This window comes from Misgurnus anguillicaudatus, unplaced genomic scaffold (genome assembly GCF_027580225.2).
Source record: "Misgurnus anguillicaudatus unplaced genomic scaffold, ASM2758022v2 HiC_scaffold_28, whole genome shotgun sequence".
NCBI classification, from domain to species: domain Eukaryota; kingdom Metazoa; phylum Chordata; class Actinopteri; order Cypriniformes; family Cobitidae; genus Misgurnus; species Misgurnus anguillicaudatus.
In genome coordinates this window covers 748,641-981,108 of record NW_027395278.1, presented here as the reverse complement: position 1 = coordinate 981,108, position 232,468 = coordinate 748,641, and the positions used below count along the sequence as shown (strand labels likewise).

The 232,468-nt window shown below is 37.7% G+C and overlaps 3 protein-coding genes across 9 annotated transcripts; 2 read left to right on the top strand and 1 right to left on the bottom strand.

Moving 5' to 3' along the window:
• Window positions 1–9,672: 9,672 nt before the first annotated feature.
• Window positions 9,673–91,615, top strand: LOC129416951 (lysophospholipid acyltransferase 2). The gene is made up of 13 exons (XM_073864903.1): window positions 9,673–9,967; window positions 37,913–38,058; window positions 43,603–43,680; window positions 64,078–64,173; window positions 64,702–64,757; window positions 74,660–74,714; window positions 77,909–78,092; window positions 80,421–80,613; window positions 81,505–81,608; window positions 81,703–81,767; window positions 83,257–83,389; window positions 83,729–83,880; window positions 89,778–91,615. The coding sequence occupies exons 1-13, from the start codon at window positions 9,890–9,892 to the stop codon at window positions 89,953–89,955; spliced, it is 1,518 nt and encodes a 505-aa protein (XP_073721004.1). The 5' UTR covers window positions 9,673–9,889; the 3' UTR covers window positions 89,956–91,615.
• A 2,895-nt stretch (window positions 91,616–94,510) lies between these two features.
• On the top strand, window positions 94,511–180,986 carry LOC129418085 (kinase D-interacting substrate of 220 kDa B). Of its 6 annotated transcripts, none has more exons than XM_073864898.1 (31): window positions 94,511–94,830; window positions 100,010–100,160; window positions 100,958–101,056; window positions 103,444–103,542; window positions 104,024–104,122; window positions 104,257–104,355; window positions 105,867–105,965; window positions 109,055–109,252; window positions 109,341–109,439; window positions 109,645–109,743; window positions 109,852–109,950; window positions 110,106–110,283; window positions 110,662–110,826; window positions 110,903–111,082; window positions 113,855–114,020; window positions 119,637–119,788; window positions 123,085–123,371; window positions 123,460–123,600; window positions 125,575–125,812; window positions 127,714–127,802; window positions 130,842–130,986; window positions 131,106–131,268; window positions 154,693–154,871; window positions 158,428–158,660; window positions 160,594–160,704; window positions 161,546–161,602; window positions 166,471–166,500; window positions 172,805–172,942; window positions 173,657–173,755; window positions 175,521–175,751; window positions 179,428–180,985. In XM_073864898.1, exons 2-31 carry the CDS (start codon window positions 100,029–100,031, stop codon window positions 180,478–180,480), a joined length of 5,157 nt encoding a protein of 1,718 aa, XP_073720999.1. In that variant the 5' UTR covers window positions 94,511–94,830; window positions 100,010–100,028; the 3' UTR covers window positions 180,481–180,985. The 6 variants fall into 6 exon arrangements, with proteins under 6 accessions (XP_073720999.1, XP_073720998.1, XP_073721001.1 ...); XM_073864897.1 differs by lacking the exon at window positions 94,511–94,830 and adding an exon at window positions 96,009–96,156; XM_073864900.1 differs by lacking the exons at window positions 94,511–94,830; window positions 161,546–161,602 and adding an exon at window positions 96,009–96,156.
• Window positions 180,987–182,217: 1,231 nt separating this feature from the next.
• On the bottom strand, window positions 182,218–183,875 carry LOC141362540 (DNA-binding protein inhibitor ID-2-like). 2 transcript variants are annotated; one of them, XR_012368287.1, is made up of 3 exons: window positions 183,419–183,875; window positions 183,192–183,291; window positions 182,218–182,801 (listed from the first exon to the last, which is right to left on the bottom strand). XR_012368287.1 is itself a non-coding variant. In XM_073864773.1 (3 exons), the coding sequence occupies exons 1-2, from the start codon at window positions 183,767–183,769 to the stop codon at window positions 183,196–183,198; spliced, it is 408 nt and encodes a 135-aa protein (XP_073720874.1). In that variant the 5' UTR covers window positions 183,770–183,872; the 3' UTR covers window positions 182,218–182,801; window positions 183,192–183,195. The 2 variants fall into 2 exon arrangements, 1 of the variants encoding a protein (XP_073720874.1); XM_073864773.1 differs by having other exon boundaries at window positions 183,192–183,252; window positions 183,419–183,872.
• Window positions 183,876–232,468: the final 48,593 nt, after the last annotated feature.

Here is a 232,468-nt window from a genome sequence, read left to right as displayed (position 1 = left end):
TTATGTCAACTGTTCCTCATTCTGTAAATGAAAAGGGCACACTGTCATTTAAATACAGCACTCTATGTCACCTATGTTGGCTACAAATAATTCAGTTTGAAAAAAATTGTCTAAACAGTCTTCCTTCATAAATTCTTCATTCATTCCTGTATGTAATTGTAGTTTAAATGTATCAGGATGGGCCATCAGAATGGGCATTGCATCATATTTTGGAGATGTTTTACAGTACCCTGCTTGTGGTGATAGAAAGAGTCTGAATCTCATGATCAATAAAAAGACAGGCACATTTATTTTGACTTTAAAAACACCCTTTTCTGTGCTTTGTGATCAAATATAAATGTGCTGGTGTTTGCCAGCTCATTCAAACCTTCGAAGAGTGTTAAAATAGGGCAGTGCCAATCTGAAACACAGGGCCGGCTCTAAACCTCCAACACTGCATGGCTGCCCACTTACCAATGCACGTTGTCTGGAAATGAATTTTCTGTCCTAGCAACACGAGTTTGAAATGCAAAAAATAGTAATTGTGAATAAAAGCATCTACGGTGGTGTGTTTAAAACATCTGGCTTTCAGAACACACTAATGCCTCTATAGGATCTATAGGGTCATGTGTCCTATAATGTCAGAAAAAAAAGAAAAAAAATTGTCAATGGGGTGGTACCCAGGGTTTAAATTGGGCCGTCCGGGGCTGAGCCCTGACACATAGACTGACGGTTTCACTCAGTCCATGTCTGTGTGCAAGTAGTACCCACTGGTGCGTGTGCACTGAAGTGAAGCCAGAATAACGTGCTTTCATTTATTCCTATGGAAGGAAGGTTCACACTTGCTAGTGCCTTTTGGCGCAAATGTTCCCAAAGATTACAAGAGTAAACTCTAGAGACAGGTACAATTACAATTGAGGCAAAGTCACACTGTCATAAGCCACACTGTGATGCCATACTATCTTTTAGTTTTTTGGGTTTGTGTATATTCACCAAAGTTTTTTAAACTCACACCCACACACTATGTGTGAAAGGACCCTGGGTGACATTTAACAAAAATGTGACCTTACCTGTTTAAAATCTCATAAACACTCTTTACCAAAACAAATGATTGCAAAAGTCCTTATACAGTATTTGTATTAATGTTTATTTTCATTCCCATAACGGACTGCTATCACTGCAAGCAATTTTCTATATGAAATGTACTTACTTTTATACACTTACGTACACTTATACATTTACGTACAAATCTACCGTGAAAACATTATATTGAAAGAAATGTTTTATTTGTTATATCAATGAGCATCTTCTTTAATCAGCTCAAGCAATATCTGTCTTGAAAGTTTGCACACCTTAACCATTATTGGAGACCTCTGATGACCCTGATGACCTTGAGACTAATAAACAGTTGTCTTTTGATTTGTTAATAAAGGTTATGAGTATTGCGAAATGTTTTAATTTATTAATATTTTGAGCAAGACTTTATTATCTCTAATTCACTGTGCTCTAAATGCCCTTTAAAAGAGCTGCAATGCTTTCAAATAATCTTCTCATAATGAAGAGTGTAAGCAAGAGGGGGATTCATATGACCTCTGCTGGTGTCTTTTTGAACAACCATGACTTTGTATAACCTACTAAATTGATTATTATGTAATTGCTACAGAACATCTGAATTTTAACCATTTATCTGGTCTAACAATGTTCTTAAAGGCATCATACTGTATGTTGTTTACATTAAATTTAGCAAAGTATAATTTATTAATCATAACATGATAACCATTGCAACGTGCAATTGCTAAACCTATTTTACAGTTTTTTTGCATGTATGCCTATATATCCAGCCACCATCACCAGCTTTGTTGTTTTAGCAAAGTTTTAATGTCCAGACATATTTATTTTTCACTCTTTTTTAAGATACAAACAAAAAATACAGGAAATAAATACACAAAATTAAAAACAAAACAATTTGAATGTCTTCTTCGGGCATCAGTCAATATTTAGTGTGACCTCTCTTGGCACGAAACACATTTTGAGGTTTTTTTTAGGAGACTGAAGTCCTGGAGTAATTCGATTAGAATTAGAAATTGGAATTTAATTTCATTTAGGTTTAAGAGATCCTGCAGCTGGCGGCTATTGCTCAAGTGGAAGGAGATTTTACCCTAAATACTTGACACTTCAGCTTATACTTTTATACAGTTTTTAATGCTACATACACATTTCCTGTATTTTCTGGTTGTATTTTAATAAAAAGACTGAGAAATAATTATATATGATCACTATAAAACTGCAAAAACAACAAATCTAATGGTAGCATGGTGGCCTAAGACTGTTACACAGTAGTGTAAATAAACCATAAACCATAAAAAACAGGCAACAGTGATTATGAGTTTTAATGCAATGCATGAATTATTAACTTCCATTTAGCTGGTCCACAGCAACTTATAAGTATATATACAATTGCACTATATAAAGTCACAAAAATTTACATTATTATTTGATAAAACTCATACTGTTTGACCTTTTGACCTGTACACATTCAACCCTGATTGAATAAAGCACTCACAGCCAACAGATATACACCTGCTATGAGAAAGTTGCTCATTGCTATTCATGAATATAGCTCCATTAAATTGATGAAGGGGTGGGGATGTGTTTTGATCCAGAGTACAGTACTTACTATTGATTCGACAATGCAAGATAATGCCTTTGGGCAATTCAGGAGGTGCCGAAAGCTCATGAATCTAATGAGCCAAAAGTGTTCAGGACATTAGTCTGACAGGGTTGTTGATCTAAATGTGGTTGCCAATTTACTTATACAACAAAGCAGGTTAATTCATATTGCTGTAAAGGTCAGGGTGAGTGTGGGTAAGTGTAGATTGCATGGTGCACAGCTCCAAAAAGATTCAAAGCTGCATAGTGAGATTTGAGTTTCCTGGGCAACCGTGATCTGGGAATGAATATATGCTGGTCAGAATCTATTGCCGTTTGTTGCCTCATACACAGTGTGGCTTGCTGAGGAATATTTGTTAAAGATGGGACACTATTGGCTGTGTTAGTCCATGTGAGCTGCGTTAAAGGCACAATATGTAATTTTCACCACTAAAGGTTGCCAAGCAGTAAAAAAGGTGTAACTTGAAGATGCTTTGAAGTGTGGAATGAAGTTGTAGTCTCACATGTTAATGGTTAACATAATGAAATAAAGTTTTATAATGATTCTGTTATAACATAGGCCAACAGAAAAGGAAACTCCTCATGCATATGCAATAAGGTCAGTGGCAAAAACACACTAAAAAGGGCTGATAGGAGGAAGAAAACATCAACTGGACGAAACTATTGGAAAGACACAAAAAGACACGCAAGTCAATGAGGTAAAAAAGACATCATCATGATAGTATTGGATTATTGATTTCACCAAGAAAAGTCACCTTGCATTAGGCAACATTGTGACAATATAAATGGATCTATCTCTTAATCTATCTCTCAAGAGAGACCAGTTTGACAGCTTCAACTCAGCTTTTTCATAAATATCCAGCATGCAATGCATGCTACACTGCAGTTCTTTCTTAACCTCTTAAGACCCGAGCTTTGGTTTTGTGTTGCACTTTAGATTTCTTCCAGGTATTTAGGGTTAGAAAGAACCAATAAATATAATAACCAAATGTTTATCTTTGAACATGAAGCAGTGTAATTGTCCACGTTTGTGTACAACAGGTTCCAGTTACACAGAATTCAGTATTATGGTGCAAACAACAAAAAAATTTGACGCCCACATATGTGGCCACACCAGGTCTAAGGAGGTTAAATATTACCATAGCTTTATTTCAAACCTTTTCAAGTACTATAACAATAAAAGTTTTTTAGCAGGGTTTCCCCAAAATATTGTTCAAAGTCTACGTGTAATTATATGAGGAAAACAGATAAATAGTATACTCACTTGACCTGTTGAAGGACAGTGGCTTGCTTATGTATGAATTTGTTTGTTCTCCTCTATCCCAGACTGTCAGATATTAACTGTTTTCTGTTTTAGGGTAGTATAAAGGTGATTTTTTTGTGTAATCCCAGAATACACTATGTGTTTTCTGACAAAAATGAAGTAAAGTATAAAAAGTACAGATACACTTACTTTACTTTGATTATGAAATCTATAATGTTCATCTATTTTTAATAAAGGCACAATATTGACCATAAGGATATAATAATTCACACTAGCCTTAAAATCTGTTTCTTTTTTTAAAAAACATACACATTTGTGACCCTGTCTGAGAAATCCAGGCTATAAAGATTATATAGAGAACACATTATGATTTTCATTGTGTCACCTAACGTCTATACACATGCATCGCTCTTCTGAATGATGGTAAACTCAAAACAGGAACATAAACTCCCACGCAAAGCATGCTGGGTTATAGTACACTGTAAAACCTAACAGTTAACTTAACTCAAACCATTTAAGTAAACCGGTTGCATTAGGCCATTTAAGTTTTAAAACACATACATTTAAGTACAGTGAACTTGAGTCATGTGCAATTATGCACTTATATTTAAGTAGTGTGAACTTAAATATAAGTGCATAACTGCATATGACTCAATTTGTTTAAGTTCACAGTACTCAAATGTATGTGTTTTAAAACTAATGCAACCGGTTTACTTAAATGGTTTGAGTTAAGTTAACTTTAAGGTTTAACAGTGTATAGTTATATTAACTTAAATAATTCAAGTAGTTAAACAAAATTATTAAGTTAATTTTCTTCTTACTAATTTAAGTGGATTTTACATGATGAAATTAAGTTACATTTACTCAATAATCTCTTAATTTAAAATTATTTAAATTTTTGTGTTATTTTTTACTTTTTACAATTTGTTTTTAATAAAATTTACTCAGTTAAATTTACTAAGGCACATAATCATTTTTTACAGTGTAGGGTCATTAAAGGTTAGTCACTAATTTCAATCTTTGACATGACCTACTTAATATAAGGATGATTTCATTTAAAATACTAAATTGCAAAAAATATATATTTTAGTTTTCACAGACTGGGTCAAATTTTTGTACCAGAATTTTGTCCCATGAATAAGGATGTTGATGTTAAATAAATTACAATGCACATAAGCAAATATGCTAATGTGAAAGAAAAAAATAATAATGTAAATTAATACACTTTTTTGTGGCTTTTATATATAAAGTAACTAACAAATAAGAAGTGCCTGACTTTTATGTCCATCCATTTTAATCTTGCATTTAATTAATAACTTCTGGCTGTGATCCCGGTGCTAAAAGATATCATGTTTTCGTTTGTATAAAAACAAATTTCAAACAGAGTGGGTTGCAAAGAAACGAATGTATTTTTTTTTTTCAGCAACCACATTGAGACCCTCGTTAGATCCACTCCACTGCATGAATTGCCTTTCAGACTGTGTTATATGGGTACAGTTAAAGCAAAGTTGCCATAGAAACTAGAGTCAAGATATCATTAGATTTTGACAAACACTTACTTGTTGTTTTGTCTGACACTTAAAAAGAGAACTAAAAATAATATCTTGCTTCCTTCTTTTTATCCTCTTAGTGAAGATAAATACAATTCTTTAAAGGGGACATTTCACAAGGCTTTTTAAGATGTAAAATAAATCTTTGGTGCCCCCAGAGTACGTATGTGAAGTTTTAGCTCAAAATACCTCACAGATAATTTATTATAATATGTTTAAATAGTTTTTTAAAATGCAAATTAGCTGATCTCTGCAATAAATAGTAGTGCCGTGGTTGGATAGTGCAGATTAAGGGGCAGTATTATCCCCTTATGACATCACAAGGGGAGCCTTATTTTAATCGCTGGATTTCCAGATTTGTATCAGGCCTAGTATCTGTACATTTTATCTGACAAGAGCCTATATTCATAAGGTTTCTAAGCTCATAGTATGCCAATTGCCAACCCCCTTGTCTGGCATACAAGAGAGAAAATGAGGCTAACAGTATGGCAAGTAGTAACTCTCAAAAGATCTTCTTCAAGTGTTTGTGTATTACCCACTCACCCAGACTCAAACAGAAGTGCTGAGTCCTTCTTTACAAACTGTTCTCCATATGTCTGAGGATTTGTGTTGAACAGGTGTTGTGCAGAGACTTAGCAACAAAGCCTTGTACCAACATTATGTGCTGACCTGTTAATGATTATGTTTGTAAACGTAAAAACCACTGAGTTAAGCAGGAAAAAGACAAAGAGCAGGTGTTTGCTATTATGAAATGTATTTGGTGGTGTGATTTACATCTAGTTTGTGGATATCCTGCATATGCTTTGCAATAGCTTTTTACAGAGGAAAATGTTATTACTGATGAGTTTGATGCAAATGCTGTTAAGTATAAAGCTGTATGTATGAACCATTGGTAAAATAATGTAGATTCCGGTAAAACATATGAAGTTTACTGTATATTGAAATGTTCACAACAAGAACTCAAGAACAAGAAAGTAGAGGAGTAAATGTTTTCTGGGCACTTTAAATGTATGACCCAAGTTGGGTGGAGTTATTAATTTAACACTTTTGGGTCCTTTTGAAGCTTGAAGGGTTTTCTTGTTACTATGGTTACGATGGTGCCCCAGAGACATGTCCCCCACGTCCCTCGCATATTACATGGCCATGGGATGGTGATTTCTTTGCCACCATCCAATCCCATAGTAACCAGAAAACCCAAAACAGCACATTTGCTTTTGGCTCCAAAAACAAAGACATTGGGGATTCAAACGACAAAAGCGTGAGTCAATAATGACAAAGTGCTACAGTGTATGTTTGCTCTCCATTGAACCTAATTGATATAAGAGAAACAACTGAGATATTAAATAGATTTAATGATTTTTTTCTTTTTATAGAGTCACTGACTGTTGCATTGCTGCTATAACACAAAAAGGTCAATTTTTAATCATACTGATCCGAGCTATTGATGCATATTTATCCTTATAAAAAAGAAATAACCTTAATTTATAAAAAGGTACAAAAGGGACTTGGGGGGGAGGGGGCATATCACGAAAATCTGATTTTTTCCACGTTTAAGTGATATAATTGAGTCCCCAGTGCTTCTATCAACCTAGAAAATGTGAAAAAGATCAACCCAGTAACTTTCCCTAGTGATGTCAGAAGGGGAAAATACCGCCTCTTTATTTGCACTATCCAGCCACAGCACTGCCATCTAGTGCAGATATCAGCTCATTTGCATTTAAAAGGACACACACAAAACAATTTGCTCACACCTACAAAGTTGCATTTTTAACATGCTATAATAAATGATATGTGTGGAATTTTGAGCTTAAACTTCACAGACATACTCTGGGGACACAAAAGACTTATTTGACATCTTAAAAAAGGCAAAAGTGAAATATGCCCTATAACCTCCTAGATCCGAGCTTTGATTTGTCTTTTTTAAAGATTTTTTCCAGCTATTTGGGGGTAAGGAAAAACCAAGAAATATTAAAACATGAAGAACATGAAAAACTATTGAACATGAAGCAGTATAATTGTCCACATTTGTGTACAACAGGTTCCAGTTACACAGAATTAAGTATTATGGTACAAACAACAACAAAAAATGTGTAGGCCTATGTGGACATGCAGGTCTTAGGAGGTTAAAGGAATATTAGTGTCTATCAGGTCATTAGGTACAAAGACAAAAGGATGTGCAAACAGGGTGCACATTCACAGTTTCAATCACAATGAAGAACTTTTGTAAAAATGTGTACTTATTAGCACTGTAGCTTTGATGTACATCATCTGTTTACCAAGGGCAAAATAATGCAGGAAGTTTTATTAAATTCTAAAACGCCAAAAGAAAGAAAGAAAGAAAAACTAAATAAACAAGGCCTACTACATTTACATTTAATGGATATTTTGGATATAGTAAGTATTTGAATATAGTGAGAAATTTGCAATATTACTAATGTCCTAATGCAAAATAACATTCAAATTACCGAAATGAAAAGGACACACCAATATGCACTGCCTCCTACTGTAGGACTGAGAAATGGTAAAACAGTAAGACCACATAAAGTACTTAATGTAAATGTAAATATATGCTTTAGATCATTTATTCCTTAGAACTTTACCATAGATCTACAATTAACTTAACTGTTGCCATTTAGTTTCAGTGTTTTTATTGTAGTTCATCAAAGCAGAAAACAAATACTGATCACTCTCTCTTTTGAAATTTGTTTACAGAATGTTTTAAAGATTTGTATTACTTATGGTGTTATTATTATTATTAAGAACTAATTTTTCCTATTTGTTTTTTAGCAAATAGGACTGAGTGATAGTTTGGTTTCCAATATGACCAGTGGGTGGCAGTGTCTGACTGTGTTGCAGACTGCAGAGGGATAGTTCTCCTAAAACGACTCACGTGTTAAAGGGATAGTTTACCCAAATATGAAAATTCTGTCATCATTTACTCTCTCTCATGTTGTTACAAACCTGTATTAATTTCTTTGTTCTGATAAACACGAAGGCAGATATTTTGTAACCAACCCTTTTTGAGCCAATACTATAGTGAATGGGGCTCATGAATGGTTTGATTAAGAACATTCTTCAAAATATCTTTCTTAGTGTTAATCAAAACCAAGAAATTTATACAGGTTTGTAACAAACATGAGCGTGAGTAAATGATGACATAATTGTCATTTTTGGGTGAACTATCCCTTTAACAAAGAAAGAACATTGTGACCTGAAACAACAAAAAGAGTATTTACAAAAATAGTTTGGCATTTGCCTCACTTTTATAGTTCCTCTATAACAGGTTGTCTCGGTGCCTGTTGTATATTCATGAGAAAAACAACTAAATGCTATCAAACATGCTTTTATTCATGTTAAGGTCACACGCAGATTACATCACATCACCCAAGTGCAAACCACATCACGTGACATAAATATTATCTCCTAGGCTAGGCACAGGAACCAATGAATGCACATTATACTCATATACTGCACACATTATTCCAACACACCACAGTGCCCATGGTCTTTGTTTATTCTGTGAATACAGGTCTCTTGCAACCTTAACTGAGATGTCACAAAGAGTTTGTTGAAAGATAATATATATATATTTTATATATATTTGAGACTTAAAATAAGATGAAGTGTGGTGCTGTAACAATAGGCCTTTGGCCAAAATATTATTCTGTACAGCTACTCAAGCATGTAAACGGATATGAAAATAAGTGGCTGTGCTAAGAATGATTTGCATAGGATGTGCTTAAAATACACAATACAGCATACAGGGGCCTAAATGTAAGTGTTTGCCAAATGCTTAAATGCCACCACTCAAAGGTTTATTGGAGGTTTATTGTTGCTATTACAGTAAGTTTGCAAAGATGTGATGTCATTGCAGAGTAACTTGTAAGTTTGAATGAATGAATATCCCAGTTTAATACAGATTAAGCTCAAAAGTAATCATAAAAAGTGTTGCGACACTTACAAAGGAGAATTTGGGAAGCAACATGTAAACATTGTACATATTGATAATATGAAATCATGCACTTGCCACATTTACTTAACAATATTATATTGCTTACATACAAACATAATTCAATATTATATGTGGTGCATGTTTTCTACTGCTTGCCCTACACACATGTTGATACATACAGTAGTAATTGAGTTGGGAGGGATTATGAATGAATGGGAGCGGCAGTGAAGTTGTCTGCCCTGAGCAGCTGTATTTTGATGTAATGGAGGGGTTGGGCGACACAGTCCGCCTACACGAGCTTTGTGTTGATGTTCAAAAGAGAAAAAGCACTGATAGTCCGCTACCAGAGGAGCACAAGAGGACATCGCAGCGAACAGACAACGCCAGAAAAGGAGAGAAAGAGGGAGACGGAGTCAGACTGAGGGAAGACGGCGTTTTGGGGGATTTCAAGGGAGCCGAGAGCTGGACTGAATCATGGCCATCACGACGGCTTGCACTGGCTTTACAGTACTGCAGCCAATCAGTGAGATTATTAATCTACCGCTGGACCAGGTAACTGTCACTTTAACATACATTGATGCTGCGTACGTTTCTCGCTAGCTGATCTGGAATCGTTTGCTATAAATACAGCACACTTCATCTCTGGCATCGACTGCGTGATATAAGCGTTTTATTATGAGCTCAGTGTATCACATTACAGTCCTCCTGTTTGTCATTATATATTACACAACGGCAGTTTTTCCTTTCCTGCCTGTGTTTTTGCTAAACATTGGCTGATGACAAGTGAACCATGGCTGTGTCGTAAAACATAGCGTGTTGACTGGCTACTAGTTTTGAGAAACACGCGCCCACGGTGCACGAAAACGCACGCTCGTGACTCTGACGTCCCAAATGCTGTCTATGTAGTTAGCTCAGGTTTTAAAACACAGCCGTGGTCACGATTATACTTGAGTTAAAGAGACGGTATTGTAAAAGACGAGTGGATTAACAGGTTTGTAAGACATCTGAGTTAAACGGTTATTATTAATGAAAGAAAACGAGGCTTTAGAGAGCTTATTTGTTTCATTTTACACAATGTTGCATTATACGTCATTTTGTCGTCACTTGTTGTGTTGACTAGATTTTAAAATATTTAAACATTTTAATATTTAAAAAAAAAAATTATACAAAACTATTATTATTATGATTAATATTAGTATTAGTAACAACAACAATAATAATAGCTAAAAAATAAACTATTATTTTATGCTAATCGAATTTGCATATATGGAACCAAAAGTTTTGTTTTCATCTTAAAACAAATGTGGCTTCATACTTGGACTTTTTTAACGTCCTACGTGCCTACCGACAGTTTTTTGACGTCACACATATAGAAACTGCTGCTTTACCACATCTGAACTACTACCTGCAACTGCATGTCATATTTATGGTAATCTAAATAAACAAGCAGATTAAGAACAACTACTTTTGACCACAGATGGCTCATGGCTTGATATCTTCATTCATTTAGATTGGGTGAATGAATTAATAATGCCTTGGGATATATTAAAATTCCTTTTTTTCACGCCCTTTCCAACAAGTAATATGATTGCATTGTTCAACCAATGGCTCAGTTCACTGCTCACCCCTCGCTTTTGAAACGCATAGAGAAGCTACGGTAGCCACCACTGGACAAACATGTCATCTTCGGAGACAACTTAGTAAAAAAAGTTTGTCCGTTAAAGGAATAGTCTACTCATTTTCAATATTAAAATATGTTATTACCTTAACTAAGAATTGTTGATACATCCCTCTATCATCTGTGTGCGTGCACGTAAGCGCTGGAGCGCGCTGCGACGCTTCGATACTTATGGGAGTACTTCGACTCGGCGCAGTAACACCCTCCCTCTACCATTATGAGAGGGAGAAGGGGAGCGGAAGTACTCCCAAAAGTGCTATTACGCCATAAAATATAGTTCCTCTTTTAAATCCGCTTAGAAAAGCGCTACGTTTTATTTTGTACCACCAAACTTGCTCGTATAACTACTCGTCTTAAATAGGAAATACGTTGATGTGTTTGGTCACTTCTAACTTTATCTCTAAATGGTACCATTGAATGAATGGGGCTAAGCTAAATGCTATCGAAGCGTCGCAGCGCGCTCCAGCGCTTACGTGCACGCACACAGATGATAGAGGGATGTATCAACAATTCTTAGTTAAGGTAATAACATATTTTAATATTGAAAATGAGTAGACTATTCCTTTAAGGGCTTCTGTAGAAACATGGTGGCATAAAATGGGACCCTCGGTATGTAGATAAAAATGTCTCATTCTAAGGTAATAAAAACATTACAGTTCATTATAAAATGTCTTTATACACCCCTGATAATATAGTTTTGTATATTATTTTGCATTTCTGTCAAGAGATCCTTCTAAAAATTACACACTGCACCTTTAAAAATTGATTTCTTGTTGCAGTTAAAAATCTGCCTGCCATGCAAAAAAGTTATACAATGTTTTTTTTTCACGAACAGTAGGAGTCAATGTTATGCATTGCATCTTAAAAATGTATATGCAGAGCCAATTTTGTCAATGTGGTGTAAGAGGTATTTTAACCTACAAAAAAGTAGTTCACATCTCTGGTCGTGCAAGATTTTTTTCATCCTTCCTGGATCATGCTGCTTCATTACAATCTCTTTATAAACACATGAATGAAGTTTGATGAGGTGTATAGATAACGCATCTTTACAGTTGCCCTGTACCCATGCATACTGTACCTGATTGTCTTTTTAAACTTCTCTGACCTCTTTTGCTGCGGCGTGTGTGGAATGTGGCGAAAATGCAGTCGCTCTGGTGTGTGAACATTCTTGTCTCTATTTGTATTTTCTACAAATTGTTACAAATATTTAAGTGCATGTCAGACTTTGAACGAAACATTAATCTGTAGTAGCCTTCTCATCAGGATAAATCAAGAATGCAAACAATGTGGCTTTTGGTCTGTAAATCTATTTGGTTATATCCAGAGCCATAGTGCCATGTGCTGGCATGAATCTCAGTCAGACTTTGTTGAATGAGATTTTTGGCAGATAGCACAATGATTCCATTCAGGAGATAATTTTAATGTGACAGAAATCAATAATATAGCCCATCATGAAATGAGCTGTCAGGATTACAACTTCCTGAGCCTCGGCCAGCCGGGAGATTGCATAACATTTGGATTACTAGACTGGTTCCAGTTTATCTGCAAAGGAAGATGAGAAGTGTTTAATTTGAGATTGGGATGTTAAAATAACCGTGTCACTGAGGGCACTTAGATAACCAATTTGCATATAAGCCTTAGGGCATTTGCATATTGCTCCACGGTTTACTGGCTTGTGTTAATTAAATAGCTAAATAAATAAATTGAATAACAAAGCAACAACCAATAATGCGAGTCTGGGGCAGTTTATCTCTTTTTTGATCCAACCGGTGTGTGGGTGTGTCCTTGAAAACACTAAATTAGTTTAATTTAAAAATAATGGGATATTAGTATTGAATTGTAGTAAAATACATGGTTGATATCAGTTATACACCACTTCTAAATATATGCATGGCCACAAAAGATGACTAATGCCTTGTCCTTCACACAGTGGCAAGGCTCACTTCACTTTCTGAAATTCTGGTTGACCTAATGACCTTCAGAGCCGGATGGATCCTAGTTTAAGGAAGACTTAAAATAGACCACAGTCCTTAAAGTTATGTCACTAGTACACACTAGAGATTATAATATTTCATAATATTTCATATCAAAGCTCTTAATTCACTGAATGAAATCGTATTCAGTGGCATGTTATCAGGAAGCACACAGGTCTCTTATCTCCTACCCCAGTGAGCCCAGCAGATGCACAAGACGCAGCCATGATTTCTCAGAGGAGGATTCTCTCTCCCTCTCTCTTTCTCTCTTTTAATAGTAGTCTCTTGACACCAGTTGCCTCTGGTGGAGTCCTGCTTATGGAAGTGTTGAACTGCTCTTTTTGTATTATTTTCTGTTGATGTGCTGAAGTACATTTTGGTCATAATGGACCTTGACTTTCTCTACAAATCATTTTCAATGCAACATTAACTCTGTCTCTATTTGACACATGTTTGGACTTTTGTCGACCTGACAAAGACTGTGTTGGAAAGCTTAGGGGGTTGTGCACACCAAAGCTTTTACGCCTGCGGCAGGCATATGTTTTCAATTGTTTCCCTTGGAAGCTTGCCATTTTTCAACAAAGGGAGCAGCTAACGTTTTTTTCCACGCTGAAAGTCGTAGTTTGACGTTTTTTCGCGTTCAGCACTCTAAAAACAAACGGTGCTATATAGCACCAAAAGTGGTTCTTTGCTCGTAATCATAGAAGAACCGTTTTTAGTGCCATATAGCACCGGTGAAGCACCAGTGAAGCACCTGTGTAGAACCAAATAGTGCTATGTAGAACCATATGTGGTGCTATATGGCCCCTATTTGGTTCTACACAGGTGCTTCACTGGTGCTTCACCGGTGCTATATGGCACTAAAAACGGTTCTTCTATGATTACGAGCAAAGAACCACTTTTGGTGCTATATAGCACCGTTTGTTTTTAGAGTGAGCGCTGGGCGCAGAGAGTTGAAAAATATTCAACTTTGTGTGAAAAGCTCAGCTCGTCAATGTCGGTTCCCACACGGCCATCCAATCACAGTGGAGGAGGGGCGGGACAGATATGACAACAACCAACCGGCGCATCATACAACGACTGATAAACAAAGCAGAAGTAATACAGCAACCAAAGTGCTCAGTTGAAACAACAACTGGCATTCGGCGTCCTCCAGGCGTTTTCTGCCGCCCTTAAAAGCTTTCACCCCCTTAGGCAGCTGACTTGTTGCCTCGCTGCCTCGACTTTGCTCCGGACAGCCTTTATAGGCAGGGATACACTCACCTAAAGGATTATTAGGAACACCATACTAATACTGTGTTTGAACCCCTTTCGCCTTCAGAACTGCCTTAATTCTATGTGGCATTGATTCAACAAGGTGCTGAAAGCATTTTTTAGAAATGTTGGCCCAAATTGATAGGATAGCATCTTGCAGTTGATGGAGATTTGTGGGATGCACATCCAGGGCATGAAGGTCCTGTTCCAATACATCCCTAAGATGCCCTATTGGGTTGAGATCTGGTGACTGTGGGGGCTATGTTAGTACACTGAACTCATTGTCATGTTCAGGAAACCAATTTGAAATGATTCGAGCTTTGTGACATGGTGCATTATCCTGCTAGAAGTAGCCATCAGAGGATGGGTACATGGTGGTCATAAAGGGATGGACATCGTCAGAAACAATGCTCAGGTAGGCCATGGCAATTAAACGATGCCCTATTGGCACTAACGAGCCTAAAGTGTGCCAAGAAAACATCCCCCACACCATTACACCCCTACCACCAGCCTGAACAATGGTAACAAGGCATAATGGATCCATGTTCTCATTCTGTTTACGCCAAAATCTGACTCTACCATCTGAATGTCTCAACAGAAATCGTGACTCATCAGACCAGGCAACATTTTTCTTCAACTGTCCAATTTTGGTGAGCTTGTGCAAATTGTAGCTTCTTTTTCCTATTTGGTATGGAGATGAGTGGTACCCGGTGGGGTCTTTTGCTGTTGTAGCCCATCCGCCGCAAGGTTGTGTGTGTGGTGGCTTCACAAATGCTTTGCTGCATACCTCAGTTGTAACGAGTGGTTATTTCAGTCAAAGTTGCTCTTCTATCAGCTTGAATCAGTCGGTCCATTCTCCTCTGACCTTTAGCATCAACAAGGTATTTTCGCCCACAGGACTGCCACATACTGGATGTTTTTCCCTTTTCACAACATTCTTTGTAAACCCTAGAAATGGTTGTTCGTGAAAATCCCAGTGACTGAGCAGATTGTGAAATACTCAGACCGGCCCATCTGGCACCAACAACTATGCCACGCTCAAATAATCAGTTTTTAAATTTTTGCGCTATCTATCATCGTTCGCCAGACGTTCTACAACATCTGCTTTAGTTTGTGTTTATTAACCCTTTAGTTTCACTTCACCACGCATACACCCCACCCCTTTGATTGCCACGCCCTCGACCCCGCCCACCCGCCCAACCCTACCTTAACTAACAAATTTTCTGCTGGAAACCCTGCTGCGGGGTATTTTCAGCTAAAACTTCACATACGCACTCTAGGGACACCAAAGACTTATTTTACACTAAAAGAAATCTCATGATATGACCCCTTTAAATAACCTCACGTTGACCCCTACAGGGACATAATCCAGCTTAAAAAGAACACGGATGAATAAATAATGTTTTGGGTACCCAGGTTTCCATGATCTCGCTCTATTGTATATAGGTGCATGCCCATCTTATTCATCAAGGCCCCAGAGTGCAGACTAATTTTTAAGAAAGTCCTTATAGAGTTTAAAGTGTCAGCTCTAACCATAGGGAGTGAACGAGCACCTTAGTTTGTCTCTATTGTAATTGTTTTCAGTAGACTTGTTTATACAAGCAGGTGCTTCTGTAGGACTGGGTATATTACCATGCGGCAGTTCTTTGGTAATTTTACTTTGATTTTTATACAGTTGAGGACTCAATAAAAAGGCAGAAGTGCTGGTTGCTCCATCACCCCTGCTGGTAAAGCTAATGAGTTGTTGTAAGAAGTTGCTTGTGACTGTGGCAGGTGCATGTACTGTAGCAGCAGATCTACACTGCAGGCATACAGTGAAAGCTGACACTAACAGACCGTCCTGAAGTGATTTTCCATCCTTTCAGACGTAAGCAAAATCTTTCGTTTTCTCCCAGATGATGCCTGTTGCCCAGGTGTGATGTTTTTTACACTTGCGCCATGACTCAAAATGAAAAGGAAATTGATCACATTTCAGCATCTATACTTCCCACATTACTTATTGTCAGTCTCATTTCCAGCCACCGTGGCTCTGTGGTAGTGATGTATCCTAGCAACTGGAACGTTTTGAGGCTCATTGTGAGTCATTACAGTCGGATCGTCGGTATGCCCTCGGTAGATCTGTCCTAGCACTTCCCGGAAAAAATAGCCTACTGCTTTGAAAACATTTTACTTTTTAGTTGCAAGCTCAATAATAGATGGTAAGGCTGGTGGAAATCCAACAGAAGGGAGTTTGCTGACTGTAAGAAGAAAGTGTTGCATGGAGAACTGTTTTTGATTCAGCTTGCCGTTGCATTGTAAAACTGATGCACTTTTTCCTAGTTGTATCTTGAAATTACAGGGCGCATTAAAGGAAACTGGTAAATGGAGGCATTAGTGGTCATCAGTTAAAAAGGAATGCAGAGATCAGAGAGAGAGAGAGAGAGAAAGGGAGACTAAAGTGTATTTTATAGTCGTGCGTAAGTTCTACGCTGTAGGCTATGCGTAGGCTGTAAGTAGCTCTGCGCGCACCTCACCAAAAATTTAACAAGGCGTATATTCTACGCGTACCGCAAGAGCTGTGATTGGGCCACTAGAACCCCTCCCATCAGGTCAAAAATCTCTGCGTTGCATTCCTTCGTAGGCAATTCACAACTTTTAATTTTCTGTCAGTCTTAGTACACGATGTAACTACAGAAGAGTTCAGTTTTAAATAGGAAAAATATCAAAACTCTTTGGTTATTTTTTAGCGTGATGCTAATGGTCTAATCAGATTCAATGGATTGTGCTAAGCTATGCTAAAGTGGTAGCGCCAGACCCTGGATCCCTGGATTCCAAAACTGTAAAATTAAATGTTTAACTCTAGGGGTGATGGATTCAGCATATTTTCAAAAAAAGTGGAGTGTCCCTTTAAGAGTCTGATAAAAATTCTCATTTACAAGAAAACTTAGAGCGTTTTGCAAATGAGCTCTTCAATTCTTTCTCATTTCATTAGTAGCATCTTATTTTAACCCTTTTGTTGTGATTGGCTTACAAAATAAAGAGTTGCAATCGACAGGGAGTCTGTGAAAAATGTTGGCACTTGTTTTTAAATTATCACATCACTCCATTTGGGTGACAGACCCACGGGCAAGCAGACTTCAGTTACTTCTAGCTTTTTGGCTAGACTGGTGTATTGTATAAAGCAGGATAAATGGCAGCTGTTTGTCATGCAGGGAAGGTTTGAATGGTGAGCTATTTATAGCAAACCAAGGAAGCTGTGTTGGATCGACATGAAGAGTAGCAGGAAGCTGCTGCCTGTGACAGAAGCTTTTTGTGTTGGACAGTGTAGTTTATATATATATATATTCACACACTCACCTAAAGGATTATTAGGAGCACCCTACTAATGCTGTGTTTGACCCCCTTTCGCCTTCAGAACTGCCTTAATTCTACGTGGCATTGATTCAACATGGTGCTGAAAGCATTCTTCAGAAATGTTGGCCCATATTGATAGGATAGCATCTTGCAGTTGATGGATGCACATCCAGGGCACGAAGCTCCAGTTCCACCACATCCCAAAGATGCTCTATGGGGGCCATTTTAGTACAGTGAACTCATTGTCATGTTCAAGAAACCAATTTGAAATGATTCGAGCTTTGTGACATGGTGCATTATCCTGCTGGAAGTAGCCATCAGAGGATGGAAATCGAAATCGAGACTCATCAGACCAGGCAACATTTTCCAGTCTTCAACTGTCCAATTTTGGTGAGCTTGTGCAAATTGTAGCCTCTTTTTCCTATTTGTAGTGGAGATGAGTGGTACCTGGTGGGGGTCTTCTGCTGTTGTAGTCCATCCGCCTCAAGGTTGTGTGTGTTGTGGCTTCACAAATGCTTTGCTGCATACCTCGGTTGTTACGAGTGGTTATTGCAGTCAAAGTTTGTTTTTCTATCAGCTTGAATGAGTCAGCCCATTCTTTTCTGACCTCTAGCATCAACAAGACATTTTCGCCCACAGGACTGCCGCAAACTGGATGTTTATCCCTTTTCACACCATTCTTTGTAAACCCTAGAAATGGTTGTGCGTGAAAATCCCAGTAACTGAGCAGATTGTGAAATACTCAGACCGGCCCGTCTGGCACCAACAACCATGTCACTCCCTCAAAATTGCTTAAATCACCTTTCTTTTCCATTCTGACATTCAGTTTGGAGTTTAGGAGATTGTCTTGACCAGGACCACATCCCTAAATGCATTGAAGCAACTGCCATGTGATTGGTTGATTAGATAATTGCATTAATGAGAAGTATAGCATATATATATATACACACAAAAGTATTTGGCCACCACCAGCAGTTTGTTGTTTTTGCAAAGTTTTAATGTCCATCCATATTCATTTTTCACTCTTTTTTAATATACAAACAGGAAATATGTACACATATAAAACAACAAAAAATTTTCTGAACTAAATGTCTTCTTGAGGCATCAGTCGTTATTTAGCGTGACCTCTCTTGGCATGATACATCTTTTGTGAGCTTTTTTGAGGAGACTGAAGTCCTGAAGTCATTTGATTAAAATGAGAAATTAGGATTTAATTTCATTTAGGTTAAAAAGGTCCTGCAGCTGCCGGCTATTGCTCAAGTGGAATGGGAGTTACCCTAAATAATTGACTCTTCAGCTTATACTACACACATTTCCTGTATTTTCTGGTTGTATTCTAATAAAAAGACTGAGAAATAATTATATAAGATTGATCACTATACAATTGCAAAAACTACAAATCTAATGGTAGCATGGTGGCCTAAGACTTGTACTTAGACACAGTACTGTATATATAAATGTATATGTGTGTGTGTGTGTGTGTGTGTGTGTGTGTGTGTGTGTGTGTGTGTGTGTTTGAAATTATATATGTGTATGAAACTAAACTATAAAGTAATAAAACTAAACTATGCCAGAATGAGGAACCAGACTACAGGTAACATGGTTGAATAGTTTGCTTATGCAATGCAGTCAACGCTACTGATGTGGATATAGATATTTTTTTAAACACTTCTTTTAATGCTAGGTTAATCTTATCTTTGTTAATTGTTTGCTTGTGCCTGAAACAACAGCCTATTACATTTCCAAGCAATTGATTTTAGTGATGTTGGACAATAAAATGGCAAAATTATCCCATAAACTTACACTGAAGGAGTGGTGCCATGCAAACCGTTTATGAACCAAAATATCATTAAGACCTCGGGTGATTTCTTTTGATCAGTAAAAATATCTATACTACCCAGAAAACACACCTTGTGGTGTGAGGTTTTGATAAGAGCAAGCATCACGTAATTTTGTGTAAAGCTATTTCATTTTACTGCTTTGAATCATTGATGCAGTGATGTTGTAAAGATGGAGACAAGGGCCTTGGGTTCAAACACTGTCCTCTATGTTTAGCATGGAGAAAATGCATGAAAGTTTTGTTGTATGATGTTATTCATGTTAAATTAATCTCTTATGAACTAACATAGAGATCTTTTATTGGTAACAATCTGCTTTTTAGGGCTTTCCCTAGTGTTTTTTTTATTAAGGGTTACTTGACTGACTGCACATTAAAGTTAGCCTGTAAGTTGATTTTAATACAGGGCTGAATCAGGGTGAAAAAACTCCCTGTTGGCAGTTGGGTCAAGTAAAGCTTCGGAGAAAGCGTGGCTTATCTTAAGTACTCCTTCTGCAGTCAGCAGAGTAGCTCCTTATCATTGCCTGCAGGTAAAGTTGTATGCGGACTTGCTAGTGCTTATTTCAGAGACGGATTGCCAAGTGAATCAGTAATGCAAGGGATGTGGGGGGGTGTGCTGGCAGGATGTTAGACGTGCAGCAGAGGTGGCGGTGTGTCACACAGTTGTGAAATGAAGATTCCCATGGGAAACTACAGGTGCCGCATGCAGGTTCAGCAGGCCCGACTTGACGGCCTTGTTTCTTTCTTCCAACAAGCAGATTTCTGCTTAATGCTTATCTTAAAGACAAAAATTCCTTGTTGCACTTTTTAAGTTTAAGCAACTTGAATTTACAATTTATTTAAAGCCGTTCTATGCAGTTTCAGCGTTTTTGTCAAACAGCGACCCCTAGAGTCGCTGGAGAATACTTGCAACTGTCGTAATTTCCCACTCTAGTACTCCGAAGATAATGACCAGGTAATGTTTCACAATTTCATACAAATATTAGGCTACTGCATAGTCTACTAAACTACAGATGATGTTAATAGGATAATAAGAAGTTTATTCCAAGTGTAGAGTGCATATAATAATCAAGTACCACGTTTGCTAGCTTATAACGTTTTTACATGATTGCAGCTAAATCACAAGTAAACATTACAAAATGCCATGGCAAAGTTAATTGTGTACGTTGCATTATTTCATAACGTTGTTCGTTATAATGTCACTATACATGATTATTGCTATTTATCATAATAGTTTGCATGTTTACACTATTTACAACTTCTAGGCTTATTTATGTCCTGATAATTATATGAGATATTGACAACTGTTGTCATGATAATCGCATGACATACTACATACAACATAGACCGCAAACAAGTTTACAAATGAGAGATTTACTTACTAGTCCATCAACAAGATCGCAAAATCAGCATCCCATCCAGTGCTGTCTTTTAGCTCATGCCAACGAGTAAAAACCTGACAGAGTGGGACTCTTGTCCGGTTCCTAACGTGGTCAGATTTTCTTTTCCTTTTCCTACTCTCTTCCGAACGCGCTTTCTTAACTTTTAAATGGTTTAGCCTCACGTCTCAAATTTGCGCGTGCAGTTGTTGTTATAGGCTTGATCTACTTCATGCAGCGCTGCAAGAACCGACAGCCGGATGACCTCAAAGTGCCGTCTCGGATCATTCTCGTGGTACTTTGACGTCATCCGGCGGTCGGTTCTTGCAGCGCCACATGAAGTCGAACAAGCCTAACATGTGTGACGTTGTTGCCGTAAAGCAAGTCGTGATTCTCGCGAGATTTGTCAGGGGCGGTTCTCTCAAGCTTGCATTGGTGGTTTTGCTAGCGGCGTCCTCCCCGAGCTTCAACAGGAGGATTATTCGCCCTACTATGACTTTGTTTACAACTGAAATAAATTTGAAGCTGTTATATTAAGGTAAAATAACTGCATAGTGTGTCTTTAAACTTTCTTGACTAGTATGGAGTTGCTATAAACTTTTAAAAATAAAGTTGAAATAACTTAAGCTAATTCAACTTTATTTTTATAATTTATACAACTCATCACTAGTCAAGAAAGTTTTTACAGTGTGGTGGCAAAGGGGTACTTGTATAGCTTGTTCAGGTACAGGAGGGGTACAGATAGCCACTAAGGATAAAACAACACCATTCATGTTATCCATAATGCTATGATTAAACTAGACGTTTCAAGCAATTTTGCACTTTGGTGCATTCAAGTTCAACTTTGATGAACTCTGAACTGTGAATTTGTGTCATGTGAATATGTGTGACCAATAGATAATCTGTTTATTATAGTAGGATCTATTCTGGTCGGGAAAAAAGTAAAAATAACAGTATCGCACAAAACTATTTTGTACAATAGTAGCAAAAGGAACAATATCAATGCCATATCGGTCTGAATAGATATTTTCAAGCTGAAAGTGTGAAGGCGACATAAGGTTTGTGCTCCAAAGATTTCTGAAGTCTCTAGATAATTTTGTGTAAGGAACAGACTATTATTTATAGTCACAATGAAACGGAAGTAGCTGTTGTCTTATTTTTCCATTGTGATCATAGACCGTAAAAAAATATGGACGTAGTGTCCGTGACGTCACCCATTGGTTTGTGAAGATCGCTTTTGAAGCTTAAAGTAGGCGTTGCCTGCCGTCGCCATCTTGGCCGCGCGTCCCCGCGAATTACTCGCGGAAAACCGAAAATGGGTAAAGAGGCGGGACATGGGTGAAGCTGAGGTGAAACCACGCCCGCCTAGCGCGAGTCTAGTGACAGCAGTGGCTGTTCAACCGACACTCAAGCGGCCACGCCCTTAATTATGCAGAAGTTTAAGGCTTAATATAGGGGAGACCGGGGTTGGTTGTCACAATTTTTACTCATGCATGAATTGCTCATCTTCAAAAAATCTTTCAGCAGTAATTCCTACATGAAATGAAACTTTGGAGTCTTGGCTTTAAATGTGTATACTTGTTACTTTTCGAATGTATTGTAACAGGAAGTAATTAACCATCAAAGACACTCTGACACAATGTGACAACCAACCCCATCACGGGGTTGGTTGTCACAGGGTATGGGGTTGGTTGTCCCTCCCTATAGAGGTTCAATAGGATTTCAATGATAAATTGGGATCTGAAAAGATAATGTGTAACTTTTTAGTTTTTTAAGCTAGAAACTCCAAATAAGTTTTAATATGAATCCACCCCTATGATAGTTGTTATTAATGCCCCTTATGTTTAAACAATGGGATTAAAGTGGGTGATCAGTTGCTTGTATAGGCTTTATGCCCAGCTGCACTATGAACTTCAGTCAGCTCCTTGTTTCCTGTCTGCTATTATTGGACAAACTGATTAATCCAGGTGTGTCTGATTATTGTTGTTGTGACTACTGAGGTCAGGCACACCTGGATTAATCAGTTTGTCCAATAATGGCAGACAGGAAACAAGAAGCTGGCTGAAGTTCAGGAAGTAGTGCAGCTGGGCATAAAGCCTATTGTCCACTGTGTTGAGAAATAAAATGAAATAATGTTTTGTGTTAAAACCTCTTTATTTAATGCTTTATTTTATTTTAACAGCAAACAAAATCAAACAAACAGACAAACAGTCTTAAAAGGTCTACATGTCCAATACTCACATGTGACAACCAACCCCGCAAGCTATGTGACAACCATCCCCAACCGACTTCTTGACAAACATGATAAGCTAGCTGCCACACGGCTTTAACTTGATCGCTAAAAGATGACTCAAAATAAAGCAACTACTTTTAGCTTTTTAATGAGTGTTTTGTTTTTGAATGACTACTATCCTATAAGATCTCAACACAAAAACAACACCAACATGAAAATTTACTCTGACCCATAAAAATAAAAAATTGTCTCCTAACCTCAATGTTTTGTGTCTGCTCAGCAAAATTACAAGTGCAAATGAGTAAGCTATTAAAGGCTAACAAATTGATATCAAAATTGTACCACAGCGCCATGTAGTATGTCTGGAATAAGCAGTGTGACAACCAACCCGTGAGACAACCAGCCCCGGTCTCCCCTAATCTTAACGGGTGAGTTACAAAAAAATTCACCCCCCTCACAGTTGTCATGAAGGGCAAAATTAGCTATATAGGCCAAAAACACTTTTTGTACCAGGCTGTAAACATATTATTTTCTACTGTAAAGTTGACCATTTTTAACATGGGAGTCTATGGGAATTGACTCCCTTTTGAAGCCAGCCTCAAGCGGCCAGTCGATGAATTGCAGTTTAAGTCACTTCCGTGTTGGCTTCATTAGAGAGATCGGAAGGTTGCCCCTCGATTGTGATGTATATCGGAGTCGATCGATAATTGATTGGATCATTAAAAGTTGGGTCATGTAGCTATTTGCTAATTGCTGCAATCTTTTCCCGGGCCGCCCACTTGCCACACTGTAACAAATATGCAGCATGAAGTTAAAACAACTTGGTTTTGCAAGTCAATTCAACCTACTTTAAGTTTTGGCTTAGTTAAAATAGTTTAACTTAATTTTTTAAGTTAAAGTTTCATAAAAATATATGTTGTTTTGACAAAAAGCTGCATTTAACAGTGTATTCATGAATATCAGCTGACGTCACTCACATCTCAAACTTGTCTTCTGCCATTTTGGGTACCTGAAGTGGTCGCAAAAGAACTATAAGCTATGCCTTCAATATGTTGTGGGCATCAACATCGCTATTTTTACAACACTAAGAATGCTCGACACAACATGAAACTTTGCTCGAAGTATCACCTGTGTCTCTACACGTGAACTCGAGCATTGAGAACATTGTTTGTGTACACAGAGTTTACTAAAAAACCTACTTTGGTTGTTTTGACGTTCGCTCGCCGCCATCTTGCCAGTCAAGATGTATCGATCTCTGAATGTGACGTAAGGAGGGAGAAGATGATAGCTCCTAAAGCATAGTTCCATATAAATGCACAGATAATTTGTTGTTTTGTCGCAAGTGAAAACAATATTAACCTTCTAGTTAAAAAAGAGCCTCATATGAGATTCATTCATTCGCATTCGCAAATCGATTCTTTATGTCTGGCAAAGACGACGAGCGAACACCATAACAGCTAGTTGTCAGTAAGGCAGTTGTTCTAAACCTTTTTTTTTTTTAGTAAACTTTGTGTACACAAACAATGTTTTCAATGCTGGCGTTCATGTGTAGAGATCCAGGTTATACTTCGAGCAAAGTTTCATTTTGTGTCGTGCCTTCTTAGTGTTATAAAATTAGTGATAGTTCGGTAGCAGCGGACACCAGGTGGAAGAACGCATCAGGGATTGAGTAGGCATCACACCCAAACCAAGATATTTTTTTAAGTAGCGTTTCTTTTCATGACCGTCGAGGTGAGAAGTGTGGTCTTTTGTAGCCATTTCCGGTATCCGTAAAAATCATAGACAGTAAAAGAAAAGAAATCCGTAAATCGTAGCAAGCTAGCCAATGCTTGTCAGTAGCCTACTGGTACTCGGTAGGTACTTAAGATGGCGGCAGGCAACTGGAATGACGTAAAAGGTCACATGACTGTTATTCATGAATACCCAGTGACCGGAGGTAAAGAGAGGTAATTTGCATTTTTGATTAAAGATTATGGGGGCACATTCATTTCTTTTAACTAATGTAGCTCATAGATAAATCGTTTGTAAAAAATATCGCAATTCATAAAAAAAAATCTTTCCATCAATTACAGCTTGTAGCTGATTATAAAGTTTGAATGTGCAGATAGACACCATCTTGATCTTGTGCAGAGATCTCTGTTAATCCTGTTACCCGGCATCTATAAAGCACAATACAATCAGTATTTACCATCCCTCTTTTGCTTGTACAGGACACTGGTCTCAGCTCAAAGTTGAATAGCCTCCCATTGGCGAAGTTTTGCTCTGTTGAGCAGTTGGTTGCTCAGATACTTGCGAGGATCTTGTTTTGCTCACAAGCGGGGCGTTGATGTGGAGTCAAATGAAACAAGTATTGTTTACCCCCGGTTTGTTAATGGAGCAGCGGCAAGTATACTTGGTGTGCAGCATCCAGTAATGTGTAGCATCAGTAAAATAAAGACATTTGTTTAATACTGTGGCTGTCTTGGTTATTAAAAATCACGAATCATAAGAGAAAACACTTGGAATAACTAAATTTGTTTGGCCATATATCATGGGTTTTTCTTATTTCTCACATTCTCTTATTCATTCTGTCAATGAACCAACCAAGTTCCAATGATTTGCTAATTGGTTGCAGGTGGTATCAGAGAGAGGGACATTTGTGGGAGACAGGAATTGAAAAAAACATTAGATTCGGTTGTGCCTTGTTGCATTCGAAGGCAGCATTTATCAGCTTTCCAACGTAGCCTAGCCAGTTTGTATGAACACGAGAATCTACTCCAGTGCACCTTAAAGGAATATTAAATTTTCATAAAAGAAAAATCCAGATAATTTACTCACCACCATGTCATCCAAAATGTTGTCTTTCTTCGTTCAGTCGAGAAGAAATTATGTTTTTTGAGGAAAACATTGCAGGATTTTTCTCATTTTAATGGACTTTAATAGACACCAACAATTATTACTTTACTCAACACTTAACAGTTTTTTTCAACGGAGTTTCAAAGGACTATAAACGATCCCAAACGAGGCATAAGGGTCTTATCTAGCGAAACGATTGTCATTTTTGACAAGAAAAATAAAAAATATGCTATTTTAAACCACAAATTTTCGTCTAGGTCCAGTCCAGCGCGACCTAACGTAAATGTGTAGTGACGTAGGGAGGTCACGTGTTACATATATAAAACGCACATTTGCGGACCATTGTAAACAATAAACTGACACAAAGACATTAATTAGTATCAGTTGACATACAACAACGTAGGAACGGTCCTCTTTCAACACACTTGTAAACACTGGGGCGGAGTTTCGCGTTCGTCCTCTGTGACCTCTTGACGTGATGAGGTATTGCGTCGGGTCACGCTAGCGCATCACGACCGGATTTAGACGAGAAGTTGTGCTTTAAAAGTGTATAGGCCTATTTGTTATTTTTATTGTCAAAAATGACAATCGTTTTGCTAGATAAGGCCCTTATGCCTCGTTTGGGATTGTTTATAGTCCTTTGAAACTCCGTTGAAAAAACTGTTAAGAGTTGAGTTAAGTATTAATTGTTGGTGTCTATTAAAGTCCATTAAAATGAGAAAAATCCTGCAATGTTTTCCTCAAAAAACATAATTTCTTCTCGACTGAACAAGGAAAGACATCAGCATTTTGGATGACATGGTGGTGAGTAAATTATCTGGATTTTTCTTTTAAGAAAATGGAATATTCATTTAAAGGGGACATATCATGAAAATCTGACTTTTTCCACATTTAAGTGCTATAATTGGGTCCCCAGTGCTTCTATAACCATGAAAATGTGAAATCGATCAACCCAGTAACTTAATACTGGTAAACAATTCTCTGCAAGCATGTGACAAAATAGATCATTGAAATTTGGCTCCCCTTGTGATGTCAGAAGGGGATAATACCGCCCCTTAATCTGTACTATCCACCCACGACACTGCCATTAAATGCAGAGCTCAGCTCATTTGCATTTAAAAGGACACACGCAATGATAAAGACGTAACCTGTAGTCATTTCAACTTCAACAGTTCTTTACTGTAGTTAATAGTCAGAAAGGATTAGATTGTTTAACTACACATGTGAAGTGAATGTTGGTCTGTTTGTTTATTTACTGTATATGATCCTGTCTGTGAAATCCAGACTAAAGTCTCATGATGTAATTTTGAGATTAGGAGAATCAAAATTTGATTTCACTCATTGACGCAAATAGAGGCCCATCTCCCATTTCTCACATCTTTGCCAAGATTACTTGTCACATTAACCATGTGACAATCATTGTGTCTAAAGTTATGTGTGGCTGTATTCCCTACAGTATAAATGTTTCCTTTCCCTTCCACAGAATTATTTTATTGGGTTCTGCCAAGTCATTCATGTGAATGGGAATCTGGCCATCCACTTTAAAACTATATCCATAGATGACAAGCTTTTTCTGCACACATTCCTGACATGACCCTTGAAAAATCAATACACCAAGGGCTTAATATATTAAACACTATTTAATATATTCATTCCAGACAGACATCTCATCTTCAGGCACCAGCTGGTATTAAAAACCTTCCCTCACACACAGTTCAATCCGGTTTAAGTGGTTGATCAAATGGCCTACAGTGGGTTGGCTAAGGCTGATGTTGACCTTAAAGGGATAGTTCACCCAAAAATGAAAATTCTGTCATCATTTTCTCATCCTCATGTTGTTCTAAACCTGAATGTTGTTTTTTCTCTGATGAACACAAAAGAAGATATTTTGATAAATGATGGTAAGCACACAGCTGATTATAACCACTGACTTCCATTGTACTGTAGGAAAAACAAATACTATGGAAGTCAATGGTTACAATCAGCTGTGTGCTTATCATCATTTATCAAAATATCTTCTTTTGTGTTCATCAAAAAAATAAATGTATAGAGGTTTAGAACAACATGAGGATGAGGTAATTATGCCAGAATTTTTATTTTTGGGTGAACTATCCCTTTAAGGCTGTATGATGTGATTATCTGTTGAATTAAACATGCGTTTTCTTTCTGCTGTATATTTGTCCATTCTGAGTATAGCTGTGCTATTAGTAGTTGTGTATATAATTTTCAACAACTGTTTGAGTGTAGTCAGGGATCCAGATTGTAAACATGGCTAACTTGCAGGTTTATTTTCCTTTCCACTTCTCAGAGATACTTGACCTTGCTTCACCTCATCTCCGCTGTATATTTATTATTCCTGTAGTGTGTAAATGTTGATTCTACAAGACTTATAGTAATATTTATAGTAATGCTGCTTATATTTAAGTCAGGAAAGAGTGTCAAGTTCAAATTCATTGTTTATGAACTACACCTTAAAGGATACATATTATACAAATCTGACTTTGTCCATGTTTAAGTGCTATAATTTGGTCCCTAGTGCTTCTATCAACCTAAAAAAATGTGAAAAAGATCAAACCAGTAACTTAGTTTTGGTAAACCATTCTCTGCAAGCATGTGAAAAAATGGGTAATGTGGCTCCCCTTGTGATGTCAGAAGGGGATAATACTTCCTCTTAATCTGCCCACGACACTGCAATTTAGTGCAGAGATCAGCTCATTTGCATTTAAAAGGACACACCCAAAAAACAGCAAATTTTTGCTCACACCTACAAAGTGGCAATTTTAACATGTTATAGTGAATTATCTATATGGTATTTTGAGCTTGAACTTCACATACGTTCTCCGGGGACACCAAAAATGTATTTGACATCTTAAATAAGTTAACAACATTTAGGTATTGTAGAAAGTTAGATTTGTACTAAATTACCTGATAAACTTTTTTAAAAAATGTAATTGTTATTGCAAAGTCGAATGTGTTAAATATTTTTGAATATGTTGGTTTGTTGAGGACCTACGGTCTTTTAGCTCAGCCAGGTCTCTACCAACTTGCATCTTGCTAGCTTGAAATGGCTAGGAACTACCTTGCATGTTTCAAAAAACAGTATCCCCTTTTCCAATATAGCTTATTTGACATAACCATGAAAAAGAAGAGCTAGCCATGGTCTTACAATGTCTTGAATCTCAATTTTCAGAAGTAAGGAAGGGTTTATCATGTCAGTTTTAGACATTATCATCACATTTTGTATTCAGTGGCAGTAAACCAGTTTACATCTGGAAGTGGCTGTGTTTATCTATGGATTTGTACATACAGTACTATGAAAAAGTCTTAGGCCACCCTGCCAGAATTAGATTAGTTGTTTTTGCAATGTTATAGTGATCATATATAATTATTTCTCAGTCTCTTTAATATAATACATCCAGAAAATACAGGAAATGTGTATATACTGTAGTATTAAAAACTGTATAAAAATGTAAGCTGATATGTCAAGTTTTTAGGTTAAACTCCCCTTCCACTTGAGCAATAGCAGGAAACTGCAGGATCTCTTAAACCTAAATAAAATTAACTCTTTCCCCGCCATTGACGAGATATCTCGTCAATCAAGAGAAAACGCTTCCCCGCCAATGACGAGTATTTCCGTCTTTCCGCAATACCTTCCGCAACTTTTTAAAACCGGAAGTATTGCCCTATGGCAAGCTGCTGCATGTCCGTGTCTGTTTTAAAGATCGCTCTGAATGGGATCTCTATGAAAAGTCCGTCACAAAAATTGAATTATCTCTGCTTTTTGCTCAAAATGTGGTCTTATTGCAGAAACCTACCCATATTCAAAAGCTGATTACAAAAGAACTACTGAAGGTAGGATGAAACAGGTTTTTTTGTTTGAAAGCAGAGGGTCTGTTCTTTCATTTGGTATATTGTATGTTTATATATTTATATGTTTAAGAACATTTTCTGGAAGGCATTAAACTTTTGTGAAAATCATGAAAAACGCTGGCGCTGGCTGGCAACTTTTTTAAAAAACGCTGGCGGTGAAAGAGTTAAATTCTAATTTCTAATTTTATAAAAACTAATTCTGCTTAAAAAGCTCAAGATGTGTTTTATGCCAAGAGAGGTCACACTTAACACCGACGATGCCTAAAGAACACATTTTAGACCTGAAAATGTACTTTTTTTTACATATTTTCTATTTGTATCTTAATAAAATAGATTGAAAAATAAATATGGATGGACATTAAAACTTTTAAAACAACAAGTCTGGTGATGGGGGGCCTAAGACTTTTGCACAGTACTGTATATATTGCATGTTTGCTGAGTTCTTTCCATTTAGAATACCACTAATGGTGCGTCATTTAAAAAACCTAATACAAGTTGGTTTAGTTTTCACTGAAGTACTGTATTTACACAGCACACAGTGACCAGACTCTAATATTGACCTTTAATTAGGCTGTCCTCTCTGTTCCCATATGTAGCTATTCTCGCATATTTTTCTCTCAGATGAGAAGGCAGAAGGTGCCTGTGGAAAGTGAGCCAGATGGCTGGCTGCGAGAAGGAGACAGTTTAGAGCCACAGGGGGACAAAAATCTGTCATCAGTCTCTCTTTATCTGTCTCTATGCCCATACCACAGACGAATGCTATTCAGGCTAGTGGTTAAATGGGAAATGTTGAATCGATGAGTGAGTGTTTCTGTAACCATCTTTGACTTTAATTGTATTTGATATTGGGTTTCTGTAGAAATGATGAATGGTGGTTGCAAGAGTGAGTGAAATGCAGTTGCTAACCCTAAGAATAAACAATGACAAGTGGCATTGTATGGTTTTTAGTAATTATATGTTACATAAAAGGTTGATTCTTTGCTGTTGCCTGGGGTGCATCAGTGCATTAACTACCAACGCAAGGCACCTGCACGCAACTCCATCGCCAACTTCAAAAGCAGTTTGAGTGATTGGATATGTTTAATGGGGACATTTTACAATAATTTGTTACAAGAATTTGGTGTCCCCAAATTATGTGTGTGAAGTTTCAGCTCAAAATACTATATAGATAATTTATTATAGCATGTTAAAATTGCCACTTTGTAGGTATAAGCAAAAAGGTGCTGTTTTGGGTGTGTCCTTTTATATGCAAATGAGTTTATCTTTGCACTAAATGTCAGTGCTGTGGTTGGATAGTGCTGATTAAGGGGAGGTATGATCCCCTTCTGACATCACAAGGGGAGCCAAATTTCAATGACCTATTTTTTCACATGCTTGCAGAGAATTGTTTACTAAAACTAAGTTACTGGGTTGATCTTTTCACATTTTCTAGGTCGAAAGAAGCATACTGGATATTTTTCCCTTTTAACACCATTCTTTGTAAACCCTAGAAATGGTTGTGCGTGAAAATCCCAGTAACTGAGCAGATTGTGAAATACTCAGACCGGCCCGTCTGGCACCAACAACCATGCCACGCTCAAAATTGCTTAAATCAGTGGTTCTCAAACTGGGGGCCGGGGCCCCTGGGGGGCCGCGAGATGATGCCAGGGGGGCCCCAGTTTTATGACATTTTATAAAATACATTCATTTATCATGAATTCTGTGTAATTAAACCTAAAAAAATAAGGCAACTAACCAACAGCACTACTATGTATAACTTAATATGTTTTGTTTAATTAAAATGTTACATTTTAGAACAGTTTTTTGTCATACATTTTCTTTGGGGGGCCGCGAAGGAACGTACTGTACACAAGGTGGGCCACACGTGAAAAAAGTTTGAGAACCACTGGCTTAAATCACCTTTCTTTCCCATTCTGACATTCAGTTTGAAGTTCAGGAGATTGTCTTGACCAGGACCACACACACCTAAATGCATTGAAGCAACTGCCATGTGATTGGTTGATTAGATAATTGCATTAATGCGAAATTGAACAGGTGTTCCTAATAATCCTTTAGGTGAGTGTATACCTGTAATGCACTCTAAGTTGCCTTTGATAAAAGCATCTACCAAATGCATACAAGTCACAAGTTGGTCATAATTTTCAGTTCACGTGAATTTGAACTTGCTCAGACAGATTTTTCAATAGCAGAGTTGTATTACAAGTGTAGAAGATGAAACGTTACGCTAATGACGCTATAATGTTTATTTAGTGCAGTCCTTGCGTAGCATTAAGAACCACATTCCAGTGCATTTTGGAAAGCACCAACAGAAGAATTTGAAGTGATTTCCTTGCATTTCAGCCTTAGCTTGTTCTTCTCACCAGATTAGATTTTTTTGTTCATTCCACCTGTACTTGTTTATCTAACTAACAGTTGTAAAAATAGCTGAAGCCTGTTTGGTTTTCAAACTGTGTCAGTCGTATAGCAATGGTAGGTTGTGTTTAATTGAGGTTTAATGTAACAGATTAATTGTCTGTAATTCTGTGGTGCACTTTAAGGGCTTTAAGCTTTGTTTATACTCGCGCTTTGGTCCGCAACGCAAGCCTCCGCGGATCGCGCGCACGTCTCACCAAACGGACGAGGCGTTTATAGTTAACGCGCTCGCTGTTGCACTATTTTTTGAACCACCAGGCGGCGACGCGAGCAATAAAGTCAAAAACAAACACAAAGAAGAGGATAGAAGAAGTCGTCCGCTGGAACAACCTATGGGAACAACCCTAGTGCTTTTAACATTAGAGTTTGATATATATAAATATGAGAACATGAATAAAACAACAATCTTTTAAATATGTTTTTATAAAACATTATCATTTCATTAACGTTTTTACTAAACAAACAGTACAGACATCTTAAGGTTTGTATTTTATTCCTCATTCAATACAAATATAAGCCAAACATTCTGAATCATGTAAAATAATTCGTGTTTTAAACTGCAAAGTTTCCATACTTTACTTCCAGAGTGTCAGATAAATATACATTGTTTTGCTTGGATTGATCAAAGAGATAGTCACAGTCTTGCCTGCTCGGACAGAATCGCCTCGAGTTCGGTCATTTTCGGATGCGGAGCCGCGCGGAAAGTTAAGCCTAGTTTATGGTCGCCGCGTCCGCAAGAGCGCGTTGGTGCGCGCGGCAAAAATGACGTCAACGCGGAGTGGGCGGGTGCGCGCGTGGCGCTGTGCACGGCATTTTTTGTAACTTTCCGCACTATACTCTATGCTCTCATTCTGGCGTAATAATCAAGGACTTTGCTGCCGTAACATGGCTGAAGGACGCGCAATGATATTACGCAGCACCCGAAAATAGTCCCCTGCTATTGAAAAATACTAAGCAGAAAAATTTGCATATTTTCAAAAAAAGTGCAGTGTCCCTTTAATGTGGGGGCATACATCTCGACTGTAATGTCACAGTTGGTGTTATGTTGAGATTGGCCGGTTTTCCAGCGTTCTTTTGCATGCACAGGGTTTACATAAGTAGACGGAAACAATAGTGTTTGAGGCTTATGATATGTCATTACATGTACAGAACTTTTATTATACCAACCTATACATAAGTAAATACACTTTTACATTCTACGGCACCTTTAAAGCCGATAAAAAGACCAAGACTGGGAGATTCATAGCACAAGCACCTGAAAGGGTCAAGGAGATCACGAGACGTCTCAAGGGAACAATGAAAATAGATCTATGAAAACAAATCGGTAGTCTTCAGGTTAATGCATTGTGCTGCATGAAAAGCTATTGTCATGGCACACTTCAGTGAGGGGTGAGAGAGGACGACCTGCACTTACAATAGTGGCTGCACTTTATCTCTGTAATGCATGAACTAAACTAAAGGAGAAGTGAATGGATTGTGACGCATAAATAAAGCACGACTGGGTGAAAAGGGGAAAATCGTGATGGATGGATGGTTGCTTTGTTAAGCCGGCGCTCATTTGCATGATAGTAGGCACACAAAGATGACATCATACTTGTACACACACTATTGAGAGTCAGATGTGTCTCAGTGATTTGCAGAGGGCCTACTACTTGTGCTGGTTTTACAGTATGAACGCTGTGCATAGTATGCAAAATTTGCAAAAATGTGCAGTACACAACCAGTGGACAAAGCAAGGAGTACTGTTTGCCTCGGAGCAACGCGCTCGACTTGTCCTCCCATTTTAGTGTTTTACATGGAACATTTATTATGTTGTCTTATTTATGTTTATTGTTGTATAATACATACTGCATAATTTATTGGATACTGTTTGCATAATCACTATGACTATACACCATATGCTAGTAGTATTCCTTTATGAACATTGCCTATTAGCAGCTTGCTAGATGGCAGAAAACTGCTTTCATGGCAATCATTCAGTATAAGGTGTCCATTAGCTGATGGAAATGTGGGGTATTTCTCCTCTTACCGTTGTTATTTATCAATATCAGTGACTAATTTGTGGTTAATACAGGCTATTGTTTAGGAAGTATGGATTAAAATATTGTTTTATTGTCTTGATTATGTCATTTATCATTCTGTGTTTTGAGTTTTACCCCCAGAGTATAATCACACAGAAGCCCTGCTGTATTGAGAGTAGCACTCGGGACAATATGAGTTGATGAAAGATTTTTACAGGAGCACGTAAAGTTGAAACATATAAATTTATTACGGAATGGTTCTGGAAATTAAGGAAGACCAAATATAACACAGCAGCCTATACTGTATGAGCTTATTATGGGTAAAACAAATACAGGGAGCAAGTCCAGACTTTGTACACAGATGCTATCTGGATTCACATCAGGTGTACACTTGAGTGTTACTCACATGTAACAGTATTGTATGCTAGATTATTTAATGACACAGAGATCTTAACGTGAATCATATCAGTACATGTTAAAATTTGTGCCATTTAAAGTAAACAGGGCTGGTACATGAACAATACAAGGGAGGTTATTAATATTAAATGGGTATGTAATGGTTCAAAGGGGAGCTAAATTGGTTGATAAAGCTAACACGCTTAGTAAAGTCATGAGTAGGGATCGACCGATATGGATTTTTCTGTGCCGATACCGATTTTTGTTTCATCAGCCTTAGCCGATGACCGATACAGGCTGCCGATTTTCTTGAGCCGATATTTGGAGCCGATACTGGTTTTGCTCACTCAATTTACATCATAAAAATTATGTAAAAAAATGGCATGTTGTTAAAAAGAGATGTTATTAGTTTGCACAGTTCTTACATTTATTGTAGTCTAGGACTAGTCTAATCCCTGTCCAGGAAACCGCCCCATAGAGATGAAAAAAAACCCACTTTGTTCAGCTATGATCAGCTGTTAAGCCAAGCTTTCAATGTTGTCGTGAAAAGGTTGGTTGTTTTTAGTCACATGACCTGCAATCGCTTGCGGGTTCCAGCACTCTGTCTGTAAATTATGCCGGAAAAATCGGCAAACACGGCAAACACGGCAGCCATGTATCGGCCGATGCCGATACACATAAAACTCGCAAATATCGCTAGGTCTATCACTAGTCATGAGGGTAATTTTTTACTGTATGTTTCAAAACCAGTTTAAATGCAGAATTATGCAATTTTGGTTTTCACCTTTATGCTCAGTGCAGTGGAATAACCGCACTTCCTTAAACTCTTGCTATTAGTTGAATCGGTGTCTGTATGTTTGGCCGTAAGGTTTTGATAATGACCCTGGTATTTACACATTTTGGTTAAATCAAAATAAATGGCTTACGTATAGATCAGGGTTATTACAGGTCATGGAATTTCTGGAATATCATGGAATTTTAAAGGTCTTTTCCAGACATTGAAAGTCAAGGATTGAAAAAAATTCATGAAATATTAGAGATTTTTGTTAGTTGCTTAGGGGTGCACCGATAAATCAGCCGATGATGCTTGCTATGCTTCTTAATGAATTACAGTAGAATTCCGCTTCATCCAAAATCCAGAGGGCGCTCTCGTGCAGAAACTCAATATGTGCCGCATAAGAAGAACCTGGGTGTCTCCTGTTTACATCTTGAAAAGTGAAGCCTCTGGCTCTTTGATCACCCCCTGGTGGCTGGCTAGTAATTTTAGCTAGTAATTTGATGCTATAAAAATGGGGCGTGTCATTATGATTGGGGTGATTGAATTGGGCGCGCAAGCTGAAGTTTGTTATAGCGGGTCCGCCTCTGGCTCTACGGACAATAATGATGGAGAAACAAAGCTTTTTGAAGTCTCAAATCTATTGAACCAAAATTGATTCAGTTTTTCGAAGCGTTCGAAACACCACACACGCTGGCGACACCTGCTTGTCAAAAACGTATAAAAGCAGTTCCATCCAAACATTTAACACTTTTTTACAACCCCCCCAGTGGTGAATCATCAGATTTTCAAAACATTTCGAAACAGTTATGACGTAATGAAGCCTCGTTTGCTAAAATCACGTGACTTGGCCAGTTTTGAAACACGCTCCGAACCAATGAATCGAAACAAAAGATTTGTAAAAGTTTCAAAGCCTCATAAAGCAGTGCTTCAAAAGCGATCATCACTAACAGACGATTCCTTCTTCGCCTTGGCTCCAAACTGACGTTTTTACATAACGTGGCGGTGACCATGGTTGGACATTTTTAGCTTCACTTCATTACAATGGAAGGAGGCGACGTCGCATCGTCCATCTTTTTTTTACCGTCTTTGAGAAGAACCATTACACACGCAGCTACAGGAAATGCCTTAAGCATATATTTATATTGCTGTTTTTTTTTATACCTTTTCAGTTATTTTTCGAGGGGCAACCTTCTGATCTCTCTGATGAAGCCAATACGGAAGTGACATAAACTGCATTTCATTGACTGGCCGCTAGAGGCAGGCTCCAAAAGGGAGTCAATTCCCATATACCCCCATGTTAAAATGGCCAACTTTACAGTAGAAAATAAAATGTTTACAGGTCTGTAAAGCTAAGTTCCCCCTCATGACAACTGTAAGGGGGGTGAATTTTTGGAACTCCCCCGTTTAAATTATATTAGGCTTTAAAGTTCTGCATAATTAAGGGCGTGGCGTGAACAGCCACTTCGGTCACTACAATCGAGCTTGGTGGGTGTGGTTTCAGCAACCAGACACCTCAGCTTCACCCATGTCCCGCCTCTTTACCCATTTTCAGATATCCGTGAGTGATGCGCCATGACGTAAGGAATACGATTTACCGTGTCCAAGCCTCTGCTGACTACAATTTAAACAGCATTTCACACAATTAAGCTACATTTTTATAAGCTCACGCTATGCACTACATTATCCAGGCTCACGTCATCCCGGACATAGGTCATGAAAATTCAGCTTTTTAGTGAAAGTCAGGGAAAACTGAAAAGTCAGGGAATTTGCCATTTGGAAACCCTGATAGATGTTTCTGGATATTAAATATGCAACCTTTAACATTTATCCTGTGTATCGACGGCTGCGTCCAAAATCTCTAAAATGCTGGAGGCAAGAAGGCATCAAGGCACGTCTGAATCTAATGTTTGCCTTACTTCCTGACTCCTGAGATACATCCATCGTGTTTGGTCAGACAATTCTATGCGTGTGTGTGCTTAGGAAATGTGATTGGTTGAGTTCGAAAAATGAAATGATGGCCAAGAAAGTGTCGGGATCACTAATTTAGTGTAAATAAAGTTATATTTTCACTTTTTACACCTTTTAATAGCATTTCTAGAAAGAAATTAGAATTGAAGTTTTTAAATATGAGATTAGTTAATACAAAGGCGCTGTCTGTTTATATTTCAAACAGAATTCCTTTACGTTGCCTATGAAGGCTGTCCGAATGCGTTTCCCGGAGCTGCCTTTATGCTGCTGAGGTCATTATGAGGCAGCGGGGCAACAAATCAACTGCCCTGGGCTGGGTTTCGGAGCCGCCGACATCTCTGTTTGAAACATTTAATTGCAGTTAGTCGCAAAAACATTTTCTGTACTTGCATTGTGCTTCGACCCGCTACTACTTTTAATAATTTTTAAATGAAAGTTTTTAAATAATGTGATTATTGTGATCTGTTTCATTCACATATTTGTTTTAGCTATTTTCCTGATCATGCATATTTCTCTCTTTTTCTCATCAGGTAAATTTTGTGGTGTGCCAGCTCTTTGCCTTAGTAACAGCCTTCTGGTTCAGACTCTATTTGCACCCCAGCAAGACGAGTCCCTTTATCCGACATGTAGTCGCCACCCTGCTGGGCTTCTATCTGGCCCTCTTCTGCTTTGGCTGGTGAGTGTCGATTTGCTTTTATACCTTATATATCTCAGGTCCTGCTTTTTAATTCATTGCAGGGTCATTGATTTTTCTGGTTAGCCATCCATTCATTTATAATGAGCGTGTGGTGTGCTGGCAGAAGCCCAGAGCCAGCACTTGACACTGCATGTGCTGTCTGTTTGTAAAACCTGATAAACAAGTGTGCTAACATCTTTATTGATTGGTATGCGTTACTACGTTTCTTTTGAATATTCCACATTTTTTGGAGTGTTTTGTTTGCTATTTGAGGTCCATGTTGATTTGTAACTTAAAGGCGGAGTCCACGATGTTTGAAAAACGCTTTGGAAAAGGAGACGGGCCGACTACCAAAACACACTTATAGCCAATCAGCAGTAAGGAGCGTGTCTACTAACCGACATCCTTGCCGGGTTGCGTATGTGTGGGGCGGGTCTATCAACAGAAGGTCCAGATTCTATTGGGGTAGGGGCGTGTTTGTTTAGGTCAGTGGTTCTCAAACTGGGGGCGGGGGCCCCCAGGGGGGCCGCGAGATGGTGCCAGCGGGGCCCCAGTTTTATGAGATTTTATAAAATACATTAGTTTATCATGAATTCTGTGTAATTAAACCAAAAAAATATAAGGCTACTAACCAACAGCACTACTTTGAATCATTTTATATGTTTTGTTTAATAAAAATGTTACATTTTAGCACAAATTTGTCATAAATTTTCTTTGGGGGGGCCGCAAAGAAATGCACTGTACACAAGGGGGGCCGCACACTGAAAAAGTTTGAGAACCACTGGTTTAGGTGATTTCAAATATCAACATTGGCTTTCAAACATCGTGGACTCCGCCTTTAAGACAGGGTTTTTTGCACCAATAGGGATAGTTTACCCAAAAATGAAAAGTCTCTCATCATTTACTCTCTCATGTTGTTACAAACCTGTATAAATGTCTTTCTTCTGATGAACACAAAGGCAGATATTATAAGAAATGTTTGTAAACAAACCATTCATGAGCCCCATTCACTTCCATAATATTATTTTTCCTACTATGAAAGTGAATGGGGCCGACTTGATCTCAAGAAAAACTTTGTTATAGTCACAGCAAATTTGATCACTTTATCCGTGTCAATGTCAGGGATTTTGGCTTTTTTCTGTGATGGGAGCACGGATGTCTTTTCCGTGTCACTCCCACGGATTTCTTGTGTGATTTTATCTATTGTTTTCTCATTGTTTTTTTCGATTTTCAAATCATTGTCGCTTGGGGTTGGGGTTAGAATCACTTTCTGTTACATTTTTAGACATCTTAACCCAAACCCCAACTCTAACCCCAACTCCAGGCGAGAATAGTTTTAAAAGCGGAAGAAAAACATGTAGAAACCAGTACATAAAAGTACATCCTAACCCAAACCCCAAATCTAACCCCAACCCTAAGCGACAATGATTTAAAAATAGGAAAAAAACTATAAGAAAACAATACATAAAATCAGTGAAATGGAAAAGACATCTGTGCTCCCGTCAGTCACAGAAAAATGCTGAATTCCGAGACATGGACACGGATGAAGTGATAAAATTTTCTGTGACTATAACACGGATTTCCATGAGATCATGTTGCTGGGGCTCATGATCAGTATGGTTTCAAACATTCCTCAAAATATCTTACTTCGTGTTCATCAGAACAAGTGCTGTCTCACGATTAGTCGCGACTAATCGTTTACAGAATAAAAGTTTTTGTTTACATAATATATGTGTGTGTACTGTGTATTATAATTATGTTTATATAAATACACACGCATACATGTATAATTTTAAGAAAAAAAAATTATATAATAAATATTTATATTTATATAGATTATATATAAATATAAACATGTATAGACACATGCAAATGTTTCTTAATTATATACATGCGTGTGTGTGTATTTATCACTGATCTATATAAATGACTGGATTGCGCATGACGTCACGATTGTGAAGCCACCGCACCGCCATGTTGGTATACCCAAACGTCCTATTAAATCAATGGATGTTATCAGATTTTAATGATAAAAAATCACTTTACAAGTCTTCGTTTTTATATCTGAAGTTACCCTGTACATTATTACAACGCAAACGTCCTAAGCATGTACATAGTTATTTACTGAAAGTTTTACATTTTGCTTTTTAATCAGTTTTTATACATTCATCTTCATTACAGTATCAGATCAGCGGCCATGCAATAATTTGCTGGTTTTGTAATTATGTTATCTAAACTTACAAGTTACCTAAACTTATAATAGAGAAATGACACTGACCGTGTAGCTGAATGTCAAAAAAACTTTATTTATACCCGTGTCATTAACAGAATGCCGCAGACACACTCACCTTAATGTTTTTTTTATAAATCCATTATCCTGCCCGATTTAAACATAAACATTACAAATAACACCAGAATTAACAATTAATTTACGTAAACATATCCTAAAAATAAATATTGTGTGACTGAAATGCTGTAAAGCAGGTAAATTTAGATGATGATTTTGAATGGAAGTCAATGACACCCTCTGCTGGTTGGGTATACCAAGATGGCCGCTCGAACTCTGCGCTGGCTTCACCTCACCCTGTTACATTAAGCGTTCTATGCGCAATCCAGTCATTTATATAGATCAGTGGTATTTATACATAATTATTATACACAGTACACACACATATATTATGTAAACAAAAACTTTTATTCTGCAAACGGCACCACTAACAAAATAATTTATACAGGTTTGTAACAACATGAGAGTGAGAAAATTATGACATAATTTGCATTTTGGGGTGAACTATCCCTTTAATAGAGTTTTATAATAAAACAAACAAAAGTTCACCCTGGAAACCTTTTTTACAGAATGCTGACTGAAAAACATAAACATTAAATGTCTGTATAACTCAATAAAGATAAGCTAAAGTAGATCACTACTTAAAAAGCTAGTTGTTTTTGAATGACTAGTTGACCATTTGATCTACGGAAATGAAAGTGACGTGGTATGGTGGTGGTAACCCATACCGGGAAAGTGACTTCTGCATTTAACCCATCCAGTGAATAGTAAGCACACACACATGAACCAATGGGCAGCTCCCTGCAGCCAATGGAGCAATTGGGGGAAAAATGCCTTGCTCAAGGTACCTCAGTTGCAGCCTGTCTGCTGTGAGAATCTAACCAGCTAATGGCGGGTTACAAACCCAACTCTAACCTGGATCTACCTAGTTTGTATTTCCATGTTCCATGTTGACTGTGTGTGACTTAAAGGATTAGTCCATTTTTTTTTAAAGAAAAATCCAGATAATTTACTCACCACCATGTCATCCAAAATGTTGATGTCTTTCTTTGTTCAGTCGAGAAGAAATTATGTTTTTTGACGAAAACATTGCAGATTTTTCTCATTTTAATGGACTTTAAAGGCGGAGTCCATGATGTTTGAAAGCCAATGTTGATATTTGAAATCACTTAAACAAACACGCCCTTACCCCAATAGAATCTGGACCTTCTGTTGATAGACCCGCCCCACACATACGCAACCCGGCATTTGATTTGATTTGATTGGCTATAAGTGTGTTTTGGTAGTCGGCCCAAACGAGGCATAAGGGTCTTATCTAGCAAAACGATTGTCATTTTTGACAAGAAAAATAAAAAAATATGCACTTTAAAACCACAACTTCTCGTCTAGGTCCGATCCTGTGATACGCCAGCGTGACCTAACGTAAATGCGTAGTGACATAGAGAGGTCACGTGTTACTAGGGATGCAACGAATCCAGGATTCGGTTTCGGATTCGGCCGAATACTGGGCTTTTTGGCGGGGTTCGGGTTCGGCCGAATCCTAGATTTTTTTTCCACCAAACCGAACCCTAGGCTTGCGCTACGCTGGTCGACGTCACGCAGCCGTTGATTACACACATCGGGTGCTGACGTGGAGATGAGCTTTTTCTTTCGGTCAGCTGGACACGCCAAAACTTTTAAACACCGCTGAAAACGCCTTGAGGACCCCAAATGCCAGCTGTTTTTCAGCCGAGCGCTTGGTAGCTGTGATGCTTCACCTGTGAGCCGGTTGGTTGCTGTGGTAATGTCCTGCCCCTCCTCCACTGTGATTGGACGGCCGTGTGAAGACTGACATTGACGAGCGGAGCTTCTCACTCAAAGTTAAATATAGTTTTCAGCGCGGAGCTGCTTGCTTATTGGAAAAACGAGCGTGTCGCAACGCATCGCTTTCATTATGCATAGGCTTATGGTAATTGTCAAAATAGTTTTTCCAACTTGTCATCCTGGCATAATGTACAGTTAAAATTAAATAAAATGAAAAATACACTGCTGTGGACGTTTTTTACTTCATTAATGTGTTTTACTGTGTTGGAATAAGGATGCGAGTAGGATTCGGTATTCGGTTTCGGATTCGGCCGAATCTTAAACGGTGGATTCGGGATTCGGCCGAACCTAAAAAATCTGGATTCGGTGCATCCCTACGTGTTACATATATGAAACGCACATTTGCGGACCATTGTAAACAATAAACTGACACAAAGACATTAATTAGTATCATTCCACATACAACAACGTCGGAACGGTCCTCTTTCTCAACACTTGTAAACACTGGGGCGGAGTTTCGCGTTCGTCCTCTGTGACCTCTTGACGTGATGGCGTGTTGTGTGGGGTCACGCTGGCGCATCACGACCGGACCTAGACGAGAAGTTGTGCTTTAAAAGTGCATTTTTTTTCTTGTCAAAAATGACAATAAGATAAGACCCTTATGCCTCGGTTGGGGCTCGTTTATAGTCCTTTGAAACTCCGTTGAAAAAAACTGTTAAGTATTAAGTGCTGGGCTCTATTAAAGTCCATTAAAATGAGAAAAATCCTGCAATGTTTTCCAAAAGAAAAACATAATTTCTTCTCGACTGAACAAAGAATGACATCAATTTTTTGGATGACATGGTGGTGAGTAAATTATCTGGATTTTTTGTTAAAGAAAATGAACTATTCCTTTAACAACTAACCGAATTATTCCCATAATCACAAGTCATCACAAGATGTTTTTGTCGAAACGTTGTGATATTGTGTGATCACAAGTCTGTGTAAAGTATGAATGCATTTCCTCTTAGGAAGTCTTGCTTAAGACGACACCTGATAAAAAAACTATCATATTGAGCAATCTTCTATACAGTAGGTCTCTGTGCAGAGGTCAGAATGCCTACGTCACTTAGTAAGCTTTTATGCAATGAGAAAACTTACACAATAATGGCGTTGCCAACGCAGACTAATAAATTATATACAAGGATTTACTACGCCACTGTTTCTCTGAATTCAATGCATTACATGGTTTCCCATAATCCTGCACATTATCTCATGTTTATTTCACATAACAGGAACTGGACTGATATATCCCATTGTAAATGCTGATTGTAAATAAAGTCCTGTGTCTTGCACAGACAGATTGATTCTCGTCATAAGAATTATGTATTTATATAAATATATAACTGACAGTCTTGTAATATAGTTCATGTTTCAAGTTCTTGCTTTTAATATTACCATCGTCTCTATTTTAGGTATGCCTTACACTTTTTGGTCCAGAGCGGTCTTGCGTATGGCGTTATGATTTTCACAGGAGTGGAACACATGCACAGGTGAGTGCCAGGCTAATGCGGCATCAAATCGGCTGTGCTTTCAATAACAGAAGCAAACAGATCACAAATCAAAATGGCAAATGTGCCATAGCACAGTGTTATGTCCTACAGTGAACAAATGGCAACAGGTGCATTATAGGCATTTCAATGTGTTTTGTGTTTTTTTTTAATCATGGAGCAATATGGCGAGTAATTAATTCAGCCTCTTGATTGGTTCGTTGAAGATTAATCCATCCCGCTTTCACTCATCCGTTTCACTCTTATCAGTAAATAAGCCCAAGGGAAGCAGCAAGCGTCTGTTGTCATCGTTTCCTGCCTAACTTGCATACTGAGTGGCTGCTGGCTCTGATCTGACGTCAGATGAATGGATGTACTGGATCATGTGGTGCGTTGTGATGCTCAGGGCGGCTCTTAAAATAAACAGTGCTGCTCGATACAGATTACTACTCAAACCAGCACGTATAGAGCCATTGGTTGTATTAAAAACACAGTGTCACTGCCACAATGTGGTCAGTAGTTTAAAAGTGACAGATTTAGGGGAAAAAAAATCTGGTTGTTTGAATGAGACAGTTTGGCTTTAAATGTGGTTGAGTTGATATTGTGGTTATTCGTGCAAAAGGAATGCCATTTCAGTTTTGTTTCTTTATGTGTCAGTTTTTGGGTAGGGGTGACAATTTTATTTTTGTAACATTTGACTTTGAATAGAACGGTGCATAAGTCCATGAGGATGGAACAGTCACACCGACAGTGATGTTTTTTGTCATCTGAGGTCATCTGTTCTAGGTCACTTATCTTGCCACATTTATCAGAATATCTAGCCAAAAGCTGTGTCAGGATGATTTGTGACCTGCTGCTGGAGGACCAGGTTGTGATGACAAGTTGACTTTTATTGCATCATTGATTATTATCAGATAAAGAGTCCAATAATTCCATGTGTACTAACAAACATGGAAATGGTACAGTTATTGTAGAAATGTTTCAAGTTTAACACGTTAATTCAGTATGTCAACAAATAAATTATTTAAGCTCATTTCACAGTTGAACACAATTCATGTAGGTCAGCTGATAGATATGCATTTACCAGAAAGGTACAGTCACAAGACCATAATATGAGACTAAATATGCGCTAATATGAGACTAAAACTTGAAATAATGATGATGGGAAGTTTTAAAGTTGTAAAAAACACATTTCACAGTGAACTGTGGATCTAAAACCCAAGACCGTTTTACAGTAACTCAATTCCATGCACACTGTAATGCTGCATTTACACCAGCCACAGTAGAAGTGTCAAGCACGAGTGATTTCAATGTTATGTCAATGTGAAGACATGTTGACGCGGTCTCGCGGTGCGAATTAGCGTGGCACGGTAGACGTGATTCCACCTCATTCGTGCGTCTAGTTCGCCCGAATGGCGCGAATTGAGCGCCTGGCGCGGTAGGCGCAAATGGTGCTTTTTGTGCGTTTTGCGTTTGACGCGAATTTGCGGCTGATGCCCGAGTTGAAAAATTTGAATCTTGGTGGATTTTCGCGCCGCGTTAACCAATCAGGAGCCTGCTTGCTGCTGTGGCGGTAGCCTCACCCGGAGTCACTCATTCAATATGAAGGAACGCTTGATATTGTCCGTCACCCGGAGCTATATGACACAAGTTCTTATTTCTATAGAGACAGGAATAAAAAGGACCTCGCTTGGAAGAGTGTCAGTGAGGACATTGGGCATCCTGGTAAGTTGTAAATACACATTTCACTTTTGAGTCATGTGACATTTATCGACTCACGGCATTCCCGCCATTTTTTAAAACTATTTTCCCCCTCTACTAAGGTGACCAAATACAAACCGGTAACTCTCTCGATAAATGCACAATCGACATCAACCATATTGCAAACAGACAAACGCACAGCACTTGCCCCTCCCACAAGAAGCGGATTTCACCTCTGACGCGCGTCAAATGCATTCAACTGTTCAAGCGGCAAACAAGGCGTGGTAGATGCGATTTTGACGCCTCAAACGCGCCTGGTGTAAACGCAGCATAAGCCAGCTGTTTTTTAATGCTACTGTGCTTATTTACAGCCTTTATATCAAACAGGTCACGTCGGGTACAGAATTAAATTAATGCTTCTACGGGTGTCACGATTTCGATTTTAAATCGAAATTAAGTCACAACCTCCTGCTCTTTACATGGGAAACAAAAAATAAGAAAGCGACTCCCACCTTCAGCTGCATCAGTCAGAACAGAGCATGAACAGCGTCTGTGACAGGACCGGTCATTTTTCTGAACTGAGATCTGTTTAAGTTTCACAACAACTTATTTCAGTTGCTTAAGAGTTATGAAAACAGCATTTTAACATGACTTATTGGGGTATAGTCTTACAATCTCATCTGACGGTAATAAAAGCACGTTTTTAAGGTGCAAAGTACTGACAGGAATGTTCATCTGACAGAAAGTTTCGTTTTATCAGGTATGTGTGTGTATCATATTTTTCCACTGGGAGCACGACTAACATGCCGAAGACTAACTAACATTTTCGGGTTCAAGGTCAGATATTATATTTCATAAAAGTAGTCTAAAAATGGAATTGCGTTTTTTGTGCTTTCAAAAAAAAAGTAAAAATCAAGAATCGAATTGAATCGTGACCTTAGAATCGAAAATGTAATTGAATCGAGGATTTAGAGAATCGTGACACCCCTAAATGCTACAGTCGGATAACATGTCAGGTGTTCTGTTAAGTACTGTGGGTGTGAGGCGGCTTTATCCAACAGGACTTGTATAGGACTCTGAGACCCCAAATGGCAGAACTAGACAGGTGGTGCTGGGGAGGCAGAGGGCTATGATTCAGATTTTTATGGAGTACAGAGAATTTGATTGGCCGAAGAGACCAATTATTATGAAGAAGTTTCATGGCCGAACACTTCATTTTAACACAGTGATGAATAAAAGTGCTTTAACAAAAATTCAAGTTGTTTTGTACTGTAAGTGCAAGTCAACAAGTTTTTTCTGATAACTGTTGGCATGTCTCAAATACTATCTATAGAAATCTAAACTTTGGTTTCCACTAGACAAGCTAGACCTTGAAAAGATGCTTTAAACTTAATACTTGAATGTTTGATTTATCTACAGTACTTTGTCCGCTGGCTAGTCACACAGGTTGTGTTATGTAAACTCTGTGTATTGGGTACGAGATAGTGTGTCATGTTACACAATCTGTAGCTCATACTGGTTTGTGTCATGTTACACAATCTGTAGCTCATACTGGTTATGAAACGATAATTGTGTTACGTATTTTTTTCTCTGTAGTTTGGACTCCAGGCTGGTAGTCATTAGAATTTTTGTCCCTAAAAAAGTAAGAGCACCAACCTCCAATGTAAAAACACTAGAAAACGTCTGATAAGAAGGAGATCATAGACACAGAGCTTTCCTGCAGTGAGCGATTTCAGCATTATAGAAGAAACCCTCAGAGACTCCAGGAGCTGATCGCTGTGTAATGAAACCACGCTCGACTGCTCGGTGGAGATGAGAACCGAGAGCAATGGATGATGGGAAACTTAAAACACCGGTGGAAAAATTATATTTGTGCTTGGTTGTGTAAAGTGTGTGGGGTCGTTTCATAACACAGAAAATGTTTTTGGGTTTGGTGGCCTAAAAATCTAAACTTTTGAAAATGGGTTTCAAAGTGCAAGTTTTTAAAAACCACTGATATCGTCTCCATGTGTAAACTACAAAACCATGATTTTGTGAGAATGGTGATGTCATGAGATCAAGGATTGTTTTATGCAAAAAACACAAAGAAAAGAGTTTTCTATTTTAGTACATTTTTGTCATGCACATACACTATGTGTGCAGTGGTTTTAAGAACAGCTCATTTCCAAAAATGTTAAACTTTAAATAAACTTGATGATATAGAGCTATATCACACGACTCCGAGAGCGATATTGCTTTTATACAACAGTTCGACGGCACACGTTTGAAAAACGAAAACTAGAAAACAACAACGGAGTTATTTTAAAAGCCTCTTTGTTTGAGAACTACTTCTTCCGCCACGGATTTGAGGGCGGCCAGAATGACAGGTAAAACTCTCGGCTGCTTTGAAGCTCATAACAACTCAATGGACGGAAAAGCCGTTACTTTATATTACCGTTTCTTGGTCACAAAGTGAAGTTTTAAGATTAGTTCAGTCGAGAATGTATATGTATTATATTTAAATCTGCAGTCGATTAGTAAAGATAGGGCCTGTTTGAACGTTTGCTTAGTGAGATTCGGTACGAATGAGAACCAAAGCATGAGCGGACGTCAGTGTTCACTCGCCCCGCTGACCACCGCCCTCTTTGGGCTACATCTCTGACAGGGATTCCCTGGCTCTCATGTTGGCCTTGTTTGTTTATGATCGTCAAAATGAGATCAAATCAGCAGTATTTGGTGTCATGATCAAACTATTACTTGTTTTTTTAATCATATTTAGTGTCTTTTTGTGTTGTTATTGTTTTGGCGCGAGGTAAAAGTTAATAAAACTATACTTGTATAACGTTACTATTGCTTTCTCATTTATTCTTAACGCGATACGAGCACTCGATTATTATTATTAAACTTTGTTCTTGTCAATACTATATAAAACGTTTTTTTATAAGTGTCAGAGATATGTTTTTGCATGCTGCTTATAAATATACCAGTGGCGATATCTCATAACATGTTTTAATAGTCACGTCACGATAAAGTAAATGATCAATGTCCACATTTAAAAGCTGCGGTGCTTACCTGCTGTTCCACGGTGTTTTCGCGTTCTGATAAGAGATATAGGTCCAGAAAAAAACGAGTGTTTATTTTTAAAGTGTTTATATATAAAGCAAGATCCTCTTTATTTATTTTTATTCCAGTTTCTATAAAAATGTGAAGATGTGACGTACAGTTCCAGGTGTCCACATACAGCGATGATGATTTTGATGTTTCATATTTCTGCTTCCGCTCGCTACGTCGTAATCACATCTCTACTAGAGCAAGCTCCTGCTTGGTTAACATGGTGTGAATATCCGCCAAAGTTCAGATTTCTCAACTTACTTTTCAACAAGTCAAATCCCCGAAATGCTCAATTCGCACTGCAGGATGTGTATCGCGTCTTTGCATTGACATTACATGTAAATTACTCGCGCTTAACTGTGTGTTCACACCAGACGCGGTAGAAGCGACAAAAACACGCTCTTTGGTTGTAGTTGCACGGTTGAACATTTTGAATTTACTCGCTTCATTTGCATGTGAAATTTTAGTCATTTGAGCCATTCACACGGAATTCCGTGTCATGTAACCACGTCATTACTAGAGCAAGCTCCTGATTGGTTAAAGCTGCGCAAATATCTGGCAAAGTGGCAACGCTCAATTCACACAGAACGCGGCATCTGCGCCTTCTGCGCATTGCGCAGCTTCCGCGCATTGCGCAGCTTCCGCGCATTGCGCAGCTTCCGCGCCGCACCTTCTGCGTGTCCCAAGCCATTAATGTCCCGAGCCATTCGCGTCCCGAGCCATTCGCATCCCAAGCCATTTGCGTCCCGAGCCATTCGCGTGTTCCGTGCCGCAGGATGCCTATTCGTGTCTTTGCATTGACTTAACATGTAAATCACTTGCGCTTGCCGCTTCTTCCACATCTGGTGTGAACGTACAGTTACACTTTATTCGTGTCTGGTATAAATGCACCTGCCAAAAACTAAGGGTGCACCGAAATTTCGGTCGCCGAAAATTTCGGCTGAAAATCGCATTATCGGTTTCGGGCCGAAATAAAAAATCCAGCCGAAAAAGTCAACCGAAAATGAATGTCAACTGCGCCCCTCCCATCCGTGCGCTAGCAGGTTTCACTCACGGTCGAGCTGTTTGCACGCGTCTGCAAAGATTAAGCATGTCTTGATGTGTAAACTTTAGAGAGAGTCACGCTAATGTGTCTCATACTGTAATCCATTAACATACATTTGGCGAATAAAGCAACGAAACACAACGTAACGTTTTTATGTGGAGCGACTGTTGCGCTGTTTGGGATTCACCCTCGGTCTCTGTGTGTGCGCGCGTTTAAGTGCCCTCAATAGTGCACATACGAGAGAAACGCGTTTAAAAAAAAAACAAGCAAACATAAAATCTCTCTGTTATTGACAGGGCACATATAAACAAAATTATCTCCACAGTATTCTATTTCTAATAAAAACATTTGTTTATGTCTTAAGTGTATGTATAAATTACAGTCAGATTAACCTATGTAAGTCTGTATCATTAATGTAAATCAAATAACCCATTACAAAGAGACAAATAGCTCTAAAAATAATAATATATTTAATTTATTGCGTTATGATTCATTTAATTTGATTTCTGTACCTAATGCTAATTTCAGACCTTATTAATGTACAACTTTGTTCTTTTTTGTAAATGTTTGCAATTTCTTTATTGTTTATTAGATTTTTCCCACCTGCTTTTTGCTGATCCGAAAAATAATCTGATCTGTGCCTCAAAAACTGTAATGTGATCCGAACTGTGAGTTTTTTTTATTATCCGTCATACACTCCTAGTAAAGTTAGTACACAGTGATAACCATAAATGCAATTGTACTAATAATTGGCATAATAATTTCTTTCGGTGTTTCGGTTTTTCGGCCTTGGTTTCCTTTTTTCGGTTTTCGGTTTCTGCCAAGAATTTTCATTTCGGTGCATCCCTAGGGCTGTTTTTATCTGCCACACATAAACAAGACAAAAATACACATTTGAATGTATGATGAAACTATTAAAAATGTGTGTTGCAGTCTATTTCCATTGTGTCTGTGTCAGCCCGATTTCCATATTTCCAGTTACAGCCAATAAAACCTGAATGAAATTGAGCAACTACCTACTTAACACATTCAAATTGATTGCACACAATGAAATTTAATTGTGATAACACATTTAATGTAGAATTAAGTTGCTTTGACTCATTTTCAATAACTACATTGAAAAGGCTGAGTGTATTTAGCAACTGGAGTATCATTATATCAGACACAATAAAGATCTGCAGAGCTGATAATGCAAACCCCTAATTTCACAAAAACTGAGTTTTATAGGTGTGCTGGGGGAAAATGTGACATAATTAGATTGTTGTGCTATATGTGAGGCGTACATTAGTGAATAAAGTCTATCTACCCCAATGATATTCTCTCTTTCTTTCTTGTTCTCTCTCTCTCTCTCTCTCTCTCTCTCTCTCTCTCTCTCTCTCTCTCTGTCTTTTGGCCTTACAATAGATCACCCAAAACTAAAAAAACCTTTGTTTTTGTTGTTTTAGAATAAGAACACAAATTGAGTTTAAAATGTTTACGTTTATGAATACAAAAAAGTTGATTATAAAGTATACTGTCAAAAAAGCAACAAAATGTGCCATAGTCAAGTCTTCTGAAGTCATATGATATCTTGGTGAGAAACTTGACTCTGCTGCAGCTTTGACATCTCTTTCATGTTTGTTTAAATCAAACGCTGGTTCCCAAGCGTCTCACAGTCTTTACGTGTTTAACACCAAACATCATATGACGTGTCTTAGTGATTAATCCAGTGCCCCAACCATCCATATTTCTCAACACCATTATTATTATTATGCTGATTTCACGTGGTGTCCGTAATTTCCGTAACTTTTGTGGAGAAAAACACATAAAGATATCAGTCATTACAGCAATTGTCCTTCCCTCCGACATTTTTAAAGTTTACGGCCTGTCCAGACTCGTGTATCACAGTAATCTCAGAATTTTCCGGTCATAAATACGACTTGAGAGACCGTTCATGTCCAATTTCTGACTAGGATACTCATATTTACAATAGTTCAGATAACACCTCCTTAAATGACTCATAACTCAAAAGTAGTCATAAAAACTGTGCTTTATTTATTCTCTATGGACTTTTCTATCACACAATGGTGTGATTGTTCCCAGTCTCATTAAAAACAACACTTTTATGACATTATTTATTGTTTTAATATGTTTTCACTGAGGAATGTGAGGGACAGGTTTATGGCACAGGCGAGACCGCATCCGCCCAGTGTTGATAGGCACTCATCTCTCCATCTCACCTATATAAATTATCATCTCTGGACTGTGTTATTGGAAAATAGAGCCAATCAGGAAATATCGTAAAAGAGAGCTGCTTGTATCATGGGTCGCTGGAGCTCTTGTCTGTCTTATTGCAGGTGAATTTAGTATATGTGGGTGCGTCTCAATCAGCCCAGTAAGTCGTGAATCTAGATTGTGTACAGGAATTTGAGCACTTGGAGGGGCGTTTTTGTAAAAAATAGGGACATTGAATAGTATTAAACATTTGGCAACATTACCACATACCTGAGTAGTCACACAGTAAAATGTATTAACAGGAGGAAGGCCTGATATCTTTCTGGTATCATTTACTTTGCTTATCATTCTTTAAAGTACAATTCCCTTTCATATCCTTGTAACATTTTAGGTGCCTAGTCATGTCAAGAGAACTGTTTCTAAACATTAGAAATGTATTGCTAAAACACATTACAAAGACTGTGAACTATTTAGTACTGAAATGTAGACGGTAATGGTTTCTCTTGTGTCATATGAAATAATTTTAATATATAAGTCGCACCTGACTAGAAGTTCCAGAACCCGCCAAACTGTGAAAAATGTGTGATTTATAGGCCAGAAAATATGGTAGTTACACTGTTAAACAGTTTTTCCACATTTCTCTGTTCAGGATTATTAAGGCGGGGCTAAAACGGTGGCTTGATGATAGAGACAGAGCGCAGCGCGTCACAACCTGAAAACCACGCCCACCGGGGGGGAAAGCAATCCAACAGTCTCCATTGACTTTGTATTGCAAAAGGTCGCCTCCTTGTCATTTCTGGCTTATAACAAAAAACTGAATAATGCCTAAAAGCTGCTTTGGGACAATATGTACAGCTAACAAGCCAAAGAACACAGAAATAAGTTTTTATAAGCTGTCGAGCCGTAAAACCCAGTCTTTAAGGAGAATAAAGTGGATCGCCGATTACGTTTCCCTTATTGGACGCAGTTTTACTAATAGGAGTACTATGAAAAGTTGCCTGTTTCCATTTCTGTGTCTAAACGCTCGTTTTTTGAAGTCGACAGCTTATAAAAAATTATTTATTTATTTTTTTGGCGTGTTAGATGTACACCTTGTCACACAGCAGCCTTTAGGTATTATTCTGTTTTTAAGTTTAATCTGTAAATAAGTTCTTATAAGCTGTCGACCCCAAAAAACGAGCGTTTAAAGACACAAAAATGGATACAGGCAACTTTTCATAGTACTTCTATTAGTAGAACTGCGTCCAATAGGGGGAAACGTAGTCGGCGATCCACTTTATTCTCCTTAAAGGCTGGGTTTTACGGCTCGACAGCTTATAAAAACTTATTTCTGGGTTCTTTGGCTTGTTAGCTGTACATATTGTGACACAGCAGCTTTTAGGCATTATTCAGTTTTTTGTTATAAGCCAGAAATGACAAGGAGGCGGCTTCTCGCAATACAAAGTCAATGGAGACGGTTGGATTGATTTCCCCCCCGGTGGGCGTGGTTTTCAAATTTGCATAACGGCGCTCTGTCTCTATGCACTGGAGCCACTGAGCATGGCCCCGCCCCTAACACAATTGCGAGCATCCATTCAGGTTGTAACGATAGTTGAAAATTTTGAGAGACAGCAGGTGATTTTTTTTATTTTTTATATGAACCGTGGTGTATGTACCGTATTTTCCGGACTATATATCCCTCCGAAGTATAAGTTGCATCAGTCAAAAGTGCGTTTTGAAGAGGAAAAAACATGTATAAGTTGCGTTTTTTTAGAAAATTATTTCACAAAATCCAAGCCAAAGAACAGACATTTAATCTGGAAAGGCAAGTTATTCAACTAAACAATAGCACAGAACAGCAGGCTGAATAGGTGTCCGTAAATGTTAAAGTAACATAAACAGTTGTTTATACGATAAACAATAGCATACAGAACATACCTGGAATAGGCTAAATTAACACAACAAGCCAAATCAAGTTCAAAAAGGTCCCAAAGTCATTCCACATCACTGAATCCATTGAATTACATAAATACAGGAGCAGCATAGAGGGGACTCTTGTAGACGGTAATGGTTTCTCTTGGTTCATATGAAATAATTTTGATATATAAGTCGCACCTGACTAGAAGTTTTCAGAACCTGCCAAACTATGAAAAAAGTGTGACTTATAGTCCAGAAAATATGGTAGTTACACTGATAACAGTTTTTCCACATTTCTCTGTTCAGGATTATTTAGGCGAGGCTAAAACAGTGGCTTGATGATGCACTGGAGCCACTGAGCATGGCCCCGCCCCTAACCCAGTCCCAAGCATCCATTCAAGTTGTAGCGATGAAGTTTTGAAGCTTTAGTTTTTTATATGACCTGCGGCTTATGTAGATAAAAACGCCTCATTCTAAGGTCATAAAAACAATACAGTTCATTATGTTAGTGGGCGTGGTTTCAGCACCGACAGCGGATACACCCCCAGCATTTGAGAGCAGGGAATCCTGCTTTTTCCCCCAGATTTTGAGAAGTTATTTTATTTACTTGTCGTTTTTTATTATTCAAATTTGGCTGGGTGGTTAATAACACATTTTCTGTGATATGACAAACTCAGAATACATATTTAATATAACTTTACACAGACTTTAATCCAAGATCTGAAGATAGCACATTCCCCTTTTATATAAATGTATAACATCTTGTGGAGCTACAAGGTCACAGCATTTATCTAACTGAGAACCAGTCTGTGACTGATAAGGTTTGGTGTGCACGTATCAGTTTTTTGGCACAGGTTTAGATGTTATTTTCTCTTTATGCAATCACTGCGGTCTGCTCACTATATTTGTTTGTGTTTCTGGTTTGTTGATGTGTTTGCCTTGTTCCCTTGATTACTGTTATTGGCAAAGCTCACATGGGAAACATTCTGTGTGAGTCTTAGGAGAAATAAGGCTGAATGAAATCATGTGTCATTCTCACCCTGTGATTTGTTGCATAACACTTCTCTGCCTGTTAGCATCCTGGCCAGCATGTTTTTTCAAGATTTAAAGGTCCCACATTCCACTTTTAAGTATCATATCAGTACATGGTATATTTGAAGAGTTTGGTTCCAAAACGCGATAAATGTCATTTAAAAAAATTGTTACCACCAAAATCAGTATTGTATCAGGTCAGTATTAAAAAGTAATTTTTTTATTTTAAGCAAAATCTGATTTCCGCTGTGTTATTCTTTCATCTTTTCTCCCTTTTTTCCCAAAACGCGATAAACGCCATAAACGCCAGTCCTCCTTCTCTACAGAATGCAATAAATCCGCTCAACAAACCCCTGCGCACCATTCCACACATTGTAAACAATAATGGAGCGCCGCTTTGAATACACACAGAATCCTAGTTTTCTTCATCTACTTTGTACTTCGTGATCAACAAACAAACAAAACAAAATAATACTTTTGATGGCATTGATAAACCTGTGGTGGTTTTCTGTGGCGGGGAAGAAACGTAAGCAACTCGGGTGAAGAAAAATGTCGGCCGTTGCTTATTCTCACACAAATTCATTAAGCTTCTGTCATGCTAACACATCGACCTAAGGGGATCTTATGAAAAACTTTCCATTATTTTACTTAAAGTCAATGAAAATCGAGCAGGACCAAAACATTTTACAGCTGATCGCTGTCAAAAAAGTTCAGCGACGACGTCCCAAGGATAACAGCATCAATGACAGTGTTCTTAACAATAGCCTCTTTCACAGAGTAATTCCAGTAGATTACCATGAATTTACCAGAATGAATTTACCAGTAAATACAAAATGTGTTGTTCACACACGCAGTGACGTTCCGTCTTTTTACCAGTAAGACATCATTCAAACATCAGTATCAAAATACCGGTAAATTCGGTAAGAAAGCGGAAGTTACCTGTGGCGCGCAGCGAGCTCGGTGTTGCATTTGTAAACAATCCACGTCGTTCATAACCACGGTCCGTAAGTTGTTGTCTTCACGTGTGTGGTAAACTCTGACAGTTGCGATGTTGATCGTGACCAAACAACATTGCATTAGGCGTCAAACCGAAAAATGCGTCTTAAAAAAACAGTACTGTTTGCATATTTGGCTTCACAGAGGGTGTGCTGCGGACGTCGGAAATTCGGCAAGTAGATGGTAAGCTGTTTTAAACAACTTTGGTGAAGAAATGTGGACGTAAACTTCAGGTGTGCTCAACTTTCAAGCAGCGTGTGGACACGTCTGTAAACAGTGCGGGGCTAAACGCGTCATCTGTATTAAAACGTTATGATTGGCCCGAAGCTGTCAGCGCGGTCTGACGTCGTCCTTTCTAAATGCCGGTAATGTATATTTTTGTGTTCACACATAGCGCTTACCGGTAAACTACTGGTAATTTTACAACCTCTCTTTCTGGTAAATTGGCAGCACTGATTTACCGGAAAGGTTCTGTTCACACATGACCTGTTAACTGCATATTACCAGTAAATTACCAGTAAAGACTGTATGTGTGAAAGGGACTATTGTATGTGTTTTGATTAATGACATTAATGTTTATTTTTTAAATCAGTGTATACCACTAGTCAACTAAATGAATATAATATGGCAAAGATGAATGCACATTTATTTATTGATTCAATTCATTTATTGCATTTTGGGAAAAAATTGCGGAAAAAATTATAAATTTTTATAATTAATTTTTAAAAATCAAATTATGGATTGGAATATTTTTGAATGTTATTATAACCTAAAGATGCTATGTGAAAGTTTGTAACAGAAAATAGTTGTTTTCATCTTGTCACTTTCTTGGTATAGAAAACACATTTTTACCGAAATTAGTCAAAATAGATTTATTGCGTTTTGGAACCAAACTCTTAATTTCTTTTATAATAGATTACTGCATTACTGAAGGAAATTTATCTCATTCAGTCACAAAAGACCAATGGTGTTGGACAAAATGTGATATTGAGTGATGACTGTGGTCTGGCTCACAGTTAGATTTTTAATTAAATCCATGGTGTTCATTGGACTTCAACCAAACTTTGATGCTCCTATTCTCATAGATTATCAGATTTTAGCTCATCCATAAAGTCAAATTAACCTAATTTTATACACAGTGGCATTGTCATGTAGAGCCCGACCGATATGCGTTTTTTTGGGCCGATGCCGATACAGATATTAGGGAGTAAAAAAAGACCGATAACGATATATCGGCCGATATCTTTATGTGTATATTATAGTTCAGTACACATATACTGCAGTATATTATACTACAGTACTGTACATAGAATACACTATATACTTTAACATAATATACTGTATATGAATAAATACAATGCAATGCAATGATCACTCACAAATGTGGTGATCACTCACAAATGTGGTGATCCAACACTTATATTGATGTGACAAAGATATGTACTATAGGCAAGAAGTTAACAATAAACTTTATTATCCAAAATGAGTCGGATATCAGTGCACTAAACAGTAAACTTGACTTATTATAAATAACTTTAAAACACAAAGAGAACAAAATACATAAAGCTTGCATCATTTGCAGTTTTGACAAGAATAACGTTATAAAGAGAAACTTATGAAGTCATTGATTATTAGCTTTACAAGTATTAGCTTTTGTAAGTTGTGTACTTCACAAATTTGTTAGCCACTCGCCGTTACGAAGACAATGCTTGACGGAGCACATACTAATGTACGCTATGTTTAATGTTGTGCACAACATTTTTATAACACAAACCCAGGGTTCCGTGCAAACTTTAGACTTTTATAAAACTAAAGCGTCTTCGCTCCGCCTCTTTTATTTAGCAAGGGTGTAGAGTTGCGCGAGCTTATTGAATCAATTGCTCAAGCAGCAATAATCTCATATAGTGATATATAAGTGCACGGCTGCGCGTAGTATAAACGTGTCATTTCTCCGTCTCGCGTCATTTCTCCCGCTTGCGTTTTAACTCGCAAGTCGACAAAGAGATGGATTAAAAACACCAAATGTAAACGGGAATGCGTCTCTCTTGTCCATTTATAATCCAATTGACCAAAGCGCGTCTTAATACCAGGTGTAACAATGTTGTGAAGAAGACAAGACACTGCGTGACTGCCTCCATGCCACCTGAACTGAGAGACTGGCTGTTTCTCAATATGCGTTCTTCAGCGATCTTGCGTCCTCGTGTCCTCGCTCTACGTCATCATTAACGGTCGAAGTTCATTCCAATTCTCAAGAACGCAAGGACAGAGGACGCATGAAAATACCCGGATGTGTTCTTGATATCGAGGATGCATCGAGTGCAGACTTGGGCTGAATCCCAAACCGCCTACTTCCATACTATATAGTATGTAAAAAGCGCTTCTTTGCATACTACATAGTATGGAAGTAGGCGGTTTGGGATTCAACCTTGCTGAAATCGCTTTACGCCCCAGAAGTCATTGCGGCAAAACTTCCGAGTTCGTTCTTCCCAGGTCGCCTGGCAAGACCGATCTCCACGAGGACGCAAGTCCGTTCTTTGCGTTCTTGGAATTGAGAAACAGCCACTGACTGAAGTGAAGGGGGTGGGGGATTGGATGGTGTCACTACAGTGAGTGACCTGGGTCACCATTAGCAACCAGTATGGCGCACTCTGCTGGACAAACAAGTACTTACATCTTTCAAATGCATTTAATGTGTTCTGTAACAAACGTTCATATCGGCGCATATCTGCGGCTTAAACGCCGATACAGATATATCTGCGACATGCTCATATCGCCCGATAAAATCGGCAAAACAATAAATCGGTCGGGCTCTATTGTCATGTTGTACATTAATAAAATGTAAAGCCATGTCAAAGATTGAAATTAAAGTAAAATGACTTAAATCAAACTTTGATTCTCATAGATTATCAGACTTTAGCATATCCATAAATTCAAATGCAATGTGTGAACCCCATATAAGATGATAACATGACATTTAACCCTTGTGTGGTGTTCGGGTCTGTGGGACCCGTTTTTATGTTTTTATGTTTACTAAAAGAAAAATTATGCAATTAATTGTTGTTTCAATCTCAGATTCATTGGCCTTGGCTCATTTTCTATAAAGAACATAAAAATAAACAACTTTATAAACACTGTACACTGTACACCCCCCTACACATTTATATTACATATGTGGTGTTCGGGTCCACTGGACCCGGAGGTAATAAGAGAGTGAAAATTTAATATGTTATGTAACTTTACTCTGTTTTTCACTTATCTGTGACTCCTGTGAGTGCATGAGTGTGTTTGTAAATATGTTTGTACATATGTGATGGATGCATGTCAGAGTTTTGTCCTTCTGCACTTGCCGTAACAGCGCAAAGATACAACATGTTATATATCAAGCATGAACACTTGTCTGCCCCCACTGTCCCAAACACTTTACCTTTTGTCTAACAGGAACCATTCTACATTTTACCATTATATTCCTTACAAAAAATAACCATGGTTGTATTTAAGGGTGTCACGATTTCGATTTTAAATCGAAATCGATCGAAATTAAGTCACAACCCCGAACATCGAATTAAAAAATGGGATCGTCGATGCTGCCACGCCCCCATCTCACGTCCGGTCAGCTTGCCAGGCGGGGGAAAATAAACTCTCAGAAGTGCCTTTAAAAACATCCATCCAGCGGAACGCGATTTATATTTTAAACACGAGGGATGTATTGCTACAACTCCTTGAATGCATATCATAAACAGGATTACTACCTAGTGATCTGCCTTCGGACAGAGCGCAGCTCTGCAGGTGCACGAGAGAGCCGCAAAGATGCAGCGGGTTATATTTTAAACAAAAGGTATAGTTTGCCTCAGTCCGCATGAAACGCATAAAACTGAACAAATACGTAAGGATTATTACTTTCGTTTATGTTTAGACTTTGGACAGATGCGAGACCGCGTGCATGTGAGACAGAAGCGCAGCTGCTTATGACGCACCGGTTTTATTTCAGATAATAGGAGTCAAGACGCGCGCATTAAGTCTATCTGCGTGCAAGAAGGAATTCTCTCTCTACAAGCTCTCCATGTAAAGTAAAGCCCACAAACCTCCATACAAGGAAAAGCACGCAATGTGCATGTTAATGTAAAACTATAATAATAATAATAATAATAAAGGCATATAATTTTTTGTCTTAAAAAAATTCATTTAATAATCGAGAATCGAATTGAATCGTGACATCAGAATCGAAAATGTAATCGAATCGAGGATTTGGAGAATCGTGACACCCCTAGTTGTATTATAGTAAAAGTGTAGTAATCATGGTAAACTGGTGTACTGATTACTATTTGTAAAACCATAAGTTACCACAAAACCTATGGTGTGTGTGTTTGTGTGTGTATGAGTGTGTGAGAAAGAGTGAGAAATAGAGAAAGTAAAATTTCATATCCAACCATTTTCATCATTTTAGGTTGTAGCCAAAAGCAACACATTGTACTGCAGTGTGTGTGGACATAAGATGGACAGGAAGACACAGTATACGTCTATAAAATGCAAGAAATATGCAACACAGCTACACAGTAAAAATCTGCTTCTTGTGTAGGCTGGCATGAACAGGTTATGTGTTCAGTATGGATAATGTGTTATGATACCGCATCTTTTCAGATGAGGCTTGTGCTGTGTAGACGGACACAAATCTGTACAATTTCAAACTAAGTTCAAAGGATTAAACATCAAAGTGATGAAAAACTTATTTGAGATGAAAAAGTGATGAAAATACTTATTTTAGATAAACATCTGTGGGAGAATAGAATTTTCTTCTCTTATTTCATATTATCACAAAAACGAATAGCACTTTAATCTATAATTAGTCCTATATCAGTGGTAAATGACAAATATTAACCATAAATTCTGTCTATATTACTTGCAATGAGGCTAAAGTAATCATCTGTAAACAGTTATACATAAATTTGTATGACTGCATTGGTTTAAGATACTAATAATGCTCTGGGTCCACTAGACCCACAAACATTGTCTAAGTAACAGAAATATGAACACCACACAAGGGTTAATATAAAATTATTTGTTTGTATTCAACTGCTATTCAAATAGACAATCCATGGTACTTTATGTTCCATTTAAGTGAACTGGTTAACCCGCTTCGGAAAATGCAAACAGTTCAGTTTCTATCTGTACCATCTCTGTACATCCAGGCCACTACCTCTGCACAATCTTCCTACAGTATACTGGAACAGAAGACGGTCTTTGATAGCACACAGTAATGCTCAGAGCTCTTATGAAGGGCTTCAGTGTGTAACCCGAGCAGGCGCTGCCTCTCATTGCTGCATGTAGGACTGTAGATATGTTAAATCCGCTGTGAAGCCAGTGGCATGATTCACAAACATTTGCCCTTTGTGAGAAGTCAGGGAAATAAAATGTAACAGCAAAATGCTCTGGAGTTAGGTGGAAATCCAAAGGCCTTTGCCTTAAACTCAATTGGTTTCAGTGCGTGTTATCTTTCTTTTTGAAGAGGCATCTTAATCGCATCGTGGGAAGAAGTTAATAAGCCGAGTAGAAATTATGGTATGATAAAGTTGCTCTGATCTTACGCTTTAGGCAGCGATAAAACAAAGCACATTTGTTTGCTCTCTCCCGCAATCTGGTAGTATGCAAATTACTTGTATGAATTGGTTTACATTTGATATATTATTCATTAACAAATGTTATTTCAGTATAAGTAGATAAAGGCCCGGAGTATAGTCTGTTTTTTTGTATGTGTACGTTTGCACGGTCGAATGCGTACCTTGCAAAGTATAGTTTATTTGACTCATACGTGTACACAGACGTTCCTCGCATGCACATTGCGACAAAATGCAATGTATCTACTGGGCTACCTACTATATTCTCCTATAGGCGCATACACGACCTAAAGGGGGTCGCACACCAGACGAGAAGAGTCGCGTCTAGGACAACTCTGAGGTATCGTACACCGGAAGTGCACATTAAATAGCGCAAGCTTAGTCAGATGGCATCTACTTCAAAATATACGTTAGCAGCCAATGTTAATCACTAATGATTTGGGACAAATATGATGTTATTTGATGTTAAACTATGTGAGTGGTGCTCTGTGGTAAAACAGGGATTTGAGCAGTGTCCAAAGTCACAGCGGACAGACGCCGCCAGTGTGCGTACATTCAAAGAAATGAATGTGTTTAATACCAGACACGGTAGAGGCAGCAAGTGCGAGTGATTTCAATGTTAAGTCAATGTGAAGATGCGTTGACGCGCGTCTGGAGGTCCCACGGCGCGGATGAGGCGTGTAGCACGGCGTGGTAGACGCGTTTCCGCCTCATTCGCACATCTAGTTCGTGCAAATTGAGCGCTGTGCACGGTACGCGCAAATGGTGCTTTTTGTGCATTTTGCGTTTCACGCAAATTTGCGTCTGACGCCCGAGTTGGAAAATTTGAACTTTGGCGGATTTTCACGCCGCGTTAACCAATCAGGAGCCTGCTTGCTGCTGTGGCGGCAGCCCCGCCCGGAGTCACTCATTCAGCATGAAGGCTTGATATCAGTCACCTGGAGCTATACGACACAAGTTCTTATTTCTATAGAGACAGGAATAAAAAGGACCTCGCTTTGATACAGTAAGTGTCAGTGAGGATATTGGGCAACCTGGTAAGTTGTAAATACACGTTTCACGTGACGTTTATCGACTCGCGCCGTTTATTTTCCCCCTATAGTAAGCTGACTAAATAAAAACTGGTAACTCTCTCGATAAATGCACAATCAACATCAGCCATCCTGCAAACAGACAACCGCATAGCACTTGCCCCTCCCACAAGAAGCGGATTTTGCCTCTGACGCGCGTCAAATGCTTGCTTTTTCCGCGCGTCTACTTCGCTCTTGGCGCGCGAATGCATTCAAACTGTTTAAGCGGCAAACTAGCCACGGTAGATGTGATTTTGACGCCTGAACACGGCTGGTGTAAACACAGCATAAGGGCCGATTCACACCGGCTGCGTGGCGTGTGCGTCTCAGCTGCGTGACGTGTCCGTTTTTATTTAGGCTCCCATGTTAGCAGGTTTGACAGTTCACACCGCCTGCATGACACGCACGTCTCACGTGTAAACGCGTGCATGCTAGGAATAGGACCGACGCCTATCACGCCACACGCAAGCGTCTTGGAAGTGTTTTTTAGGCAAAATATATGTCACCTATAGCAACAGCAGCGCGTTAGCGCTGCGTCAGGCGCGCTTCTGGTATGTACAGACACAAAAAACGCGACGCAGCCGCCACGCAACTGACATGCAACAGATACGCCACGCAGCCGGTGTGAATCAGCCCTAAGATTCATGGCGCAGCGCTGTGCTTCTCATCCGATGTGCGACCCCCTTAAACATACAATGTATGCAGGGTTTCAAAACGCTGACGGTGCGTGTACTGTACAGTACGCCTCACGTATGCCTAAAAACTGAACCCTACTTCGGCTTTTATTTTTAGGCTGGTGATGCTTTTTTGGTAAAGATACTGTATTCATGAGGCTCAAAAAATGCTCATCCTAAAGTTAAATAAATTATTAAATAATATGTAATGTTCTTTTATGGTATCGCACCTTTATTTTTGAAAGTATAGTGGCACAGAATTTACACACTGAAACAATTAATATTACATGATCTACGGGGCTGTTTACATGTGTTTTCATCGATCGGATCACAAGTGGACGAGAGAGACACATTACGTTTACACCTGGTATTGAAATCCGTCTCTTTTGTCCACTTTCGACCGCTTCTGTGCTGAATACTGTGAGGGGGTGGTCTGTGAGACGGTGGGCGAGTCTCTCTGCTGTCATTCAAACGCGAGCGGGAGTAATTATGAGTTTATATGGACGCAAACTGATATTATGTCGGAGTCCACTGCTTGTTTAGGAAGTAAACATGCTGCACAGAGTTTTGTACATGTGTATGTAAGAGCTTTCTCTGAATTTTCACTTTCACATGCTTTCAAAACGAAACTACGGAGATCAGCCGCTTAGTTTTATCAATGAAAGGCTATAAATAGCACTGTTCACCATATGTTCACGCTAGAAGTCAAAAAAAGACGTAAAACTTGTGTTTAATACCTCAGATTAGATAAATGGGCGGAGAGAAGGCGGTCGCGTGTGGCTGTTCTAACACATTCAACCACATGTGCGTTCTGCAACTCCAAAGCGATCCGATCGAAAGTGGTTTCGACCACCTCTGGATGTGGTTGAAAGTGGTCGAAAGTGGACAAGCTCAAATTGTTTTGAACACCGTTTACACCTGGCATTAACGTCATCCACTTGTGGTCCGATCGACGAAAAACGCATGTTAATGCCAAGTGTAAACAACCACGTGAATCCGTGCCTTTATGTAAAAATGGCGGTTTTGTATATTTTTCAAGTTCGTCTCCTATTTTGTCATCCTCTCCACAGATACTGTTTTGTGGTTACCATGGGATACCTCACTTTCTGTCAGATTACCAGAGTATATGTGTTTGACTATGGCATGTACTCGGCAGACTTCACTGGGTAAGTTGATTAGTTGTGTATTATTGTTTTTTAAATAAAGCTTATTACATAGCTATGACATGAACGTATACCTCATAAAGCCCTCATCCGACTTATATTTATAAAAAACACTGTACATATTCTGGCTTTCCATAACCTATGGTTTGAATAAGCTTGAATTTAGCGATACAACAGTACTCCAGGTTTAGGAACATGCATTTCAAGTCCCGTTTTGAGCGCAGTGATTTATTTCCTATATCAAAGTTGATCGAAATAACCTTTGTTCAGTGTAAAGCTGTGTTCAGTGCAGATGTATGAATAATAAATGATGGCAATGAGAGGATGAAGAGATGGAGAAGTAAGACATTAGAGATATGCTAGACTTGCATCCAATACTTCTTTCTTTTCAAGCATCACAGCTACAAATATATAAACTAGTTGACTTATTGATAAGTCAGTTGGTGGATGTTAGTTGACTAGTCAACATGCCTGACCCATCTCTGGTGAATAAACCCACCTACTTACAGAATCATCTCTTTCTCTTTCAAGGCCCATGATGGTTATCACACAGAAGATTACCACACTGGCATTTGAGATTCATGATGGTATGTAATGATTTTACACAATTTCATTTTTTATATTTCAAATCTGGCTGGTGGAAAAGCCATAATAGCTTTTGCCAGATTTAATACATAAAAAAAAATATTCTGGTTGGAGTTTCTTCTAAACCCATGCCCCAATTTGATTCAAATTTTGTTTTGTAAAAGTTTGGAAATTTTATGGGGTGGTTTCCCAGACAGGGATTACCTTAAACCAGGACTAGGCCTTAGTTTAATTAGGAAATATAACTAAACAAACATGCCTTCCTAAAAACATTACTTTTGTGCATTTTGAGGCAAAACAAAGGGCACTGATGTATTTTAAGATATGTCAGTGCAAGTTGTTTTTTAGTTTGGACAGCCATTTATTTTAGTTTAAGACTAGTCTAATCCCTGTTCAGGAAACTGCCCCTATAAATGTTTAATGTCAAAGCCATATGGGAATGCTGTGGGAATGCTTACCACTGTAGGAATTTTTCATTTAAGCATCACCGAGACCAAAATAATTCCTAATGCTGGGCATGCAGATTGCGAATTCTGACAGTCGGGAAGTCGCAAACTCCCAAACACATCATAAGTGAGTTTGTCTGAAAATCATATGGGTGCAGTGGTATATTAATAGGGGTGCAGTGGTACAGTACATGACATTAAGAGTTTGGTTAAAGTTCAGAGGTGCACGAGCTTACAAAAATAATCATGGCCTTCCAGAATCATGCTGACCAGATTTTTAAAATGAAAAGTGCGGAAATTTCCTAGTTCAATGGTCAAATATCCTATTTGTTATTATCTATGAATTAAAAAACTGGGGCCAAATTCTTTTTAAAAATTTTTTTATGGGTTTGTGGAGACCAGAACACCAAAAAATGAACTGTCCCTGGAAAACGAGGACATCTGGTCACCCAGTTTAACTGTGACATTTATAGTAAAATCAAAGTAACAACCCATTTACTATAACATATGTGAACTTTATTTTCATTTAACGTGTTTAATGTAGGGCCTGAGCATGCCTAAAAAAGCTTTTACTGAAGTTGTAAGGATGTTTGATGCACAATAAAACTTCTAAAAAATGTGGTCGTGCTGGATATTCAAAAAGTAGGCGTGCAAACTCTACAGTATTACATTTTAGGCTATATGTCTTCTATGATGTGCCACCTCCTGATTGGTTGACTTCAGACAAATCACCAAATTGGCTGGTTAACACACACACACTCTCAAATTTACACCGACAGTTCCCGAAGTTTTTAGACATGTTTAAAAATGATCGAGAGGTCGTACGGCGCTCAAAACCCTAACCACCTCACAAGCACCCGTGATTTCCACGCGATATCTCCAGATCGATCAAAAAATGTATGTGTTCAATGGGCTCTGAACATGTCAGTTAGGTTTTTTTTAAGGCCGGGACTTACGTTAATTAAGATTAATTAATTACACAAAAAATAACACGTTAAACATTTTTAACACATTTTAATCACACTTATTTTTGCACCGCGGAACATTTCTCATTGGATAAGTTTCGGTGGACCGATTATACTGGAGCACCAACTAGCGTTCATGACTTCAGACAACAACAAACCACAGTGAACATGAACAAAGAAGCTGATGAGATCACTTTGGTTGGCCCCGTGGATGGGAATTTTTTTTTATCAAAAACGAACGGATGAAAGCGTCGATAAGAGCAGGGTTGTGTGTAAGCTATGCAACAAGGAATTCACATACCACCGCAGCACATCGAGCCTCAAGTATCATCTCAATGCAAAACATATAGCAGCTAGCATGGATGTTAGCCCGACTCCGAGTACAACGACTTGGTTGAACAAAAATAAACAATATTTTGTTGCTTAAGCTTATGTATTCAGTCATTATTCATGGTATACTAAAAATCCATGTGAACAAATAACTTCTCAATGTTCTCAGGTCAAATATTTATATGTGATTAAAATGTGATTAATTTCGATTAATTAATTACAGAGCCTCTAATTAATTAGATTAATTTTTTTAATCGAGTCCCGGCCCTAGTTTTTTTGTATCAGAGTAAACCTAAGAACTTTTAGTGTAATTTCACCCATATGTATAGTGTTCGTCAGTTTTTGGTTTCATAAAGTTTTGCAAACTTGAACTGAGATTTGTTGTCTTTTTATATGTTTGTAAAAAGAATTAAAGCTCCCATTCTTTCTGTGTTTTTAAAGCTTAGATTGTGTTTACAGTGCACAATATAACATGTGTTCATGTTTCACGTGTAAAAAAAAACGTGGTATTTTTCACACAATTTACTTATCTGTATAACGCTGTTTTTACTGTCCTCAAAACGGGCTGTCTTCCTTGTTCTACGAAGTCCCTCCTTCAGAAATACGTAACGAGTTCTGATTGTGTAGTTTGTTTAGCGTGTTGTGATTCGATAGCAGCTTAGCTTGCCATTAGCTTAGCTTGCCATTAGCTTAGCTGGCGACTGACATATTCCTGTGGCAGAGTTTAGTCAAAAAACTGTTTTACTGACGTCATTAAAGCAGGAAATAGAGGGCTGTAGTCCAAACCGGCCGTTCGCTGTAGGCATTGAAAGCCGAATTCTTTTAAAAAATATATATCGCCTGGCAGTGAACTTTGAGCTTTATCATTTTACAGGTATTATTTATACCATGTTATACAACAGTTCTTTCTGGTTCTCGAATCTGATTGGCTAAGAGGCGTGCAATATTCTACTGATAACGGCACAGTAACCGCTTCACCTTTCGTATCATTCCGCCACCTAGTGAATGGAGGTCCTCATTTACTTTATCGTGACGTGACTATTAAAATATGTTATGAGATATCGCCACTGATATATTTATAAGCAGCATGCAAAAACATCTCTCTGACACTTATAAAAAACGTTTTCTATAGTACTGACAAGAACAAAGTTTAATAATAATCGAGTGCTCGTATCGCGTTAAGAGTAAATGGGAAAGCAATAGTAACGTTATACAAGTATAGTTTTATTAACTTTTACCTCGCGCCAAAACAATAACAACACAAAAGACACTAAATATGAATTAAAAAACAAGTAATAGTTTGATCATGACACCAAATACTGCTGATTTGATCTCATTTTGACGATCAAAAACAAACAATGCCAACATGAGAGCCAGGGAATCCCTGTCAGAGATGTAGCCCAGAGAGGGCGGTGAACACCAGAGAGGGCGGTGAACACTGAACACTGGAACACTGACGTCCGCTCATGTTTTGGTTCTCATTCGTACCGAATCTCACTAAGCAAACGTTCAAACAGGCGCTATCTTTACTAATCGACTGCAGATTTAAATATAATACATATACATTCTCGACTGAACTAATCTTAAAACTACACTTTGTGACCAAGAAACGGTAATATAAAGAAACGGCTTTTCCGTCCATTGAGTTGTTATGAGATTCAAAGCAGCCGAAAGTGTTACATGTCATTCTGGCCGCCCTCAAATCCGTGGCGGAAGAAGTAGTTCTCAAACAAAGAGTCTTTTAAAATAACTCCGTTGTTGTTTTCTAGTTTTCGTTTTTCAAACGTGTGCCGTCGAACTGTTGTGCCTCTGGCCTAATCACAGCCGTGATGATATAAAGCTTTATACAACAGTTCTTTCTGGTTCTCGAATCTGATTGGCTAAGAGCTGTGCGATATTGTACTGATAACGGCACAGTAACCGCTTCACCTTTCGTATCATTCCGCCACCTACTCGTCATTTTAGTATTAGTGAATGAATGGAGTGTCTTATTAGGCTCATCTCTGACAGCATAGAGGCGCTGTTTTTAAACACTCTCTGTGTGTCTCATTAGTTCACTAGCTCGTGAATCAGTCTGTGAATACCAATCGGAAGTACTTATCCCGTCAAAGATCAGTGCTCTTGGATGTAACTTTAAACTTAAGTGGAGTATTGTCACATCGTGTGGACGATTAACACTTGGAAAAAGGAATAAAAACAATTAATTCTCTGAAGCGATCTCTCTCCTCAGAACGCGAAAACACTGTGGAACTGCAAGGTAAGCACTGCAGCTTTTATATTGGACAATTGATAATTTATTTTATCGTGACGTGACTATTAAAACACGTTATGAGATACTACACTTTGTGACCAATAAATTGTTATATTTAAAAATGGCGAATCCGTCCATTGAGTTATTATGATATTCAAAACAGCCGAAAGTGTTACCTGTCATTCTGGCCTTCAAATTCGTGGCGGAAGAAAGTAGTTCCCAAACAAAGAGGCTTTTAAAATAACTCTGTTGTTGTTTTCCTGTTTTCGTTTTTCAAACGTGTGCCGTCGAACTGTTGTATAAAAGCAATATCGCTCTCGGAGTCGTGTTATATTGCTCTATATCATCACGGCTGTGATTAGGCCAGAGGCACGGGGTCGTAGGCCGAGTGCCGGATGATATAGAGCTATATCACACTCCTACTCGAGCGATATTGCTTAAATATCACACTCCTACTCGAGCGATATTGCTTAAATAGCAACATTATACACTTAATAGGGTTTAAAAAATGGGATCACAAAGAAAGTGACCTTTAAGATTGGACATCACAAAGGCAATTTTCAATGTTTGTTGATTCTCATGCGCAGCTGTCAGACAACAAGACGCTCGCCAGCAAATGTAGCTGACAGGATGTTTCATTTACATGGAAGTCTAAAAGGGTAAAACCTGAGCCAACCTAAAACTGTAACTCCATTATTTTGCTACATTACAGACACTGGTATTTCCTTCAGGAAATGCAAATCTATGACTTCTTTCCATAAAGGCTAATCTGTAACACTTTACAGTAATGCTGTTTTTGTTAACATTAGTAAATACCTTAGAAAACATGAACTAACAATAATAAATATACATTTTCAACATTACTACTAATTTAACTACTTTACTAATCTTTACTAATCTTTTTTTAATGTCAGTTAATGCCAATACAGTTATTTACTGTATGTTAGTTCAGGGTGCTATTATAAGAATTAATCTTCCAATTCCTGGGCAGTTTTACTATGATGATGTAATTGTCAACTTTCCATCACAGAAACTTAAGAAAAGTCAGTGTTAGGAAGGTTTAGTGTTTACAATTCAGTAGAAAACTATTTATTTTGTGTGCTGTTTGTTTAAAGTGCAAGATTATTTATAGTCAACATTTGAAGTGGTTCAAAAAGTTCATAAAAGTTGTCCTAAGACAAGAACTTTTATGAAAGGTTTTAAACCACTTCAAATGTTGACTATATAAAATATTTTACTATATCTAACTGGTGGTGGTGGGGTTGGGAGGATTCAACCACACAAGCTAAAACCACTACTGTTAGTAAATGCTGAAAATAACATGAACTAATAATAAATGCTGTAAAAGTATTGTTCAGTGTTAGCTAATGCCTTTACTTTATTGTAAAGTGTTACTATTGAATCCTCTCTATGTGGCGTGTCTTTGTATGTCATTGATTTACACTGCTGGCTCTGCACTCCAGCGAGTTGGAATTGTTTGAGTTGCAAGCTGGATGTTTCGCATGATAAACCACACTCACCTCATTCGAATCATTGTGGCTTCTTATGTAACTGTGAGATTTGTTTACGTTGATGCTAAGTATGCTGCATTTAAACATAATTCTGGATGATCTGGCTCATTGATAAAATACTGACTGGGTGGCTTCAGGATTAGCAGACTTTCCTTTCTCTCAGTATGTTTAATTTGCTTTTAATGCCCCCTCAGGTTAGATTAAACCATCCAAATACTGTATGAGCTTTATGGTACAAATTGGATAAAACAACAAACTTAATTGGACAATAATTTGGCAAAAAGGTAAACCACTGTAGTAGGGAATCTGGGTTTTGTTATATTTATTTATTACAAAAAAATGCATAGAAAACAAAAAGCTCACAGCTAATAAAGCACACATTGACTACAATTTTATCTGTTATTTGTTATCCTCTTTTGTAGTAATATTTACTGTATAGTGATTGTCCTGGGGTTTGTCTTTAGAAACTTTCCACATGTGTTGCCAAGTCCTCTAAATTCTCCACAAAGCTTCGCATTCAATGCACTGACACTTTTATAGTCTCTTTCCTTACATAAAATCTTACAGCTTCAGAAGACTTTGAATATAACCCAAAAAATAAAGACCAGTTTGTTTTTCTTTTTCTTGTCATTTTAGAGCTTGACTACCCCAGTCCTCCTTTACTCTCCTTATACATAAAAACAACCAGAATAATCGTAAAAATATGTGTCATATTTGTTGAGAAAAACATATGGGTGTACGCTAAAAATGCTAGGATGCTTCAATACACAGTTCAGTCAGCTATCCACCGTATTTTCGAAGTAAATGTGTGCGCTGCCATCTTTGAGCTCCATTGCGTAAGACTTCCGGTGAGCCACTAAAGCTAATGGTTGTCGTATTGCTAGGGACACGAGTGTGCCGTGTGGCTTTTTAATGTTCATTATAAAATCCAGGAAGAACGACATAATTTGTGCAGTTAGGGATTGCCATAGCTGGTACAAAGCAGTAATAATCTCTACAAAACATTTGTTTTAACCATAATCCATGCACAAGAGCTGAATGTGTATGTGGCGCACGTGCACCCATGATCTGTATCCATGCATCCATCCAGTAAAACCTTTCATAGACACTGCCAGTAAACAATAAATACAAAAATTGTTTAAAAAACAACTAATATTATGCTGATAAAAATATGCTGATTTATTTATTCTGCTATTGATATATTATAACAAAAATACGATTACAGTACAGAATATATAGAACACAAACTGCTTATTAGTTCATGTTTGTAATAGTTCTTAATGTGTTTGCGCATACTTTTGTTATGTTTAAGCGAATAATTTTAAAATAAGCAAATAATCTCATAAGCTTATGTCTCCATCTAGTGCGTAAGAAGCAATGTAGAAAATGAAAAAAAAAATACTGAATACATGTAATAGTTTAATATGTTTTTAATGATTTTTTTCAAATAACTTACAAAGACTGTCGGACCGTGTGAAGCTTGATGTGTCGCCATAAAAACTCAAACAAGTTGATTAAAAATTGCCATTTAAAAAAACTCACACCAGAGGGACAGTTGTGACCATCACTTTAAAGATTAAAAACACAAATTCTTTGTCTATTCCATGTACAAACACTCGACTGACTTTCCCATTGTAAAGATACTGGTATGCCTTTGTGCTTTTATAGTTGCGCATTGAAGACCAATCACCAAAATAATTTTGATATATCAGGCCACTCAATAATCCTCTCAATGGGTCATACATGGCAGATGTAGTAAATATTTATCTTAAGTGTTTAAATCATGTTTAATGTGTGCTCCCACTACACTGTTTTCTACTGGCCAGCTATTGAAATGGACGTCTCGCACAAAGTAGGGAAATACCTCACATCACTTGGTTCCGGTTTTGAAAATAAGGTGGATACACAAACAAGCGCACAAATGGGAAAAATGGTTTGTGCACCGAGCGCATGGTCGAAAAGGGTTGATCCTATTTTTTAATGAGTAATTTTGGGCGTAACATGCAATAAACCAATGAGAGTCTCAGCTCAAATCCCCTTTAAAAGCCAGTTGCGCTGGCGCTATGTCTAATCCCTATTTAGATGAAGGACTTTGTAAACTGAAAAACTAAGCGGAGGAAGAAGACCCCCAGTTTAAGATTAATTTTAAATAATTTTGTTGTTTTTCACTTGTATTGAAATTGTTATTTTTTTATTAAAACCTTTAAAATCCGTTTTCTTTTAGTCATGGAAGTAAAAAAGCAGGCTTTTAATTGCTTTAAATGTATGGCTATCCAATATCATCAAAAAATAATTTACAAGTATGTAAGAAAAGGTTTATACTCTAAAAATACTTTATTTGTAACGAACCGGAGATAAAGAATTTACAAGCGGCTCTCCGCACGTTTCAGCACTTGGACAGTGTCATGATTTTTTTTAAGCATTACTTAAAAATGTTTCTCATCTCACCATATCCACGGGTACAGAGTCATCATATACAATAAATCCGTGAGGTAGCATTTAAAAAAAAAACATTTAAACAAATGCATCTGTTTAAAGCAAAGCATTTATTTACTTAGCAGGCTGCAGGTGAAGCAGCTCTTTGCGCCTTCCAACGTCTCATAATTAGTCCTCATTTATGTCCAAGAGACTCAATAAAAATCTTTTACATTCAATCCTTTAATCTTTCATATTTAAAAGCGTTTTTGTGCTGCTGCGCATTCATGTGTGTGATAAGCAAACCCGCGTTGTCGTCCCGTTTATAGGCGCATATTACTAATGCGCACTTTAAATAACAAAAAAACATATTGCGCCATTGACTTTAGACTTTAGACCAGGTTTTTGTTGGTCAATGGCGTAGTCTATTTTAGTTGCCTCAAAATAGCAACATGCCAACAATGCGCCTGAACACACCTCGTTTTCAGACCAGAAAGGGGGCGCAAATGCATTTGCTATTTAAACAACGTGGCCCTAAACGTGAAAGTGATAATTGCGCCGGGTGTAAAAGAGAGCCCAAAATATCTATAAAATGTTGGGGTGATGAACTGTCCCTTTAAATGTTGGGTTTGTCCATATTTTACCCAAACATTGGTTGAAACAACCCAGGGTTTTTTTAGAGTGTGTGTAAATAATAGAATTTAAAAATATTTAAGTAATCCGCTCTCATTTTTTCAACGATTGGCCAAGTGCCCAGTTAAGCGGGGCAGCTGATAAGCTAGAATCGATTACAGTCCAGTCATAGTTTTTAGATGTGTATTTAACCACAGAGCTCAATTTGAGTCACTTTTACAGTCTCACAGAAATATTAACACACCCTCCATGTTTCCTTTAAAAGCCATTCTGGAAAGATTAATACGGCACATACCATTTCCCTGAAGTATGAGCACACCAACAGCTGGCTGAAACTGTAGCCCAGCACTTCTTAGCTGATGATTCACTATGAACTCTGCATACTCTGATCTACAGTAATGCAGCCAGCAGAACATGTGACATAATAATCTATTGCATTTATAAAGTTATGCAACAAACTCCTCCCTCATTCAGTTTATAGAGAAATGAACTCAAACCAGTCCTAAATTACCTTTAATATTCTGCATTTAGTATTGCTTTTTTCAGAATCCCTGGGGTGTGACATTATATTGTGTTTCCTATTGACACAAGTCAAGTGGAGTTATTTGTTTAACACTTATGGGACATTGTAAAGCTTGAAGGGTTTCTGGTTACTTATAGGCGTGGAATGTGACTGATGAGGTCACCATCTACTCCCACAGTAACCAGAAAACCCCCAAACACTTTAATTGTGGGTTCAAATGACAATGAGGGTGACTAAATAATGAAAAAGTTTTAATGTGAACTATCCCTTTAAGGCTGTATTACACCGCACCAAAAATACTAAACACATAGCTGTTTTTGTGAATGGATACAAAATAAAAGTGGGCATGATCACACACTAAACGACTGAGGATCACACATTATGCCAAAGATAAAATTGGCTCTGCACCAAACAACGAATGTACAAAAGCATGAACTAAAATGTAAAAATATATTGTATTTATTGTGCACTTAATGCACTTGCATAATGAAATGTGTAGTGTGACCTCTAATAATAATTGTAAGTTTACATTCAGATGTCTTAATGTGTGGCCACATACATGTGATTATATATTCTGTTTGTACTTGCCATCTGTGTGTGATTTTTTTTTTGACATCGGCGTCATTCACACATATTTGCTGTCTCAGAGTTTATCTGCTGTTTCTTCAGGGTAGTGTAAACCAGACTGCAGTACTACTACAGTATAGTACAAATCACTGCTACTTCAGTAATCCTGCAGCTTTATAATCACCTTGAACATGTTCCTAATTTGCAATGCATTAAAGGTCTGTATTTGATATGTTGGACTATGTTTTGTGTTATTTCCACAGGTATGACCAAAAGAGAAGAGCATCTAAAGCCCTCTCAGAAGTATCTTGCTGTCAGGTATGTGTGAAAGGTATGTTTGTGTGGGTTGAGATCACTCTTTTACTATCTGCCTGATTACAAAAAAGTGTGTCCACTATTAGGGCTGTCACAATGATTAAATAATCGTCTCATCGCGAATTCTTTGACTTCATCGCGATGATTTCAGATCACCGCAATGATTGCACATCTCTCTAAAAAACACAAGGGGGAGCTGCAGCACCTGTATAAACGACTGTATCAGATGGCGTTCATTAACTGACAGTGTAACGCAAAACATTGCAAAGCCATTTAATACAGTGTTAAAAGCAGCATTTAAAGAAATGATGCAAAACTTTGATAAGCATTATGAACTGCCAGGTAAAACATACATTTTCTAAACAGCAATTCCAAATTTAGGGAAGTTAATGATGCTATTCTTAAGGATCTGTAAGGAATTGATTTTTTTGCAGCAACTACAGACATGTGGTCCAGTACTAACATGTCCTTAGTAGGATTGGCTACTAGTTATGGTATAGTTAGTTTATTTTGATTTGCATTTTTATTTCATTTATTTTTCAGAAACTTTATTTTGTTTCTTTTTTATGAAAAATTTTCAGTTTTTGAAAGATATTGTCATTAAATAAAGTGATATTTGTAGCAAACGTATACTGTATTTTCAATGACAACTTGAAATTGACTTCATGTCTGGAGCATCTTAAAGGCGCAGCGCATTATTTCTGTGCCACTATTGGCACCAAACAGAATGGCAAGGATAATTCATAATCATTTATCACTGATGAAAGCAGAAGTTGTTTTAGAAAGCTTCAAAATGTGACCCTGTCAGTAAAACAACATAAAATCATCCTACATTAGGTAAAGACCATTCTGTCAAAACTTAACCTTGATATTTTTAATATTGACTGAGTGAGGTCATGTCAGAAATTAATGACTTAAATCAAACTTATATTTCACAGAAAGGGTCACAAAATTTTAAGGAAGTTTTTATTTTTAAAAAGGGCAAAGCATATTTACATTCCTCAGAAAGCCAACCCACATATTGGTCAGAAGAAAGAGTTTTAATATTAAAACTGCTGCACTTCCCCTTTAAGTATGGTCTTTAAGTATGGTATGAAAACTGATACAACATACCAATAAGGTGTGTATTAATCCCTTTAGACAGTGGACAACATTCACAACAGTTTTGAGTATAATCTTACACTGTCATTTTCAAAACAACCCAACTGCTGCATGTCCCGAAAAACAGCTTATCAAGCAGGGCCTGAAGACTGTTGCCAAGCAACGGAAAATTCCCACTTTATCATGTGAGCTAGTGTCCACACAGGAAGTTGTCAGGATTTCAAAGGGGGTTTGGGAAGTCACACCCTAGAACTAAACAGTGCAGTTTTGAACTATGAATTATAAAATCCTTGTTATAGTACTGAAAAAACTTTTGTGGTCACAGTGTTAAGTATCCTAACAAAAGTTGATAAAAGTGCTATTGCTGTCCCACTGTCATGTATGTTTATCACCAGATTAAGCCAAATGAAATTGATAGTTTCCCCCAAAAATTTAAATCTGTCATCTTTTACTTACTTTACTCAACTCGTTGTGTGAGTTTTTTATTTTGATGAGCAAAAAAGAAAATATTTTGATAAATGATGGTAAGCAAGCACACAGCTGCTGCAACCATTGACTTCCATAGTAGGAAAACAAATATTATGGAAGTATTGTGATAAATGATGAAGAAGATTTTTTTATGGTATAAATTATGGTAAGAACACAGTTGAGGGTACCCATTGAATTCCATCGTAGTTGTTTTTCCTACTATGGAAGTGAATAGTTACAATCAGCTGTGTGTTTACATCATTTATCAAAATATTTATTTTGTTTTCATCATAAAAAAGAAATTCATCCAGGTTTAGAACAACATGAGGATGAGAAAATGATAACAGTATTATAATTTTTGGTTGAAAGATCCCTTTAACTCTTTCTCCGCTATTGACAAGTTATATCGTCAATTAAGAGAAAACATTTGCCTGAAAAAATTTTTTCCTGATGAGTTTTTATGGTAATCTGTAATACCGATAACCCAATTTAAAAAAACCTGAAGGAAAAAATTATTTGTTAATTTTACACTCCGTGCATGTTTTGATAATCGTTATGAATCTGATCTCTTACAAAATTCCTTCACAAAAAATGCTATTATTTCAGCTTTTTTGTCAAAATTTGTATTTTTGAAGAAGAAAAAAAATTGATTTAATAGTTCATAAACAGAGAAATAAAGATATAAAGTATATTTCCCGTTTTGTTTAGGGTCTGTTCTCTCATTTGATGTGTTTGCATCACAAAAAATGCTAGCGGGCAAAACTTTTCAAAAAAAAAAAAAAAAGCTGGCGGAGAATGAGTTAAGCTTGCTTTTTTGACAAATTGACTATTAAAAATCAAATACTTTTATGTACTAAATCTTGCATTACATTTAACAGTTTTTTACACTATTGTGGAAGTGTGTGCAAGGACCCTATTGTTCTTCAATTAGTTGTTCCATTGATTTCCATTCATATGCATGCAAATGCATCAAACGCAAGCTTATGCTATTTTTTTTATTTCGGCTTGTTCCAGAGTTTGGTGAACTCTGACCTGCAAATATATATCACGTGAAAACGTGAAACCAATAGATGATCGATTCGTCACAGGTTGACCTCTTCAGGTAGAGGGAGAACTGAAAATAACAGTAACACACAATGCTATTTTTTACAATAATAATAAAAGCAAGCATAGTGGTACAAACACATAAGAATGCTTGGTTGCATACCATATACGCACAGGTTTGTGTAGAAATTAGTTGATTTTTTATGACACGCTATTTCAGTAAATTGGTTCGTATGAATCATTTCAGTGTACTGTTCAAAAAAATATTTACATGGGAAGTTTCTTGTTTCGTCTTTACAATGTTTTTAATACAGTAATGTTTCAATATTATCATTTAAAGACGTGATCTAAGACAAATTACCCAGTTTTTCTCTCTTTTGTAAGTTCCTTTGGATAAAAGTGTATGCTAAATGACTAAAAATATTATTTAATGTTATCATTTTAATATATCATTTTACACATTTTTGTTTCGTTATCCCTAAAGACCGAACCATATTCTGGTACTTGACATGTTTTGTATGCATTCATTACACTGTATGTTTACATGACAATTTATGTTTTTCTCTTTTATGATTTCTTTACAGAAAGATGCCCAGCCTGCTGGAGTATCTAAGCTATAACTGTAATTTCATGGGAATGCTGGCCGGACCGACCTGCTCCTACAATGATTACATCGCCTTTATAGAAGGCAAATGCTACGGGCCTAAACACCTGGAGTCAAACGGCAAAGAGAACGGAAAACTGAAGCAGAGCGACCCTTCACCTAAGGTACAGCGACCCATCTTCTGTCTTTCATCCTCTAGTGATCACGTGTTTCATATCAGAGCTGAGATTTGGCTTTTGTTCCATTTAGTGTAAATAGAGAGAGTCACGGTAAATTAAACAAGATTAAACATGAAACCTTGCGTGAGGCAGAACCTGTTGGTGAGGAAACTTGATTCGTGAGGAATAATGCTGGTGTTGTGTGACTGTGTTAAGCCAGATAAAGGACATACACAAGATACTGTAAAGGCGCATTTAAGCTAAACACTACTGTTTAAGCTTCTGGCGAATACTTTTATTTTAAGCAACACAGTGCTTTCAATGTCATACACATTTTATCAGTATGCATTCCCTGGGAATCAAATTCAAGACCTTTGTACTGCTAAAGTAATGTTTTACTCTTTATGTGTCCTAAAGAGAGCTGGGTTTTTACTTATGTTTTTATTTTGCAATGAAAACCTTTACAGACAGAATCTCATATTTCTCATATAAGCAGTTTTGTATAGATGGTAATAAAAGCGCTCTTAACACCATTTCCTCCTCAGGAATAATACAGTGCTTCTCTCTCTCAATTGAATGGCTTTCAGCAATGGTTTTAACCATCTCCCAAATCACTTGTAAATGCTTCAAAGCTCATTAAATACTGTCAGTGATGTATGAGTTTCATCCCCAATTGACAAACAACAACATAACATTTGCTGAATCAGCTCAGCAGCAAGAAGAAAGGAATTTGCATTCAAAAACTTTTCTATCACACAATGACGGCTTATTACTGATTTGGGAAACCCGGCACTAAACAATTCATGAAACAGCATAAATGTCTAAATTTTATATATTTATTATTTTCTTTACTTAAGCAATGAAGTGAACATTACTTAATATTTAGTTTTTTGCACATACACTTAAAAAATCTTAGTTCATTTAACTTTTAAGCATATAGATCCATTAAACTAAATCATTCAAGTAAAATGAACCTAAAAAAGTAGGTGTTGTAAGGAATACCATAATGAATATTATGATTATTTAAGCTTTTTCACAGAATAAGAACTGATAAGAACTTTAACTACTTAAATATTTGTTAATAAAATTTCATAGAGGTTTATGCTCTTACATAATTAATAGTGTTGTAGTCAAGACCACCTAAACCGAGACCAAGTCATGACCAAGACCAAGACAGGCCAAGACCGAGACAAGACCAAGACTTTAAAGGGTCAAGACCAAGACAGGCCGAGACCAAGTCAAGACCAAGACAGGCCGAGACCAAGTCAAGACCAAGACTGAAATCAACTTAACCATTTATTCTGAACTGTCTTTCCATGGCTTGCCATCCACTTAACACAATGCAGGTGTTTTTAGTAATAAAATTAGAAAAATTGTCATTGGAAGAAACTTAAACAATGCTTAAACAATGCCAACATCATATGCCAAACCTGAATAAACTGCATAAAATTAATGATAAAAAATTAATTTGTGATGTGCCATCAGTTGTGGTCTTGACCTTTCTTGAAATAAAATTCAGAGTCCTCTTTGTCTGAGACCGAGTAAAAATTGTCGATTCCAAGACTAGGCCAAGACCATGGTTAACTTAATGGAGATGCTGGACAGAGCAATTGATATTACTAATTATTTCAAGTTAAAACAACTTAAAATTAAGTTTACTTTAAACTTGCTGAATTAAGTTGGAATTACTAGAAATTTTTATTTCAAAGTTGTTTTAGTTCACATTACTTAAAAAAATTGAGAAAAATTGTTGCCCTAAAAATAATAAATGTAACTTCTCTGAGTTAACACCACACTGTAAAAAATACTTTGCTGCCTTAAATTTTTTTGTTGAGATCAACTCAGATTTACAAGTCATTTCAACTTACTATTATTTATCTTGACTAGAGATGAGTTGTTATAACTACAGGTGAGTTGTTATAGCTTATAAAATTAAGTTGACTTTTCTCAACTATTTTATAAGTTGTGACAACTCATCATGTTGCACTTAATTTTTTATAGTAATTAAATTGATAGTAATGATTGTAAGCTGATTAAACTTAAAAATGTAAGTTGCTATAAAATATAAAAATAAAGTTGAATTAACTTAAGCTAATTCAATTTTTATAATTTATAGCAACTTCTTACTAGTCAAGAAAGTTGAAATGAATAGAAAATTCAAGTTGATTTAACTTAAAAATGTAAGTGCAACAAGGATTTTTTTTACAGTGTAGCTAAAGTGTTTTTGCCGACTGTGCCACAGCTTGAAACTATTTATTGACAGTTTAAAACACATTTTCAAGATGTTAATGATCTTATGTGATCTCAGTGATGATATTTGTGTTGTTCCTGTAGTGGGATGTGATCCAGAAGCTGTGCACGTGCGCTGTGTCCCTGATGGTTTATATGGTGATCTACACCGCTTACCCCACTGCTTATGTCATCGATGACTCATTCATGGCCTCTAACCCCTTCTACATCCAGGTCCTATACCTCTACATCTCCATGCTGGCATTGCGCCCCAAGTACTACTTTATATGGACGTTAGGTGAGTAGGACAGATGGGCACTGTATATACACATGATAAAAATCATCTGCTTCTTTCAATGCTAGAAATTCTTTTGGATGATTTAAAAAAGTCCTTGCATGGTCAAACAGTGTGTTATACTGCCATCATGTGTCAAAAAAAGGCATTACATTTTCTATGTGTGATGCTAAGCACAAATTATTGTATATTTGCAAGTTCCTATCATGATTGATTTTGAACAGAGCCAATAACCACCAAGTGTGATCATTCCTTGGCAAGAAATCCCATCACAGAGATGACCCTTTTTTGTAGGCCAACCTCGGAAGTTAGTGGGACACTGGTTCCATCACCCCTACATTTTCCACATAGACATTTCAGTTATTGCAATAAATAAGTTATGTGTTTAACAAAAGTTTATGACACTTGCATGTTTTGTCCAACACAGAAGATTTTGATTTTGAAGTTTAAATGTTTTTCTATTTCTAATAAACACATTTAGACTTTGAAATTCATAAAATTTGTGTTCATCTGTGAAGATTAACTTGTTGGATAAAAAGTGTGATCAACTTTTGTCAAACACATGCAGAGCTTATTTTTTGAGATAATCCAAAAGTCTATGGGAAAAACGAATGGGCTTTTTAGCACAAAATGTCCCGGTAACTTTCCGGGTACAAAAATACGTCATCCCAACTAGTTTGTAAAAATTAAAATTTTATTGGTCATTGCCAGAATAAATTGCTTAAATTATAACAACATTTACATGAAAGCTGCATAATGTTTGTTTCTTTTTCTTTTGTGAAACAAATGCACTGATTTTTGTAAAAAAAAAAAAGAAGAAAAAAAATCTCAAATTTTTGGTGAATTTTTACATTTCTGTATTAATTACCAATAATTGTTTTCATTATTCCACAGCTGATGCCATCAATAATGCAGCTGGTTTTGGGTTTAATGGCTATAACACAGACGGTACCCCAAAATGGGACAGAATATCAAACTTAAATGTACTGGACATTGAGGTAAGAGACAGAATCTGCTACAGTACTTCCACCAGTATAAGTCTATTATGGACCCAAATCCTAACATATAATTTTTTCCTTATGTTCCACACAGTTTGCCACCAGCTTTAAGATGTTCCTGGATAACTGGAACATTCAGACTGCCCTTTGGTTAAAAAGGTAAGGGCCTTAGAATAGGCATAGGCCGGTTACCAAAGTATACCAAGGTTTTAAAGAGTCAAGGTTTCAAAACCACTAACATTTTGCAAAGTATAAGCTGGGTTTACACAAAACTAATTAAATTATTGAGTCATGTACTTTACATTTAATATATATTACAAAAAATATTTTTTATATAATTTAAAGGCTTTATTTTCACCCGGCATACATGTTGTATGTTGCTTAAAAATAAAATTGATTGTGTCCGGTTGTTTGTATATAGACATTGTTTGTATTTTTGCTTAAAGGATTAGTCAATTTTCTTAAAAAAAAATCCAGATAATTTCCTCACCACCATGTCATCCAAAATGTTGATGTTTTTCTTTGTTCAGTCGAGAAGAGATTATGTTTTTGAGAAAAACATTCCAGGGTTTTTCTCATTTTAATGGACTTTAATGGACCCCAACACTTAACACACTCAACAATTAACAGTTCTTTTTAACAGAGTTTCAAAGGACTCTAAATGATCCCAAACGAGGGATAAGGGTCTTATCTAGGGAAACGATTGTCATTTTTGACAACAAAAATAAAAAATATGCACTTTTAAACCACAATTTCTCGTCTATCTCCGGTCCTGTGACGCGGTAGCGCGACCTAACGTAATTGCGTAATGATGTCGAAAGGTCCATGTTACATATATGAAATGCACATTTGTGGACCTTTTTAAAAAATAAACTGACACAAAGACATTAATTAGTATCATTCGACATACAACAATGTCGGAGCGGTCCTCTTTCTTCACACTTGTAAACACTGGGGCGTAGTTTCACATACATCATCCGTGACCTCTTTACGTGATGACGCATTGCGTGAGGTTGCGCTGGTGCATCACAGGATCGGAGATAGACGAGAAGTTGTGGTTTAAAAGTGCACTTTTTTTTTTCTTGTCAAAAATGACAATCGTTTCATTAGATAAGACCCTTATGTCTCATTTGAGATCGTTTAGAGTTCTTTGAAACTCTGTTGAAAAAACGTTTAAGTGTTAAGTGTTGGGGTCCATTAAAGTCCATTAAAATGAGAAAAATCCTGGAATGTTTTCCTCAAAAAACATAATTTCTTCTCGACTGAACAAAGAAAAACATCAACATTTTGGATGATGGTAGTGAGTAAATTATCTGGATTTTTTTTAAGAAAATGAACTAATCCTTTAAAGGTGGGGTGCATGATCTCTGATAGCCAATGTTGATATTTATGAATCTAGACCTTCTTGTGATAGACATACGCAAACCAGGCAACGATGTCGGTTAGTAGACACGCCCCTTACCGCTGATTGGTTACAAGTGTGTTTTGGTACTCGGCCCGACTCCCTTTTCCAAAGTGTTTTTCAAAAATCATGCACCCCGTCTTAAGGTTATCATACCGCCAAAATCTCATACCAGCCCATGCCTTCCTCAGAACAAAATCATTTTGAAAATCACATTTTAAGCTGTTATGATGCCGTTGCTTGCAGGGTTTGTTACGAGCGTTGCCCGTACAATCCGACAGCGGCCACGTTCCTGCTCTCGGCCCTATGGCATGGAGTGTACCCGGGGTATTACCTGACCTTCATCACGGGTATCGTCATGACGAAGGCAGCACGAGCAGTGAGTGTTTTTTCAATTGGATGAGCTACCAAAACAAGGTCTAGCTAGATTATTTTTATAGATTCATTCTGAGCTCTTTCAGGTAATGGAAAGTTCGAAAAAAACTAAGACATTTAAGGCTATTATTTGTGCAATCACATTCTGTATATCTGCTGTGTGGTAATGATCAAAGTTTCCCCAACTAAAATATAAAGTAGGTCATTTGGTAGCAGAGGTCCTTTTAAAAAGCTGCTCTGAATATAAACTGTCTATCTATCTAGCCCATGTATTTCGCTACATGCTCTGTTGGATCCTTAGCAAACTCCATAACAAATCCACTACCATTTTTTTGTATTTCAGGTCAGGCACAATGTAAGACAGCACTTCCTGAGCTCAGCCACACTCAAGCTCATCTACGACGTGATCACGTGGGCCTGCACGCAGATTGCCATTTGTTACACTGTTGTGCCATTTGTACTGCTGACAGTGGGGCCTTCACTTAAGTTTTATAGGTTAGTAATGCACCAATATGTGACACTTTTTGTTTATACAGCATAATACAAGGACAGATCCTGATGCTGTTAGGGACCTCAGTGGATCGGCCATTTCAGTTTATTTACGAGCAAGCTTGGGTGATAAAACATTAATAAGGAAGAGAAAGGATTTCGGAAGATATCATAAACTCACCCGTATAGTTGAGCCATTGCTGAAAGTTATTAGCGGACGACGTGAAGCTGACAGGTAAAAATAAAAATGTGAATTTATCTTTACCCGGCTGGTGACACTTTATGATCTGCATGGGAGTGGATCATTTATTTCACAGGCTCGGCTGAGATAAAAGAAATCTGTGACGGTCATTTGTCGGAACGGTGTTAAGTGAGTTCACCCTTGAAAAGCATAAAGCATTTTAATTAACGAGCGCTGCGATAGGATTGAAGGGGTCAGAGCCCAGCTGGGTCAAGAAGCATATGTTCAGAAGATGTTGGGTCTAAGGGGACTTCATTGTTAAGATATGAAGTGGTAAAGCCTAGATTTTTTTTTTATTTCTTTGTTTTGCTGAATACAAATCAAGATATTTAAAAGGATATTTTTAAACAAGCAGATCTTGGGCACCATTTACTTCCATAGTACAGAAGATAATACTATGGAAGTGCATGGTGCCCCAGATCTGTTTGATTATTAAAGGTGCCGTAGAATGTAAAACTGTATTTAGCTAGGCATAGATGAATAATAAGAGTTCTGTTCATGGTTATGGCACACCGTGAGCCTCAAAAGCGATTGTTTTCTTCTTATGTAAACCTCGGGCATGCAAAAGACTGCTGGAAAACAGGCCAATATCAACATAACACCAACTATGACGTAACAGTCGAGATGTATGCCCCAACATTAAATTACACATTCAATTAATTACAATGTTGTAACAATGCTAAAAACAAAGTTGTCACTGCTAAATTAGTGCTATTTGCTAGTTAAAGGCGGGGTGCATGATTTCTGAAAGCCAATGTTGATATTAAAAATCACCTAAACAAACACTCCCCTACCCCAATAGAATCCGAACCTTCTTTTGATAGACCCGCCCCACACATACGCAACCCAGGCAACAATATTGGTTAGTAGACACACCCCTTAATGCTGATTGGCTACAAGTGTTTTTTGGTAATCTGCCCGACTCCCTTTTCCAAAGTGTTATTCAAAAATCATGTACCCCGCCTTTAATGCTACATGCTAAGGTTTAGGCGGAGGTTTTACTATTGACATTAACTAATACTTACGTTTTGTAGGATCTATACTTAATGGTGCAATGTGTAATTTTTAGAAGGATCTCTTGAAAGAAATGCAAAATAACATACAAAACTAAATTGTCAGTGGTGTATAAAGACCTTTTAAAATGAACCATTATGTTTTTATAACCTTAGAATGAGACGTTTTTATCTACATACACCGAGGGTCCCCTTACATGGAAGTCGCCATTTTGTGCTGCCATGTTTCTACAAAAGCACTTAACGGACAAACTTGTATACTAAGTTGTCTCCGACGATGACATGTTTGTCTGGTGGTGGCTATCGTAGCTTCTTTATGCATTTCAAAAGCAATGGTTGGGCAGTGGACTGAGCCGTTGGTTGCAATTCGCAACCTCACCACTAGATGCTGCTAAAATTTACACACTGCACCTTGAAAAAGACAAATAAATGTACCACTCGGAAACATCCATTTCCAAACCCCAAAAAATTGTTTATTCCTCAAAATCTGTATCTTCGTCTGATACATGCTCAAACATACAGTCAGGTCCATAAATATTGGGACAGAGGCACATTTTGTGTTATTTTAGCTGTTTACCAAAATGTATTCCAGTTACAGTCATATTATGAATATTTGCTTACAGTGCACGCTCTCAGCTTTATTTTGAGGGTATTCAGTTCCAAATTGGCTGAAGGATTTAGGAATTACAGCCGTTTAATATGTAGCTCCCCCTTTTTAAAGGGGTCAAAAGTAATGGGACGGTTGACTTAAAAGCTGTTTTATGGACAGGTATTGTCTATTTGTTAAATAATTTCCTCATGAATGACAGATGTTAAAGGTCTGGAGTTGATTTTAAGTGTGGTATTAACATTTAAAAGCTGTGGCTGTGAACCCAAATCATTCGGTTCAGGGACATCTCCATGCAAGTGATACAGACCATATTTAGGTTTCAAAAACACAACAAATCCATCAGAGAGATAGCAGGAACATTAAGAGTGGCCAGAAAAATCCTGTATGTCTATATAGGATAACAGTGGTGGATGATCGCATTATCCTCTCCATGTGTGTGTTTTTAAACAACCAAAACAAATAATGCATAACGAAAATGACGTGGCTGTAAAATTTTCAAGCATTTGGCTTTTATTTCTAAAAAAACAGAGTTATTGACATTTGGTTCCAAAAAATAAGCCTATTTATTTCAATTTTTACCCATTTAGTGTTTATAAGTGCCAGTGCCAACAATTAAGCACTTTAATTTATTAATATGCACAACAGGTTTCATGCTGTAATCTAGCCCTGACATCAAAGTAAATATCTGGTTTATGTACATTTCTACACCTGTAGCATTTACCATTAGGCTACTAACAAATAATATATCATTTCTGGGGTGAGCCTATTTGCTATGGTAACAACCTGTGTGTGTGCGCGTACGTGCACCTGTGTTTGTGTGTGTGTGCACGCGTTCTGTGCGTGAGCAAGAGTGACACCCCAGTCAGACGTTCAGTTGCTTCATTCATTGCATTTTGGTAAGGCAGAAATACATACATTAATTTTCAATAGAACGCTGCATTTGGTTTGCATCACTTGCATTGCAGTGCATTTTAGGTTAAGAATCCTTTCGAAAAATCAGAACATCACGTCCCGCTGTGAATGCATGCAGCTGAAATTATTGTTGCATGGCTACATAAAAGTTTAAGCATATGTGATGCATTGCACGATCGGTCTGACTGGCATGAGAGAGACGATGCTGCATGCGTGTGTGCAGGGGCGCCGCTAGCAATTTTGGGCCCTATGAAAGAATAGGGGGTCAGGCCCCCACCATACCCATTTCGCACCAAACATACAATCCAACCTACTCTATTCAAAATCTTTGTCTGTAATTTAATAATACAGAACTATTTATTTTGCTATTGTTATGACCACAATTATCAGTATTTATAGACACCTACAATGTGTGCAGCTAAGATAATTTATTGTGCAATGTAAATTTAATTGAAAAATACAGTACATTAATCGAATATTCAGAGAAAATGCAACGTTCTTAAAGATTAAAATGTGACCATGCCTGTGAAAACCCAGCTGAAGTATTTATTTGTGGTTTACTGTTTTCCACATAAAATCATCCTACATAATGTAAAGAACATTTTGTGAAAATATAAACTTGATATCTTTAATATTGACTGAGTAATGTCATGTCAGCGATTGAAATCATAGTGAAATTAATGCTTGAAAGTAAACTGTGATGCTTTTTATTTCACAGTAAGATTTGAGACTTTAGTCTGATTTTCACAGGCAGTTTCAGTGATATATGCTGTTACACACACCAATAACATTGTAACATTTAAAAATGGCGAACAACAACAATGCATCTTTTCTATACATTTACATTATGCCTCAAATAAGACTGGGTCAAAAATGCTTGCTTTATTTATAAGGTAAAGAACAAGTTTCACACACCAGCAGCTTCAGTAAAGCAAAAATAACGACAGATCATTGAAACCGTGAACTTGAGAAAACAGCTATACTGTTATTAAATGATTTTTCAGAATGTTTTTTAATCAACGGGACTCTAAAATGAAATGAATGACAACTATAGCAGATTAAAACATAGATTTACATTGATTTCTTAGCTGTTGCAAGGTGAGAAGCTTTAATATACATAACTGGACTAGTTTAGCCTAGTTGCATTTCAGTTTTATCACAATCAACTTGATTCACGACTGCATAAAAATCCTTCCTTGGCATATTGCTTTACAAAACATTGGAGTGTTTAACCGCTAGCATTTCTAGTTTATGTTAATTAGCTTATATGGGCTACGTTAATTAAAACAGCTTATAAGGGCTGACTTCGCATTAGAATCATAACATAAAACAGGGAACGTAAATCACCTTGTTTATTTTTAAACTGAGGTGAACAGAGCGAAGACTTTACAGTGGAAAGAAAACTGCATTGTATTGCTCCAGCGTCACATTGTGTAAACTGCATTTATAGTAAGGAAGTGCACATATGCAGATATCATAGCAAATAGCAATAAATACACACACCTTGCTCTCTTGTGAAGTTCACGCGCACTGTGAGACCGTGGATTGAAGACGGCCCTAACACGCAGAGTAAAGACGGGGCGGAGCTAAGAGGGCTCAGCTTAAGGGGGTTGCGTTTGCGGCACAGTCCTTGGCTGGGGCCCTCAAAAGTTCATGGGCCCTTAGAATCGTCCTAACTCCCCCCCCCCTTACGGCGCCCCTGCGTGTGTGTGAAGGGGTTCTTTTTTAAGCTATACTCTCTTGCAATTGAACGTGAATACGTTTACTACTTAAAAACATCAAAGCTAAACATCATATCTATTCAAACCGCATAACGACATCGCTACAAATACAGTATGGGATTAAAATCAGCGAAAGCTACGTTACCTTGTTTCATCAACGCTTGGTGAAACAGCAGTGGATGTTTTTGGTTCAGATGCTAAATGTAATGTAATGATAAGAATAATGATCCCAAACTTTAGACATTCTCTCTCTGCCGTTTATGGACATATTTACTCTCCGCCATCGCGCCAACTAAATTCAAAATGTATCACGCGCTATGATGTGCTTCCTGAACATTGAACAACGCTCCGTCTGAATTAGATCTCGACGTGTGTAGTGTGCGTCATAGGAATTTAACGAGGCTTCGAGGCAGACTTTTTGCCTCAAGGAATTTTTTGAATCAAGTTAATCGAGTAACTCAATGAATCGTTTCAGCCCTAGCTTGTAGCAGCTAGGAGGCTGCTCAGGTTGCAGCAACAGTACAATTTGTCCAGTTAAAAGTTGTTCTATCACTGAAATAATTTTAGAGACATAATTTAAAGGTAAAAAAACTACATAATGTTGCTTTAATGAGCAAAACGACCCAAGAAAATAAGTCTAATTTTTAGACCAAAAATATAAAATTTGTGATTTTGTGCATAAAACAAGCAAAAAAATCTGCCACTGGGGAAAGCAAAAAATCTTGAGCATTTTTCTTAAACACTAAATTCAAGAAAAAAATGTGCTTACCCCATTGGCAGATTTTTTGCTTGTTTTATGCACAAAATCACAAATTTTATATTTTTGGTCTAAAAACTAGACTTATTTTCTTGGGTCGTTTTGCTCATTAAAGCAACACTATGTATCATTAAGAAACACATCATAATTTAAGAATTTTTTGATATTTTAAAATTTTTCAAGAAAATCATTTTTTGCAGTGTAGAATGAAATGGTCTACACTGCAAAAAATGATTTTCAAGAAAAAAATTCTTAGTATTTTTGTCTTGTTTTCGGTAAAAATATCTAAAAATTCTTTAATTAATTAATTAAAAATTCTCGTTTTGCTCATCAAGAAAAAACATCTTAACTTAAGAATTTTTAGATATTTTCATTTTTTTTCATTTTTCATGTTTTTTTATTATTTATTATTTTTTGCAGTGTAAGGGCAAATCCTAGGTTTGTAAAACTGTTTCTGGATAATTTTTGCACTGAAATAAAGCCACATACGCTCTATGTAGATATCAGATAACAATATTACATATTATTTCAATGCATTCTTTGGCCCCTTTAACATTTTTCAAAATATCTTTGTGTTCAGCAAAACAAAGATACAGGTTTGGAACAACTTAAGGATAACTTGAACATCTTCCTCTCTGTATCTCTTCAGGTCGTGGTACTGCTGCATTCACCTGATCTGTTTGTTGCTAATACTGGTTTTACCCATCAAGTCCGGACGCTCACATGAAAAACAACACCAGCAGCATCAGAACAGCATCAAGGCCAGCGAGCACAACTGCATCTCAACTCCGGACAATAACTTCAACCGGAAGCAGAAAGCCACGTGAGGACAGGGAGAGCCGCTCGCACAAGCACAATGCTGTGAGGAACTCTGACATCCATACTGAGAGACACCGAGCGGCTGTTTCTCCCTGAAAAACAACAAAAGAGACATAAACTCAAGCAACAACAGTGGATGGAGAATAGAGGTGCCAAACCCAATGATCACCCTCATCCAGACTGTTGTGCTTTGTTTAACAGAGGATCTTTATAGGATGAAAATTAAGTGTATTTTGGGACTTTATCATAGGAAGCAGCGAATAGTTGACTTATTGGTTAATCTGAAGTTGCCTTAAACCCTTATGTATTTAGGGCCAGAAGCCTATCATATGGGAATTGTGTTTTGCAGGAATGGACCAGTCATTGGCTGAGAGCTTCACTATGTTAGTGTAGGAAGTGTAGCAATGAAATCAACCTACATGGTACCCATAAAGTTTCTGCGTTTGGCAGTGAATTAAACAAATAACCTCATTTCCATTTATCTAAAATGTCAGATAACAGAAGATTTGTATGTTGCCAAACTCATACTATGGGCCTTTATTTCCCATCCATTGCCATCTTTTTTGTCTCTTTATTTTTTTTAGCTTCATAATCTGTGGTTTTCTTTGGCTTGTCCAGTGCTGTTGGGAAATGAGTGTTAATCTTAAAGGGAGTGTATTCATTTCTGTTATAATAACTTCCATTTTTTATGTTGATTTTTATCAAGGGCTTTCGGTTTAATTAATGTTTGTATTTATGAGATTTGTATGGATTGTAGGTTTCCTCAGGGCTTCAAAGTCTCATTTTAGACCACGACATATGAATAGATGTTCCTCTATGATCAGAAGACCGTTTAATTTTACTCAATACCGCAGCTTGTTTGTTAACAAAACCTGTATTGTTATGTTACACACGCATATGCGATAAGTGCAATAGCCGTATTACATAGTTTCCATTTTAATCAACCAATCAAATTTCAGAAATAAGTTTACAGTTTGTTTCAAGTTTAAGCCTACAACTAGGATTAGCTGCTTGTAGACCATTGTTTTTCACTTATCATTTCCCTCTGATTTTAGGGTTCGGTTATGGTTGGGGTTTGGGGTGGGTTTAGGTTTTATTTTCAAAAATGCTGTCCTTGGGTCAACACAATATATTGCCACAAGTTCATCAATCGGGCGTATGCAGATGCATTTAATGTCAGGCACTTTCAAGCTCGTCTGTGCTTTTGTTGGGCCCAAATTAAGCCTGCAACGGTCTTTGCTAACAATTTTATTTTCTAAAAGTTGTCAAAAAGTTATGGTCATGCCAATCAGGATTCGGTGAAATCAGACTTAACCAGACTTTTTTGGGATTAAGTGTTTTATTTTCCCCCCACATGTTTTAGGTAAGTTAAAGGTAGGGGAGAGCTGGGGCGAAAGTACCATTTTTCAGAAAAATGTAATTTTTAGACAGAGATATATTTTTCATTTTGTCAATAACTCACAAGTGTGGTCTATAAATACCAGGTGTAATTTTTTATCAAATGTAAAACAACTTCAGTATAATTTCACTTTGAACATAAGTAGCACACAGGTGGGTCAAAAGTTGGTGTTACACTTGTTTTTAGTAATTATACATGACCATGAGCTTGTTAATATGTAACTGCAAACATATTTTGTCGTTATCTTGGCAATAAATAATGAAATTACATTTATTTTTATTTTAAATTTAAGTGTCATCAAATGTTCAAAAGCAACCCAACAGTACAAACTTGAATTGTTAAGAATAAAAAATGTTTTCAACAGTTTGAACGCTATGAAAATTAAATTAAATCAAATTAGAAAAATATAAATTTCAACATATACAATAGTATTAGCAGCAGGACAAAAGTTATATGTGTTATTTTCGTCCCAACAGGAACTCCTGATATTTAACCCTCTGGGGTCCGACCATTTTGGGACACCGGAAGAGGTTCTGACATGCTCTTACATTTGGGTTTTTTTCAGTTGCTTTAAAGCATATTAATGGCTAATATCACATAACACTGTATTCAGCACAAACTGTGCTATAATAATATTTAAGTAAAATGTATGTACATATTTGTATTTTTACCGGATTTACTTTTATTTTGAAAAACTCTGAAGAGGCAAACTTCAAGATGTGTTTCAGAACTAACCTGTAGAATGATCAGTACTGTAACACATAAAACGAGAAACACAACGCGTTATAAGAAAAAAAATATCGCTTTATGAATTTAATTATCATGGTTGTAAACATCTTTCTGGACCTAAACGCTCAAACGGTTACTAAACGCGATATTTGTCAGCTCTGTCAAGGGTTGCGTGCTAAAGATGCTGTCATAGTTTGAAATGCAAATGTAATCAGGGCACGGAAAAAAATCACTTGTTACTTTCGTCCCGCGTTTTCCGCCCCGGTTCTCCTCTAGTTTATGTGCTAATGAGGGCCTGAAGGTTCAGTTTGTGTTTGTGACCCTGGACCACAGAACCAGTCATAAGGGTCAATTTCCTGAAACATCATCTTGAAGTTGAATAAATAGGAAAATTTGAAAATCTGGAATCCGGGAATGCAAAAATTCTAAATACAGTATTGAGAAAATCGCCTTTAAAGTTGTCCAAATAAAGTCCTTAGCAACATATATTACTAATGATAAATACATTTTTGATATCTTCAAAATATCTTCATGGAACATTATCCTCACTTAATATCCTAATGATTTTTGGCATAAAAAAATCTATAATTTTGAGACTTATACAATGCATTGTTTGCTATTGCTACAAATATAACTGTGTGACTTATGACTGGGTTTGTGGTCCAGGGTCACATTTGTTAACTTTGAAATAAAGAAATTTCTCAAATTTTCAGTTTAATGGAAGTGTTAAGAAAAAACATGTGAGCAGGTCCACAAACAATGCCAGTTTTAAGATTTTTTATTTATTTTTTTTAAGAAAACGCACTGAACCAGACTGCTTTTGTAAGCACACTTCTCTAAGCTCTTATTGTGTTAGGATTCACAAAACAATAGGCATGAGATTAATAACAGCCCAGAATGTACAAGTCTAGCAACTATAAAAACAATAGGAATATTAATGTTTTGTTGCAGGATTAATGTTTAAGGTTGCAAACTGTTTTTTTGTATTATACAGGGATTTTGAATAGCTAAAAATAATTGTGCTAAAAGAGTCTCACAAATCAGTCCAGTAATTTACAGTTTGTCTTTTTTTACTTTTTCCAGAAAAATATTTAGAAATATTTAGCTGCCCCAAAGGAATATTTTCCTCAGTTACCAATGTACTAACCACATAACCAGCACATTAATGCAAAATTTACTTTAAAAGTACCAAATAGTGTAGGTAAACAAACTGCATGCATACAACGAAAGGGTTATTCATACAGGTTTACAATAGGATGAGAGGTTTACCCAAGATCTTAAAAAAATGATTTATTTGGTCGTATAAGAACATTAATTTTATACCTGCTGAGATTCGGAAATAAATGATTTTCCCTCTTAAATTTTGCACTTTTAATAGAGCTAAAGTAGAAAAACTGCCAGAGTAATGCAATATTAAAAATTATGTAATGCTTATAGTATGTGATTACTAAAAAAATGCTTGAATTTGCCCACAATGTTACTTTAACTAAGTGTATGGCTTATTTTAAAACAGATTTGAGTGTTTTCAGCTTATTTTGTAAACATGTTTTTTTTTTTTTCAAAACGATGTTAGACAAGTCTTGTTGTTTATGTTAACATTGACCTTTTGTTCAGATTGGCTGCGTTCAGCTGCATACAGCATATCTTCCATTTGTCAGGGCCCAAGTAATATTCAATTCATAAATCAGTGTCATTTATCTGTTAAAATTCAGTTACATCTCATCGACTTTCATACCACTTCCAGGTACTGATTTTACTAAGGATGATGTGAAAATGCTTATTGTCTCTTTTCCACTAAACACTTGAGCTTTTCGCTTTTTCCATTCTATTTGGTGGTCTTTCAAATGTTGGTGATTTGTGACCCTTTATAAAAATGCAAACCCACCCAAATTATTATGTGATAAGGTTGAAAGTAATGTCTTACCAGTTTCAATATAAATCAATTTATACGCAATATAAAGTCACTTTTTCTAAACCAAAACTTGTCAGATTGTTGCATTAAGATCTGTCAGGGGGGACAAACCACATCTTTCAAATGTTTCACTTTCTGTATTTATTGAAATGAGTGTAATGGTCATAAATTAAGATATTTAAGGGTATTTGAGTGCTCAAAAGTCCTACCAAGCCAACAACTTTTTATTTAGGACAATAATATAATTCCACTACCATGATGATAAAGTCAAAACAAATAAACAGTATCTTTCCCTGGGTTAGAGTGTTTTCAATCTTTATTTAGTATTATTTTTAAATTTTTCTTAAATTAATGAAATAACAGATTTACCGAAGATATTGCGCTTCATCAAAATAAAACATTTAGACACCACACTGCAAAAAGTCTTATGAAAAAAAATCTTTAATATTAATATCTCCACACAGTTTTTATAACAACCGTAATAACTGCAGTAAATGTAAACTAAAAAACATAAATATTGTACAATAAATTAGCTTACTACTAATAAGCAATTATTTGATAACCAGTTTCTCTTAAATTAATTGCCATTACTTCATTAGAGAAAATGAAGTAGAAATAGAACAACAACTTACGCGTTAAAACATACTGTAAGCAGGGCGTGGTTTCAAGCAGTGGGCGTGGTTATGTCAACTCCGTTTTAATTTTTTTCCACACCTCAGCTCAGCAAAATGGCTGTGCTGTAGTCAAAATATGAAGTTGCCACCCGGCAAGAGGATTATGAAAAGCAAATCAACGTTATTCTATTGGATTACGGTGGACCTTGTTTTTCTCTAGGACAGACATGTAAGTTGCCAGTTACGATTTAAAATATTCTCAACAAACAAGTGTGTTGTTCAAACGTGAGTTTGTAACTTGCCAACATGGTATGTTTTTAAGTATAGTATGTTAGTAAGTTAATGTAAATTAATTGACATTTTAACAATGTTTTGCGTCACTGCGCACAGATCAACATGTCTTGTGACTTTTACTGCTGTCAAACAACACGTGCTCATCCAGAAACAACTGTTGGGACATATTGCATGCATTAATGCGTCGTCAAGCCACTTCATAATGTCATATTTGCTTACAACTTGTAAGCAAATATGACATTATGAAGTGACTTGACGACGCTTACAACTGTTTGTCTTGCACTCTTTAAATTAAACAGTATTTTAATTCCCAACATGCGCTCAGCTTTAAATACACATAAGTTATGTTGAGGAAGGATCTTTACGCGAAGCTGCTTGCAAAAGTTACTTTTCTCATTCAGGATTCACGATGATGGTGAACTTGTTTACCTCTGTGCCACTGTCTCACACCATGGAGACATCTGAGTATCATAACTATTAAAAGAGCTCAGTTATATATTTGGGACTCGGTTGTCGTGGCGCTGTTTGCCTCACTTTAATGTAATGTAATATCCACGTGCTTTCAGCGAGCATATGCAGGGACAGACATTAGAGTTCTTAACCCTTAAACAGTTTTTTGACTTTCTCTTTATATAAATTAACTAAAATTGCACTTGTTTACTGTGACGTTGTAAAATGAAATAAAATATAAATACATAAGTTAATAGATAAGAGGGTTATGCAAATGCGCCCCTAGAGACATTAGATTAATTACCTTTTTTGTTTTTGGAAAATTGCAGCGATTATTGTTTATACAAATGAAGTGTTTTGCATATAAAATAATGAAGTTGGCAATATATTCAAGAGTAAAATGATCCAGTGTGTAATAAAAATTATGTCTTTGAGAACTGAGAAATTGTTTACAACGTTTGGCTAACTTATATATTAGCAAATCAATTATTAGTTAATAATTTAACAATTTAAATAAATAAATAATTACATATTCTTAAAGAAGTTAAAAAACGTCACAATAGTCTTATTAATATTCATGATTTAGCACTCGTTTCGGTCAAGTTCATAAATCGGCGCGTGCGTGCGCTGGGCGTTGGTCTAAACAGAGGCGGGGCTTTGCGCCTCATGCATTAATTATGAGCGCGTGGAGTGACAGGCAGAGCCCCGGCTTGTTAGTACGCACAATATGAGTGACAGCGTGAGTGGAGTATCAACTGCCTTCACAAAAACAGGCTTTTGAAAACCAAGTCACAGGAAACACTGGCATGAGGTAAGTCAGCCTGTTACTTCTGATTGTAATAAAGTCATTTTACATGGATGCATAGTTACAGGTTTAATGTTGACATGGGTTATCTGTTCTTTGTGCACATTGGAGCTGGAGAGAGGGGGTGAACCTTGCACAGTCAATATTTGACAGAGGGGCTCTTGTGACGCTCCATGTGATTGGCTGTTTCCAAGTATTGTCTGATCCCTCTCAGGAGGGATGCTTTGAAAGCACCGAAGGGTGTGTCAGCAGTTCAGAGATGAACAAAGGATGATGAAAGTGGATGAGTTAGATTATCTTCATCTCTGCTTGTATCTATTTGATTTATTTAGTAGATAGAATGTAGATATTTCTGGTTGACCTAAACTGAGGTGATTTTTGATGTTATGGCTCTGCTAGCTGGTTAAGTCAATTGTGATGCCTGGCATGTGGTCAGCTGGAAACCAGTTCATCTCGGATGGGTTGTACCAGCATGCTGAGCTGAGTTGGCAAAATAGCCTAGAGGTGTCAGCAACATGAGTTTCTACTTCTGCTATTTGAATGCTCAACTGTATTACAACATGTGCTTTTTATGTTTACATAAACATCTCAGTTTCCTCTGTCCTAATCTACAGTTGCCCGTAAAGATGTTTGTACAAGCCTGCTAAAAAATGTGTAAATGGCATTAGATAACAAAACATATAACCAAGATGCGCGTGTTTTGAAATAAACAGCAAAAAGAAAGTGTAGCAAAAAGAAGTTTGCTAGATTTTAAATACAACACACACTGTTGTTTTAAATTACGACAAACTTTACTGTTAAAATTAAAGTAAAGTGAAAAATGTCTATATTAATGTGGTGACCCAAGTAAGGTCAGTAACCACAATAGACATTGAATGGGACATGTCCCCCCAATAATGAGAAACATTTAAAGGGACACTTCACTTCACTAATTTTCCAGCTCCTCTAGAGTTAAACATTTGATTTTTACAGTTTTGGAATCCATTCAGCTGATCCACAGGTCTGGCAGTACCACTTTTAACATAGCTTAGCATAATTCATTGAATCTGATTAGATCATTAGTATCGCACAAAAAAAAAACCCTCAAAGAGTTTTGATAATTTTCCTATTTAAAACTGGACTCTTCTGTAGTTACATTGTGTACTAAGACCGACAGAAAATTAAAAGCTGCGATTTTCTAGGCATATACGGCTAGGAACTATACTCTCATTCTGGCGTAATAATCAAGGACTTTGCTGCCGTAACATGGCTGCAGCAGGCGTAGTGATATTACGCACTGCCCGAAAATAGTCCCCTTGGTTACTTTTAATAGCAGGGGACTATTTTCATGCGCTGTGTAATATTATACAACAGTTCTTTCTGGTTCTCGAATCTCATTGGCTAAGAGCTATGCAATATTGTGCTGATAACCGCACTGTAACCGCTTCACCTTTCGAATCATTCCGCCACCTAGTGAGTGGAGGTCCTCTAAACAGGCTCATCTCTGAATGGAGAAACTGCACCCACACACGGACCTGGACACACACACAAACGCGCTGCTTTGAATCACGCTCCGTGTGTCTCATTAGTTCACTAGCTCGTAAATCAGTCTGTGCATCCCAATCGGAAGTTATTATTCCGTCAAAGAACAGCGCTCTTGGATGTTACGTTAAACTTAATGGGATTAATGTCTTGTCACGTCGTGTGGACACTTGGAAAGAGGATTGTAAACACTCATTTTCTGGAGCAATATCTCTTATCAGAACGCGAAAACACTGTGGAACTGCAGGTAAGCACCGCAGCTTTTAAATGTGGACATTGATCATTTATTTTATCGTGACGTGACTATTAAAACATGTTATGAGATATCGCCACTGATATATTTATAAGCAGCATGCAAAAACATCTCTCTGACACTTATAAAAAACAGTTTTATATAGTACTGACAAGAACAAAGTTTAATAATAATAGAGTGCTCGTATCGCGTTAAGAGTAAATGGGAACGCAATAGTAACATTATACAAGTATAGGTTTATTCACTTTTACCTCGCGCCAAAACAATAACAACACAAAAGACACTAAATATGAATAAAAAAACAAGTAATAGTTTGATCATGACACCAAATATTGCTGATTTGATCTCATTTTGACGATCAAAAACAAACAAGGCTGACATGAGAGCCAGGGAATCCCTGTCAGAGATTTAGCCCAGAGAGGGCTGTGGTCAGCGTGGCGAGTGAACACTGACGTCCGCTCATGCTTTGGTTCTCATTCGTACCGAATCTCACTAAGCAAACGTTCAAACAGGCGCTATCTTTACTAATCGACTGCAGATTTAAATATAATACATATATATTCTCGACTGAACTAATCTTAAAACTACACTTTGTGACCAAGAAACGGTAATATAAAGAAACGGCTTTTCCGTCCATTGAGTTGTTATGAGATTCAAAGCAGCCGAAAGTGTTTCCTGTCATTCTGGCCGCTCTCAAATCCGTGGCGGAAGAAGTAGTTCTCAGACAAAGAGGCTTTTAAAATAACTCCGTTGTTGTTTTCTAGTTTTCGTTTTTCAGACGTCTCGGAGTCATGTGATATAGCTCTATATCATCACGGCTGTGATTGCCTCCGGCACTCGGCCTACGGCCTCGTGCCTCTGGCCTAATCACAGCCGTGATGATATAGAGCTATATCACACTCCTACTCGAGCGATATTGCTTAATTATTGCGCCTCTTGCAGCCATGTTACGGCAGCAAAGTATCTGCCATATCTGCCTAGAAAATCGCAACTTTCAAATTTCCGTCAGTTTTAGTACACAATGTAACTACAGAAGAGTCAAGTTTTAAATAGAACAAATATCCAAACTCTTTGGTTATTTTTGAGCGTGATGCTAATGGTCTAATCAGATTCAATAAATTATGCTAAGCTATGCTAAAAGTGGTACCGCCAGACCCGGAGATCAGCTGAAGGGATTCCAAAACGGAAAAAATGAAATGTTTAACATATTTTCAAAAAAAAAAAAATTGGAGTTTCCCTTTAAATTAATACACATTTTTATTATGGATATTACATACATATAGACCTGAATGTTTTGGTCTCTCCAATGTTCAAGATGTGGTTATGTCCTTGACACAAAGTTTGGACATTTGTGTGAATTTCAGGGTGACCTGATACTGCACATATGCTCTGATGACCTTTGAACCAGATGTTAAGTATTTTCCAAAACAGTAGGTTATGCAGATGCTACTACTGCATAAATTAAATAAAAACTTTAACTATACTATGTTGCCTGTGGTGACATTGTCTGCATGATTAGAGAAACAAAATGTTCTTCTGATATAAGTGCCTTTTCATTTTAATGAATGGGCTTAGACTGTGCAATGCATTTCTGAGGCCAAGGTTAAGCCTTGCAAATATTTTCCCTTCTAGGGCACATTAGGATTAAACTACTGCCTCTGTGCTTTATAATAACAGTTTAATGTAAACTGCTGTCTGATCATTTATAAAAATGCTGTTTCTTTGGCTGGATTTTTAATGAATCGCATGCTGCTATATCAGTATCATTCGTACACAGACAGCATTAGAGGCTTTTATCTTAATATCATTCAGGCTAAATCAATATTGATATGGTGGTGGTCTCCTACTGGCTGTTAAGTTACCATACGGTTCATCATTAACTTGAATGATTTGTGCAATTCGGCAAGACAGGGCTTGTTACCGTCTGTCTTCTCATTCCAAATCTGTATGGAATGTAGGTTTGTTGTAGGAGTAGAGCCCAGGTTTTAGAGTTCAAACGGTTACTTGATTTTAAAGTATAATGAGCGAACAGAGGAGAGTTTCATTTAATGATGTATCATTCCTGCTGTCTTCAACATTCTTCAGTGGAGCTCCTAGTACAGCCATGGATGTGACCACCTCATTGAAGATGAGCTCCATGACCACCCAGAGTCTCTTCAGCTATGTGGAGGAGGAAAATTTATCGGCCCTCAAAGCTCATCTGGACAAATACAGAGATGTGGACACCAGAAGTGATGTGCGTGTACAGAAATCCATGCTTTTTTACATCATATTTCTAGGTTAATTGTAACTAAATGTATGTTTTACTGTATCTGTGGCATGCTTTTGGTTATCACAGACAGCAACTTTTGACTCATCTGTTTATAAAATCTGTGTTCTGATCACATCAGTCTTAAACTTCATGTTTGTGTTATGATTATAGTTTAAAGGGGTAATTGGGTCCTCCAGTGCTTCTATCAACCTAGAGGAGGTGTAAAAGATCAACCCAGTAACTTAGTTTTGGTAAACCATTCTCTGCAAGCATGTGAAAAAATAGGTAATTGAAATTTGACTCCCCTTGTGATGTCAGAAGGGGATAGTACCGCCCCTTAATCTGCACTATCCAACCACGGCACTGCCATTTAGTGCAGAGATCTGCTCATTTGCATTTTAAAGGACACACCGAAAATGCCACTTTTTGCTCATACCTACAAAGTGGCAATTTTAACATGCTATAATAAATGATCTATATGGTATTTTGAGCTAAAACTTAACATACATACTCTGGAGACACCAAAGATTTATTTGACATCTTTAAAAAGTCTTGTGAGATGTCCCCTTTAAATTAAAGTGTATTTACTGTTAATGCGTTTTTATTCATTTACACCGAGGGTTAAAATGAGATTTACATTACCTACTGAGGGATGAGTTAAAAATGAGTTGGAAACATGCCATGCATGCGGTAAAATATATGCATTAGATCAAAACTATTCCTTTAAATTTGCTTTTCTATTATTGATTTATTGTGCACTAAAGCATTGTTATCCGGTTTAGAGCGGCCAGACTCCTCTGATGGTGGCATCAGAGCTGGGAAGTCTGGAGATCGTGCAGGAGCTCATCAGGAGGGGCGCAAACGTCAACTTGGATGATATTGTGAGTTGTTTTTCACATAAAACTCAAAACATTCACAGCAGAGACGCAAGAAAAGATAACAAGATAGAACAAAACACACATTGCTTATAAAAATGAGAGTTAAGTTTTACTTTATTTGCTAAGTTTTATATAGTCTCATGTTGCAGGGGCAGAGCGGGACCAAAAAATCTATCGGGAAATTTCGTAGACCACCGGCCCTCTGTGGTCAAAAAATAAATAAATACTAAGGTCTCGTATTTGTAGTAAAACTAGGGTAATACGAATCATAAAAACCCTTTTCATAATAATAATAAAATCATAAAATTCTGGCTCATTTTCCTAAATGAGTAACTATACAAAATGATACCCGTTTAAAAGACGGGGATGTGCACCTATCAATCAGTTATTACATAGCAGAGCGAGGCCAGAGATGAACGTGCTCATAAACAGGAAATAAAATATGGAATAATTTGTGCATCTTTGAATAAATGTAAGAATATTTCCTTTAAATATATTTTTTGTCATAAAGTTTTTAGAGATAATAATGTTTTTTCCACTGTTATTGCTTATTTAGACTTGTTAGTACGGTTAACAGCGTGTTTGACGCATTTACCTCAGAGTTTATTTCAGTAATATTGCTGTTTTTCCAGTTATATTAATACAATTTACATGTCAATATAATTTTTGTCAAAGTTTTGATAAAAATAATGTTGTGAGGATATTTATTGCCATATTGCCATTGAAAACTCTTGTCTATAATATGGAAATCACATAGTAGGAAATATATAATGTGATACTGCAAAGTTACCCTTCTAATTTTTATTTATGATGTAGCCTAGGTGGATATAAATAAACCTTTGCAAATGTGCTGATTTGATCCATTCATGTCCTGACCACCAGGCTAGAGATTTTAAACATCCTTAATCTGCACTTACTAGTCTATCAATAGTCTCTCCGCATGACGGATCCGACAGCATGCGTTCTGCAATAAACTGGCATTCAGCGTCTTTTTACATCAAAGGCCGACAGGCTATGCCATTTGGTGAGGGGCCGCTCACTGATCCGATATTTTTAAAAAACCTAGACAAGGTTGGACCTGCCGAACAGGTTGAGCACTTTTATATACTGTGTTGAGCAGAGAAGCTGCACAGTTTGACAAGTGGGAGGTAGAAAGCGGCCGCACATCAGGCCGCCAGGCGGTGTTCCTTTATAACTCGCAATGTATAACTATTATCAGACCGGCCCTCGAGGCCTCAAAACACTACAGGCCCACCGGGAAAAGTCCTGACTCTCCCGATTGCCACTCAACTACTGTCTTGTTGCCATTCTTAAAACTTTTATTTTTTGGCTTATTCTGGTATTTTCTGATTAAATAAAAACATAAATGTTTCAACCTTACTGATGTCTTACCTGTTCAGAGGACGAAAGTAATCTCTGCTTCAGTATTTAATCCCTTCAGTATGATATTCCCCAGATCATTGCTTAAAACTTCTCAGATTAAACTGCGTCATTTAGATGACAAGTTTAAATTCAAAGCAACTGTTGAACAAGCTACAAACTTTTCACCATCTGCAGCACACATATGCAATATAGTAGTGGGGACCTCTTGGATGTGACGCAAAGATGAAAGCTGGAAAAGATTTTTCCACACTGTAATAAAAGATTTGTTGGTTCAACTTAAAATTTTAAGGCAACCAGGTAACTTCTTATTTTTGAGTTAATTCAACTTAAAAATATTAGTTAATCTAAAAAAAATTGTGTAAAGTAATATTTTTAAGTTGCATTAACCATTTTTTTCTTATGGTGCATAAAAACAGACCCGGCTGATCAATTTACAAAACATTATTATAAGCTTCCCATTGTGAAAATCAAAAGTTAATTTGCGTTCATTTTTACCTTCCAAAAAGTTACAGATTGCAGCTTTAATGACTGACCATACTTTACTATTTTAACATTCTATCATACTTTGCTATTTTAATTTGAACAGACTGGAGCTGGTGGTCTTACCGATCAGTGCCTCACCATTGTCTTTGCAGATATCTTTCCATACATATTTAATATTTAGACATTACGAAGCCATTACGCCTGCACTTCAACCATATGAATGATTTCATAGGTGTGGGTGGGCCATAGAAACTATATAATTGGCACCCTGTACCATCATTTTGTAAATTACTAGATGACTATGTTTACATGCCCATACACACACATTCAGCTTCTCAAACCAACAGAAGCTGAGCGGTATATTATATAACCTCTTCAGTAAATCGAAGTATCTTCACTATGTCCACTTGGTATGACCAGCTGGTATGTTTTAAAGCTCAGCAAATATCTTCTAAAGATAAGGAGTAGTTTCCTGGAATCATATTTGTCTAAAACTAAACAAATATGTTTTTATGTTATTTTAGGATTGCTGGACAGCATTGATTTCAGCTGCTAAGGAGGGACATGTTGAGGTGGTGAAGGAACTGTTGGAGAACAATGCCAATGTGGAGCACAGAGACATGGTAAGATCCAGCTAACATATATCTGATGTCTAACAGCTGGTACTTTTAATTTATTTAAATGTATTCATACTTTTCTGCTTTTATCTTTATCTTTTTTTAAATGTACTATTGTACATACTCTTTTTAAACTGTGTCCTCAACTTTCCCACCCAGTTCCCTGCCTTACTGAGACATGTGATGCATGCATTTAAGTTCTGCTTTCCTGGCAGTTCCTGGATATATTTTATCAGATTTTCAAAATGTCTTGTGGTCATGCATTCTCTATGGTTGTATCTCAAATCATATTGAGCCAATCTAGACAGAAATACACAAATTCAGACATGTGTAGGTTCAAATGCTGTGTAGGTAGTTTGTAATAATACAGAAGAGACTTGTAGTCACTCCCTGACTCAGCAGAAACGTGTTTATTTTGTGAGTGTAAAATTATACGGGACAGTGTATGGAAATATAATAACCTTACCTGGGAATATTTTTTGTGTAGGGTGGATGGAGCGCGCTTATGTGGGCGGCTTATAAGGGCCGTTTGGAGGTGACACGTCTGCTGCTGGAGAAAGGAGCGAACCCTAACATCACCGGACAGGTTCGCAGAGCTCGTCCTCTTCCCGCATCAGACATTTGTTGTACATTAAAAACGATGTTTGCAATGTGGCAATCCATTTACAAACGTGAGCGGAAACGTGTTTGTGTGTAATTGATTTATGTCTGTCCCAGTAGTACAGCGTTTATCCCATCATCTGGGCGGCTGGAAGAGGTCATGCGGAGATAGTTCAACTTCTGCTTCTGCATGGAGCCAAAGTCAACTGTTCTGACAAGGTGCCTTATCATTTCTATCTGAAGAAATGCTGACATGAGCTGCTACCTGATTCATAAACACAGATGGAGAACTAAATAGCCAAGTCAACATTTTCCTATGAATCATCTTAAATGTTCTTTATAAACAACAGTAGCATATCAATTTGTTGCTAGCTTTGTTCGTTATTATAATTCATAATGCTATTATGTTTTGAACAGTATTTGTTTATCATATTTCTTCTGTCGCTCACTGATGTTTATATATTTAATACGAATATATGTTAGTTATTCAACCAGATTGAATTTCTAAGTGTGGAAGAGTCACTCTAAAGCACAGTCATATCATTGCATTTGTTTTTTAAAGGTGCAATGTGTAACTTTTAGGAGGATTTTTTGACAAAAATGCAATATAATATCCATAACTATATTATTAGTGGTATATAAGGACCTTAATTGTTTTATAACTTTAGAATGAACCATATTTTATCTAACCCTTACATGGAAGTCGTCATGTTGTGTCGCCATCTTTCTATCGAGCGCGTTTTGTCACTACGTTGTCTCTCAGACAATGACATGTTTGTCCTGTGGCGGCTACCATAGCTTCTCTATGCGTTTCGAAAGGAAGGTGTGAGCTGTGGACTGAACCATTGGTTGCAATTCACAATCTCACTGCTTTTCCAGCTCCCCTAGAGTTAAACATTTGATTCTCACCGTTTTGGAATCCATTCAGACGAACTCCGGGGCTGGCGCTAGCACTTTTAGCATAGCTTAGCACAATCCATTGAATCTGATTAGACCGTTAGCATCGCGCTACAAAAATAACTAAAGAGTTAAAATTGCAGCTTTTAATTTTCTGTCGGTCTTAGCACACGATGTAACTACAGAAGAGTCAAGTTTTGAATAGGAATATTATCGAAACTCTGGTTATTTTTAGCGAGATGCTAATGGTCTAATCAGATTCAAAGGATTGTGCTAAGCTATGCTAAAAGTGGTAGCGCCAGACCCAGAGATCAGCTGAATGGATTCAAATACGGTAAGAATCAAATGTTTAACTCTAGGCGAGCTGGAAAATGAGCATATTTTCAAAAAAAGTGGAATGTCTCTTTAAAGGCGGGGTGCATGATTTTTGAAAAACACTTTGGAAAAGGGAGTCTGGCCGAGTAGCAAAATGCACTTATTGTAGGCAATCAGCAGTAAGGGGCGTGTCTACTAAACAACATTGTTGCCTGTGTTGCGTATGTGTGGGGCGGGTCTATCAAAAGAAGGATCAGATACTATTGGGGTAGGGGCGTGTTTGTGTAGGTGATTTCAAATATCAACATTGGCTTTCAGAGATCATGCACCCCGCCTTTAATCAAATAATTTTTTTTACTTATTCACAATTATTATTGAGAGTAATACAGTTTATTTGCTTATTGTAATTATAGGCTATTTACAGTTCCCCAACAATATAACAATCACAGAGCATTCTATGAAAAATCTTTAGTACAGCTTTTTGATTGGATCTATGTGTTTTATTCCTTCACTTTTAGTATGGCACCACACCTCTGATCTGGGCAGCCAGGAAGGGCCATTTTGACTGTGTGATGCATCTGCTGGAGAATGGGGCCAATGTGGATCAGGAGGGAGCGGTATGCAATTTTTGTGGTGAAAATTAAAAATGTTTGTACAATTGTAGAGAGTTGGGTCATGAGTGGTATAAAATGCGTCAATGTCTAGAAAACTATTTACAAAAGGTACATCATACAGTACACTGCAGCCTGTAATAAAAATGAAATAAACATGATTTTACAGTATATATAGTAGTAGTGGCCACCAAACACTTCCATGTTTTCCCTATTTAAAGACTGTTACATGAGTAGTTACACGAGTAAGAATGGTGGCACAAAATAAAATGTGGTGATTTTTTAAGATAAAATGGGGCTAGACTAAATGCTAACACATTCAAGACACGCTATACAAAGATAAAGTTTACGCATTGAAAAATATAGGTATTTATTAATTTGTCCAAGTTGAGGTAAGAACATAGTAAAATATTAAAAAACAATGGTGTTTTCCTTTACGGTACTTACTGGACATACCGTTATAATTTGGCAAAAATGCAAAGCACAGGGTATTAGGGAATCTGGGTTTATACGAATATACAAAAAATGCATACAGTAGGAAACATTGTAAAGCAAACACTGACTACAATTTCATCATTAAATTATTAATATTTATCAAACATTAATACTTTTGTGGTAATATTTTGTAGTCATTGTCCTGGGCTTTGTCTTTATAAACTTTGTACATGTATTGTGTGAAATCTTTTGCCAAGCCTCTCTTCTCAAAACTGAGTTTCAGTTTATACTCCAATTTAGAGGTAGCATCGGTTTTGCCAATTAATCGGCACCAATAATTCATGCCGATAGTGTTTCCGAGTGCGTCCGTTGCTTATATCATTATGAAGTAATAATTTGCTAAATGGATACTGCATTTGCATAGAAACAACAGAAGGAACCTAAGTTTGTCGTCAAAGCTGACAGGGTGCTAATATTAGTAGTACCTCAAACAGTTGCACAAAAATACACGCAGATAAATTCAACCTAAATATTTAATGTCATCATTATTACTGTCGGTTTGCATTAGTTTATATCCAGCTGGTTACTCATATATGCATGATTTATTCACATTTTAAGTTAATAACGAGAGAAAGCGAACTATATGCAGTTGTCGACTACATTAACATATCCAACTAATCAAAATTTAATTTCAGTTCTTTTTTATCATGCAATACATCTTTTGTTATTTAAAGATAATCATTAAATGTTTGAACGGAAGAAAATAAAGTACAAGACTACACATTTAATATACATTTATGTCATTTGAATTTTACCAGTGGGAGTATTTCGCAGAAGAATTCACTTTAATACTTAATAATATAATTTATATATTTTTATTTATACATTTATTTAATTTAGTACAATTTTATGATTCAGTACTGTTGTTTTATTACTTTTGTAATACATCTCAGCACTGTTTCACTTTGAGTGTGATGTTTGTTTTTATCCAGTTTCCATTTGAAAAAATGATTGGTCGATTAATCGGTTATCGGCAAGCAGGGACCAGCCTGTGCGCTGTTTTAAATGTGCGTAATAAATCAATAAACTTGAAACTTAGTTATTGGTATCGGTAAAATCCACTATCGGTCGACCTCTACTCCAAACACACTAATGAAACTTGCATATTGCAACATTTTTAATGTATCTTTAAAAAATAATAATAATAAAGTGTGAGGATGTCAAATGTTTAAAGCTGGATGTCACATTTGGCCACTGCTGCAAACAACATACTCCAGTCTCACAAAAATATAGGAGGAGCAAAATTTTTATTTTTTATATTACATTTGCTTAGGTGGAGTTTTGTGCTTATGCTGGGGGGCACCTATTAGAGATAGTGTGGCTTCATGGTCTTAAAATATAGTTTAAGTGAATTAAAACTACTTTAGCTCAGTAATTTACTCAGTCTACCTATAAGATATTAAGACTAGACAAATAAAATATGAATTTTGACATTTCCATTTTATTTATAGCTGAGATAAAATCATAATTGTCTCTGGTCTGGGGGGCAGTGCCCCCCTGGCCCCTCCAAACTCTGCCTATGTGTACTGGGATTTGCATTCTCCAATATGGGTTTATTTTTACCTCATATCTTATGTTTTTTTGCCCTAGGAAGTTAAGACAAAGTGACACAGCCTACATTCCCCTATATACTTTCTTGACAGACTACATTCCTCAGTGTTTTTGCTTTGAGTAACCGTTTGTATTTTAGTGTACTCACACTCTAAAGATTGAAGTGATTAAAGGAATAGTATACTCATTTTCAATATTAAAATATGTTATCACCTTAACTAAGAATTGTTGATACATCCCTCTATCATCTGTGTGCATGCACGTAAGCGCTGGAGCGCGCTGCGACACTTCGATAGCATTTAGCTTAGCCCCATTCATTCAATGGTACCATTTAGAGATAAAGTTAGAAGTGACCAAACACATCATCGTTTTTCCTATTTAAGACGAGTAGTTATACGAGCAAGTTTGGTGGTACAAAATAAAACGTAGCGCTTTTTTTAAGCGGATTTAAAAGAGGAACTATATTTTATGGCGTAAAAGCACTTTTGGGAGTACATCGACTCGCCTGAAAAGTCCGCTCCCCTTCTCCCTCTCATAATGGGAGAGGGAGGGTGTTACTGCGCCGAGTCGAAGTACTCCCAAAAGTGCTATTACGCCATAAAATATAGTTCCTCTTTTAAATCCGCTTAGAAAAGCGCTACGTTTTATTTTGTACCACCAAACTTGCTCGTATAACTACTCGTCTTAAATAGGAAAAACGTTGATGTGTTTGGTCACTTCTTACTTTATCTCTGATTGGTACCATTGAATGAATGGGGCTAAGCTAAATGCTATCGAAGTGTCGCAGCGCGCTCCAGCGCTTACGTGCATGCACACAGATGATAGAGGGATGTATCAACAATTCTTAGTTAAGGTAATAACATATTTTAATATTGAAAATGAGTAGACTATTCCTTTAACATGTCCTTGTCAGATTTCACAACCTCTTGAGGTCTTGACTGACTTTTTTCAAGTGCACCAAATGTTCTGATTGTAGTATGTGCTATTATAGTAAACTGCTATTTATGAACATGAATATATTATGTCCTAACATAATGTCCTCCTGTTAGAACTCAATGACTGCGCTGATAGTGGCCGTCCGAGGCGGCTTCACAGAAGTGGTGAAGGAGATTCTGAAGAGGAATCCCAACATGAACATGACTGAAAAAGATGGCAACACAGCACTGATGATTGCTGCCATAGAGGGCTACACCGAGATCGTACAGGACCTGCTGGACGCAGGCACATATGTCAACATCCCTGATCGGGTGAATGCATAGCTTGACTTTTAACGCAATAGTTAATACTTTTCAGGAATTTCGGAATTCTTATTTATCTTGTGTACGTGTGTCTCAGAGCGGTGATACGGTGCTGATCGGTGCTGTCAGAGGAGGCCACGTGGAGATCGTCCGAGCTTTGCTTAATAAATACGCCGATATTGATGTCAGAGGCCAGGTAACTGCCTCTTTCCTGTGAACCATTGTCCTTACTTTCTTTATTTTAGACTTCTTTATCCATCAACACTTCATCTCGAGTTCCAGTATATACAGAACAGCCTCTTTGTTTTGTGGCTTATATTAAAACACATTATTAATCCTCATGTGATTAAGGAAGTAGATGTCAAGATGACCTAGATGATCACTGTGGCTCTTCATTATAGGACGGTAAGACCGCCCTGTACTGGGCTGTGGAGAAAGGCAATGCAACGATGGTACGAGACATTTTGCAGTGCAACCCGGACACTGAGGCCTACACTAAGGTAGGAATGAAATTGAGGACGTAATGTAATGTATAATGTATAAATCCACTTAATGGTACAAATAATTTTATACAGAATCATGCTTATTTATGTATCTGTGTGTGTTAGGATGCAGAGACTCCTCTTATAAAAGCCACCAAGATGAGAAACATGGAAATTGTGGAGCTTCTTTTAGACAAAGGGGCCAAGGTGTCTGCAGTGGACAAGGTAAAGCGTAAAATATTCATTGTTTTGAATAATACACCTCCAAGGTCATGGGTTAAATTCACAAGAAATGCACATGCTCATAAAATGTATTTGTAATCTGAAATGTGGCCACTATTATAAGACCTTTATTTAAAAGTCTCATATTGTCTTTTTAGAAAGGAGACACAGCTTTGCACATTGCCATCCGTGGGAGAAGCCGTAAGCTTGCTGAATTGCTTTTGAGGAACCCTAAAGATGGCCGCCTGCTCTACCGGCCCAACAAAGAGGGCGAGACCCCTTACAACATTGACTGCACCCATCAGAAGAGCATCCTCACCCAGATTTTTGGAGCCAGTGAGTGTGTACTCATTACAGGGCCTCAGACTGCCACCAAAATTTGAGAGTGTGCCATTGAATTTTACATCCAGGCGCACATGTGCGACTAGTAAATTTGACTTTTTTTATGATGTGACACTGAATTTGAAACAGCACATTGTACTTTCTGCATCTATCATCAAAGTATTTATTAGTAATACAGTGGAAATTTGTAAAAATGTGATTATTTGGTTAGCATGTTGATTTATAGTGTGTGCCCCTAAATTTTCTGGTTGCGCCCCTAAAATTTTTAGTTGGGGGCTACTGTGCTCCTAGTAACAAAAATTAGTCTGGAGCCCTGCATTAACACACATGACACAGCTCTGAGATATCTCTGACCATCATCTTCTTCCCCAGAGCACCTTTCTCCCTCTGAGTGTGATGGTGACATGTTGGGTTACGACCTGTACAGCAGCGCATTGGCTGACATCTTGAGCGAGCCAACCATGCAGCCGCCCATTTGCGTGGGTCTGTATGCCCAGTGGGGCAGCGGAAAGTCCTTCCTGCTCAAGAAACTGGAAGGTACGAGACCGAAATCTAAAGATCCATCGTGATTATGAGAGCATGATCTAAATGTTTGTATTTTTCTCTTCTTTAGATGAGATGAAGACGTTTGCTGGGCAGCAGGTGGAGCCGTTGTTTCAGTTTTCGTGGTTGGTGGTGGTCTTGACTCTGCTGCTTTGTGGATCTGTGGCTCTTGTCTTGGGTTTTGCCGTTGATGCGAAGCTGGCCATCGCTGTGGCCCTTAGCCTGCTCGCACTGCTGTACATCTTCTTTGGTGAGATTTTTCATTTTATCAAGTTAAAGGAAAACACCACCGTTTTTTTATATTTTACAACGTTCTTACCTCAACTTAGACAAATTAATACATACCTATCTTTTTTTAGTGCGTGCACTTCATCTTTGCACAGTGTGTCGTGAATGTGTTAGCATTTAGCCTAGCCCCATTCATTCCTTAGGATCCAAACAGGGATGAATTTAGAGGTCACCAAACACTTCCATGTTTTCTCTATTTTAAAGTTACATCAGGGTACCCGCGGAGTCTTAAAAGTCTTGAAAAAGTATTGAATTTCATTTTCCCATATTAAGGCCTTAAAAGGTATTGAATTCACCTCAAAGTCTTGAATTTTTCACGGAGGTCTTAATTTTTCAAATGATCAATAGATTTATATGTTGTTAATTCAGACACAAAACTCGCGTGCACAAAAACCACGCGCGAGCGATAGATACGAGCGCAGAACACTATCCATGTTCGGAAAAGCATCTTAGGGAGCGCGCAGAACACTATTCGCGTGGGGGAAAGCATTCTCGCGTGTTCACAGAACACTAATCGTGCGCTGAAAAACGTCCTCCCGAGAGCGCACCTCTGTTCACAGCACACAAATGCAGTCACGCGAGCAAAGTATAAAGTTAAGTAAAAAGGCTAGGATGATAAAGTAAAGGCTGGGATGAGCGCTCGCTCGACTCTCTCTATGCGCACGCAGCTGCACAACACACACTTGCTCGATCAAGTTGACTTTGGGACTGTGGGGGCGGGACAATGACAGGTGTCCAAGCACCTGTGATCAGTTGTTTGATTTAGCACACAATCTTCTGTTCCACAATCCGTCTCTAGTAAGTCTAGGTAGAGAAGACACGTTTTAATATGATCATTATGTCGGAGAAGGTCATTTATATGTTAAACAATAGTCTTGTGTGATCCATGCAATAATAAGCTGCAAACAATAATGCAATTTTTTAAGCTATTATATATTTTGTTTACTGTTTAATTAGATAATATCATCTTGCAATATATACTATATTCTACATATTTACATTGTCACACTAAGTTAGCATTAGAAAACTTTAGTATGGTCCTGTATAAAGATTAACAGAAAAGAGTAACAGAAATATATCTATATGAGCTTGTGTCCAGTTTTTTGTTTGGTGCAGTGAACAGATCTCTTGTCTTTTATGGTCAAAATAGCATAACATTTTAATTTGTTGTTGTGTTTGAGGGGTTTTTGTTTCATTTTCCATAATATGGTTAATTTTGTTTGTCAGTATTGTTCTGGTTCAGAGCATTACTGATGAGTGTTATTAGATGTTGTTATTATCTTAACTATATTAAACAGCAAAAAAAATATTAATACCTTAAAATTTGTGTTTTTGTTTGGTTTGCAGCTTATTTCATGGATCAAACAAGACTATTCTTTTAACATAAATTACCTTCTCCAACATAATGGTCACATTAAAACGTGGCGGGCTGCACAAGATAAAGAGGAGGGGCGCATTTACAATACATGTACATTTAAATCTATTAAATCTATTTGATTGTTGGTTTTGATTGTTTGGTAAAGATAAGGGTTAGGCCGTTTGGGCCTTGGACTCAGCCTTTTTAGAGGCATGTTGTCATGAATGCTCAAACACTTGTAAATAGTAATTATTTGAGGTATATTACATTATTTAAAATGATTTATTCTACCCGAATGGGTGCGATGTAGGTATTAAATTTCATTTGAAGTGGTATTGAAAAGGTCTTAAAAAGCCTTGAATTTAGGTTTGACAATCCTGGGGGTACCCTGTACATGAGTAGTTACACAAGTAAGTAGGTGGGTACAAAAAAGTGGCGATTTTTAAAATAACTATATTGTATGGCGGAAGAGCACTTAGTTTGCAGCACTTCAACCTTGGCGTGCAGTTTTTATCCGCTTAAAAAATTGCCACGTTTTATTTTGTACCACCATATTTACTCGTGTAACTACTCATGTAACAGTCTTTAAATTGGGAAAACATGGAAGTGTTTGGTGGCTTCTAAATTCATCCCTGTTTGGATCCTAAGGAATGAATGGGGCTAGGCTAAATGCTAACACATTCACAATGCACTGGGCGAAGATGAAGTGCATGCATTGAAAAAGATAGGTATGTATTAATTCCTCTAAGTTGAGGTAAGAACATAGTAAAATATTGAAAAATGGTGTTGTTTTCCTTTAACAATAACAGTCCGAGTCCAAGATATAAAAATTAATTAAAACTCGCAAAAGATTAAAACAGAAGGTTCTTGGGCATTGTGTAGCATATTTAAAGTGTAGGACAGATTGGAGGAATACTTAAAGATTCTGAGAATTTTATGTGATTATTGTACAAAATGTAAAACTTCTTGTAAAATCTTTCATTGCATGCATTATAGCTGTAAAAGGGCCAAATATGTCCAACTTATCGAAGGGTTTATAGTGTCAGATCATTGTCAGAATATTGTTACAGTAAGAAAGTATTCACACTTTACAGGCTACTGAAACTGTAGTATTAACAGGATAATACTGTACAAATAAACAACATTACCTTATTTTAATTTGTCCATGTGAAATATTATATAGACCCAATAAAAGGACTAAATTGTTGATGGACTGTTTTGTCCACAAGAGTGCAGCATTGTTCTTCAGACTGTATAGTAGTGATTGCACGAGATTCTGTCTGTTCTGCAGTGTCTCCTAATAAATTCTAACAACACTTAATTTACCATCAAGTGCCTTTGCCTTATCTTTCTCTCTCAATATACAATTATATATAGTGTTGGTGTACTTTGGTGGGAGAAAAACAGGAGAGAGTTGGAGCTGGGCCTGGGGGCTTAGCACCAGACTGGCCCGTCACATCGGCTACCTGGAGCTGCTGTTGAAACTCATGTTTGTAAATCCCCCCGAGCTTCCGGAACAAACCACCAAGGCTCTGCCTATCAGGTACAAGTCAAAATTATCGATTTTTTATGCCAAAAATCATTAGGATATTAAGATCATGTTCTATGAAGATATTTTGTACCGTGAATATATCAAAGATTAACTTATCATTCGTTATATGCATTGCTATGACATTCATACTGTTTTTTATTCACATTTATATTGCCAATCACAGTGTTAATCTATTAAACCAGTGGTTTTCAAACTGGGGGCCGGGGCCCCCAGGGGGGCCGCGAGGTGGTGCCAGGGGGGCCCCAGTTTTATGACATTTTATGAAATACATTAATTTATCATGAATTCTGTGTAATTAAACCTAAAAAAATAAGGCTACTAACCAAAAGCACTACTTTTTTGTATAATTTAATGGTTTTTTTATTAAAATGTTGAGTTTTAGAACAGTTTTTGTCACAAATTTTCTTTGGGGGGCCACGAAGGAATGCACCGTACACAAGGGGGGCCGCACGCTGAAAAAGTTTGGGAACCACTGTATTAAACCATACAAGTTTATATAATTGGGGTACCTTTTTAAAGAAACACTCCAGTTTTTTGAAAATAGGCTCCTCTAGGGTTCAACATTTGATTTTTACAGTTTTGGGATCCATTTAGCCGATCTCCGGGTCTGGCTGTACCACTTTTAGCATAGCTTAGCATAATCTAATCTGATTAGATTATTAGCAGTATGCTCAAAAATAACCAAAGAGTTTCGATATTTTTTCCTATTTAAAGCTTGACTCTTCTGTAGTTACATTGTGTACTGAGACCTACGGAAAATTAAAAGTTGCGTTTTTCTACGCCAATATGTCTATGAACTATACTCTCATTCTGGCGTAATAATCAAGGAATTTGCTGCTGTAACATGGCTGCAGGAGGCGCAATGATATTACGCAGCGCCCTGAAAATAGTCCCCTGCTATTGAAAGTAACCAAGGGGACTATTTTCTGGGTGCTGCGTAATATCATTACAATATCGAAACTCTGGTTATTTTTGAGTGCGATGCTAATTGTCTAATCGGATTTAATGGATTATGTTAAGCAATGCTAAAAGTGGTACCGTCAGACCCGGAGATCGGCTGAATGGATTCCAAAACGGTAAAAGTCAAATGTTTAAGTCTAGGGGAGCTGGAAAGTGAGCATATTTTCAAAAAAAGTGGAGTGTCCCTTTAAAGGTAATTTTCTCAATATTTTGATTTTTGCACCCTCAGATTCCACATTTTAAAAAAGTTATATCTCGGCCAAATATTGTCATATCCTAACTAACCTACATCAATGGAAAGCTTATTTGTTCAGCTTTCATATTATGCATGAATTAAAAAATTGGCTGGTTTTGTGGTCCAGGGTCACATAGACACGCCCCTCTTTCCAAAACCCCATTTCTTTGCAGTATTTAGGGGTCAAGCCACGAAGTGGCGTAGACACCTATTGTTATTGTCAGTTTTCTTATTATTATTATTCATCCTTGTTCTTCCGCCATTGAAGTCAATGGCAGCCCATAGAACCGTACGTAGGAAAGTTATGAAATTTGGCACACATGTAAAGAACTGTCTCAGAAGTTACTATAGCAACATTGGTGTGTCTGACTCAAACCCTCTAGCGCCACCAACAGTCCAAAAATCTACTTATGTTCATGCTCATAACTTCTGACCCGTGAGTCCTAGAAACTAAATTCTTGTTTCCTCTGAATCCTTTGCTCATGATGGTTCAATTGCACACATTGATGTCATTTGTGTCATGCACATCTTTCCGCCATTTTGAATTTTCCATAAAACCTACTTTTTCGAACTCCTCCTAGAGCGTTTGTCTGATTTGCATGTCCTTTGGTATGTAGCATCTCGAGACACCCCAGACAAAAAGTTATCAAAAATTTTTTGATAGACCAATGCGTTCTCGTATACAGTGACAACATATATGGCGGCGAGCACGCCAAAACGGACGTGAGGCTGTATCTTCGCAACACTTTGGTGTATCGACACGAAACTTGGTATATGTCATTACAGTCATGACCTGAGGGTGCCTGCAACGTTTCGTCCCAGCGCCACCTAGTGGTCACGAGATTCGAAAAATGCCTATTTTTGCTTATAACTACTTCAAACTTGAGTCTAAAATCATGAAGGTGGTCTTGTTAGATTCATTGAGGCATACCGAGTCAAACGATACCAAACGGTTTTCGGTCAGCCATTTTGGGTGTCGGCCATTTTGAATTTTCTCATTAAGTTCAGTATTTCACAAACAGAATGGCGTATCGCTACGAAATTTGGCATGGTTCATCAGTGACATGTTCTGAGCCCACCTATAAATCTTTAGGACAGCGCCACCTAGTGGTCAGGATATGTAAAAAAAATTTTAAATCTTTATATCATTTGATTAAATTGCCACTATGACATAAGACTTCACTTTATTGATTCCTTGGCTCATGCTGAGTCCGACTGTACCAAATATGTCTGAGTCAAACCTACTTCATTTTGAATTATATTGAACACCTACTTTTTCGAACTCCTCCTAGAGCGCTCGTGTGATTGGCTTGATTTTTGGTAAACATCATCTAGAGACACTCTAGACAAAAAGTTATCAAAAGATTTTCGGTAGACCTATCAGTTGTCGTATAACGCATCAAAGAATCCAAGGGCGAGCACGCCAAAATGTGTTTGAGCCTGTATCTTCGCAAAACTTTTGCGTATTAATATGAGACTTGGTATATGTCATAACAGTGATGACCTGAGGGTGCTTGCACAATTTCGTCACACTGCCCCCTATTGGTCACGAGATATAAAAAATGTCTATTTTTGCTTATAACTACTGCAAATTTGAATGTAAAATTATGAAACTGGATTTGAGGCATGGCGAGTCAAACGATACCAAATGGTTTTTGGTCCGCCATTTTGTGTGTCGGCCATTTTGAATTTTTCTTTAAGTTCAAGTATTTCAGAAACGCAACTGTGTATTGTTATGAAACTTGGTATGGTTCATCAGCAACATGTTCTGGGAGGACTTGTAAACTTTTCGGTGCCCCCTAGTGGTCAAGAGATTTGAAGCTATATCTCTGCATCTCTTTATCGTATTTACACCAAATTTGGTGGGAGTCATCACAATCAAGACCTGAGTCACAATTTATTTTTTGGTCAGTGCCCCCTAGTGGTCAAGTCATTTAAGGCTATATCTCTGCATCTCTTTATTGTATTTACACCAAATTTGGTGGGTGTCATCACAATCAAGACCTGAGTCACAATTTATTGTTTGGTTAGTGCCCCCTAGTGGTCAAGTCATTTAAGGCTATATCTCTGTATTGCTTTATCGTATTTACACTAAATTTGGTATGTGTCATCACAGTCATGACCTGAGGCACCATCTATTGTTTCTGCACCGCGCCACCTAGTGGTCTCAAGATACAAAAAATTGCTATTTTTTCATAAAACTAATGCAAACTTAGATCTTAAATCATGACAGTCATCACGTATGAATCATTTTTTGCCATGTTTGGCTTGACCCCGGTATCGCTGCTTGCAGCTATATTTAGGGGTCAAGCCCTGAAGGGGCGAAGACCCCTATTGTATTTGTTAGTTTTCTTATTAGGGGTCAAGCCCAGAATGGGCGAAGACCCCTATTGTATCTGTTAGTTTTCTTATTATAATAATTATTATTCTGCTGCTTCTTCTTCTTCTTCTTCTTCTTCTTCTTCTTCCGCCATTGCGGTCTATGGCAGCCCATAGAACCGTACGTAGGAAAGTTATGAAATTTGGCACACTGATAAAGGACAGTCCAATGTGTCCCCATAGCAAATTTGGAGTCTCTATGTCTAACCCGCTAGCGCCACCAACAGTCCAAAGTTGCACTTACGTTTTTGCTTATAACTTCTGACCCGTACGTCCTAGAAATTAAATTCTTGTTTCCTCTGATTCCTTGGCTCAAGACAATTAGACTGGACCCTATGACGTCATTTTCCGTCATGAAATTTTTTCCGCCATTTTGAATTATTCGTAAAACCTACTTTTGCGAACTCGTCCTAGAGCTTTTGCCCGAATTCCACGAAAATCGGTATGTAGCATCTACAGACCCTCTTGGCAAAAAGTTTTGGAATTCATGTCAATTCGTCAATCCTTTTCCTTAAACCGCGTCAACGAATTTTACGTAGAGCCCAAAAAAATGGATTTGAGGCTGTATCTTCGGCAAACTTAAGCCTATTGACACTATACTTGGTACTTGTGATGCCAGTCAGGAACTACGGGTGCCTGCAGAGTTTCGTCACAGCGCCACCTAGTGGTCAGACTTATGCTTTACACGCCTATAACTTTGGCTCCGATTGACGTATTTTCACGGGACTTGTTTCTTTGGAGTTCTGAATAGTTGCCGAGTCCAACGATACCAAACATGCCAGAATTCGCCTTACGGTTAACCCTGCGCAGCAAAATAGCGCTTAAAAAACACGCGTGAATATCTCCGCGAGCGTTTTTCCGATCGACTCGAAAACACCATAGGAAGAAATTAACCTTACCTTCTGAACAAAAAGTTCTATTGGCGTTATATTAAAATTTTCATCAGAAATGGCCGAAAATTGCAAAAAACTAAAAATTACCTTCAAATTTTGTGTTTTTTACACATAAATGGTTGTAACTTTGTAACGAAAAGAGATTTTTTCACCAGATTTGATACGCTGATGCATGAGCACATTCTGAAGCTACACAAAAAAAAATTGTATGCTTGCACCACTAGATGGCCTAATAATTGAACAAAACCTTTGATAACAAGCCAGCCTTATGGTCATACAACTGTTTCTTAACTAAACTAAAGTGTATAGTCATAAAACTAGCTAGATGTAATGCAATCATGACCTGATGTTGCATGCACAACTTTGTCATTGCGCCACCTACTGGTTTTGAGATAGAATATGGTATTTTTGCCTAAAACTACTGCAACAACACATCTAAAACCATGAGTCATCATGGATTATTCATTTCATGGCTTTGACTATAATCACTGGATGTTGCCAATTCACTCTCTAGCAACCATTGAGAATACCATATCAACCGTTTTTGCAAAAGCTATATCTCTGCATCAGAACATCGTAGAGACACGGGGATGGTCTCTTTTGACTAATTAAACTTGTTATAACATGATGTGACCCATGTTTTGCCACTGCAAACACCACTCACATGTCCTTCAGTGCTCTAATGTTCCATGATTGTCAATAACAGAAGGACGATTGCAGTAGACAAGAACTTAGATTATTTTTGTTGATAACTTTTTTGTTTTTTCATCTAAAATGATTACGTTTCCTTAGGTTCTTCAATCTGCTTATCCAATCTCAATTTTACATCCTTTTGTGCCCTTTTCGGCTTGACCCCGGCATTGCTGCTTGCAGCTATATTTTTGTTTGCAGTTTACATGCCCTTGTGATGCCACATAGACAAAATTGTATATTTCACAGCATATCACACACATAAAACACCTTAAGCATCTTTCATTTATTCAGTATAAGAGACAAACATTGCCCATTGATTTGGAAAAAGTACAAGGAGCCAATTTGAATATTGTTTTCACATCTTTGAATCCCTCCGCATTGTGTTAAAAAACGCACAGGTGTGACGCTCACTCTCAGTCAGTCTTTTTTTGTCTTCCATCTGCACAGGTTTCTGTTCACGGACTATAACCGTCTGTCGAGTGTGGGAGGGGAGACGTCTATGGCTGAAATGATAGCCACGCTGTCCGACGCTTGCGAGAGAGAGTTTGGCTTCCTGGCCAGCAGACTTTTCAGGGTCTTCAAGAACAATGAAACTCAGGGTATGCCTGTAGGATTTTTTTTAGAGTAAAAGAAAAGTTGAGCACAACAACTTTTTTTGTACTGTGTCTTTGGCCAAGTGTATTTATATTTTTTATTGTTGTATAAATATGATTCAACCTTTTATAACGAAATGTAAAAAATACAAAGAATACTGAATTTGACTTCTAAGGCAGCTAAAGATTACTGTTAAAGTTTCAGGTAGGCTCTGAACTGGGAATGGGTTTTCAGCAGCGGGTTCGGGGCCCCTCTGAGGTTTTTGTTGATATTAGTGGTGGTCCTTTAAATATTGTTTGAAATTAATTCAAAATATATATATTTTTGAAAAAAGTAAATTAGGCATCAAAAAAATACATTATTAGGCTAAAAATAGAAATGATAAAAACTTGATTGAAATCTAGTCAGTAAATTTAAAAGGTTATGCAGTATATTAACAGTATGTATCTGTGTATACAAAAAATAAAAAAACAAAGTATGTAAATCTAGAATTAGTTTGATACTATGTACTTGGGGTCCTGGCTCCTACTCTCCATCCTTTAACTCATTCTCCGCCAGCCTTTTTTTTTTTAAGTTGCCCGCCAGCATTTTTTGTGATTTTCACAAAAGTTTCACAAAATGCCTTCCAGGAAAACTTTCTAAAAATATAGAAACATACAAATATATAAAATCAGAGAACAGACCCTCTGCTTTCAAACAAACAATAATCAAACAAACAAAAAAAACAGGAAACGTTTCATCCTATCTTTTTTTTCTCTGTTTATAAACTCTTAAATATGGGTATTTTTCTTCAATATTTTTTTCCCAAAAGCTAAAATAATTGCATTTTTGTGAAGGAATTTTGTAAGAGATCAGATTCAGAACGATTATCAAAACATAGATGTGTAAAATTAATTAATAATTTTTTGCTTAAGGTTTTTTTATAAATTGGATAATCGTGGTATTACCAGTAACCATAAAAACTCATCAGTAACACATTTTTTTTCATGCAAATGTTTTCCTCTAATTGGCGAGATAACTTGTCAATGGCAGGGAATGAGTTAATGGGCACATTTTATGCAAAATCCACTTTTAATCCTTTTTTAATCCCCATTAAACCAAAGCACTCATTAGACATGCTGTTTTGATTCTCTTGTTAATGTGACATCACAAACAAAGCCCCGGCCACGGTCACTAAATGACTAGTTAATTTAACACAAAAACGTTTTTTTAAGGTGTTTGTTACCCCATTGCAGCCCCAATGCTACTAAAGATACTATTGTCTAAGACTGCAATCATAGTAATCAGATCTATTTTTAACCAAAATTGCTCACTGTCTGTTGGTAAGGGATTGAAGAACAGTAGCTCCTTTGCATTTAAAGAGTAACTAAACCCTAAACCAATTTTTTTTAGTTAATGATCTGTAAGAATGATGCTTTATTAGTGCATGTTTCAATTCTACAATATATGGTGTAAAAACGTCTGAGTGCTGCCCTCTTCAGGTTGAACGGTGGCTACTGTAGTTGATTTTTCCTATTGGATGTTGGGTCCAAAAAATACCTCGTGACGTAAGCAGGTTCAAGCTCACCACGCCCTTGTTACGATCTCAACACACACTTGGTACGAGCTTAGTTCGTCCCCTTTATCTTATTTTGAGCTGAAACTTCACAGACACATTCAAGGCACACCTGAGAATTTTATTACATCTTGTAAGATGGGCATAAATGTGACCTTTTACTTAGCCTGAAAAGGGTGAAGACATCTGCTATAGATGGTTGCATAGATAAAAGAAAGGCAAAACCAATCACATTTAATCATACAAGAGTGTTATCATATTTCTGTATGCATACATAACTATAACTGCATTACTATCGATTGAATTCGAATAGTAAATCATTTAGAAAGATGTTTTTTTAAGGATAAACTTTAGAGAAAATGTTGTGACTCAACAACACAAAGTTTGAATGGAGTACATTAAGTGGTTTGAGCAGAATTTATAAACATAATCATGTTCACCTTGCAAGACCTAAAATTTAATATAAAACTAGGAAAAGCTTTTCAATGTGATTATCATTATTAAAAAGTAAATTAACCTTACTTTAAGGAGTTTATGGTTGCCAAGCAATGTGGTGTATTAATATAAAATTCAGTTAATGTGCGGTCACAGGAGTGTTTATCGGCTGATTGTTTAACAGCTGCTTTCAACATATCTCATGCCATCTAAAAGCCTATACCTTTGGTTTTATAAGCATCATTTTACTATCATATCTTTTAGCAACATCATTTATTTAGCCTGTACGCAATTTAATTTTTTTTATTTAAAGGTCCCTTTTTTCCTGTGTTTTTGAAGATTGGACTGTGTTTACGGTGCGCAATATAACACATTTTCCTTCAGAAATACGTAACGAGTGCTGATTGTGTAGTTTGCTACTGTTGCTGTTAGAGTATAAATAATGCTTGCAAAATTAAAGGGATAGTTCACCCAAAAATGAAAATAATGTCATTATTGACTCACCCTCATGTTGTTCCAAACTCGGAAGACCTCCGTTCATCTTCAGAACACAGTTTAAGATGTTTTAGATTTAGTCCGAGAGCTTTCTGACCCTCCATTGAAAATCTACGTACAGTATACTGTCCATGTCCAGAAAGGTAATAAAAAACATCATCAAAGTAGTCTGTGTGACATCAGTGGGTCAGTTAGAATGTGTTGAAGCATTGAAAATACATTTTGGTCCAAAAATAACAAAATTACGACTTTAAAAAATTACTTTTTTGTGCACCCGAGCTTCGTTTACAGTCTGAGGGAGACGCACGCTGTAAGTTTGAAAAAAAGCTTCGCAAACATGTCTGAGGATAACACGTCAGCCGTGTCACTGCAGTCACGTGACTTTAGTCTCGTGCATGCGGTTCACAACAGAACCGGAAGAGAAGACAATGCTGAACAAAGTCATAATTTTTGGACCAAAAGATAATTTCGATGCTTTAACACATTCTAACTGACTCACTGATGTCACATGGACTACTTTGATAATGTTTTTATTACCTTTCTTGGACAGTATACCGTATGTAGATTTTCAATGAAGGGTCAAACAAGCTCTCGGGCTAAATCCAAAACATCTTAAACTGTATTCTGAAGATGAACGGAGGTCTTCCGAGTTTGGAACGACTTGAGGGTGAGTCATTAATTACATTATTTTAATTTTTGGGTGAACTATCCCTTTAATTTTGCAAGCATTATGTATCCACTAACGTCTGCATTAATATATTACTGTAAATGTTCTGAATTTAATGAACTTGTTTTTTTAACAAATTTCTTTCACAGGAAAGAAGTGGAAGAAAACGTGCTGCGTCCCTTCCTTCGTGCTGTTTGTGTTGACGTCGGGCTGTCTGATCACAGGCATGACCCTACTGGCCATCTTCAAGGTAGATGTGGAGAACCTCACTGTAAACGCCGTTCTCATCGCCATGGCCTGTGTGGTGGGTCTGGCTTTGCTTCTGAACTGTCGGACCTGGTGGCAGGTGACCGACTCTGTGCTTCACTCTCAAAGGAGAAGACTGCACAATGCTGCCAACAGCATGCACAAACTAAAGAGTGAGGGATTTATGAAGGTGAGGCATTGCATATAAACCATATAGTATACAAATAGTGCCGTTTTGTAGGATGTCAGTATCTGATTTGTGTCCTTTGTTCTGTCAGGTTCTGAAGTGTGAAGTGGAGCTCATGGCTAAATTGGGTAAAACTATTGATGGCTTTACTCAGAATCAGACTCGACTTGTTGTCATCATCGACGGCTTGGATTCCTGCGAACAGGACAAAGTGCTACAGATGCTTGATACGGTATGTGGGTGGGTTCATGCATGGCTCTACATTAAAGGGCACATATTATGTTCATTTTTAGTGAATGTGTCTGTGAAATTTCAGCTCAAAATACCCCAATTTATACCAATTTAAACTGTCATATGTCTATGAGTTCCCAAATGGGTGCTGCCTTAGAAGGTTGCCTTTTATATAGGCAGCTCATTGAGTTTTGGAACGAAGCTTAAAGGAAAACACCACTTTTTTTCAACATTTTATTATGTTCTTACTTCAACTTAGATTAATTAATACATACCTATCTTTTTTAATGCGTGCACTTTTGATCTTTGTACTGTGCTTCGTGAATGTGTTAGCATTTAGCCTAGCCCCATTCATTCCTATGGCTCCAAACAGGGATGAATTTGTAAGCCACCAAACACTTCCATGTTTTCCCTATTTAAGGAATGTTACATGAGTAGTAAAACGAGTAAGTATGGTGGCACAAAATAAAACTTTTGTTTGGAGCCATAGGAATGAATGGGGCTAGGCTAAATGCTAACACATTCAAGAAGCACTGTACAAAAATTAAAAGTGTGCACATTGAAAAAAGATAGGTATGTATTAATTTATCTAAATTGAGGTAAGAACATAGTAAAATATTGAAAAACGGTGGTGTTTTCCTTAAAAGGTCTCATTGCCAATGTGTGAGAAGAACAAGCAGTTTCACCTCTTCGGCATCTCCGCGGCACACGGCGGTGCTCAGAGTTCCGTCTTGTTTAGCTCGGAAAGTTGAGATTCCTCTCTCCCAGCTGGACTAATGGAATTTCCTTCAGCTAAATGTCATTATTTGGGTATAATCCTCTTGCGTTGGCAGCCTACTCGCTGCTAATGAAATCTGCCATTTACCAGAGAGCCTTCAAAGTCCCTCAAAGGTTCCTTTGTGGCGCAATTAACCACATCTCTTTTAAATTTCGATCGTTTTGTCTTTCATTTTGATAAGAATTACCACATTGAATCTTTCCTTCAAGCTTAAATATCGTTTCAATTGGTAAGGCTGATGTTCCATAAGATAAATGACGGATATGACTGGACATGTTGCCATCAAGAGGCAATTGAGTTGGCTTAGAGAACTCCAATGTAAGCACATAATTCACAGCAGACACTAAACCAGACATGCGTGCCATTCTGACGATTTTAAACGGTGTACAAATCAGTATCCTGTGACACTTGGACATGTTACAATCTTTCGAATTAGTCTGGAAAGTCCCCATCGTGTTTGTTTTACTACAGTATGTTTGTGTGTGCATACGGTAATTATACAGAGTGGTTGGTGTATAGAGACACATGATACACTACATGTAATTTTAACTATAGGCAGAAGATTGATACATCTAGTCTATGGTAATACAATTACAGCTACCCTTAAAGGGACACTCTGCTTTTTTGAAAATATGCTCATTTTGCAGCTCCCGTAGAGTTAAATATTTGATTCTTACCGTTTTGGAATCTATTCAGCCAATTTCCGGGTCTGGCGGTACCACTTTTACCATAGCTTAGCACAATCCGTTGAATCTGATTAGACCATTAGCATCGCTCAAAAAAATAACCAAGGAGTTTTGATATTTTTCCTATTTAAAACTTGACTCTTCTGTAGTTACATCGTGTACTAAGACAGACGGAAAATTAAAAGTTGTGATTTTCTATCTAGGCAGATATGACTATGAACTATACTCTCATTCTGGCGTAATAATCAAGGACTTTGCTGCTGTAACATGGCTGCAGCAGGCGTAGTGATATTATGCACTACCCGAAAAATATTCCCCTTGGTAACTTTCAATAGCAGGGGACTATTTTCGTGCACTGTGTAATATCGCTATGCAAAAAATCACTACGAAAAAACATGCAGTGGCAAATATAGATTCAGATATGAGTGTGTTTGATCTACTAGCCAAACTACAATATAAAAAAGTGTTTCTTAATGCATAATAAAGAGCAAACATTTTCATGTGTCTGCAGGTTCGAGTGCTCTTTTCTAAAGGTCCATTCATCTCCATCTTCGCCAGCGACCCTCATATCATCATCAAAGCCATAAATCAGAACCTCAACAGCGTGCTGCGTGACTCCAACATCAACGGCCATGATTACATGCGAAACATCATCCACTTGCCCGTCTTCCTAAACAGCCGTGGCCTCAGCACCGCCAAGAGGCTCTGCATTGCCACACCAGCCAATGTGGACCAACTCAATGCTGAAGGTCAGTCCAGAGATGCTTCCTAATGCCTGGTTTGCATGCTTTTACTAAAAATGACAGACAGTTATGTACTGTGCTGGTAATGGGAAAGTATTTGGAAAGTATTTTTAAAGACAGCACACCAATGCTGGGACGTGAACATGATACATCTGCATATTATCTCAAAGTTTAAGGATGTTCCCAAAAAGTGCACTTTTATCAATAATTGTTTCCCATCCAAAAAATCCTTTACAGTATATACTCTGTGTTTGCTATTTATCCTTTGGAAAGTAATAACTTATTGAAAATCTTAATTTTAAAGGAAACCGGCACCGTTTTCAATATTTCACTATGTTCTTACCTCAACTTAGACGAATGAATACATACCTATCTTTTTTCAATGCGTGCACTTAATCTTTGTACAGTGCTTCGTGAATGTGTTAGCATTTAGCCAAGCTCCATTAATTCCTTAGGATCCAAACAGGGATGAATTTAGAAGCCACCAAACACTTCCACGTTTGCCCTATTTAAAGACTGTTACATGAGTAAGTATGGTGGCACAAAATAAAACGTGGCGATTTTTTAAAGGTGCAGTATGTAATTTTTAGAAGGATCTCTTGACAGAAATGCAAAATAATATACATAACTATATTATCAGGGGTGTATAAAGACCTTTTTATAATGAACTGTTATGTTTTTATTACCTTAGAATGAGACGTTTTTATCTACATACACAGAGGGTCCGCTTACGTGGAAGTCGCCATTTTGTGCCGCCATGTTTCTACAGAAGCCCTTAACGGACACACTTTTTTTTAATAAGTTGTCTCCGTCAATTACATGTTTTTGCAGTGGGGTCTACCATAGCTTCTCTATGCGTTTCAAAACGAGGGGTGAGCAGTGGACTGAGCTGTTGGTTGCAATTCGCAACCATACCACTGGATGCCGCTAAAATTTACACACTGCACCTTTAAGCAGATAAAAAATAAGAACTATATTATATGGCGGAAGAGCACTTAGTTTGCAGGACTTCGACCTGGGTGCGCAGTAACATCACTGCCCCTGACTACTCCCCCTCTTGCTCAAACTTCAAACCAAAAAATGTTTCAATATTAATATCACTTAATATCGTCAATATTACTGCGCCCGAGGTCGAAGTCCTGCAAACTAAGGGGTCTTCCACCATACAATATAGTTTTTATTTTGTGCCACCATACTTACTCGTGTAACTACTCAAACATGGAAGTGTTTGGTGGCTTCTAAATTCATCCCTGTTTGGATCCTAAGGAATGAATGGGGCTAGGCTAAATGCTAACACATTCACAGCGTGCTGTACAAAGATTAAGTGCACGCATTGAAAAAAGATATGTACGTATTAATTTGTCTAAGTTTAGGTAAGAAAAAGTAAATTATTGAACAACGGTGGTGTTTTCCTTTAACATGTGAGTTGAAATTATTTTTGCTGGGCAATTTAATATTTTTTCTCTTTTCTTTATTTCAGCATTGTGTAACGATTTACAGCAACAAAAGTAACTAATAAGGGATGCACTTTAGTTGTGTAACTAATGCTGTATATATTAATTTATTTCAATGGTTTGTTTGCACAAATAAGCCAGATTTATTTTGTATTTATTCATTTTGCAAACCAGTTAATTTCGTTTTATTGGAAAGCTCAGGCACTAAAATCTGTTAAAACCATGCGCCCTGTAATACTATGAAGGATATATACACGAATTGGGCTTCACAAATAGCTTAAATAATAAATGAAGACTTATAGCTACATAGCAAGATATTGAACACATGTTCTTTCAAGATATTTCATGATTGTTGCCTGCATCATCTGTGGTGTACTGTGTTTAATATAGATTAACAGCACAGCTTTTCTGTTCTCATACCTCCTCTGAACATCTGACTCTCTCCATCTGTAGCGTGGCAAGAGGACATGGACAGGAAGTTGCCTCAGAACAGTCTCGGGGAGCAGGGCAGACAGGGCAGTAAAACAGCATTGAACCGCAGGGTAAGATTAAGTCAACGCACCCACCGTTTGACAAAGACCATATGGCTACGTTATTACCTCATTAATAACTCATTAATTACACATTTATAATGGTTTTTACTCCTAAAATGCTAAAACTGCGTACTCGCATATCAGACTATCAGAGACTAGAGCAAGGAAAATCAGAACATGTTTTGTGTATTTGTTATTGTGTGTGTTTTGGAGGGGGGTTCATTGTCAGAGACCCTGGATGTCGCCAAGGAGCGTCTGTAATTGATTTAATGTCTGTTTACTCTTCCTGCTGGGATGCCATTGCCTAATGATGGGGTGCAACAGCAGTGGGTCTCCGTGACAAAGCACTGGCACGGTGGCACGGAGGCGGGAGGCTAAGTGGCTCCTCCACTCACCCTGCAAGGGCTGTTTGTTAGCTTGGCTGTTTATCCGCCTCCTTTATTTGGCCCCTCTTTATTTCAGGGCCACGCTCCTCTCGCTTTACCTCAGCAGTTTCTTGGCCGGAGATCCTGCTCGGCATTACCTCCGATCTGCACGTTTTGGTGCGAAAAGTTGTTTTTAGCGGATTTACGAGCACTTCGCCTCGAGGACTCCAGTCGTTGAAGAATAAAAGTAGTTCTGTTAGCGGCGGGCCATATTTTTGGATAATGTGAAATTACATCCCGTTACATTTTGAGGTCAAGCCAAGGGTTCTGCAGGGGTCTGTTTTGGCATGATACAGGAGCAAAGACAATGTCTGATTAAAGGAATTAAGTTGCTTCAGGAATGCTTAAAATGCTTTATTGGATTTATTATTGGATTTATGCAGAATTTGACACCCATCAATCAGAAACTTCTACGTTATATTTGCAACTGCATGTTTATTAAAGGGCACCTATTATGCTAAATCCACTTTTACAAGGTGTTTGGACTCTCTAAAATTATGGGCTCTATCATACACCCAGCGCAATACAGCGCAACGCAAGTGTCTTTTGCTAGTTTCAACCCGGCGCAATTATCATTTTCACGTTTAGCGCCACGCTCTTTAAATAGCAAAGGCATTGGCGCCTAATTTTGCGCCCATGGTGTTTTGGAGGGTCGTTCTGGTCTGAAAACGAGGTGTGGTCGGGCGCATTGTTGGCGCGTTGCTATTTTAAGGCAACTAAAATAGACTACGCCATTGACCAACTAAAACTTGTTCTAAAGTCAATGGCGCAATATTGTTTTTTTTATTTAATGAGCGTGTTAGTAATATGCGCCTATAAACGGGACGACAACGCACGTTTACTTATCACATGGATGCGCAGCAGCACATAAACTTTTTAAAATATGAAAAATCAAAGGATTAAATTGTAAAAGATTATGATTAAGTCTCTTGGACATAAATGAGGATCGATTATGAGATGTAAGAAGGCGTAAAGGGCTGCTTCACCTGTAGCCTGGTAAGTAATTAAATGTTTTGCTTTAAACATATGCAAATATTGCATATATTTTTAAATGTTACCCCACAGATTTATTGTATATGATGACTTTGTACCTGTGGATATGATGAGATGATAACTGTTTTTAAGTGATGCTTTTTAAATCACTCACGGTGCTGTCCGAGTGCCGAAGGCTCTACGCACATTTGTAAATTCTTTATCTCCTGTTTGTTACAAGTAAAGTGTTTTTAGAGTACAAATATTTTCTTGCATATTTGTAAATAATTTTTTTGAGATCCATTCATTTACAGCAATTAAAAGCCTGCTAATTTTACTTCCATGACTGAAAGAAAACGACTTTTAAAGGTTTTAATACCAAAAAAGAACAATTTCAATACAAATGAAAACAACGCAATTTTTTTATATCAATCTTAAACTGGTGGTCTTCTTCCTCCTCGTAGTTTTACCGTTTACAAATTCCGCCATCTAAATAGGGAATTGGCATGACCCCAGCACAACTGGCTTTTAAAGGGGATGATAACTGAGACTGATAACTGTGAGGTCACATTGATAAAGCCACGCCCACTTACAGTCCTGCATTACTATAGTTTACACCCTCAGCAAGTTGTACTCTGTCCACTAGAAACTATTATCTCAGACTGTATTAATCAGATTTGTTTTAACTGAAAGCGCTCACTGTCTGTTTGTAAGGGAGTGCTGTAGCTCATTTGCATTTAAAGGTACAGACATTAAAACAGCGTGTTTTTACTCGCACTTAAATAGGGTCATTATGCTATAATAAATGATCTGTGGGGTATTTTGAGCTGAAACTTCACAGACACATTCTGGGCACACCTGAGACTTATATTACATCTTGTAAAAAGGCCTTAATAGGTGCCCTTTAAATCTTTTTGCTTCTTTGTCAAGTCCTATTTATTAAATTTTACCGCATTTAAATCCATTCTGCAGAATTTCATTGATTTTCTCCCAAAAGAACAAACAAAACATTCAGTTTCAGACTAACTTATGACTAATTTTATTGTAGACATTATTACATAAGGCCGTACAGAATTACATTAGGCTTTGTAAAACCCTCCAGTTGTTCTGGATCATAAAGTGGCTACCTTATTGGTGGCCATGTGTTTCTAAGTAGCTGTAAAGTCACAAGTTTTGCATTAATGGCATCAAAGCAGGCTTAAAGCTCCGACTCTCCAAAGCTCGTGACCAACTCTTCATTGTGCTTGCACTGGATCAGTTAACACTCATAGAGACGAACAGAAATCTCGGCCGGTCCGATCTCATGATGACAGAATAGACAGCAGTCAACCAGTCATGCACAATAAACTGGCCAGACACAACAGTGAATCAGCTCGGAAGAGCAGTCCAATGCAATAGCCATTTCACTGCGGCTGAATGACTTTATTTAGCTTGAAATATGAATTGATAAGATGTTAGGATTGTGACATATATTACTTTGTAACATATTTTGATAACACAGTAGTGACCAAAAGTGATGTCCAACTTTGAACAATTGACATTTTAACTTTTTATTTAAATATTTATTAAAATGTTGTGTTTGGAGTATAAACTGAAAGACATTCAGGTACAGGAACGGTGGGTCTTTAAAAATCTTTGTGGATCTTTGTAGGACACATACCGCAGAAGACAGATGCAGCGCAGTGTCACGCGGCAGATGTCCTTTGACCTGACCAAGCTGCTGGTCACTGAGGACTGGTTTAGTGACATCAGCCCCCAGACTATGAGAAGACTGCTCAACATTGTATCGGTCACAGGTCTGTGCGACCTCATTATAAGCTCATACGTTCTTCATTGTTTAATTTTCGCATGGAATGCTAAAGATGAGGGTGATGCATTTACAAATGTATAATAGTAATAAAGTGTCTTCTGATAGGTCGACTTCTCAGAGCAAATCAGATCATTTTTAACTGGGACCGGTTGGCATCCTGGATCAACCTGACGGAGGAGTGGCCGTATCGCACCTCCTGGATCATTCTGTTTTTGGAGGAGGCCGATGGGGTCTCAGACCAGGTTACTCTAAAGACCATCTATGAGAGGTGAGCTACAATGTGCTATATACATTTGACACATAGTACGTAGCCCATTTTTGTGAATTTTTTTGTACAATGTAGATATTAAAGTCGGCATGAAACAGAAGTAGCGATTGTCTTATGGCCTATATACAAGTGAAATTTGAAATATTATATTTATATTTATGTTTTTGGCAGACGCTTTTATACAAAGTGGGAAAAATAAGTATTTGACACATCAGCATTTTTATCATTAAGGGAATTTATCTAAGTGGGCTATTGACACAAAATTTCCACCAGATGTAGCCATCAAGCCAAATATTGAATTCATACAAAGAAATCAGAACATTTAAGTGTTCAAGTTGAGTCATAATAAATAAGCCAAATCTCCTTTATGTTAATGGCACGTGTCATGTTATGATTATGAAGGTGTTATATCAGTCTTATGAACACCCATACAAGTAAAGTGTCACCCAATGCTCTACCACTTAGCTATACAGGAACATACAGGAAATGAGAAAAAAGGTAGGGCGGGACTTGATGTCGTACATCGAGAACTGATTCAATCGTTTGAAGTTGGGCCATGTTGCTACTGTACTTGCTAATCGCTGCGATCTTTTCTTGAGATGTAATGTCACACATATTGAATTACGTTGAGAAAAAGAGCAATCAGGTGCCCAGGCTAGGAAAGATAAGGAGAAACGTACAAAAGTTGAAAGTGTGTATGCTGCTATGTCACTCATCTCAATATAAGTATAAAATATAATGAAGCATATCTAATATATCATTATGTAGCTTGCTATGCAATTACACATAGAGCAGTAATATTTTGTTCTGTCCAACTAGCTTATGCAACATTGACTACCCATTCAAACGTTTTAGGATCACTTTCACTTATTATTAATATTTGTCCACATATTACTATACTTATTCAATTCAATTTAATTAAAACCATTGAATAACAGAGATGGAAAATAATGAAGTCAATACCATGACTGAACCCCCCCAAATTAAACAATGTAAAGTTTACAATTGTATTCAGGAATTGAATGTGTTAGTTTTACCTAACTTTTATAAAAAATGTATATTAAAAAGATAGAAACCATGGTTTATATTAGTATTATTATACATTAAATAATGCTTATATTTACATTAAATAATAACTGCTTATATTTTTTAAGTATTGTTATAAATGACTGCTTGTATAATAAATACTTAAAATTATATTAAATAACTGCTTATATTTTTTAAGTATTATTGTACATTAAATAACTGCTTATATTTCTTTTAAGTATTATTATACATTAAATAACTGCATATATATTTTAAGTATTGTTATACATTAAATAACTGCTTATATTTTTTAAGTATTATTATACATTAAATAACTGCTTATATTTTTTTAAGTATTATTATACATTAAATAACTGCTTATATTTTTTTAAGTATTGTTATACATTAAATAACTGCTTATATTTTTTGAGTATTATTATACATTTAAATAACTGCTTTTATTTTTAAGTATTATTATACATTAAATAACTTCTTATATTTCTTTTAAGTATTATTATACATTAAATAACTGCATATATATTTTAAGTATTGTTATACATTAAATAACTGCTTATATGTTTAAGTATTTATTATACATTAAATAACTGCTTATATTTTTTAAGTATTATTATACAATAAATAACTGCTTATATTTCTTTTAAGTATTATTATACATTAAATAACTGCTAATATATTTTTAAAGTATTATTATACATTAAATAACTGCATATATATTTTAAGTATTGTTATACATTAAATAACTGCTTATATTTTTAAGTATTTATTATACATTAAATAACTGCTTATATTTTTTAGTATTATTATTATACATTAAATAACTGCTTATATATTTTTAAAGTATTATTATACATTAAATAACTGCTTATATATCTTATATATTTTTAAAGTATTATTATACATTAAATAACTGCTTATATTTTTTAAGTATTATTATACAATAAATAACTGCTTATATTTTTTAAGTATTATTATACAATAAATAACTGCTTTTTTTATTATTATTATACAATAAATAACTGCTTATATTACTATTACTATAAGTATTACTATACATTAAATAATATAATTTACATAAATATTGTGCTTTTTTGACTGTTAAAATAGCTCTGCGGCCCTCCGATGAAATGTCAATCTCAGAAAATGGCCCCAAGCCAGTTTGAGTTTGAGACCCCTGCCCTATTGGGTTAATATATACCGAAGGGAAACGATATGTTTGTGAGAAAAAACCATTAATTTTATGAAATTATTTAGTGCTTTGTGTATTCATATACACACAAATTATTTGTGCAGATAAATTCAAATATGTCGACTCGACATGCATACATGCATAAAACAACTAGTCAATGCGATAACCAAGGAGTTTTGATGTTATCGACCTGCCTCCTTATTTTAACGTTCCCCACTGATCTTTATGTTTCCATGGACATTTCCCAAACTTACATACAGTACATCAACCCACTGGAGTCATTAGTTTAATGATGAATGTATGTGCATCCACATGTGAGTAGATTATGAGAGAAGTTTCCTATTTGGATGAACTTTTTAAACCAACATTAAAATACTTTTTATTGTAATTCTGCCACGGACCTGAAGGTGGCAGTAAGAAATCTCTGCTTGTCTGTACCTTAGCACATTTCCTGTACATCAAGATGTGTCATACTGTATGTGAGACTCTGAAGTTTACTTTTAGTTGTTTACATGCAACTGTTAGACAGCAGGATACATCCAGAAACACAACCGTATGATGCTCAGTCCCTGCCTCATTAACACACTGTCATTGGATGAAGACTTTAATAATTGTCTTAATATTTACAAACATGCAACACACAGTTTCTGCATCTGCTGCTGTATTCTCTCTAGATGCTTTTGTGCGTGTGTTTGTGTAGATGCTGTGAGGGGGAAATCGAGGCTGTTAAGGCTGCTGATGCTCAGCATTTGGCCTTTAAAGGTTGCTCTCTGTCACAGTGCACTAACATGCTGTGACTCCCGGGGCTATAGATGTGTCAGAGCATCTTAGTGTCAGCATCTGCTACCCCTCTCTCTGTCACTGTCTCTCTTTTTCTCTCTTTCCCAGCCCCCACCCATGATGCCCTTTAGCGCTTTGTCTCACCCGTTCTTTTTTCGTACCCCGAGATCGTCCCTTCATTTCCTCGCCTCAACAATAGTTTTACCGACATCTCGGTGCAGGTGGTCGACAGAGGGCTTTTATTTTTCGCTGTGGATGCTAAAATAGAGGCCTGTCATGTTGTTCTGTTATCTGTGACAGATGTTGCTTAGATAACAAACTGTCAGATGTGCTGGTGCTCTTCTTCTTCCTTCTGTTACACTTTTGAGGTCACATGACCACACGTTTGTTTCTGTTGAGGCACAGCGGCCATCAAAGCACAGGCCTGCGTGCGTCCGCCCCATATCCTTTTCGGGAGATGTCTTTCACTAAGCACATGGCCAAACGTATGATTTTGACGGTTATAGACGTGCTCGGCCCCAGAAGGAATCTCCTAAACTCTGTAGCTTTTTATTTTGGCATGGATTTAGAAATATTACATTCTTAACTTGAATATCTATATCTAAAAATCTTTATCTGTCACGCTCCCTGGTAGTGTCACTTTTTGGTTGACAACCTACTGTATGTGGTCCACACTGATTTTAAGTGACCAGTCGGAGAGATTGATGTTAGTGATTCAGTTATAAAGGTCATCTGACATTCTTGATCTTAGTCATAAAGTCCGGTCTTCTCTCTGTGTGACAGCCAATGGACTAAAACTATGTGTGTAAGTGCAAGGGTTTGTTGCCCTGTTTAGCTTGGTTTTCAACATCCTTCTCTTTTTTCGTACACACACACACACACACACACACACACACACACACACACACACACACACACACACACACACACACACACACACACACACACACACACACACACACACATTCCTAGAAGAGAGAAGTGGCAAAAACCCCTTTTCGTAACATTGCTCCACGGTCGGTCATTATAAGGCTTTCACAGCGCTTTTGTCTGCATGTTTATTTACATGTTTTGTTCGGGCAGTTTACGTAAGAAGAGTCTTATACAACCCAAACCACAATGTCAAAGTCAAGTTGGTCAACTAGTTCTTCAACAATCATGTAGAGTTATTCGAGTCAAGATTGTTTTTCTTCAAAAACAGGATTTTATAACGCTGAAAGTAAACTGAAAATAGTTGTAATGTGTCACCTACACTAATAAATAAAGGTGCTTAAAGATGCAGTGTGTAACTTTTAAAAGGATCTCTTGACAGAAATGCAAAATAATATTAAAAACTATATTATCAGCTGTGTATAAAGACCTTTTATAATGAACCGTTATGTGTTTATTACCTTAGAATGAGATGTTTTTATCTACATACACCGAGGGTCCCCTTACATGGAAGTCGCCATTTTGGGCCGCCATGTTTCTACAGAAGCCAAATGGGGCCCTCCAATCATCTTTATCTGGTCCGCTGTTAATTTTGTGTGATTTAAAACTTTAGCGTGGTTACTTTTACATTTCCACTGTACATAAGACATGGCGGCTGATACGCTGGAAAAAGCAGAAAGGGGCTGCGTGGGTTACCAACCATCTGCCAGTGCGTAATTATCGGATCCGCATGTGACACACGTGATGTATTTCATTGTGTTCCAATCAAAACACTGTGTGCACTTTATCAATAACACTTGAATCCTTTAAAAACAATTGATTACTGATAAGTAAATTATTAACTATAAATATATTCGTAATTTAAGGCTCTTGCGCTGCAATGAGCTTCTCTTCCATGTTGACACGGATTTACGATTAAACTGAAAGTTTATTACGACTGCCACTAGGGGGAGAACTCCGACAGTCGCATCCGAATGTAGTACAATGGAAAGGAAGTTTAGCCTATATATCTTTAAAATATTAAAAAAGAAAACGTGAAGTGCAATTTTAGTCATCAGGAGAAGACTGGTTATATGTTGGGAATACTTAAAGGATTAGTCAATTTTCTTAAAAAAAATCCAGATAATTTACTCACCACCATGTCATCCAAAATGTTGATGTCTTTCTTTGTTCAGTCGAAAAGAAATTATGTTTTGTGAAGAAAACATTCCAGGATTTTTCTAATTTTAATGGATTTTAATGGAACCTAACACTTAACACTTAACTCAACACTTAACATTTTTTCAACGGAGTTTCAAAGGACTCCAAACGATTCCAAACGAGGCATAATGGTCTTATCTAGCGAAACGAGAAAACGAAAAAAAATATGCACTTTTAAACCACAACTTCTCGTCTATCTCCGGTCCTGTGAAGCGCCAGCATGACCTCACGTAATTGCGTAGTGACGTAGAAAGGTCACGTGTTACATATATGAAACGCACATTTGCGGACCATTTTAAACAATAAACTGACACAAAGACATTAATTAGTATCATTCCACATACAACAATGTCGGAACGGTCCTCGTAGTTTCGCATTCGTCCTCCGTGACCTCTTGACGTGATGACATATTGTATGAGGTCGCGCTGGTGCATCACAGCACCGGAGATAAACGAGAAGATGTCAAAGGTTTTTTCAAAAGAACCATTTTTTAAATACCTTTTTATCCTCTTGTTAAGTCATGACGTGAGAAATACTGTTTCCGGGTCCAAGCCTTCACTCATTTCAATAGAGGATGTTATTTAAACAGATGTTTATGAGCACTATTTATTTATATCACACATTTAAAGGATAATTCGGGTATTTAACACTTTGAGTCTCATTTCTGGTTTGTTTTGGATGAACTACAGTGATGGACACAGAAATTTTGACAACGGGTCGTGTCTTGACTTTTCGACTCATTTAGAAACGTCTCTTGACTGCTTCAGAATGGAAGTCAATGGCCATGCACAAACATGTCATTAAAACAACACTTAACGTTCATTTTCAAAACTGTACTACTCACCGAGTGGTTCGTGGTGTTCGTTGATGATTAAAAACAAATATATTGGCGCAATGTATGATTTCAATCCGTGTTATTTGCTATAGTGGAACTATTTTTTCAGATACCTCACAACCGCGTATATACTTCCGCTCTATATTTGAGTCTGAAGCATGAATGAACGTAGTCCAACAAACTGTAATAAAACGGTAGCATACTTTCAAAATCAAGTTTATTTATAACACTTACACCATCCAATATGTTTTTTTTCATCAGCAGAACAACAAAGACGATATTTTGCAGAAACCCCAGTGCTCCGTCATGCAAGTCAACAGATCCGCACACTTTAAGAGCTAAAGCATATATATTCAATACAACAGTAATCCCCCATAACTCTGTGTGACACTGACGTCTTGTGAAGCAAATCAATCAGTTTTTGCAAGAAACTGAACGTTATTTACAACACTATTAGCATGAATGCCAAAGCAGGAAGCGCGCTTTACGTTCGAGGCGATCTCTTCCACTGATGGCGTTTGGTGGCTGTTGGATGTATGGATGTTGGTCTCTCTGCGCCACCTATAGAGCGGGAGCGTGAAGCGCACTTCCTGCTTGGCAAAAGCTCTGCATTAAAGCTGTAAAATATTTATATATATATATTCGAATCTCAAAACTGAAAATCAAATGTCAACCCACGGAACGAATATTCGAATATTCTGGTCCAGCCCTACAAATATGGGAAAAATTTCTTCCGAGAGAAACCGAGCGAAAAAACTACAACCACATGTAAATAGACCCTTTTCTGTTTCCCGGCGGCGGAGTGATATATCAGCGAGCAATAAGTCTTCCAGAGAAGTCAATGGAATTTTACAAAATGCCAAATAAAACACGACAGAAACTGTATTTCGCTACACAACTTGTTTTTAATCATCAACAAACACCACAAACCAATCGGTGAGTAGCACAGTTTTAAAAATGAACGTTAAGTGTTGTTTTAATGACATGTTTGTGCATGGCCATTGACTTCCATTCTGAAGCAGTCAAGAGACGCTTCTAAACGAGTCAAAAACTCAAGACACGACCCATTGTCAAAATTTCTGTGTCCATCACTGTAGTTCATCCAAAACAAACCAGAAATGAGACTCAAAGTGTTAAATACCGGAATTATCCTTTAAGCGAAAACTTTATAGACTCACTGTGTACATTGCAGTTTCCAGACTCACAGAATTACAGACAGCAGTATAGTAATAATTCGTAAAAAATCCATGTCCGTGAGTCCATGTCTGGTCATCTTGAATTTTTTTTTGGAGACAAAAATTAGGATCTGATGTTTTTTTGCTTTATAATACGAGTGTGCGCTGCATGGCGTCAGACTTAACAAGACTAAGTTTAAACTTTAAAGTTTTTACGAAATTTATAGCAGTTTAAATTTATTGTAATAAATAAAAATAATATAGTATTATTTTATACATAAAATTATCAAAATTAGGTTTGTGTTGGTTTGCTGTGAGGTTTGCTGCATACTCTTGTCACAAGTTAATAAATTACAGTCACTGCATTATTATTAAATGGTTTTAAAATATGAAAACTACATTCTTAGACCTTTCAAACAATATATAGTTTTTCGTGATAGATTAACATTTACATGCAAAATATTGAAGTAAACTCAGGTGTCCTGCTCACGGGACAGCACAAGTTAATGGGTTAATGTTCATTTAACTTTGAACAAACTTTTGCCAGTAAATATCATACATTTTAATCTACAGTAAGTTACTGGCAAAAAGCTGTCAGTAATACTGTTGTTTCTACAGATTTTTTTTTAAGTGACCTTTGATGTACTAATATGCACCCTTTAGGTACAAATGTACTTTTTGAAAAAAAAGGTACCGTCCCAATGACAGCTTCTGTACCTTTATTTACGAGAGTGTATTAAGATGGACCTATCAGAAGCAATAATTTACTTTGATGTAACTACTTCGAAATGTTAATAGCTTGCTAACACAAACATCTGAAGGTAACTCCGTTGCTCCCCTTGGGTACTAAGGTTTGTTATCGCCACATCAACGCATAAAAGCACATCATGTACGACTGCGTGCTTGCAATTCATTCGCCAGGGATTTGAGAACTTGCACAGATTGTTTCTGGTTTAATACAACACAAATGAGTGTTACCTCTTATATTGCCTGTAGTATGGAAACAACTGTCTGGTCTCAAAGCGAGCCAGTCCTTTAATCTGCACCAGAATGTGAATAATCTGTTAATAACATCAGCTTGTTTTATGATTAACATGGAGACTTTGCAGGCTAAAGTAATCCGTCCAAGCAGCGTAACACAAAGATTACTTTGTCCTTAAGGTACACTGGGTTGTTTCACACTTTTATTAACCACCTAAACCAGACACAGTGCATGTGGATGTGTACAAGTGTTTCCTGCACGGCTATCTACAGCACCACAGCAAATAAATGTTGTGTCTGTAGTTTGACTTGAATGCAGATGAGATAAAAAAAATGTGATACATATAAGAAATAAATAGCAAGCTTTTCTATTCTCTGTCATTGTTGTCCAATTCACAAATAGCTATTTTTTTAATAAATACATTTTCTGAACGTCTTTGTGCTTTCTATAGTAGATAGAAAGAAAAAGTACAGTCATCCTGTTCAGATGGTATAAAACTGTCAGAGTTTTTTAAGTCTGTGTATATTTCTTAAAGGAAAAATACAAATTACTCCTAGTAGACTGACGCCTCCTTGCCAACAGCATTTAGTCAAATTGCAAGGAAAATGTTTAGCAAATTGCGTTTCTGCCAAACTTCTGCTCTTTTCTCTGTTACACTCTTTCAATCTTTTTGACTTGTAGTTCAGACTTGAAGAAACAGGATCTTGCATGTTTGTGACTAGTTATCATATGTGACTTTCGTCGCGAGACACGCAAGAACCAATGAGATTGACTGTGCCGCTGTATTTGAACTTATTACACTGATGTGTATGCTTCTATCCACCTTACCCCCCAGTCACATTAGCTACAAGCGACAGAGACAGAGTGACAGGCTACCATTCATTTTCAATGGAAGTGGCCATTTGCCAGCGACAAGCAACGAGCTCGCCGCTGCGCGAGCAAGGCGGGCCAAAATAGACAAGCAGGCTATTTTATGCAAATGCTGAGCGATGCGACAAAGCGACTGCCAATCAGAGTGAAGGAGCAGCGTGACGTAGGTCTGTGGTCGAGTCTGAAAAAAATAATTCAAGATGGCGGAAAATGCGTATTTATGTATACATCTGATAAGTTTGGCATTTTATCTCATATATTTTGTTACTTTTATCGAGAAATAAATACTTTTAAATCCAAAAACACCATTCTTGTAACTTAACAATACCTCTAAAGTGACTTTTGATACCGCTTTGAGAAACTACCCAAGGAACGCCCATCAAGCGAGTGCGTGTCGCTCGGTGTCGTTCACTTTTGTAGCTAATGTGACTGTAGGGTTATTCCTGACGTAAATGCGTGCTTCGCCATCTTTGAGCTCATATGGGTAAAACTTTCAGTGAGCCACTACAGCTATTGGTAGACCTATTGCGAGGGATAGGAGTTTGCCGTTTTGACTGCACTTTAAAAAATACTTTGCTGCCTTAAAATTTTTTGTTGAATCAACTTGGATTTACAAGTCATTTCAACTTACTATTATTTATCTTGACTAGAGATGAGTTGTTACAACTACAGGTGAGTTGTTATAACTTATAAATTTAAGTTGACTTTTCTCAACTATATTTTATAAGTTGTGACAGCTAATCTCTGTTGACATGACTTGTAAATCTGAGTTGATTTAACAAAATTTTTTAAGGGAGCATAGTTTTTTTACAGTGTGGCATTTTAATGCTTATTATGAAATCCAGAAAGACGTGTGCAGTTAGGGGTTGCCATATTAACTGAAACAAACGCAGTAAATGTCTACAAAACATTTGTTTTAACTATAATACATGCACAAGAGCTAAATGTGTATGTGTCGCACGTGCATCTATTAACTGTATCCACACCAGTGGCGGCTCGTGACTGCACTTCCGAGGATGCGCTAATTCAAAATAAGTGTTCGGATTGTCACGTGTGTGGTTCCCTTTTCCAAAATATGTGTCATGCGTGTGGAGAGATCCTGTGTGCATCACATGTTTTGTCAAAATAAGTGCCTGCTGGAGACACGTCAAAACCGTTTATGATAAAAGAGACGCTCACGTTCCCTAAATACACGCAACACACTCCCTTAACAGTAAACTCTGATTACGCATGAGATGTGCGAGTATCTGGCACACGCGAGCGTCTCCTTTCAAGTTCAAGTTCAAGTAGGCACTTATTTTGGCATGACACGTGATGCACACACGATCTCTCAAAGAGCAGAACACATATTTTGAAATGACGAACCACACACATGACAAGCTACATACATGTTGTGACGAACTTCGCATTGTGCGCTTCAAAAAAAGACGTCACCAGCCGCCACTGATCCACACATCCATCCAGTAAAACCTTTAATAGAAACTGACAATAAACAATCAATACAATAATTATTCAAAAACTACTAATATTATGCTGATAAAACAACCCAGTATCACAAAATTGCGTGACTATTACACGCATGGACCAGCGTGACAATGTCACGCTTTGCCGCGTTTGAGCGTGAGCATGTCACGCTTTCTGTTTGTGTCACTGTCACGTATTGGTTACTCAACTTTTTTGTCCTAATTTCTTACCATTGTCGCTTCGGTTTAGGGTTAGATTTACATAAAATGACACCCTTACCTAAACAAACTCTAACCCGTCAGGTGACAATTGGTTAAAGTTTAGAAAATATAAAAGAATAAGTATTGTATCTTTTTATTTTATAAACCAATACTTAAAGTGACAAATACTTAAAGTGACATATAACACAAGCACCAAATCTAACCCTAAACCGAAGCGACAATGGTTTGAAAATAGGACAAAAAAGTTGAGTAACCAATACGTGACACAAACAGAAAAGCGTGACATGCTCACGCTCAAACGCGGCAAAGCGTGACATTGTCACGCTGGTCCATGCGTGAAATAGTCACGCAATTTCGTGATATAGGGTTGGATAAAAATATGCTGATTTAGCTGGTTTATTTATTCTGCTTCTATATATTACTACAAAATGAGATTACAGTACAGAATATATAGCCTATGACATAAACTGCTTATAAGTTAATGTTTATAATAGTTTGTGATGTGTTTTCGAGTAACGTTACTTTTGTTATGTTTTAAATTATTATTTTTTAAATAAGCAAATAATTATATAAGCTCATGTCTTATCTACTGCATAATAGTATTTCCATAAAACGAAAACAATACTGAATACATGTAATAGGAGTTTAATATGTTTATTATGGTTTGTTTAAATACCTTACAATGTGTTGAATGAGAAGAATAAGTTAGTGTTGCTGTCGGATCGCGTGAAGCTTGATGTGTCGCCATAAAAACTCAAAGAAGTCGATAAAAAATTGCAGTTTAAAGAAAACCTCACACCAGGGACAGTTGTGACATTTTAAACCATCACCTGAAAAGGTTAAAAACAAGAAGTCTCTGTATATTTGCACCTAAAGAGTTCATGTTAGTGCATAACGGGGACATAATTGTAACAAAGAGAGCTTATTAGTACCTGCAAGATGCATATTAGTATCTCAAAGATACATATTGGTTTGGTTCCAAAACGCAAAAAATCCGTTTAGACTAATTTTGGTAAAAATGTGTTTTCTATACCAAGAAATTGACCAGATAAAAACTACTATTTTCTTTTACAAACTTTCACATAGCATCTTTAGGTTATAATAACATTAAAAATTCGAATCCATAATTTGATTTTCAAAGATTTATTATAAAAAATGATAATTTTTTCAGCAAAATGCTATAAATCTATTGAATCAATATATAAATGTGCATTCATCTTTGCCATGTTATATTCATTTAGTTGACTAGTGGTACACACTGATTAAAAAGCATTAATGGCATTAATCAAAACACTTACTTTGTCATATTAAGAACAATGTCATTGCTGCTATCATTCTTGGGATGTCGTCGCTGAACATTTTTGACAGCGATCAGCTGTAAAATGTTTTGGTCCTGCTCGATTTTCCATGACTTAAAGTAAAATAATGGAAAGTTTTCATAAGATGTGCCTTTCGCATAAATTATTCGATTTTGATGGCTTACGTGTCTTCCTCGCCACAGAAAACCACCACAGGTTTAACAATGCCATCAAAAGTATTATTTTGTTTTTGTTTATTTGTTGATCACGAAGTACAAAGTAGATGAGGAAAACTAGGATTCTGTGTGTATTCAAAGCGCTGCCATTGTTGTGTACAATGTGTGTGAAATGGTGCGCTGTGATTTGTTGAGTGGATTTATTGCATTCTGCAGAGAAGGAGGACTGCCGTTTGTCGCGTTTTGAAAAAAGGGAGAAAAGATGACAGAATAACACTGCGGATATTGGATTTTACGTAAAATGATGAATTGACTTTTTAATACTGAGTCTGACCTGACACAATACTGATTTTGATGAGACGTCACTGGGGCGGTACCCTTTAAAAAGTCCAGGTTTCATATTCATATTCAAGTGTTCATATTAGTACCTCAGAGGCACATAGCTTATTAGTACTTCAAAGATATATATATATGGGACCAAATTAATACATATATGTATCTAATGGTACACATTAGGACCTTTTAAAGGGTACAGCCCCAGTGACAGCTGGGGTGCATATTTCCACCATTTTTTTTTTGTACAGTAAGGGTGAGTAAATTATGTGAGAATTTTCCTATTTGGGTAAACTATTTCTTTAATGGTCTCCCCTCTGTATGTTTGTAAAACCATGAGTCACGGATGTTTTTGGGTCTTTGTGGCTATTATTTCAGGTTTAGAATGTCTCATAGTGAAACTCATTCTGGCCATTTCGCCATAAAAAAGAAAGCAGACGGAAGTCCAAATGGAGGGAGAGAAAAAGAGACAAATGTTCTGGTGCCCATGATCTGTATTCAACTTTTTGAGCAGAGTCAGGTCCACTGAGAGTTTATTTATGGCTCTTTGCTCCGGTTTTCGCTTGTTACGAGGTGTGGCCCGCCGAGCCGGTTCTGTTCCGACATCTGGTGTCCGGCATGTGCCAGGACGGTATGACAGAACCCGAGTGGGCCGGGTAACATGCCCAGTAGCCCCTTATCAGTCGGCTCTGGCCCGGTAACATATGTCCCCTACCCCCCTGCTCTGAAAGGGGCCCTTGTTAATTAACCCAACAGGAGAGTTGGCGTAGCGTGCTGCTCCGGCTCAGCCAATCGGCGGGGAGACCGAATGTGAGAGCGTAGGAACGAGGACACGCCCCCTCACCTTTCCATCCACACTTCCCTCACCTCTCTCTCTCAGTCTCCTTCAGCACCGCAGCAACGTGCCAACTCTGTGTGACATTCACCGGTGGAAAAAGTGCACGAAAAGCCTTCCGCTTTCAAAAGCCTTGTCCCTCTCACAATGCTTCCTGTCACAATGCTCGGCTTATTCATTGTGGGAACAATTGCCTCTCAGTGCTGGCTTCCAAATCCAGGATTTGCGGCGATTTCACCGAAACTTTCTAACTAATGACACTCGAAGTGAATACGTGGAAGGCTATTGGAGCTAATTAGACAGGCTCTTCTCCCAAGTACTGAAACATTAAGATGACATATCGTTCATTCAGGATTACTTTAATTGGTACAATTATTGTAATTTTAGTCGCAATTACGCTCAACGATAAAAGCCCCTTCTGAAGCGCATTTATGTGATTTTCCTTTATGTGAAAAGCCTAATAAGCCTTTAAATAATTCTTCTCCAAAGCAGACGGCTTCCTTTATTCTGCTCTTTTGAACCTCTTGCTTTTGAGTTGGGACTTCTCGCTTTCCTGTCGGCTCCGCGTTGACGATTTGTATTTTTGTCACGTACCATTCTTGTCTCCGGCATCTCGTTGTGCCACTAACAACCCTGAGGTGTTTTCTTCTCTGCTCTTGGAGGGAAGCTATTGTCTACGAACCTGATGCTTCAAGAACTCTTCGGTGGACGAGGTAAACTACTGTAAGTAATTTAAAAGTGCAGCCTCTATTTGCCAAGATGCCCACAGGCCCTCAAAATCATTAGGCTCTTGAAAATCGCATCTATGTCATCTATTTTCTAGGATAGAAAGTGCATTTATTGGGGGCACAAAGTGACCTTGTGACGGCTGAGATGAGTTTGAAACTAGGGAAGAGGCTGAGGGACTTAAGGGTACTCTGATGCTTTTCGGATTGCTGCTGTAATGGTCTATCGAGCCATTTTCTGGCCCATTATTGCGAATAAAGGAAAAGCCATCATGCCAGCTCACAAGTTTCAAGGCCCATTAATTTTTCTTTAACCATTCCAGCGGATTGAAAGCATTGACATACAGAACTCTTAAGGTGTTATGTCAGCAAATCCGAGGTGCTGAGATTGGCTGGGGAAAACGTGGGTGTAAAAACAAAAGAATGTACTCAATAACCTGTCAGACGTGCGGTTAAGACTGGAAGTCGCACGTGATGAAAGATGGAGTATTACCAACAGCTTTGCACAAAGAGCAGAAATGGGCCTGTTTAAGCCCTTAAGGTCCTAACAACCATCCTGGAACAAAAAGATCTCATAGATTGACTATATAAAGGGTGAGGAATAAAACACAAGACGTAGGATAAATAGCATCACCTGTAAACCGGGGATTCATGGATGATGGGCTGCCGAATTAGCTTTGGTAAGGGATTTTATGAAGTATTACACTCGTCATCATCATAGTCTATTGAGATTGATCTTCATGTAATGGTCATTTCTAGATTGTTCCTTACTGTTTTTGTTATAGTTTATGGAAGGTGAATGTATCCCTGTCTTGGCTGAGGACACAGAACATACTTTATTATTTTGAAGGATGTGATTGAAATAAATCTGCTCTAGATGTTTGACCCATGGTTGTATAAAAATAGAAAATCGTCATATTGACCATGTTCCTCAAACTACTAAACTACTGCTAAAATTCCTCTTTCTGTTTCCTGTGAAGCTTTCAGTAACAAACATCATTTGACATCTTTCCATTGTGTTCCAGTTGGGACAGGTCTCAGCTTTCATGAATTAAAAAAATAAATCAGATAGTTGTTGTTTTTTGGGCCAGACGCATTTATTTACAGATGGGTATACTTATTATGGCCTGCCAGTTTAGTAAGTTTTGCTATACTTCAGTTTCTTGGTTAACATTGTTCAGTCCATTTTGATTGAACTGAACAACAATAGACGTTTTGATAGAAATGGATACAGAAGTTTAACCCAAACCCCAAGACCCAATCAGATCTCAAATAATTAAAAAAAACTTGGAAAAACTCTAGCATCTTAAATATATATGAGGGGGCAAGTTCACCTAAACATTTTAAACGCGGCTGAAACGCCAGGCGGATGCTGACTGTAGGTGCTTTCCAGCGTTTTTTTTAAACTAAGCACTTTGGTTGCTATGATTCTGTACTTATGTTTTGTTTATCAGTTGTTGAACGATGCGCCGGTTGGTTGTTGTGATATTTGTCCCACCCCTCCTCCACTGTGATTGGACGGCCGAGTGAGAAGTGACATTGATGAGCTAAGTGTTTCACCCATTGACTGTAAAAAAATATTAATGTAGTGTCCGTGACATCACCCATTGGTTTGTGAAAAGTGTTTTTGAAGCTTAAAGTAGGCTTGCCTGCCGTCACCATCTTGGCCGCGCTTCACCCGCAAATAACCGAAAATGGGTAAAGAGGCGGGACATGGGTGAAGCTGAGGTGGCTGGTTGCTGAAACCACACCTGCCTAGATCGATTCTCTAGATCTGTTCAACCGACACTCAAGTGGCCACGCCCTTAATTATGCAGAACTTTAAGGCTTCATATAATTTAAACGGACGAGTTACAAAAATATTCACCCCCCTCATAGTTGTCATGAAGGGCAAAATTAGCTATATAGACCAAAAACACTTTTTGTACCAGGCTGTAAACATATTATTTTCTACTGTAAAGTTGGGCATTTTAACATGGAGGTCAATGGGAATTGTCTCGCTTTTGGAGCCTGCCTCTAGTGGCCAGTCGATGAATTGCAGTTTAAGTCACTTCTGTATTGGCTTCATTGTAGAGATTGAAAGATTGCCCCTCGGTTTCACCCAAAGTTGAACATTTTTCAACTCTGGGCACTTAGCACTGATGAACCCAACTCGTTGGGTGGGTTGTTTTAACCCATTTTTTTATTAGATTTAAACATTTTCTGGGTGAATTTAACCCAACGGCTGTGTTTGTTCATTTTTTAGGCCCGTGGTTTTCAAACTGGGGGCCCCAGTTTTATGACATTTCATGAAATACATTAATATATCATGAATTCTTTGTAATTAAACCTAAAAAATAAGGCTACTAATCAAAAGCACTACTTTTTTGTATAATTTAATGTTGAGTTTTAGAACAGTTTTTTTGTCACAGATTTTCTTTGGGGGGGCGCGAGGGGAATGCACCGTACACAAGGGGGGCCACACGCTGAAAAAGTTTGGGAACCACTGTTTTAGCCAACATTGGGTTAAAAATAACCCACAATTGTAGCATATTCAAGTAGCCCCCATTTGCATATTTTCTAGTAAAATTACATTTAACAAATGTAATAAAATATTTAATATTTAATAAAATAAAAAAAAAACACAATTGTATATTCTAGTAAAATTCAATTGAACAAATTTAAGAAAATATTTCAGAAATTAAATCAAATAACAATACAATTTATCTTCTTGTAAAATAATGAATATGTTTGCAAAATTATATTCATGTTTATATTCTATATTATAATCAAATTACCATACCCACCAAGCACATCTGTCAATTCCAGGTATAAGTCGGCACACCAGAGGCAAACATGCTTTAGTTGTCTGCTTGAATGAGCGCCTGGCAGCTCTCTACCAGGGGGGCACTGATGGATGCCATAACTTCTCTTGCCAACCCCCCAGTCCCATCTCTTTTAGCACCCCACTGGCCGACACCACCCACCCATCATATGGAACATGTCGACTTGAGCTGCTGACGGCAACTGTTGTTCTTTTCATGGCGGTAACATTGACTCTCCTTATGTTGCTCAGATTATAAATTTCTGTTTGTATTTTGCCTCTCTGGGCACCTTATGGAAGGGATGGGTGGAACTGATGCGTTTTGGCCTCATTAAAAGTGCCCCTAAACTGTCCACACAAGGGTGGCTGTATGCAAAGTCAAGTGCCACATTCAGTTCCCGGCCAAAGGGGAAATAGTGGGAGAATTATGCTCTTTCCCGTCAGCTGCCGTGTGTGGGAGTCTTTGAAAAAGAAGAAGAGGAGGAAGAAAAAAGAGCTAAGCTTTGAGATCGATTAGCATTTGGATAAACCCAGCGAGAATCCTCTCAAGAGCCCAATATAGAAGGCGGCCGCCCCGCAAGCCCGAACGACGCAACACGGCCCAAGTCAATAGAGCTATTGTTTGAAGTGACTTTTTGGTGTTTTTGATGTTCTTTTTCTTTGTGTGTACATTTAAAATCTTGAATGGCACAGTTTAACTACCCTTGATCCCAGTGCTTCCATTAAAAGATGAATGATAGCACTTTATTTCCATTTGCAATTTACCCTTGTAGAAAAGGCCTAGAATGTCAAAAGTAATTGCTAAACAAATCACTTGATGTTCAAGCAAACGTTTTTTTCCCCACCAACTTCAAAAGCAGTTGTTATAAAGAGAAGTAAAGGTTGTGTAAGGCTGAAGAAAGCTTTGCCCTTCCTGTGGTGCGATGTTACATATACACAGTGTTTCCCACAGGATTTTGAGAGACTGTGGTGGTGATGACATCACCCACTAATTAGCATATATGTGACGTCATCATGTCGTGTTTGCGTTTGATCTAGTGTTGGCACCTGAAATATGTTTTACTTCTACTCTTTGATCTGTATTTGATCTTATATATCAAATTATATTTTAAGCCGAATTAAGCTGTTTTAAATGGTGAAATAAAATGTTAATGGGAATCATGAAAATTCTATTTGTGGGGGCCAGTGTTGATTCTGTGGTGGGCCACCACAAATAAATCAATGTATGGGAAACACTGTATACATGTGTGTGCATATACAGCACAAATGCTACCACTTAGCTGTGATGCTAATGCGGGTGATGTAAGTTTAAGTCTGGCCCCCTCTCAATCCTTTTCTCATCTCTCTCATGTAAACCAATAAAAATGAAACCTTCCCCAACACATTGATTTGTCTATTTAAGAGCGAAAATTTCCCTGAAGGCCTGCAGATGTGTCTCTGCCTCCTCGTCTGGTTCGTTTTGTTTTAGCCAGTCATTGGAATGACATCGTCATTCTGGTGTGTTTATGGATGCCTTGAATGTTTCAGTCTTAGTGTTGTGTTTGGACGTGGGCTGCGTCGGGTGTTTGCGCTGTCTCGCTGCACGCCAGATTAAATACAGTTTTCTCATCTACGGCTCCCTGAATGGTTTCAAATGTATGAGCGCGTCTATTTTTGTATTCCATAAACAAGTAGATGACAAACATCTCTATTTGGAATTACGTAATTACAAACCCATCATTATGGAGGTCTAATTTAAAATTGCTAGTGTGAATAATTGCCATGGTGTAATGGCGACACTGTGAGCGATGCTTACCTTTGCGAAATTTGCCGCCACAATGTTAGGGTGTTGTGGGTGGTTGCCAGGGCATTGCTGTGTGGTTCCTAAAGTCTTCCAAGTGATTTTTAATGTGCTGCTATGAGGTTGCAATGGTGTGCTTTGTGGTTGCTTACTGGCGCAAAGGAGCCAGTCCCCTAGACCATGATATTCAGTTTCTTAGATATGGCTTGGGTTCTTTCTTTTTAAGATTTTTATGGCTAGTTTATTGGAAAAATCTTTTTGAAGCAAGATTCATCCTTCATCTCATTCATTCAATGCATTTTTCTGTGTCAGTCTATTATTGTGGTAAAATCTATTTAGGATTTACCCACCCTTAAACTGCATGTACAACCCAAACTGTGGTTGGCTGCTTAACATCTCTTCCTGTCTAAGTGGGCGGTTCTTGGCCCGAATAAACTGTGTAGCTAGATTTTTGACTTGCGACATTTGGTCTAGTGAGCACCGTAAATTAAGATCATTACCCCAAAACGTCTCTCAGACACATAACTGGAAATGAAAAATTCCTGGACGTTTTTGAATCAAACTTAAAGTCCACATAAAATTTAAATTCAACTTTTTTCAATTTAAATAATACAATATGTTAGACTTAAAGGAAAAAAAAACACAGTTTTTCAATATTTTACTATGTTCTTACCTCAACTTTATGAATTAATACATATGTATCTTTATTCAATGCGTGCACTTCATCTTTGTACAGCACGTTGTGAATGTGTTAGCATTTAGCCTAGCTTCATTCATTCCTTAGGATCCAAACAGGGATAAATTTAGAAGCCCCCAAACACTATGCTTTCCCTATTTAAAGAATGTTACATGAGTAATTACACGAGTAAGTATGGTGGCACAAAATAAAATAAAACTTTACTGTATGGCGGAAGAGCACTCAGTTTGCAGTTTGCTACAACGCACACCAATAACGGGTGCTCCGGTCCAGCGCTATAGCACAAAGCGGATCATATTTGCGAATCTGCACCGAAAACATTGTGGAGGAGATCAAGTTGAAGGTTATTAGTATATAATGGCTTTATATTTTATTTGTTCATCACATTGTCGCTATTGTTAAACTTGAGATGTCTTTAAGTATAGCACATTATTCTAACTACTGTGCTTATTCCGACTATTCCGATTATTCAGGTCAGACTACTATGTCTCATTTTTAAAGCTTGACAGGCCCAGTCTTAAACGTGATAACAGTGTATGCGATACCCATATCGCAGAGTTGCGATAACTTAAAATTATTTTACGTGTCTATCATTTGTGTATTGCGTGTTTAGATTGTCCAAATTAGATCGATCAGAAGGGGCCTTACTAAAATACCCACCTAGTAGGCTTATACTGTTATACTATTGGCTAGACCGCAGGTGCAAAGAGCGGAAAATAAATATGGCAGGTACGCAAAATGGTACGTACATTTTTTAGCCTGAATTAGATTTAAAGGATTAGTCAATTTTCTTAAAAAAAAAAATCCAGATAATTTACTCACAATTATGTCATCCAAAATGTTGATGTCTTTCTTTGTTCAGTTGAGAAGAAATTATGTTTTTTGAGGAAAACATTCCAAGATTTTTCTCATTTTGATGGACTTCAATGGACCCCAATACTTAACAGTTTTAATGCAGTTTAAAATTGCTGTTTCAACGCAGTTTCAAAAGACTCTAAACGATCTCAAACGAGGCATAAGGGTCTTATCTAGCGAAACGATTGTCATTTTTGGCAAGAAAAATAAAAAATATGCACTTTTAAACCACATCTTCTCATCTTCCTCCAGTCCTGTGATGCGCCAGCGCGACCTCACGCAATACATCATTACGTCAAGAGGTCACGGCCCAGTGCTTACAAGTGTGGAAAAAAGATGACCATTCCGACGTTGTTGTATGTGAATGATACTAATTAATGTCTTTGTGTCAGTTTATTGTTTAAAAAGGTCCGCAAATGTGTGTTTCATATATGTAACACGTGCCTTTCCACTTCATTACGCAATTACGTGAGGTCGCGTTGTCGCATCACAGGACCAGAGGAAGACGAGAAGTTGTGGTTTAAAAGTGCATATTTTTCTTGCAATAAATGACAATCATTTTGCTAGATAAGACCCTTATGCCTCATTTGAGATCGTTTAGAGTCCTTTGAAGCTGCGTTGACAAAAAACTGCATTAAAACTGTTAAAGGCGTTCTAAGCGAATCTGCAAGACGTTCGTTTTTGTTGATGTTTGAATTCTTTTCAAACAGACGGAGCGTAGCTAACTCCTCCCCCTCCCCCTCCCTTCCATGCTTTCATGAACGCGCCCAGCCCCCACCCCCAAATCCTTTTTGTCGTTTATTGGCTGGAACACTTTTTGTTTTGTGGTGCTAGGTTTGGCCACTGTGTTTATATTGAAGTTTGTGGAGCCTGGGCTGTCTACAGAGATCGCGTTTTTTACAGTTTGATCAGGGGACAGGCAGCAAGCAGATAGTGAGGAGATGTTTGCTGTATGTAACAAAAAATGTTTTATGATCTAAAACGCGTGAATTCGCTTAGAGCACCTTTAAGTATTGGGGTCCATTAAAGTCCAATAAAATGAGAAAAATCCTGGAATGTTTTCTTCAAAAAACACAATTTCTTCTATACTGGACAAAGAAAGACATCAACATTTTGGATGACATGGTGGTGAGTAAATTATCTAGATTTTTTTTAAGAAAATGGACTAATCTTTTAATTACATCAGAAAAATATGTATTTCCTGTTTATTTCTTCATGATAATTAAATAACTAAATAATTTTTTAAATAGCTAATAAAAATAGCATTTCTCTAAGAATATGATATATCACAAGAAATACTGTTATCGCAACAATCAACAGTAGAACCGCATATTTTCTTAATACCGTGCAGCTCTAAGCCAGGTTTAACTTTTTATATTCTCCAGAAGTCAGCTGATCATGGAAAAATAATCAAATAACATGAGGGTGAATAAATGATGACACCCTGTCCCCATAAAACATGAAAACCAGAATGTGTGTGTGTGTGTGTGTGTGTGTGTGTGGGGGGGGGGGGGGGGGGGGGGGGGTTTGTGTGTGTGTGTGTGTGTTCATAACAGTCTTGTGACAGAGGAAGTTGGTTCTCTGGAGACGCTCTCTTGTCACTGGCTCCTGTTTGTCTGTGAGCATGCTCACACACACACACACAAATAAACAAGCCCAGCTGGATTTCGGAAGAGACACAATCTGCCTGGTTCTGCTTAATCCAGTGCGTGGGAAATAAACCAAACTCTTCTGACCAACACACAACGCCTCTCTGTTGCCTAGCCCTTCTTAAGCAAGACCTGTGTGCGTTAACACTTCTAAGTGGGATCTTTATGTCTGCCATGTCCTTGAGCTCCACCCTAAGTGTGAGACTTTTACCTAATGTCCATCATGTGGAAGGTCAGCTGACTGTTAGCACAGCATCCTGCCCTGGCCCGCTGACACACAGGCCTGCTCTAGCACAGTGTGGGCCTTTGTCCAGTGACTTCAACATCTGCTCTCACACCCGGCCATTCACTCGCCCTCAAACACACACACTTCTTGACCGAAATTGTGAGTCATTTGGTCACCGTCAGTATTTATGCGAGATACAGACATCAGAAGATGGTCTTGAAAATGACATCCTTAAAAATCCATCCCGGTCGAAAATTTTTACATTTGACCCAACAATGGGTTAAAGCAAAACAGCATTTGGGGTTAAAACAACCCAGTATAGGTTGATTTACAACCCAGTGGGTTGGGTTTGTCCCTTTTGACCCAACGCTGGATTGAATTAACGCAAACTCCCAACACAAACAGAAACACACTGCAGTCAAATACACAAATGTGTTGTTAGTGTCTTGCAAACCGATGATGTTTACAAAATTGGCTGGTGTGTCTTATCATTTTTTTGACCTCTGTCAACCGAGTATATTTATTAATACTACATGCAATTTCCATTACAACATGTCTATGTGATAGCTAAGATAGTGGGGTATTATCCGCGGCATAGTCCCACCCCTGGTTAAAGGTCATACGAGTCGTTGTATCATCTCTCTCATGTCCAAATTTTAGCCCTTAAAATCGGATTACTCGAGGCAGTGATATGGGACAGGGCCAAGCGGTGACCTAACCCCGTTCACAGCGCAATCCGCCTTGATCATTATAGAAATAAGGAATCTATTGTGTCCCCTCACCGACCAAAGATTGCAAATAACCATACCACTGGCGCGCCTACCCGAGAGATGTAGGCGTGGGCTGCAGGGCAGATAAAGAGATATGAAGAAATATGGTGCGCGCAAAATGTCTGCGTTCAGCAGAAGCGAATCTTCAGATTTATTTGATAGAAATTCCCACGCTCAATAAGATAAATTGTGATGGGAAACCATTTATCTGAAAGCGCCTGATGTCGGGCTGCAGAAATAACTGCAGAAACCACATATCTTCAGAGATAGCAAGGTTTAAGTGTGTGAGCTTGTGACTTGTAGGTTAGCTTACCACAGCCTAGAGTAGATTTAACATCTATCTACTACTCAAACAACATGAACGTAAATTCATATATTATGATATTCATATAATTTTAAAGAATGTTGTTCATTATTTTATGTCAAAAAGGACCTTAGTTGGGTTTTCACATGTAGGGTTTTTATATTTTGTTTAAAAACATTGAATAAAACGAGGAATGCACTGCTGAATCATTTTAACCCCAATTTTTTAGTTCCTGTACTTATTTCTAGATTATTCTGTATGTTAATAATGCACCTCATTGCAGGATCTCTAAAAACATCCCCACCACTAAAGATGTGGAGCCGCTGCTGGAAATCGATGGTGATATTCGCAGTTTCGAGGTGTTTCTTTCCTCGCACGCGCCTGTTCTTACTGCTCGTGATGTGGAGATGTTTCTGCCTTGCACTGTCAACCTGGACCCCAAACTAAGGGAGATCATTGCAGGTACACAAAAATGAATTGGCATGCACTGTAGACTTCTACAAGCCTATTTTAATGGCTAAAGATTAAGTTTAACCTATACTTTAAAGGGACACTACACTTTTTTTGAAAATAGGCTCATTTTCCAGCTCCCTTACCCCTCGTTCAGACAGCCAGCGACATTATCGCTGTGTGTCGCTTGTCTCTTTCAATGAGGCGTTTCTAAATCTGCTTGTCATAAACAAATGAGTACCATCCACACCAGTAACTGACGAGAGAAGGATGACGTGAACTCCACTGCTTTGTTTCTCATTGGTAGTCGCTCCCGAAAGTCGCTCGACATTTGCATAAAGTTAAACTTTTCTTAACTTTCTCACGTCGCTGGACACACCCATACGGTCGCCAACGGTCACTTTCGCTCGTGCCGCCGGAAGTCGCCAGGTTTCCATTGAAATGAATGAGATCGCGTCGCTCTGCTACTGCTTGTCGTTGGCTGTCTGAATGGGGTGTTATGCTGCGTTTACACCAACCGCGTTAGAGGCGGCAAGTGTGAGTGATTTCAATGTTAAGTCAATGTGAAGAAGCGTTGACGCGCATCTGGAGGTCCCGTGTGTTTTTCACTTTTGAGTCACGTGACGTTTAACGACCCGCCCCGTTTATTTTCCCCCTATAGTAAGATTACCAAATACAAACCGGTAACTCTCTTGATACATGCAACATCAGTCATCCTGCAAACAGACAACCGCATAGCACTTGCCTCTCCCACAAAAAGCCAATTTTGCCTCTGATGCTCGTCAAATGCTTGCATTTTCCGCGCGTCTACTTCGCTCTACACGTGCGAGTGCATTCAAACTGTTCAACTGGTAGACGCGATTTTGACGTCTGAAACGCGGTTGGTGTAAACGCAGCATTAGAGTGAAACATTAGATTTGTACCGTTTTGGAATCCATTGAGCCGATCTCCGGGTCTGGCGGTACCACTTTTAGCATAGCTTAGCACAATCCATTGAATCTGATTAGACCATTAGCATCGAACTAAAAAATAACCAAAGAGTTTCGATATTTTTCCTATTTAAAACTTGACTCTTCTGTAGTTACATTGTGTGCTAAGACTGACGGAAAATAATATTACGCAGCGCCCAAAAATAGTCCCCTTGGTAACTTTCAATAGCTGGGGACTATTTTTGGGCACTGCGTTATATATTTGCGGCTGCTGCACCCATGGTACGGCAGCAAACTCCTTGATTATTACGCTGGAATGAGAGTATAGTCCTAGCCATACCGGCCTAGAAAATCAGAACTTTTAATTTTCCATCGGTCTTAGTACACAATGTAACTACAGAAGAGTCAAGTTTTAAATGGGAAAAGTATCGAAGTTATTTGGTTATTTTTGGGCGCGATGCTAATGGTCTAATCAGATTCAATGAATTATGCTAAGCTATGCTAAAAGTGGTACCGCCAGACCTGGAGATTGGCTGTATGGATTCAAAACGGTAAAAATCAAATGTTTAACTCTAGGGGAGCTGAGCCTATTTTCAAAAAACTGGAGTGTCCATTTAACAGCAGTTAATGAAAGCATTCTTCCACTCTTTCTTAAGGATCATGTGCTTGATTTAGGGATGGGCATTTTCCAGTAATTTGCTATTCGAATATTTAAGCTCATAAAGAACGAATATTCGAATATTCGTTTATTTAAATTATGTTAATTAAGACATGCGTCTTTTGTATTTTTCATTTTGTCATAATTTCACAGAAGGCTTATAATTAGGAAATATCCACAACAAGCTAAACTTATATTCTGTATGTATATGTATGTATGTATTTTTAAGTTGAAAACATTGTAAAAAAATTATATATATATTTAAAATTCTTCTTAAAAAATATCCTACAGAAAAAAAGGCGTTAAAACCCCATGCGGAGCGAAGTCAGTCAGTCAAATCCTTAGTTTCAAGTCGGTCGTTAGTATGAATTCATTACTGTTTGATCTTACATACATTATATTATACCAAATATTATACCCTAACCTGGACTTGCGAAGTTTAAAGTTTGAGGACTTGACGGGCTATCATCATTTAAACCCTTAAACAGACTCCAAATAAGAGCCCGGAGCAAACGAAAAAACGCATCTACATAACCGACTGCTCAGTCGCCATATAAATATCTTCTCAGTTTAGTTTGACATGTATTTGTGAATAAAGAAACCCCCATTTACCCTACCTGCTTCGGTGAAAGCCCGTTCTTCTGACTAGATACAATAATGCCAGTGCTTCGGAGAAAACTCTTCCTCGTGATGATGGTTATCCGATAAAAACAACCGACGGATTGAACAAGATTGAATATCTGTATTTAACATTATTTTACAAATAATGTAAGCTGGCTCGATAGATAATTGTTGACTGTGCAAAGTTTTTTACGTTAGCTTAATTTAACAACATTTCACAAAGACGGAGCTTTGCTTTTAAACTGCCATGTGCAGTTATCTGGTTCATTTTCGAAAGAGCACTGCATAAAATACATGTTCTCCGTTTCATTTCGTTCTCCGTGTCTGTCTCGTTATTAACAAAATAAAGTAGACTTTATAACAGAAAGCTTACAAATCTCAGTCTCATGATGTGTTGATGCGGGCGGCGGAGAAGCACGTTTAATAACACGTGAGCCCTCACGTGAGCCAGTGGCCAAACACGGCGCGCCGCCGACAAACCCGGAGATAAATACATACATTTAAGTATGTAAAAGACAGTATAGATGAAGTGAAAAACATTAAATAAGTCGTAACCCTTTGGTGGCACATTAAAAACAAACAAACATTCGAATAGCATTTTTTAAATTCGAATTATTATTGCCGATCGAATATTCGAATATCCGTGCCCATCCGTAGCTTGATAATTCCCAATAATGTAAATAATCTTTAATGTAAGGTACAGCAAATTAACCCACATGCACACAGTCCTTTGTTTACTTGGTTTATTGCTGTAGATTTCATTTTTAAGAGTCGGAGCTGATATTATCTGATCACATGATCGGTCATCTGTGCTCTGCTTTGAGACGGCAGACGTGGCTTAGTGCAATGTGAAAATGGGCCGGGCTTCACAAAGAAACCTTTATTTGCACAGAGAGATGAGTAAGATCTCCATTGTGTTCTCCTCAGGAAATGAAACATCACTGATGCCCGATGAGCAGCTTGTTTCTGAGTCACCCAGACATTTTATTTTTGTCGGTCTGACTGACTCAGAACTAATGTTTCCTACCAAATATATCCCGACGTATGTTAAAGCTCTCGAGACAAGATTTGAGGTCAAAGGTAAAATCAATTTCTTTGGGAGCCATTTTTATGAGGTGCTTTTATAGGTCGGTTTCTTTCACCCAAGTTTGGTCATCAGTGTTTTGTGTCTAGGAGAATCAAACCACAGAGGCCTTTCCTTTCCCGCATGTATCTTGCTAAAATTGCTTCTTCGTTTGGCTGTAGACGTCTTTGAGTGGGAGGAACTGAATGCCTTTAAAGTGCCGGCCAAGTTTCGAATCTTACTTTCTTGTACTCTTTTCTCTTTTTTTCCTGCTCCTTTCCTCTTTCAATCTGTCAGATGTACGAGATGCAAGAGAGCAGATGCACCTTGGAGGAGTCAGTTTTCCCACAATGCCCCTGCAAGATGCTACGGCGCGGCCTCACTCCGTGTTTGGGCAGCAGTCTTTGGCGTGTTCTCCTACAGGCTCATTTCCTGGGTCTTTCCCCACCGGTGGTGTGATGTCACCCTCCCAGCCCCACAGCAGTTACTTCAGCGGTCTTACCGGCCCACAACATCCCTTCTACAACAGGGTGAGACTGTCAATTGGACACATTGGTTATACAGTAGTCACACAGTATGTACATTATTAAATTTCTTTATTCTGATGAAAACGAAGAAAGATATTTTTAAGGAATGTTTGAAACCAAACCGATCATGAGCCCCATTTACTTCCAGTGGCAGAGTTCATGTGTGTTGCTCGTGTTTTCAAAATATGTGTTTGTTGCGTCACGTGAACCATGTGCATCACGTGTTTTGTCAAAATAAGTGCGTCAAAACCGTTTATGATAAAAGAGACGCTCACGTTCACAAAATACACGCAAGACACTCCCTTAACAGTAAACTCTGATTATTCATGAGATTATGCAAACGCGAGGGTCTCTTTTATCATTAACCCTTTAGACGCGTCTGCAGCAGGCACTTATTTTGCAAGACACGTGATGCACACAGGTTCACTCGACGTGCAGAACACATATTTTGAAATTACAAACCACACACATGACAGGCTACATACATGTTGTGACGAACTTTGCATCGTGCGCCCTCGAAAAAAGAAGTCACCGGCCGGCGGCCGCCACTGTTCACTTCCAAAGTAGAAATAAAGAATACAAGGGAAATGAATGGGACTCATGAACGATTTGGTTACAAAATCGCTACGATTTTGGTTCCTTTGTGTTTATCAGAACAATGAAATTTATACAGGTTTGTAACAACATGAGAGTGAGTAAATGATGACACAATTTTCCTTTTTTGGTGAACTATCTCTTTATTCAGTCTTTTGAATTGATTCATTAAAATTTCGAAACAGCAAATTTATTGAAATAAATCACATTTTTTAAAAGACTTATCGGGTGATTCTCACGAAAACTTGGTTTTAAAAATGTCAAGCATGAAAATGTAAAAATTGCTTACATTTACTTTTTTTCCCACCAGACATTGAAAAACAAAGTCTGGAGTAAATGGGAACATTAATTTAAAAACTTTTACTTATCATTTAACACTTTTTGTAACATAATTTAAAAAATTAGTCCTAAAAAATCTCATTACCGCAACAGTCAGAAAACATCAACACTGACATATTTTCAAAATGACATGACAAACCTGAAAGAACATAATTTGTAGATTCTGCGCATGGATTTAAAATCAAAGTATATATGCTTCTATTAATTAAATTAACATTTAATAAGCATCTGTTGCGGTAATGATAATCAAAATGTTGTGTAAGCATTCTGACAAGACAATATTTCAAATTAACTGTAAAAAATGATCTTACCTGGTAGCCATCTTGAAGTAACTGGTCCATGTGCTTGGTCACTCAAAATCAAACTTTATTAAAATTCTGTATGTGTGCTTAAACTGTTCTCAAAAAGTGTTGCGGAGGATGAGAACATCAGGCATGGACACATCATTTTCCTAATGTTTCTTCATTATTATTATACATGAATATTCAGTAAATATTTTTTTCTGTCATCTAAAGTAGTCTAGCAAAACATCCATTTATTTTTTTTCTTAATATTTTTGTGTTAATTTGATTAAATTACAACATAACGCATGTTCAAACACAGCCGGACACATTGCGGTAATGAGAATTTCAGCAGAAAATGAGATAAAATTTACAATTATAAATTCTTATGTTGAAATCACACATTGTGCAAGGTAGAACACAGTGTTATGTTAATTCTGATGCTTTTTAATGTAACTATATTACACATTTTAAAGCTAAAATCATTAGTGCCGTGGTGTTTCAATGGTTTCGTGAGAATCACCCTATCATAATAGCGAGTGTTAGTGCTTAGATTGGAGATGAAACTAGTCGTCGTCATAACGGTATTCATAATATTGGTGTATTCATCCATCTGTTTATTTTTATAGTGTCATGCTTGTATTTGATCCTTTGTACCACTGTCCCTAATCTGTTCTTCATTTATGTTATTTCTGATTATCTGTCCATCTCCACCTCTACAGCCCTATTTTCCTCATCATGTTTATCACCTGCCCCGACATTACCCCGGCAACCCCCATCACGCCCCCTCACGTCCACCTACTAAACTCCATAAGGACCCCAGCATGACACTAGTAAGTACACAGCTAGTAAGGTCTAGTGATTGCACAGCAAAGTACTTCAATACGTAGCAGGCAGGCACACAATTTTAAGTGCTTTGACCAAAATTATGTCTTGTTATTTGTATCTGTTTTTATACTTTGTATAAGCAGGTAAACAGGTTGTTATCACTACTGTACCTTTAAGACCATATGTAAATAAGCTCTATTATAATTGGCAAAAATCTTTGCACATAAAGTATGTTAGTGCAATGGACATAGTGTTGTTATTTAGGATGGGCAAGTTGCTGAACATTAAATGCTGATAATTAAAGCACTAGTTAGCAGTCTCAGTGATATAGCACTGTGTGAGCATCACAAAAGGTTGTGGGTTCGAACTCAGGGAACACAGCTACTGATTTAATGTAAACCTTGTAATGGACTGCAAGTTGCTTTGGATGAAAGGGTCTGCGAAATGCATAAATGTAAAATGTTATGACATTGTAAACATCCAAATTTATTGACTACTTTTGCAGAACTTAGGTTTGAATTCAAACCCTTATTTTAACCTTGAAGAACCCACAGGGTCAAATTTGGCAGCTGTTAATTGCTGCTACCCAAAATCTTCTTGGGTTCTCCAGGGTTAAAAATGCAAGAACATTAATTTTACTGTATGATGTCCTTTTAAGTCCTAGTGGAATTTGTAAACTACAGAAACGACTGCAACACCCTCATCATTGTTCACACCTCTCACTATTTTCTTTGTTAACCATCTCCCATACCCTCACTAAATGTCCATACTAAATATATCCTATAACTATCTTCTTTATCCTTTTCTTCTTCTTCATTCATCCATACTGTATCCCTCCTTCGTCAGGATGTAATCAGAGAAGACTCCAGTGAGGGTCTTCCCTCTCCTACATCCCCTTCTATGGTAACTTGAAGTGTGTATGTGTATATACACTCACCTAAAGGATTATTAGGAACACCTGTTCAGTTTCTCATTAATGCAATAATCTAATCAACCAATCACATGGCAGTTGCTTCAATGCATTTAGGGGTGTGGTGCTGGTCAAGACAATCTCCTGAACTCAAACTGAATGTCAGAATGGGAAAGAAAAGGGATTTAAGCAATTTTGAAGGGTGGAATGGTTGTTGGTGCCAGACGGGCTGGTGTGAGTACTTCACAATCTGCTCAGTAACTGAGATTTTCACGCACAACCATTTCTAGGGTTTACAAATAATGGAGTGAAAAGGGAAAAACATCCAGTATGGGGTAGTCCTGTGGGCAAAATGCCTTGTTGATGCTAGAGGTCGGAGAAGAATGGGCCGACTGATTCAAGCTGATAGAAGAGCAACTTTGACTGAAATAACCACTTGTTACAACTGAGGTATGCAGCAAAGCATTTGTGAAGCTACAACACGCACAACCTTGAGGCGGATGGGCTACAACAGCAGAAGACCCCACCGGGTACCACTCATCTCCACTACAAATAGAAAAAAGAGGCTACAATTTGCACAAGCTCACCAAAATTGGACAGTTGAAGACTGGAAAAATGTTGCCTGGTCTGATGAGTCTCGAGAACATGGATCCATCATGCCTTGTTACCACTGTGCAGGCTGGTGGTGGTGGTGGTGTAATGGTGTGGGGGATGTTTTCTTTTCACACTTTAGGCCCCTTAGTGCCAATTGAGCATTGTTTAAATGCCACAGCCTACCTGAGCATTGTTTCTGACCATGTCCATCCCTTTATGACCACCATGTACTCATCCTCTAATGGCTACTTTCAGCAGGATAATGCACCATGTCACAAAGCTCAAATCATTTCAAATTGGTTTCTTGAACATGACAATGAGTTCCCTGTACTAAAATTGGCCCCCACAGTCCCCTGATCTCAACCCAATGGAGCATCTTTGGGATGTGGTGGAACGGGAGCTTCGTGCCCTGGATGTGCATCCCACAAATCTCCATCAACTGCAAAATGCTATCCTATCAATATGGGCCAAGATTTCTAAAGAATGCTTGCAGCACCTTGTTGAATCAATGCCACATTAAGGCAGTTCTGAAGGGGAAAGGGGGTCAAACACAGTATTATTATGGTGTTCCTAATAATCCTTTAGGTGAGTGTACAGCATTTGTGTAGACGAGATAAAGTAAAGCCATTTGTTGCTATGTTGACTGCAAACACACAATCAAATATATACATGAGCAGCATGTGTCAATCAATTCTCAAGTGGGGCCGTCCTATCTTTGCCTCGATGCCCGGCCGCAGTGAATATATCTCACTCGTAGACATCCTGACTTTTTACACATTTGACTTCGAAACAGAAGTAAGTGCATTTAACAATATTCACATATATAATTGGCTGTTTGCCAGGACAAAATGTAAATTGGTTAAAACAATTAAACTGATGCCGTGAACAAAGCTTAGACTCATTAAAGCAGTATAGCATCTTTGCTACAGCACAAGTGAAGATGTCACGGTCATTCACACTTAAGAATGTGTTGATATGGGAATTCTGGCTGATGCTGATTATAAGATAATTATTTTAATGTTGCAGATGATAAAAGCTATGATGGCCAATATATAATAATAATAAAATTATTGGGACAGTTTTGTGGATAGGGCTTATCCTAGTCTCAGACTAAAATATGTTTTAGCTGCCTTAATTTAAAATAATCTTGCACTGACATATCTTAAGACAATAAAGATGCACACCAGTATTGTTTTTTTTTTGTAAGTTATGTTTGTAAAAACAAATTAAATGTCCTAATATATCTAAGGCCTAGCCCTAGCCTAGTCCGGGAAACTGCCCAATACTGTTTAGAGTTTTACATGCTACAGGGTGAAATATAAGCATGAAATTGGAGTGAATCTCAATAAAATGCTGTTTATTGTTTAACTTAATCTAACTTCAAATCTCAAAAATGCCAGAAATGTTTTTTAAAGGCAATACCAATTACAATATTTAGAAAAAAGTTTTACAGATTTACAGTTAGATCCAATAGTATGAGATTGGTATTAAAAATACTTATTATAAAATAATATAAATATACAAATATAAAATAATATAAATAAATCTCAGAATGTCTTTGGTATGTCATCTGTTAGTGTTTTGACAGCATTGGTACGTACATAATGTCACAGATTTTTTAATCTTTGTCCTAAACAGTGGCTAACAAAAAAATTTGTGTAAACTTTATAAAAATCCAAAAGTTGAAATGAAAATTTTACTAAATAGTTTTTTATGTGGTCTCAAGACTTTTGGACTAAACATCACCTCTGTCAAAAATTAGATAATAATATTGACCTAATGCTCTCGGCATGTATTATATGTTCATCTAATACTTCTCATGTGACCAAAGTGACAAAAAAAGATGTTTTAATTACTAACTAATAACTTTTTCATTTTATTGGCATTATAGTGAAATTACTGAACCTAAACTGAGAGTAATAAAAAATGAATTTACATCTCAGATGCAATTAAAGCATTTTGCATGTTAACTCTTCACATATAGTGCAATACATGTATAACTTTAAATGATAGCAATTAAAATCTTATTTATTATACTTGATTAAATTTTTTTTAATTACTGAATTATATTAAAGTTATTACTTCAAATTGACCTAAAATATACAGTAGATTACAATAGCGTTGGGCGATATGCCCCATTGTGAGATTGTCTTATTGTCAGCCTGCAACCCTGTATTTCGAAATTATGTACCTATATTCACGTAAATTTGTAAGTCTTATGCGTGACACTGACACGGTTTTCTGCTGTTTTTTTGAACATGTCACGCATTTCTGTTTACGTGTCACTGTCACGTATTTGTTACTCAACTGTTTTGTCCTATTTTGAAACCATCGACAATTCGGTTTAGGGTCAGATTTGGTGTTTGCGTTAAGACGTAAAGAAGTATTGCTTTATACCTTTTTTTCATTATTTTTTTTATATATTATGATTTTTAGAGTTGGGTTTGGGAAATCTAACCCTAAACCGAAGCGACAATGGTAAGAAAATAGGACAAAACAGTTGAGTAACAAATACGTGACAGTAACACGTAAACAGAAATGCGTGACATGTTCACGCAAAAAGGTGGAAAACCGTCTCAGTGTCATGCATAAGACTCACAAATTTATGTGGCTATAGGTACGTAATTTCGTGATACTGGGTTGCGGCCTGTGAGATCGGCAATAAACGATAGTATCAGGAGGCGGGGCAATAATTTACTCATTTATTTATTTATTCGGCGCGCATATTACAAGCTCATGTGCGAGGAAGAGTCCGAATCATGCGCATTACAAGTTTACGTGCGAGGAGTCCATGCGCGCGTTCAGGTCCGAGCAAGACTCCAAGCACCTTACAAGTCCAGGTGCGTGCAAGAAGGAATACGTGCACATTACAGGCTGAAGCCCACAAACCATGTTTATGTGAAACTATAATAATAATAATAATAACTATCGCCAACTATCGTCATGAAAGCCTGCTGTCGGCCATATGTCTGACGGTCGTCGATACACGATACTATCGTCTATCAGCTCAAGATTACAAAATATAGAATATTGACTTGTATAACATAATCGGGCAGTTACAGTTCATGCCAAAATGCTCAAACATGACCAAATATCAGCCAATTAAATATTGTCATTTTATCACATTAGATATCTCTATTAATCAGCTTCATATATACCCCAAATATAAACACCTCTGGGCGCCTCCTACATATTCTCCATCCCGGACTTATTTGTCTCCCACACTATCGCTGCATGATTTAAACTCACTTTTCAAATCTCCATTGTTTTGTTCATTTACACCACCGTCATTTGATTGGCTCTCTGGTCTTTGCTTCGTTCTGCATCATGTGAAAGTCACTTCCATCAGAGGCAGCATGAATTAGCATCAGCAGAGCTAGGATGGCGTGTTGAACGAAGCTTCTCTTATCAGCACAGAGAGATGCTTCCTTCAGTGAGCACGTCTGTTTCCTTATTCCCGGCCCCTGGCCCTAATTACAATCTTATCGCACACTTCTAACACTCGCCCATCAGGGTGGAGCCGTTTTGTATTGAAATATTTTTTCACCGTGAAGTTGTAAGTCTAAATTGTCTATGTACATTTCCTTTTTATATGTCTGTTATTTCTGTTCCGAGTCTTTTCCATCTTTTTGGTATTTGTCCTTTATTGTCTTTTTTGTGTCCTCGTTTCAGTTGATTCCTCTTGTGCTGTTGATTTGGTTTGATCAAATCATAAAAAATGTCAAATCCATGCAGTTTGTATACTATTGGACAAATCATTAGGGTTTAGGTATATTGGTTTATGGATTTATGTTTTATTACCATTGTTTTTTTGTGCTGTTAGACAGTTTGCGTTGTAAAACGCGTTCGATATAAGATACAAATAATTTTTTTTATTTTTAAATATAATTGAAGTGGGCTACTTTTTTTAAGTGTCATTGTTAAAGTTAAATGTGTCCCTTATGCTTTATCTAGCTCTTTTTAAGTGCAAATCTGTCTTATTTAAATGGCCTTTAAAGAAACACACCTGATGGTGAATCAAATTCAGGTTAATTATACAGGCCTTTCTTACGACAAACCAGCTTTTCAAGTCAGCTATTCTTTCAGACAACCCAAACGTTGATTTTGTGTATGTATTTGTGCCCATTTCTACCAGTCAAAAATAATGTAATTGCATTTTGATTAATTGATTGATTTATTGATTGATTGATGATTTAAGCATGTGACCTGATTCATCTTCTCTTTCCCTTTCTTCTCCTCTCCTTCTCTCTCCTTTTGCCACTCCCAGATAAAATCACAACCCTACAGAATGAAACAGGTACACGCATTTAAACCCTTGAGATTTCTCATCCTTATCTTGACTTATTTCACTTAAAATCATAAAACAAAATGTACTGCCAGTTTTCAATGTATATAGACTATATGGGCAAAATTACCTGCATCCACATGTGCTCATGCTACTCATCAAAAATATTAAAGGATTAGTCAATTTTCTTAAAAAAAAATCCAGATAATTTACTCACCACCATGTCATCCAAAATGTTGATGTCTTTCTTTGTTCAGTCGTGAAGAAATTATGTTTTTTGAGGAAAACATTCCAGGATTTTTCTAATTTTAATGGACTTTAATGGACCCCAACACTTAACAGTTTTAATGCAGTTTAAAATTGCAGTTTTAAAGAACTCTAAACGATCCCAAACGAGGAGTAAGTGTCTTATCTAGCGAAGCGATTGTCATTTTTGGCAAGAAAAATAAAAATCCTCCGGCTGTGTGATGAGCCAGCGCGACCTCGTGTAATTGCGTAATGCCGTGGAAAGGTCACGTGTTACATATATGAAACGCACATTTGCGGACCATTTTAAACAATAAACGGACACAAAGACATTAATTAGTATCATTTGACATACAACAACGTCGGAACGGTCCTCTTTCTCCACACTTGTAAACACTGGGGCGGAGTTTCAATACGTCATCCGTGATCTCTTGACGTGATGACGTATTGCATATGGCGCGTCACAGGACCAGAGATAGATGAGAAGTTGTGGTTTAAAAGTGCATATTTTTTATTTTTCTTGCCAATAATGACAATCGTTTCACTAGATAAGACCCTTATACCTCGTTTGAGATCGTTTAGAGTCCTTTGAAACTGCAATTTTAAACTGCATTAAAACTGTTATGTGTTGGGGTCCATTAAAGTCCATTACAATGAGAAAAATCCTGGAATGTTTTCCTCAAAAACATAATTTCTTCTTGACTAAATAAAGAAAGACATCAACATTTTGAATGACATGGTGGTGCGTAAATTATCTGTATTTTTTTTTAAAGAAAATTCACTAATCTTTTAACATAAATAGATTTGAAATCCTTCCTAAACTGTAAAAAGTAAATGTTGGATCAACTTAAAAAAATTGGAAACGCTTAAAAATTTGAGTTTTTTTTAACTTACTCACTTACTCACTTTAAGTGAAATTTTTAAGTTGGAAATGTTTAAAAATATTAGGTGTTACTAAATGAAGTAATTTTTAAACGTTTTTTCACCTTCTACCCCTGGCTTAAGGCTAGTCCTAGACTAAAACACATGTTTGAGGTGTATCTCAACTGAAAATAACTTGCACATACAGATCTTAAAATATGCCAGTGCCATTGATTTGTCTTAAGATACACACTAGTAAGGCATGTTTATAAAAAATGCTTAACCATCTTTTTTTAACTAAGGCCTAGTCCTGGCTTTAGCTAAGCCTTGTCTGTGAAACCAGTGCCTTAAGTTTATAAAACTTAATTTTTTAGATGTTACCAATTGAAGTTTTTTTAACCTTATATTTAAGTTTATAAAAACTTTTTTTTTAAGTAGGGCAGCTGTCACTTTTTACAGTTTATAAAGCTTTTGATGTTCTGCCAGATGTTGGAACATGGATGCAGTAATTTACTTCCATTCACACAAACATCTGTAATGCAGTGCACTGATTTTGGGTGATGGGGTCTTACCCGCAAAATTTCAATTCAATTGGTCATTGGGTTCATTAGGATTCAGATCTAGGCTATGTACAGCCTATAGTCAATTCTTTCACACCAGAATTCGTTGAAAGACCTTAAAGAAAAGAAATCAACTTCATATACATTTGATGTGTAAAATTATGTACACATACCCAATATATGCACTACAGTCGTAACAGTGACCTGTAGACAAAACAAGTTTTCTTTAATACAATAATCCCATATTATGGTTGCTGCCATTTTGAGATCATATGTCCAGCTAAATACTACTTATACTTTTTGTTTTTTTGTATCTTAGTAAACATGCCTGCTGATGATGAGTAGGATTACTTGAGTGCAATTAATTTAGGTGAACAGAGTTGTTGTTAACCATGTTGTGAACCATCATCTTGCATCACTTTGACTACATGTCACAGCTGAACCACATATAGATACATGGCCAAGTCTTCCATGTATCATCATATGAAGAACAAGCTTGCAAGATGCTAATACTGAGTCATCTATAGCATTCATTTCCATAAGTTGATGATTAAAGGGGTCATATGATGCACTTTTATTTTTTTTTATTTTTTAAAAGCTGTTTGTGCATATAGAAGATTTGTGAAGTTGCAAAGAATAAAGTCTAAAACCCAAAGAAATATTCTTTCTAAAAGTGAAGGCCCATCCACGCCTTCCTAAAATACCTCATTCAAATATCTACATCACTGTGTGGGAAGATTTGCATAACAGCGGCCAAATATATACTTAAAGAAGGCGTAACATTTTTCTCGCTGTAGTATTATTGCCGCTGCCGCCATGTCGTGGAGACGCTGGGCTTTGCGAGCAGATATTCCAAATATGGTAAGGGTGTAACATTTCCGTCTTACACTTGAGGTATTCGGTGAATCACAATGCACTGGATAGCTTTATTAAAATCTATGTTTTTTTTTTTAGAAAGACGAGGAGCAAAAATAATGTGGGGTTTGTGGAAGATTATGTTTTTTTTTTACCTTAACCCATGCAATTTTGCATTGCACCAAATACAAAACAATTATGTTATTTTTAGCAACGTCAAATGACCACTTTAAAATAGACCACTTTATTTAGTTAAAGATTTCATGAGAATTTCAGTAATAGTGTCACTTCCGCAAGACCACAGAAAGCCTACATATCAATTGACTGGGCCGACCACAACAGGTCTGATGAAATCAGTACACAGGCCAAAAATCGACCGTTATTGCAAACTGGGTCACTTAACCACAGACAAACAGACCAGTTTAAAAATTAAAACAACAAAACTAAACCGCTCCCAATGTTCTCAACAAAGCTGTCTACGCTTGAAGTGCTTGTTGCGCCATCAATTGACAAATGCTCTCTTTTTTTTGACACGCTGCACGCCTACTTCAGCCAGTTTGTTTCCTGTTCTGTAAAATAAAGCATTTTTAAAAAAAAAAAAAAATTAGTTGCCAATATTTTTTGATGTTTGTGTATTTATGAAAAAATATATAGGTAACACTTTATTTTATGGTGTCTTTGTTATATATTACATGTAATTACTATAGTGGTAACAGTAAATTATGCACAATTACGTGAGAGTCCTTTTAGGTAAGCCGCGCCACTAGGCGGCCATGTTTGCAACGCCTCCGGGCAGTGATTTTTAGTCATGCAAGACTAAAGTCATTTTTGGTTGAATGGGGAAAGACAGATATCTCTTAAATAACGTGCTAAAATCACAATTAAACAACACATTTCTGACCAACAGTTAAACCTGACATCAACTGTGCCATAACTTTTGTCTCTTAAGCTCAAATTGTGCGTTTAACTACTTTGCCTGTGCATAGGTTGGCAAGCACCTCATGAGACTCTGTACAGAGCCACTCCCCATGAGAATCATCAGTCTTTATCGATTGATGATTGGTTCTTTTAACCGAAAGGCAGGACTTCTGTCAGAGCAGCCGTATTGAGCTTTGCAGTTCCCCCCAAAATAAGAGTCCTCAATAATATTATATCCAATATCTATAATTGCGTCCAACTAACCCTAACCCTAAACCAAACCCTAAACTCAATCCTATAGTAAGTACATGTTGTTAATCATTATTATTCAGTACTTAAATTATAATTACACTGTAACAATCACAAATCGTAAAATAAAATGTATACTTAAATAGTGTTGTCTCAAGCTTCCAGCTGATTGGTCTGTTTTTCCTAAACATCACTCCTGGTGTTGATAGCCTTAAACTGGACACACGTGTTAGCCAGTCTGTAGTTAAGGAATAGTTGACCCAAATATAAATTGTTAACTCAAATATATTTTCTCATAATTTACTCATCATCATGCAATGCCTTCCTTTTTAGTTAAAGAGCACCTATTTCATTGCTAAAAACAACGTTATTTGTGTATTTGGTATAATACACATTATTTTCCACATACCAGACATTTTTGTAGCTCCAGATTTCACTTTCTTCCTGAAACGCACGAATTTGAAAAGCTCTCTGTCCCTGATTGGCCAGGTAATCTGTACATTGTGATTTGCTCTGAATACCTCTGACGTCAGATGCTCCTTACCATGTTTAAAAGATTTGCTCACAATGCAATGCTAACAGGAGTTAATTTACAGGCTGTGAGTCCGAAGCGGGAGGAATTATGATAAGGTCGGTCTTCTCTATGTCACCAATCCCAGGAAGTAAACTGTTGCCTACAATCCGTGTGTTTGTTGTAGTCCAAGAAAAAAGATTTACGTTGGAGACGATAACTCACGTCATTGTTTACTTTGTGGTTTTTACCTTTTGCATATCGTTAACGTACTAATACACACCAAAGAAAATGTAAAATCGTGAATCGCCACCATGTTATCTTCTTATACTGGAGCCAACATGAAATGCAAATATATCCATCAGTAAAGTAAACCAAATGACTCCAGTGGCTTACTTACAGTATGTTTGTGAGAAAATGAGTTAAACACAGACATAATAACTACTCACGAGACACAAGAACCAATGACATTATCAACGTGCCATATTTAGGTGGACTATTAAGGACAAGTTCGGTATTTTATACCTAAAGCTCTGTCTTCAGATTGTTTATTATGAAATAGAACTGTTTTGTCTGAAATTTGGACATATGATGCTGGAGCTGGCCTGAAAATTTTCGGTTTCTGTTGTATCACCCCACAACATCTACAATGACTGCACTGGAACAATCCTTCCTAAAATGCATTAAACTTTCGTTTACAAAGACGTGAAAAAGATGCTTTCCAACAGGTGTTTTAGCATTCGTGTAACCTTGTGGACCTATTTTTCCAAACGCCTCACACACGTACATTCTTCCGATGAGAGCTTGAATAATAGTCACTCCAGCCCAGTTGGTGGCGATAATCCTCCTTTGCCGATTGCAAGAATACAAACAAAGTTCCCGGCGCGGAGTAATACCGTACCTCAGAGCACATCTAATACAAGTCAATGGAGTTGGACAAAAACTACAATAAAACCTTTTGGAAAGCATCTTTTGCAGCGATTTTTGTTTGACCATATCAAACCGAACACCCGAAAATACTCGGGCCAGCATCATATGTCCAAATTTCAGTCAAAAACGTTCTATTTCATCATAAACAATCTGAAAACATGGCTTAAAGTGTAAAATACCGAACTTGTCCTTTAAAGAGATGGTCACACTGAAAAATAACAGTATCTATGAATTGAAAAAGCCCACCTCTTGCAATAACGGGTCAAATCCATGACATCAAAACATGCAACAAATGTTCTTTACTTTGACAATGATTGCCTGCTTTGCTTTTGTATGAGGAGCATGCTGCAGATAAAGGTGCTTTGCCTCTTCACCGCTGCTGCATGGCATCGCGTTGTCTGTCAAAGAATGTATTGTTAAAGGAATAGTCTACTCGTTTTCAATATTAAAATATGTTATTACCTTAACTAAGAATTGTTGATACATCCCTCTATCATCTGTGTGCGTGCACGTAAGCGCTGGAGCGCGTTGCGACGCTTCGATAGCATTTAGCTTAGCCCCATTCATTCAATGGTACCATTTAGAGATAAAGTTAGAAGTGACCAAACACATCAACGTTTTTCCTATTTAAGACGAGTAGTTATACGAGCAAGTTTGGTGGTACAAAATAAAACGTAGCGCTTTTCTAAGCGGATTTAAAAGAGGAACTATATTTTATGGCGTAATAGCACTTTTGGGAGTACTTCGACTCGCCTGAAAAGTCCGCTCCCCTTCTCACTCTCATAATGGGAGAGGGAGGGTGTTATTGCGCCGAGTCGAAGTACTCCCAAAAGTGCTATTACGCCATACAATATAGTTCTTCTTTTAAATCCGCTTAGAAAAGCGCTACGTTTTATTTTGTACCACCAAACTTGCTCGTATAACTACTTGTCTTAAATAGGAAAAACGTTGATGTGTTTGGTCACTTCTAACTTTATCTCTAAATGGTACCATTGAATGAATGGGGCTAAGCTAAATGCTATCGAAGCGTCGCAGCGCGCTCCAGCGCTTACGTGCACGCACACAGATGATAGAGGGATGTATCAACAATTCTTAGTTAAGGTAATAACATATTTTTATATTGAAAATGAGTAGACTATTCCTTTAATCAATAAAATTAATAACTATTTATTATATTTGTGTGTAGGGCTCTGGTTGTGGGGTTTCTGGTGAGCCCCAAGTTCTTCTTAGTTCCCTAAGCATTGACGCAGTGTGCGAGAAGCTTGGGCAGCTCCAGGGCCTGGACCCCTGTATGCTGGAAGAGTACATCAACACAGTCAAAAAGGTATTTCCTAGAAGTGTGCTAAATTGAAAAGCATGCAATCGGTTTGAAAAGTAAAGCGTACAGATTTACATTGCAAGAAATAGCCACTTTCATCAAAAAGGGTACACTGTGGGCTTCCCATTGGCATTGTTTTACTGCATTTATTAAACTGAACCATATATTTTTAAGTTGGCTGATTTAATATGAGTATATTATTTTCTAACCCACTAGGTCAGCATAATCTAATGGTTAAGCTCCTCCTTTTACTGACCACTTTTCCAAAAGACTCATTTTCAATGTCCTATTTGTGAAACTTGCAAGTGCACAGTTGTCTAAACAGACAGATGACTGTAGAAGAAATACATGACTGAGAAACAGGGTGTGGTAAATTCATTCATCTCTGTAAATACCCATTCATCTATTGGAAAAGACTAGCTTTATCAGTTCCATGTGGTGCGCATAGAGGTTTCACAATAAGGGCTTTCTCTCCATTGGACAACATCTGAAGGATGCAATGACATTCCTGATGTCTCCGTTAGACATCCATTAGTCAACCTGCCAGCTGTGCGGCATCAGCCTGCATACTTAAATATCTCTTTTGTTGTAAAAGTGAGCTTTGTTTCACCATCCAACATACCAGCATGCACCAATTTGTTTCACTAAAGTGATGCTAAGATAAATTAACCTAGTTATTAGTTGTACCATTGGTGTTAAATTCTTTCATCCTAAATGTAGGCCAACGTGAACGGTCGGGTTTTGTCTCAGTGCAACCTTGATGAGCTCAAAAAGGAGATGAACATGAACTTCGGAGACTGGCATCTTTTCAGGACCATGGTAAGATGTTGAATACCTACATACTTGGATGTTTTTGGTCTTTTATTTAACCCTCGCAGTTAATCTGTCTATAGTGAAGTAGGTTGGACGAGGCTGAATAAGGAACACATGTAGTCGTGTTGATCAGATTTCCATTTGCGCTTATACAAACGAATGTTGTGTTGCCAACAAGCATGCAGCCATCTGGTCCAAGATGGCTGCTTTCTGGATGAAGGAGGGTTATTGTCAGTGGGAGCTCGGTGTCCACTTGAAGATCTGAATAGCTTGATGTTCACAAAATAAAGTAGCATTCTTTAGACTGGAACCAAGTCCAAATTGAACGACTTGGGGCTAGTTGTAATATTGGCATGCCTCAGAAGTTTCACATAGAATTTTGGCTATTTTATGTTTCTCAAAAACGCCTTAGTGAAGCATGCCACTTTTGTATTTTTTGGGTTTGTGTCAGTGTTGTTCTGTTAATACGTTTAATATTGTAAAGAAAAAAAAATGGTTAAATACAAAAAGCACGTATATAGATACATTTGTAAAGTTACAAATTAAAGTTGCAAATTTATATGCAAATAGGGCTTGACTTGTAAACCGAGAATACCTGTATAAGATTCAAAAGTGACCCTGTATGTGAAATCCAGGCTTAAGTCTCAGTCTCATTATAAGATTAGGAGTATCAAAGTTTTATTTCACTCATTTATTTCGCTTTAATACCAATCTTTGACATGATCATACTCGGTCAATATTAAAGATATAAATTTTATGTAGAAAACAGTATATCACAAAAATGATTTTAGCTCGGTTTTCACAGGCAACTTATGTCTATCAGCATTTTGTCCTACATTTGTATAACACAAACAAGAAATATCCTTCAAGTTGCTTCTCTCATTTCATTATCTACCCCTTAAAGGTACACTTCACTTTTATAGGCTAATTAAATAAAATAGGCTCATTTTCCAGCCCCCCTAGAGTTAAACATTAAATTTTTAACGTTTTGGAATCCATTCAGCCGATCTCTGGGTCTGGCGCTACCACTTTTAGCATAGCTTAGCATAATACATTGAATCTGATTCGACCATTAGCATCGCGCTAAAAAATAACCCATGAGTTTCGATAATATTCCTATTTAAAACTTGACTCTTTTGTAGTTACATGGTGTACTAAGACTGATGGAAAAATTAAAAGTTGTGATTTTCTAGGCCGAAATGGCTAGGAACTATACTCTCATTCTGGCGTAATAATCAAGGACTTTGCTGCCGTACCATGTCTGCAGGAGGCGCAATGATATACGCAGTGCCCGAAAATAGTCCCTCCTATTGAAAGTTACCAAGGGGACTATTTTCAGGTGCTGTGTAAAATCATTGCGCCTCCTGCAGTCATGTCACATCTGCAAAGTCCTTGATTATTACGCCAGAATGAGAGTATAGTTCCTAGCCATATGTGCCTAGAAAATCGCAAATTTTAATTTTCTGTTGGTCTTAGTACACGATGTAACTACAGAAGAGTCAAGTTTTTAATAGGAAATATATCGAAACTCTTTGGTTATTTTTTTAGCGCGATGCTAATGGTCTAATCAGATTCAATGGATTATGCTAAGCTATGCTAAAAATGGTACCACCAGACCCGGAGATCGGCTGAATGGATTCCCAAACTGTAAAAATCAAATATTTAACACTAGGGGAGCTGGAAAATGAGCATATTTTCAAAAAAGTGGAGTGTCCCTTTAAAATAAATTCTCATGTAACTGTCGCCATATTGTACTGCTTGTCTGTTGTAGGTTCTAGAGCAACGGCAACTGGAGAGCCAGCTGTTGCGTGATGAATCGGGGGCGTGCGGTGACCAGAGCGGCATCGTTTTGACTCAACTCGAACCTCGCGGACCCTCTGAAGCATCACGAGATGTTGCGATAAACCCAGAAAACTTCTCATACAGCCTCAACCTGAGCTTTGAAGAGCTCAGCAGCGTGGGACTCGAGGAGCCTTCCAGGCAACACGGTGCCCAGTGGCTGGTGCGTGGTATTGCTGCGCACACAAATACATTCAGCTGGTCAACAGTGAGAAACGGTCTGTAGATAAACACAGGTGCACAGCAGCCAAAGACAGTAATTAAACACAGAGACAAACACAAACATATATGCCTACAGAGAAAATAAACTGGGCCGTTTCTGTCAGAGCATCTTTTTCTTCAGTCGCATTTTTTTTTTTTTGACACACTGGAACTTAGCTTCTGCTTTTCAGAAGTGTCTCATCAGAATGAAAATAGCATGTGGTTTACTGGGTGAGAAACGGAGCGTTTTCTGACCTGGATGGGCAGAGGAAGTGAAGAGCTGACCACACACACATGCACACACACACACAGTAGCTCTCTATCACACAGAGATAACTATTTCTGCACTCATCTATTAACACTTGGCAAGGTGTCACTGAACATTGCCACACACAAGCAAGAGCTCATAATGGTTTAGATTAGAATCATAGATGTTGGTGGTAAAGATCACTCCGTGTTGACTTCTCTAAATGACTAAAATACTTTTATCATCTACTCATGCACCTCATGCATAACTTTATTTTTTCCCCCATAAAAACAGCGTTACTCATTCCAGTGCTTCTTAATTCCGTTCCACAGTACAGATCCACATTTCGATTTCTTCTTTATTTAAAGGCGGAGTCCACGATGTTTGAAAAACGCTTTGTAAAAGGAGACGGGCCGACCACCAAAACACACTTATAGCCAATCAGCAGTAAGGAGCGTGTCTACTAACCGACATCCTTGCCGGGTTGCGTATGTGTGGGGCGGGTCTATCAACAGAAGGTCCAGATTCTATTGGGGTAGGGGCGTGTTTGTTTAGGTGATTTCAAATATCAACATTGGCTTTCAAACATCGTGGACTCCGCCTTTAACACACTCGAGTCAATTTGTCTGCTTACTGTATTAGAAAAGGTTTGTGACCTAAATTGTAGTGTCAGATTTACAAAATGCATACAGTTTTTTTTATCGAGAACAACTTAAGGCCTTTTAAAGCCACGTGATAGCCTTGTACGAGAGATTTTTTTTATTATTACTGAAAATCTTGCCGTCCACCGCACCTCCCATTTCAACATTCATGATGTATGCGAGAAGCAGGAAGGTCTGTGCTTAATTTCTTCAACTCTTCCGTCTTTTCCGTGGTGTTGGTTTGATGCGCTTTTGTATGCAAACAGAATCTCCCATGTGTATTACAAACGTGCCAAGTTTTAACATGCAGAAGCATACATGAGATTTGAATATCGACCTACATTTTGGCCTATTCCCCAACTAAGCAATTTTTTTGGCTTTAAGTAATATAGAATATAGTGCACTAGGCATAACATTTATTTTATATTTGGATAATAAAAGCCATTGATCTCCATCTACTTGTACTGTGTGCCAAAGAACAGCTTGAATGTTTGGCTTAATTACTCCTTTTGTTCACCACGGATAAGAAATAATAAGCAATAAATGTTGTGTGGGTAAGGGGAAAATGTTGGTGTAGGCTATAAAATTGGTTCAATTTAAAAAATTAAGTTAATTTAACTTAAAAATATTAGTTGACAACAATTTTTACAACTTTTTGAGTTAATTGATATTTTTAAGTGGAATTATCTCAAAATTTTAAGGCAACCAGGTAACTTACTTTTTTTAAAGGGATCGACACTCTAATTTTCCAGCTCCCCTAGAGTTAAACATTTGATTCTTACCGTTTTGGAATCCATTCAGCCGATCTCCGGGTCTGGCGCTAGCACTTTTAGCATAGCTTAGCATAATCCATAGAATCTGATTAGACCATTAGCATTGCGCCTAAAAAATAAGAAAATAGTTTCGATATTTTTCCTATTTAAAACTTGACTCTTCTGTAGTTACATTGTGTACTAAGACCAACGGAAATTAAACGTTGCGATTTTCTAGGCAGATATGGCTAGGAACTATATACTCATTCAGGCGTAATAATCAAGGACTTTGCTGCTGTAACATGCTTGCAGGAGGCGCACTGATATTACTCACTACCTGAAAATAGTCCACTGCCAATAAGTTACTAAGGGGACTGTTTTTGGCTGCTGCGTAATATCATTGCGCCTCCTGCAGCCATGTTACAGCAGCAAAGTCCTTGATTATCACGCCATAATGAGAGTATAGTTCCTAGCCATATTTGCCTAGAAAATCGCAACTTTTAATTTTCTGTCGGTCTTAGTACACGATGTAAATACAGAAGATTTAAGTTTTAAAAAGAAAAAATATTAAAACACTTTGGTTATTTTTTAGCGCTATGCTAATGGTCTAATCAGATTCAATGGATTGTGCTAAGCTATGCTAAAAGTGGTACCACCAGACTCAAAGATCGGCTGAATGGATTCCAAAACTGTAAGAATCAAATGTTTAATACTAGGGGAGCTGGAAAATGAGCATTTTTTCAAAAAAAAGTGGAGTGTCCCTTTAAGTTGAACCAACAAATCTTTTTTTATAGTAGTATTGGTATTATGATGTATGTTGTTAGTGTATTGTAGATTTTTCTCTCTTGTTTGGTTTCCCAAGACCAAGAAATACAATACAATACAATACAATACGAACTTAAACAGGGAATAGATTATCATTTTCATTTTTGGGTGACCTGTCCCTTTAACTCTTTCCCCGCCATTGAGGAGTTATCTCATCAATTAAGAGAAAACATTTCCCTGCCAATGACGCTTCCCTAAGATTTTATGATAATCTTTAATTCTGCTATAATCCACTAGGTGTCACTCTTACTCAATTTATAAAAAACTAGAGCATCAGCTAATTCTACAACATTGTACACTATGTTTTGATCTTCATTCTGAATCTGATCTCTAACAAAAGTCGTTTACAAAAATGCAACAATATTTGGTATTTTTGAAGAAACCTACCCATATTTAAGATGTTATAAAAAGAGAACAAATGAGGATAGGATGAATTTTTTTTTCTGTTGTGTTTGTTTTTTTCTTTGTTTAAAAGCAAATGGTCTGTTCTTTCATTTTAAATATATTTGTATGTTAATATATACAGTACTGTGCAAAAGTCTTAAGCCACCATACCAAAATTATATTTGTTGTTTTTGCAACGTTATAGTGATCATATATAATTATTTTTCAGTCTCTTTAATAGAATACAACCAGAAAATACAGGAAATTTGTATGTACTATTAAAAACAGTATAAAAATGTAAACTGATGTGTCAACTATTTAGGGTAAACTCCCCTTCCACTTGAGCAATAGCAGGAAACTGCTGGATCTCTTAAACATAAATAAAATTAAATCCTAATTTCTACTTTTAAAGAAATAAGTCTTTTTTACTTCATTCTTCTCAAAAACGCTTAAAATGTGTTTAGTGCCAAAAGAGGTCACACTAAACACAGACGATGCCTAAAGAAGACATTTAGTCCTGAATTATTATTTTTTTTTGTAAATATTTCCTGTATTTTCTGTTTGTATCTTAATAAAATATATTGGAAAATAAATATGGATGGACATTAAAACTTCTAAAACAACATGTCTGGTGATGGTGGCCTGAGACTTTTGCATAGTACTGTATATTTATCACAAAAAATCACAAAAAATGCTTGGGGGCAATTAAAAAAAAGGCTGGTGGGGAATGAGTTAAATGTCTAATTGTGTGTTTTTCTCACATATAATCCTTATTTTCTCTTTTTTAAGGCCAACAGTCACAGGGCACCCAGTATATCCAGTCTGAACTCTCAGGAATCTTCCAATGACATCTGTAGGCTGACTGATAAGCAGCAGGCCGAGTATCGCAATGCCTACCAGGAGTACATCTCCCACATGGCCCATATGGAAGCGTCTGCTGCTGGCCGGAAAAGTCCCGCCCAAGCTCCGGCCAGCCAGTTCCACCCAGCCAGCTCAGAAGATAACACGAAGGAAAGGGAGCAAGAGGGGCGTAGACCCTTTACAAATAAGAGCTCCAAACCTGGAGAGAACATGGCGGACTTCTCTTCCACCTCAGACGGTCTGCTAGATCCCATTACAGAGGAGGATGAGAAATCAGAGCATGGATCTGCCTCTAAAGTCCCATCCAGACGCAAGAGCAAAGGTCAGGGGCCGTATTACCACAGCGTACCCAATAATGAAGAGGAGTCAGAGGATGAAGAAACAGACGCCACTCCACTTCTAAAGGATGATGCCTGGGCTGCAAGACAAGATCACGGGAAAAACTTAATCTCAGAGATGATCATGCAGGACAAGAAATCATCTGACTCTGGAGTGAGGTCCAGCAGGAGCTCATCCGATCGCTCGCTACCGGATGAAGAGAACGAAGCAGCCCAGGAGAATTCAAGTGAGAAGAAAGAAGAGACCAGCCTGATCGAGCTGACTCTTGAGAGTCCGGTAAAGAAGCGACTCCTTCCTCATAGGCTGAGTAACCTGCAAGATGAAGCCGTGGCCCGGATGTCCATCTGCTCCGATGCTCCATCAGATAGCAGTCTACAAGCCAGCAGCCCTGAGGAAAGCTGGCCTGCTTCAGCTGTGAACAACCTCAACTGCTCACCAGATAATGCTGCTCACAACAACAACGTCAATAACAGCGCCCAGCGGCCTGTGACGCATCCCATCGATTGCCCTTCGCTCATTATATCTCCAGGCTCCAGCACCAATACCACCACGCTGACCAACCAGAACCTGCGCGGAGGCCACCGGAAGAGAACCACATCCACTGCCACTGAAGCCGCTGATGAACGAGAAAGTGTCCTTTAAGGACATACTGGCGTTCCTCCAGTAAATTTATTCGTACTGGTATCTGACCACTATAGAAGCAACAGACGCTACATGAAACTTTTGTAATTTAGTGGTGTTGAGTATCTTTGTGCACTGTTAGTTCTCAAAACGTAAGGTTTTTTAATGTGTTGTGTGATTAGATTCTTTTATTAACACAGATCATCTTAAAATGTTACTGGGTGTTAGGTTAGCTGTTATTGTAGTAAGTATTAAAGTATTAAAAAAAGCAATACACATTAAGGTTGTGATGCGTTTAGTGCAAAAGCTGTTATTTCATGCACCGTTGCTTATATTAAAGATGTAGGATTTGTCCATAATATTAAAATCATCAAGTAGAGTGGGGATTTAACAACACATGGATAATGTTGGTGATTTTGTGATACTGTATTGTAAAAACTGCTATTTATATGTAATTGAATGCCTGGTTCATTCAGGTCACCTGTTTAGTTTGCTCAACTTTGTAGTGTTTTATAATTGACTTGGTTTGTGAACATCAGTGTTAGATTTTTTAAAAATAGATTTTTCTTACAACAAACATTTTCAGCTAGTTAAATATACTAGAGTCTGATCATATTGAATTTATTATGATTTTATTTTACAATATAACCAACACGTTTTGTGATTAAGTTTACGGCTATTGTATTTTTCTTTATACTGGCTGTTTCGTCACAAATATTTCACTGGTCAATAATGAGACTCGTGCAATATTTTATATTTTAAAAGCACTTGGAATAATTGTAAATTTATTCGTTTTGACATTTTCCATGTAAATAAATATTAAGTGCTCGTCTTTTCATGGATGAGGTTATTGTGGCCAGCAGGTGGCGCACTCTTCATAGCAAGAGCAGCAGTAAAGGATTCAGGTCGTATTTACTAAGGAAAGAGTTACAATCATTAATACTTAAATTGTACTTTGCAGAAATGTTTAAAAAAAAAAAACAAGAGCTGATATTAGAGCTGACTGTATTCTTGTTTTAAGAAAAATAAAGTTACTTTGACACCAAACAATTCAACTTGAATTGAAAACCAAATGAATTACAAATTTAAAAGTAAAATTCAGACCGTGTCTCTGATTTATTAACTTGCATTCTGTGGGCTAAATGAAAGACAATTAGGTTAAAAAGTCTTTCTGTAGGCTACTAATAAAATAATTTACGTGCTGTTACATAACGAGGCAGCTTAAATTGCACTAAATTCTGATCATAATGAAGTCAAACATCCGGGTCTCTGATCTGCCTCGCGCTCGTTAGGTTAATACTACAGGCCTGCAGTCAATTTTACACAGCTGTTGAACAATTCACAAGATTAAGATGATATTTTATAAACTGACATTTAGTTCATACACTGCGATTAAAACGAATGAGAACCTGTGAAAAGTGTGAATAGTCCAAGACAATTATTCATTTCCTACTCTAGGACACATTCAGTAAAATATTTCTGCAACACCGAAAGAGAGAAAAAAATAAGGTGTTAATCATAAAGCTTCTGCCATATGATCTGTGGAAATCATCACAAAAGTGTATTTGAAATTAATTTTTAAACAGCCATATGGCAATGTTAAAGATTCATTTAGGTTCTTCTGGTCAATAATGGACAAATGTCCCACGGGTCAAGTGTGAGTGACACATTAAAAGTCCTGGACATTAAGAGGTACAATACATAAAATAGGTATAGGCTATCGCTGGATCATTTTACACAGACTATAACAGACCACTGTCAAATAAAGCATTTGATTTATTTAGTATTTAAAAAGGAGGTATGATTTACAATATTACTTTTATAAAAAGTCTCAGCATACAGTATAACACTTTGCAGATACTGACAGTCCAATTTCTGCAACTATACACACTCTTCGAGAGAGTTTTCACAAGGTTTCATCATGTCATTTTCAAATGTCCAGTCCTTCATGTGCCAAAAGAATTGACAAAAAAAGACAAGACTTAAACTTTGTACAGTAACTAACCACATCTTCTCCTATTCACACAGTCTTCACGAAAAAGAAAAAAGTAAGACGACTTCTCACTGTAGAGAAAAGGTTCCTTGTGGTCATTTTCATTTGTTTCCCTTATATTTTCAGGGAATATAGTGCTTCTTCCTCTTGAAGAAAGGACCAAATAAGTCTTTTTAGAAGATAAATAATCAACGTCCAAACTTATAACACATCAACTGGATTGTCCTTTTAGAAGCAACAAAAGTCTCTTGATTCAATTACAGGAAAGAAAAAAGTCCAGACCGAGAACCGAAATTGGAGGAAAAGTCAGTTCCCAGGTCCTGTGTGTTCTTGTGTCTTAACCAAACACCTGCAAAAGATTGAGAAAGAGGCGCATTTAGAGAATGCAAACAGGGCAGAGATCCGGACAGCCTGGCGCCAGAGAGGAAGCCGCAGTTTGAACATTTAACCAAACACTCAGAGACTGAGCAAAACCCTGGACTCCAGATGTACACGAGCACAACTTCTGTCTGCATTCATTTACACAGAGTCTATGCTGTTCACGCGTATTATATTCTACCATTATAAATAGTACTTGACATAACCATTTATCGATTTAATTACGTATTTAACACGAGCAACAATTAAAAAAAAAGACGACACGCGCTCTCTGACAGCACATTTCTCAATAGCCTACGAGAATTGATATGCAATAGTTTGTCGTCATTTAAAAAGATAATATAAAACAGTGCGTATTTACCTGATTAACGGTAAAGTGTCCTGCTGTCCTCTGTGACCAAGTCTGACTGAAACTCCGGTGTCTAATGGAAAAAAACGCCCAATTATTTATACAGCCAAGCCTGCACATTAAAAAAAGCATTTTTGATGTGAAAATGTGAATTTTTAAAAAGCCACAAACATAGACTTAACAAGCAGTGTATTCACTTCTAGTTGTATAGTCTTGGGAGTTGATGTTCATTGATTTACCTGTAATGAGAGGATGCTGATGTCTGTGTTCAGCGTTGTCAGGGGTGTTCTGGACGTCCCCTGCTCCGCTCGCGGGTGATGGAGACTGGTGATCGCCGAATTGGAGTCAAGTGCAATCTGCAGGTCCAGGATATAATCGATGACATGTTGCAGGATTTCCATTTTGCTCACGTTTTTGTTCTGCGGGATACTGGGCACCAGTTCCTTCAGTTTGGAGTAGCAGTCGTTCATGTTGTACAGCAGGCTTAGGGGATCGTCCACGGGGGTCTTGCTCCGTGTGATTCCCAGACTATGTTCCGTCATATTCGCGTTATTTTTCCTGAAAGACCTAACGGGACTTATCGCCTTCATGTTAACACTTCTGTGAGAAACGGTTAGTTGTTTCGCTGCGCGAGTTGCTTTTGTATGCGAGATTTCCTCTTAGCGCCGAGCTCTTGAGGCAAACGCAGTGGATTAGCGAGCTGTCATCGCTGTATATATACCCAGCTGGGTGGGTTGTTCACGCGCTGGTTTACATCGCGTTGATTGGTGTGCAGCGCCGTGTCACTCATCGATTTCGCGCAACGGGATTGGTCGCGGGGCTGAGCTATCAAGAGCCGCCCATTTCTTCCGCGTTCTTAACCAGTGAAAGCGCGTGTTTAGGGTGGCGCTGACTGCCTTCATAGCCTTCAGCTTCCAAGGATAATTTCTCAAATCAGTGTACCTGTTTCCGATCAACAGAATTAGTGCCTTGCAAGTATGTGGTTGTTTAATATTTTATTAAATAACGCAACAATCCAAATGTATCAAAACAAGCTTAAACTTTGTGTTAAAATTGGTGTTCAGTTATTACATTGAACACATTACGTTATTATGTGAAATGCAGCAAAACTATATTAATAAGCAAATAAATATATGCATTTCTTTATGGTTAAAATTTAATGCATGTAGTTTAACTTACCAGCCCCATATCAGGTAAAAATCAGTCTAGTGTATAAACCTTTATCTGTGGTACGTGTTTTCTTTATACCCACATCATATAATTTGTCATATACAAGCAATCATGTCAACCACTTGCACAATATCTCTTTAGTCTTAGTATGGTCGCCAGTTGGTGGTGTTGACTTAGTGTTTATGTTTGTTTAAACGCATCATGAATGCAGGAGATTAGGTGTGCAGTCTGTAGGCCTATGATGAGGGTCGTTTAAGATGCAATAGTGATGACAGTTGGTCGGACTTAACGAGACAGGAGATCCACTCAGTCAACACCTCGTGCTTTCAAGTGCAGCAGGAATGGAATGTAAGTGGCATTCAGAAATGCGTAAATGAGTGGACAAATATGCAGTAAGTTTTACTTGGTATTGCAGCAGAAGTGAAAATGCATTCTTCTGGAACTTGGGAATATTTTTTATCCTGACGGAAAGATATGCTTTGTGGATTACATTTCCATATTTTAGAAACAGTTTGTGGCAGATAGAGTGAAAGTGGTGGCAAGAACTGAAGAAAAAAATCACTTTGTTTACACATGCTAAGCAACAATAGAGAGACATTTCCTGGTTGCTTGTGCATATCCGACTAAACAGATGTTTGCAGATGCGTCGGAATGCAATCGTGTTGATGTGTCGGAATGCATCTCATACAATCTCATTATCACTCCTTACAAAATAAAGTGCTTGTAAACTGTCCTCGGGGTCGATTCGCAAACCATGTATTTTATTGCATCATTTGCGTTTGTAAATTTTTAACTTTATATTAACGTCGTGCACTGAAAAAAAAACACAGAGAGAAATACTGCGTTGGATCCTGTGCATTTAAAAACACAAGACCATTGTGCTCTCGTCCGCATCTGCCGCAACTGGCTCTTTCCATTTTCTCCCTCGTCCTTTTTTGTTCTCACAGCTGTGTACATTTCGCATGACACCCTGACTGATCCCTGACAGGTGATGAATTGGCACCAAGCAAAGCAGTACTACAGAGCAGCGCCGCGAGCTCACGCTCTCGCAGACTCTCTGGCGCCAGCCCCGTGACGTCACCCATTCACAGCGGCCCTGCAGCCAGTCCTCGCGGCGCCGTCCAGGCGGCTGCTATGGAGACGGGGGCAGTTAGTTAGCGCCGCTTCTCAGCTGATCAATGGGGCCCGAGCGCTGAGAGATCGGTAACCTCGGGTCTCCAGCGCTCCGAGGCCCGCACACCTGCATTCATTTGCATTTCTTTGGATACGTTTAACTTGGAGAACTCCTTTCGCCTTGAAACAAATGAAGGAAGAGCAGGCTAACCTAAAGTTACCTTAATTAAAATGCATGCGTCTTTTGAGTTAACATTATTACGTGCGCAAAAGCAGTTTAGTTGGGTTGTTTGTTTAACAAAGAATATAAATAACTTGCACAAAGCGAATTCTATTTATTTCAGCAGCTTTAAAGTTTGACAAAGAAGTTTAATTAAGAAAAACCTTTTACCCACGTTTTAAACCGCACGCGCCCATCTCAAATGCAGCATTTTTTTCTCCGGTCACAATGCTAACACAGATAATGACAAGAAAACAATCTAAAGTTGGCAGAAAGTTGATGAGTTCTCCACGGGATGGAGTCAGGATGTCTGTACCGCCTCCTCTGCTGTTCCAGCTCACTGCAGCTGCACAATTCCTCCCGTCAACAAACACCAGCAGCTCCCATAGAGTAGCACTTTACCCACATACTCACTGTCGTCTGCGATTTTCCATGACAATGTTCATTATCACAACATGAAAAGAGTGGATCACAAACAGACTAAACACAGCAGAAAAAAATACAAAACTTAAAAAAACATATTAACAGGTTTACCCCCAAAACTCGCAACGTCGAGCACTTACGTTAATGCAAACGGGTTTAATTTCTTAACAAAGCAATAAAACTAGGCAAATGAATTATTAATAGAAACGTGCGATTTAAAACCTTTCAGCCAAACCTTCCTAAAAAAACAAAGTATTTCTGTCCAAATAGCCTCATTTCAGCTCGATTCATGAGTGAAGACTTCGCGGCGGTTTTATTATAAGCCAGATTAAAGTCGCACTCTCCGCACGCATCTATCGTATCGGATCTCTCCCTCTCTCTCCCTCGCTCGGTCTATCTCTCTCTCCCCTTCTCTCTCTCTCTCTTGGTTCGGCTCTCTGTGGAGGGTTCCCACGCGTCTGTCGCGTGCAGCAGTACACGCATGAAAGTGTGGCGCGCGACTCTTGTAGCAACACCGACCCCATGGGCGTGGCGTTAGTGTTTGGCTAAGCTATTGTTCGCCTCCCAAAAGAGGGTCCTGAGAAATTGTGCAATGCAGAGACCTAGTTTCTTTTTGCGCTGCGTAATGCTGTTGGGCAGTTTGCATACACTCATTCACTCACAGTCGATAAACTCTCTAAAGCTGTCAAGGTCTTAATACATAGTGGACATATAGCTCAGCTGTCCCACGGAAGTCGTTTACAAGTGTTATATTTCAGCAATGAAGGTTTTCTTGTAAAAAATGCTTATATTGTTTTCTCTATCAATGTATGAGGATTTACCTGAAATAGTTTTCTTGAATAAAATCCTTTGACAAGGGTTGACTATATAATTTTTCCAATATATTTCATCAACTTTGTTTCAAATGGTATATTTTATACAACATTACATAAAACTTATTCTTTTCAAAATAATGGTTTATTATTATTATGTTATCCATCACATTGTTGCTGTTTCATGTATTATTTTGTGCATTATAGGGGCGGTTTCCTGGACTGCGATTAGACTGACAAAAAAAAGTAAGAGCTGTCCAAACTGAAAACAACTTGCAATGACATATCTTAAAATACATCAGTGCCCTTTGTTTTGCCTCAAAATTCACAAGTAATGATTTTAGTAAGTCATGTTTGTTAAAACTAGTTATATTTCCTAATTAAACTAATCCCTGTCTGGGAAACCGCCCCTAATAATCTGCAATAGTTAATCCCAGACTAAAATGTATATCTGATGCCTTATTTTGAAAACAGCTTAAACTGACAAATCTTAACATATATCAGTGCCATTGTTTTGTCTCGAGATGCACAACACACTGTAAAAAATTGCTGTAATTATGCAGCTGGTTGCCAGTAAATAACATCAATGTAAGATCTACAGTAAGTTACTGGCAGCTAGTTGCCGGTAATACCCAGTAATACTGTAATTTCTACAGAATTTTTTTATTGTTTTTTGCAAGGTTTGTTTATAAAAACTACTTAAATGTCCTCTTATAACTAAGTTCTGGGAAACACCCCATAGTGTGACAACATGCTAATAATAGAAAAATAGCTTAGTATCTCTCCAAAAAGATATTTACAAAAATAAACTTTTGAAAGCTTAGTAGTTGGGACCAAAAGTTTTTAAGATGCATATGGTACAGTCTGACAGCCTGTTGATCACACAACCTTTCCCCAAGATCTTACTATATATTCTAATGTACTGCTTAAAGTAAAAATATATAAATGTCAACAGTATAGATAATAGAATAAAGCATAGAGCATAAGGTCTGTAAGCAGCCATATAGCGAAACCAATAAAGAGAAGAGTGTGTGCTATTAAGGAAGAGAAATCCTTAAAGGCTCCTTTCTCAGTCCTAATGCTTTTAGTCTTGTGTCACTAGGGAATTGAGAGTATTTGGGAGATCTGAAACTGCCTGAGACTAATCTGATACGTTGAACATGCAAGTTTCTGGTTTTTGTGGTAGCTTGTGCCACTCAGACTGCTTTGGTTTTATTTTCTTTCTCTTTCAACTAAAGCCCGTGTGCTGGATTGTGAACACTGTAGTTTTTCTTCTGAGCCACTTCCCTACCGGCTTCTGCTCTCAGTCATCGGATTCTTACTCAATCTCATCTCTTTATATAGCTCACAGGGAAGAGAGAGTCAATGGGGAATTAGTTTCTCTCACTATTATTAAAAAGCTGGAGAGCATTTTAGACAAGTGAGGGGTCTGGGGTTTTGTGTGGAAGGCTTTGCTCTCACGGTCATCAGTCAAAATGTTATTTTTGGCTTTTTTAGGAAAAAATAAACATTTATGCTATCAGTGAATTAAGTTATTCGAACCATATGTTATGCGTTCATTGTGACAGGAAAATAAGCCTTGCATATTTGTCACATATTATGGAAAGTTTCTGGGCTAAATGGAAGCTGAGTTTTATCAGCAGGCTTAACCCTTCAATGAATAGCAAAAATTATACCACAAGTGCTGCTGCTGCTGGGTAAAGCTTTATGGTGCTTTTCCATTGCATAGTACCCCACGGGTCAAGTCGTGTCAGTTTACCTTACTTTGGCTTGGTTAGCTTTTCCATTAAGTTTAGTACCACTTTAGAGTGGGAGGGATTATGGGCGTGTCGTTTTTTTTTTTGCGCTGCCTACTGCTATGACATCATTCAAAAAGTGAGAGGGAGCATCGTTGCAATGCAGTGTTTCCCATACATTCGTTTTTGTCAGTCCACCACAAATCAAAATTGACCACCACAAAAAGATGTCTGCACATTGCGTTAAACACTACCTCTGTCTCACATGACAGTTTTTTTGTACAACCACCCGTGGTGTCAGTCGATGCGGACGTGCGCGTCGCGGATGTGCCGCCACAAACTGCAAGTCTCTGTGGATGTTTTTCACCAGTTAAAGGGAGCTCAAGACGGCACATGCACTAAGCTAAAGCTAATTTTGTGTTTAGGAATGATGCTGGTAGTGACGATTTTCTCAAATCAATCAGTAATCTTCAGTGTTTTCATGTCACATTTTAGTATCAGCTCAGCTCGCTTGGAACCCCAGCCGAGGTGGTATTAAAATAAAGTATTGGGTACTAAGTACTGCACCCAGTGGAAAGCGCCCAAAAGTAAGTTGACCAAACTGTGGAGTACTATGCAATGGGAAAGCGCCATTAAAGTGATAGTTCACCCAAAAATGGAAATAATGTCATTAATGACTCACCCTCATGTTGTTCCAAACTCGGAAGACCTTGTGTTTATCTTCGGAACACAATTTAAGATGTTTCAGATTTAGTCCGAGAGCTTGCTGACCCTCCATTGAAAATCTATGCACGGTATGCTGTCCATGTCCAGAAAGGTAATAAAAACATCATCCAAGTAGTCAATGTTTCATCAGTGAGTCAGTTAGAATGTGAGAAACATTGAAAATACATTTTGGTCCAAAAAAAAAAAAAATTACGACTTGTCTTCAGCATTGTCTTCTCTTCCGGTTCTGTTATGAACCGCGTGCACGAGACTGAAGTCACGTGACTGCTGACGTGTTATCCTCAGACATGTTGGCAAAGGGTTTTTTTCAAACTTACAACTTACGTCTCCCTCAGACTGTAAACAAAGCTCGGGCGCACAAAAAAGCTGGGGCCACCAGATAACACGTCAGCCGCGTCGTACGTCAGCTGCGAACTAAATCTAAAATATCTTAAACTGTGTTCTGAAGATGAACAGAGATCTTCCGAGTTTGGAATGACATGAGGGTGAGTCATTAATGACATTATTATCATTTTTCGGTGAATTATCCCTTTAAACATCTGACAAAATGTATAAATATTAGTAAAAAATATTCTAAAAATCCTTTTTCTAGGGATACATCGATATATTGGCCCATCGGCTGATTGTTTAAAAACTGCCAATGATTTGGGGTCGTTTCCCAAAAGCATCGTTAGCCAACGAACATCGTAAGTTCCATCGTTACCAACATCATTCAACGATTTGGTGTTTCACGAAACCATTGCTCAAACAAACATTTGCAAACTGCATCGCTAACTTGTGTTGTTGGAACGACAGCTCTTCACATGTCCTTATAAGCATCGTTCCTTGTTATTATCATATGTAGACTTACGTTGATCATGCTTTTAAACAAAATAAGCAATAAACATGTAGTACAGTCTATATCCATCATTTTAAATATATTACAATTTTATTTTACGTCTTTAAATTTGTAAACAGAATGAAAGCGCTGCATTTGAAAACAGTGCATGTGCGCAGAACTACGAGCTTTAAGACCCTGTGGAATCTCTGGGAGGAGTGACGTAAGAGGGAACTTGCGCGTGAATTAAATTTCTTGAAAAAAACAACAGATAACTAAATCACGATAACAAAATCAGTCTTCCGATGCAATATATGTCATTTACAGCAATAATCTGACATTAAATCGATTTGGACAGATTAATTAGTACTTCACCTCCCACATGACATCATCAACTATGTTGTTAAACCAACATGGTTCAAACGACGAATGTACAACAAGTTACTATGCTTTCGGGAAACAGTCGTGACAAGGTAGTTCGTTTCTCCAACAATGCATCGTACTATGGTCGTTCAGCAATGAGTTACGTCGTTGTTTGGGAAATGCACCCCAGGACAATATTTTGGCAATCAAACGGTGAAGAAAAACGAATCAAAATTCAAACTGTAATTTTTTTTTAATTGCAATGACAACAGAATTGCAGTTTGTAAGCTCTGCATTTCTAGAATTTCATGACATTATATTTTGAAACATGGAAAAAAAAGCAAAACTATATGTATCTATCGGTAGTAGATGTCCTTCTAAGTAATCGAATATCGATATCGGCACAGAAATTTTGCATCGGTGCATCCCTAGTTGTTTACCTCCAAAACAAAGAATTCGAAATCAATGGCAATCATCAGTACAGTGTATTTAATGATAAGACATTATCTTATTGAAACCAATGATTATAAAAGAGAATACACACCCTGTTGTTTAGGCACAGATAACCCACGGTTTATTTTGATGATAGATCATTGTGACTGATTGGAGTAATAAGATAATGGAATTAAAGTACAGGGTTTTAAACAGGGACATTAAAGGGCTGCGCTTTGTGCAGAGAACAAACAGAGTGATAATCATTGAGGTTGCGATAAACCATCAGGCTTTTAGCGATTCACTATAATATCATAGCACATCGTCTGTGAATACCTCTGGGTTATAAAAACACTTCGGGTTTATTTTTCAGGTGCTTGATGGTCATCTGGACATAAGCGGTACTGTGAACTCCGAGATCTCGGATCTTTTCAAACCACCACAGGTTTAAGAATATTATTCTAACAATATCAGATGTTCTCTCACTGGCACAGTCTGGGTTTTGATAATAAAGGCTCATGCAGTTTAGCTCTCTCTGTGGTGTTGTGGTAGCAGTAGGAGAATGGCATGGCTCCGCATGCATTCAGGCTGAAGAAAGATATCATGGCCGCATGCCAGTATTTCATAAGGGTAGGGGATTACATTCAACAGGTAGTATTGTGTTCTGGAAAAATCAACAATTCTCTGGCGTAAACTAGATCAGCTTGTCGGCATAACACAATCTAATGGCAATTTGTAACTATTTGTTATGTGACTAATTTGTATGAAATTTTTGATCTCATACGCTTTACACTTTTCGCTTCTGTGATGTTGGGTTTAGAGCAGGATTAGGGGTAAGACTATTATCATTGTTGCTTTTTTGTAACATCATGCTGAATCTGTTTGTATAAGATGAGTTTAAATGCAAAAGCCTTCATCCAAAATGAGATGATATTAACCAAATATGCTCTCAGCACATATATACGTACATCAAAACACTTTCACTTCAAATGCACTTAGTCCAGGCCTCAAGCCATTTAGAAATACTGGTTTGTTGGCAAAATCCTTTAAACTCCAATTTTTCAGCAAAGTCCTCTCAAGGCCGAAGTATGGTCCACTTTTTACGTGTACGCGAGGGTCCACATACAGTGTATGTGACGCAATTTTTGTCATCAGAAGAGTGTGCGCACAGCCAGATATTATGAAAAATGCGTACATTGTACGCATGGTCATGCATGTGCGTAGGAAATGGATTGAATTTTGTCACAGTGGGAACGTCGTACCAGTCAAATAAACTATACTTTGCAAGGCTGTGTATTCGACAGTGCATGTACGTTTACATAAACACACTTGCACACATCACAGTACAAATGTTTTTACTTGGTTAAAGAAGTTTTTAAAAATATATTAGGATATTGACCGAATTTTTGAGCCTTTAGATTTATGCATGCGCTTAGAGGGTTTTGCAGCAAAATACCAATAAAATGACTAAAGTGACATTTGTGAAGATAAGGCATTTCAATTACTGACTAATAACCTTTTCATTGCCATTAAAGTGAAATTACTGAACCTAAACATAAGAGCCTGATAAAAATGCTCATTTATAAGAAAACAGGTCAACTTTTAATGATTGACTTCCTAAGCGTTGTTTTTTTACAGTTGCATTGCAATGGCAAACATATGGTTCTTTCATTTTGTCTTTCCAGGGATTCAAACCCAAGCAGTAGCGTTGCAAGCACTGTGCGCTACCAATTGAGGTACAGGACATGAGCTTTTGGGTGATTCTCGCAAAGTAGACTGATGAGGTGTCATGAAACATTTTGATAAAAAAGTAAATGCAAAGTAAGAGTATCAAAATAAGAAGCATACAGTTATAAACATCTTTTCATGTACTATTTTGCACATGATTTCAAATGACACCATACAAACCAATTATGTTGTTTGAGTTTAAGGGGAAATTTTTCATTACTGCAACGTGTCCATGACTGGATTTGGGTTCTTTGACATATAAATATTTATAATTAAATAATCTAAAAAATAAAAAGCTTCAGTGCATGTTATACTTTAAACATTTACAGTAAAGAATGTGGTCTTTGGTGATCATTGGTAAATGTAGAGACAATAATAAGAAATATAAATGTGTCCAAGAAAAATATTCTCATTCTCCGCAACAATTTTCAATCATTGTTTAAGCCCTCAAGGAACTAACATTTTCAAAAAAAATTGTTGGAAGGGACATAATTGACTGTGACACTCAAGATGGCCACAGGTAAGCAGTTCTTATTTTTTTCAGATAAAAGTTAAAATTTAGTTTGTCATAGTACCTAGACAATTTTTTTGTTCTCATTACCGAAACATGAGTATGTAAATGCATATGTTTAATATAATATCATGTTGCGGTAATGATAATTTTTGATAATGATAATCTAAAAAATTTTAATAATTCTATAGGAAATATTTTTTAAATCCTCTAAAAATAATGGTTATAGTAAGTTCAGACCTTAATCTTATATGTGCAAAAAAAATTGGCTTCAAGGGTTTTTTAAAAATTCTGATGCTGGACACCTTCTAAATCTGGATTTCGTGAGAATCACCCTTTTGGGTACAAGTATCCTGTTGGCAATTCTAACATCCAGACCAATTTATTTGCACAATTAAGTCACTAAAAAAGATGCCACTAATATCTTTCTCCCAATCTTGCCACAAAGTGGCGAAGACAGTTCAGTAGTGCCTGATTAGATCTAGCCTTTAAATCATATTGATTAACTGAACTCACTGTGACGAATTCAATTTCTCTGCCTCGAACCATCCTCGCCACATTTGGGAGAAAAAACATATGGGGTCAGGAGCGTTCAATGCAGGCTAATGTCATGGGGTATTGATTCTCCTGCAGCGTGCTTTATCGAGGTGCAGACTCTTGGGAATAGGCCGGGCTGTGCGCACACTGATGGAGGTTGTGTTCTTCATCATCGGTTCAACACCTTCCCCACCCCCACGCCACCCATCCAATGTCTCAATGAATTATTCATGTTATGCTAATGAGCCTGTAAGGAATTTCAAGGGCCTCTTTAATAGCTGTTCAGTGTCCAGTGCTAGCAGTGGGGCTGGATCACGAGACAATGGGAAGCTGACAGAGATGGTCTTGGCAGTGTCTGTGCCCCGCACGGAGCCCCTACACACCGACTTTCCGGCGTCTGGTTAGTCGATCCATGCTGATCTGCCATGTACCCTGACCTGTGAGTGTGTGAAAGGGGATCTGAGAAAGAGAAGGGGATGTAAGCTGTGACACTTGTGCTGTTCCATGCCACTCCGGGTCTGTGAATCTGACATACTAAGTGGATAGCCATACTCTCAGATCCCTGTACTCACAGTTTCACCACTAAAGCACTCTGGAGTTTCACTTTGAATCAGGACTGATTTTATGACATATACATATTTGTATATATGCGCTCTCAAAATTAAATGTTAGTCAAAGGGATCTATAAAAGGTTCTTCACAGCGATGCCATAGGAGAGCCATTTCTTGTTCTCCAAAGAACCTTTTAGTAAATGCATTATTTTTTCTTACTTTTTATACAGTAGTTTGTGTGGATCCACACAGCACCAGAAAAAATATTTTAGGAACTTTTATGTAATTGTATATGAATATATGCACTATAAAGTATATAATCATATAATTGGTTGAATTGGTGCCGCTCTGTCGGCATCAAACAATGTTAAAAAGCACCAATTTCATTGCTAAAAACAGTGTTATTTTGTGTATTTGGTATAATACAATGTGTTCGCGTGGTTTATGGTTCGAAAGACACATTATTTTCCATAAACCATACATTTTTGTAGCTCCAGATTTCACTCTTTTCCTGAAACGCACTTATTTTGCACAAAACTCATCGATTTGAAAAGCGCTGTGTCCCTGATTGGCCAGCTAATCTGTACATTGTGATTGGCCTGAATACCGGAAATGTGACGCTTCTTACCACGTTTGAAAGATTTGGTCACAATGCAATTCTAACAGGACTTAACTTACAGGCTGAGTCCGAAGGGGAAAAGCCAGACAACTTCCGGCAAATTTAGATTTGCTCTGCAAGTAGTCTGGCAAAGAGGCCATTCAAGCCCATTTCTAATCGCGACACCAATCAGAAACGTTGGGGTGGGCTTTAAACGATGACAACAGCGCAGCGACGGTAAAGCAGATTTTTTTTTAAGTGGTTTAAACTTTTCCTTTGCGTTAAAACCCGAGCAAAGAACAACACTCGAAGCCTTCATATCTAAAAAAATATGTTATCGCTGTCTTACCGACTGGATCGGGCAAAAGTCTGATATAGCTCTGCATACGTCATCTCCTTCATCGCTGTGATTGGTTTTAGGTCTATGCAATTGGACACAGAGGCATTTGAGAGACGTCCGTTGGTGACGCCCCTTTGGAAATGATTTGTCTATGAAGTTACTACTGAGAATGGTCTGGTTTTAACCAGGCTGGGAGGAATTATGATACTGTCAGTCTTGACTACATCACCAATCCTAGAAAGTAGTCCAAGAAAAGAGATTTACGTTGGAGATGATAACTGCGTCATCGTTTACTTTGGGCTATTTACCTTTTGCATATCGTTAACATGTACTAATACACACTCACACACCAAAGGAAAAAGTTGTCTGTGCACTGGGGTAGGAAGAACTGTTTGACATTGAAAAAACTGTAAAGGATATGACTTATCTAATAGCCAACCCCTTTCGATATGGCACGTGAAACATCCAATGGGCCTATGAGATTATTTGTGCAGGGATTCTCCAGAAGGCCGGCTGCACTGTGCAGCACACTGCTTGGATGGACAGACAGGGTTAGTGGGGCTATAATAAAGCAGGCCAAACATAAAAGCCTGTCATTAGCCTTTCACAGATGCCCATAGTGCTCCCAGATCGGTTGGATGGCCGGAAGGGGTAAAAGAGCTGACCTGGGAGCCGCGCAAGAAGGAGCCGGCCATTAGCAGAAGGGTAGGGGGCCGCTGCCTTCGCCTGATCACAGAACAGTTCCTTCTTCCACAGCTCCATTACCATGTCAATCCCGGGGAAAAAACAGAGCCTGCCCGGGCCCAGCAGTGGGCCGGATCCATATGGAGCTGCCGGGTCCTGGAATGAATAGTGAATGGAACGGCTGCTGCTGGAATCTGCCTCCCAGCCTTTGTGAACAGGATGACCAAAGACAAGAGGGAGCTTTTGCAGATGGCCGGGGCTATAAATAGGTAGCTAGTCTATCTCCTAGCTGTCAGTCTGTCTATCTGTTTCTCTGCTCTGCTCCCCGGCTGGCCCAGGCTGCGGCAGGCTCAATAAATAAACCGTTCGTGGTGACATATCACATGTTAGGATGCGGCTGTAGGCCCGGAGGCCTGACAAGTCTCAGTCAAACATTCATTATTTGAATGCCTAACTACAGATAAACAAGTCTTGGGGCTCTCTCTTGTTTGATAAAAGAAAAGCAGGGTCCAACATGAACAGCTGAGTGCCAAATTTGAGTTATAAAGGATTGGGCGAGTAAACAAAACGTGTTATTTGCTGGTGGATAGTAACTTTATAAGAAAGGGCTTTATAATACATCATTTTACGATACAGCTGAAATAAGCACAATGTGCAACTTTAAAGGATTAGTCTTAAAAAAAAAATCCAGATAATTTACTCACCACCATGTCATCCAAAATATTAATATCTTTCTTTTTTCAGTCGAGAAGAAATTATGTTTTTTGTGGAAAACATTCCAGGATTTTTCTCATTTTAATGGACTTAAATGGACCCCAACACTTAACAGTTTTAATGCAGTTTAAAATTGCAGTTTCAAAGGACTCTAAACGATCCCAAACGAGCCATAAGGGACTTATCCAGTGAAACGATTGTCATTTTTGACAATAAAAATAAAAAATATGCATTTTTAAACCACAACTTCTCATCTATCTCCGGTTCTGTGACGCGCCAGCGCGATCTCACGCAATACGTCATCATGTCAAGAGGTCACGGATGACGTATGCGAAACTACGCCCCAGTGTTTACAAGTGTGTACTAATTAATGTCTTTGTGTCAGTTTATTGTTTATAATGGTCCGCAAATGCTGGTTTCATATATGTAACACGTGACCTTTCCACGGCATTACGCAATTACGTGAGGTCACGCTAGCGCGTCACAAGACCGAAGATAGACGAGAAGTTGTGGTTTAAAAGTGCATAATCTTTATTTTTCTTGTTAAAAATGACAATCGTTTCACTAGATAAGACCCTTATGCCTCGCTTGGGATCGTTCAGAGTCCTTTGAAACTCTGTTGAAACTGCGATTTTAAACTACATTAAAACTGTTACGTGTTGGGGTCCATTAAAGTCCATTAAAATGAGAAAAATCCTGAAATGTTTTCCTCAAAAAACACAATTTCATCTCGACTGAACAAAGAAAGACATCAACATTTTGAATGACATGGTGGTGTGTAAATTATCTGGATTTTTTTTAAGAAAATGGACTAATCCTTTAACCATCCACATACTGTACATCTTATGTTATTTTGTAATCTTACTGTATCTCTCTCTCTCTCTCTCTCTCTCTCTACCAAATATATAAAGTTTACCTAATTTCTGAGCCTTTTATACCTTCATTCAGAAAGGACAGCAAAGACTGACTGGAAGAGGAGTTTTTTTAACAAAAACATTGCACTTAGAGGGTTTTGCAGTGAAAGATGGTCAAATTTAAATGAAATGAGATTCGTGAAAATAAGGCATTTCAAGTAATAAGTAAAATTACTGAACCTAAATATAAAAGCGTGATAAAAATAGCGCATTTACAAGAAAACATGTCAGATGCACTTTCTCTTCAGCTCTCCATATGTAAAATTCTATGAATATATAAACATTTAAATAAAAAAAATGCATAATACAGTTTTATATCCAGTACGTCCAGCTTTATATATGTCCAGCTTTACTTGCATTTGGCAGGATTGTCAAAAAGTAATTTTGGACTCTGCAAGGAAGTGTGTTTGATATTCAGACATCTCGCAGATGGACTTTAAAATGATAGCTAAATCCACCCATGTTGTCCAGATTGAGGGTTCTTTGTCATTAAACTAAGCCGTAGTATTGAAGCCCATCTGGCATGCGTGTGTGTCTGTGTATGCGCATACGCAAGCATGTGTCTTTGTCTGTGTGTTTGTATGTTATGACTGTATGTAGTGTATGAAACACTCCATGCTAACATATCACTCTTATGGCAGTATATGTAGTATGTATACTATGTATGTAGAATGCACATGCAAATGTTTGCATACAATACAGAAAGAATGTGCAGTATAGCCTACTACATAGAATACTGTATCCCACAATGCAATGCAATTAACCTTCCATTTCCAGTGTGGCAGGTGAATCAGAAGGAATATAAGGCTAAAATTTATTTTTTTCTAAAATTATTTGTCATTTCAAATGTATATTTGTGGATAATGCCCATTGCTTTACTATTTAAATATTCAGTATTGTTCATTAGTTTGAATGTTTTGTATAGCTCAGTGATAGAGCATTGCATTAGTAGCGCAAACATTCATGGGTTTGAACCCTAGGAACACACATACTAATTAAAAATGTGTACCTTGTAATGCACTGTAAGTCAGTTTGGATAAAAGCGTCTGCTAAATGCATATATAAAAATATTTTTGTTGTTGAATGTTTTGCAAATTACAGGTAATTGGACATTCTCCATTTATCTGGTTGGTCCTCGCTCAGATCACTTTTAAACACAGATATAATTTCCACATGCACACATACATTTACCTATGGAATGGCACCCAAACTAATCAGTAGATGTGATTTTTTTCTCTCGTGCCCAGCTGTAAACACTAAACTGCAGGACATCAGGACAGTTCAGGTTTGGGCCACACAAGGGAAAATAATTGCACTGCCGACTGCAGTGCCATGCCACCGTCAAATAAGATGCCACCTGGCCTGGCATGGACAGGTCACATGTTTTTCTTAGAATCACAAGAGATGAAAAATGAGCGAGTGAGCGAGAGAGTGACTTCATTGTCCAAAAAAGAGAGCATGAATTGTATGCCCACAGCCCACAACAATGAAATCCCTAAACAAAGCAGCCAGGTGGTCAGTGCAGGTGGCCTAAACCTATATAGCTCAATAGACTGTTTTGATTACATCACAGTCTAGAACTTATCTGGTAAATACATGAGCATGATCATATAAAATATCATATCAAATTTTATAAAACGGTTAGTTCCAATCCTTGATTCTGATTGGTCAATAGGTGTGCTTTATTCACAATAAAACACTGCTATGACCGCTTCACCCAACTGCCTATTTAATATCACTGCGCCCTTAGCAACACCCTTAGCAACACATAAACATATAATGAGACAAAGTCTGAGAACAGTTTGTTGTTTTTATTTGAGCTTTCATGTTATTGTTCGCTGTCAGGGACTATTTTTTCTAGCAGAAGAAATGCTTTTATTGATTTAACTTCATGAAAGTTGCACTAATATTTTTTTACTTTAATATTATGTGGTAACCGTTTTATAAAAGCAATAAGGTACTCGAGGCAAGTGCTGTATCGTGAATAAGTAACGGCTGAAGGGGTTGCAGGCACTCCGCTTCGCGTCGTGCCTAACAACGCCCTTCAGCCGTTACTTATTCACGATACAGCACAGCCTCTCGTACCTTATTGCTTACATATGAAATGGAAATATTTTTATCATCTTTTTTGTATGGTTGCTTGCTTCTGATTCAATGGTGGTTACAGTGAAAAACCGGACCAGTATATTCTTTTCACAAAATCTCTTTTGAAGCACAATATTGTGACTATATGCATTTGAACTCAGATACGGGATACAGAAAGTAAGACCCCAAAAGGGTCGTTGCTTGTTTAGTAAATTATATAGAAAGAGTCTCTTTTAGAAATGTCATAATCGAATAATGAGATGAGGAGAATTAAAGTTTGATTTCAATCATTGACTTCACTTTATTTTAATCTTTGACATTGCCTTATTCAGTCAAATAAATATATCAAGGTTATATTTTCACAAAATGTTCTTTACATTATGTAGGATGATTTTATGTAGAAAACCGTCTTTTGGCAGGGTCACAAATGGATAGCATTTTCCATTCAAAAGGCTTCAGGTTGAAATTAACATTAAGATTAAAATATATTTTTTTTTAAATTACAAAAAAATAGGGCTGTCAAAATTAACGCGTTAATAACGCGTTAACGCAAATTCATTTTAACGCCACTAATTTTATTAACGGAGATTAACGCAACGCGCAATTTCTGTTTGACCCTTGGTCCAGCCCATAGTTGAATGAACAGAGACGCAGACAAATGTGACTCTCTCTAAATGAGTCGAAAGTTTTCATAGAAATAAGAACATTAAGCAAATCGTCTACCAAATCCAATGCTCTAAATGCTCGTTGGACATCTGATATGATCTTTATTTATACGTCTGAGAGGTGTAACGTTACCGTCCTCCTAATGCTTAATCTAATACAAAAATGCGTCTCAATTCATTTTGGTTTCGCTTTTATGCATGACTTAGAAAATAGACTGCAGGACTTGCTTGATGTTAAAAGAGTCATTAAGAGAGATAAAGTTCGGTACCTGATTAATGTTAAAGAGTTATTAAGAGCGACAAGACTCAAAAGCGATCCCCTCACGCTGACTGACTGATATCTGAAGCGCGTGAACACAGACGCGCGAGTGCGCGACCCGGATATATAGACATCTACACAAAATTACAGTTTTACAAATATCTGTTTTGATAAGAATTCACGCAGGTAGGCTCTATAATCTGTTATGTTTTAAGTAAATGTTTGGTTAACTGTAAAACTATCTGATGTGTAAAACTATCTGATGTGTAACATTATATTAGATCACTTAGATTTTAAGCAGTCTGTCTCAATGTCAATTAAACAAAAGGAAAAAAAGTTGAACATACATTGATGATGTTTTTGCTTTGTGTGTGCTAAATCTATTAGTTTTACCAGTGATTTTAAGGTATTGATGTGGTAATATAATGTATGGATGTGGAAATTTTTGTGGTAATTTGACTCTTTCAACTTTAAACACGTGTAGTTCTGTCATATTTTGTTATATTTCAACAAATCATGCATTGTTCTATGTTTTAATAGAGAATGTCAAAATATGAACAACTATTTTTTTAAAATTTGCTAATTCCGACTCAACTTGCCAGCACAGGTCACAAATGATGCAGCAGCAAACAAAAATGGAGAAAGAAAAATCTTCTGAAAGGAAAATTCATATACAAAACAATGGCTGGTGATTCTGTTAAAATGTAAACAGGCTGTTGTTAACATACATTTGCATAAAGCATCTATATATGTATATATGATTAGAATATTAAAAACCTGAAAAGTGTTAAATTAGGGTAAATTTAGAATGGATAAAAATGTGCGATTAATTTGCGATTAATCGCAGTTAACTCATGAAATCATTCGATTAATCTAGATTAATTTTTTAAATCTATTGACAGCCCTACAAAAAAATAATCCATTCAGTCTGTGTCACTCTTGAGTTTTAGAAGAGATCTCAACAATGGTTTAATGGATCGTATATGTATTTAATGCAAAAACGATGTAATGCCTTTAGTTTATCTTACTAAAGTCACCTGTTTCTTTAAGTTCAGTCTGTGGCAGGTGGGAGATTTTTAACATTGGGCTGTGTGTAATGGCTTAGCTCCTGAGCCGAAAGCATGAGGGGTTTAGCTCAGTGCAGCGTCTGTGAGGGTAGCAGACCTCCTGCCATTCACTGCGGTCCAGCCTGGGCAGCAGACTGTCAGGAGCGGGCAGATGGGCCGGGGATCAAGCCCCGCACTCTCTTCTCAACTGTATCTGTCTTATGTTTGACAATCTTTCTGATCTTGCTAGTTTATTTGTGTTTATTTATCTGCATGGTTCAAATTCTTTCTTGACCTATTACTGCATTGTGCTTTTATCCAAAGCGACTTGCATTAATGGTAAGTTGTATCAGATGTGTTCTGGAAGTGAAACCCCTGATCTTGGAGTTGCTAGCGCTATACTTTATTTATTTTTATTTACACTTCCACGATAGTATAGGTGAAACATAATGTTGTACAATGTGAGACATAGAGGCACATAAAAGGTTCTGTCGCTGGGGTGGTACCCTCAAAGTTCTTTTTTGTACCTTTATGGGTATACAACACATTGAAATGTTGTACCTTTTGGGGTACAATATTATACCTTAAAGAGAGATTCTGTACCTGAAGGAACGATTTTTTACCATTAAAATTTTAGGGGTACAAAACAGTTAACTGCACCTTTAAGGGTACACAGTAAATCCTTAAGGTACAGTAATGTATCAAAAAAGTTACAACATTGTTTAGTATACATGTAAAGGTACAAAACAGAACCTTAGGGTACCACCCAGCGACAGAAAAGGTACAGTTTTAGGGGCCTTTCACATGTCGCACCTAAAAACCAGGGTTCCCACGGGTCCTTGAAATCCTTGAAAGTTTTTGAGTCTGGGGAAAAAAATTCAAGGCCCTGGAAAGTTTTTGAAAATATACATTTATAGATACAGGTCATTGAAAGTGCTTTAATCTTTTTTATGCAAAAAAAATCCACATTATTCCCTGTGTAGTGTAGTATAATAGCATAAAAATTCTAGACTTTTATGCTTATTTCTTCCGTATGCAAATGTTGATTCATACCAAAATGCTTTTTTGCATAGTTGTGTTTGACGCATGAAAACATCTCTGGTTACGTATGTAACTGTTGTTCCCTGAGAAGGGAACGAGACGCTGCGTTTCCTTTGCCAAACTTCCTGTGTCCCTGTAACGCCGTCTTTGGCAATATTTTAGATAGCGATATACTTGCTGGCTCCCGCGTCACCCTGTCTTTGTCGTAAAGTCTCACCATTGGTTGAATTTGATATACACATTCAGACGCACTTACCCCTGGAGGCGTCCCCAAAGTGTCACTGCCATGACGCAGCACGAGTTCCGTTGAAAGGAAACTTAACAATGTATCTTAAAAGGTATCACGATGTAACCTTGCTCTCACTTGAAATGTGTCCCCACATTTAGTCCTTGAATTTGAGGGTATTGGACCTGGAAAGTCCTTGAAAGGTCCTTGAATTTGAAGTTAACTAAGGTGTGGGAACCCTGAAAAACGCGTGGCATTCTGAAAAGTTTGAATGTTTTTAACTCGATGCGGACACCCTGGAAAAAACTAGTGCGCCGCGTCGCTTCCATTATGAGCGAGCATACCGCGAGCCGACATTTGAAATAACTTGAGCGCGCAAAAGACGCGATATGTGAATCACCCCTTAAAACTTTTTTTCCGACAGTGTATTGTAGTTAAGTTTTTAGAAAAAAAATATCAAATTTAAGTGATTTTTGAATTTTTCTTGAATTTAGTGTAAAATTGTTCAAGATTTTTTTGCTTACTCCTTTGGCAGATTTTTTTGCTTGTTTCATGCACAAAATCACTTAAATTTGCTAGTTTTGGTCTAAAAACTAGACTTATTTTCTTGGGTCATTTTGCTCATCAAGAAAAAGCATCTTAATTTAAGACTTTTTAATTCAATTCAATTCAATTTTATTTATATAACGCTTTTCACAATTTGGTAATTGTATCAAAGCAGCTTTACATTAATAGAAGCAGTGAAAAGCACAGAAAATCGACAGATAGCACAACATAATACACGATAGCACAAGCAGCTAAATTTGCTGCGGCTATAAATCAACATTAAAGCGAATGTATTACTAATGTAACGTATAGAACTTAAGCCCAAGAAGGCTGCCTCCCCATGTTGAAAAACCCCCTATGATAAAAAAAAACCCAGACTTTTTAGCCGGGGAAGTAAAAAAAGTCCTAGGAGGGAAAAACCCTTGGGAGATACAGTATACATATATATATATATATATATATATATATATATATATATATATATATATATATATATATATATATATATATATTAGGGCCGGGACTTTAACGCGTTAATTAAGATTAATTAATTACACAAAAATAACGCGTTAAACATTTTTAACGCATTTTAATCGCACTTATTTTTGCACCGCGGAACATTTCTCATGAGTTTCGGCGGACCGATTATACTGGAGCACCAACTAGCGTTCATGACTTCACAACAAACCACAGTGAACATGAACCAAGAGGCTGATGAGATCGCTTTGGTTGGCCCCGTGGATGGGAATTTTTTTTATAAAAAACGAACGGATGTAAGCGTCGATAAGAGCATGGTTGTGTGTAAGCTATGCAACAAGGAATTCACATATCACCGCAGCACATCGAGCATCTCAATGCAAAACACAGCAGCTAGCGTGGACATTAGCCCGACTCCGGGTACAACGACTTATTCGGACGGGATTAGTTTTACATAGGGATGTGGGGTAAAGCAAGTTTTTATCAGAGCTTCTCGGTGATTTTAGTCCAGTCCGAATGCTCCATGTCAGTAATCATTACGGACAATGTCAGTAAAGATTACGGCGTCTTTTACCTTCTGTAAAAAGGTCCGGAGAAATTACCTCAGGTAATACAAATCCAGTGCGAATAGACCAGCTGTAAATATAACGTAGACTAACTGTGTTCCGTACACTTTCGTGCTTTTTCGATAGCTTTCGGCTACTCCTCGAAGCAACTTGCTCAAAATAAGCATGTTTGTGTGCGCATTCTCTGGGGGAAGGCCTATTGTATGAGTCAAACTTTGATTGATGTCTTTAGGACCAATCGTTTTTGAGAAAAGTGAGGAAAAGTAACTCCTCCGCCTGTGTACGAAAGATGATGAGGGAAAACGATGTTCCGTACATGCTAACAATGATGTTCCGTACAGAGCGCAAAACTTGATTTCAACTGCGAAAATGGACATTAAATATAAAATAATGTTTTATTTGACTTGATTGTGATGTTCTTTAATTTGTTAAAGCATAATGAAAGTTAAGTTAAACATAATCACTGCATACAAGATAGTGCTGACAGACGTGCTATCCAACTGGCTTTATACAGTCATCGGACGCTACCGACTTTAAACATTAAATGTTCCAATTTCAAATATTTTTTTCAACAAAAGGTAATATATTTAACAGTTTGTGATAAATATCATTCATTTCATAAAGATGTTAATACAGTGTGAAGCATAAATTAAACCAAAATTCACATTTTTGCTGCCCCACTTGTCTCCCCCCGAAGCTGCAGTTTGTTAGCGTAAGCCTGCCCACCGGCCGTTTTCAAACACAAGAGGCGCACCCTGCAGACTTTCTAAATAATCACTGAAATAGTTTGCATGAGGTTCTCTTTCCTGATCGTGGATGAAAGGTGGGGAAATGAGGATGACACAGATATAAATTTTGTGTGTGATCTCAAATTATTTATTGAGTTATTGGCAGTTAAAGGTCGTCTGTACGAAACATCGTTGTGTACGGAACACAGTTAGTCTACGTTACACGTAAATCGCGTCATTTCCTTTCAATTTGCGGGTTTCTTTTAAATATAAAAGCGCTTAAAGAAGCATTTACTTGCGTTCTAGACGGAGAAACAAGTCAGTTACAAGTCAGTTTCTGAATAAAACACGACACAAACTTTAAAAAAAAAAGTCAAATTTACTTCTCAGAGGCATGGAACTGTTTATGAAACTGACGTTCTCCCCAAACTGAAATTAAACACAATGTTTCGCGTTTTCCTTGTCTGTGTCATGTTGTTTGCACATCTGATATCTGGAAGCAAGGTAACGTGCACGTGAAGACGAGAGGTGACGCGCTGCGCCAACGAGTTACCCCTCCCACTTCTGAATGTTTTACAGAGATTTCTAATCCCGTCCGAATTGACCATTAATATTACCGACGTCCTGTGGTAAAATTACATTACGCCATCTACCCCTGTAAAACTAATCCCGTCCGAATAGGGCTCAATAAACAATGTTTTGTTGCTTAAGCTTATGTATTCAGTCATTATTCATGGTACACTCTAAGAACGAATGTGTTAAAAACAACACATTAGTGTTGATTCTGGGACAACACACTAACTGCGTCGTCCTGGAATCCACCCATATCTGTGTTATTATTGAAACAACACATTTTGTGTTACTTTTAACACAACATGTGTTATACTTGAACACAAAATCAAGACAAAATGACTCATAATGTGTTAAAATTACACATAATGTGTTAAAAGCTTACAGCTTGTATACTAAAATCCATGTAAAAAATTACTTCTTAATGTTCTCAGGTCAAATATTTATATGCGATTAAAATGCGATTAATTTAGATTAATTAATTACAAAGCCTCTAATTAATTAGATTAATTTTTTTAATCGAGTCCCGGCCCTAATATATATATATATATATATATATATATATATATAAATTGAAACGGATAAGGAGATTAAGCGGAGATTAAGCGGGTTCTGCCGGTGGTCATTGGTCAGGCATCAGCTGGGCATCACATTTACCAGAACTGGATCTTTTTAGATATTTTTACTGAAAACAAGACAAAATACTAAGATTTTTTTTTCTTGAAAATCATTTTTTGCAGTGTAAGCATTTCTTATTTTCAGGGACATACACCTTTTAAAGCTTTTTTATAAATTATTTTTGGGGAATTTTCACCTTTAATTGACATGCAGTAAGGAAATAATACAGGGTGGAGAGAGGGAAATGGGACCAACAAAGGATGCTGAGCCGGGACTCAAACTTTGGTCGCTAAAAGTGCATCTGTGCTACGTGTTGGAGCACTGCCCAATACACCAGCATCTCCATTCTCCAACCATTATAAAGTAAAAAAATCTATTTAAAGCAAACGCACCTCTTCACCTCTTTGAATGTCCTTCTGTACATTGGATTGTTCAAAACTATCCAAAAACCTACAGGTTAAATAGTGTTTCAAGCAAAGAGTGAGTATTCTTTCCTTTTAAATCTTTAAATCTGGTGGGAAATCCACCTGTGATGTTTTCCTGAGAGAACCGGGAACTGTCCTATTGTAGATGGCACAAAATTGTTTTTGTCTACCGTTTTGTTGCACTCTCTCTTCTAAGCAGAAACTTGGTCAGTGGTGTCATTACTGTAAATCAAAAGCCTCTTTGGCATTATCTAGTTTCCCTTCTGGCTCTGAAGGTTAGAACAGATGTTAGAAAAGAGGACAAAATGAATCTCCCCCCACAGAGAGGAGCTTTTCTTGCGATGGCTAATGGAAACTCCTTGAAATGCTAATGTCCGCAGTGAGGGCGGCCCGGGCTTGCATAGTGATGGTGGGAATACAGCGCGATCCCCACAAACTTTCTTTTGTCATAAGGCTGCTGAAATATGCTCTGTAAAGAACATCCAATATCCCGGTGAGAGGAAAAGAATCCCAAAAGAGCAAGGAAGCAGTACATCCAATCAAATTTCTCTATGAAACAAGGTTGCGTAAAGGAATCCCATCAGGCCGAGCCTCACATATCGTTATGTTCATGATTGTCAAACAAAAAACATGAAGGTTATAGTTTCAAGAAACTCTGCAGAGGTGAACAGAAGGTGTAGGAAGTTTTGTATACACAAGTACAATACTGTGCAAAAGTCTTAGTGCACCATGCTACCATTAGATTTGTTGTTTTTGCAATTAGTGATCATATAAACCAGAAAATACAGAAAATGTGTGTGTAGTATTAAAACAGTATAAAAGTATAAGCTGAAGTGTCAAGTATTTAGGGTAAACTGCCCTTCCACCTGAGCAATAGCAGGAAACTACAGGATCTCTTAAACGTAAATTAAATTAAATCCTATTTTTTAATTCTAACGAATGACTTCAGGACTTCAGTCTCCTCAAAAAAGCTCAACATGTGTTTCGTGCTAAGAGAGGTCACACTAAATACTTACTGATGCCTGAAGAAGACATTTAGTTCTGAAAATTGTTTTGTTTAAAATTATGTGTACATATGTCCGGTATTCTGTTTGTATCTTAAAATAGAGTGAAAAATAAATATGGATGGACATTAAAACTTTGCTAAAACAACAAAGCTGGTAATGGTAGCCTAAGACTTTTGCACAGCACTGTATACTCTACAATAAACTTGTATAATCCATAATGTGTAATTCAGCGTCATATAACTTTATACTTCATACTTTGAACAAACCATAAGGTATAATCTTTGGCTAGTAACTTTTCCCACAGCATTTGAATAACACTTCAGGTCATGTGATTGTCGGGGACAGGTGTGCTATTACTCTTCTACAGTAATGATTATAAACATAAAATCCTTCTAAAGGCTAAAATATTTAAAGAGCTTTTTTTAAACTATAGACCAGACAGCCCAGTCTCACGAAATTTCATGTAATATAGTCACGTAACCTTTTGATTCTTTTTTCGTGATATTGTCACAAATTTCCGCTTTTTTCGTGATCGTATCACAAATTTCTATTTACGTGTCATTGTTTTGTATTGGTTACTCAATTGTTTTGTCCTATTTTCTAACCATTGTTGCTTCGGTTTACGGTTAGATTTACATAAAATGACATCCTTACCCAAACCCAACTCTAATCCTAACGTTTCCTAAATATTTTTTTTATAAACCTATACTTAAAGTGACATCCTAACGCAAACACCAAATATAACAAACCCAGTCTCACGGAGTTGCGTATAAATAGCACAAAGTGTGAAAATTGTGCAATACATACACCAAATTCCACTTTGCAGTGCATATGATACGCCAGTCCTTCCTATTCACTTAAACGGCGCATCTTTTTTTGTAATTTTATTTATTGATTTCTCTTTTTTTGGGCTTTTTTCAACATTTTCACTTGGGTTTAGGGTTAGAACAACTTTTTGTTATATAAAAATGACATCCTTACCCAAACCCCAATTCTAACCTCAACTCCAAGCGACCATGGCTTAAATAGACAAAAACATGAAGAAACCTGTATATTAAATAACCTCCTTAAGGAAATCTCAAATCTAACCCTAAACCAAAGCGAAAATGGTTTAAAAAATAGAAAAAATTGAGAAACCAATAAATAAAATGACAAAAAAGATGCGCCGTTTAAGTGAATGGGAAGGACTGGCGTATCATATGCACGCCAAAGTGGAACGCCAAAGTAGAATTTGGCGTATGTATTGCACGATTTTCACACTTTGTGCTATTTATACGCATCTACATGAGACTGGGTAGAATCTAACCCTAAACCGAAGCGACAATGGTTTGAAAAGAAAAAATCAGTTGAGTAACCAACACGTGACAATGACACGTAAACAGAAAGTCGTGATACGATCACAAAAAAAGTGGAAATTCGTGACAATATCACGAAAAAAGAATCAAAAAGTTACGTGACTATCACGAAATTTCGTGAGACTGGGTAGGGACCAGAATATCATTGATTCTTGGGTTCTTTTGATTTAGGAAGGTAAGCAATGACATAGCAACCACCCTGCTCACAACTTAACAATTGTATAGCAATACAGTGAAAGCTCTACATACCCTACACTGTAAAAAAATACTTTGCTGCCTTAATTTTTTTTGTTGAATCAACTCGGATTTACAAGTCATTTCAACTTACTATTATTTATCTTGTCTAGAGATGAGTTGTTATAACTACAGGTGAGTTGTTATAACTTATAAAATTAAGTTGACTTTTCTCAACTATATTTCATAAGTTGTGACAACTAATCTCTGTTGACATGACTTGTAAATCTGAGTTTGATTAACAAAAAAATTAAGGCAGCAAAGTATTTTTTACAATGTACTGTTGTGATTCACATTAATTATTTAAAAAAATGTGACTCACTGTAAAAAACAGGTTAAAGTTTCAATGAGATTAGGAGCATCAAAGTTTGATTTCATGCATTGATTTCACTTTAAGTTCAATCTTTGACAAGATCTTACCCAGCCAATTTTAAAGATACCAAGGTTAAATTATGTAGGTGATTTTATTAAAAAACACATAGAAAAATATGATTTTAGGGTGGTTTTTACAGACTGGGTCACAAATGTATTTTTTGTTTACCTAAATGTAGCTATAAGTAGTGAAATTGTGATGAGATATAGTTAAACTTAAAATTCTTTGGACCATACATTTTAAAAATAGTAAATTTACAAAAAAGCTTATCACTGAAAAAAAAATTATTCATTGAATTTACTCAATTTTCTAAGGTAAGTGGTTGCAATCAATTTATTTAAGCTACATTTAAACAAAAGTTTTATATTTTATTTTACTTAACTAATCTTTTTTGTTTAAATGTAGCTTAAATAAATTGATTGCAACCACTTACCTTAAAAAATTGATTAAATTCAATGAAACATTTTTTTCAGTGTATTCTGCTTTCTTAACTTGGGTCTTAATAAGGCATTTTAATTTTTGTCGCACTTGTTTTCTCTCTGCGTTGACACCCTTTCTGTTTTGCACAGACACCCTTTTTGTTTCTTTCTCTCTCTCTCTCTCTCTCTCTCTCTCTCTCACACACACACACACACACACACACACACACACACACACACACACACACACACACACACACACACACACACACGGACGTTCTGGTGTCCCCAGCAGCAGCTGGTAGAGGGAACTGAGCAGAACCCTTCTAAAGCCCTGCTGCAGAGGCCATGTGGACACTTTAAAGCTCATCTCTGCAGCCTGTGAAGTTGTTAAGGAGCTCTGCAACACTGGCGAATGGCGCTGTGAATTACACGCCAGCTGCAGCATGCACCCCTCTCCTTCTGTTTCTATCTCTTTTGGTCTCTTTTTGTTTCGTTCCCTCTTTCTCTCTCTTTATGGCAATAGATGTCCCCGGACGCTTCTGTTGCGGACAGGCGGGTGCCGGATTTGTGTAGCTCTGTGTTTTATGTCTAATATAGAGGCCCATCTGGCTATAGGAGGGATTTTTACCTGCACGTTGTACAGAGAGTTTTTCTTCAGCAGACTGGGTGCTTCGAGTCCTGAGTATGGTGGCATTTATTTTACGTATATGCATATCCAAAGTCGCTTACAGTGCATATACATTTTATCAGTAGGTTACGTGGTATGTGTGTTCTTTGGGACTCAAATCCATAACTTTTTAGCTCGTAACACAATGGTCTAAGTGAGTTAAAGGTTAAACTTTTAAGGCTGGTGAATAAAACAATGCATTATCACAGTGAATATAATATGTGACGTTTGATGCATTGTCCAACAAACTACTTTGAAACTAACCCCCATGATAGCAATAGACTCCAATAGGATTCACATCCATGCTATCTGAGTAACTGCTTAGCTACTTACATTGTTTGTAGTCTTTACATTTACGCATTTGGCAGATGCTTTAATCCAAAGCAATTTATAGTGCATTCAAAGGATGCATTTTATTTGTATGTGTATTTTTTGGGAATCAAAACCAGGACCTTTGCATTGCTAACGGCAAGTTATCTTTTTTGGTTTTATGCTAAATCAAACCCAAGCATTTCTTACAGTTCTTTGTTGGTGCTTCTTTCTGTGTGAAAACTATTTAGTTGTAACAAAAAGTTAAAGTTCACATAACACACGCTGTTTCTGCTAATCTCATGTTAAGCTTGAGTACCTACAGAGTAGTATTACGTCCTTTATATATCCAGAGAGTCTTTAGTTTTATCAGATTTACAAAAGACAAATCAGCTATTCTTTCCGAATAATCTGAGCTTGTGGAGGTGTTCCGCGGGTGGAGTGAGTCACAAGCAACACACACAAAACATTATCCCACTATCTCTGAATAACTTATGATTCACTGCATGTTCGTGTCGTTTACATTATATGCACTTACTCGCCGATTGCCAAGAAAACACAAACATTTGATGCAGTTTTACTTACCGCCTGTGACTCATGATTCGGTTGGGACTGCCTCATTTCAACGAAATCCAGCGTTAAACAAACACACACGGACAACTCCGCAACTACCAGTGGCGTCCGGTGACTTCTTTATTCGAGGGCACTCGAAAGTTTGTCACAACATGTATGTAGCCCGTCATGTGTGTGGTTCCTTTTTTCAAAATATGTGTTCTGCGCCTCGAGAGATCTGGTGTGCATCACGTGTTTTGTCAAAATAAGTGCCATCGGTTTATGATAAAAGAGACGCTTGTGTTTGCCAGATACTCGCAAAATCTCATGCGTAATCAGAGTTTACTGTTAAGGAAGTGTCTTGCGTGTATTTTGTGAACATTTGTGAGCATCTCTTTTATTTAAACGGTTTTGACGCATGTGCAGCAGGCACTTATTTTGACAAAACACGTAAAGCACATGGTTCACATGACACAACAAACACATATTTTGAAAACGCAAGCAACACACATGACACTCTGAACACTTATTTTGAATTAGCGCCCACCGGATGAGCAGTCATGAGCCGCAACGGGCAACTACTCTGGAAAAACAAACTATCTCTATTGTTTCCATAATGCTAGGTTCTTTGGGAAGCTGAACAAGCTTGAATGTCCCTCACAAACAACAACACGCTTCTTCAGTGACGTTAATTTTGTGTTAGCTTTTGGTTGATGTGTGGCCGCTATTTCAAGTTAAGTGCCCATATAAGGACTTTCACTGTACTTCCTGCACTGAAATTGGACAAAAAAGAAATAAAGCAAGATGGTTACGTATGAATCTTCTATGTTTGAAAAAAACTATCAGAAACTTGTACGAACCCTGGCATTCAGCACAAATGACACAATACTCTGTCACACGTCCACCTGCTTTTTTGACCCTGCCTATGTTTAGCATCAGGAATTTCAATCTTAAAGAGTGTTAATATGTCAAAATGCATGAAATAGCTGTAGACCCCTAGCCTGGCTCCGCCCTTCTATGTGCGTCAGCTTAATTTTCATTTCGCTTCAGTACAACGTCTGGGACTGCTGTATAGAGTTTCGTTTTCTCCGGCAAAAATCTGCAGGTCCAATCAGCGAACAGAGGGGGGTGGCTAAGAACGATGACGTTGAGGTTGTGTGCCAGACTGAGTGACATACGTCACGACCAAACGTTAGCGATTGGTTATAGCAGATTCAGAGTGTCTCTGGGCAGATCCAATAGTTTTAAACTTCAACAGAGGACCCTCCTTAACAGAAATAACACTTTGCAATGGAGCGTGGCCAGACTCTGTACAAATGAAATGAATGTACGAGAGTCTGGTTGGACCAGGCTAGTAGACCCCCCCTTTTAAGTAAAGTGTGCACCATAAAGTCAGAAAATAGGAAACTGTGAATTTCCGTAAGGCAATGGGCCTTGCTGTGTCTTGTATTGTATGCTATATTCTTTACTTGTAGACATAGCTAAAATACAAACCAACAAATTTGAGCATTATTGTAGTCGAGTCCGCTCATTCGAATCCAGACCAAAACCAAAAACTGTCCAGTCCGAATCAAGCCCGAATCCAGTCCTTGAACAGTTTTTAAACTTGGTCTGGACTCGGACTCGAATGAGCTGGATTCGACTACAACACTGAATTTGAGTGCTTGATTCTTATTGGGTTTTAATCAGATAGCAAGCTTGTACTGTAGACTTTTGCTGCAAAACCACCAATTTTAAGTACTTGTTTCTAAGTAGATAACAACTCTGTCCAATCATAATAAAGCTGAGGGTCAACATCGATTTCAAATGTAGTCTTGAATACAAATATTGTCGTTGTTTCTGTGTCGTAGCTTGTAGAGTTCACATTTGCAATCAATTCAGCACACAGCTGTTTGCACCTCCCATGTGTCACTCATTTGGATGAGAGCATCCGACTGTGGTGATACACACACCTGCGAGGGTGCCGGAGATACAGGCCTATCGCAGAGCCTCAAACCCCCCACACATGCCGCCTGGCACGTGCATGCGCTAGCATACACTCGTACGCTAATAAAGCTCGCGTGAAATGTACAGTACGATTGCCTGTGTCACTTGACAATCTGGCACCGTGGAGTTTCAACGCAGATCTCTCAAGTCAAGCGACGGGAGCGTTCTCGCACCACCTGACAGAAGTCCCACGTGTCACACCTTTACCGCTCCATCCCCTCTCTTCGTTTCCTTTTTCGACTCCGTATGAGGAGTCATTATGGCTGGAGGTGCTGTATAGGAGAGGAGCTTCTCCTCAGGACGAGCGTCCATCTGTCTTGCAGAGAAACGCTTCCTGTTTCTTTTTCTTCGCTCAGGCACGGCAGCGGGGGACAAGCTGCTTCTTCTGGTCCCTGCCAGGAGTAACTTCATTATACCAACCCAACACACCCTCCACCCCTGTTAGATGCGATCCTCAGTCTGGCATCCCTGACAGAAAACCACATGAATTTCACATGTTTTTTACATGTGTCCACATGATTTTCACATATGTGCAAAAGCACGTGCACTTGAGAAATTCATGTGGCTTTGCTTTAAGGGATGAGAGGGGTTTAACATTTAACATATATTCCTTTGTACATAATGATTGTCAGGTTTATACAACAGTATTTACTTGTTTACGTATTCACCTCTCCAAAGTGCTTAGCATAAAATATATTAACATCACAACAAGTGTCTTTTACTGTAAGTGCTCACCCCTTATTTGACATGTTTAATATGTTATACACCCTAATTAACTATTTTATTTTATATAATTTATGTGTTCCCACATGCAAAATTGTACAAACTGTAGTAAGTTGTAGTATACTGCGATGTTATAGTAATTACTACACTTTATTAGTGTATACTTCTGTAGTGTTAACTGTAGTGAATTGATAAAGTGTATTAAGACTGTAGTATTCATTAATATTTACTATGGTAAGGTTAAAAAATACTAGCATCTTAGAATTTTACTGCAGTTTACTATAGTAATGCTCAATGTGGGTGCTATATCTCTGTGCTAAAAATTCATTGCTATTATTAAAAAAATAGTAAATATGCTATTGTAACTTTGAAAAGTATATTTTCTATATAGATTTAAACACAAATGTATTAATTCAGTGCAGATTTCATAAGTCTTTAGACTGTAAAGTGTCTGTATTTTGATCTGATGTCACCACAAACCAAAAATTTAAATGATCCTCTTTGTGTTGAGGCCGTGGCACTCGGAACAAACAAACCCATTGTAGCCATGCGGGACATTGATTGGCTCTATTTTTGCCTCGCCATGTGACTGAGGCAGGCTGTTCGACATCCGGCGTCAGCGCACACCTGTTTAGGGGTGTTCATTCGGAGACTTGTTTGCACAGACAACACGGGAGATGACAGAAAAAAACTTCATCTCCGCAGCCCCGCCATTCAGCTAATGCTCAAGAGATCCGACAATAAAGAAAAGCAGATTCTCAAAGCAAACTTGAAAAATAAAGCTGTCATATTACCTAATGCATGTGTGGTAATGTTATAGCTCAATACTTTTAATGTATACTGACAATTTGCATCAATCTTAGATACAATCTAGTTTGTATATAATTCTAGGAGAAAGATCTGAAACAAAAAAAACAGCAACAAAATCAATGATTACCTGCTAAATCCAGCCTGGAAATTTACATTAGTTTCTTATTACAGAAATGTCCTTCACTCTTTTAACTATATTATGTAAGCAATAGTGTACGAGAGGATGTGCTGTATCATGGAATAAGTCACGATACAGGCACAACGTGAAGTGGAGTCAGTGCAACCCCTTCAGCCGAGACTAAGGGTGCGTCTCATTTCCCCATCTTACCCCTTCCCCTTACCCCTTCACCTCGGTTTTGCGCGTTCATGTGAGGCGAAGTGGTGTCTCAATTCTCAGTTTGATCAAGGGCTAGGGCCAAGGCATAGGGATACATAGCCCTTGAAACGAAGTGTGATGAGCACACTTGAAAGAGAGGGGTAAACATAAACGTAGGAATATCTCAGGAGAGCCGGCATCAAGACGTTTTATTGATGAACGTCTAACTGTCAAGAAGTCACACAAATGAAAGTAACGTTATTTTCTGCAATTTAATTGAGATTATATTATGACACTCAAGTTTTATGATACTTTTAATAAAATGTTCAAGCGGTTTTAATTGTAATGTTTTTGTTTTGAATCGCTAGTTAAGGCGCTAGCTAGCAGCTATGTTATGCGCTATTTGTTGAGCTCCGCTCAGGCAATCGATACCACAACCTGAGACAACGACATCTTCTTTGTTTGTCAACGCTTGTCTGTTTACGTAGCAGCCAGTTAGCGCAAGGGAAGGTGACGCAAACGGTTATCGAGTGGTGTCTAATTTTTTAGGCGAACGATCTGTCTTACCCCTTTCCCCTTTACTCGGTTTCGAGGGGCAAGGGGAAGACGAAGACAAAGGGGAAGGGGTAAGACAGAGAAATGAGATTGGCCCTTATTCTCAACCGAATCTCAAGGCAAGTCGTGTTATAGTCACAAAATATTTGATTAATTTTTTTTGTGTTCAAGGACACGATTTTACGCTTTTTTCATGCCATTGAGCACAAATGTCTTTTTCGTGGCACTCAGCAAAAATTTCTATAAACAGTGTTTCGTGTGCGTTGCACGACTTTCTTTTTCATTTCATTTTATGTATTGTTTTCTCATAGTTTTTTCCTATTTTTTACCATTGTCGCTTGGGGTGGGGGTTAGAACGACTTTCTGTTAAATTTCAGACATCCTAACCGAAAACCCAACTCTAACCCCAACCTCAAGCGAAAATGCATTTTAAAGTCGGAAGAAAAACATTTAGAAACCAATACATAAAATTACATCCTAACCCAAACCCCAAATCTAACCCCAACCCCAAGGGACAATGATTTAAAAATATTAAAAAACAATGAGAAAACAAAATATTAAATGACACGAAAAAGAAAGTCGTGCCACGCACACGAAAAACTATTTATAGAAATTCGTCCTGAGTGGCACGAAAAAGACATATGTGCTCAATGGCACGACAAATTGAAAAAGTGTGTCCATGAACACAAATAAATTATGCAAATATTTCATGACTTGTGTTGCTATTCTACGATACAGCACTAGCTTTAAGTAACCTATTTCATTTATAAAATGGTTACCACAGTAGAAATATTAAAGCCAAAAAATATGTATCAATGCAACTTTAATGAAGTAAAATGACTAAAAGACTTCCTTCTGCTGGAAAAAAGTCCCTACCAACTGCGAACAGACACTGCGTCCAAAACTGCCTACTTTCATAATATGTATTTGGACATACTACTCGCCTCGCTTACTGCTTTTTGCCTACTATATAGTATTCGAAAAACAGTAGGCGAAAAGTACCCGTATGACCTACTACTTCCAGCAAGATCCTGAAGTGTTCATCTGATGGACACTTTACTATCCCGTGAGCCCCCGGTAGAGGAGATATCCAACGAAGAAGAAGGAGAGGCGTTGTTTTATTAAAAAAATTTTGAATGCGATAACACAGCTCTATTCAGATGCAAATACATGTATTAAACAGCTGTCCCATGTAGAGTTCTCAACGGGTCGGGTCAGCCCGGCAAACCTGATGGGACCCGCAGGTCCTGGCCGGGTTCGGGTGAAAAATATAAGCAAATGGTTCGGGTGGGTTTTTTTTAATTAATCATCACTGCTGTTCACCGTAAGGAAAGTCTGGCTGCTGCATGCAACGTGCAACATGGAGAGGGTGGGGGCAGACCTGAAACCGCTGCATGCACACCTTTAGCCTGGAGAAAAAGATGGAGTTGGTGAAAAGTAAACTTGACGCAGATGAATTCACCGTCGCTACTACAGGAGTGGGAAAATCAGAGGTCTGGAAAGAGTTTGGAGTCGTGTTGGATTCTGATGGAAGTTCTACAGGTTATGTGCAACGCTCAAAATGCAAGGTGCATTTAAGTGAACATTAAAGGTTGATTTGAATTCCTGTCTGCTGGTCATGATAATACGTGTATGAGAACAAAAAGGGGAGGGGGACATCGGCCCGTGGGCCAGATAATTCATGTTAATGTGTCGGGTTACATCGGGTCTGGGCTTTAAAAGTCACGGGCCGAGTCGGGTTGTAATTTTTAGGCCTGTTGAGAACTTGTTGTTATGACGATGTATGTCTCGTGATGTATCAACATGGCGGATGTAGTACGTCCGAATTCATTCATACTATGAATATTCCTACTATACTGTATAGTACCTACTGTTTTAACTGTCTATGAGTAGGTACAGTGTACTTTATCTAATTCAGTACCTACTGTCACAAAATGCGATATCGGACGCAGGGAGAATGTTAGCATATATTTTCATGGCTAAGGGTGCTGCGCAGTAATACACAGAGTAGTTAGGTGCAACATTGATATCAAAACACAGCTATTGACCAAACAAGGACTGGAACTGTAAAAGTTAAAGATGTATACCTTCACTTCATCTGAATCAAGAGGAGTCTCACCTGGAAGAAACATCTACATTACTCACTACATGACATGATGGAGAGTTGGAGCATCATTAGGCCATCATTTCAGGCAGGTGCACTTGCTCTGAACGGAAACAGATAAAAACAGGCCCTGTTGGATTAGTCAGACTAAGGTAGGATCATGTGCGCTAATAACTTATAAATGATCGTAATGACCATCTGTTCCCAAGTGGAGTGTTCACTCTCCGTGCAGCTTTTGGCAGACATACTGGAAGCTCTGGTCTAATTCCTTTGAAAATGCCACTCGTTGGCTCCTCGCTGGGCTGAGATAAGACCCGTTTTCGACTGAAACGAAAAGCGTCTGTACCGTCCTCCTTAACGTTCTGTGGGATGCATATGCGCACCCACATATGCCCTATAAATCAGGGCCTGCCATATTAATCTATTCTCATTTAGCTTCGCTTGTTGCTGTGGTTGATTGAAACATGTACAGTGTGCATTTTTTCCTCGCAGACATCTGCTGCTGCGTGTCAAATGATTACGCCTGTAGATTTTCAGTATGTCTGAAAGTCTCTGCTAAAGACCGCTACTCTTGCAAGGCAAGCAATCCAGCTTTCCATTTTAATCGGTAACCCCCAAACCACATTTGTCATGGTGGACGCATGGGCGCAACCTCTGGTGGTACGATTACGAGAACGAATGTTATCCGCAGTGTGTGTCTCTCCCTCTTTGGCTTGCAGCAGATTAGCGGGCAGAAGCTGAGCAGATGGGTGCAGACCTCAGCATCCGCACACAGAGCAGGAGGTTTACGGTCTTTACTGTGCTATATCTGAGAACGTTAGACCGTACATTGCTCTAATCTCAGCGTGGAAGGGCCTAGGAGGTCCTAAGAAGAAACGCGCACTGATTTTGAGGGAGTTAGAGGTCTTCTCGGGTCCAAAGAAATGTACCTGACCCGAAATGACCCGAATCACTTTATACTCGAACCCGATGTGCATATTTTTTTTTTTTTAAGAAAGACACGACCCAAGAAAACCCCAGAAAATCAGACCCGAGCCTGACCCAAACTAGTGGCAATTTTATTTTAACCCGACTGGACCAGAATGTAAACGGCACTGATGTGTGTGCATCCTGCAGACCAACACGCAGCAGTCAGTCACAGAAAGAAACTCCGGTGGCCTCGCAACAAATTTGGTGAGCTGCTCCATTTGTTTTACTTTGTTATCTGACGACAACACCAAGGTAACCGCTAAAATGTACTTAAAAATTGACTAACATATCTGTCTCAATGAAAATTATCCTCCCGCCAGCCACACAATGTCGCAAGCGCTCTTGGCAAACAGATGAGGTTGGGGCCCGATCGGGTTGGGGTCTAAAAGTTTCACATGTGCCTCGGGTTCACGGACCTCGGGTTTTCGGATCTAAGTGGACCCGTGAAGACCTCTATAGGGAGTATGTGAAGAAGATGAGCTCTTACCACAACAATAAAGAAAGACAGAAACATAACTGCCGAAAAAGACTATTTGTTTTTAATTTTTATTTGCTTAGGGCAGGGTTCCTCAAATCTTACCCTGACCAGAGCACTGAAGCTCCAACCCTGATCAAACACACCTGAGCAGGCTAATCAAGGTCTTCATGATCACTAGAAAATAACAGGTGGGTAAGAGCGCACACACTATCCAAACCAAACCGCGCTCGGGCACGTTTGACCCCCAAAGCCTGGTTTGTTTGACTAGTGTGATCGCTCTGTTCCGCACCCGGGCGCGGATTGGTTAATCGCGCCGCGGTCGGGTTGCAGAGGTGGGCCGGAGCGTGGTTCACTTGGGCTCAGGCGCGATTGTGCTCACACCACAGCTTTCCGCGCCTGAGCGCGATTCAAAAGGTGAAGACGTCAGTTGTGCGACCACTCACCTTCATCTGCCTCCGTAAAAACTTTTGATGCGAGCAGCGGGTTACGTGAATGTCCGAGCTGCCCACGTGACAGATCAACTAAGCAATATGATGACATGTGAGAGGGTTGTCTGTAATCATGCACCAAACGTCTCCAAACAAAAAACACAGACTTATCATTACGGTGGGTTCCAGTGTTAATAGAAAGCTTTACTTCCTGCTTTTTTCAAAACAATCGCATCTTAATGACGAAAGCGCACCTGGACTCTGATCAATAAAAAGTACAGTGTGAGTGCGTGCATCTGGGGGAATAGAGAGGGGTGACAATCGCGCTGGGGCATGGTTTGGTTTGGTTTGTATAATGTGAGTGCGCCCTAAGTTTGATTAGGGTTGGAGCTAAACTCTGTAGTGCTCCGGCCCTCCAGAGTAAGATTTGAGGAACCCTGGCTTAGGGAAACCTTTGACACCATTAATACTTAAATTTCTCACATGGAGCCAGTGGAGGCCGGTGACTTCTCTTCCGAGGGGTGCAAATGTAAAATATGTGTTCGGAGGGTCATGTGTGTGGATCACCATGTCAAAATATGTGAATCTATCTGCATCATGTGTCAAAATACGTGCCTTCTTCCCTACTGAAAAATCCAGCTAAGACCAGCATAAGCTGGTGAGCTGGTTTTTACTGGTCTCTAGCTTGGTTTTAGCTGGTTTTGCTGGTGTAGCAAGCTGGTCTAGCTGTGTTTTGGTCACTTTTTAAGCTGGTCTAGCTGGACTTAGCTGGTCAGGCTGGAAGACCAGCTGGCCCACCAGCATAAACAGCTTTGTCAAGCTGGGAGGACCAGTGTAAACCACCTTAAACAAGCTAAAACCAGCTACCAGCTTATGCTGGTCTTAGCTGGATTTTTCAGTAGGGTTCACACGTCATAAGTGTTTATGATAAAAGAGACGCTTACATTTACAAAATACTCGCAAGACACTAACTTAACATTAAACTATGAGATTAGGTGAGTATCTGGCAAATGCTAGCGTCTCTTTTCCATAAACCCTTCGAAGTGTCTGCAGCAGGCACGTATTTTGACCTGAAATGTGATGCACATAAGTTCACACGATGCGGCGAACACATATTTTGACATGACGAGTCACATGACAAACTAAATACATGTTTTAATGAGTTTTGCATAGTGCGCCCTTGAAAAAGAAGTCTCCGGCCACCACTGCATGAGGCTCTTTCAAGATTGGCCAGTACCGACATTCCGATGTTTGTTATTCCCAAATATATTCCTTATGTAACATAACTTGACATATAATTGTAGCTCAATTGAAAGAGCATTGACTTAGCAGTGCAGCGGTCATGGGTTCGAAACCCAGGGATAAAAATGTATACAGTACATTGAATGCACTGTAAATCACTTTAATAATAAAAGCATCTGCAAAATGCATACATGTAAATATAAATGAACACCCACAGAGCAGTTAAACTTTCCAATGGGTGCACACGTTGGAGTATGGAGTGTATAGGATAATAGTTAACAGGTGTACAGATCTTCCTCTGGGAGATAACTGTATCAAGTTCAGCCCACTAAAATGCTTTTTGTCGTGTCTGCTGAGCTAGTGTCATCTGCCTTTCTCTTCGTCTCTTTTTCTGTGGTTCCTGTGAGCCTAAACGCAGATGTTTCTTTATGATTCCTCTGTAGGTCATTGAATTGAAATGCGAGTGGTAAAAAAGGTGGGATGGACAGAAATCTGTCTCTCTGCATCAAACTGTGCTCCTGGTTTCCACGTGTCCTCCACCAGAGAGTCGTGCAGATCATCACGGGAGTGAATGCAGCGTATGTGTGGTTTCCATAAACATCGTAAGTATCCTCCGTGAGGACGGATGTTTCGCCGCCACCCTATTGGTTCCTTGTATATCTCTTCATTAACATGATCACTCAATCACTCACAGTCGTCCAACCTCTCAGCATGCGGCTGGCTGCAGTTTGTCATCATTTCCTCGCCGAGCTGCACGCTGACAGAAGTCTACCTCGATAGAGCGGAGTGGCTTCCTGGATACATCTGTGGGCTTGTTGGAGAGAATCAGACAATGATGGACTAATGAGTGTTAATTAGCGAGCTGCTCATCTGAAAGGACAGGGGTGGAACCAGGTCAAAGAAGGGACGCTATGGTAGAAATCATTACCAGCTTGGTTATTTATTTAGTTATATTCATGCATTTGGACACCTTTATCCAAAGTGAAAGTTTCGTAGACTCCATTTGCATACATTTAACGTCGTCATGACTATTTGTGATACGCCACAATAGATCCTGCCGTGCCTTTATTATTTACATCCGTCTTGCGTCTTCTTCAACCTGTGTCTATATTATCTCTGCATTAATTGCCGTTTTCCACGTTGTTGCTCCAGAATCGCAATGGCAAAACAGTAAACCCAGAACAAAGTCTGTCTCAGGGCAGAAGCAACTGTGCGAGCAGGCAGGGCGGCTTCCAAATGAGCTGTAGCGTGTTTGATCTCTTGCTAACTGCTCAAATCCTGCACAGCTTGAGAATGATGTGCTTTAGCGAATAGCTGCCCTGGCTCTTCTCAGGGCGACTATCTGGCTGGCTGCTGACAGTATGCATGTGCTTGTGTGTATGTGTGTGTGTGTTTTATCGGTACACACTCCCTTTCAGAACAATGGCATGGTCTATCCTGCCCGTGCCTGCAGGTGAACCCAGGTCAGGGCATGATATGCTGCACAAGGCCAGCTTGCCAGTAGATCTTTTTTTTCTCTTACCTTTTAAAAGAAAATCATTATTTTATCTCATTATAACAGTGAAGCTCTGTCAAAACCACATCAAACATACAGTATGTCATGAACCCGAGTCAGAAAACGCAAGCCACTGACACCAAAAGCCAATACAAAAAGGTATTGTAATGTCACAAAACATGTCAGTAATATGACAATCTAAAAAAAAGAATTAGAAGATTATACACATTGTGAAAAAATAGTTGGTTCAACTTCAAAAAGTAAGTGTTCGTGCTCCCTTAAAATTTTGAGTTAATTCAACTTAAAAACATTAGTTAACTCCAAAAATATATTTCAAAATTAAAATTAACTCAGAATTTTAAGGCAGCACGAACACTTTGTTTTTTGAGTTGAACCATTAATGTTTACAGTGCAGTAAAATGTAGTAAAATATTTTTAAAGCGATCTAAAGCGATGGTAATTTTCAACATTACGAAAAATGGAAATTCTAAAACAAAATCTGGATGTGTTGCTACGTACACACCATAAGCGAAGCATCATGTTCCACGCTATAGATCACTCGTGGGATTTAATTTCATATCATGCAAATTTTTCACTTAAGTTGAATATTTTCGACTTGCACAAAAGACGCGTTTTATGCGAATAGCGTGTTTTCGTGGCAATCACGCTTGTAAATCCGCGTCATTTGCATCGCCCCATGCAAATTTGCGTCTCTTCGCATCTTTGCATTGACTTTGTATCTAATCTACTCACGCAAATATTTAAAATCACTTCTCGTGTGAACACAGCATTGCAGTAGTACAATTATTTTTGTCATTTTCTTTGTTAAATATACAGTAATGGGTCTCATTCACAAAGCATGTGTATGCAAAAATTTGTTCGTGAAATGTGCATAGGGGCGTTTTAACGAACAAATCATACAAACAAAAACGTTCATACTAAAATTTATTTTAGTACCCAATAGTCATGAACAAGGAAAAAATATATAACAAAAATATATCTTATAGGGTTCTTTATCCTTGTTCATGATTATTTCGCATGTTAGGGCTGTGCAAAAAATCGTCTACAATTCTCATGCATGTTTCATCAGTAAAGCCGGTTCGATGATTAGTAATAAATGCTATCACCTGCTTTCAGATGGAGCGGCATTTACTACACAGAGCTGAAGTTCACGAAGGCTAGGAGTCGATTTTCCTTGATTATGAACGCGATTTTGCTTAGATTCTCTGTGAAATACGGCTATGCGAAGTAAATGCCACTCCATCTGAAAGCAGCTGATGGCGATTTACTACTAATCAAGGAACCGCCTTTACTGATGAAACACGCACGTGTTGTTCTTACGGTTTTGCATACATTTAAAATAAATTTTAGTATGAACTTTTTGGTTGATTTGTGATTTGTTAGTTAAAACGTCCATACGCACATTTCACAAACAAATTCGTGCATACTTATGCTTAGTGAATGAGACCCAATATCTTCCGACTTTTCCGTGAAATGCGACCTGTTTTTGTGACAGTCATCCATATCAATGATGAAACATTGAATCAATGTTACATTAATATGTGAAAGTGTGACATGTTTTGTCAAGTTTGGTAACCCATACTCAAAATGTGACCTTAGCATTTAACCCATCCCAGTAAGAGGAGGGGTGCTAACATGGCAACGCAGGAAGCAACTGCCTTTGTTCAAGGGCATCAGAGTCGCACACCAGACTCAAACCAGTGACCTTCAGGTTACAAGCCGACTCTTTAAACACTAGGATAGGACTCTCAACACAGTCACATGGAGAATGCGGACATAATCTTTTTAAAAGTTATACACTAAACTTTTTTGAACTTGAAAATCATTACCTGATGTTTTTTCTCCACGTCTCTTACTTACTGGTCACGTGCGAGTACATGAGGCAGTACAGAGTATTGGTCTGCTTAAAGAATGCTTTGAATGCTTTTAAACCCATTAGTGACACCTGTGTTTTCATGCATGCGGTGAATGTGTGTGAGGATGATAGAGATGCCCTGGAGAATCAGGCGGCCAAAGCAGATTAGCAGGATCTCACATGCTGCATAATAGATACTGTACTCTCTCTCTCTCTCTCTCTCTCTCTCTCTCTCTCTCTCTCTCTCGAACCTGCAGAAGGCCACCCATCAGCTCCTGGGCTAAGCAGACTTTATCTTATACTAACACTAACAACATTGTGTCTGTACAATAACAGTTATGTGTTTGTATGAGAATGTGTGAGTCAGCAGGGTTTAAAATAGTTCCTTGTACAGGCCTAACAATTCACAGTAGTGCATTGATTGGCAAGTTAGGATGCATGTGTGAAAAATGCAAATAAGCTATGTGAAAAAGTTCAGTGAATTATTTCCATATAGGCGAATTTGTGTGTCCCTTGCATGTGCATGTTTAAGTGTGTCTCAACCAGTGCAGTGAGACAAGCAATATTATGATTGGCTCTTATTATGCCACATAACACAACATTTCTCTATTTGCTATGAAAAGTATTGATAGCTGATTAAGGCACCATGATAATTCAATGCATCGGTTACTGAATTAACACATCGTTTAATAAAGAATTTTAATAAAATATGCAGGCGTTTTTGAGCAAATATTTACATTTCTAGTATTTGTGTGCATATGCATGTGCATGTGGATTGTACTGTGTGTGTGTGTACACGTGTGTGTGGCCTTAAGGTCCCTGCCAGACTGCTCGCTTCATGTGGGTTCAGTCAAAAGCTCTCACAAATGTCATTAACTTCCCAGCCTGTGGTTGATCAGTCCATGTGCTCACAAGCTGCTACTGACCAACTGGAGTGTACAGTATGTGGGTCTGTTTGTGAGTAGTTTACCAAGAAACATAAGTGAGCTACTTTCAACGGCTATCTAAGAGTTTGCCCTCTTCCCTTCGAAGATCAGAACTCTTTGGGCCCTATTTTAACGATCTAAGCGCATTGTCTAAAGCGCACAGCGCAACGTCTAAATGGGCGTGTCCGAATCCACTTTTGCTAATTTAACGACGGGAAAAATCGTTTTTGCGCCGAGCGCATGGTCGAAAAGGGTAGGTCCTATTGTAATGGGAGTATTTTGGGCGTAACGTGCAGTAAACCAATGAGAGTCACAGCTCTCATTCCCTTTAAAAGCAAGTTGCGCTGGCGCTATGTCTAATCCCTATTTAGATGACGGACTTTGTAAACTGAAAAACTAAGCGGAGGTAGAAGATCCCCAGTTTAAGATTAATGTTAAATAATTGTGTTGTTTTTCCCTTATATTGAAATTGTTATTTTTTTATTAAAACCTTTAAAACCCGTTTTCTTTTAGTCATGGAAGTAAAAAGCAGGCTTGTAATTGCTTTAAATGTATGGCTATCCAATATCATCAAAAAATAATTTACAAGTATGTAAGATAAGGTTTGTACTCTAAAAATACTTTATTTGTAACAAACAGGAGATAAAGAAATTACAAACGGCTCTCCTCACGTTTCAGCACTTTGGACAGCGTTTTTTTTAGCAAAGAGTTTTTTTAAGCATTACTTACAAATATTTCTCATCTCGCCATATCCACAGGTACATCATATACAATAAATCCGTGAGGTAGCATTTAAAAAAAACATTTAAAAACAGACGCATTTGTTTAAAGCAAAGCATTTATTTACTTACCAGGCTGCAGGTAAAGCAGCTCTTTGCGCCTTCTAACGTCTCATAATCAGTCCTCATTTATAAATATGTCCAAGAGACTCAATAATAATCTCTTAAATTCAATCCTTTAATCTTTCATATTTAAAAGCATTTTTGTGCTGCTGCGCATTTATGTACTTTGTGATAAGCAAACCCGCGTTGTCCTCCCGTTTATAGGCGCATATTACTAATGCGCTCTTTAAATAACATAAAACATATTGCGCCATTGACTTTAGACTTTAGACCAGGTTTTTGTTGGTCAATGGCGTAGTCTATTTTAGTTGCCTCAAAATAGCAACGCGCCAACAATGCGCCTGAACACACCTCGTTTTTCAGACCAGAACGCCCATGGGCGCAAAGGGGGCGCAAATGCATTTGCTATTTAAACAACGCGGCGCTAAACGTGAAAATTAGGGTGGAAACTAGCGAAAGACACTTGCGTCGCGCATTGCGCTGCATTGCGCCGGGTGTAAGATAGAGCCCTTTATGTGTAAACTTTAGAGGAAGTAGGACCATTGTGTCTCATTGTGTGGTCAAATCATAAAATACACTTGGCGAATTATAAGAGCAATAGAAAACAACATCATTTTTTATTTTGAGCAACTGTTTATGCGAAGTGCCCTTCAGGGGCACAAAATGCATTTTGGAATTCACCCACCATCTCCTTTGGTCTTCTCTGGATCAGGAAAGGTTGGGTGCTATCACTGAAAAAATGATTCATTGAATATAATCAATTTTTTTAAGGTAAGTGGTTGCAATAAATTTATTTAAGCTACATTTAAACAAAAGTTTTATATTTTACATTACTAATCTTTTTTGTTTAAATGTAGCTTAAATAAATTGATTGCAACCACTTACCTTAAAAAAATTGATTAAATTCAATTAATCATTTTGGAAACGTAGCCTGGAGTAAGATTAGTATCGTTAATTAAAGGGGGCGTTAACAATATGATTTCAGTCCAAGTTTTAAAGAACTCAGTTTTAACTACAAAAATGCAAATGGTGACATCATACATAATATAGCGGTTTTAGCTGCTTTTGCAGTTTTTAAGTGTGATGAACAGTGTTGGGGAAAGTTACTTTTAAAAGTAATGCATTACAATATTAAGTTACCCCCCAAAACAGTAACTTATTGCGTTACTTAGTTACTTTTTATGGAGAAGTAATACTTACGTTAATTTTAAGTTACTTTTTCTTACTTGGCTGAGGCTTGATCTCTTTCAGGCCTTGCAGGTGTTTTATATGACTGAGAAGTTCTGCATTCAGAAATCGCATATTTCTATTGCGTACATATCAAGCTCTGGCCTGCCATCTCCGTTTCTGATTCAAACTGTTTCTGCTAAGGCGCGCACACATAACAGTGCGTAATTCTATGTGACTATGCTCAGTTTAATTCAGTACATTCTTTTTTTATCAAATTAATTAAACTGAAAAGTAACTCACATTACTTTTTAAAAAAGTAACTAAAATATTAATGTGTACATTTATAAAGTAATGCGTTACTTTACTCGTTACTTCAAAAAAGTAATATTGTTACGTAATGCACGTTACTTGTAATGCGTTACCCCAACACTGGTGATGAAGATCATTTTGACAAGTTTGTTGTCTGTAAACAAAAGTGAGAAAGATTACAGTCGTGTAAATGTAACCTACGACTATTATAAAGCTGAAAAACAGCAGTAAAAAATCATTAACCAAACTAAGGAGTGGTGTCCCTGGACAGGGTTTAGATTAATCCAGGCCTACCTTATTTATTTTAGAACATTTAAAGGGGACATATCATAAAAATCTAACTTTTTTCATGTTTAAGCTCTATAATTGGGACCCCAGTGCTTTTATCAACCTAAAAAATGTGAAAAAGATCAACCCAGTAACTTAGTTTTGGTAAACCATTCTCTGCAAGCATGTGAAAAAATAGGTCATTGAAATTTGGCTCCCCTTGTGATGTCAGAAAGGAATAATACCGCCCCTAAACCTGCACTATCCAACCACGGCACCACGGCATTTAGTGCAGAGATCAGCTTGTTTGCATGTTAATAGACACACCCAAAACGGCACGATTTTGCTCACACCTACAAAGTGACAATTTTAACATGTTATAATAAATTATCCGTATGGTGTTTTGAGCTAAAACTTCACATACGTTCTCTAGGATTACCAAATATTTATTTGACATCTTAAAAAAGTCTTGTGAAATGTCCCCTTTAAGGGAAACCACCCCATAATGTGAATAAACATGAAATTAAAACTTAAAATGGAAATTCCACCTACAATTTAAAATGTATTTTTATGTATTTAACGAGTTGGCTAATTTGTATTATTTGGCACAAAGCGAATCGTTCAAAAACATACGATTATCATATAAATTAATAACGAAACCTCACCCCTAACCCCAACGTCAAAGGGTAAAAGCTTGTACAAATGTGGTCGTATGAATTAGCCAACTTTAGCCTATGTATGAATTGGCATGAGAGATAGCATTGAAAATGCTCAGTTGTTCCAATCCATGGTTAGGTAAAATATGAACAAAGCCAAATGTTGAGTTTTAGTAACCTATTTAGGTTGTTTTAACCTATCCAAAGGTCAAATATGGAAAGTATGCGTCTGTCCAAATTTCAGCCCAACCATCAGCTAAAACAACTCAGCATTTTAAGGAGGCATGTACATAGGGTGGCCATTCGTGCCAGTTCCGCCGGACACGTCCCAAACATGTTTTCGGGTTCATTCTCCGGAAGTCGCGTTTGTCGACCGCATACGTCATCAAGGTTTAATATTTCGGGTTTCATTTTAGAAAAGCAACCATTACACTTCAAGGTAAGAATGAAACTACAATGATTGTATGTCTTAAAATAAATAAATCTTAATTTTCTAATGTATTTTAAATGAAATGTGAGAACCTTAATGACGTATGCTGTCGAGCAACGCGACTTTCGGAGAACAAACCTGAAAACATGTTCGGGACGTGTCCGGCGGAACTGGCACGAATGGCCACCCTACATGTACACCAAGGCGTTTACGTCTGCAGCCAGGGGATATTTTCAATTGTTTCCAATGGGAGCATCACACTTTTCAAAAACATCTGCAGCTGGCGGTTTTCCGCGCTCAGCACTGAGCACCCAGAGTTAAAAAAAGGTCGACTTTGGGTGAAACGTCGTCAATGTCACTTTTCACTCAACTGTCCAATCACAGTGGAGAAGGGGCGAGACAAACACCACAACAACCAACCGGTGGATTGTACAACAACTTATAAACAGAACAGATGTAGCAACCAAAGCACCCAGCTGAAAAAAACGCTGGCAAGGGCCCACAGTTGGCATCAGCCTGGTGTTTCAGCCACGTTTAAACACTTTGGTGTACACGCAATAAAGTCAGTAATGACTTTAGCGTGTAGTCATTATTGTTTAAATAAAACAACTGTAAAAACAAAATTACAACAAAATCTAAAGCTAAATTTTAAAGCACAAAAACCTAAATAAATGTGACATTTTTACAGCTATAATGTTGTCCTGGAGTCAGGCGTGAGGTGTTCAGTCATAAACATCATAGTGTTGAGGCAGCTGCTTCAGTGGCAGGCATGAGAACATCAGTAGTAACAGTACTGAGGGTCCACTGAGAACCATAAACACCGGCAGGCCATGACTTCCACAAATAGATCTCTTAGGATGAAAAAAGAGGGTAATAAAAAAGCACGCAGGGGGTGTGTGGGAGTGTGTGAGGATTATTTGCTTCTGAAACCCAGAATAATCAGAAGAGGCATAATTTTACATGTTTTAAATTACTGCTTTTAATTGATGTGTGCATTGGCGGCAGATTATTAGGAAAAGCCTCGTTCTCTGCATCTTATTAGATAAGCAAATTCAGACATGCTAAATGAATCCAACGTCTAATGTGATTAGAGATCTTTTTATCCTGTGACAATTTTGCCTCAAATGTTGTAGGCAACATAACATAAATAATTTCTAGCATTTAAACTCTGTGCATACTTCATATCAGCAAAGGGGATGAGAAACTGTGCTGTATATTGTGAATATAATGCCTGAAGGGCTTTTATACCCCATGACTATTCATGTGACTATTCACATATAGCACAGACACAAGTATGTTTTTTACTTGGCGGTTTGTATGTTATAAATACATTAAACATGTGACCCTGTCTGTGAAATGCAGACTTAAAGAAAAACACCACCGTTTTTAATATTTACTGTGTTTTGATGTCAACTTGGATGAATTAATACATACCTATCTTTTTTAATTCGTGCACTTTTAATTTTTGTACAGCGCTTCTTGAATGAGTTAGCATTTAGCCTAGCCCATTCATTCCTATGGCTCCGAACAAAAATTTTATTTTGTGCCACCATACTTACTCGTGTAACTACTCATGTAACAGTCTTTAAATAAGAAAAACGTGGAAGTGTTTGGTGGCTTCTAAATTCATCCCTGTTTGGAGCCATAGGAATGAATGGGGCTAGGCTAAATGCTAACACATTCATGAGGTGCTGAACAAAGATTAAAAGTGCAAGCATTGAAAAAAGATAGGTATGTATTAATTCATAAGTTGAGATAAGAACATAGCAAAATATTGAAAAACGGTGGTGTTTTCCTTTAAGTCTCATAATGAATACGAGATTAGGCGTATAACCGTTTGATTTTAATTATTTACTGTATTTCATTTTGAATTCAATCTTTGACATGAAATTTTTTTTTTTTATCACAGTTATATTTTTACAGAATGTTATTTTATGATTGAATGATTTTATGTAGACACCATAAATCACAAAAAATAATGGCTCTAGCTGGGTTTTCACAGACTGGGTCACAAAAAATATTAATGTTACTAAGATATTACTTCATTAAGTGATATCTTTCCACTAAAATATGTAAATTTTTTTTGTGCAAACATACAAAAATAGTCGGCCTCCATGGATGCTATGCAATGCACTGTAGCCATGTAAACAGGGATTTTGTGTCATGCTATTGTATTTTGCATTTCAATGAAGCTTTGGGGCTGTTTATAGACCACTTTTAGTAAACATTTCTAGCCTTAATTTTTTATTATGTGGTAACGATTTTATAAAAGCAATAAGGCAGTCGAGGCTGTGCCATATTGTGAATATATTATGAAGGTAGTCACAGCTGATGGGGTTGCAGGGACTTTCATAATATAGCACAGCCTCTCGTACCTTATTGCTTGAGTAAACTTTCTTCCTTGCTTTTCCATTATTTTTTAAATATTGTGTATAGAGGCGTTTAACCTGTAAGCGGGGTGTTATAGCTTTTATCTTTGTACAGCTGGAGCACAGCCTGACCTTTTTGACCATATGGTGCCCTGCATTATTCTCTAACCAAAGCCAGACTATAGCCTGCAACTTTGAGCGTGCTCACTAATATTCAAATAATCCATGTGATTATGGGAGTGGTTATTAAAATGAATATGGGCAGCAGTGGGGAAACAGATGTCTGATGACCCACATGTGTGTTTTTGCTGAGCAGGGTGAGCTTGTGGCCAGGCGGGTGTCTCACGGGGCACAGCTGTGGCCTGGCTGCTTTACAGAGAAAACTATGTCCATGTCTACTAGTAACAAAATAACTTTTCCAGCATGGTACGGCGTCAGTATAGTAGTGCTTTCCGTTATTAGCAGATGAGGTCTGTGTTTCAAATAAGAAGGGCCTTCTGTGTACCGCAGATGGGCTGTTTTGCATCTGAAGGCATCCCCAGCTGCATGTACAGCTGAAAAAAGGCAAAGATGCGCTTCAATATTGGAAAAATTATTAGACGGGGGGACAGCCTCGGGAAGATGCACCGAGTGCCTCTGCTGTGAGAACACAAAAATTGAGTTTATTTCTCGCAGTAATTCAATTTGACCCAAAGTCATGGTCATCATCGCTTGCGCAAAGCAGAACTGCAAAGAATTTGCAGGCATTTTAAGCATGCACAATGTTTTTTTTCTTGCC

Excerpts from the sequence above, each read along its gene's own strand:
- LOC129416951 (XM_073864903.1), top strand. The coding sequence starts at position 9,890 with ATGGCCATCACGACGGCTTGCACTGGCTTTACAGTACTGCAGCCAATC. Across the intron at positions 38,059-43,602 it reads GCCCTCTTCTGCTTTGGCTG|GTATGCCTTACACTTTTTGG; the intron begins GTGAGTGTCGAT and ends TCTCTATTTTAG. Across the intron at positions 64,758-74,659 it reads GGCATTTGAGATTCATGATG|GTATGACCAAAAGAGAAGAG; the intron begins GTATGTAATGAT and ends TTATTTCCACAG.
- LOC129418085 (XM_073864897.1), top strand. Across the intron at positions 105,966-109,054 it reads ATGTGGATCAGGAGGGAGCG|AACTCAATGACTGCGCTGAT; the intron begins GTATGCAATTTT and ends TCCTCCTGTTAG. Across the intron at positions 158,661-160,593 it reads AACATCCCTTCTACAACAGG|CCCTATTTTCCTCATCATGT; the intron begins GTGAGACTGTCA and ends CCACCTCTACAG.
- LOC141362540 (XM_073864773.1), bottom strand. The coding sequence starts at position 183,769 with ATGAAGGCGATAAGTCCCGTTAGGTCTTTCAGGAAAAATAACGCGAAT. Across the intron at positions 183,253-183,418 it reads TCAGCATCCTCTCATTACAG|ACACCGGAGTTTCAGTCAGA; the intron begins GTAAATCAATGA and ends TTTTTCCATTAG.